Below are 279,830 nucleotides of genomic sequence, written 5' to 3'. Positions count from 1 at the left end.
TGGTCAAGTAAATTCACCTCTCTGCGGCTTAGTTTTCTCATCTGCTAAATGAACAAGTTAGACTAGGCCACCTCTGAGGTGTCTTCCAGCTGTAAATCTGTGGTCTTATTAAACTTTTATTTTCCCTTCTAGTAGAAACTTGGAGATTTCTATCTTTGGGATATTTTGCCTACAAAAAAACCACAAATCAGACTAGTTTGGAAGATCTTGAGTCAAACAGTTGAGTCATTTTTGCTTCTGCAAATGGATCTTTTTTAGTCAGAGAATTTTGGGGGGGCGGGTTTATATGTAATAAAAGGAGCTCATATTTTTTACTCCCTGCTGTGAAATCACAATGCAATCAGACTTGTAAAGTACTTCATTATATAAGCATCAAGTGGGACAAAGATAGATAAGGTTTTCTGACAGCTCTAATAGAAAAGCAAGCACAAAAAAATTAAAGTAATGATTGATGAAATGAAAGACAAGGAAAAAACAGAAATGAGAAAGAAATAAAAGTTTTGAAAGTTGACATAATTTTTATATTTCTAATGTGCTTTATATATTTTTGTGAATTTAAAAAAAAACTTAAATAAATGTTACATTTGAAATAACATCTCAATGATTGTCTACACATTTCCTCAGGCACCTACCTCCAAAATTCCTGTCAGTTTATTTAATTTCCTCTTAAACACAATCAATTATAATCAGTAGCCTGGGGATTCTGAATCACTGTGCTGCCTACATTTTTACTGATGTGAATAAACTCAAGGCTAACAAAATAGTTTGTTCATCTTACAAAAACATTTTTGCCTACTTAACCTTCTAAAAAAGGGAGACCTCTTAAGTCAGGTTGTCCAAACTATATGTCTTTACTCCTTAGTTCATTCAATGCCTAATGTTTGCAAATAAGCACTGTGAGAGACAAAGAGACACCCTAGTTTTCCATTTAGGTTATGGTATTATAAGACTTATCTATTTTATTCCTAATGTTTCAATAATTTGATGGCTCTTCAATGTCATCAATGTAGGTTCTCCCTCTAGCAATTCAGACCATAAGCTACCCATGCCTGCCAATATTGACCAACTCCTGTCCATCTCCTTTCATATACACTCCATGGGCAAAGGAAAGGGGGTGAGTGGAGATTTCTTTAGATTTCATGACATTTTGTAGATGCCAATGTAGCACATAAGCTATCCATCAATTATTCCTTGCTCTCACTACAAGATGAGTCTACCTCCTTTTCTGTTTAGACTTCTCTGGCTACTTCTTTTAGAATACTTTTCTTGTGCAATTCTTTATTGGAAATATTTTGTAGTCTACTCTCATTTACCATATTCTTTTCCATTACCCTTTGGGTGACTCAAAAATGTAATTCGTCAGAAATTCCATGACTCACACACATGTCATATCAACAGAAGGATCCTATTGTTAAGATGAGCCTTTGTTTCAGGAAAATTGGTGTCACTGAAATCACTACATAATTTCCCAAAGCCAATCCTGCAGTGTTTTGTCCTTCTTTTCAATTCTAGGTCCAGTTCAGTGTGCAACAGGAGTGTTGTACAAAATATATATAGTAATGCACCAATTCTATGGGTTATCAATCCAACTACAAATCATAGTTTTGACAATAGGAATTCTTTATTCATCTAGTTTTTTTTTCTTAGGTTATAGATCTGTGCTGAATTCAAGTGATTATGGGTCTCATTTAGGAAGTCCTACAATGTTCTTCTCTCAGCAGCCCTTACATACCCCAGTTCAAATAACTCATGTACCCCAGATATATTTTGTAATTTCTTTAAAGTCTTTCCTTGTACTTCAGGGAGATTTGGTTAAAAAATAAGACAAATTTACATCGAATAGAGAATCATGAAGTTTCAAGATTAGAAAATATTATCCCAAGATCCCCTTACTGTAACCAGAGTGAAAAAGATCCCCTTTTTTTTCAAAGATTTGGTTAGAGGCCCAGAATTTGCATTTATATTATTACATAATTTTTCATATAAATCTGTTAGTTATCATATTCTTTTTGTTTGTTTTTTAAGAATTTTGATAACTATATATCATAGTGGAAACTCAGTGTTGAATATTTTCCAGTCATTTTGTGAATGAGTGTTTATATGTGTGCATGTGTACCTAAGTGCCATAAATCACCTTTGGGACCAAGAATTACTGTGATGATGCCTATCTCATCAAGAGACTCAACACAATAAGCAAATATGCCTCATGTAGACATGTTTTGCTCATATATGTCAAGGCTTTTCAAATGTAAATAGGTGCTACTATGATTAATGAAATAGAAATTCTTTTAAAAGTACCATTGAATGCAAAATAATTTTTGTCATTATGTTTTTTCCAATCAACAGATAATAGTTCTACTATCACCATGAGGGCTTGCAGAATGACTTCCTTATAAAGAATGTTGTGCTCAAAAAGATTGAGAACCATTGTGCTACTTCTTTTGTGTCTTCTTACATAACCTAATTCGGTATTTTGTGCAGAAGTTGTTCTTTAATAAATCTTGTTCTCTGACTAGCACATCCCACATGTTGTTTATCTTCTCCAGTTGAAATAACTATGATCACATCTGGTCCAAGTTAGTATTTTACATTCCTAAAGACACATCTGACTACCAAGAAATGCACTGAAATACATTTCCCTCATGTTGGTTATGAAATGTGTTATATAGAATGCACAGTAAGTGTTCTTTAAGTGTTAGAGCACTGCCTACATGTGATGTAATTCAATTCAATTCAACTAACTTTTATTAATCATCATCTATGCCTAAGGCACTGTTCTTATTTCTGGAGATATGGAAACAAAAATGAAAAAAAGTCCTCACCCTCAAGGAACTTACATTTTCTTGAAGGGATAAAACATGTATAAAGATAAGTAAACTCAAGATAATTTTAGGGACATTGGGAAAGGCTTCTTGAAGATCAAACTTTGAAAAAACTAAAAATTTTAGAGGAATTGCACTGAGCTATGTAGGGGTAGCCTGTTGAAAGGCAGGAACATAGAAGATGGAATGCTGAGGTCAGGAAACAATAGGCAGGACAGTAAAACTGAAACATTTTCTAAATGGAAAATTAGACTTCCACTTTAGGTGAGTTAGTTTTCTATCCTGACTCCTAACTATCCCTCTTTCCATATATCCAAGGAGTTACCAAAACTTTAGCTTCTTCCTTCATATCACCTCTCATATGTGACCCCTTCTCTCTACTTGCACAGTTATCACCTTAGATTAGACCTTTATTATCTCTCACTTGGATTAATGCAAGAGCCTCCTAATGGGTCTCCTTGCCTCAAATCACTTTCCCCTCCAGTCTGTTCTACACACTGTAGCCAAGCAATTGTCCTTTCAAACAGACGTTACCACACAACTACTCTATTCAATCAATTCCAATAGTTGCCTATTGCCTTTAGGATAAAATATAAATTCCTCTGTTTAGCCTTTAAAGTTCTTTACAACCTGACTCCAAACTATCTTTCCAGACTCGTTAGATATCATTTCCCTTCCTGCTGTCTCTGTTTCTCCCTCATAGCATTCTAACTCCCATCTCTGTTTTTTACACTGTCTGTCCTCCAGGTCTGGAATGTACTACCTCCTTGTCTCTGTCTCTTAGAATCCCTATCTTCTTTTAAGATACAACCTAGGCACCATCTTCTGTCAGAGGCCTGTACAGATCTTCCCCCTCCCCTTCAACTGATAGTGCCCTCTCTTTCATACTACCTTGCATTTAACTCTTTGGTGTGTATGAACTTTACATTTGTACAGGGATTGTTTCATTCTTTGTAAGTGTGGCCCCAGCATCCAGCACAGTGCCTGGCATGCAGTAGGTGTTGAATTAAGGATTATTGATTAATTGATTTCTCATTATATCTGCCTTCTTTTCTCAAATAAAGATGGCTATTTGAAATACATTTTCATTGGGATTTTATTTGTTGTTGGCCCTATCATACCTTCTTTGGGATTTGAAGAGTACAAAAGGAACATAAATCTGTTAATTAGGTACAGTATGGACTAAAAAACAAAAGAATAGCAAAAAGGATGGATCGTGAAGAATATGTTTCTTGATACCCTTTACTTCCCTATAACATTTTGAATAAAGCCACATAAAACTGGCATCAAAAACAACTTCTCTGAGGTGTTGCTCTAAGCATTCATATCTTGCTAACTTCCCACAAGGCCTCAAAGAGCTGTATACTTAGGGACACCTGAGTGGCAGGGATTCAAATATGAAACAATATTTCCTGGTGACCCAAGGAAATAATATCATGGAGCAATGGCTTTATTCCTTTTCTTCTAAAGAGCAAAGCTGTAGCTCAGGGGAGAAGAGAAACAGAAAAATAACTGGTGAAAGAAGGAGATATTAAAAAGAGGGGGTGATGGGGATTCATATTCTTATCACCATCCAGGTAAATAACACAGGATGGCATCTCTGAGAAGAGGGGTACTTCCTCTCTCTTATTTTTCTCTACTTTCAACTAATTCCTGGAGGGGTCCCCCAGACTGAGGGCTAAAATGTCATCCTACATCACGAATGCCAGATGACCTCCCAGAGTGACCATCCATCTTATCCGTTATGCACATATTAGAAGGGGAGAAAGCAGAGGGATTTCATAAATTTCAAACCCCATCCTTTTCCCCCAGCTCTCTCCTCCCATTCACCCATATACACATGCTCCTTAGTCATGCAGCAGTTTAGTAGCAAAGCCAAGAACAGAAGCCAGACATCTTGGCTCCTATTCAGGGCTCTTTCCACTGGTCAATGTTATGTCTTCTAGAAATATTTAAGGTTAGATGTGTTCATTTTGTCTTGCAATACAAGGGAAGCTGAAAGCCTTTGAGATGATCACTCATGGCTTACTTCTACACTTTATAAATGTTCCCCAAAGGGAACCGAAATGATTAAGCCAACTTTCCCAGTAGTCCCAGTGTCAGGGTCATCAGTCTCAAACTCTACCAGCTGAAGATTTGTTTCCTTTCCCTCTAACTGTAATGATCTAAAAAATGCCTTTGGTATTCATTTCCATTAATAACTTCTAACTATTCTCAATTCATCCATGATTTTATATCCTTCCACAGGTATCAATTAATCAATCAAAAAGCATTGATTAGACACCTACTGGTCAGACATTGATTTCATGCACCATAAGTCTAAAAATTTTTCAGCAGCAACTCTCTATTACAAAACAGAATTAGAAAATCTATACTAAGATACTTTGATTCCTTCCTTGTGACCTTGGGCAAGTTACATAATTTCTCCATATCTCAAGCTTTCTACGTACACAATGAGAAAGGACGGACTAATTTATTGCTGAGGTCCTCTCCAGTTTCATCATTAGTCCCACTTTCCTAGAAGAATACTCCAGGGATCAAGTTCATGTTTCCATGAATTTAACTATTATCTGTAAGCAGAAGACTCATAGATCTATAATATATCCAGCTCAGTCCTCTCCCCTGAATTTCAATTCTAGATCATCAACCGCTTTTTTCAAATTTCAAACTAGATATCCCAGAAATATCTCGAATTCAACACATGCAAAACTGAACCCCTTATCTTTCTCCCCAAAACATCCCTTCTTCCAAAATTCCCTAGTTCTCTTCAAGTTCTCACTTCTTCCCCACCACACACATCATCCACTCTTTCCTGAATGATCACAACAGCCTCATGAGTGTTCTTGCTGCTTCAAGTCTCTCCCCACTCCAGTCCATCCTACATACTGCTGCCAAAGTGATTTTCCTTAAATGTAGATACGACCATGTGACTCCTCTAATCAATCAACTCCAGTAGTTTCTAATTTCCTTTAGTATAAAATAGAAACTCCTCAGTTTAGCTTTTAAAGCCATTCACAATCTTGTCTCAACTTATATTTCCAGCCTCAGTCAAAATTATTCCGCCTCCTATATTCTCTGATCAAACCAAACTGGCCTTGTCTCTGTTCCTCATACTACATCTTCCATTTCTATGCCTTTTCACAGAGAAACAGTGGCAGCTGGTGGTGCAGTGGCTAGAGCGCTGGGCTTGGAGCTCAGCAAGACTTGAGTTCAAATTTGGCCTCAGAAACTTACTAGCTGTGCGAACCTGAGCAATTCATTTAATTGCTGTTTGCCTCAGTTTTCTCAACTGTAAAATAAAGGTAATAAAAACACCTAGCCTTCCAGGTTTGTTGTGAAGAACAAATGAGATAATATTTGTAAAAAGTATCTGGCATACAGCAGATGCTTATTCCCTTGTCACTGGTCATCCCCATGCCTGGAATGAACCTCCACTTCTGTTTAATATATTTTTGCTCTTCCTTTAAAAAAGTAGAAAAGTATTTCCACCTTTTACATGAAGCCCTTTCCGATCCTGTCAACTCTTAGCATTCTCCCTCCCAAATTACATTTATTTAACTACTTTGTACATATCTGTGTTTAATATCTTAATAATTAATTACTCTGTTGCCTCTCACCATTAATGTGTGAGCTCCTTGTGAGTAGAATTATTCCATTCATTGTATCTATATCCCCAGCAGCTAGCACATTTCCAGATAACAATGGGTTTAATAAAAGATTGTTGACTGATTTATATTCCAGGCTTTGACTCTAAAATGCTGTGTGACCTTGTGTGGGTTATTCTACCTCTTTATGGCACAAACAATTGAAAAACAAAACAAAAGGTTTTCTGAAGATAAATTATATAATGTACAAGCTCATTGGGGAAATGGGCTCACATTTTTATCATTCATGTGATATTATGGGGAAAAGATAACTTGTTAGCTCATATCTGTTTTTAAGACTTTATTCCTTCTTTTAGGTCATTCAAAGAGAAAGGGAAAAACTGCAAATCAGAATAGATTACAATCTGTTTTTTTCAGTTCCATCTAGGGGCAGAGGGATGGATGATATAATCTCTTGCTATCCTCATCATAATCCAGAGGGAGCCAGGGACTTAAGAAATTAAATGAGGCCGTGGGAACTGACAGTGGAAAGATGTAGGGAGAGAGTAATAGAGAGTTATAAGCTAAGATCCCTGCTGAGGACCAAAGCCTCAGCTGTCACTGAGTCCTACAGTCAGAAAAGAGAGCTGGTTCCCAGGTGCACACAGCACAGGCAAGATGGAATCAGTAGCCAAAACCAATCTGTAGAAGCTGGGAGATCAGACCAAAAGAAGGGAAGAAGAGTCCAAGGTCACCAAAAAAACACACAACAAAAAAACCTAAGCCTAAGAAAGGAAGTTTGGGTCAGAAGGACAGAAGTAAATACAGAACAAATTAGAGCAGAGGGTCAAGGATGGTGGCTGAGAGAACCCACAGGCTCTAGGGTCCCAGATACATTTTTAAGGACAAGGCTGATGGGGTCAGCCATTTAGGACCTTAAAGAGACCACTGGGGCCATGTTCATCCACATGCTCTGACAATGTTTTCAAACCTTATGAACTCTGATTACTCAAGTTGCTTTGAATATAGTTTCTGTCCCTGAGGCAGAAAGATACAGACTAACTAATGCAATGAAGCTTTTCCATGTATAAGGTTGTATGTAGCTTTTCTTTTCAATCTTAAAGAGCTAAAACCTCTTTCTTTATTTAAAATATTGGATTTATTTATACAGCTGCTGATTAGGAATTCCATGTGCACGGTGGTTGGAAGAAAGATACCAATAGACATTAAACAGTGTTTGTCTTATTTAGCTCAAGGAGATTATATAAACATATTATATATTACAATATATAATATGTTAATATATAAGTATATAAATTGTGAACAAATAAAGAAAATGTGATTCTGATGGGGTTTTGTTTTTGTTTTTATTTTTAGGTTTGGTATCATCTGTAGGATTCATTAAAATTCACTATATTGTTGGCTTCTTTGAACTACACACTGTTTTGGTTTTTGTGTTTGTCAGCTTATTATCTGGATATAGGATTTCCCTCCATGAATGCGTTGTAGGTCTAGTGATTTCCTATATTAAAAAGTTGTCTAAGACCCTAGGAAGCTAACTTGTCCATTTTAATGCAGCTGGAATACGTCAGAGGTAAGACTTGAACTTAGATCTTACTGATTCAAATGCCATTTGCTATCTATTTATGGATGATAGATATGTAAAGCTTGTGTCTAATTGTCAGTTTTTCATTAAACTGACTGTTGGGGAGTTATGAGATGAGGAAATTCATTTCCTTGCAAATATTGATATTCTATATGTTTGAATCAACAAGCAAATATTAAGCACCTATCACATGCTTGCTACATGCTAAGTTCTGGGATTACACAGGCAAAAAAAGCAAAGATCAGGGAAGATAACACACATATAAGCTTACAAATAAAATATACAGAAGGTAGTTTGGTAGGGGGCACTAACAGGGTCATAGATTAAGAGCTAGAAGAGACCCTAGAGTTTGAATCTTGACCCCTCCTTCTACAAATGAGGAAACTGAAGCCTTGGGGAGTTAAGTTTTATAACTTGCCCAATGTTACACAGATAGTAAGTAGTAGAGCCAAGATTTGAATCTAGCTCCTTTGACTCTAAATACAGTCTTCTTTCCATTGAGCTAAAGATGGGAACTATGAATGAGTAAAAAGGAATCCAAAAGGGAAAGTTTGGGAACTTAGTAAAAATAAAATTTTGCACACTGCAAAATTTTGCTTAGAATAATCCCAGGATATGAGGATAACTATCTCTTCTCCAACCAAAGTTGAACATTCTACATATATAATTTGTTTATCTCAAGAACTAAAACATAATAATAATAAAGTACATTTCGTTGTGGTCCTAATAGCAGCCAGGTAGCACAATAGATAGAGCCTGGAATCAAGAACACTAATTTTCCTGAGTTCAAATTCAGCCTCAGACACTTAATGGCTGTGTGACCCTGGGCAAATCATTTAACCCTGTTTGCCTCGGTTTCCTATTTGTCAAATGAGCTGGACAAGGAAATGGCAAACTACTCTAGTATCTTTGCCAAGAAAACCCTAAACAGGGTCACAAAGAGGTGGACAGATTGAAAAATGACTGAACAACAATAACGACAAAGTTGTGGCCCTATGATATACATCCAGAAAGAAGGGGCAGATTTTGTTAATACAACTTTCTTGTTTGGTAAGGCCTCCATTAATAAATGCTTAGTCCAAAGATACATACTATATTTTTGGTGTAATTATTCAGATCTAGGATTTCATTATCCTGGGTATTTTTTGTTTTGTTTTGGTTTTTTTGCCACCATCATCACATATATGGAAGGGAACTATAAGAGGTCCCTTTTATTTTGTTTCATTGTTTCAGAGATTGCCATGGCCAAAGAATTCATCACAGATTTCACAGAATTTTAGAATTAGAGGGCAACCACATCCCAGCGAGTATAAGCCCATTACCTCCTGAGAGAACTTATTCCACTTTTGGCCAACTATATTATGAGTTTGTTTTCCTTACATCAAGCTTAAATTTGTCTCTTTGCAACTTCCATCTACTGCTTCTAGATCTATACTATGGGTCCAAAAAGAACAAATCTAATCCTTTTCACATGACATCCATTCAAATACAGCAACAAAGATGATGTGTGCCCAAAAGCACACACCTCAAAGTGTCGTCTTCTCCAATCTAAAGATCTCTAGATCTTTCAAGACATCCTTACCTAACATTGACTAAAGGCCCTTAAGCATCCTGGTTATTCTCTAGGAAATTTCCAAATTCTAAATTAAACTGTGGCACCTAGTACTGAGCACAGTACTTTAGGTGTGGTCTGATTAGGAAAGAAAACAGTGAGATTATAATCTCCATATTCCGGGAAACTACATCTCCCTTAATGCATCCCAGGATCCTATTAGCTTTTTTGCGGACAGTTTACTGGTGATGAGTCCTCCATAGTTAACTGCACTAGTCCTCAGACCAAATTCAAAGTCTTTCCAATGTGGTAGAACCTGCTGGAACTCATATTTGTCTAGAATTGCCTTCAAGAAGGCTACTGGATATGGCCCATTGGATAGGATGTTGGACTTGGAGTCAGACGGAATTGAGCTTAAATCCTGTCCCAGACACTAAGTTTGTGCTCCTAGGCAAGTCACGGAAACTCTTGCAACTTTAGTTTCCTCACCTGTAAGATGGAGTAATGATATCACCTACTTCAAATGAGAATAATAATATAAGCATAAATGAATGAATAAATGAATTGATGGATGGATCAATAAATAAATAAATCAGAGTCCTTCTCTGTTACAGAATGAAGCATGGAAGTAAGACTTTGAGGATAAAATAATAATTCCTTTTAATTATCCTTATCGTGCTTTCTAAAAAACAGTGGGCTACTGCAATAAGAAAAAAATTTTATCTGACTCCTTGTTTCACCCTCTTTCATCAGGTTTTCGTTGGTATCTACATTTTGAGGAAAATAGCCTTTGGTTGTCTTGTTTTTTTTTCTTCTTTGTATTAAAGTAGAACAAATGAATAGTGGATGGCTTGGAGGGGGAATGTGGACATTAGTCAATGAGAGAGAGGAGAAAATGTAATTTTTCTGGGCCTGATGGCATTAGGATGTTGTTTCGAGGCTAAGCAATAGCTTTTATTTCTTCATTTGTTCCTTGTTATTTACTGGTGGGCTTACAGGTAGGCAAGACACATTGACACTATCTAGTCATAAACCTAAAGGCAACACAAATTTTAACGGCTCAGCATCCAATTTAATAAACTCAGAAAGGTCACCTTTCACTAGAGTGCAATAAATTGTTTGCAATAGAATAAAAGTGAAATTATGTTAGTATTTATAAGTTGAACTATAATTAATGATGCAACACTATTAGTTTTTACTCAAAAAGCACAAAAAATAATTATGCACAATTTTACTTACTAGTTTTTAGAATGTCAAATTGAAGATTATCAGAACCGTTCCCCAAAAATAATCATTTCAGAAATAAATGTCCTTGTAAAACGGATTACATTTTATATGTGTTTTGTTGTCTTTTTAAGCATAATGGAATTCTAAATTCACCAATTTACCTTAATTAGCAAAGTACAGAATAAAATTAAAACCCTTTAAAATACTATAGGGAGGAAGGGAGGAAGAACAGAAGGAAGGAAGGATGGAAGGGTGGAAGGAAGGATGGAAGGATGAAAGGATGCGAGGAAGGAAGGAAGGAAGGAAGGGAAGGAGGAAGGGAGGGAGGGAAGGAGGAAGGAAGGAAGGAAGGAAGGAAGGAAGGAAGGAAGGAAGGAAGGAAGGAAGGAAGGAAGAAAGGAAGGAAGGAAGGAAGGAAGAAAGGAAGGAAGGAAGGAAAGAAGGAAGGAAGGAAGGAAGGAAGGAAGGAAGGAAGGAAGGAAGGAAGGAAGGAAGGAAGGAACGACGGAACGACAGAAGGAAGGAAGGAGAGAGGAAGGCAGGAAGTTCCATTAACTCTACTCTGAAACTCATCTTGATTTTCCCATTACTTAGAATTCAACTCAGTTGTTTTTTTTTATTTGCATTGTTGTAGTTATTATGTATATTGCTCTCTTGATTCTGCTTTTTCTGTTTTTCACTTATGAATGCTACTATATTTTGATTTATTTTAGACTTTCATTTTTGATTTAAATTTCTTGGGGATATCTGTCCAGTAGTGAGATTACTGAGCAAAAGTGTATGTATAGTTACTCTCTTTTCTTGTATAACTTGAAATTGAAATGGAGGATTGTTGGGTCATTTCATGTATCTACGAAGAGGGAGTGCATCAGAATACTTGGTTGCCACTGTTCTTCAATTATTGACACTTCTTTTGGTATCATTGTAAATTTACTTGGTATAAGGCAAATCTTCAGAGATGTTTAAATTCACATTTTTCTTATTATAAGTGATTTAAATAACATTTTCATGTGATCATTTATAGTTTGAAATTCTTTTAAAATGGATTGTTCATATCTTCTGACCACTTATGTACTAGAAAATAGCTAAAGGTATTATGTGTCAATTTCTGGCATATTTTGGATCATTTATCAGTGATATCTGATGGGAATATTTTCCTACTCTGCCATTTCTCTTTAAATTCTGTTTTTATTGATTTTATTTGTGCAAAAAATATAATTTTATATGCTCAAAATTATCTATTGTAAGTCTTATTATGATTTAACCTATGCTTGATTAAGAATTTTCTCCCAAGCCATATCTGTGAAAGGTACCTGATCTCATCCTAATTTTTTGAGCTTATTGTGATATGTGGACTTTACAATTTTCAAAGCACATTAACAAAAACTGCTTAATTTGACCCTCACAAAAACTTTGGGAACTAGAAGAGCATAGGTATTATTCACAACTTACAGAGGAACCTAAGACCCATAGAGTTTCAGTGATTTGTCCAAGGTCACAGAATTAGTAGTTAGAGAAGTTACAGTTCAAATCCAAGATTTCTGATTCTAAGACTACTGCTAAAAGAGACTTCTAAACTTCTATAGGGACTTGTATCCTGCTAGTTCTGTGGAAAACATTCTTTTTGTATAAAATGCTAATTATTCTCAGACACACACACACACACACACACACACACACACACACACACACACACACACACCAGAGGTAGGGGTGATTTGAAGGAAAACAAGTTAATGTCATGGTGGAAACTGAAATCAAATTCAATTTAGTAATAATAACTCATAAGCACCTTAAGTTTATAAAAAGGATTTCTTCATAACAACCCTTTGAGAAAAGTAGTATAGGCATCATTAGTATTCCCATTTTTTTAGATCATGAAGCCAAAGAATGGAAAAATGAGTGGAGTTGCTTACAGTTCCATAAAAACAATCGAAACTGGAACACAGCTCCTTCACTTCTGAGTCAGAATGAGTGCTCTTTTCATTGTGGTCCCTGTAAAATAAACCTTTCAATCATATGTCAGCTTTCCCACTCATTTTCTTCTCAAAGAGAGACACATTTTGATGGTTTCAGTACATTGGCTTTTTGACTAATTAGAGAGCCTGTGAGTCTGAAACAAGTTAAGGGGGCAAACACTGCCCTTAGTTTCAAGCCTGTTTCCTGTGTAGTCAACTGGAATCTAATGACAGTAACTAAATAAAAAATTGTCACTTAAATAGTACCTGTGTCTAGACACATATTACAGTCTGTAGTGCTTAGATTAGCAAATTCTAAGGCCTTTAGCTTTTTACGTGTAATGGTCTGTGGTTACTAGTTTAAAAATATTAAATTAGGCAATAAAAAGATAATGATGCCTACTAAAATATTATCTTAAGCATTTAAAAATCCATATTAAATTAAATCAAATAAAATATGAAAAGGATAAGTAAATAACGAAAGCACATCATGTGAGGCTGGTTCCCTAATTACATCCTGAATAATGCCTGTTTCTTCAATCTGTGCCTCATTTGAGAACACCAGCCAAAGCTCATCCTGGACTACTGACTTGCCAGTATCTTTGATAATGCAAGATTGAATCAATTAAAGTCAATAAAGCATCTAATAACTGCCTACTGTGTGTCAGGCACTGTGCTAAACTCTGCAGATACAAAAAAAAGACAAAAGAAAGTCCCTGCTCTTAAGGACCTCACATTCTAAGGAAGGAGGCAATATGCAAACAATTAGGTACATACAAAATACATACTGGATAAATTAGAGGCATAGCACAAACAAACCAGAGGGACCCTGCAATAAAAAGTTGCTTTTCTAGAGACCGAGTTGACAAGACAACCCTGTTCTAAATCAGTGATGTAGACTATGGCCTGAGACAGGACATAAACAATTTATACTATGACAGAGGAAATGGTATCATGACCCTGCCATGACTGATTGTCACTTTCTATTATTTCTCAAAATTTCATTTGTTTATAAGTTAGTCTAATACAATCTTTAAAAATAAGAGTAAGGAATATTAAAACATAGCTAGTCCTATTATTTTGGCTAGGTTTACAAATAGCACAATTCTAACCATAACATCTAGTTAAGCTGATCAAGCGGCTACTTGTCTACACGATAGAAATCTGAAAAATACCAATCTATTTTAGTCAGTGCCATGGAGAAGGGATGATTTTTCAACTAGACTTGTCAAAATTGAATATGTGACATAACTTCTTTTGGACCAGGCCTACTCAAGCCAGTCGAGTGATTCAGGCTCTGGGTTAGAATGCAATGAGACACTCGTGGGCAATAAAACACAATAAAAACAACTCTGCTTAAGGTTTAAAAAGATATAATTGAGATAACAAGTCACCCCTCTCCACCTCTACATTCACCCTAGCAAAGGCCATGCTAGGTCAGAAAGGCACCCCAACAAGGAAATAAGAATCACGCTAAACATCTAGAACCAACTTCCTATATGCTGGGCCTTTTATGCTATATATCTGGATAGATAGAGAGATAGAGAGATAGATAGATAGACAGATATGAAGTAAGCCAAACCAATGATTTTCCTGAGAAAGGCCATATTGTTATTATAGCTGTTGCTGTTGTTCAGTTGTTTCAGTCATGTCTGACTCTTAATGACTCCATTTGGGTTTTTTTTTTTGGCAAACACACTAGAGTGGTTTGCCATTTTCTTCCCTATCTCATTTTACAGATGAGGAACTGAGGCAAAGAGGGTTAAGTGGCTTGTGCAGGGTCATACATCCAACAAGTGTCTGAGGCCAGATTTGATCTCAAGAAAATGAGTCTTCAGGCTCAGAACTCTATCCACTGAGTCACCTAGCTGCGCATGAGAAAGGTCTTCTCATCCATTAAAAGGAAACCAGTGCAGCCTATGTAAAACAGTGCCACTTCTACCATGCTATTGAATGCTTAAATCATTTTCCAATAAAAAGTCAAGGCTAAATGTCCTTTTGCTGTGACTGGAAATTGAACTTTGACTTTTTTTCAATTAGCATGGCATACTAAGAGGAACACAGAGTTGGAAGTTGTGAGACCTGGGTTCTAGCCACTAACTGTAAATCCGAAGAAAAGTCATTTAATTTTTCTGTCATCTGTAAATTTATTTGTATCTGTAAATATCTGTAAATCTGTAATATATCTGTAAATAATTTCTAAGGTCCTTCCAACTATAAAATTCTTTGATTCTGTGACTCTTTCCCATATGAACTGGTATAAAAAAAGGGTACAGCTTCATGCTACGAAATCATCCTTTGGCTCAATAACAACTTCTGCAGCTTCTGCTCTGAAAGACGAGGACTGTATGAAACAAATAGGGTATTTCATTTTAAAACACTATAGTTTTGTCTCAGATGGCAGAACCACAGCCACAGGTGGATATTACAAAGTGACAAATTTCAGCTTGATGTAAGGGAAAACCTTCTAACAATTAGAACTATCTAAAAGAAGAATGGACCACTTCAGTAGACTGCAAAGTTCCTTTCACTGGAGTTCTTCCAGCACTGGCTGGATGACTACTGGTTGGGGATTTGAGTTCATGTATATGTTGTACTACCCAAAGGTATCTGAGGTCTCTCCAGTGTGCCTGTGACTCTGTGAGGGTGAGGTGGGGGCAAGGGTGAAGTTCTGACACTTAACTCCAGTTACATGGATTTCCTAATTGTTTCCTTTTATGTTTTGTGTGTGGTGCCTGCCTCTGACCAGCTAAGAGAGTCATGCCAGCACTCGTATAAAATATGCCTGTTTTTCCCTATTATCTGAGAGGGTCTTAAGTTAGATTCTGTGCCGCTCCTGGCCCTAAAAATAGAATACATCAAAAGGAGAACCTAAGCAATGGTGATGATTTAGTCTGAAAGCTGCATATATAGCACAAAGGAAGTGCACATCTCAGTGCAAATCTAGAGGCATCTTCATCCCAAATGCTCAAACAGACTATTTGTGCCCAACCTGTAACAGAGGCTTCTGAGCTCATCTTGGACTGATCAGACACTACATACATTGACCCTCTATCATCGGTCCTCTTTGAGTATGAAGGACGAATAACATCTGAGCTCTAACTCCTGAACTCATTCCACTACCCTGAAAGACCAGAGGTGGTTATTAAGAGAGAAGACCTATGTCTAATTATTCTTTATCCTAGAAATTTCTCCTTGCTTTAATTTTCTAAGATCTCTTTCTTGCTTTCCTTTCCCATAATGACAGCCTCATTTCCCAGCCACTTTAGACTTGGGCTCATGCTGACTTATTTTACCTTGATTAGTCATCCCCCTTACTGTAGAAGCTTACTAGGATATGCAATTGTTCTGAAAATCAAACTATAGCTCTAAATCGTAAGCTTCAAGAATTCTTACCAATTTATTTCTCTTTACCTAACTGCTCCTATAACCTATCTCATAGTCTCTTCAACCAAACAAATACAGCAACACGTGAGTCCTCACTTTAGTGAAGACCTCTGATCTTTACTTCTGGGATCATAGCCAGAAGTACTAAGTGAGGTTAAAAGTTAAGCTAAAAAGGTGGAAAGTTACAGCTCTAAGGACGTCCATGTTATGGTAAATGAAAGCTGTTTAAAATGGACAACCTTCTATGAAAAATGATAAAATTATCAATAAATATTCCACAAAGCTTAATGATAACATCAGGCCTATGGGATACAATAATAAGTGGTCTATGCATTCAAATTTTAGTTACATGCTTCTTATTTAAAATCCAACAAATGCCAAGCATTTAGTTATCTATACTTTTAAAACTGTTTCTTATAGGTTCATATTGAAACTCAATCCCCATTATATGTATATGCATATATTTAGAATTAGACTTAATAGTCAGCAATGGCATCATTTATCTTTTATAATCATTCAAAATTAACAGATTTTAGCCCGCCTAACAGTAAACTAAAATCTATCATGAAATAATGTACTCATTATGGATTGTTGAAATGGCAAAAATCATGATAGGAAAGCAGAGAAGAAATCTAATCTGAGCTACTTTTGTTTTCTGTATTTCTATTCTTATAATGTGACCTTGTAAAGAGGAAAATATAAAGACAAAAAAAATTGTTTTCTAGTTTTATACTCTATTTCATCCAGCAGCTGTCAAAAGAAACAAACTCTGCAAGCAGCCGCAATATCTTCGAACAAAGGATAATGCCTGTACCATTTTTAAACAAAAGAGTTACTTTCTCAGACAGCCTTAACAGAATTATAATTTTCTATCTTTACCTCCCCCTTAAGTTAATATTTTACCATGCAACTTCTTTAGTGATATCACCTTTCTAGAGCTATGACAACAGTTAAAGGTCCATCATTATCATCATTTCTATGATTTTTTAAAAATGTTTCAATAAAAATTTATATTTTCAATTAACAGCCCTATTTTCTCTCCCACCTACCCCCATATCATTGAGAAAAGAACATTTGAAAAAAAGGGGAAAAAAGAATATTTGAACATTTGGAATGAAAATGTCTCTAGATTTGTACATCTTACACTTCCATTATTCTATACGCAGCCTTCAAACTAAGTCACTACCATTGCTTAGGTTCTCCTTTTGATGTGTTCCCTTGTAACAAATATGCATAGTTCAGCAAAACAAAATCCTACATTGTCCATGTCATTCATATATATTCATATACATATATATATACACACACACACACATATATAGTATGTATGTATACATACACACATATATATAGTATGTGTGTGTATACATACACACACACACACACACACACACACACACATATATATATATATATATATATATATATATATATATATAGTCTTGTTCTGTACCCTCTGTTGCTTATTCAATTTTAAACCATAGATACTGTGTTTGTACATACCTGTTTGCATGTTGTCTCACCCATTAGACTGTGAGCTCATTGAGGGCAAAGACTGCATTTTTGCCTTTGTATGCCTAGTGCTTAACAAAGTACCTAGCACACAGCAGGTGCTTAATAAATGCTTATGGCCTGACTAATTGTCCTGATTCCATCAACTCTCCCTCAGAAGGCAAGTAGCTGATTCATTGTTGGACCTCTGGAGTCATAGTTGGTCACTGCATTGATCAGAGTTCTATAAGTCTTACAAAAATGTTTATTTTTACACCATTGTTAATGTATAAATTGTCCACCATGTTCTACTCACATCACTCCAAAAAGTCTACTGTTTATTAAAAATACTCATTAAGGGCCATTTTCAGTGTTCCTGTACTTAAGGGGGAAGATAGTCCAATAGAAAGATAACTAGCTCTAAAACCTGATGAACTAGGTTTGAATCTTAATTGTGTTGCTTACTACAGTGTGACCTTGATCTGGCTCTTTCCAGCTCTAACTCTATGAACCCAAAACAAATTGAAAGTGTGTTCCCTCTGGGCATGGCCAATGAGAGAATTTGTTTTTCATAACCAATGTTAAGATATTAAAGTGGGAAAGGGGGAGAATAAATGAGGGAGTAGAGAAGAAAGTAAGGGAAATAAAAAGGGAAGAGATGAGGAGAGAGAGACAGAGAGAGAGAGGGGAGTGAAAAAAAGAATGAAGGAGAGAGGGAGAATGGAGGAGGTGCAAAAAGACATAAAGAGACAGACAAAGACAGAGAATATGAAATGCAAGGTAATTTGTCTGAAAAGACTACTCGATGGGACCAAGAGTACAAACAGTGGAATCAGACTTGGCAAGGAATAAGTTCAAAATGTTTCCATTGCCTAGTATAACCCATGGCTTATAGTAGGCTAAGTGATGAGAATGAAAAATAAATGGAATAAAAAAGAAGTAGAAATCTAAAAAGAAGCTGCATTACCAAAATAACATTTTTATCACTAAAGTGGTGATTTGTAGCAATTTCTGAGAAGACAGCATAAGGCTCTCCAATTTAGTCAATGATAAACAGAATTTTACAGGAACATTTCCATAAACAGTATTTCAAAACACAGCCAAAATATTAGCAAACACAAGATTAAATTGTCTAGTGTTTTTAACTTTTCTTTTTGTTATTTACTTTTTCTACTCCTTCTTACTGGTCTTCCTAGAGAAGGGTGAATATTTTTTTCCCTTGACTGATACCATAATTGCTATCCTTGGGAGGAAAAAACAAGTGATTGTCACAAATCTGTCATCATGGAATATTTGTATAAAATAAGAGCTAGAAAATTGTTATACTCTTGGGTTTTGAGACTTATGACATTCCATTGTGATGACATTGTACAGTAGAAAGAAAGATGGCCTCTGAGTCAGAAAGACATTGGTTTAAGTGCTATCTCTGACCCATATTGGCAGTGTGATCCTGGCCTCAGTGCTCCCAAGGAACTCTCTAAGACTATAAATTGCAGAGGAGTTGCTGATTTGCATTGGAAGAAGAAACTTCCTAAATGGCAGTTCTTCATACCAACCAATCAGTCAGTCAACCAGCATTTATTGAGTATTTACTATGTATCAAAAACTGTGCACCAATAAAATCACAGGTCCCAACAAAAAATGTGTTATAATTTGGAAGAAATTAAATCACCTTGTAATTCTATCATACATTTGTTTTACTAAAATGACACAGACACATAGATATTCTTTATATTTCAATATACACCTTCTAGCATTGCCTTTCATCTACTGTGTATCTTGGATGTACATTTCTGGTACATGTTAACTCCCCCATGACAATGTAAATTCCATGAAGACAGAGACTGTTTTTGCTTTTTTTTTATACCTGGCATTTAGTACAAAGCTTAGAACATAGCAAAGTTTAGTGCTTGTTGGTTGATTGATTGATCAACTTCATGTCTTCTCCTATTGATCTTCTCCCACTTTGTTCCTTCTAATTGGCAACTCATTCACACTTTTTCATCCCCTATAACTTGATCATGCCTGCCCATGAATCCATAGGAGATCTACCCAATATACTGGCAGCTTCCCTAGAGGTTAAAAAAATTATATGGTACTAGATATGATTTTTAAACTTTTGTTAATATTGTCCAATAGCTCCCCAAAAAGATTTTTCTTTTTGGGGAGAGAAGGCAAGGCAATTGGCATTAACTGACTCGTCTGAGATCACACAGCCAGTAAGTATTAAGTGTCTGGGGCCATATTTGAACTCAGGTCCTCCTGGATCCAGGGCTGGTGGTGCATTCCCTGCACCATCTAGTGCCCCTTCAAGAAGAATTTTAAGAGTTTGCAACTCCACTAGCAATTAATAAGAAGAGCTCTTTCTCTGTCTCCCTGTCAGCATTTCATTTCGTTGCTTTAAATTATTTTTGTCATCTTTGTAGATGTATAATAGTGACTCAAAATTGTTCAAATGTGCGTATCTTCTATTATTAATTGGGTTGGAAATTTTGTCAAATGATTTTTAATAATTTATTATTCCTTTTTGAAAAGTATCCATAACTTTTTAAAATTTATTCAGTTTATATCCAAAGAAACTGGGATCCATATCCCAGTTTATTGAAAAGTAAAATTTTTTATTATGATTTTTCTACAATTCATTATATATACCTTACATATAGACATCTTATCTGTAATATTTGCTATAAATGTTTTCCTAATTTATCTTTTTCTTCTTCTAAACAAAGCTTTTTTAAAATAGTCAAGCAATTCTATTTTATTTCAAATAATTCCTTCCATTTTTAAACTAGAAATCACAACAATTTATATATACTATAACAACAATATTATAATAACAAAAAAATTCTGCAGAACTTTATAAACTGATGAAGAATGAAATGAGGAGAACCAGAACAATTTAAACAATAACAATAATATTGTAAAAATGAACAACTTTGAAAGTTAGATGAACTCTGATCAATGCAATGAACTGAGCAAAGCACAGAGACCTAGTAGTTATTAGCCCCTGATAGAAGGCTGCTTTTTTGTGGGAAGAAAGAATGGAACATTGTTTTGGGAGAGCAACATGGATCTGAGGAAAGGTGTTCTTACCTACTTTTGCAAGGTAGAGGAGTAACAAAGCAGGACAAAAAACCCCTAATATTTTGGTCAATTAGGAATTGAGGAAGAAAGCAGTTGTTGCCTTTCTCCTCAGCAAGATGGTGGGTGCTGCTCATCTGATTGTAAGGGAAGAGTACTACTCCCTTGAACTGAACATAAATATGAGCAGTTGAAGACATGTTTTGCTCATTGACCTGTTTAAAGAGAAATCTGCTTGAACAGAATTTGCTACTACATAGGGACCTATTTAATCAAACTCTTTCCCTCTTCACTGCTGTCTAGCAAACTAGCTTCACTTATCTTTGAGGGTTCCCTAATCTTTTCTGTTATAACAGGTTTTGTCTCTGGATAAAGATAAGTTGATTTTTATTGCCTTCTGAGTTAATATTTGTTAAGGTTAAGTGGACTACACTTTATGGAGGAACAAAGGGGAACCTTTGGATCAATAGCTCTAGACTTAACCATGAACCTATAATAAATCTATGAAAATTTCTTTCTTTGTCTCTCTCTCTCTCTCTCTCTCTCTCTCTCTCTCTCTCTCTCTCTCTCTCTCTCTTCCTCTCTCTCTCTCTCTCTCTCTCTCTCTCTCTCTCTCTCTCTCTCTCTCTCTCTCTCTCTCTCTCTCTCCTCCCCCAACCTCATAAAGAGGAACTTAAATATATTCTACTTTTTCCCCAATAATCAAAGTCAACTTACTGGGATATGATTTTCAAGTACTACTGTCTTGCCTGTTTAGAAAGTCAAAAAAGTTTTACTTTATCCAGTCTAGAAGCACATCTCCCTCATTCTCCACAATTTAGACAGATTACTGATAGTAGCTAAGCAATGGCATCTGTCAATTGCTTCATTACCTTGGTTTGGTATTCACCTAGACCAGATGACTTGAATGTATCAGAGAAGCTAAATATCCTCATCATTTCCCTTTAATTTTGGTTTTGAATTACCTGCCAGCTGCTTTGGCAAAGAAAACAAGTTAAATAAATGTTCAGCATTTTTGCCTTCTTTCTGTCATCCTTTTACAACATCCTATCTAGCCAAAACAGTGATCCTATCCCTTCTCTAATTCTCCTTTTGTCTCCAAAATAGCCAAAAACAATACTTTTATTTGTTTGGTCTTGGCATTTTCATTATTTTCAATTCATTGTAAGCATTAACAAACTTGACACTATTTACATGAGGACATGTTCTTGCTTCTAGCTTATGTGCATATGTTTTTAACGAAAGTTGTTAGTTTATAAAGGAAACATGGCATAGTGAAAAGATCCTTTAATTTTGAAGTCCCACATTCAAATTCTCTCCTTCTCATGAAAGGGTTGGAGTAGGTGGCTTCTAAGGTTTCTTCTAACTCTTTCTCTATTAGCCTGTGATTTCTATGCATCTACAATGGGCTGTTTAAACAAAACCTTCCTTTCTTCTCCATTGGAATTGTCAATAGTTCTTGAAATGTTTTGTCATTCCTACTGAACTGATTTCCCATAAAGAATTTTAGGCCACTATATTCTATATCCTTCCCTGAACACTCCAAAATTTGTTTTTTCTAAAATAGAGGTTGCATGTAACACCATGCCCAGGTTTCCTCTGCACTTGTATCATGAATTCTAAGACAGAATATTTCTCTTCTTCCAGGATTAACATATTTTCTACTGTATCTATCGGTTCTAACTTTTTTTTGTTCAGAATCCTGTCCAGAGTAGCAGTTGTCTTCATTGCTTCCTACACCTTTTGTGATATGAAATTATCACTAGAGAAAGTCAAGTCAATAAGCCTTTATTAAAATCTATGTTCCAGGGGGGCAGAGCCAAGATGGCAGCTAGAAAGCAGGGACTTGCTTAAGCTCCCCCGCAGGTCCCACCAAACACCTATGAAAATGGCTCTGAACAAATTCTAGAGCTGCAGAACCCATGAAATAGCAAAGAGAAGCAAGGCTCCAGCCCAGGACAGTCTGGATGGTTGCTGTGAAGGGTCTATTGGACGGAGCTGGGAGCGGAGCAGAGCTCAATGGGCTGCACCAGGAACAACCAGACCAGGAGCCTGGTGGAACAGGCCATAATACCCTGAATCAGTGAGCTGTGGCAGTTACCAGACTTCTCAACCCACAAACGCCAAAGACAACAGAGAAGGTTAGTGGGAAAAGCTTCTGGGACAGAGTGAAAGGAGTTGGCATTTGGCCACTGCCCAGGGGACAGCAGAGGTGGTGCAGCTCTGAGGCTCCTTCCAGAGCTACAGCTGCAGTTGCTTCCAGCACCAAGCCCACCTGGTGGGAGGAATTAAGCAGCAGATTAGAGTAAGTGTGCAAAGCCTGTTTTGCCATGCCATTGCCATGCCATGCCATGCCTGGGCCACAATCCTGGCTGGTGGCTCTTGGGGGAGCAGGGGTGCTGGTGTGGCAGAGCTTGCTGTGTATAAGTAGCTCTGAAAATAGTAGTGCAACCCCTCAAGCTTAGGACAAAGTACTCTCTACTCTACAACCAGTGGTACCCCGACAAAAAACTCAAGGGTCAAGCAGTTGGCTGGGAACATGAACAGGCAGCAAAAACAGACTCAGATTCAGACTCAGGCTTTGGAATCTTTCTTTGGTGACAAAGAAGACCAAAGCATACAGCAAGAAGAAGTCAACAAAGTCAAAGAGCCTACATCAAAAGCCTCCAAGAAAAACATGAACTGGTCTCAAGCCATGGAAGAGCTCAAAAAGGATTTGGAAAAGCAAGTAAGAGAAGCAGAGGAAAAAGTGGGAAGAGAAATGAGAGTGATGAGAGAAAACCATGAAAAATAAGTCAATGACTTGCAAAAGGAAACCCAAAAAATACTGAAGAAAATAACACCTTAAAAAATAGACTAACTCAAATGGCAAAAGAGCCCCAAAAAGCCAGTGAGGAGAAAAATGCCTTGAAAGGCAGATTTAGCCAAATGGAAAAGGAAGTCCAAAAGACCATTAGAGTGGAGCAAGTGGAAGCTAGTGACTTGATGAGAAATCAAGATATTATAAAACAGAACCAAAGGAATGAAAAAATGGAAGACCATGTGAAATATCTCATTGGAGAAACCACTGACCTGGAAAATAGATCCAGGAGAGATAATTTAAAAATTATTGGACTACTTGAAAGCCATGATCAAAAAAAGAGCCTAAATATCATCTTTCAAGAAATTATCAAGGAGAACTGCCCTGATATTCTAGAGCCAGAGGGTAAAATAGAAATTGAAAGAATCCACCGATTGCCTCCTCAAAAAGATCTCAAAAAGAAAACTCCTAGGAATATTGTTGCCGAATTTCAGAGCTCCCAGATCAAGGAGAAAATACTGCAAGGAGCCAGAAAGAAACAATTTGAGTATTGTGGAAACACAATCAGGATAATACAAGATCTAGGAGCTTCTACATTAAGGGATCGAAGGTCTTGGAATATGATGTTCCGGAGGTCAATGGAGCTAGGATTAAAACCAAGAATCACTTACCCAGCAAAACTGAGTATCATGCTCCAAGGCAAAATATGGATCTTCAATAAAATACAGGAGTTTCAGGCTTTCTCTATGGAAAGACCAGAGATGAATAGAAAATTTGACTTTCAAACACAAGAATCAAGAGAAGCATGAAAAGGTAAACAAGAAAGAGAAATCACAAGGGACTTACTAAAGTTGAACTGTTTTGTTTGCATTCCTACATGGAAAGATGATGTGTGTAATTCATGAGACCTCAGTATTATGGTAGCTTAAGGGAATATGCATATATATCTATATACATTTATATGTATATAGATATATATGTACATATATATATATATGTATATATATATATGTGTATATATATATATGTATATATATATATATATTTATATAGACAGAGGGCACAGGATGAGTTGAATGTGAAGGGATGATACCTAAAAAAATAAAATCAAATTAAGGGATGAGAGAGGAATATATTGAGAGAGGGAGAGAGGGAGAGATAGAATGGGGTAAATTATCTTATATAAAAGTGGCAAGAAAAAGCAGGGAAGAGGGGGCAGGTGAGGGGAAATGAGTGAATCTTGCTCTCATCGTATTTGACCTGAGGAGGGAATAACATACACACTCAATTGGGTATCTTACCCCACAGGAAAGAAGGAGGAAGGGGATAAAAAAGGGATGATGATAGAAGCGAGGGCAGTTGAGGGAGGAGGTAATCAAAAGCAAACACTTTCTAAAAGGGACAGGGTCAAGGGAGAAAAATGAATAAAGGGGAACAGGATAGGAGGGAGCAAAATATAGTTAGTCTTTCATAACATGAGTATTGTGGAAGGGTTTCACATAATGATACATGTGTGGCCTATGTTGAATTGCTTGCCTTCTTAGAGAGGGTGGGTGGGGAAGGAAGAGGGGAGAGAATTTGGAACTCAAAGTTTTAAAAGCAGATGTTGAAAAAAAAAGTTGGTTTTGCATGCAACTGGGAAATAAGATATACAGGCAATGGGGCATAGAAATATATCTTGCCCTACAAGAAATTAAGGGAAAAGGGGATGGGGAGCAGTGGGGTGACAGAAGGGAAAGCTGACTGGGAAATGGGGCCATCAGAATATATGCCATCTTGGAGTGGGGGGGTAGAAATGGGGAGAAAATTTGTAATTCAAAATCTTGTGGAAATCAATGCTGAAAACTAAAAATTCTAAATAAATAATTTTTAAAAAAAGACACAATAGAAAAAATGAATTTTTCACAGGGATTACATACAAGAAGTTTTTCTTTCTTTTTCTTTCAAATTGTGGGATGGCATGGGAGGGAGAGAAGATAAATTTATTAACTAAAAAATAAAATAAAATGAAATTTTAAAAATTTTAAAAAAAAAGAAAAAAAAACTATGTTCCAGGCACTGTGATAAGTGCTGCAACATTAATACAAGCAAAAATAAAGATATTAGAATGTAAGCTCCTTACCCTCAAGGAGCTTGTATTCTAATGAGGGATGATGAAACATAAAAGTAAGCTGAAAGTTGGTGGGAGAGAAGGTACCTTCAAGGGGCATAGTGGAGAATGTCTGAAGAGCCAGGAACAGGGCCAAGAGAGGAATGAAGGGTATGGCTTATTTGGGTACTTTCCTTAAAATGGAGATTCTTAGAAGAACCAATCAGAGTATAGTATGCCTGAGGGAGCAAATTTCCCAGGTAAGAAGGCCACAGGCATGTAGGAAACTTGAAGGATGAGACTGATGGATGGTAGAGAAAGTCTGAAGGGTCAAGTGAGGATCCTACAGAAGAATGAAGGAATCAGCACGAGCTGGTCTGAGCACTTTTTCTTAAAAGAGAGTTTCTGGAAGGAACTAGACTATAAGAAGAAGAGACTGCAAGAATGAACTGAACTTTCAGGGTGAGAAGGTACTCTTTATTCTCTTCAACATGGCATTGTTATGTTAATTACTCTAATATTTATCAATGCATTTCCCCAGCTATGTGAGGTAATTCAATTTCATGATTATAAAACCATAGAATTAGAAGTAGAAAGTCATTATAGTATAGTGATTAAAAGATCCCAGACACTTACTAGTTGTATGACCCTGAGCAAAATCACTTACCCTCTCTGACCTTTGGTTTTCTCACCTATAAAATGAAGGAATAATGGACTCAAAGACTTGTAAAGCCCCTTCTGAATCAATGGTCCTATGGTCTTGGATGAGTCCTTCCCCTCAGTCCCTACTTCACAATGAGAAAATTGAAACCCAGGAAAGCTAAACCCAACATCACATATAAGTGTCAGAGGTGGGATTTGACTCCAGTTCTTTGTCTCCAGAGCTGGTATGCTTTTCACCCATACCAAGCACTACATAAGAAAATATCTAGTACATTTGTTTTTAATATAAAATTTCTCAGGAATTGCTAACATATAGTTCTATTTGTATATTGAATATACAATATGCTCCTGTGTCAAAGAAGGACTTATTGTGGATCTGGGTTGTGAAGTACAACCTGTCAAGGTACTCTATCACTAAAGTCAGAGCATCTTAAGTCTAAGAAACTCTTGGAATACTTATAAGATCCTGTCCACAGAAGGAGGCTCAAAATACAAAGAATCCAGAAATAAAATATTCCAGAGAAAAATCAGTAAAAAGAGGCCCCATTGAAGCTACACAAAGCATATGAGGTTCTTTCCATATCACCTATTGTTGGTGTTATGATAATAATAGCTATCATTATTATTATTATTATTATAAGTTAAAACAGACATTCATGAAATAGAACATGCTATATTCTCTGCAAAAGGAGGGATTCACAGGTGGGAGATAATCCTGTTGTTTGCCTACTGAATAAAGAAAGTTATATAGTCATCAGTAGCTCCTCTACTGAAATGTACAAATGTTGCTCTGTACAAAACTAATACAGCTAATTAGTTTTATCTGAGAACAAATAAAAAATGTCACAGAATACCTACCAAGTCTCAAGTTTATCAATCACTACCCATATTTGCTGATTTACATGGAGGCAAACGATGTAAGCAGGGGAAATGTAGAATTCCTCTCTAAAGACTTTGAAGACTGGGTAGTCTTAGAAAGAGCTGGGGGTCTTACTGGAATTTTCATCCCTTTTTCCAATTGAAAGACATGACTCCAGAAAAGAGGAGGAAAGGAATAGCTAGTGTGAAAGAACAGGATATGCTTCTTTGGACCATATCTTACAATACCAAAATGATGGAATCTTGTCATGGGAAAAAAGTACCAAGCTCCTATGGAAGATATGGGTATGCAAACTATTCAAAAGAAATCTCTTGAAGAAAAATGGGGTAAGCTTACTATGGAAAATACCACAATGGAAAAGATGAATAAGATGAGAGCCAATGTTACTGTTGTAAGAGTCATGGTCACTTGGAGCATATGAACAATGTTGTGGATAAGAGAATCTGTCTAGGGTCAGCTAGGTGGCCCAGTGAGTAGAGTTTCAGTCCTGGAGTCAGGAGGACCTGAGTTCAAAACTGGCCACACGTACTTGACACATGTACTAGCTGTGTGACCTTGGGTAAGTCACTTAACCCCAATTGCCCTGCTTCCCCCCCTCCAAAAAAAAGAGTCTCTGTTCAGGGTCTAGTGGTTCGAAGTGCTTGGCAGCCACTTGACAAACAGTTGAGACTATGATGGTGTACTTCACATGGCTACACTTATTGAAACAGAAACGGGCCACAATTAACAGCCTCTCTAGATATGAATGAGATCTATAGGAACTGTAGTCAATCAATCAAACTGGAGGGAAATGAGAATTAGTGAGGTGTAGGATAAGTGAAGAGTTCAGGCCAAAATCTGTGAAAAGGATTAAGAGCTGGGAGAGCATTATATCAAGGAAGCACAATGGGCGTTTCATACCAAGATTTCAAGATGGGATAGGAAAGAGAAAACAAGGGCCAGATCTTGGAACAGAGACAGAAGGGGAGATACAGTGAAGGTTTACATCAGAAGCTCTAAAATACAATTAATTAATAGAGAGGAAGGAAAAACTGTAAAAGGTCAGAATATTTTTCAGATTTCTCTACTACTATCTTCACTGCTAATAAAGTGATTAAGAAGGGCTGTGGAAAATGGTGGCCTTCAGGCTTTTATGCATTTTTGCTAAATTAAATCACTACCTGACCCACTCCATAAGCTATGTGCAAAAATCAAGAAAAAAAGCAATTAAAAGGGAAATTATAATCAGAAAATGAGGTTTAGTTGTTTTCCTGATGTTGGGAGGAGAAAGATACATTTTGAAAAAAATGATTATCCAACTCCTCTACCTTTAATTAAATCTAGATCAACAAATCTGCATAAAATTGCTATTGGTTGAGAAAAAGTAAAGAAGTAGAAAATGGTACTGAAATTCTATCTACAGAGGCAGAAACTTAATGAAACCCATAAACAGCTGGTAAAAATGCACATATTGCTATGCATCTCATGAATATACATCTTACAGATGAAGAGACACCCATATGAGCCTGCCCAGCTAGAGCAACCATTTCTGTACCCTCTGTACCTTCAGATCAATAAAGGCTACCTGCTGCTGGCTTTGGCTAGCTGGGTCTGAGAGGGGTGGGGTGGTTGGGTGGGAATAAGAGAATAACAAAGTCAAATTTTCTGCATACAAACTATTCATAATCCAACTGGAAGTTACTCTATTATCTCTGAAGTCTTTCCAGTGCCAACCTTCCAGCCATTTCTGATTCCTTACCCTAAAATATTAATGCTGTCCATCTCCTAAAATAACTTGATATGCTTATCTCTTTTCTGTACATAGGCTACATAGACTATATCTCCATCTATTTTCTACATAGGATCACAGACTCCAAGCTAGAAAGACAGAAGTTATCTAGGACAAACTCTTCATTTTACAGATGAGTAAACTGCGGACCAGAGAGAGGTTAAGCAATTGGAGATCACAAGGACAATAAGCTGCTGAGGTAGGATTTGAATTCAAATCCCAGAACTCCCAAATCCAGTGCTCTTTCTACTGTATTTAGCTATCTCATTATTTTATTCCCACAGAATATAAGCTCCTTGAGAGCAGGGAATATTTCATTTTTGTCTTTGTGTAGCCAATGCCTAGTATAAAATCTTACACATCTTACCGTAATCAATGCTTATTAAATTGAATTCCCATCCCTACTGTTATATTTTCTTGATCAAATCCACATGCTTTGCAAGAAAGAGTGTAGTCAATAAAGGGAATTATCTCTTTTCTGGGGTTACAAACTTATAGATTACTTTAGGATTTGACAAATTAATTCTACCTTTTCTTTTTCCTGAGACCCTTCCAAGACATATTTTTTAAATTGTTGCCATAGTATAATGGAAAAAGAATTATATTTGAAATTCCATGTCTGCTACATATAACCTATGTAACCTTTCCTCCTTTGCAAAGGGGGGAAGAGAAGTTTAGACTGGATGATTTCTAAGGTCCCTTTCAGCTCTTAATCCTATGATCCTACCTCATCATATGTGCTTTACAGTGGGAGACCTTGGCCCTTTTAAGCTAAGGTCTTTCCAAGTTCTCACTTTGACTGAGGCAACACCCATTCAGTGATTAAGGCTGGTTGTTATTACTGTTGTTTGTCTTTCATTCTCAAAGAGCTCTCAACTCCAGTCCATGGTTACATGAGCGATATGCTCTGTCTCCCTTTTGCCATCACCTTCCCCATGCTGCCTGCCTTACATCACCATCCTGTCCCCTATTCCCACATCATTTGCTTCTGTACCTCTTTCACTTTAGGGATGTAGGGCATGTTCAGAAAGGACCAGTACCTCTGGGGTGAAGGTTTCTGAGCCCTTTTCAGGGATACTTTGCAGCCCTGATTCCTGTGAATTGTCTACCTGACCTACCTAACTCTCACCTGTGGCTCCAAGAAGCTGTAGCATGTGAAGCAGCTACACCCCAGTAAACCATTTTGGCACATGGGCTAAACCAGGTTGAGGGCAGTGTAGTGCTAAAGATCTTCCCTGCTCATTCATCCCCTTAATAGGTCTCAGGTGGAGCTAGTTGAGGGAAGTTTGATTAGGGGAGGCTTGTTTGTAGGGAGGCCCACACCCTTTCTCTAAGTAGGTAAGAAGCCCCAGGCCCATTTGCTAAGCTGGTGCTAAGCTCCAGGCCAATACCCTTTTGCTGATTAGGTATGAAGCCCTAAGGCCCTAAGAAACATGATATCTCAGCAAAGAGCCAAACTATCCTGTAACCTTCCCCTCTGCTAGGGCCTTCCCATAAACACTCACTAACAAATCCTAACTGTCTACTTGCCCGCGTCCTCTCCTCCCAAAGTTCTGAAAGCCCTTGCAGTTCTTTCTCTGTCTCTCCATCTCTTACAGTTCTCTCTCTCTCCCTCTCTCCCTCCCTCCCCCACCCAGTTCTGTCTTTGAAGCTCTCTCTACTCTGAGGTTAATGGCTACCCTCAGGGTAAGAGGTATTGTGTTTTAATTTCTTGCTGTTAGGTGGACTTACTGGTTTTGGGATGTGATTACTGCTATGTCAAATTGGGGTTATTGGTTTGGGGACTTGATCCTCTGGTATCTGAATAAATGTTTTATTTCTTCTGCCTTCTACATAGATAGTCTCTTATATTTTGTGATTCCAAACTATACAAGCATATGCATGGCCACCACTGATATTGTGAATCTTGCCTTACTGATACAGGTAGCCAAGGGGTCTCAAACCCATCAGTGAGTTGGGGGGTGTCTATTCCAAGCATGTGAAGACTTCCCCTGGTGGAATAGGTAGAAGTGAACAATTTGTTCCAATGGACATGAAGGCAGCTGAAGTATGCACTTTGGAGCACTTAAAGTTTGGTTAGACGTGGAAAATGCCAAGGTCGTCCACTGTATCTTGAGCCATCACCAGGCATCCTGATTATTCTGCTACTGGATTGTGAAGACTCTGGAAGAGAGAATGAGGCTGATGACTCTGTGCAACTCTGCCTCACTTAAATCCAATTTATGCATGAATCAAAAGACATCACCTATACCATTTGACCATTTTTACCTATCTCAAAGATCTGTAGTGATAGGCAAATGATGAAGAAGCAGTATATAGGTACAATAGTAAATGTAGTCACAACATAGCTTCCCAGGCCATAGGGTCATCTTCTCACTGGAAGCAGAAGTGGGAGTCAGTCACCCCTGGGTGTCTGAGTAGCCTTTTAAGGACCACATTGCTCATCACCTGCTATGAGGAAGTGGCTACAAAATGTGCCCAAAAAATTGTCTGCTTGCCCAACCCTGGCCTGATTACTGTGGCAGGCAGGGATCCCACCTTGCAGTCAAAACGCACCAAAAAAATGGACAAAAACTTCTGCAAAGATGATTCCACTCACCATTGGTAGATGGAATGTGCATACACTTTTACACAACACAAAACCAGTAGACCTAAAGATGAACAACTCTTGTGAGAGAATTCAGCAGATATCAAATCCAAAATAGCAGCCCTGAGTGAAACATAGCTGACAAATGAAGGTCAGCTTACTAAAATCAGAGTTGGATACATGTTCTTTTTCTGGAGTGGCCATAGTGAAGAGAAGTGTTGTGAAGTGTTGCAATCAAAACTAATCTAGTCAACAAGCTTGTATACCTACCAAACGGAGTGAATGGCAGGCTCATGACAATGTGATTGCCACTTGCAGGAAAACTCCATGTCACTATCATCTGTGCCTATGCTCCCACCATGCTGAATCCCAATGAGGTAAAAGAAAAATTCTATGAAGACCTGGAGAACCTTATCATCAGTGTGTCAAAAGAGGACAAGCTTATAATTCTGGATGACTTTAATGCTAGAGTAGGTTCAGACTACCAGGCATGGCAGGGAGTTCTTGGGAGGAATGCCACTGGAAACAGCAACAGCAATGGTCACTTATTACTACAGACTTGTGCATCTCATGACCTTACCATCACCAACACTGTCTTCCCTTTACCTAAACACAATAAAATTTCATGGATGCACCCTCACAGCAAACATTTGCATTTAATAGACTATGTGATTGTATGTAGAAGAGACAGACAGGATGTGAGAGTGAAAAAGTCAATGTGTGGCAAAGGGCTGGGCTGATCACAGACTTATCCTCTCCAAGCTAAGTATTTGCATTCAACAAAAGTGGTGGCCCCAAGGCAAAATCACTACCAGAAGACTTAACATCAATAAATTAGAGTTCTTCTCTGAGCTGAAACAGTTCCTTACTAATTTGTAGGGAAAGTTGAGACAACACATGGTTAGCAACTGTGGAGCAGAAAAGGAGAAGGCAGTTTTCAAAAGATTTGGTGTACAGAACTGCATTTGATCATCTGGGTCAGAACACTCCCAAACATCAAGACTGTTTTGATGAAAGTGATAGCAAAATTGAGGAGCTGCTAAATGAAAAATGAGAACTCCACAAGGTGAAGATAGTCTATCCATCTCTAAGAAGGCAGCATTTAACTCCATCAAAAGTAAAGTATAAGTGAAGCTTAGAGAGATCCAGGATTATTGGCTCAGTAAGAAGGTAGATGAAATTCAGTTTTATGCTGATAGTAACAATCCAAAGTGCTTTTATGATGCCCTGAAAACTATTTATGGGCCAAAGACAAATGGTGCATCTCAACTACTCAGTGCTGATGGAGCCACATTGATTAATGATAAGGACATGATCCTAGAGAGATGGGTTGAAAACTTTCATAGTGCTCTCAATAGACCAACATCAATCAATGCTAAACTCATTGATTTTTACCTCAGGTTGTCATCAATCTCTTTCTAGACACATTTCCAACTGAAAAAGAAGTTTTGAATGCCATCAGGCTCCTCTTCTGTGGCAAAGGACCTGGCATTGATTCTATTTCAGCTGCAATTTACAAAGGGTGGGGGTGGGGAGGGGGTCCACTGCTCATACAAAAGCTGACTGAAATTTTCTGGGTTATATAGCAAGAGGAGCTTATCTCCCAGGAGTTCAAGGATGCCTCCATTGTCCGTATCTATAAAGGTAAAGAAAATAGATTGTCCTGTGATAATCACAGGGAGGCCTCTCTCTTAGTCATTGCTGGAAAGATTCTTGCCAGAATCCTCCTATCCAGCCTATTAGGCTGATCCTTCACCTGGAAGATGGTCATCTACCTGAGAGCCAGTATGGCTTCATAAAGTGCCAAGGAACAGTCGATTTGGTGTTTGTTACCAACAACTCTAGGAGAAATGCCAGGAGTAGAACAGAGGTCTACACACAATATTTATAGATCTTATCAAGGTGTTTGATACTGTCAGTCCTGAGGGCCTATGGAAAACTATGTCCAAATTTGGTTGCCCGGACAAGTTCATCAGTATTGTACATCAATTACATGATGCCATGCTTGCCCAGGCTCTGGATAATGCCAAATGTTTTGGGGCTTTCTCACTCACCGATGAAGTGAAATAAGACTATGTGTTTGCTTCCATGCTTTTTAGCATGATGTTTTCAGTCATGTTGTCAAATGCCTTCAATCAGGACCAATTCCACATGAAGGTCAGCTACTACACTGGTGGTAAATTCTTCAACTTAAAAAGGCTACAAAGCCAAGACTAAAGTGAAGAAAGAGTTGCTGCATTATTCTTTTTCGCAGATGATTGTGCACTCAATACAGCCCCTGAAGCTGAGATGCAACAAAGTATGGATCAGTTCTCTGCTGCTCCTGCTAATTTTGGCATAGCAATTAAACCAAGAAAGCACAGGTGCTCCACCAGCCACCAACACACCATCCATACCTGACACCATCCATACCTGGCACCATCAGTTACAGCAAATGGAGAAGTTTTGAATACTATGGATAAGTTCACTCACCGTGGCAGTATACTTTCCAAGGATGGACACATTAATAATGAGACTAACACAGGCATTGCCAGAGCTAGCTCATTATTTGAGAAGCTCTGAAGGAAATTGTGGGAGAGAAGAGGTATTAGACTGACTACCAAAGGGAAGGTCGACCAGCGCCATTGTGATGACCTTTTTATTGTATGCCTGTGAAACCCGCACAGTATATCAGTGTCATGCCAGGAAACTGAATGGCTTCCATTTGGATTGTCTTAGGAAGATTATGAAGATCACCTGGCAGGATAAGATAACAGACACTGAGGTTCTTTCTCAAACTAAACTGCCAAGCATTCAAACTCTACTTCAGAGAGTGCAGCTCTGATGGGCTGGCCACGCTGTTCGAATGCCAAATATATGCTTACCTAAAAGACTATTTTATGGAGAACTCACACAAGGAATGTGCTCAAATGGTGGTCACAAAAAGTGATACAAGGACACTCTAAAGGTCTCCCTTAAGAACTCTGGAGTTGATTGCATGACATGGGAGACACTGGCACAGGGCCACCCAGCATGGCATACCATCATCAGAAATGTGCTGTGCTTTATGAACGAAGCAGAATTGAAGTTGCTCAGAAGAAACATGAGGTGTACAAATTTAGAGAATCCATCCCAATTGTTCATATGCACTACTTATGCCCAACCTGTGACAGAGCATTCTGAGCTCATGTTGGTCTGCTCAGCCAGTCAGCCACACTGTAACTTGACTCTAACATATTGATGTCATTTTGGTCCTCTTTGAGAAAAGGACAACAACTACTACTACAATACAACTACTATGACTACTGTGACTACTACTACCACCACTGCTACTATCTCTTTAGATGCTTGTGTCTTCCTTTATGAACTTTTTGGCCTCATACTCTGTGTTTAATTAAAGTGTAATTGCTGCCCCATTTCCTGCTGCCCACTGTAGTCTTTCCAAGCAAGTACACCCAAAGAACAAGGTATGCTTGCCCCCTTTTCATAATTTCATAAATTATCAATTCAGGAGTGAGCTTTGAATGCCTGACTAAAGAGTTTGAAAATTAAGGAACCATTGAATAGTTTTGAATGGAAGAGTGACATTACCATGGTTATAGAGAAACATGTTAAAAGTCTATTGCATTAGCACAGGAATAAACACAATGAGACATGGACTAGGGTAATATGTAGTGAGAATGGAAAAGAGGAGAAATATTCAAGAGTATTTCAGCTGTGAAACTGGCTAGTCTTGGCAACTAGTGAGGCACAGGGATGAAGAAAAGAGTGCATTAAAAAACGACTCAGATTTAGAATATGGGTGATTTGGAGAAGGATGGGACTATTAATAGAAAGAAAGAAGTAAAAAAGAAGGTAGATCTGAGGAAAGGAGATTGATTTCAGTTTACGAATTATTGAGTTTGAAGAGATGTCTTGCAAACACTTGGAAATGGCCCTTAGCAATAAGGTTGAGGATGAAAATAAGATTTGGTAAAGAGATTATAGTTGAAGCTATGGAAGTAGATGAGGTCACTAAGAGGGATAACACAGAAAAAATACCTAGAACACAGCCTTGAGCATCACCTACACTGAGGGGGTGGGTAGAAGAAGAAGAGCTCACAAAGAAGAGAATGAAAGTTTTGTGAGAGATTAAACAATTCAGTCGAGCTATTATTAGATACTTACTAGTACCAAGCAATGTGCTAAGTAGTAGGGATACAAGAAAAGGGAAAAACACTATCCCTACCCTCGAAGAGATCACATTCTAACCTTTGTAAAGGGAGAGGCAATATGTAGATAAAAATGTACATTAAAGATATATGCACAGTAGCTGGAAGGTAATCTCAGAGAAAACTGGTGGTAGGGAGAGGGCAAAAGAAGTGGTCCTGGGGCAGTTAGGTGATTCAGTGAGTAGAGCACCAGCCTTGGAGTCAGGAGGACCTGAGTTCAAATCCAGCCTCAGACACTTGACACACTTACTAGCTGTGTGACCCTGGGCAAGTCACTTATCCCCCATTGTCCTGCCTTCCCTCCTCTAAAAAAAATTGGAAAAAAAAGAAGTGGTCCTGGGAACAGCTTCCTGTAAAAGGTGGGATTTGGACTAATCTTGAAAGAAGCTAGCAAAGCTAAGAGTTAAGAATAAAGAGGAAGAGCTTTTCAGGTGTGAGGCACAGCGCAATAGTTATATTATACAGAGCTTATGAAGGGGAGTGATGTGTAAGAAGACTAGAAAGGGAGAGAGGAGCCAGGTTGTGAAGGCCAGCCAATATCAAAAATGAGGTTTTTATATTTGATCTTGGAGGCAACAGGGAACCACTGTAGTTTATTGAGTTGGAAGAGGGGCAGCAGGAAGAGGGGCCGGTGGTTAACATAGTCTTACACTTCAGGAAACTTACTTTGGAAACAGTATTTAATATGGACTGGAGCAGGAAGAAACATGAGGTAGGGAAATTCAGAAGGCTACTGCAACAATCTAGGCTAGACTTGGTGAGGGCTGAACTAGGGTAGGGGCTGTGTTAGCAAAGAAAAGGGGAAAAGAGAACATATTCCAGTAATGTTGTAAAAGTAGAACTATAACAACAACAGATTGGATATGTGGGGTGAGTGTGAGTGAGGAGTTGAGGATGAAGATGTGGTTGTAATCCTGGGTTACTGGTAGGATGAGGGAGTTCTTGATACTAGTAGGAAAATTTGGAAGATCAAAGTTCTGGAGATAAGGGAGATAAGTTCTGTTTTAGATATGTTAAGATTGAGATTCCTATGAGACATTGGGTTTGAAATTTCCAAAAGACAGTTGGTGGTATATGATTAGAGCTCAGAAGAGATATTAAAGCAAGATATACGGATCTGGGAATGATTTGGCATAGAGATGATACTGAACCCATGAGTACTGATGAGATCACCAAGAAAGAGTTTAGAAGGAACAGAAAAGAGGGTCCAGGATGAAGTATTGGAGAATACCCACATTAAGCGGATATAATGTGGATAAAAATCCAACAATGGAGACCGGGGAAGGGGACAAACAAGTAGGAGGAGAATCAGGGTGAAGAAACAGTATTATAGGAACCAAGAATGGAGAGAGTGTCCAGGAAAAAATGGTTATCAACAGTGTCAAAGGCTGAAAAGGATGGAAACTGAGAGGTCATTAGTTTTGACAATTAAGATATCACCAGTCACCTTGAAGAGGGAAGTTTCAATCGAATAATGAGATGGGAATCCAGATTGAAGTGGGTTGAGAAGAGAGTGAAAAAGTGGATAAATCTAGAGTACATGGCTTTCTCAAGTGGTTTAACAGTGAAGAGGAGGAGAGATATCAGAAAATAGCTAGCAGGTATAGTTGGATCAAGTGAGTTTTTTTGTTTTATGTTTTGGGGGTTTTGTTTGTTTTTTTAAGGATGGAGGAGATTGGGTACACTTATAGGCAGCAAGTAAGGAGCCATTAAATAGGTAGAACTAAAGATTAGAAAGAGAGTAGGGGTAAGTAGGAATAATTTGCTGGAGAAGATAGTAAGGTATGGTATAAAAGAAGCAGGGAGGGGTGGCCTTTGCAAGGAGATTAAAAAATCTTCTTTGTTAAAGACTAAAATGAAGAAGAGATTAAAAGGAAAGAAAGATGCTTCTTCAGTGATGTGAGATAAGGAGAGGGGAGGGAAAGAAAACTCTTAGAGAAACAGATCAGTTTGATATCATGGCATCCAAGACAGTGAGGACTATTTTTTTAAAGGCCATTAGACTGGGCAATTCTGAGTTGAAATTAAATAGATGAGAGTAGAAGGCAAGAAAAAAACTGCAATTTTTCCAGTTTAGACATGAAACAGAGGAATCAAAGGAATGGTCAAGAGAAATAAGAGAATACTACACATCAGAAAATACTACAGTTATAACAATCCATACTTGTGTTTATGTATGCATAGTTTTGATTATACTTTTCACTGATACTATTCTGAGCTTCATATTTATACTTTTTCATTTACACATAAAATCTCAGTTTTGTATTAGCTCTGGGAAAGTTTCACAAATGAATAAATTGATGTAAGATTATAGTAATCTTTCCCCTGAAAGTTTTCAGGAACAAATTATATTTTATTAAAAATGAATTCATTTCAATGGATACTTATAAAAGTCTATGACACTAAAAAGTAAAAAAAGCAACAAAGTAACATGATCTCATACTCGTGCTTAAATGTCAAACTCAATTACTCATTGAAAGTTCGCTTATACAATCACTTCACACTTTAAAAAAGTATGCATGCCAAGAAAAATACCAAAATACCTCATAAAAAAGAGTTGGTCATTTTGTAAGAATTTATCTCTGTTCTTGCATCCTCAACTGAATATACTGATTAAATCTCAGGTTTTACATGACATGCCATCAGTCCTGAGATATACAGCCAGATTTTTAACAATCAAAATGAAAACTCTGGGGGCGGGATATTTTAGTTACTTTTGTTTCATGTAAAAAAAAAGAAAGAAAAAGAATATCATCTGTTTTCACTTGATGCTGAAACTCAACCCTATTGTGTGGAGAAATTGCTCTTAAAGTTGATGAAAAGGAGCAAGTTAAAGGTCATATCCTATAATGCCCTATAAAATTATATGATGAAATCCATCCTAAATACATGCAGACGCCAATATCCATTCTTGTTTGTGGACAAAAAGGGAAAGATTTATTTTACGGTTGAAAAAGGTCAGAAAATTTTTCAAGCTAAATCTACCACAAAGTGTCTGTAATCCTAATAAGGAGGTTTGTTAATAAGGGTTTACGAAAAATTGTGGCCTTGGGGCTTTTAGCCATCTTCACTGAATCCCATCACCAAGAAGCTGATATAATTAATTGTGTGCAAAATCTTGAGAGCCAAAAAAAATTGTGTCAAAAAATGTAACCTGAAAATAAAGTTGTTGTTCTATTTTTTTTGTCTTCTTAATAAACAAGGTGAAGAGGGAGGCAATCTTTGAAAGATTGATGAAACAACCTATCTTCATTAAATTGAGATTTGCAAACATGACTAGGAGTTGAGACAAAATTGAAAATGGCATTGAAATTTCCCTCCTATTTTATCCAAGACCTACTGACATCACAAATAGCTGAAGAAAATGTATATACTGCTATGCATTAGATGAATGGTGATAAGGCAATGGAAAGACCGGTTTCTTTTTCTGTGGCAGAACTTGATTTATTTTTTATTTAATTTTCTTTATTTTTTTGTTACATTTTAAGTTCCAAACTGTCTCCCTCCATAGATAGATAGATAGATAGATAGACAGACAGATGGATGGATGGATAGATGGATGGATGGATGGATAGAGATAGATATCTGTGCCAAATAGGGGCATATATATATGGCATATATATTTGTATGGCATATATAGTGTATATATATATACATATATATATATGGCACATAAGTGTATGTGTGTATATGTGTATATATGTTGTGTGTATGTGACATATATAAAACCACACTATGCATACTTGTATTTATTAGTTCTTTCTCTGGATGTGGATAGCGTCTTCCTTCATAGGTCCTTTGTAGTTGATTTGAGCATTTATAATACTCAGAATAATTTCATTGTTCATAGTTCCTTCTTCAAACAATATTGTTGTTACTGTATACAGTGTTCTCTTGGTTCTGATCATTTTATTCTTCATTATTTTGTGCAAATCCTTTCAAGGACCAATTTCTTCCCCAAAGAGTTCTTCACCACACTGGAAGCTATTCCATGATCTCAACATCCTTTCCAGTACCACTTTCTATAAAAGGTTCTTCTAAATAAATGCTTGTTGATTAATCAGTCAAATTCTTCCTAATAGTGCTCTCTCCCTTCTAAAATTACTTATATTTACTCCGTATCCTCCAACTCTATATGTATGATATCCTTTCCAGTAGAACGTAAGTTTCTTAAGGACTTGTTTCAGGTTTTCTTTTGATTTGTTTTGTCTTTGCAGTCACAGTATATTCCTTGTGTATAGTAAGCCCTTAATAAATGTAATTGTTTATTTCATTTTTAGGAGGTGGGGTCTAGACCTGTGATTTCATTTATGTAGAAAACTCCAGGTGAGAAAACAAACATTGTAGATTGGCAACACTTATACAACTGAAGAGAGCTTCCTGGATCACTGAAAGGTTATGTGACTTGCCCAACAGTGGTCACAAAGTCAGTATGTGTCAGAGGCAACACTTAAACCCAGCTTTCCAGATACTGAGTCCAGCTCTCTGACATAACCTGTTTCCTTTCTAATTATAAATAATAAATGCCTGTTGAATTAAATTTCAAATTCTACTGCCACGTTTTCTCTGTCAGATCCAGAGATTTTTATTTTTTCAGGAATGGACAAAGGGAAGTGAATTTCCACTTTTTTTCCCCTCTGGAGGTGATAACCTTATAAATTGCTACAGGGCTTAACAAATTAAAGTCAATTTTTTCTTCCTCTAAGTACCTGAAGACCTATCCATTAGCAGCCTAGTGCTGCCCAAGGGTTTGGAAAGAGCTCTATATTTGGAGTCAAAGGACCTGGATTCTAATCCTCCAACATGCAGTTTGACCTCTCTATGTGACCTTGGGCAGGTCATTTCATCACTTCCATAGGCCTAGGCTTCCCCATCTGTAAAATGAAGGAGCTAGACTAGATGGTCTCAAGTCCCTTCATCTCTAAAATCTATGATCCTTTTTAAGTCTTTTCCTTTTATATCTACCCCAGCAGCTGCTAGACCCTGACCGACTATCAGATAGGAGAATCTTACTGCCACTGGAAGAAAGAAACTCTGAGCCAGAGTAGGGAGTTTCATCAAGCTCAGTGATACTGTAGGATCTGGGAGGGAGTATAAGTGTAACATTGGTAAGCCTGGAAAGTAAAGAGACAACTGATCAACCAGATAAGAAAGCCAGAGAATAAGACCTGGCAGGAGGCAAGAAAATGAAAATGCCATGAGGTAGATGTTTGATTTGCCAAATGGGTGAGGGAAAGTAGAACAAAAAGGGCTTAGAAGTTTGCTTTTGCATTTCACTAAGAAGAAAAACAAGTAATTCAAACCAAGAAAGTAATTTACTGATCAATACAATGATTCAAGACAATTCTGAAGGATTCATGATGAAAAATACTATCCACCTCAAGAGAAAGAGCTGAAGAGCTCTAAGTGCAGATCAAAGTTATATATTTTTTAATTTTATTTGTTTTGCTTTTCTTTTTTGCAACATTTTGCAATATGGAAATGTACTTTGCATGATTTCACATGTATAACTGATATGTTGTTTGCCTTCTTAGTGGGTTGGAGAGGACCTGGAGAGAGGAAGAGTTTTCAAAACTCAATTTTAAAAATAAGTGTTAAAAAGATCAATAATTTTAAGGGAAAAAATCCAAAAAAAATCAACACACAAAAAAGAAAGCTATTTAAACAAAACAAGAAAATATGGTTCCATAGATACAAGAGAAAAAATTGCACTCATATAAACAAATGCAAAATATCTACAAAGTAAACATGAGATAATTTACGGTGAGGAGATACCCCTGCCAACTGGCTGACAAAACCAGATATCAAGTGTAAGAGGTGTCCCAAATAATAACAGCATCCATGGTTCTCTAGTCACAGTGGAACTGTAATCTCTCTCCCTCACCCTCTTTCTCTGTTTCTCTCTCTCCCCACTCTCTTCCCCCAGTTGCTTTCTTTCTTCTCACTCCTCCTCTCCCCTCTCCTCCTTCTTCTTCCTCTCCCTTCTTCTTTCCCTCTTTCTTCACCTCCCTTTTCTCTCCCCCATTCCAGGATTTCAATGTGGGAAAGGGATGTGGAGGGCAAGAAGAAACACTTATTTTTGTTCTCTGGGTATTTTTAAAGACTGACATATGATTATCATATCTGAACTAGCCAATGAGCATATCCAACTGTTTGGAATTGGATCTCCTGAAATTCCATTGACTTCATGATCACATAGGCTTTATTGTGGGAAATTTCTTTGCCTAAACAATGCTAAAAAATGAAAATAAATCCCGAGAGTTTAGGTAGTAAAAGTGGAACTCTCTCTTTGGATTTGACAGCAAGCTATGACTGGAAGTGGTGTATACTTGGACAATCTACCTGACAGTGCTAGGAAGAGGATGACACCTTCTCCAAGACCCACACAATGACCAAATTAAGTACTAACAGTCAATGGATACACAATCCCACTAGAAAGTGGAAGAGTGGCTTCTACTCAATCTAAATACTACAAACTCTTCTTCCAGCCCCTGGAAATATAAAGGTTTGGTTTCTTAGTCAGTGTTCTGAACTAAAGAGGATATCCATGAATTGTTTTGACTACCATGAACTGATCTGGGATTAGTAATCAATCCTTTACTGCTCTGAAACAGAACTGAAGCCATAAATAAGAGCAATAGCTTAAAATCAGGAAGATCATTCTTGAGGTCAGGACAATGTGGGATATGGGATAAGATACATGAAGAGTGTTTAGTTTGGGGACCAGAGGGTGCTCTCACAAATCCCCTACTCATGCTGGCAGAGAAGGTTACATCACGGGTGATACCTTCTTTGAGTAGAATTCTCTACCTGGACAATAAGCATAGACTAGACCAGGGATGGGGAACCTGTGGCCCCCTAGATCCTCAAGTGTGGCCCTTAGACTGAATCCAGACCTCACATAACAAATCCCCTTAATAAAATAATTTGTTCTGTAAAACTTGGAATCAGTCTAAAGGCCATACCTAAGGACCTAGGAGGCCACAGGTTCCCCACCCCTGGACTAGACCTATTACATATTAAGCCAAATTGCTATATCCTCTATCATGAAACAGGCTCCTGGTAGGTGGGCTAGAAGAGTACTGGAAGATCAACTACAACTTTAATAATTACTCAAGGAAGAATTCAATATGCACTAATTACTAGAATATAGCCATGTTCACCTAGGCTAAATCACCATGAATAAGCGAACCCTTCAAAAGTTGATTCAACACAACAGGGGCCAATAGTTCTAAGTTATGACAAGGTCTAGAAGAAACTGCTTTATTCTACATCATTCCTTTGATCTTCTTGAAGTTGATCATCTTGGATCTAACTGATATGTGGTATTAGGAGAAGGGTCAAAAGTATAAGAGCAGCAGAAGAATCTGCACCACATTGTCCAAAATGGGGTCATTTACTGTGAACTAGAAGGAAAATATATAATCAAAGACACTCTTACCCAGCTTATGGGGATTCTCTAGAGGTAAAAATCTAAAAACATCTGAATACACATAACCAAATTATAACAAGGTAGTCTTATGGTTCTTAGCTCTTCTGATTTTCAGTATTCTCTATGGTCATAGATCATGGCATTCTTCCTGTTTCCATAACTACTGTAATATTGATTCTTCCATGAACAAACCTTTATGATTCCTAAGATAATCAACATAAACAGCCAGATACTTTTCTCTCCCCTGGTCCCCATCTCCCAATTCCCCAGATGCAAGTCATAGACTTAACACAGAATTTAAACTCCCAGCTAAAATCATACCTGTTGCCTTTGGCTTCCAATCATTTAGGAACAAACTTGACTACCACAACTATCCAGGCAGCTCTTTACACTAATTAGACACTATAGCCCAGTTTGTTTTGTTTTGTTTTGTTTTGTTTTAAACTAAACAGCAAACAAAAGTAACAGATGAAGGGTCTAAAGTCAAGTGGAAACTGTAGTGCTCTGAAAGGCGATAGAAAACTATACTTTGCAAAGAATTTACGACAAAAAGATTATTATCTATAACCACAGATTCTAAGAAGCAGATTTCCAAAGAAGTAAGAGCTCCTTCTGTGGAATAGAAGACAATATTTATTTACACTGTATTAGCCGCTAGAACAGCCATCAGCATATGAGGTTTAATTGATACAATATGTTGACTTTGGAAAATCTGCACATAGAGAAAAGGATGCTGTTGCAAGATATATTTTTAAACTGATTATAGAAAAAGACAAAGAGTGTGTTCACAATATCTTTTGAGTATCCGAGTGATGAAGAAAAGCACTAAGAAAAATTGTCATAAGTCCCTTAATATAAAATATGTCTATTGACCTTGGCAGTGACTATTTAGGAAGCTCTAATGGAGGCCTGTAGAGTCTGTCCAGTTTGACATGTGTTATCAATAACATTAGAATGGCCAAATTGGCATTTTACATCCTGGCCTTGCAGTTACACTATTAAAACAACCCACTCCAAACTGGTTTGACTTCCATGTTCTCAAGTTCACTCATTATGCATGTATCCTTCCAAAGTGAGACAGATGTCTCCAAAGTGAGTCAAATTATCTAAGTATCGAATTGTCTTTGATTCTGTAACTTAAATGAACAAATGATTATGCAGTCATTCAATACATCATTATTTCCTGGGTGGGGAGGGGGGCAAGGGGGAATATTGTCTATTGCAGAAACATACGTTAGTCCATGTTACAGCCAAGTTGGGAAACTATTCAAATGTTATGTTGATACCTTGTATGTAATGTGGTCAAAACACAAAGAAAATATAAATTCCAATATCAGAAACAGTAAATTTTAATTGGCCAGAACACAAATGGTTGTGTTGTGATATATTTTTCTATTTGTCACTATTCTGAACTTAATGTCTTTGAATATCTTACAAGCTCATTACCTAACCCATGTACCATTTATACTACATGATAATAAAAGTTGGTGGTCAGCATGACATCTAAAGCATTTTTACTAAAACTGGAGGATTTTTGTACATTAAGACAGATGTGGCTTTTTGGAACATTTTGTTGTTGCTATTTTTCCCCTACCTTTTTCCCTTTAATTAATTAATTAATTAATTTTTTAGTTTTCAACATTCACTTCCATAAGATTTAGAGGTTTAAATTTTTCCCCCCTCTTCCATCTTCCCTCCCCAAGATGGTGTGCAATCTGATATAGGCTCTATATAGACATTCATATTAAACATATTTTCACATTAGTCATGTTGTAAAGAAGAATTAGTTTCTCTACCTTTTAATCTCATGTTTGCAAAATACATACTAAAACTATAAATAATTGACAAGCATAATAATGACAATGAGAACTCCAGCAATTAAAGGCATCACTTTGTAAACATAAATGATTTGACAATTATTTGAACTTAGTCCAGTAGAAACCCTCTGAAAACTGGTATTGGTAGACAGAACTAGTAAATATCATATAGGATGTATAATACTTGAATATAAAAGTGGATCTACGATCTCATCAAGATAGGTGTTCCCTTATTAGTACAAATCACAAACCAAACATGCTATCTTACTTTGTGGGATTACTATCCATTTTCTTCCATGAATCCCCCATAAAGGATGTACTCAACACAGTGGAGATCTTCCCTAAAGTCTAAGGTATTTTGTGGGAAATAGCACCACATTTTGTGGTCCATCTATTATTCCTCATTTTACCACTTGATCACTCTCCTTTTTTCTAATTGTGCTTTACCTAAATAATACCTTTTTATAACATTTCCCCTACAATGGTAAAGATCACTATTGGTAATATTATATAAAAAGCAAGGATATATAAATCTCTGCATTATGAAAGACTTCTGAATTTCAAAATAAGAATTAACTGGGTGGTATCCTCCATAATTTACTTCTCAATCATAAAGAATGAGATATATAGTGGGCCATATCTAGTTGACATTTCCTTCCCCCCCACAAAAAAAATTTTGTTAATAAAAATCTGTATCCTGTCTGTTATTTTTGTCTCTACTAACAATCAAATTCAGTTACTTAAGTTAATCATTAATGTTATAAAATCAATCCTAAAAATGATCAAAAACACCCAGTTGAATTCTGTTAGTCATTTATTTGCATTGTTTAAAAAACAGCTATGTTGTCAAGCCCTGCAAAGAGCTTACTTCCAGTTAAAAAAGTTAAATAGGTATCCTGTGATTTGGGTTCAATTCGAGTATGGTACATACTGGCTAAATGACCCCAGGCAAATTACTTAACGTCTCAGTGTCCCAGGAAACTCTCCAAGATAGCAATTCTCAAACTTTTGTTCTCAGGACCTCTTTATATTCATAAAAGGGGTTTGAGGGGGTTTTTCAGGGCCCCCAAAAAGGTTTTTGTTGATGTGGGTTATCTCTATAAATATTTATGATAGAAATTCAAATGCCTTACTATTATTACAAAAATAGTTTTTACCTTATAAACCCTAGACCATCCTCCCAGTCCCCCAGCCAACAATTTAAATGCCACCCTTGACTCCTCACCATCTCTAACTTCTCCATATCTAATCTGTTACCAAGAGGCCTGTCAATTTCACCTTTGTAACATCTCTCAAAGATCTCCCATTTTTTCTTCTGATACTGCCACCACTTTGGTGTGGGCCTTCATATCTTTGTGCTTACTGTTGCAAAAGCCTACTGGTAGGTCTATTTGCCTCAAGTCATTCCAATTCATATTAGATTAAGGCACCAAAAATGATTTGATGGGATTATACACCCTTCCTCACTCCCCAACCCCTCCCCACCTCACTCAATAAATTCCAGTGGCTCCCTTTCACCTATAGCAGGCCTGTCCAACCTTAGGTTATCTTAGGGCTTCATTAAAATAAAATAATTATTCGAAGGCCGCACCCAGAATAAAAAATACAGTACAATAATAGAAAGTGGGGGAGCTTGGGTCATCAATAGGAGAGGTGAGGTGCAAAAGCAAACACAAAACAACAAAGCAACAACACGTAGGTGCATACTTACTAGTCTACATCATACAGACAGAACATATCCCACAGATGGATTGAAAATTCATTGTGATATGTTCCATCTGTAATACTGCTTAAAAACACCAAAGAAAATTAACATCAATGAGATTACTTATTAGTGATGGAATTAAAAAATCTAACACGCATTCCATGCAAATTATTATTTTATTTTTTCGCTTGTGAAAATTAAAACCCACAGGCAGGCTGCATAAAATTACACTGCGGGACGCATGCGGCCCGCGGGCCATATTTTGGACAGCCCTGATCTATAGGACCAAATTTGAAAATCTTCTGTTTGGCTGTAAAAGCCTTTCATAACCTAATCTCCTCTGCCTTTACAGCTTTCTTACACCTTATTCCCTGCCACATACTGTTCAATCCAGTAAAACTGGCCTTTCTGCTGTTCCATGAACAAGACACTTCATCTCTCGTGGATATGTCCGCCATGTCTGGGTTTTCCCTCCTCATTCCACCTCCTGGCTTCCTTGGTTTCTTTCAAGTCCCAACTAAAATCTCATATTCTACAGGAAGCTTTTTCCAACCCCTCTTTTTTCTAGTGCCTTCTGTCTTTTAACCATTTCCTATTTATCATATACATATATGTATATATGTGTATGTGTGTATATACATATATGTGTATATATATACAAATTTGCATATATATATCTCTTACACATATACATAAATTATATATCTCTATTAGATTAAAATTTCCTAAAGGGCAGGGATTGTCTTTTGCCTCTTTTGTATCCCTAGAACTTAGCACAATGTTTGGCACATTGTAGGTTATTAACAGTGTTTATTGGCTATCTGACTAGGCAAAGTTGGTCAATTCAGCAGGTTTTAGTTCTGTTATCTTATAACTGATATAATTACCTTTCAACTTCCTTTGCACTTTCACATCTTCAATTCACCAAAACATTCAAACACTGAAATAAAGAACAATAAGATTTTAGAACAAGGAAGAGAAAAAGGAAGAAATAATACGCATTTGCTTCCATCTCCTTCTGGGTTAAAACCTTTCTTTCCCCCTTCATGTGCTGCCTCCCTACAAAGTAAGTCAGTCATTAGTTGGGCTATTGTTCATCTCAAGACACGGTAGAAAGGAATAATTTTTTCTAGTCTCCCCTGCCAGAAACTGCCTTCCAGATTCCTTTGTTTTACCAATGTTTCTCCAATGCTATTCTCTCCATTCCTCCCCCAAGTGGCTTCTCCTAAGCTACTATGGGCCTCTCCTTAAATGTCTCCACCTGACCTCTCTCTCCACTATTCCCCTCCCTGAGTTTTCCTCAGGGCTAGGAAGAAGCAAATGAGGATCAGAGTAGGGTGGGGAACTATTTAGGGGAGCGGCCCAGCAGGGTGGAGTGGAGCAAGAAATTGTTTTCAGAACACTCCAAATCCCATGATGTGGGCCAGTGGCTCCCAAAGACTGCATCCAACACTGTAGTGTATCATGTATGTTGTAAAGACAAGTCAAATCAACAAGTATTTTGTGTTACTTACACGGCTTACGAATCATAATCAGATATGATTGACCCAAAGTAGAAACATGTATAGACTATGTCATGTCAAGTGACTTTCACTTAAATTAGCAAATGGAAAAAAGTTTGTAACCAGTGTTGGAAGGGAGAAGTTAATACTCCAATTCTGCAACCCCTCATAATCTCAATTGAGGAGACAAAATGTGCATATGATAAATGAAGTAACTAGAGAATTCCTGTGTTTGTCCTTCTTTCTCATAGAGGACCATGACATTAGGGGAATGATGACATGACTTGCAGTTGACTTTGATTTGAGTGAGGGAGGGTTGCACATGGTCACCAGCCTCACTTTCTCCTCTAGAGCCATCTGAGTCCAGTGGTCTGATATTCAACAGGACTGCTGGAGATGGCCCAGGATGCATTGGGAGACCCTGGCCCACTCAGGCAAAGGTCTTTTCAGGTTCTCACTTTGAGTGAGGTAATGCCCATTCAGTGAATAGGCCTCTTTAAGAAGTTAATCAAGGGATGGCACCTTTAACTAAAACTAAAAAAAAAAAAATCAAACTCGGAGGGGAAGACTCTCGGGGTTCCTGGCCAAAAGAGAAAGTTATTATTTAGTATGTACATTCACTCTGTGCTAGGAGGGCAGGGATTTATTGTCCAATCTATAAGCTCCAGAGTGAACTGGGTTTAAGGCTTGGTTTTTAAGAAAGAAATCTAGCCAGTAAACCCAAAGTTAAGGAGGCAGCTTTCAGTCATGGAAATGTACCTTCCTTTGGGCAGAGCCAGGAGAGGAGGGAGAGCGAGAGGCTACTCACAGGTTGTGTTTGTCCTTTGTTCTCAAAAAGGACCATCACATCGGGGAAATGATGGCATGACTTTAAGTTGACCTCGATTTGAGTGCAAGGTCACCAGCCCCACTTTCTACTCTAGTGTCCAGGAGCAGCTAGGTGGTGCTGTGGATCAAGCACCAGCCCTGAAGTGAAGAGGACCTGAGTTCAAATCTGTCAAGTGTCAAGTCACTTGACACTTACTAGCTGTGTGACCCTGGGCGAGTCACTTAACCCCAATTGCCTCACATACCGCCCCCCCAAATCTAACTAGAGAAGAATATAAGCCAGCTTAATTGTTGTGTACAAACAAGTATTAGGATGTGTAAAGCAAAATTAAGCACTAGTGGCTGCCCCTACTGCAGGCCCTGCAATATCTACCACCATGGGCCCTAATCCTGAGGCGACCCTTACTCAGGTCCTGGCCCCTCTTTCTGAGGTGGCACTCACTCAGGTCCTGGCCTCAGGCCCTGCCCCCATGGCAGTACCTCCTCCCCTGGTCTCTTTCTTTGAGGTGGTACCCACTCAACTTCTATTCTCAGGCCCCACCCCCACAGCAGTCTCTTTGGTTTCTCCTCCTCTGACCCCTAGCCCTCCTCAGGTGCCAGCTGATCTTCTCCCTTGCCAACTGGATTTCCCCCCACTTTGCAGTCTAATACAGATCAGCCAGCACTACCCAGTCCCTCCCTCACAAGAAAGGGGCCTTCCTATCTCCCTCTCCAAGCCCTTTTCCCCACAGCACCTTCAGGGCTTTTTGCCTTAAGGGAAGTACCTGTCTCACCCAGTGGAACAATAAGAGTGCATGTTCCATTCTCCATTTAGGATCTCATTCATTTTAAAGAGAAACTGGGGAGATACCTGGAAGACCCCACTAAGTTTACTGAGGGTTTTAGGGATCCCTCCCTACAATTTGAACTTTCTTGGGGTGATTTGCATATCCTTTTTCCCACCTGTTATACCACTGAAGGAAAGAGGAGAACCTGGAAACAATCCCAAAAAAAATCTCAGTATATTAAACTCCAGTCTGCAACCTAAAATCAAAAGTCAGAAACTTAGCAAGTTTATCAAAAGGACGTAAAAATATATAGGGTCGTTGAAATTAGAAGAGCAAGCAAAAACTAACCTGAACTTTCAAAATCTAAAATCATTTTCATGAAAGCTCCACATACACACAAATTAAACTTAGAGACTAAACTTTGAACCTTGAAAATGAGCGATTTTAAAAAAATTTTAAGAAAGGTGATGAAGTTTTTCAGGTACGGACTGGGACACTCTTGATGTGTCCCCTTGAGGATATCTCCAGTTTTAAAGCTCTCTTCAAATCAGTGTCTATTCAAATTTATACTGTCAGTCAATTCGCATTTATTAAGCAATTATATGTGCCAGGCACTGTGCTAAGCACTGAGTATATGAAGAAAGGCAAAAGACAGTCCTGGCCCTTGTGGAGCTCACAATCTAACAGGGGAGACTACATGCAAACAACAATGTACAAACTATTTACAGGATAAATAGAAAGTATTTAACAGAGGAAAGGCACTAGAGTTGAGAAAGATGAGGAAGCACCAGGTGGTGCAGTGGATATTGTGCTGAGCCTCATCTTCCTGAGTTCAAATCTGACCTCCAACGCTTATTAGCTGTGTGACCCTGGGCAAAGTCACTTAAGCCTGTGTGCTGCAGTTTCCTTTTCTGTAAAATGAGCTAAAGAAGGAAATCCACAAACAAGTGTAAGACATGACTGAACAACAGCAAGAAAGGCTTCCTTTCTCCTTCTTAGGAGATAGGATTTTAGCGGGACTTGATAGAAGCCAGGGAAGCCTGGAGGTAGAGATGAGAGAAAGCATCTCAGCCATGGCAGACAGGCAGTAAAAACACCTGGAGACAAGAAATGGAATGTCTTATTTCAGGAACAACAAGCAGGCCAGGGTCATTGGATCAATATGTATGTGGAGGCTGTATGAAAAAACTGGAAAGCAGAGAGAGACTAGGTAATGAAGGGATTTAAAAGCTAAACAGAGGTTTTTGTACTTGATTCTAGAGGTTATTGAGGGCTACTAGAGTTTATCGAGTAGGAGATGACATGATCGGACCTGTGCTTTAAGAAAATCAGTTTTAGGGGTGGAGGGAGGGCAGAGCCAAGATGGTGGCTGGAAAGCAGGGGCTTGCTTAAGCTCTCCCCCAAATCCCTCCAAACACCTGTAAAAAATGGCTTTGAACAAATTCTAGAGCTACAGAACCCAAGAAATAGTAGAGGGAAGCAGGTCTTCAGCCCAGGACAGCCTGGATGGTCGCTGGGAAGGGTCTATTGCATGGTGCTGGAAATGAAGCCTGGGAGCAGAACTCAGCCCAGCTTGGGCCATGCCAAGACAGACCAGACTGGGAGTGGGTGGAGCAGGGCTGAGGGCCATGAATCATTGAGCTGTGGCAGTTACCAGACTTCTCAACCTACAAATACCAAAGACCATGGAGCAGGTTAGTGGGAAAACTGCTGGATTGGGCTGGATAGCATTCTGGCCCCAGTCCTGGGGGTAGCAGAAATGGCCACTGCAAGCAGCCAGAAAGAAACAATTTGAATATTGTGGAAACACAATTTGAATAACACAAGATCTAGTAGCTTGTACCTTAAGGGATCAAAGAGCTTGGAATATGATATTCTGGAGGTCAAAGGAGCTAGGATTAAAACCAAGAATCACCTACCCAGCAAAACTGAGTATCATGCTCCAAGGCAAAATACGGATTTTCAATAAAATAGAGGACTTTCAAGCTTTCTCAATGAAAAGACCAGAGCTGAATGGAAAATATGACCTTCAAACACAAGAATCAAGAGAAACATGAAAAGATAAACAAGAAAGAGAATTCATAAGGGACTTACTAAAGTTGACCTGTTTTCTTTACATTCCTACATCGAAAGATGATATGCGTAATTCATGAGACCTTTCTCAGTATTATGGTAGTTGAAGGTAATATACATATATATAGAGAGAGGGTACAGAGTGAGTTGAATAGGAAGGGATGATATCTAAAAAAATAAAACAAAATTAAGGGGTGAGAGAGGAATATATTAAGAGAGGGAGAAAGGGAGAGATAGAATGGGGCAAATTATCTCACATAAAAGTGGCAAGAAAAAGCAGTTCTGTTGGAAGAGAAAAGGGGGCAGGGGAGGGGGAATGAGTGAATCTTACTCTCATCAGATTTGACTTGAGGAGGGAATAACATACACACTCAATTGCGTATCTTACCCCACGGGAAAGTAGGGGGAATGGGATGAAAAACGGGAATAGAAGGAAGGGCAGATAAGGGGAGGAAGTAATCAAAAGCAAACACTTTTGAAAAGGGACAGAAGGGAGAAAATTGAATAAAGGGGGACAGGATAGGATGGTAGGAAAAACAGTCTTTCACAACATTATTATTGTGAAAGTGTTTTGCATAATGATACATGTGTGGCCTATGTTGAATTGCTTGCCTTCTTAGGGAGGGTGGGTGGGAAGGGAAGAGGGGAGAGAATTTGGAACTCAAAGTTTTAAAAGCAGATGCTCAAAAAAAGTTGTTTTTGCATGCAACTGGGAAATAAGATATAGAGGTAATGGGGCATAGAAATCTATCCTGCCCTACAAGAAAGTAAGGGGAAAGGGGTTGGTGGGGGGAAGTGCGGTGACAGAAGGGAGGGCTGACTAGGGAATGGGGCAGTCAGAATATATGCCATCTTGGAGTGGGGGGGGTAAAAATGGAGAGAAAATTTGTAACTCAAAATCTTGTGGAAATCAATGTTGAAAACTAAAATATTAAATAATAAAATATGAAACCAAAAAATTTAAAAAAAAAAGAAAATCACTTTGGAAGCTGAATGAAAGATGGACTTGAATGAGGAAAGATCTGTGGGAGGCAGGCCTACTAGCAGAATATTGCAATTGTCTGCGCATGAGTTGATGAGGGCCTGTGCCCAGTATCAAAAGAGAGAAGGGCGCATGTTCAAGAGATATTGCAAAGGTGAAATCTACAGACCTTGGCCATGGATTAGATATGGGAGGTTAGAAGTAGCTAGCAGTCTAAGATGTCAAGTAGGTTGTGAGCCTGTGGGACTATAATGGCAAGCAAATTGGGACTTTTCAATGTTTTTTCTTTTGGAGTGTTTCTCAGCACTAAGGCAATCAAGTGCCTGTGATTGAGTCTTTGATTGAATCAAGTGTGTTTGATGACCTGTTTAAGTCACAAGAAAGCCTAAGTCACATGAGTTTGAGTCACATGGTTATGACACCCTCTGACCCTGAAGAATATATACTCTGAGGTTAGGATTTTGTTTTAGGGCTCACTCCTTGGAATAGTGTTTGTATGATTTGGGAAGACAAGACTCTGGGTAGCTGTTAAGGAGCTCCCCAGCTTTGAAAACCCAAATGTTGGTGCTTCTCTCTCTGGTAACTATGTACGTATTGCTATGGACAGACAGAAGCTCTATCTGCTGATTTGTATTATTTGCTCGGTTTATATAATTTCTGCTTGTAATTTGTGTTTTCTCTGAAGTTCAGGGTGCTGACCTTTTCCCCTAAACTAAGTGAAATATATATATATATGTGTGTGTGTGTGTGTGTGTGTGTGTGTACGTATATGTATGTGTACATGTATATACATATATTTTAAAGTTGCTTTCCTTAGAAATCAGGTCAAAGAAACTGTACTAGCTGCCCTCCTATGTACTGGTGTTGTTGGTCTTACACCTCCACAGCAGCTGCTAGGAGCATTGTTGTTGCAAGGACTAAGAAGAGGGTGTTGCCCTCCACAATAATAGGGAAGTTTGGAAGAGGAGGAGGGTTTAGGCATAAAAACATTAAGTTCAGTGTGGAACATGTTGAGTTTAAGATGTCCACTGGACATCCAATTCTAGATGTCCTTTAGGTAGAGAAGCAAAACTGGAGGTTAGCAGGGAGTTTAGGACTGAATAAATAAATTTGAAAATCATCAGCATAGAGGTAATAATTTAATTCATAGGAGCTTGATAAGATCAAGTGTAGAAGGACAAAGCCCTATGGGATACTTTAAGTAAGGTAGATTTTAGTGTGTGTAAGGTGGATTTTTTGTTATTCTTTCTTAGAGTTTAGTTTCCCAAGATTCGTGGCCAAAACAATCTCTATTTTCCAGGCTCATGGTTCAAAACATCTCCACCAAGCTTGTGCAGCATTATATAATGATAAATAATATAAACATTTGTGCTTAAATTGTAAATATCCACTGGGACTGCACAGTGAGATATAATGGTGAGATAATGTAAACTTGTGATGCTGTTGCTGGCAAGATTCCTTCTTTGTCTGTTGTCCTATAAAGTAAGTGGGCACAGGTCAGTGAGTGGGAAACTCTTAGGGTTGAATACAAAAGCTGGAACCATGTGTGTTTCTTGATCGGCCGCCATCGAGGCTTGAAGGAATCTGTGTTTGCCTCAATCAGCTCCCATTGAGACTTGAGGGGATTTAGGGGAGCGCACAAGCTGTTCCTGTCTCAATTGACCCCAGTGAGACATAGGAGTACTTGCCCCTCCCCCCTTCACACTGGCTCCTGCAAGAAGGATGATTAGGGAATGATGCAGGAGTTAATGCTCCCATTATCAGCAACTCCCATTGAGAAGACTAGACTAGAATAAAGTAAGCTTATTAACCCTTCCAAAGCTGTCTTCCTGTCCTTCCTGTCTAACCAGATCAAGAGTGAACCTGTGCTAGCAGCTCTTCTGTGTGTTACCTGTCTTACAGATACCCACTCTTAGTGGGCATGTTGATAAAGATCCAGCAAATGAGACTCAAAAGCAATGGTCAGATGGGCAGGAGGACAATCAGGAGAGAGTGGTAACCTGAAAATGAAGACAGAATAACAATGTTGAAGGCTACAGAGAGGTCAAGAAGAATGAGGATTGAGAAAATGCCATTGGATTTGGCAATTAAGGGATCACTGGCAACTTCAGAGAGAGCAGCTTCAGTTAATGATGAGGTGGGAAGCCAATCTTAGAGAGTTGAACAGTAAGAGACAACACAGGAAAGAGAAGAGACAACTATTGTAGGCAGCTTTCTCAAAAAGTTTAGCAACAATAACAACAACAAAAAAAACTAGTAGTAATTTTAGTATGTTTTTGATGCAAGAAAAGTTTATGGGAGTTTTAAGTTTTGTTTTTTGGTTTTATTGACAAAAACAACTGAAAACTAACATTTAATTTCCATATTAATGGCCAAATCATAGAATTTTAAAATTGGAAGGGACCTCAGAGGTCATTTTGTCTAACACCTGAGTGAAGGATTCATCATTATCCATTCAATGATACCCTCTACAAATAGTCATTTGGTGCCTGCTTACAGACCTCATTGACAAGAAATTCATTACTTAAAGAAATCCATTCCTTCTAGGGACAGATCTGTTAGATAGTTCTTCCTTACATCAAAGAAAACCATTCTCATTTAATATCTGCCTACTTGGTCCTTATAAGATTAATTTCAATTTCATACTTAAATCATGGAATACATGAACTTCAGCATAGGTAAAGAAGTAACACTATTTAAAGCTAAAATTTGCATCAATTAATTTCACTGAATAACTGTTTCAAATTATCCTGGAGAAACTGACTATTTGAGATCTAATTAAGAGCTACTCCATGTGGTTGTGATTTGCTATGTAATTTTTCTGGAAACCAAATATCTTCCAATTAGCTTTGAATATACTAAATTTTGTTTTTACCTAAGGATGACAGCTGAGCATTATGAAATCTAAGCAAAATCGTGTAAAATAGCACGCTGAAGCTAGTTTACAAAACAAATACATAGTTAAATGAAGTTATATAAGAAGTCTGCTGCTGCAATTTTGTTAGCAATACTAACAGCAACCCTTTCTATATGCCCCTTATGAATCGCCAAGATCCTTCACTCCCATTATGACTTTTTGTTTATCTTCCTGTAAATTCTTATCTGTAAATTCCACAGAGACCCAAGAGTTGTTGCTGAGTGTCCATAGAGAAAAGAAGGTTTTTATGACCTATTTTTCATCACTTGCTACAGCCACACAAAAAAAATACTTCCATCTCATTTTCATATGTCATTAGTGGTAAAAATATGCCTACAGATGTGATCAATTAGCATCATATGTCTACATCAATATAAATCTATTTTTTTTAAGAAAAGAAAATAAATAAATAATGAATGTGGCAGTCAGTGGTCCCAAAGTTATAACACCCTTTTATATGGGTTGAGATTTCAGATTCTGCATCTAATCTTCTTAGATCAAATATCTAATGTGGAATGGCACACAATGTTGTCATTCAAGTTAATCAGACCATAATATAAGTTCATTAACAAGAGAAACAAACCAAAAAAAAAATCTTTTCAAGTCTTAGGATTTCAAAGATCAATTGGAGTTGGGTTCATATGAAATGAATCAGTATACTGGTTAAGTTTGAAATCAGTGCCCTCTAGCCCTAACCTTTTTTGTCCCTCAGTGAATTCCTCTACCAGAATTAATGGGGGGGAGGAGAAGTGGCTGCTAAAATCAAGCTGAAAGCAATCAGGTTTTCACTTCCATTATTTCATAACTTGGCTTCTCCTGAGTGAAGTTTGCCAAAGGTCATTTTGTAATCAATACAGAGAGTCACAGAAGACAAAATTCAAGCCATTTGACTCATTCTACTCGTGACTCAAAAAGCATTTAAACTCAGGTTTCTAAAAGGAAAAAGGCAATTATACCTTACTGAAGTTCAAACTGGGTCTCAGTTGTTTGGGTCTCTTCACAAACTGTAGAATGAGATCAAGGAAAAGAGACATCAAATCACTGGTAGATAACATTTTTCTTAATTGCTGAAAGGCTTTGTCATTCATCTTATTTGAGCAGTGCTTCAAAGAGTAGGATCATCTGTTAGTACAATAAAGCACAATTTTGATAAATCATTTCAAATTAGACTTCTAAAACAATAGGAAAGAAAATTATAATTTTCTCGTTGTAAAATCAAGGCAGCATGACGCAGTGGAAAGAAACTCAGATTTGGAGTCAAGGGAGCTCAATTCAAATCTCATTCTTGCCACTTAACTACCTGTGTGACCTTGAGCAAGTAACTTAACCTTTCTGACTTCAGTTTCCTCACCTGTAAGAAAAAATGAAGACGATAAACTACATAACTTCAGAGATCCCCTCTGGCTCTAAATCTATGATCCTATGAAACAGTTGTTTTTTAAGATTCTAAGATACCAAAGAATCTAAAAGAAAACATTGCCTTGTTTAGCATCTGAGCTTAATCTTTAGAAACTTTATCCTGGGAGAACTGAGTTGCTAAGAAACTCATTATTTGATTGTGTCTAGATGTTAGCCAAATGGAAAGTAAAACATTCTATCAATTATGCAGATGTTTTATCATTGTAACACTAAGAATCTGCAAACTGCAGGTGGGCCACACCCGTTGCTGGTCTCCATCACGTACAAAGGATTCAGCTGTCAGGATAGTCAATTAATGATGCTTTTTGATAGGTTCTAGCCAAAGAGGAAGAGAAAACAAAAGTGGACTGAGGAATCCCTTCTCTACTGTGTGCTTAATGAATATGCAGTTCTCACTGCAAAGGGATTAATGGAGGTGATTTTTATTGAACTTGCTGCCACTAAAAACATCCATAAAACCATTCAGTCTATCTAGCATTCCTTCAAATTCCTTTTCCTAGTGCTTTTCTTTCTCCTCTGTAATCCTATTGCCACTCTCCTCTATGAAAATCATTTCCTTTTCTTCCTTTTGTGTCCTCTCTCTTTTCCCAGTTTATCATTATTTTGAAGTCTCCCTTAAAGATAAAACACATCACAATGTTGCAAAAACAATTTCTTGTTAACCAGCATCCTCCTTTTTTCAAGAATACTATGTCTGTTGACTGATTGTTAAAAGACAGGCACATGTAAATTCAGTTAGGGTCTGGGGGCTGCTGATTAAACAATTGCCTTTTGATATATAACAATCAAAAGGAAAATGGGAGAGAAGGAAAGAAGTAAGCAAAAGGTATATTTGTCAGGTTCCTAATAATAAATTGTTTTCTGTTGAGGCTTTCAAACACTTGATATATTCATAACATTGCCCCTAGAGAGGTTGTGAGCATATTTAACAGATATTCCTCCTAGTTTTGCCATGGCTCCTTTCAAGGAGAAGCTTTCCAAGCTCTTTGCTGAAAGCTGCCTATACAGCTACTAGGTCACAAGCCTCAATAAAGGACAGAATCAAAGATTATTTAAAAAAAAAAACTTTGTTTAGAGGCAGAACTCAATTCTAATGTCCTCTCAGAAAAGAAAAGAAGACCCAAGTGTAACATGTGAAAGAAGAAACAAAAAATGTAAGTCTTAAGTAATTCAGAAAACAAAAGGGCTGAGAAATGGGAAATTTTCAGAAGCTTTTCATTGTCTTTTGGCAACTACATGATAAGAAAAGTAGCATGTAACTTCTGATATTATATTGTCACCCTGCTTTCTTATTCCCTTTTTTTAGGAAGATCATTATCTATCTGGTCCTTTAATATTTCCAAAGAAGGATGGCCTCACAGGACCCCTTGGTAATGGAACAAAGGATTCTGCAATCCATAGTTAGGTAATTCTTCTCAAAACGCAATCCACTGAGGTACGACATAAGCCTGTTGTCTCTTGTCTCTTGGCATAGTCACTTTCGTTTTTTTAAATTTAATGTATTTAATATGTTTAGGTTTCAGCATTGATTTTAACAAGAATTTGAATTACGAATTTTCTCCCCATTTCTACCCTCCCGACCACTCCAAGATGGCATATATTCTGGTTGCCCCATTCCCCAGTCAGCCCTCCCTTCTGTCACCCCACTCTCCTCCCATCCCCTTTTCCCTTACATTCTTGTAGGGTAAGAAAATTTCTATGCCCCACTGCCTGAGTATGTTATTTCCTAGTTGCATGCAAAAACTTTTTTTTGAACATCTGTTTTTAAAACTTTGAGTTCCAAATTCTCTCCCCTCTTCCCTCCCCACCCATCCTCCCTAAGAAGGCAAGCAATTCAACATAGGCCACACATGTACCATTATGTAAAACCCTTCCACAAGACTCATGTTGTGAAAGACTAACTATATTTTGCTCCTTCCTAACCTATCCCCTTTTATTCAATTTTCTCCCTTCTCCCTGTCCCTTTTTGAAAGTGTTTGTTTTTGATTACCTCCTCCCCAATCTGCCCTCCCTTCTATCGTTGTCCCTTTTTTATCCCCTTCCTCCTTCTTTCCTGTGGGGTAAGATACGCAATTGAGTGTGTATGGTATTCCCTCCTCAGGTCAAATCCAATGAGAGCAAGATTTACTCATTCCCCCTCACCTGCCCCCTCTTCCCTTCCTATAGAACTGCTTTTTCTTGCCACTTTTATGCAAGATAATTTACCCCATTCTATCTCTCCCTTTCTCCCTCTCTCAATATATTCCTCTCTCATCCCTTAATTTGATTTTATTTATTTTAGATATCATCCCTTCATATTCAATTCACCCTGTGTTCTCTATATGTATATATATATATATAAAATATTATATATATATATATATACATTATATATAGAGAGAGAGAGACAGAGAGATAGATATAGATACAGATATATATATATGTATATGTATATGTATATACACATACATATACACATGTATATTCCCTTCAGCTACCCCAATACTGAGGTCTCATGAATCATACATGTCATCTTTCCATGTAGGAATGCAAACAAAACAGTTCAACTTTAGTAAGTCCCTTGTGATTTCTCTTTCTTGTTTACCTTTTCATGCTTCTCTTGATTCTTGTGTTTGAAAGTCAAATTTTCTATTCAGCTCTGGTCTTTAAACTGAGAAAGTTTGAAAGTCCTCTACTTTATTGAAAATCCATATTTTGCCTTGGAGCATGATACTCAATTTTGCTGGGTCACTGATTCTTGGTTTTAATCCTAGCTCCTTTGACCTCCAGAATATCATATTCCAAACCCTTCAATCCCTTAATGTAGAAACTGCAAGATCTTGTGTTATTCTGATTGTGTTTCCACAATACTCAAATTGTTTCTTTCTGGCCGCTTGCAATATTTTCTCCTTGATCTGGGAACTCTGGAATTTGGCGACAATGTTCCTAGGAGATTTCTTTTTGGGATCTTTTTGAGGAGATAATCAGTAGATTCTTTCAATTTCTATTTTACCCTCTGGCTCTAGAATATCAGGGCAGTTCTCCTTGATAATTTCTTGAAAGATGATATCTAGGCTCTTTTTTTGATCATGGCTTTCAGGTAGTCCAATAATTTTTAAGTTATCTCTCCTGGATCTATTTTCCAGGTCAGTGGTTTTTCCAATGAGATATCTGACATTGTCTTCCACTTTTTCATTCCTTTGGTTCTGTTTTACACTATCTTGATTTCTCACAAAGTCACTAGCTTCCACTTGCTCCAATCTAATTTTTCAGGTAGTATTTTCTTCAGTGGTCTTTTGGACCTCCTTTTCCATTTGGCTAATTCTGCCTTTCAAGGCATTCTTCTCCTTATTGGCTTTTTGGAACTCTTTTGCTATTTGAGTTAGTCTATTTTTTAAGGTGTTGTTTTCTTCAGTACTTTTTTGGGTCTCTTTTAGCCAGTCATTGACTTGTTTTTCATGGTTTTCCTGGATCCTTCTCATTTCCCTTCCCAATTTTTCCTCTACTTCTCTTACCTGCTTTTCCAAATCCTTTTTGAGCTCTTCCATGGCCTGAGACCAGTTCATGTTTTTCTTGGAGGCTTTTGATGGAGGCTCTTTGACTTTGTTGACTTCTTCTGGCTGTATGTTTTGGTCTTCTTTGTCACCAAAGAAAGATTCCAAAGTCTGAGTGTGAATCTGAGTCCCTTTTTGCTGCCTGGCCATGTTCCCAGCCAACTACTTGACCCTTGAGTTTTTCGTGGGAGTATGACTGCTTGTAGAGTAGAGAGTACTTTGTTCCAAGCTTGAGGGCGTGCACTGTCATTTTCAGAGCTCTTTCTACACAGCCAGCTCTGCCACACCAGCGGTCCTCCTCCCCCAAGAACCACCAACCCAGACTGGACTCAGATCTTAAGCAGGCTCTGCACTCCCACTCTGATCTGCCACTTAATTCCTGCCACCAGGTGGGCCTGGGGCCGGAAGCAATTGCAGCTGTAGTTCTGTAGCTGCACCACCCCTGATGCCACTGGGGAAGGTGGCTGAACCGTGAAGTCTTTTCACTCTGTCCCCCGCAGCTTTTCCCACTAACTTTCTCTGTTGTTTGTGGGTTGAGAAGTCTGGTAACTGCCACAGCTCACTGATTCAGGGCGCTGGGGCCTGTTCCACCCGGCTCCTGGTCTGGTTGGCCCACACTGCCCATGCTGGGCTCCGGTCCCCTCCACTTTTGTGTGCAATAGCCCTTATCCAGCGACCATCCAGGCTGTCCTGGGCTGGAGCCCTGCTTCCCTCTGCTATTTTGTGGGTTCTGCAGTTCTAGAATTTGTTCAGAGCCATTTTTATAATATTTTGGAGGGACCTGGTGGGGAGCTCATGCAAGTCCCTGCTTTCCAGCCGCCATCTGGGCTCCACCTCCCTTATTAGTCTTTTTCATGTACTCTCTATTAGCCAAATTAGCCTGCTAGCCATTCTCTGTATACATTACATCTCTTGCCTCCAAGTCTTTGTGTAAGTTGTTTTCATGTCCAGAATGCAATCCCCAGGTTTTTACAAAGCACAGTTACTAACATTCTGTTCTTCTTAACCTTAATTGTTTTCTTGTTGATTCATTTCAGTTATGTCTGACTCTTCATGACCCCATTCGGGGTTTTCTTGGCAAAAATACTGGAGTGTTTTGCCATTTCCTTCTCCAGTTCATTTTACAGATGAGGAACTGAGGCAAACAGGGTTGAGTGCCTTGTCCAGGGTCATACAGCAAGTAAGTATCTGAGGCCAGAATTGAACTCATGAGGATGAATCTTCCTGATTCCAAACCCAGTGCTCTATCCACTGTGACACCTAGCTACCCTACTTTGTATATTTGTATGGGAGGGATAGATTTCCATCCTCCACCCCCATCTCAATTAGCAAGATGTTCTATGCCCAGAAACCATTATCATGTCATATGTACACAAGATTGTCTATACCTTGAGGTGTAAACCTATTTAACTTGGTCAAGAAGGGAAAAATCATTATGTGTCAGCCAAATAGGCTAACAGCACCTTTGGGGGCTTTAAATTGCAGAGAAATTTCAATTACTTCCTAATCCAAAGGGGTCTAGTCTAGTGGTAAAAGATTTCAGTTTGGGAGTTGTGGGGTTCCAGTTGGAGGCAAGTGCCTCAGAGAACTGCCATGGAGGAGGAGGAGATTTTCTTTTTTTCCTCACCTTCTTACATCTATCCACTTTCTCCATTCCCATTCCCCACCCCCACCCCAATCTATTACTTTATTGGAGAGACTGGACAAAATATCAAACCCAAAGCAGAGACATATCAAGAACAAAATGAGGACAAATAAGGAGACCTAAGGACAGCCACCCATGGAAGGAAGCAGGTTTAAGGAGTAAGACAACTCATGGTGGAGAAAAGTGTTGGCTATGGACACAATAGCGATAAACCTTCAGAACCAGGGTAGGGTAGGCTGCCCAGCCATTGGGGAGCTATTCCTAAGCAGTGCTTAATTAAGACTCTATAAAGGGGGAAAATAAAAACTAAATAGGAATTATGAGTTACTCTTTTGCCAAATGTATGCTTCACTACCACCGTATTCTGTTGGAGTCCATGTTTCTCATCGGCCTATATGTATACTTGTGGGAGACAGTGCACTGAGTTTTTGTTTGGTGGAGAAGGAGAAAGAGGGATTTTCTACCAAATGTTCTTACTATACCATCTAAGCAAATATCTTATGTTAAAAACTAAGTCTAGCTGGCAAATTCATAATGAGAAATATACCCATTAAGTCTTAGGAGCAACAGTATTGGAAATCCAGGCCCTCAGAGTTACCCAACAGAACCCTGAGAAAGTTATAGTAGTCAGCCAGTGCTCTGAGGGGAGGTATATATGAAGCACCACCTAGAGGGGATGCTACAGTATAAACTTTATATTTACTTAACTATATGTCATATCCCTCCTCCTCAGTAGAATATATGCACCTTGAGGGCAAGGACTATTTAATCTTTCCCTTGGTATCCCCAGGTCCTAAAAGAATGCCACCCACATAATAGGTACATAATGAATATTCAGTGAATTGCTCAACTGCAAGCAAATTAGGCAAACTGAGGATGCAATGTAGCCAAGCCAAATATCTAGCCAGAGCTTCCCTTTATCATGTAAAATTTCAATCTGAAACTTCTCTCTTATTTACCCTCTAATTATTAGAAAAATACAACATATGAACCCTGAAGTTTAAAAAGTTTTGGGAAATTGTGCAATTTTTTTTGAACTTTAAATGTCTTTCATCAATATAAAATAGCACTCTCCCTACCCCACCCCCAAAGACTTCACAATTAGCCAACTATCAATTGAACCACAGCTGATCATGAAATGTAATTCATCGCTGATCAACAGCAAGATGCATTTAAATGTTACTGCATTTGTTGTTTTTAGGGAATTTCAGACACCAAATTATACTGTTCATAATGTAACTTTAACAATGAATATGGGTGTTACTAACATTTCAAAATGATTGATTTATGTTCATGTTAACTACACAAATGACTGAGAAACAACATTTCCTATACATATTTATTTAACCAGATTCAGAGGGAGCCCTTGTTTGTATATTACTGAGAGTAAAACCAACTGGGGCACCTCAGAGTAACAATAGAAAGAATGGGACTCTTCCTTTAAAGATAATTTTCTCTCATCAGGAAATTAAATGTTTCTCCTGGCAGCAAGTAAAGTACACAGAGGAATGTAGGCCCACACGTATACCTCTTCAAAGCTAATTACATGGGAGGTTACCCAAGGTTCAGAATAGGGAGGAGGGTCGCCCCAAGAAATTATTTCAACTTTTAATCCATCAAAGAAAAATTTTCTTTGCTCATGTAAAATGAATTTATCAAGCTATTAAATCCATTGTAGGTAACCCTTTTCTAACATTGCTACATAGGGGGAAAGAGCAGGTCTTTTTGAACAGGCTCTTTGTATTATATCACTCCTTTGGATATTAAGTTGTTATATGCCAAGAAGGTCATGATTTGACCCATAGTGTATCCAAATCCCATATAACAAGGAGCTATTATCTTTCAATCCCATTTATTGTACTAGGTGGGTGATGGATTTGAGAGGGGAAACATATTTTTTAAAAGGGCAACTAAAGTGATTTATGCAGCCCAGAAGGGACTATTGTCTTCACAGAATGCAGAAAGCACTCCCAAGTCCTTCCTTCCTTACATAGAGAAGCCAATGGGTAAACGCTTCCTTGCCTTGTACATACTAATACAACCCCCTTAATTAAAAGGTAGGTTTAGCTTGACTAGGAAGGAACCAATGTAAGGCTGGCACCACAGAGACATCTAGTGGTCAAAATGAAAAGTCATATACCAATCATAGCCAATGATGTTACTAAAATGAGTTTGTCAATAAATCAGTGAACCACACTATCAGACACAAAATAAAGACTACTCAGTCTATCTTGCCAGGAATTAACTTCAGACCAATTGCCTTTTGCTTATCATGGACACTTAGTTTAGGTTTGTCTAGCTTTTTTTTTTTTGAGACCTGTGATTTCATCAATCTTAAGTCATTTTTGATACAGAAATACTTCCCAGCAACTTGTCTGAAAATCTGTAGTCTTAGAACATTTCCTGGGGGTGTTGAGAGGCTAATCATGATTATATAGTTGATGTGTCCAAGGCAGAACTTGAACACAGGTCTTCCTGATACCAAGGTCAATCATCTGTCCACCATACCATACCACCTCTCTTCAGCAGCTAACAGTATAAATTAAATTTCAAACTTTTTAATGTCTTGGTGGTCAGAGAACCACATGGAGTTTCTAATTCCATTTTAAAATCTCAGAACGTTAAAATTGGAAAGAACCCTGAAGAAAATTTAACTTAACTCCTCTTTTTTACAACAAGAAACCTGAGGCTCTCAAAAGTTAATATTCACCTAATATTGTATGGCTAATCTATTTCAGAATCATGTCTTGACTCCAGGGGTAGGCTTTCTCCCACTACTATCAGCAAAGTCAGTTTGTTATCTTGCATCTTTTATTCATAACAAAGTGGAAATAAATTTCACTTAGCCTAGTTTTTTTATGATTTACTATTCTCTAAGGTAAATTATTCTAGCCTTTTTCTATCAGTAAATAATCCAAGTAACAATATGATATCTAATTCCTTCAGAGGGAGAATTTCCCACATTAAGCAACTCTCATGACGAGAATTCTTTATGTTGTTTCTTTAAAAAAAAACATTATTTTTTGTACATGTATTAGACACTCATTAAGTGTTAATTGGTGATAATATGGTATAAAAACTTCTTCCTTTTATTTGTGATCTTTTGGTAAATGTATAAAAGATATTTCTCTAAATATCTGAACAAATTCAATGTAACAAGTGCATTCACTATTTCATAAATTCCTAAACTAATCTCTGATACATAACTGCAAAGCACCAACATTCCCTGGGTACAGATCTTATGCAGCAAGGAACCATATGGGACTGGTCAGGCAGATTTCTTGGGCAGGAATGCCCAAATAATCTGTGAGATGCTGACCATCTTTGCCAAGAGCTCTGCAGGATAGAGACTTAATTTTCAGAAAAAGAGCAGTCCTAAAGAACATAAAGTGGTATTCATTCTGTTCTGTGTACATATCACATTTCTAGAACATAAAAGTGACTGATAAACATTGGAGAAAGACCGAAAGGCTCAGGAAAACTGGTACTGTCAAATAAATCAGGCAGAACAATGGGAATAATGACATAAACTGAAGTGCATCCAATCTGCTGTAGTCTTTCTCACGCTGCAGCTTGCACAGTATGGACCAATAGCTCTCTAGATGAGATTCAATGTGACTTGTCCTGGATTGGGAGTATTACTAGTTAAGTGCAGAGCACCAAAAATAGTCCATCTAATTCCCTGCACTCAGCAATGAATCACGCTAAACTAAGGTTGTAACAGGATAAGACCAGAAAAGAGAATATTGTGAAGAAAATTCCATCTAAGAGTATATCTTTTGAGCATGCCAGTTGCTAAAATACTAGTCTTGGGAATTCTGGTCATGTCTTTCAACTTTTTTATCTCAGATTTTTAATGAAAATAATACAACCTTTACCCTGGAGACACCATGAATGATTAGGGATTTTTTGTTATCATGCATAATGTCTCAGAGTTCAATATGGTATGTAGGAATGATCTGGGAACACCCATTGCTCCATAGTATTCAAATGGCAGTTATGAGCAAACAAATCAAGAAGTCATATCATCCTTTGTAACTAGTCAACAATGTAAATGGAGTGCAGATTGCAAGTAGGATGTAAAATTTGCAAGGGCAAAAATATTTATTTGCTTTATATTCCCAGTGACTAACACAATGCCTTGGATATAGTATATGCTTAATACATTTTTATTGAAGTGAATTGGATGCTTATATTATTGCCCTATTCCCCTCTTTCTGATTACAAAGTGAACTATGTTCCTGAGTGGCATATCTGTGTCATTTTAAAGAAGGTTTTTCTGTCCAACTACATGTTCCTTTCAGTATTTAGTATGATACCAGAATCTTTCTTTGGCCCTATTAGCTGCAAAGTAGAATTAAGTATGGACTCCTAGAATTCAGCTGAAGGAGTTGATTGCTGGAATAACAAATTCAAATTAAATGGCTTCCAGGGAAGTGTTATAATGAATCCTTTATTCATAGAGTTTAGTTGCTGAAAAGCTTCACAAAATACTGATGTGATGACACGGAATCAGGACCTACGTTTGGAAATATGATTGAAGTAAGGATTCACCATAAATCTCAAATATCATTCCTATTTCTGACATCATCTTTGTCATTACCAAACTGAAACATCACCATAGTACTTCCCGGGAATGTCATAAATGGAAATCATCTTATTTGAATTTGTTCTTCAAGCAATCAACTCCTTCAGCTAAATTCTAAGATAGTTCATACCTAATTCTACTTTGCAGCTAACAGTGTCAAAGTGAGATTCCAGTATCATATTCACAAATACACATTGAATATAAGTATAGCAAGACCCCACATGTCATGAAGGCTGTCCTGGGCACAAAGCTGGGAGATGCCATTGTGTGGCTCAAAGGGAAGGAGAAGAGATATTTCTATCCTCTTTTCCCTCTACCTTTCTCCAAGTGAGACTTTAATTCCTGCCATGAGGGCAGCAGAAAGTTGGGGCCAGAGGTCACTTTGCTCTCCTGAAAGAGGAGGGGTACTATTTCTATCTGGTCTTTTAAATATTATTAATCTAGGGGATGATGTTTTCAGATTTAGTCTAACTTCTGATAATTATTCATTTTGGGGAGAAACAGGACCCCAAGCGTTTATGTCTAAAATTTGACCCCTTTCCCACCAAACACCAGTTCCACAATGAACTCACATACCACTTAGACAAGGGGGAAAATAACATTTATCTAAACAGGAAGTGAAACAGAAATCACAGAAGATATATAGAAGAGAATATATACTGGACCATATAAAATGAAGACACTCTCCCATTGGGAGCAGGGTAACTCAGCTCAACCAAGAGACAGACTGAAGAGCTCTCCTCTCTCCCACTCTCTTTCAACTCCACACAAACCCTGATGCATTGATCTCTACAAATAAAAAGAGAGTCAAATGCCAACAGCATTTGGGACTGGGGCTATATGAGAAGTTTAATATGTATTATTATCTACAGCTCATTTAATAAAAACACACTTTCATATTTTGTACAGCCCAACACAGTAGAGAAAGTGGAAGAAACTTTATAAAGATTCAAAGAATCTAAAAGATGGGTGGGATCTCCAAAACCATTTCATCTAACCCATTCTTGAGCAAGAATCCTCTTTAAAAATACTCAACTAATGTTTATCCAACCTTGGCTTGCTTAGATATCTAGTAAGGGGAAACCCACTACTTCCTAAAGAGGCACATTCCCTTTTGTTTAACTCATACAATTAGGAAGAGTGTTTTTGGTTTTGTTTTGTTTTTACAATTTAATACAATACAGAACACATTTATTAAAAGTATCTGCAATCCTCAGGACACTATAAGGGGCAATGAGGGAGAAAAAGAGGTTAGATAAACACAACCTTTGCCCTCAAGGCGATTAGAGTCTAGAAAAGATATATAATACCACAGATGATTATAATATGCACTAGTACATGTTAAGTACATTAGAGAATTATAAAATACATTACTATAGGAGGTCTAAGGGGAAAGTCATTGCCATCTAGATGACTTAGGGAAAGTTTATTTGGAGGAAGTATCCATTGAGCTGAGGTCAAAAAATGGCTAAGAATTCAATAGGTAAAAAGGGAGTAAATATATTCTAAGCATATGAAAAATAGCCTGAAAGGAGGAACAAATGCAGAAGAGCACAAGAGTGGTACTAAAAGACTTATGCTCTGTTGAAAAATGTTTCTCCAACACAAAATCACTGAATGTATTTATGTACATAAAATATTTGAAGGTTATACTATGTTCTTATTTTAGATATAATTTAAAGTAAATTGTTTTTCAGTGCATTAGAGTTTGCACAATTGGTTTTGTCACATATCCAAAGACAATAAGAAACATCATTTAGTGGGGCAAATGGTCATCTTGCCAGGAAATGTTCATGATTAGCATAAGCAAAAAGAGTACCATGAAGATGATAGCAGCTTACACACCGACATCTCTTGCAGAGAATTAGGAGGTACAGAAAATCTATAAAGAACTCAGTAAAAGCCTCCAACTTAAATCATCACATATTCTAATAACTGATTATTTCAGGGTAAAGTTTGACATAGAGGAAGATATAAAAATACATTGGAAAATGTCTCATGATCAAGAAACAAAGAAAAAAAGACCAAAGGCTTGAAGACAACATAGAAGCCTCAATCTATGATGGGGAGGAGGAGGATCATGATACCAAAAAACCTTAGAAACTGCCTCAATTAGAAAATGTTTGACTTCCTAGTGGGCATAGAGGAATGGGCCGTTAGGGGAAACACTGGTTTAGAGTACAAACTCATTTACAAAACATTGTGTAGAAAGATAGTAGAAAATTATGATAAGTAAATTTATTAAACCACATAAATGGGGAAAGTAGGTAAAGAGAAAAATGAGTTTGCAGAAAGTGTGGCATGAGATCCAATTCAGATCATTCAAATAAAATCCAAAGATAAAATTAGGAAAATAAAAAGAAGAAATACACAAAAGATCTGCTAATATTTTAAAATGAACTATTTTCTTCATTAATGACAATGAAGCCACTCCATATGGATGCTAATATCACATTCCCAGTTGCACTACTTGATGAATGGAAATGATATTAAAGAGGACACTGATTGGAAAAGCAGTGGGAATAGGCCAAACACACAGAAAAGAGATCCGTGCAGAAAGTGCCAGGTTGTGGGTGTTAAAGAATTTTTTTCTTAAGATATTTGAAAAAGAAAAAAATAAAAGATTTGGAAAAAATACTACAAAATGTATAGTAAAAAGGCTTACCAACTACTAAAAGTCATTTGTTATTGATTAGACAATATAAAAATAAGTCAATGGAAAAGTCTAGATAAAGGGAAAAAAATAAAACCTTTAGTAAACTTCTGTCCAATAATCCTGAAAATACAAATTGTTTTGACAAGAACTGCTAGGTGAACTGGAAGGCAGTTTGACAGAAATTAAGTTTAGACCAGCATTTATACCATATTAACACAATGAGTTCAGAATGGATAAACAACTCGATAAACAAAATGTCATTCCATAAAGAAATTAGAAAAGCCTCAGCTAAGGCTAGGGGAAGAATTCTTAACCAAACAAGGCATAGAGATAATCACAAAAGATAAATAGATAATTTTGGTCACATGAAACTGAACGGTTTTTGTACAAAATCAGCGCATCAAGGATGAAAAGAAATGATTAGGAAGAAATCTTTGCATGAAATATTTCTTGAAAGAGTTTGATGGAACGATGAGTGGCATTCTCCGATGGATAAGTTAGTGGTCAAAAGACATGAACAAATGGTGTTCAAAAGTATTGTGCAAGATTGATTTTTCCATATGAAAGATTCCTCCATATCACTAATGATATGATAAACTTAAATTGAAACAATTCCGAGATTTTTACTTTACAGCCAAAAAACTGGCAATGACAAAAGATAAAAGTAGATAATGGTTGAGGACCTGGGGATAGACAGTGTATTATACATTAATTGTTGGCAATCCATAACATTTATCAAAACATTCTAAAAAAAATTTGAAATTATATTAAAAAGGTATCATTGGCCCAGAATCAAATGCCAGATATATGCCCCAAGGAGGTCAAAAACAAAAAGAAAGGTCCAAAACATACTAAAAAAATTATAGCAGTACTCTTATGGTAGAAAAGGACTAGAAGCAAAATAAATATCAATCCACTAGAAAATTGTTCAACAAATGTTTTATATGAATGTAATGGAATATTATATCACACCATAATAAATTGTGAGTTGTGAATAAATTGTGAAAAACCAGAAAAGACTTATATGACATGAAGTAGGGTAAAATAAGCAGATTCTAAAAAAAAAAAAAACAATGCGTACAATAGAGAACACAACAGAGGAAAAAAGTTAAAAGAAATTAAATGTTATATAATTAGAATGACCAACCTTATCTAAGAGGATTGGGAAAAAATATAGTTCATTTTGTACTGGAGAATTGATAGACTATGAGTATGGAATATTGTGTATACTATCAGACATGGGTGTTGGGTTAGCTGATTTTGCTGAATTTTTTACTATTTCTTTTTCAATATTATAAGATTTCTCAAAGAGTAGTGGATAGAAAGAGGAAATTCAGAAATGCAAATGGTAGAACAACAAAAGGTATCAATAAAATGTTTTTACAGAACCTATACATCTTGATGTCAATAGTTTTACTTTTGAAGTGTTTCTGAAAATGATCTATGCATATTGGGCAGGCACCCTTGAAGAAAACATGAGAAGAAAATAGGTAGGCATTCACTAATGATCTTCTGCAGTACTTCACATATTTGTAGTCACATATTTGATGGAAAAGGGCAATGAATTCAAGATATCATTGCATTTAATGTTTGTTGATTTTTAAAAAGGAACTTTTGACTTTAAGTGAAGACTTAAAAGTTATACTCTAGCAAGATGTCTCCCATGCATATGTTGACATAATTAAAAATTCCTTAATAAATTTAAAAACAAAAATACTTTGTTCAATGCCCCTCTGACTATTACCAAGTAAGAGATAAGATGGGAAATATAATATTGATTATGTCAAACCTAGAGTCATTGAAAAGCCTTCTAAACAAGATTAAAAATGACTCAAAACAGAGTTGTCTAATAATCCATGAAAATCCATGAAAAAAATTAAGTATTGTTGAGACAATACCATGAAGTTGATTATACAGTCCATTGGACTGTCAAGAAGTATATCTCAAACAGTACATATGGAAAATTAGCTGGGCCCATAATTAAATAAGAGGAAGAGAGTGGAATTGATCATATTTGAAAAACTGCACAGCACTTTCAATGATCCCAAGCCTTCCCTGAAGCTATTTTGCAGCAATATTTTCCAAGTGAATATATTGCCTTGAATAAAATACTCTCCAAAGTATCAAAATTAGCAGCATCAGATCTCAAACTACACTACAAAGTCATAATCATCAAAATAATCTGGTACTAAATAGTGTAGTTGATCAATGGAATACAACAGGCACACAATATACAAAAGTGAATGACCGCAGTAACTTAGTGTTTGATACACTGGAAGATCCAAGCTTTGGGGCAACAACAACAACTGCTGAGAAAACTGGAAAGTAGTGTGACAGAAACTTGGCATGGGCCAATATCTTATCATGTATTCCAACATTAGGTCAAAATAGGTACATGATTTAGACAGAAGGATGATATCATAAGTTAAGAAGTGACAGAAAAAGTTACGTGTCAAATCTATGGATAAGGGAAAAGTTCATGACTAAATAAAAGATAGAGGATCATAGGAAGTAAAATAGATAATTTCGATTACATTAAAATTTTGCACAAACATAACAAATATCACCAAAATTAAAAGGAAAGCAAGAAACTGAGAGAAAATTTATACGTTACATTTCTCTGACAAAGGTCTAATTTCCCAAATACATAGGAAACTGAACCAAATTTATAAATAAGAACCATTTCACAATTGATAAATCGTCAAAGTATATGAATAGGTAGTTTTCAGAAGAAGAAATCTGTCATCAACAGTCACATTTTTAAAAATGCACTAAATCACTTATAATTAGAGACATACAAATTAAAACAGCTCTGAGATGCTACTTTACATCTATCAGATTGGTTAACATGACAGAAAATAAAAACGGCAATATAACAGAAATAATTATTATATATGCTCACTCTGAGCTATCAAAACCCAAACAATGATGAAGGATTATATATAAAATTGAGAATATCTATATTCAAAACTTTACTATGTATGCTTTTTAAAGTATTTACTGTTCCTGAGCTATCCAGCTTATCTCTATCTCTTCCTAAACTTCCTTCTGGTCTTTTCTCTGTATTTTTTAGGTTCCATCAAATTCACTAGGCATGATGCACTTTGGCTACTACAGTATTAAGGATAAACTAAATCCATCATCCCTTAGATGAATAATAGTGGGTTAAAAAAAGATTTTTGTTTTTTTATACTAGAGCTACCTCACAATAAGGCAGGTATGTGGTGCAGTAGATAGAGCATCAGCCCTGGAGTCGGAAGGACCTGAGCTCAAATCTGACCTCAGACACTTACTAGCTGTGTGACCCTAAGCAAGTCACTTAATCTGTTTGCACCAGTTCCTCACCTGTAAAATGAACTGGAAAAGGAAACTGCAAACCACTCCAATATCTTTGCCAAGAAAACCCCAAATGGGGCCACAGAGTCAAATACAACTGAAACGACTTCAGAGCAATAATACTATTCCCAATATCTCCTTGCCCTGTCCCACAGAACTTTTCTTTATAATAAAGAAAAACAGCAAAGCAAAACCAAATGACACAGGCTGATAGAGTATATATCATTCTGCCCCCATGATCCACCACCTCTCTACCTAACAGAGAACCTTGCATTTCATCATAAGTACTATGTAACGAAGATTTGCCCTTGTCCTCAATGTGACTTCTGACGTATTTTAGTATTATTTAAATTTACATGATTGTAGCCAATATGAATACTTTAACCTCATTTTGCTTTCTTTATTCTGTATTACTTCATGTATGCTGTCTTTTGTTTAATTCCTCATATTCATTTTTTCACAGTAAAATACTATATTATATTCACATGCTATAATTTGTTTAGCCAATTCCAATTCTAAGTCGATGTGATTTACTAACTTTTACATTAATACTCATAGCTTTCCACAAAGTCTTCAAGTCTAATGTAACATTTCAGAGGATGATCTGCAGAATTTTCTTTATTTCCCTTTAGCTGGAGCAACTAGAGAGAGATGTAGGGCAATGGCATAAAGGGCTCAAAACTATTGAAAAAACCTAGTGTCTTCTTCCTCTCCTCCCACTTACTCTTCTCCTTCCTTTCTCTTCTTCTTCTCTCTCCTCCCTCCTTCTCTCTGCTTCTTCCTTCCTTCCTTTCTTTCCTTCTTTTTTCCTTCTTTCTATATATACTTAGTACAGCAGAAGAAAATTATTGTACATGAAACTACAGACTTCTATCATATACAATGTGTTTTTCTTTTGAATGTAGTATTTAAATATATAGTTAGAAATATAAATTTAATATACTTAACATGAAACTTTAAGAATATGTTTCAATGACCCTTTTTTCTTTTCTTTTTTAAAATTTTTTGCTACCTATATTGTTCAGATCTGAAAATGTCATTCTGTGTCTTGGATCTATCAGCTGTTAGTAAGTAGCTAACATGTTTCATTATCATTCTTTTGGAATTATGGTTAATCATTACATTGACCAGAGTTCTTAAGTCTTTCAAAGTTGTTTTTTATTTATAATGTTGTGACTGTATAAATTCTCCTGTTTGTGCTTACTTTACTCTATATCAATTCACAGAGGTCTTCCCAAGTTTTTCTGAAACTGTTTATTTGATCATTTCTTATCACACAATAATATTCTATCGCAATCACATACCATAATTTGTTCACCCATTCCTCGTGATATGTTTCCCCTTAGTCTCCAGTTCTTTTCCAATATGAATAAATATTTTTAAATGTAAGAGCCTAGAAGTAGTATTGCCAGATATACACAATCCAGTGAATTTTTGAGTGTGGTTCCTGATTGCTTTCTAGGATAGCTGGACCAATTCATAATTCTACCAATGGTACATTACTGTGCATTCCTGTAATTTTTCCAACAATAATCACTTTCCTTTTTTGTGTGTTATCTTTGACAGCATGAAGAATTGGAAACTTTTATTTGTATTTTCCTAAATAAGTGATTTGAAGAATTTCTTCAAATGGTTGTTGATAGTTTAGATTTCTAAAATTCCTGTTCATATTCTATTCATGCAATTCATAATCATATTCTCTGACCATCTGTCAATTATTGAACAGTTTTTGTTCTTATAAATTTGAATCAATTTCTTACATGTCTTATACAGACCTTTATTAGAGAAACTTACTGAAAAGATTTTTACCCAAATCTTATTTTCCTTTTAACTATACTTTTCTTGCATAAAAACTTTTTAAAAACATTTTTATAACTTTATTTTTATAAATCAAAATTATCCACTTTATTTTCTGTGATCCTCCCTATCTCTTTCTTGTCCCTTTCCCACAAGTTAGAAAGTTAGAAAGTAGTTTCTTCTTTGTTCTTCTACTTTGTTTATGCTATTACTTTTTATGTCTAAGCAATGTATCCATTTGGAGCTTGTCATGGTATATGTTTTGGAAGATTGGTCTATATCTAATTTCTCCCAGATACTTTTCCAGCAGTTTCTTTTTAATAAAATAGTGCACGAGATGGAGGATTTTGTTTATACTAAACACTATGATACTAAGCTCATTTCTGTCTGTATGTTTCTTACCTACAGACACCTCTCCATTTTTTAAACAAGTACCAAATAGTTTTGATCACCAATTTGAAGTATGGTTTAAGGTCTGATCCTGCTAGACCAGCATATAGCCCTTTCAAAGCAATTTACATATTGTTAGAATAATTTTGATTGATTAACTCAGGTTAATCAACATTTACTTAGTTCACTGTGATTTAGTGGCATCACTCTATTGATGATATGTATTACATATGTAATACATATACTTCATTGATGATGTGTAACACAATGTATTAATGATCACATCCATATATTGATGAGTATATTTCTTTCAATTGATTTATGATAGATTTACATTGTATTAGATGTCATGAAGATTTACTTTAACTTGTGTTAGAATTTGTCCTACTCCACTCCTATGAATATGCTCCTGAGAACTGCTATGTTCCAAAAAAACCAATTTCCTTCATTTTCTCTTTTCTTTCATGCCCAATGTTCATAGCATGCTTGTGAAAAGTCTAAGAGTTCTGTTGCCTAGTCACTGACTAAACAGTGGTATTTAAGGGACATCTCCCTTGGTCAAATATGGGACTTTGGCCATATATAAGAGTTCCTTCCTGTAGCTAAATATGGATGTTTCATTTCCCTCTCTAGATCAATCATATGGGTTTATCCCTTCCGGAATTGACCAAAAAATTATACCATGTCATTCTATTTGTGGTACTACCTCAATGGCTATAAAAGAAATTTTTTCTCAAATAGAAGAATCCTTGACTACAGAGGAGAGTCTTGAATTGTATGGATTAGGGACCACCAAACTCCCTAATAAATTGATCTGTGTTTGGAGCATTGCTTAGTTTCCTTTCATTGTAGATTCAATTGTTAGAGCCTAAAATATATGTTATCATTTGATGCACACAATGATATTGTGAAGTACATAATGCAGGTATGATTTTCCCATTTTACAGATAAAAAGGAACTTATTTGCTCAGAGGTGCAGTGCCTTATCTAAATCAGTGCTTCTTAAACTATGGGTCATGATTCCATATAGGGTCCCAAAAAATTTGGCAAGAGTAAAAGATTTCTGAATACACAATGACCAAAAATTAATTAAAAATCAAATGTGTAATGAATCTGAGGTGTCTCTGTCAGTGCTTGCCCATGTTGCATCTTGCAACTTCACTGCAGCCTTGGTCCCAAATATAAAACATGCACATTTGGCACTTCGCACACCCACAGGCCACTCAATACCAACAAATGCTGCTGAAATGGGAAAAGGAGTCATGAGTGGAAAAAGTTTAAACCCTAATCTAGACCATATAGCTAGTAAGTTGCAGAGCTAGCACAGGAACCCAGATCTAGGATTCTTTCAACCTCTCCACCACTGCATCATAATAGGTATTGTACATATCAGCATATAACAAATAATTTCTTTTGTGATTTATTCAACTTCAGTGAATTGTGGTTGTTCTTCATTCTCTACCTTGTTATCAAAAGTCTTGGGAAGGACACACAGCTAATAGTTTAGTCTCTGTCACCTATAAGGCCAGTGTCATTGATTAAATCCTAGTTATTTCAAGGCCACATTTCTGCATAGAGTACTGGCTCTCTACCAAGAATTCTCACAATACCATGGATTTCTCACCAGAAAGCTGGTCAAACTGTAGCATAAGTAGAAACTCTTGGTATGGGGGGCACTGGGTAAAAAGACAAACACGTTTCAATGTGAACCCATTCTCACTTGAGAGAAAACAAACTCCAAGCACTTTCCTGCTGATTCTAAATCAGGAGGTTTATATTCATATAACTAACGATTTTCATTGAAGAATCAAATAACTTCAAGTATGTAAGCTTAATGAATCATGTGATTTGTGCTGCTAGTACTCTTACTCAAAAGAATCCTTCAGAGAAGGACTTCTTAATCATTTCAGGGGGTCCATGAGCTCAGATGAGAAAGGAATAGACCTTTATTTCAGTATAACTGATATCCTTTGTAATCCTGTCAATTTTATTTTAGCTTCCTTAAACCATGTTTCTGAGGAGAGGCACATAGATTTCACCAGACTATCAAAGGGTCCATGACACAAAAATAGCTAAGAATTTGTGCTGTACCACAAGAAAGGGAGAAAAACAATTCAGACTGCTGATTCATTTATTACCACATCAAGAGAGGCAGGGCAGCTGAACTGTGGAGGTGGAAGGCAGTAGCTGCTGCCAATAGCTCTGGCAAAATCACAGGTTTCTTCCATATCAGGGCTGCCTTCTAGCAGAAGAAGTAAGGAAAAGTAGGACTAGAAGTGTGGTGAAACTTAAATGAGACTTTAGACATACAGCACTTTGCAAACCTTAAAGCAGTATATAAGTGCCAGTTATCAGCAGTAGCAGCGGCAGTAGTAGCAACTATTAATTATCTTACTAGGCTTCCAATCTAGTGATAACTTCATTGCCTCAGCCTTCTACTGTCTTCCTACAAAGCTCAAGCAATGTTTATAAAGCAGTAAGGAGTTTTCTGGAAAATGTTTAACAACTAGGCTCTGGGGGATGGAAGGAAGGAATGTATGCACACATAAATGAAAAAAAAAGGCTTTTTCTTCTCCACCTCCATACTTTTAAGTTTAATCTTCATTATTAGCACTTTAAGTCTAGGCAATCAACAAAACAATACATCAAGCCCTAAATTGTAGTAGTTGTTGATTTCTGAGATGTAAATGTTCCCACTGGCTTGAGCCCCACTAGGGCTGACTCCAGTACACTTCTGAATCAGAATAGCTAGGGGCGGCAGTGGATAGAGTACTAGGCACAGAATCAGAAACACTTGTGTTCAAATACAGCCTCTTACACATACTATCTGTGTGGCCCTAGGCAAGTCACTTAACCCTTGATGTCTGCCTCAGTTTCCTTAACTGTAAAATGGGGAGAAAACAGTACCTACCTCACAGGGTTGTTGTGAAGATCAAATGAGATAATATTGACACTTAGTACAATTCCTGGCATATAGTAAGAGCTCTACAAATGTGTTATTAATCTCATTATTATTATTACCTATTGGCTTGTGTGTTATAGCTTGGTCCACTATAGTGTGATTGTAGCACTTACTCTCTTCGAAAGAGGGGAAAAGAAAGAGTAGTGATAGTCCTTTGTGTCAGAAGAGTGTGACTAGAGGATCTAGTTTTCCTAAGTCTTTTTCCAAGTATGCTGTTGTTTGTGTTCACTTGTGTCATGCATGTCTTTGGAAAGTCTTATGTAATGAGCCATGATTTAAGATGCCTGAGGTCTTGGGTACTGAGAACACTGAAAAGGTTGGTGCTGTTCGATCAGAAGCATAAAGTCATCAATAGCTTTTTCTGAGGCAGTGTAGTACAGGAGAGAGTGCTGGTCTTGGAGTCAAAAGACTTGAAGTCGAATCCTGGTTCTACCACTTATGAATTGTGTGACATTGGGCAAGTCATTTAACTTCACTGGTTCTCAGTTTTTTTTTCCATGTATAGAATGTTGGGATTGGACTAGAGGACCTCTAAGGTCCACTCCAGCTTGAAATAATCTTTTTCTATTTTTCCCCACAATGATTTGTCAGAGATCATAGGACTTGATTTTTTTTAATAAAAACTAACTTCTGATGGTCTGGGTTAAACAAAAGCATTATTTTACTAATGTTTAGAGGAACCATACTACCAACTCTTCTCACTTCCAATACTCATTGAAAGAACTACTAGTTCTTTCTAGAACTACTAGTAAGACTCAAGCATATGAGTCTTCAATTCTGTCTTGAGTATGAGTCAATAGTTAGGTGAGCCCCAGCTTGAATGCACGCTGTCTCTCAGCCTATGGTCAGACAGCTAGTAAATATAGTCATATCAGGAGCAGTATTCAGACTCAGGTCTTTTGGGCTCCAAGTCCAACTCTTTTCCATTACATCATCATGCCTCTTAGATGAATTAGGAGCCAGTGGTACACACCTTAATGACCAATATCAGGTCTGGCCCTCAGAAAATTGGTGTAACAGCAAGCAAAGTAGGATTTTTTGCTGGATTGAGTTCTAGGCAATCAGAAGCTGTTATGCGAGTTCTAGCCAATCAGACACGTGTGCTGAGTTTTAGCCAATCAGACATGGGTAGTGAGTTCTAGCCAATCAGATGCCATCTAGAACTGTATATAGAGCCCAGAGTGTGAGAGAGCAGACATTGAGAGAGCCAATCTCAAGAGAGAGCTGCCAGAATTGAGAAGAAAAAAAGAGACAAGAAGAAGAATGAGATTTGAACATTGAGCTGAGAGGAGACCGCTGACAGCAAAGAGAAGACCTTTGATGGCAGAGACTTGCTGAAGGAGCTTCTGAGCTGTAAAAGCAAATAGAGCTGTAGGACAGAAACCTGCCCATGGGAAAAAGGCTTAGCTTAAGCCCCCTTTGAGAGCTGTTAAAGTGAACTGAGCTGTTAACACAGAGCCTCTGGCTTTTGGAGGTGAATTGAGATGATGGTGCTGGTAGTGTGTGTTGTTGCCCTGTTAAGCTTTGCTTTCCCAGAGGCAGAAGCTGTGAGCAGGAACTCCTGGCACCTGCTGTGGGGCAGGAGCAAAAAGAGCAGTCCCCTTGACCTGAGACATGGTACAGGAACAGAGAGCTGCCTATATGTGAATCCACGTGAGAGTTGGGAGCAGTCATTCCACAGAGGAAGAGCCATGGGACTTGGAAGTTAACCTCGAGTCAAGATGAACTTTACTTGGATGCCTGGTATTGATTAAGGAGATTGTTCTTAGTGTTCCAGGGGTGGATGGTGTGGTATTTTCTGCTATCCCTTAAGGATGTGGTATGCTAGGGAAGACCCTAGACCAGGACCACCTGCCATGTGAATAAGTATTTTGGGGAATGCTACTAAATCCAATAATATATGCTACGTACCATATGACATACCGAGTATTATGAGCTATGTATATATGTACATATACATATATATTAGATGACATGTTTTGCTTAATCATGTTGTTGTAAATGTCATGATTTAGTTTATTGAACAATGTTTAATGCTGAATAGAGAGTTCATTATACTATGAGATTAGGCCCTTGAAATTATTCACAGCAGCAGTCCTCAGATGTGCTGCCATGATTGGCATGACAATTGGTAAGTTAGTAGTTTATCTCTTAGAGCTCAACAGCTTTCATTTCTGGTTTTTTCCTTCTGAGATGACTTTGTCCATCCTCCTAGTTAGATGCCGCTTGTACTTTGCCTATTCTGCCTATATGAACTTACTGCTCAGAGAAAGATCTCCTGTCAGTCATGTGCACCTTAGTGTAGATTAAAGCAATTATTTTCCATTTTCCAGGAAGATGTATTGATGTCATCAGTCCTCTTTAAGAACAAAGGAAGAAAAACAACAAACAATTGTGTTTTAAGAAATGATGAAGCTTATGGTTGCAGAAAAAACTGGGGAGACAACATGAGCTGATGAAAGTGAAGTGAAAAGAAGTAGGAGTACATTGTACACAAGTAAGAGCAATACTGTCATGATGATCAACTGTAAAAAACCTAATAACTGATCAATAACAATGATACACCACAATTTGAAAAGACTCACAATGAAACAAACTATCCATCTCCACAGAGAGGACTGATGAACTCTGAACCTATATTGAAACATACTTACTTCATTTTGTTTTGGTTTTTTTCCCCACAACATAGCAAATGTGAGAATGTTTTCCATGACTTCATATGTAAAATGGGTATCATATTTCTTGCTTTCTCAATGGGTGGGGGAGGAGCTGGAGGGAAGAAGAGAATTCAGAACTGAAAATAAAACTTTAGAAATAAAAAAAGTATCAAAATCATGATCTTCCCAAAAATGAATGGTGAGATATATGGTAGCACATTAATACATATAAATCACATACAATAAGTAATACAAGTAATATCATCAGAGATGTCTAACTAAAAAAAAAGAGAGAGAAGTGAATACCAAGACTTAGGGATAGATAATGGATAGTTCCTCTGAAAGAAACTTATTACCCAGGAACAATAATATTAAGAGATGTGGAGGGAACAAATGAGCACGTTAGGTGGATCCAAAAGCCCAACTCAGCATTAACAATCATTAAGCAACTACTACTTGCTAGGCACGGTGGATGTAAGATCAAAGGATAAAAAAAAATAATTTCTATACAAAATGAGTTTAAATTCTCCTGGGAGAGATAGAGTATGCACACATCTAAGTAAATAGCACATAATCTTAGGAGAGAGATCACTAAAAATTGAGAGGATGAGGAAAGTTTTCATATAGCCTGAGGCGAGGCATGAAGGAAGTTAAAGGATTCTAAGACAGGGAAGAAAGCAGGGACAAACTTCAGGCATGAACGCAACTTCTTTCCAGACTCAAAGATGGAAGATGAAATGTGGAGTTCTAGGAACCAGTAGTAGTCCACTTTGCCTGTAGCATAAACTTTGTAAAAAATAGTAAGTCAGTCAACAAGCACTTGTTAATCATTAAAACAGCAGGGTGGAGCCAAGATGGCAGAATAAAAGCAGGGACTTGCTTGAGCTCTACCCAAACCCCTCTCCAAATACCTGTAAAAAAATGACTCTAAACAAATTCTAGAGCTATATAATCCACAAAATAACACAGTGAAACAAATCTCCAGCCCAAGACAACCTGGAAGGCTGACAGGAAAGGTCTGTCACACCAGGCTGTAAGTAGAGTGCAGTCTAGCATGGGCCATGCCAGCACAGATGGGGCTGAAGCAAGCCTCAAGGGACTGAATCACTGGCAGCTGTGGCAGTTTCTAGACTTCTCAGCCCACAAATGCCAAAGACAACTTAGAAGCAGCTTTAGGGCAGCAGAGGTGGCAGCAGTGGCAGTGGCAGACACAGCAGCAGCTGCTTCCGGAGCTCCTGACCCAGTCCACAGACAGTGGGGGCGGGGAGGCAGGATCAAGCAGATGATCTGAGTGGAAGTGCAGGGATCTCTTTGCTGGTGCTGAGGCAGGATTCTCTTGCTTTGCCCTGCTAGGATCTAGGTTGCAGTCCTGGGTGGTGGTCCTGGGGTGAAGAAGAATGCTGGTATGGCAGAGCTTGTGGCAGATGTGGAGAGGGAATCCTCTTCATAGTTCCAAGGCAGAAAAGAGTACTTGAGGTCACTCACAGACCAGAGCACAGGCCAGGAGAGGAGTAAACACTTCTCCTTGGATTATACTGCCTTAGAAGAACTGAAAATTTACATATGCCTAGAAGTATCTCTGAAAACAGCTGCACAAAACCCTTGAAGTTTGGAACAGAGCACCCTTCATTCTAGAAGCAGAGTCTTACCTTGACAAAGAGCTCAAAATCAAGTAATTGTCTCAGAAAATGAGCAAACAGCATAAAAAAAACTCTGACTATAGAATCTTACTTTGGTGACCAAGAAAATCAAAATATCATTAAAACACTGCGCTAAGTGCTATGGACACAAAGTAAGGGAAAAAACATTGACCTTGCCATTAATGAGTTCATGTTCTGATGGGGAGACAACATGCAAATGATTCAATTCAATTCAATCAGTAAACATTGATTAAGTGCTTACTGTGTGCCAGGCACTGCTATGCATATACAAGATAATGTCAATGGAAGGTAATTTCAGAAAAGACACTAACAGTGAGGGTGACCTGGAAAGACCTCTGCAGAAGGTGCGATCTATGCTGAGTCTTGAAGGAAAACAAGGAGGCCAGGAGGTGGAGGTGAGGAAGAACATTATAGGCATAGGAGAAAACCAGAGAAAAGGCTAGTATCATTCAATCATATAATGCATGGAGGGAATTCTCATTCCACATTCTGCCTTTCTATCAAGATATAATTATCATTAGTTCTCAGGAATCCCAGTTAGTCATGATGTTGATAAAATTCCATCATAATAGTATTCTATCTTTTTTTTTTACAAATACCTGAAAGTCTTTCAGTTCATCAAATACTCAGGATTGCACTCAGGTTTGCTGGATAAGTTATTCTTGGAAGCAACCCCAGTTCTTTTGCTCTTCAAAATATAATGTTTCAAGATCTATGGTCTTTTAGTGGAGAAACTACTAGGTCTTGTCTAATCCTGATTGTTTTTTTCCATAGTATTTAAATTATTTTTTTTCTTATTGCTTACAATATTTTCTCTTTAACCTGAGAATTTTGAAATTTCACTGTGACGTTCCTGTAAGTTTTCTTCCTAGGATCTCTTTTAGGTGGTGATTGGTGGATTATTTCTATTTCTACTTTACCTTCATGTTCTAGAACTACAGGGCAATTTTCCTTAATAATTTCTTGTAAGTATCCAGATTCTTTTTTTTATTGTAACTTTAAAGTAGTCTGACAATTCCTACATTGTCTCTCCTCGACATGTTCTCTAAAGCAGTTGTTTTTTCTAATGAAATGTTTCAGATTCTCTTCTATTTTTTCTAATTTTATAATATCTTGGCATCTTACAATGTTATTCAATTCCACTAGCCCAATTCTAGATTTCAAGGAATTGTTTTCTTCCTTAATATTTTCTCTTTTTCTAATTAGTTAACTTTCTTTTCATAATTTTCTTGAATTGCTTTTATTTTTCTATTATTTTTCCTTCTTCTCTCTGATTTTTGAATTCTTTTTCAAATTCTTCTAAGATTTCTTTTTGGGCTTGTGACCACTTGACATTACTCTTTAGCATAAGAGTGACCTTTTTTTTAAATTTAATTTTTTTTTATTTTTAGTTTACAATACACGGTTCTACATAATTTTGAGATCCAGATTTTCTCCCCTCCCTCCCCAAGACGGCATGGAATCTCATATAACCACCATGTATAACTTTGCATTGAATTAATTTATACACTAGTCAAGTTGTGGAGAAGAATTATGACCAATGGAGTGAATCACAGACAAGTTATTTTGTCTATTATAAATACCCAAATTAACTATAAAGAATATATGAAAAAGACACTATTTGCATCCAGAGAAAGAACTGATAAATAAAAGTATGTATAGAATAATTTTACATATAGGAGTGTGTGTGTGTGTGTGTGTGTGTGTGTGTGTGTGTGTGTATGCATATGTATTGTGTCTAATGGTTGTCATCCCGGAGGGGGAAGAAAAAAAAGAAATTTACATGATAATTTTGTTGTATGCTTGAAAGGAATAGCAAGTTGTACATAGTAGATTTGTAGTTTCATATACAATCATACTTTTACTGTACTATGCTATGGAAATACTTGTTTTATTCCATAAATTAAAAAGAAAAAGAAAAATAATATTCTATCATATTTATCTACCATAGGTCATTCATCCATTCCTCATTTTATGGAAATTGCCTCAGATTCCCCTTCATTGTTCACCTCAAAAAGAGCTATAAATATTTTGTATATGCTTAGAATTTGTCTTGCCTAGGATTAATCTGTCCATTAATCTATACTCCCCTCTTTCCCCCTTTCCTTTCTATTTCCCCATTAATTGAAATGCGTTTCTGTACTCAACTGAGTATTTGTATATTCTTCTTGCTTTTGAACACTTCATATAAAAGTGAGGTCCAACTGTCAGCCGCTCCCTATCTTCCTCCTTGTTTGTATATATGTCTACTTGTGCACTCTGTTTATGTAAGATAATTTTCCCAAATCTTCTTTCCCTTCTCCCCCTCCCCAGTACATTCCTCTCTATCCATCTTTTCAAGACATAAGAGATTACTCTCAGGCCTTTTCTAATTAGACTCCTTCTTTGAAGCCTGATGATGAGTTCAGAGGAGACACAGGTATCATTTCTCCATTTTTAAATGTTAACAGTTTTTCCTTGGTTAATCCTTTGTCATTGTTCATTTGTGTTTACCTTTTTATGTTTCTTTTCAATCTTGCATTTGAACTTCAAAGTTTCTCCGTGGCTAGTCTTTTCATGAGGAATGCTTGGATGTTCTTTTTTTCATCAAAGATCCATTTTCCCTCCTTCTTGTATTATACTCAGTTTTGCTGGCTAAGTTATTTTTTTTTTGCTATAAGCCTGTATCCTTTGCATTCTGGAATATCATTTTCAAGTTCTCTGCTCCTTTATATTGGTGGTTGTTAAATTTTGTGTGATCCTGACTGGATCCCTGGTATTTGAATTTTTTTTCTGGCTGCTTATAGTAAATTTTCTTTGACATGGAAATTCTGGATTTTGGCCATCATATTCCTGGGAGTTTTCATTGTGGAGTTTCTTTCAGAAAGCAACTGGTAGATTCACTTTTCCCTGTGTTTCTAAGAGATCTGTGCAGTTTTCTTTTAAGATTTCTTGAAATATGATATCTACGGTCTTCCTTTGGTCATAGTGTTCTGATAGTACAATAATTCTTTTAAAATTTCCTCCTCAATCTGTTTGTCAAGTCAGTTGTTTTTTTTTTCCTATGATATAACTTATACTTCTTCTTTTTTCACACTTTTGACTTTATTTTACTATTTTTTGTTGCCTCATGAAGTCACTGGGACCTCTTCTGCCAAGATGTTAACTGCCTTTCCAGTTCTTTTTTTCCCATAGCTCTCATTTCTGTTCCAATTTTTTCCTCAACTACTCTCATTCCATTTATAAAAAACATTTTAAACTCTTGCTTTGTTTCTTCCAAGAATCTAGTTGAGTTTTAGTGCAAGTTGTGTTTTTTTTTTCTCCTGAGGAATTGCTTGTAGATGTTTTAGATTTATTTTCTTCTGTGTTTGTGTCTTAAGTGTTCCTGCAACCATAATAACATCTACAAGCAATGCCTCAGTGAAAAAACAAGTCAAGGTGGCAGCTAGGTGGCGCAGTGAGTAGAGCACTGACCCTGAAGTCAGGAGGACCTGAGTTCAAATTGGGCCTCAGACACTTGACACACTTACTAGCTGTGTGACCTCGGGCAAATCACTTAACCCCAATTGCCCTGCCTTCCCCTCTCAAAAACAAACAAACAAACAAAAAAGTAAAAAACAAAAAAACAAGTCAAAGTCAGAAAGTAGACTGCTGGCAAGCTTCTATTCCCCAACCCATCCACAATGTCTGCAGACCTCTCTGCTATTCTGTCTCTCTTTGCTGATTGGGCTGAACAAATGACTCCCTGTTACTTTTTCTAGATCTCTCCATCAGGATTTGGTCTGGTACATTTTCTAGATCTGTTTGGAAGAGTTTTTTGAAGAGGACTTTGCAGTACTACTTTTTACCATTCCACCATTGAAGCTCCACCTCCCTTTGCCCTACTTGGAAAATAAAGGAGTTGGATTAGATAACCTCTAAGTTTATAATTCTATGATCCCTCTGTTTCTATACTATACTCTGCTATATTGATCAGCAAAGGAAACTTGGCTCTCCAATTCTCTCTCACCTCCGAAAAAAACTTCTATCTCTAAAACTTATTTATACATAATTTATATATTAATATGAAAATAGTGTTACATGATCATTTAATTAAAATGTTAGTTTCAAAAATAGTGATAGGTTATTGATATATAATTTTATATTTAAATAACACTTTAATTTCTTTATTAATTTCTTTCTACTACTTCCTGCTAGTTTTATGATTATGTATTTATTATATTACTATTAATAGTAATGAAAACAATATCTAGCATTTATATAGCGCTTAAAGGTTTGCAAAGTGCTTTAAAAGTTATTTAATTTGATCCTCACAATCCTATCAGGTAGGTGTTGTCATTATCCCTTTTTTACAGATGAGGAAATTGAGTCTCAATGAGGTTAAATTACTTCTCCAGGATTATACAGCTAAAAAAAAGTTTGAGACAGGATTCAAACTTCAACACTCTATACTCTCTGTCACCTAGCTGCCTATTTGGCGTCAACAACCAGAAGGCAGAGCCAAGGCAGCAGAATAATAGAAAGCCACACAGAATGGGCCCTATCAACATCCCTCCAAACAGACCTAGAAAATTCACCAGACCAAATCATAATGGGAAAGTCCAAGAAAAATTGACAATGAGTCCTTTTTCCCAGCCATCAGCACAGGATGAGAAACTGAGAGGTCTATGGACACTGGGGACAGAGTTTGGGAAAGAGTTGCCACCCAAGAATCACCCCAGTACATAGGAAGAGGCTATGCACTGGGACAAGAAGAGATCATAGACTCTTATTGGGGCACCTCCAGACACTTATCAGGGCACCATAACAGGAACAGATGCCAACTGGCAGCTTTGTCACCCAATATTCAGTTATGGGAACACAAAGTCAAGACAAACTAAGAAGGGGACATTTCCCCAGGAGTAGCATTTGGCAGTAGAGAGCAATGGAAGATTCTAGGCAATGAACTGAGGAAAAGCAAGTTTGCAAGCAAGCAACATCAGAGTGGCTCACACTTCAGGAGCAGAGGGAGTCTTAGTTCTAGCTTCTAGTCCAGTCTAAAGCCTGCAGAGGAATAATCAGTGTTATATTGTTATGGTAATTAGGGTGGAACTTTTTTATATAGGAAGACCAGCTTGGATATGCCCTCTAGAAGTGCACAGAACCCAACTCTAACATAAAATCTGAAGTCGGGAAGTAGGCTGGAAGAATGAGCAAATAAAAAAAGAATTCTACCATATCATGGTGATAAGAGTAGTCAAGACACAAACTCAGAAGAAGAATATCATTCTAAAATACCTACAAAGTCTCAAAGAAAAACATAGCTAGGGCACAAATGCAATTAGAATTCTTTGGAAAGATGAAACAAGTTTTTCTTTTAATTAAAACATTTTATATATAAAATGAGAGCACTCAAGGGGAAAAGGGGAAAAAATAGAACTATTGAAAAAATAATTGGGAAAAATTGGGAATAACAGATGAACTTCAAAACCTTGTCTGAATAAAATACTGCCTGAAAATTAAAATGGGCCTAGTAGAAGCCAATGACTATGAGGCATTAAAACAAAATCAAGAACTTGAAAAATACAAGAAAATATAGGATATATCATAGAAAAAACAAACCAACATGGAAAATAGATTGCAGGGGAATATAAAAATCATTAAACTACCTAAACACCAAGATTCCCACCTCAAAAAAAATGAGCCTATATATCTCATATCTCATTTCCAGAAATCATAAAATAAAACCTCCCAGTTCTCTTAGAACCATAAGGCAAAAGAGAAATACAAAGAATCCACCAGTCAGATCCTGAAAGAAACCTCAAAACGAAAACCCCCAGGAACAGGCTAGCCAAAATCCAAAGCTTCCAAAGTTAAAGAAAAAATAGTTCACGCAGCAAGAAAGAAAGAATTCAACTTCTGTGGACTCACACAATTTGTCGGCCACCACTATAAAGCTACAGAAAGTTTAGAATACTTATTAGTATTAGAATACTTAGAATATTATATCCAGAAAGCAAAGGATATTGACTTACAACTAACAATAACTTAACCAGCAAAAACTGAGTACAATTCTTCAGGGGGATAAATAGATCTTTAATGGAAGAGAACAGAAGTAGCAAACACATGACTAGTGGTTGCACTGCCCAACCCCCCAAACTCCTGAATGCAGCCAAACCAAGTAAAATGTAATTGGGAAATATTTATCAAAACAAATTTTTAAAATATAATAGAACATAGGTAATGTTAATATGTGATTTTCTCAGTTGATATGTGACCTGAATGGACCCTTATGTACAGTTCAGTGGTGCCCATTTCTATTTGAGTGTAACACCACTGAAATAAAGGATTTCCAAGCATTTTTGATGATAAGATCAGAGCTGTGAGATTTTGAAATTCAAGTACAGGAGTTAAGAGAAATGTAAAAAGAAAAAGTTAACATGAATGAACGATCATAAAAGACTAAACAAGGATAAGTTGCTGTATCAACAATCTGGCTAGCAGCTGCTGTGAGGGTATAAAGCCAACAACAACCAGCTCACAGAACACTGCAAGCCCAGGTCCTTCTCATCTGCTTTATTAAGGAAAGCAATGTTAAGGGGTTAACAATCTTACTTTAATTCAGCATACAAATATCATTTACTTAGTTCAGGGGGAAAAATCAGCACCCTGAATTACAGACCAAATACAATTCGTAGTTATCAACATCTGGGTGTTCAGCCAGGGAGCTCATTATAAGGGCTGGTCCAGACTCACTCGCCACTACTGATGTGGCTCAGAGCTCGGAGAAAGAAAGTTAACCTCTGTGCTTATATATCCTGTTCAAGGCCGTGACCTCGCCCAGGCTGGGCATGGAGAAGTTCCCCACCCCCAATATCACATCAGATACAAATCAATGGCTCCCAATTGTCTCAGTGCTGAGAAATACAAAAACATCCCACTTTATCTGTCCCATTCAAACAAAGGCCAGAATCATTAAAGGTCAACAGCAAAAAGTCCCACCTTAATTACTATTACAGTTGCTTATATTCTAATATGGGGAGATGACATATATTCCTCTCTGAATCCTATCGTCATCATGAGTCAGAGGGAATTTAATGCTTGGGACTGGTTCTATTATGTTGTGATGATCTTAAGGGGAAAATGGGAAGAAGGGAAGAGAAATATCCTGGGGATGGAACAAAACAAAAAGAAGTTTAGGGGAAATTATCTCACATAATCAGGGTACACAAATAGATGACTACACAAAGACAGAAGGGAGGAAGCAGCTTACACTTGAACCCCACTCTCATCTGAACTTGTCGAAGGAGGGGAAAATGTACTCATATACACACACATTTAGGTACAGAAATATATTTTCAACCAATGGTGAAATAAGAGGGAAAAGGGAAAAGAAAAAAAAACAAATTAAAGGTAATGGTAGATTAGTGGAAGTCTTAGTACTAGGAAAAAACAAACTAAGGACATAAAATAACATTTACATTCTTTTTGAGTTGAGGGGGTGTCCATGAGGAATGGCCAAACAAATTATGGTATATCATTATGATGGAATATTATTGTGCTGTAAGAAATGATAAAAAAGGATTGGTTTCAGAGAAACCTAGGAATATTTTAATGAACTGACACACAGTAAAGTGAACCAAGCCAAGATAACAATTTATACAATGACAACAATATTGTGGACATAAACAACTTTGAAAACATAAGAAACTCTGGTAAGTGTAATGACCATCTGTGGATGGCCCATAGGACTAATTATTTCCATGGATTATTAATGCCATAGGACTAATGATGAAATGTACTTCCCATCTTCTGATAGGCAAAGGATTAAGAGTAAAGAATGAGACATATATAGGAAACAGCTCAATGTGACCAATGTGGAAATTCGTTTTGTTTGACTATATATGTTTATAACAGCGGTTTGGTTTTTCTCTCATTCTCAACTGGGAATGGGGGAGGAGATGGGAGTAGGAAAAATAAAAGGAAGATATTTGCAGATTGAAAAAATAAAAAAATAATTTTAAAAGGCTTAATAATCAGAAGATTTATGGTACTAGGCTTTAGGGGATTTATGATTTCTCATTTTTTTAAGTCTTGTGAACTTATAAGCCAATTTATCTATATCTAACATAATTTCTTTTCATCTCCAAACCTACTAACCTATACTAAAGACTATTCTAAGGGCTTGAGCAGTCAAAATGTGATTAAAAGGCACTCAGGTTAATGGTTGAAATTTGGTCGTAGTATTTGTTATAGTCCTGACCTCTTACGTAAGACAATAATGAATTTAAAATACATCACAATTCACAAACTGTTTCCTTAAAAATTGATGGACTGTGAGTAGATTTCAGTGAGTAATAGATATATTCTTCAAAACCACACTGAATTATGTATGTTTTTGTCCTGTTTCCCAACCCTTTGGGAGCACTTTACAACACAAAAGAATAACTGGGTCTCTTGGTTAATGTTCTTTCACTATTAATTATCTTTCCATACCTACTCCCTGTAAGGGTGGGTCTTCTCTGTGAAAGACTAAAAGGTCAAAAATCCTTTCAACTTGGTACATCAATAGTAAGCACATAAAATTTTAAAATAGCCCCAAATCAAAAAGAACCATGTAGTCATTACTGTCTTTTTCTGAACCTAAAATATTTTCCTCTGATACTCTTTCAGTGGGCTGGCCATCGTGACACATGCCTATAGTCCTTGCTGCTGAAGAGGCTAAGATTCGCGGATCACTTGAGTTCAGGAGTTCCGTGCTTCAGTATGGCTAAAGCAGATCAGGTGTCTCAATAAGTTCAGCATGAATATGGTGAGACTCCATTAGTAGAAGGTACCAGGCTACCTAAGGAGGGACAAACCTGCTCAGATTTGAAAACTGGAGCAGATCAAAGCTTCTGTGTCAACTAATATTGAGATTGGGCCTGTGAGAGGCCCCTAAACTTCCAGTCTGGGCAGGCTCAGGATAAGAAGACACAATCTTAATAAGAGGCTTTGCACCACCACCAATGGACCTGTGATGACATTGATAAAGGCAATCTGCCCATTGATATAGGTCCCAACCAATCTTTGCCTTATATCCTGTGTACTTCTTACCTATGCTCTTACATAGATATCCCACATAAGATCTACCCAATATGTTCCAAGTTTTCATTTAGGCCTTTTCCATTCTTCGGGGAACAATGAAGCACTAGGCTACATTTTGGCTATCCTTCCTTCATGCCATATGACTAGCTCACCTTTTGTAATTACATTTCTTCAGTGATATCTTTTATACCACTCCCTTATCAAAACTCATGACTGGACATTTACTGCACTTTGTTTGCACCCACCACTTAGTTTCTATTTATGACACTACAATCCTATGATATTATGGTGTTCCAAAATTCTCAATCATAAAGCTTGGGAAAAAATATGGATTAAAAAGATAGGTCTTTGCACTAGAAAATAGCTTAGGTTCATTAGAAGCACTATGCAATTTCACAAACACAAACTTTTCTGCTCTTTTCCTCCTATTCAATTCTGGGCCCAACTTATTGTTCAAGGCCTGTCTCAAATATGTGGAATGGTGTATCACTCAGATGACTGACACCCACCCATTTGTCAGAATCTAGAAAATAGGCTTTTTCCTATGTGGACTGTCGGTCTGATCTCTTTTGAATAATCACAGATACCACTGAGAGAGCCTTGTAATAATATTCTGGATCCTGATGCCATCAGCACAATATCATTAAGAAAGAAGAGTATCCAGAGGACTTCATCATTGATATGGAATCCCTGTAATCCACTTGGACTCTGTACAAGACATCATCTATGATAGCAGCAAGAACTACTGGCAAGCCAACATCTACTGTTTTATACTTTCTTTGACATTAAAACTCATGGATTACTGAATGGAATTATCTTTGGGGTTACATTTGTCAAGGAATTTCATGATATTTGTTTAAAAAAATCTCTTGAAAGGACCACTTAAGTCCAGTGTTTTTTTTCTACTGAGGCAATTTTTTAAAAATGATGAACAAAAAACACAGAGGAGACCTGAATTCAAAGAACCTTTCAGTCAATGTGGAACTATAAAAATGTGGTCAGCTATAGACTTTTTTATGCATGCATGTCTGCCTGTCCCCTTCTCATATTTTCATCAAGGATATTCTAGATTTTCATGTAGAAACAATAGGCATAAATATTAGGAGTTGACATTTTCTTGATTAGTGATTGGGGACATTAACATCAGTCATGTTTTTTCCTATTTTGATACCTTCCCTTAATGAGTTATCACAAAGCTCTCAGTGTTTTTAAGATTTTTTGGCATACAACAAGGATTTTCTTGGTGCATATTTGGTCTAGCCTAGTAACCCTTCCTAAGTGCCATGTTTGGGACTGATATGTTAAAGCCCAAATTTAGTGGGTCCTCTGTCATTGACCATGAAAATAAAGCATTATCAAAACATTAGGTTATTACAGTTATATATTTATTTATATTTGTTGTCCTCACCCCCTCCCAGTTCCATCTATGTGTGTACTTAAGATTATATTACTTAGGGGGCGGAGTCAAGATGGCAGCTGGAAAGCAGGAACTTGCTTAAGCTCTCCCCCAAATCCCTCCAAACACCTGTAAAAAATGGCTTTGAGCAAATTCTAGAGCTACAGAACCCATGAAATAGCTGAAGGGAACAGGTCTCCAGCCCAGGAGAGCATGGATTGTCACCAGGAAAGGTCTATCACAAGGTGCTGGGAACAGAGCACAGCCCAGCATGGGCTGTACCAGGACAGACCAGACCTGGAGTCAGCCAGCCAGAAAAGGCATTAGGGCCATGAATCATTGAGCTGTGGCAGTTACCAGACTTCTCAACCCACAAACGCCAAAAAGCAGGTTAGGGGGAAACTACAGAATTGAGTTCAGAGTGGTCCAACCAACAGCCCTGGGGGTGGCAGAGGTAGTGTGGCAGTGGCAGTGGCAGCAGCAGGAAACTCCTGAGACTGCTTCCAGAGCTCCACTGCCAGCTGTTTCCTGAGTCCCTGGCTCACACACTGAGAGGAATCTAGCAGCAGATCAGAGCGGGAGTGCAAGGACCACTTTGTGGGCACAAAGGCAGGTTCTCTTGCTGTGCCTTGCTTAGATCTGCATTGCAGCCCTGGTTGGCAGTTCTTGGGGGAGGAGGAGTGCTGCGGTGACAGTGGAGTAGAAGTAGCTCTGAAAACAGCAGTGCTTGTACCCTAAAACTTGGGACAAAGTACTCTCTACTCTACAAGCAGTTATATCCCAACAAAAAGCTCAAGGGTCAAGTAGTTGGCTGGGAACATCAACAGGCAGAGATAACAAACTCAGACTCAAACTCAAACTCAAAGTCTAGATTCCTTTTTTGGTGACAAAGAAGACCAAAACATACAGCCAGAAGAAGTCAACAAAGTCAAAGAGCCTACACCAAAAGCCTCCAAGAAAAATATGAATTGTTCTCAGGCCATGGAAGAGCTCAAAAAGGATTTGGAAAAGCAAGTAAGAGAAGTAGAGGAAAAATTGGAAAGAGAAATGAGAGTGATGAAAGAAAATCATGAAAAACAAGTCAACGACTTGCTAAAGGAGATCCAAAAATTACTGAAGAAAATAATACCTTAAAAAAAAGACTAACCCAAATGTCAAAAGAGCTCCAAAAAGCCAATAAGGAGAAGAATGCCTTGAAAGGCAGAATTAGCCAAATGGAAAAGGAGGCCCAAAAGACCACTGAAGAAAATACTACCTTAAAAATTAGATTGGAGCAAGTAGAAGCTAGTGACTTTATGAGAAATCAAGATATTATAAAACAGAACCAAAGGAATGAAAAAATGGAAGACAATGTCAAATATCTCATTGGAAAAAACACTGACTAAAATAGATCCAGGAGAGATAATTTAAAAATTATTGGACTACCTGAAAGCCACGATCAAAAAAAGAGCCTAGACATCATCTTTCAAGAAATTATCAAGGAGAACTGCCCTGATATTCTAGAGCCAGAGGGTAAAATCGAAATTGACAGAATCCACCAATCGCCTCCTCAAAAAGATCCCCAAAAGAAAACTCCTAGGAATATTGTCACCAAATTCCAGAGTTTCCAGGTCAAGGTGAAAATACTGCAAGCAGCCAGAAAGAAACAATTTGAATATTGTCGAAACACAATCAGAATAACCCAAGATCTAGCAGCTTCTACATTAAAGGATCGGAGGGCTTGGAATATGATATTCTGGAGGTCAAAGGAGCTAGGATTAAAACCAAGATTCACCTACCCAGCAAAACTGACTATAATGCTCCAAAGCATATGGATTTTCAATAAAATAGAGGACTTTCAAGCTTTCTCGATGAAAAGACCAGAGCTGAAAAAAAAATGTGACTTTCAAATATAAGAATCAAGAGAAGCATGAAAAGGTAAACAAGAAAGAGAATTCATAAGGGACTTACTAAAGTTGAACTGTTTTGTTTACATTCCTACACGGAAAGATGATGTGTGTAATTAATGAGACCTTTCTCAGTATTAGGGTAGTTGAAGGGAATATACATATATATAGACAGAGGGCACAGGGTGAGTTGAATATGAAGGGATGATATCTAAAAAAATGAAATAAATTAAGGGGTGAGAGGAATATTTGAGAGAGCAAGAAAGGGAGAGATAGAATGGGGTAAATTATCTCACATAAAAGTGGCAAGAAAAAGCAGTTCTGTTGGAAGGGAAGATGGGGCAGGGGAGAGGGAATGAGTGAATCTTACTCTCATCAGATTCAACCTGAGGAGGGAAAAATATACACACTCAAATGGGTATCTTACTCCACAGGAAAGTAAGGGGGAGGGGATAAAAAAGCAGGGGAATGACAGAAGGGAGGGCAGATAGGGGGAGGAGGTAATCAAAAACAAACACTTTTGAGAAGGGACAGGGTCAAGGGAGAAAACTGAATAAAGGGAGACAGGATAGGATGGAAGGAAATATAGTTAGCCTTTCACAACATGAATATTGTGGAAGTGTTTTGCATAATGATACAGGTGTGATCCATGTTGAATTGCTTGCCTTCCTAGGGAGGGTGGGTAGGAAGGGAAAAGGGGAGAGTATTTGGAACTCAAAGTCTTAAAAGTAGATGCTCAAAAAAAGAAGTTTTTTTTTTGCATGCAGCTGGGAAACAAGATATATAGGGAATGGGGCATAGAAATCTATCATGCCCTACAAGAAAGTAAGGGGAAAGGGGATGGGGGCGGGAGTGTGGTGACAGAAGGGAGGGCTGACTGGGGAACGAGGCCATCAGAATATATGCCATCTCGGAACGGGGGGAGGGTAGAAATGGGGAGAAAATTTGCATCTCAAAATCTTGTGGAAATCAATGTTAAAAACTAAAGTATTAAATAAAAATGATAAAATTCAAAAAAAGATTTTATTACTTATTTGGGGCTCCCATTTTCTTTAGATTATTTTTTATTTCACTGCTATTTGGTGTTTTATAAGGCAAGACTGTTGGTGATTTTTCACTTTCTTTCTACAATGCTTTACAAAAGAGTTTACATTCTAAGCCAGCATTCTAAACCCTTTGCACCAAGGAAATCAAGTGTTTCTTGGCTAAAGCAGGTTTTTTTTAGCTATTTTTACTTTATCCTTTTCTTAATTTCTTTAAACTGATTAAGCTTTTATTAAACAAACAAACAATTAAATAAATAAATGAAAGAGTGACAACCAAGATCTATACCATCTTTTTCCACTTCCCATTTTTTATATTACTGTTTCATTTAAAAGGGCAAGATTGAAATTGTTTTAATTGTTCAGAGTGCCTTTTTTAGATTTCTTTCTAATTTGAGATCGATTTTGATCTTTGCTTTAACTAATTGATGTTCCAATTGCACATAGTTAAATAATTTTAACATGAATCACACATGGACCTTTTCTTTTCTATTAAAATATAGCCAATATCATTTTTGTACTGTTTTTCTTTGCTTACCATATCCGGTATCTTCAGACCCTTATCTAGAAGAAAGTATATAATCGTGAACTTTGTGAACTTTCAGCATAGTTTAAAAGCCTTTGACCTCTAATTTCTTACCGCTAAACTACGTTTTCCACAGATCTTTTGCTACCCCATAACCACCTTCACCCTGAAGTATCAAAATATAAGTTGACTTCGGATGAGTTTGTCAAGTTCTTTGTAGGATTTATCTAGCTCTTCATACTCTGCAACAGATATTGACAAATAAGCTACAATCTTTGTGAATGTCTTTTTGTTTATGCCCATCAAGAGCATAAAGTCAAGATAGGATGACTAAGTTGCATATAAAGTAAAATTTCTTAGTGTCTTGGATATCATCTTGTTGAACACTATAAAACAAGTTGGTGACTCTATTTGCCTCTCTAAGAACTTGGAGTCAATCTTTCATTTACCAGCAACTTCTTTTATCTTCTGTTTTGGACTATCATGAAATAATCAATATTAATATGGACTAGTTTATCATTTTGATTTGTTAATTATTGAATCTACATATTCTAACAGCTACATTGGTTGATTTAAAATCCACCATTGTCATGCCCTTCTTCCCCCACTCCCCAGGAAAGCTCATTACCAGGAAACTCATAATCGTGGAGTTTGCTTCAGCTTTGGTACTCACATCTCATCAGTACCCTCAGTTGCCTCTGTTCTGATTGGAAAAAAAAACTCCCAAAGCCTTCCTTTAAATAGGGCTTAGAAACTAAGCCAATTCCTCATTTTCTATCAGCTATACTGCTTGGTTTTAATTCCACCATCATCACTGTCCTGTGCAGGCACTCCCCCAATCACACAAACACACCTCATTTCTCAAAAGCTTACTTTCATATATTGTATTCCCCTATTTGTTTGTAAGCTCTTTGAGGGCAAGAACCTTTTTTTCTTCTTTGTATCCTCAGCCTGTAGCACAGTGCTTTCTTTTGTTGTATTGTATTGTATTAAGTTGTATTGCATTGTGTTATTACATCGTATTGTATTGTACAAAGATCTCATTTCAGATGATACAAAGCTAGGAAGGAAAGCTAATATATCAAATGAGAGAGTCAACATCTCAAAAGTCCTTAACAGCACTGCAGAACATCTCTAAAGAGAACATTTAAAGGGAATGAATATAAAATCTTACAGCTGGGTTCAAAAATGAAAGCTCACAATTACAAGAAAAGGAAGTGAGAACAATTTGTATAAAATGTTCCAGGGGTTTATGGACTACATGCTCAATATGAGTCAGTGTTGAGATATAGCAACCAAGAAGGCTAATGTAATCTTAAAAGAGATTGAAGTTTAGAGTCCATGACTAGGGAAATTATAATCTTGCTAGACCCCTTGACAGCCAGGACACATCTAGAATACTATACTCAGTTATGAGTACCACATTTTAAGAAAGATACTTTATATCCTGCAACTTTACTAAAGTTGTTCTTTTTTATTTCAAGTAGTTTTTTACTTGATTCTCTAAGTGAATCATCATATCATCTGCAAAGAATGATAATTACTTTCTTCTTTGCCTATTCTAATTTCTTCAATTTCTTTTTCTTCTCTTATTGCTAAATCTAACATTTATAGTACCAAATTGAATAATAGGGGTGATAATGGACATCCTTGTTTCACCCCCAATCTTATTGGGAATGCATCTAGCTTATCCCCATTACATATAATGCTTGCTGATGGTTTTAGGTAGATGCTATTCATAATTTTAAGGAAGACTGTTTATTCCTATGCTTTCTAGTGTTTTTAATAGGAATGGACATTGGATTTTGTCGAAAGCTTTTTCTGCATCTATTGAGATAATCATATGGTTTCTGCAAATTTTGTTGTTGATATGATCAATTATGCTGATAGTTCTCCTAATATTGAACCAGCCTTGCATTCCTGGAATAAATCCAACCTGATTGTAGCATATTATTCTCATTATAAGTTGACAATCCTTTCGCTAATATTTTATTTAAAATTTTTGCATCACTATTGATTAGGGAAATTGGTCTATAATTTTCTTTCTCTGTTTTGACTCCTCCTGGTTTGGGTATTGTCATTCCTATACATTACTAACAAAGCCCAACAGAAAGAGAGAGAAATTTCATTTAAAGTTACTGTAGACACTATAAAATATTTGGGAGTCTACCTGCCAAGACAAACCCAGGGCCTATATGAACACAGTTACAAAACACTTTTCACACAAATAAAGTCAGATCTAAATAAGTGGAAAAACATCAATTGCTTGTGGTTAGGCCAAGCTAATATAATAAAAAATGACAATTTTACCTAAATTAATTTACTTATTCAGTGCCATACCATTCAAACTACCAAAAATTATTTTACAGAGCTGGATAAAATAATAGCTAAATTCAACTGGAAGAACAAAAGGTCCAGAATATCAAGGGAACTTATGAAAAGAAATGCTAGGGAAGGTAGCAGCAGTCATCAAAACTACTTGGTACTGGCTAAGAAACAGAGTGGTGGATCAGTGGAACAGGTTAGGTACACAAGACACAATAGTCAACGACTATGTGTAGAAAATTTTGGTAGCAGCCACTGTGGGGTATAAGACCCAACAAGACCAGCAACAAGAGCTGCCAGCACAGGTTCTTTTGATCTGCTTTACTAAGGAAAGTAACTTTAAGGGGTTAACAATCTCACTTTAATCAAACATACATATATATAACTCACTTAGTTCTGGGGGAAAAATCAGCCCCCTGAACTTCAGAGCATACACAAACAAATTACAAACATACATTATAAACAGACCAAATACAAACCACCATCTGGGTTAGCAAAGACAGGGGACAGTTACAGCTTGCCCAGAGTCTCAATACTCCTTCCATGAGTGTGCCTCAAAAGTTAAACACCAAGCTCCCCTCAATTATATCCAGTTTGGAGCCCTGAGGGCTGGGTGTGTGAAAGTTCCCCATCTTCAGCATCACATCATATACAAGTCAATGACTCCTGATTGCCTCAGTGCAGAGAAATAGCCAAGAAATATTCCAAAACAAAGATAGCAAAAGGTTTCCCACCAATTCAAACAAAGGGGAGACTTGATAGTTTTAGCATCCCAAAAGGGAAGACCAGGGAAAAGTCTGACTACCTTAACACTATAGCAATCTACTCTTTGATAAACCCAAAGAATCCAGCTTCTGGGTTAAGAATTCACTATTTCACAAAAACTGCTGGGAAAATTGGAAAATAGTATGGCGGAAACTGGGCATAGACCAATATCTTACACTGTATACCAAAATAAAGTCAAAATAGGTTCATGATTTAGGAATAAAGGCTGATACTATAAGTAATTTGGGAGAGCAAGGAATAGTTTGCCTGTCAGATTTATGGGAATGGGAAAAATTCATGACCCAACAAGAGATGGAGAGTGTTACAAAATGCAAAATGGATAATTTTGACTATGTTAATTTCAATTACATTAAATTGAAAAGTTTTTGTACAAACAAAGCCAATGCAATAAAGATCAGGAGGGAAGTAGAAAATCGGGAAAAAATCTTTACAACCACGGTCTCTGATAAAGGCCTCATATCTGAAATATACAGGGAACTGAACCAAATTTATAGGAATATAAGTCATTCTCCAATTGAGAAATGGTCAAAGGATATAAACAGGCAGTTTTCAGAGGAAGAAATTAAAGATATCTATAGTCATATGAAAAAATGCTCTAAATCACTATTGATTAGAGAAATGTAAATCAAAACAACTCTTAGGTACCACATCTCTCCTGTCAGATTGGCTAACACGACAAAACAGGAAAATGATAAATGTTGGAGAGGATGCGGGAAAATTGGAACACTGTTACATTGTTGGTGGAGTTGTGAACTGATCCAACCATTCTGGAGAGCAATTTGGAACTATGCCCAAAGGGCTATAAAAATGTGCATACCCTTTAACCCAGCAATACCACTTCTAGGGCTACATCCCAAAGAGATCACACAAGTGGGAAAGGGAACCGTATGTACAAGAATATTTATATCAGCTCTTTTTGTGGTAGCAAAGAATTTGAAATCAAGGGGATGCTAATCAATTGGGGAATGGCTAAATGAATTGTGGTGTATGAATGTAATGGAATACAATTGTGCTAGAAAAAATGAGGAGCAGACGGACTTCATTACAACCAGGGATGACTTATATGAACTGATGCTGAGTGAGGAGAGCAGAACCAGAAGATCAATATACACGACTACAGACACACGGTATCTGTAAGGACTAACTTTGATAGACTTGACTCCCCTCATCAATGCAAGTTTCAAAGACATCCCCAAAAGACTCATGATGGAAAAAGCTATGCACATGCAGAGAAAGAATACTAGAGTCTGAATGCAGATGGAGGTAACTATTTGCTCTCTTTTTTTTCCCCTTCTTTTTTGGTTTCGTTTCTCCATTCTCATGATTCATTCCATTAGTTATAATTCTTCTTTACAACTTGACTATTATGTAAATAAGTTCAATGTGAAGGTAAATATAGAACATACATTGGATTACATGTCATCTTGGGGGAGGAGGAGGGAGGAGAGGGAGTGAGAGAAATTTTGGAACCCAAAAACCTGTGGAACTGAATGCTGTAAACTAAAAATTTTTTAAAAGGCTAGGCATAATAAAAGAAAGATATTAATAAACTTTATAATAAATTATTCAAAAATTTTATGACTAGAAGCAATTGGGGATATGTATCCCAATTAAGAGACTTCTAGGGGATATAATAGTTCTCCTTATATGTTTGAAGTCCTGCCTCATGAAAGGATTGACTTGTTCTTCTTGGTCCTAGAGGAGCAATACAAATAGGCAAATTTAGTCTTGCTAAAGATAAAAAGAGAGGCATCATGATGAAGTGTATAGACAGCTGTTGTTGAATCAAGGAAGACCTAAGATCAAGTGCTACCTCTGATACATACTGTCTATGTGACCCTTGACAAACCATTTTGTTCTAGGCAACTCTCTAAGACTATAAATTTCAAAGGTGTTAACCTGCATTGGGAGAAGCAGTTACTTTACCTGGGAATTCCCTATTTCAGGGAAATCACAGGTCCAGTTCCTATCCCTTTGTTATCTTTTATGGATGCCATGATAATTTATCAAATAAAACCTAAAGAGTAATTTTAGTTTTATAGTGTAGTTAAGGCTTTCTCCGAGCTACTAGGCCTTAATATTTCAGGATGTAAATTCATTCTTAAGAACTCCCATCAATGAAATCACAGTCCAGTCCCTATCCTGAGGAATCCTTTGTGAATTCAAACAAAAATTCACCTACCTTGTGAAAAAGAGGGCTATCAATACATATGAGAGCTGCTTAGAACCCAGGTTTCATCTTCTTTGGAAAGCCATTTAAGATTCAACTCTATGTCATGATTCCTTAGGCAAAACATCCTCTAATTTTTCAGTCACTAAATAAAGTTCCTTGCTCCCAGTTTTCAGGAACTGTTAGAGAGCATGACTACCTGAAGACAAGGTCAGGGCTTCTCTGTGGTTTTTGTTAGCTGCCAAGTTTCCCCTCAAATTACCCCTCAATAATTTTATTCTGAGTGCCATCAAAGTATAATTGAACACACTTTTCTATGTGGCTATTTATGACCATTCTATAGTCTTTCCTACTTTGTTAATCCTCTTTTATTAAATGTTCACTATGTATAATGCCCTCCACTAGGCAATGAAGATACAAAGATAAAAAGAATATAAAGTTTCTGCTCTCAAGGAACTTACAATCTAATAGGCAGGATCAGCTAAATTCATGGATAATTATAAGTTCATAGCATTTTAGAAATGATAGGGGCTTTAGAGATCATATAATCAATTAATCAATAAATAAACATTTATTAAGTGCCTATTATGTGTAAGGCAATGAAGATATAAATGATATAAATATAAAAGATAGATTTTTAAAAAATAATCCATAATCTCCAGGTGCTTATATTCTATTGAGGGATTCAATACGTATGCATATGTACGTGTGTGTGTGTGTGTGTGTGTGTGTGTGTGTGTGTGTACACACACACACACACACACACACACACACACAAAAGCCAGACTAAGAAATTTGTATTTTATCCTATAAGCAGTAGGGAAATACTGCAAGTTTCTGAGTAAGAGAGTTATGTAATCAAAACTGTAAAATATAAACATTACTCTGGTAACAGTGTGATGAGCAGGGAAAATAGTGCTAGGAGCGGGGAGGCTATTTTAAGAATACAGCAGAGGGATGATGAAAGGCACACAAGGGGTAGTGGCAGTGAGTGTTGAAAGCAAGAGACAGATGCATGAAATATCACCAAGGTAGAACTGAAAGAAGTTAGCAGCTATTTGTATATGAGGAATTATGAAGAAGGAAGAGGAAAAGATAACTCAAGTTTTGATCCTGAGTGACTGGGGGATTGGTGGTAACATTAACAGAAGTATAAATGTTAAAAAGAGGAGTAGATTTGGAGAATAAAAGGATGAATTCCATCTTGGAAATTTAGATTTTGAGATATTAGTGGGACATCAGGTGAAGATATTCAGTGAGCAGCTGGAATTGGAACAGTAGAGATGACGGTAAATTGATACATAAAGAAGATGGATAGATAGAAAGGATAGATATAGATAGATAGATAGATAGATAGATAGATAGATAGATAGATAGATAGATAGATAGATATGTACATACATACACATATGTAATACTTTATTATATTGTTTGGAAAACATCAATTACCATGCTGTTAAAATCCAATTTTATTTGACTAAAGTTTGTTTGCACCTAGAATGTCACTCTAACCTCAGTAATTCTCCAGGATTACCAGAGATCACCACAAAGAATTTGGGTTCCCCCAGGTCCTGGAAACATCCAAAACATCTATGTTTTGGTCCACTCTTCCAGGTCTTGTTTTGGATGCACCCAAGCTAATGTTTTGGGTTCCTCTTGTGTTATGGCTTCATCTGAATGTTATCGAATGTTTATATTTGCTAATATCAATCTCAATCTATATTGTTTTCAAGTTGCCCTGTCAGCAAAATTGCTTAACTGTGTACATGTGGTTCATATGTAGGTACCCATGTCTGAATTCTATATAATGTAAACCTTCCAGAGCCTGGACAAGAGGGAGCCACACCTTCTTTCCAGCTCATTCTCCTCTACCAAACAACCTAATAAATTTCTGTCTAAAACTATTTCAGATTTTGGTGTTTGTACTTACAAATGACAGGTATAAGAGGATGAATTTCATCTTGCACATAGAATTTGAGATGTTGGCGGGACACCAGGTACAGATATTCAACAGGCAGTTAGAAATGCAATAATAGGACTCATGGTAGAAAAGTAGATGGAGATAGATAGATAAAGAGATAGGGAGAGAGATATGTATATGCAAATAAGTGATTAAACTATAGGATATTATGTAGTGGCCAAGAGGAAGAGGAGAGAAAGACAGAGAAGACGGTAGAAGACACAGCCTTATTCTATTATGGATCCTCTTCCCATATATATTTTTATTGTCTTTAACCCTTTAATGTTTAAAAGCCATATTTCAACACTTTGTCTTAAATACAGAATGCTCAGTAGACACAATGATATCATCCATACCAGTGTGGAAACAGGGATCTTCAGATGCATCTATCATACTAATAACCTTTTTGAACTGGCAGCCAAGTGGCTCAGTCAATAAAATAATGGGAAAGTCTGGAAGTCAGGAAAACCTGAGTTCAAATCAAGTTTCAGAAACATACTAGCTATGTAACCATAGGCAAGCCACTTAACCTTAGTCTGCCTCACTTTATCAATTGTAAAGTGGGAATAATAATAGCCCCTACCTTCCAGAGTTTCATGAGAATAAAATAATATTTGTAAAATGCTTAGCACAATGCTTGCAAACAGCAGGTGCTTAATAAATGTTTCCTTCTTTCCTATAAAAACTATTTTCTTAATATTTTTATTATTATATTTATAAATTTATATATTATATATAGTATATATTTATATATTATATTTATTTATAATATATTATTAATGTTCTTGTATTATGTATTATATTATTATGTTATATATTACATATTTCTATATATTTATTATTAATAATTCTTAATATTTTCTTTCATTCCTTTGCATAGACCAGCAATATTAGAGTGCATGTTGTCAGAACCCCTCACCCCAAACCATGGTGAGAAAGTTCTGATAGAGAGGTAGAAATAAAAAATCTAAAACAATTATGAAGAAGTATACCTACTCCTCTGCTTACCAGATTCTGAAATCAGTAACTCTGCTACCGAGTTCATTAGTGTCCATATCTAAAAGCAGTCATAGTAGCAACACAGCATCATGGATAGAGTGCTGGGCTCAAAGTCAGAAAAATGTGGATTCAAGTCCCATGTCTGACTGATTGCCTATGTGACTTCTGGCAAGTCAATTTACCTCTCAGTGGTCCCAAATAACTTAAAGATTACAAAATGCTGATCGCTTATGTGAGTCCCATTAGTAGACGGAGTTTGCTCATCTGATGCTTGATATATTAATAAAATCACAGATCTGGTGAAAGCAAACAAACAAAAAGCTTAGGTGATTAGTGATTTTGCAACTTAAAAAAGAAAAAGAAAGGTTCAGGTACAGCTGAGATTCTTTTAAGCCCTGAACATTCTACTCCAGAGGCAAAGCTGATCAAATAGCCTTTGACAAAGAATTAAAAAGTCTCAGTGTCATTAGTGCTACAAATCAATGAATTATTCACATTCCTACAATTCCCTCTGCTTTGGATCATTCTGTCTTATCCTTCATTCTGACTTTTTTTCCTGGTTTCTTGCTGTTGCCTATTGTTAACCCTAGACAGTATACCCTCACTATTTCCTTAATCATTAAGTCCATCTTGCTCTGACTGTACCATTCAGCATAGAGAAAGGAAGAATATGGAAAGCACACATTCAAATAACGTGGTATAACTGGATATATCTAAATACATAAATATCATTATTGGACATATCACTCTGTGCAAGCCCCTCTAGATGTGGCCTAAATATGAAGCTCATCTTATTTAGTTTCAACAACACTTACTAATTGCCTACTCACTTCAGGCAATGGAAATTAGAATCCCTATCAATTATCAGGAAAACACCAGGAAAAAAACAAAACTAAATTTTTATATTGCTTTTATTTTTTCTGCCAAGTAATAACATTTCATACTGGCAAAATTCTTGACTATCTTATTAAAATGACACCTAATAGACATTTAGAAAATGAAGTAGTAATCATAAGAGTCAGCATGACATTTTCAACAACAGGTCATGCTTGATTAAACTCATTTACTTTTTGATTAGTTTACTAGACTTGCACATAAGGCAAATGCAACAGATATAGTATATTCTTGTAGGGGAGAAAAGATAGGATGATAGAGGTTAGACAATAGTATATTTTGTCTTGATATCCTCAATGCTTAGCACACAGCAGGAACTTAATAGTTGTTAAAAGATCTGTTAGTCATTGGCTTTGATGTCATCTGGGTTCCCTTATAGTTCAAAATCCTACACTCCACTATGCTTACATGGAAAGAGTTAAAGATAGAAAATAAGTTTTACATATAATTTTGGAAATATTTCAGTTTGAGGATTCAGGAAAACACTTTTTTTGAAGGTCATCTTTTTTTTGGATAAATCTCTGGATAAATGAAGGGAAATTTGTATTAATCACAGAATAAGAGCAAAACATTTTCTCTGACTTGAATTTTTACATTTAATACCACAAATGTTATTATTGAAGAGGCTACTGATTTGAGGTTTTTTCTGGTTGGTGTTAATGACTGTCATAAAAAATAATTCTATGTTTCTAAGTCAACAGTTTAGTGATGAGAGTTTTTGACTGTGATAATTTGAGCTTTCCTTCTTTCCACAAAGGAGCCTGTTTACCTCTCTTTCAAGTCCATTCAAAATGAAGATCTCTTCAGACTCCATTTTGTCATAAGATTATTTTAGCTCAGTGTTACCACAATGTTAATTTTGCTTCAGGATTCATGATATTAAGAATGATTTTGTGATGAGGAAGTTTCATTAAACATGACTAATTCTGACCTTTTCACTAGGGAATATGCCAATGGGATGTTTTTAGTCTTTAATTTTCTGCTGAAAATGGGCATCTTCTTGTAATTTCTTTTGCTACTTGGTCAGGGTATTGACATTTATTATTAATATATTTTCCTAAAGATTTTAATGTGTGTTCTATAATGGGAGAACTTGTAAGTTGGAAAGATCCATTTGGTTTTCAAATGTAAAGTAGTAACCAAAAATTATTGGTTGCCTGCAATGTTAAAAAAAAAGACCATAATAATCCCTACAGTCAATGTTTTATATGTATAAAATCTTGACTCAAGTCAGGATTGAACATCTTATTTGTGACACCTAAGCCAACACAGGCTAACTAGTTTAATCCTATACTTGAGGTAGGACAGACTATGGTAGTGGAAGATATTCTGTTCTTCCTTTGACAGCTTCTGAATGAGTCTCTCCTTTTGGTCACATATCCTTTTGGCCCCATATACTTTCACCCTAACTTGCCCAACTTCATAATTTTACTTTTCAAATATTAGCTTCTTTTCTCCTTCCCCACAAATGACTCATGAATATCATGAGTTGGTGTATTAGGCAAATTTAGCCCATTTTCCCATGTTGTTGGTCTCATTGTAGGTCTACAAAAAGAAATGAGATAACTCATCTATGCCATAAGGACTTCACTCTTGTTTCTCATTTATGAAGTACTGGTTAGGGTGTCTAAAGAACTGCTTTACGTGCAGAGTAGAGAAAGTCAGTCAATCAGTTAAAAAGTTTTTAAGTGCTTAGTATGTGCCTGGCACTACACTAAGCTCAGAAGATATAAGAAAGGCAAAAACACGGTGCCTGCACCCAAGGAACTCACATTTTAATGGAGTTAGGATTTCAATCGCTGAAACAAGTGCAAGTAAAGTAATTGTCCATCAATTTATAAGACCAAATTGTCAGCTCCAATATCCTCCTCTTAAAAAGTTGAGTGGAGTAGATGATCTCCAAGGTTCCTTCTATCTCTAACATTCTACAGTTGTAAGGAAAATGCAGACATTTACCCTTGGCTAACTAACATATGTATAACATAATAATCTTTATTTTGAAGTTTTTAATAACCATATCCCCACCACTAGACCATAAAATATGCAGAGAATTTGAAGTTTTCTGATAATTAACTTTCTTAAATTGAGATGCTCATTTCAAATTATACTTAGAAAAATGTCCCCTATTTTTCCCTCTTCCTGCTCATTCTCCAACTCTTGGGACTCTCTCCTTACATGGACTACAACAGGTAGTTGTTTTCCTCTTTGAATTTTCTAGGTGATCTTCCTCTTGAATTTATTCTTCTTCTTTCCCATGGTGAGGTGGGGGTGAGGAGAGAGAAACTACACTAAGTACTCAGAATGAGCTAGGGAGTCTTGAAAAGCTCAGCATCTCTTAGCACTAGCAAATTGAGGCTGTGGTTTGCCCACAGCCAAACAACCGCCTCGGAAGGGAATGAAGAATAGCAACAAACCAGCAATTATGCTGTTTTCTTCCAGTAATAATCGAGTCATTAACACATATTTTGATTACTTCAAGGTACATTTCTTCAAGATGCCTTAGACTTCCATATGCCATTTCATTACTACAAGCTTCTTAGGCTAGTGGTATTGCTCTCTAATGCTGAGATTAATTAAAACTCAAACAGCTGATGCTCACAACCTTGGGGTCACCTGCCTGTAAGAAGAAGGAGCATATTAACTGAGAAATAATGCGCTTAGCAGGTGTTAGGGAACCTAGCATATCAGACCCTTACGGTTAAGGTCTGTTACACTCAGGACTCTCTCTAGACACACAAGTTCTACTCTACATCCAGGGAATAAGTGGCAACATGGGCCCTCACCTTCGATCATTAAATCGCATGCAATGTAGTAATTTTACCTTTACTCTGAACTCCACATGGGTTGCTTTCCTAAATGCCTCACTTGATTCCTCTGGCCAGCTCCCTGAATGAGAATGGGGAATCTCATAAGACTGCAAAGGCCTCTTGTAGCAAATGGAGTATAGGGGCCTGCCCTACCAAATTAAACATCAGACCTCTGACCTTTACCCACAACAAAGGTAACTGTAAAGGTATCTATTCAATTCCCATGTTAGTGTGGGAATCCCAGAAATCCTCTTGTTCCATAACCATGCCAGAGCTGCTAAACACTCTGCCTGAAGGCACTGATTTCCATGAGTCTCACTCACTCAGCCTGGGATTCACTCTTCTGTATCTTTACTTTTGAATTGTCCGCATCCACAGGGCTATACTTCTTATGCAGCTCTATGCCATATCACAGCCTCCCTCCCTTCTGGGAAGGCCCCCCTGCTTTCAGTCAAAGGGCTGCACTTGAGGACCTAGAGGGCCACACGTGGCCTCCAAGCCACAGGTTCCCCACCCCTGGTTTACACTATGTTCAGTCTGTCCCTATTCCCAGGGGACCACTCCATTGAAGCTCCTCTCTGATTATAATTGTCCCTCCATCAGCATCTAAGGCTTCCTTTCCTGCTCATTGCAGCCCTGTTGGCATCCATTGGATCCCTGACTGGTACCGCAGCTACCTTTGGCATGCTGTATCCGTCTGTCGGTAACCTCTCAGCAGAACTAGCCATGGGCATGGACTATACAGGGAAGCTTGTAACCAGCCTCCAAATGCACTTGATTCACTTGCCCTCATGGTATTACTGAGAGGGGGTACGGGTGGGGGCACTGCACCATCACCGAGGAGGAATGTTATTTCTATGTCAACAATCCTCTCAAATAGAGGAAGACCTTAAGGCTCTAAACAAGCAAATGGAAAATTTATGGAACAAGGGCCAAAACATTCTGAAGCATGCTTCCCTCTTACCTTCCTTTGATCTACTCTCCTGGTTGCCTAAAAACCTTGGCAGCATCCTTCATTCTGCCCTCCCTGGTATGATGTTTCTTTTCTTTATTTGCCTTGCCATCTACCTTGGCATTCAACTTGTAACTCACTTATTCTTACATAAAATTAAAATCATGTTTCAAATGATTATTCCTCAACAGCCTAAAAAAGGTCGTTCTGATCTTTTGGCCAAAAGGAGGAGATGTGAAGGGAATAAAGATTTTTATAATAATTGATATGATATGTGTAATGAATATACCAATAATTCAGAATTTTTCAGAATTCCCTTTTCTAGATTGAGTCAGACTTACAATGCAGTTGAAACAATCAACACTCAATCACTGGCATCCTTCTGTCTATGTACCTTAAGTGAAGCAAAAAAAAGATTGGTGAACCTATGTCACAGAACTCTGATCCTGTGACCCACAAAGTAATGACCCCCAAGGACTCGAGCAATATTGCTCCCACAAGACTCTAGAATTGTTGTATTGTCTTCCATTTGTGGGCTTGTAATCCACCTTCCCCTCTCCCTTCCCACTGTGACTTAAGTACATAATCTCTTTCTTTACTTCAGCAAGGCGGAATTCTGATCAGAAGAATTCCCTACTTGCAAATCTGTCCCTCTTAAGGAAACTTATTAATTAAATGGCTACCTGATTACTGGCACTTTGTCTCTAGCTTGTTTTTTCATCATTCTCAGGTTAGAGACTGGCTAAGTAAAAATCCCGTTAACATTAAAGTTCCTTTTATGTACTAAGCACTGTGCTAAACACAAATATCTCATCTGATCCTCACAACAACCCTTAGGGGTAGATGCTGTTATTATTCCCATTTTCCAGTTGAGAAAACTGGGGCAAACAGAGGTTAAGTGACTTTCCCAAAGTGCCACAACTAGTAAGCATCTGAGGCTGGTTTTGAACTCAGGTCTTCTGACTCCAGGTCGTGTTCTAACCACTGAGCCACCTAGTTGCCTCTAGTTCTCACTTGCTAACTGATGAATAAATCACTGTTCATTTTCTAAACTGTAATATTTTTATGGAGCCACTATACCATTGTCATCACATTTTTGAAGTAGCTACACTGTTTTGCGGTTAATGAAGTGATCCCTTCATTAAAGTTCATAAAGTCTTTGGGACTAAGACAAAAGAAAGGTGCCAGAGTGGAGTACAGGAGGCAAAGTAGTATTGGGGAACACAGACAGAATAGGAAACCCTCAGCATCAAGAAATTCTTGATTCGGGATTTTGGATTTTCACTGTCAACCCACACATCTCCCCAAGGACAACTCTATTTAAATGATCCTCTTGCAAAGCAAGCATCACAAACTAGAAATTTATGTTATCATTTATATAAGCAATCTTCCTCCTGATAGCCATAAACTAATAGAGATGGCAATATTTATTTTGACAATGTTTATTTTTCTGAATCCTAAATTCCCATTTTGCTGTAACATGTAACTCCCTGACCAACAATCTCCACTCCATGTCATAAAAAAAACAAAAATACCTATCTATTACATTGAAGCTATATTTTGCTATTTACAGAAGCTCTATTTATGGTGGCAAAAATCTAGAAGGAAATTACGTACCCAACAAATGGGGAAAATTTGAAAACATTGTGGTATATGTATATATTGGAATAGTATTCCATTATTAAAAATATGAGAAATTTGGAGAAACTTGGGTAGATTTGTTTGAACTAGTAAAAAATGAAATAAATAGAACCAGAATAGTTATATGTACAATGGCTACAATAATATATAATATACATATATTACGTATAACATATAAATGTTTTCATTTTTCATAACACTAAAAGGAAGTCAGATTCTAAGTAATCATGTAGCACATATGCTCTGACCCCACTGTGTAAGGGCCAGGATGCTACATTACTCCCTCGGAGTTCTTGGGTACCCTAAGGGGGTTGAGGCATGTCTGTGTATCATCTGTTTTCGTTGTTATTAGAAGCCAGGGACAAGCATCCCCAGTTAGTTCCTTTTACCCACTTGATACTAGGTAGCTTTTACAAAGGAATATTTACTTTTAAGATAGCAAAAACAAAGTACAAACATTTCCCTCAACATCTCTGGGCCATACTCTTCTCTACATCACCTCAGTCTCTGGGATATTGGCCTGGAAACTTAGCTCAGTTTCTCTATTGCAATTGGTCCCACCAAGTCCAGGTTCCGATGCAGAATAACTTCTGGATGAGTCATTCTACTGGGCTGATGTTCTGAAGTTTGCTCAGGAAGATCACTCCTTGCTCCCCAGGGTATCAATATTGTGCTACATGAAAAATGCGTCCTACATTCTGACTCCCAGATTCTCGTGGCTTTCTTTTCCAAGCTTTCAGAATTCCCAATGTCAGTCACCTCTTCTTTCATCAGACACCACGAACAAAGAAAGGAGTCCCCAAAATCACCCAAAAGGGAATTAAATAAAGAGATAGTACCTGAAGCAAACAGACCTTCATGGAATCTCTTGGCAGCCAATCAAAGAACCTCCTCTCCGATACACAGTGAGCCAACTGGAACCAAGGAGTGAAGGTCCACACATGTTCCACTCCCCACAGGGTACTTCCTTTTGTGTAATCACAATTCTCCTAGAAGCAGTTCCCTCAATGTAGAGGAGTACCATCTCAGGTGGTCTGGGAATATGCCTGATTCCCATCACAATTATAATGATCAGTCTTGGCCCCCAAAAAGGGAAAAAAATACTTTCCTTTCCTTGGCAGAGAGGTAGAAGACAAAAGGGACAAAAAAATTATATACAATTGTCAAGTACAATGACTATAGGCAGCTAGGTGTTAGAGTGGATAGAGTGCTGGGCCTGGAATTATGAAGACTCATCTTCCTGAATTCAAATCTGGCCTCAGACACTTGTTGACTATGTGATCCTGGGCAAATCACTTAACCCTATTTCTCTCAGTTTCATCACCCATAAAGTGAGCTGTAGAAAGAAATGGCAAACTACCCCAGTATCTTTGCCAAGAAAACTCCAAATGAAGTCACAAAGAGTCAGACATGACTGAAAAAAACTGAATAATAACAACTCAGTGACCATGTCAATTACTTTTGCTTAGCTTTTAAAAAAAAACAAAAGTAAAGGAACAATTGCTAGGGGTTGTAGAAGGAACAGTGTGTTTATCTGGAAATTCCTGATAAACAAAAGGTATTGACAAATTTTATTTTCTAATCCCCATATACACAGAAGTGAAATTAACCATATATTCCTATACTACTGGTAGGAAAGGAAGGGAAGGGAGAAATAACATTTACTAAGCACCTACTATATGCCAGACATTTTGCTAAGTACTCTACAAATGTTACCTTATTTAATTCTCACAACAACCCTAGCAATTAGGTGCTATAATGATCACCATTTTATAGTTGAAGAAACTGAGGCAAAAAATGGTTAAGGCACTTGCCCAGGATCACACAGCTAGCAAGTGTCCGAGGCCATATTTGAACTCAGATCTTACTGAGTTCAGAGCCAGTGCTCTATCTGCTGCACTATGACATACCCACATTTGTGTCCTGATTCGACGGCCTCTAGGAGCTTCATTCTAAGAAGCAACCAGCCGTGCTTCGCTGTGGCTATGCTACGGCAGCCTTCTGCAGGAACTTTCTGTCATCAGCAACTAGGACTTCCTCAAAGTCAGTGTTAGTGTTCTTTCTTTTGTGAGACTGGTCTGCCAACATGCCTGAGACTAATCAACACATTTTCAGTTAGTGAGGTCCATAACCTCACAAGGCTGGCACTTGAAAAGACTTCTCGGGCTACTGTCAAAGCCTTTTATTTTCCAACTGCCCCTCCACTGGAAATCCCACAATCTCCCTTGACTTTTAGTTTAAGAGGACTGAATTCCTTTCAGTTCAAGTCATGTTCCTGGAAGCAAGGCCCAGAGTCATACAATTAACTTGAAGTTTCCATAAGCCTCTAGGAGGCATTTAGCAACCAACTCTGAAATGAGTGACATGAAGCTGCAAATCCATATTTCGGTTTACATTCACTGGTCTATGCCCCACTTATGTTCCTTTAGCAATAAATTCTCTGCCACCTTTGGACACATCTAGAATTTATACCTTGCTGCCTTGGGTTGGTTTCACACTCTTTATATAACTTTTGGCAAGTCTTAAATCTCAGTTTCCTCATTTGTAAAATGAAGTGACTAAACAAAATAAACTCTGAAGTCTCTTTCAGCCACAAATCTTAGGAAACTGTGCTATTATCCCATATTCAGTTGTAATTGTTAGGAAGCTTTTCATTGAACAGAAACTATGCATACAAATTATGTAATCTGTGCAAAAGAGAAAAATCTAATTGATTTTTATATGTCATCCTCATATCATCTTATCATCACTAGTGAAAAACTTCCTAACAATTACAGCTATCCAAAAGTAAAATGCACTGCCTTCATAGATAGTAGGCTCCCCTTCAGAAAGACCTGAATTCAAATCTTGCCTTAAACAATGAATAGCTCTGTGACCTTAGACAAGTCATTTAACCTCTCAGCCTCAGTTTTTCTCCTCTGCAAAATGGGGATAATAATAGAATCTACCTTTCAGTTTTGAAATAAGATAATCTATTCAAAGTGCTATATGAAACTTAAAAACTACACAAATGCTAGCTATTATTATTACTAAATTGAAAGCCTTTCCTAGAGTGTGCTTGAGCTTTATAATTTATGATATAGATCATCTGTGTATCACTCTCACTACACTTTATCATCCTAAAAGACATACTATCCTTCTCTAATAACTTTTCTACTTTATCATCACGTGTCACTCAGTATGCTTCAGAACATGATGAAACTTGTGACAGCTTTCAGTCATACTACCACTCCTACTACCAGTACAACCACTACTACCACTGCTGCTGTTGCTGCTACTACTACTACTAGTGATAATAATAATAATTATTATTATTATTATTATCATGACAATTACTTGCATTTTATAGTGCTTGAAGCTTTATCTGCACAAGAATCCTCAAGGTAGGGAATATGTGTTATTGTCTGCCTTTAACAGATGAAGAGACTGAAGATCAGAAAGCTCAAATAACTTGCTCACAGTTACACAGCTAATTTTAAGGGGCAGATGAAAAACTTAAGAAGTCAATTGTCACAAGTGGTAGAAATTGCATTAGTTCTGCAAAGTAATCTGCATTATTTATGCATATTCCTTCCACAGCTTTTCCACAGTATAATTATTAGCATCTAGGTAACTACCCAAGACATTCCTAGCAAAACTGGTAAACAGTTGCTTTGAAAAAAAAACATCAAATTTATACTTGGAACAAAATAGGTTCTATTTGTATAGCATTTTATGATGTTCAGAGTTCTCATATGCATTACTTCATTTCATCCAATATATCTCATATTCATCCACTTTTCTCTACTTGCAAAGTTGCAATTCTGCCCCAGGCTCTAATTTCCTCTTACCAGAATTATTACAATAGCCTCCCAATTGGTCTCCCTGGTTCAAGCCTCTTCCATCTCTGATTCATTCTATACACAGATGCCAAAGTGAGATTCTTAAAGAGCAAACATAACCAAGCCACTTCCCTGATCAATAGGGACAAACTCCAGTGGCATTTTAAGCCCTTCAAAACTTAGCTCCAGCCTACCATTCCAACCTTATGATATACTAATTACTCATCATCATGCACTCCACACTCTTCATAATACAGTCTAATCCAAACTGACTTGCTTGTACCTTAAACACAACAATCTCTAGTTTCCCTTAAAGCTCAAATCAAGTGCCACCTTATGTACTAATTCTCTTCTGATATCTTTAGCTTCTGATACCCTTGGCTTCTAAGGCCTGCCTCTACTAAAATATAAAAAGTATAGTAATTATATATATATATATATATATATATTACTTTTATGTATTATTATATATAGTAATGTATATTACATATATTATGCCTACAAATGTAACAAATTGTCTCCTCTAATAGAACGCAAATTCCTTGAAGATAAGCCACTATTTTTTCCTTTATTGTCTCCAGAACTGAGTACAATACCTGGCACACAGTAGGTCTTTAATAAAGATGTATTGACTGTTAGGTCTATATCCCAAAGTCATCCAAAAAAAGGGAAAAGGACATATTTGTACTAAAATATTTATAGCAGTTCTTTTTGTGATAGCAAAGAATTGGATATCAAAGGGATACTGATCAATTGGGGAATAGCTAAACAAGCTGTGGTTATGATTGTAATGGAGTATCATTGTGCCGTAAGAAATGACAAGCAGAATGGTTTCAGAAATACCCAGAAAGACTTACATGAACTGATGCATAGTGAAGTGAACAGAACCAGGAGACCGTTGTACACAGTAACAGCAATATTGTTTGATGAATTGTGAGTGACTTAGCTATCCTCAGCAATACAATGATCCAAGACAATCCCAAAAGACTAATGGTGAAGCATACTATCTGCCTCCAGAGAAAGAACTGATATTGGTTATACAGATTGAGGTATGTATTTTTCGCTTTCTTTCTTTTCTTTTTTCTGAATTACCTTATACAAAATGACTAACATGCAAATATTTTACATAATTGCATATGTATAATCTATATCTAATTGCTTACTGTCTTATGGAGGGGGAGGAAAAGGAGAGAGGAAGGAACAGAATTTGGAACTCAGAATTTTAAATAAAATTGGAAAAAATAAAGATGTGTTGACTAATTTACCCTCAAAATAGCCTTGTGAGGTAGGCAGGGAGGATATTATTCTTCCACTTTTAGGGATGAAGTAACTAAGGCTCAAAGGACTTAAGTGATTTGCCCAAGTCCACATAGCTAACGTCCCAACAAGGCTGGGACCACAACTCATTTCTACTGATTTCTAGTCCTTTACTCTTTCCACTACATCATTCTGTCCTGGAAGAATATTCTAATATTCTCTTGCAAGAAAAAGAACAAACAGTAGGAAATCACTTGTGCTATGCTCCTCCTCTGGAATTCCCTTCTCCCCTTCTAGTCACCTACTCAATTCTAATTTAGCTCAAGTCCCTTCTATTCCATGCAGCATTCTCAAATTTCTCACAGCATCTTGTCTGGTCCTGTCTCCTTGCACTTATCACTCTCCCCTCATAGTGATCTGTGAAGGTCATCTCACCCACCCTGGCCCCAAAATAGACTAGAAATTCTTTGAGAGCACAGTCTGTGCAGAATTAATATTTATTTTCCACACATCTAGAGTATATTATTAGTAAATTATTTTTGAACCAAAATAAACTCTATAATAGGAGAGTTTTAATCTGAGCTACATGAATTTTTTTAATATCTTGATAGCTACAGGGTGTTCCTAAAGTCTGGACACACAGGCAAAATGCATATTTTCAAGAAACAAAATGAATGAAATTTTCAACAACATTTTATCTAATTGGAATATTAACAAATAACAACTTCAATTTGATTTCCATCATTTGTGATGCAAAAATTAATGTGTTTTGCAAGATTCACATGAACTTGATGCAATAACTCCACATTGCTATCATTTTTAGCACATTCACTCTTTATGTGTTCAATCAAGTGTGTTGTATCTGTGATTTTCATTGAGTACACCTTCTCCTTTAGCATACCCCAGAAAAAGAAGTCAAGGGGGCTCAGGTCTGTTAATATTCCAAATATTTCAAAATATGCATTTTTGCCTGTGTCCAGACTTTAGGAACACCCTGTACATTTCAATGTAATTGGTTACCTTTGTAATCTTACATTTTTATTTATTTACAGTATTGTTCTGGGAAGGGGTCCATAGGTTCCACAATACTTCCAAAGGAATCCATGACATGAGAAAAAAAAATTAAGAATCACTACTCTAAAGTTAAACTTCTAGTACCTGGCTTAGTGGCTCACACCTGTAATCTCTGCTACTGTGGAGGCTGAAGGTAGTAGATTGCTTAAGCTCGGGAGTTCTGAGTCTCAGTAGGCCAAAGCCAATCAGGCATCCTCACTGAGCCTGGCAGTGATAGGTTGAACTACTCAGAATGGAGAAAGGAGCACCAGGCTCCCTAATGAGGGGTGAAGCCACCTATAAAAAAAGAGCTGGCCAAAGTTTTGGTGTCAATTTGTAGGAGGATCAGGCCTGTGAGTGTCTGCTGCACTTTTAGCCTGGGTGAGAGAAGAAGGTCCAGTCTCAAAATAATAGTAATAACAACAACAGTAACAATAATAATTATTATTTGCCCATGTATTGCAATTTATAGTTGCTAAGGTATTAGGGCACTACTGGTGCATGGCACAAATTTGATCTTTCTGCCAAGAAAGGATCCACGAGTAAGCATTCCACTCCCAGGCAATTTTCTGAGAGTTTATCGACCCTGGATTAACCAGGATTAGGTTTTCTATGGCACTGGTAGAATTTACACTAAGCAGTGGAAAATAAAGCATACTGAGAAATCATCTTAGCTACCAACTATTAGAGTTGTCTTTGCAGGCAAATACCACATCTCAACAGCCCACAATAACTGGAGAATAATTAAATGCCATCCAAGACTCCAATTGCTTTAGGAAGTTGATGTTTCTCAGACTGACATTATACTGCAATCTGGAAAAGGAAGAGAAACCAAAGATACCAGATCACCTATTATTTGTTTTTTATTCCTTCTTACTCTCAGAAATTATTTCACTTCAAACCCAGACATCAAAGACAGATAACTCCACTGAGACTCCTCCTGTGCTCCCAACTCCACTCAGAGCATGAAGACAGATGGGAGATACCTGTGAGTGTTGATAAGAAACTGAAATGGTGAGAATGATAACTAATAAAGTGAAAAGTGACACAAAATTGCCTCTATTTTCCAATTGAGCAGAATGACAATAGTCACGCATAAGTGAAAATTTGTTGTATTATATGAATGAGAGAGAAAATTGGCACCCATTCTTGAATATAGAGGGCATATCAATGGCCTGGCAAAGTCACAATAAGGTAGTTACAAAGTCTAAGTTTGTTTAAAAATTTAACTTTCATCTATTTCCATTCAATCTTCTAATTTTTTAAAGAATATGCTACATTTATTAGAGTTCAAAATGGAATGTGTATCAACTCCTTTCTATATAATTTAATTTTAAAAATACTTTATTTCATTAACAGAAAAATGTGTACGTGTATTTCATATATGTTTTCCTGCAGTCTTTAAGCCAGGCACACAGTTCAAAATTTTCTTTTCACTAATGATGAATGCTGTGGTCAACAAATATTCTTCTTTTCAGGAATTCAAAGAAGCCATTTTAAGATTCTGGGAAGAAGTTGTATTCCCTGTCTATGAAACTATTTCCCACTATTTCCTGTACCAAATTCCTTTCACTCTCCTCTTCTCACTGAGAGTGGAGGAAACAGCAGGACATGTTTATCCAAACAACCTGTGTAAAAGACTTAAAGCTACCAGGTTTTTTTTCAAACACGCTTTAATCTATTAGCACATAATCTACTTAGCATTCTTCATCCACCCTTACATCTAATTTTAGGTTTCAGAAAACAATATAATATGATGTAGAGAATGATCAATTCCCTGGTCTTTCATGGTGCCTTGCTCATAGTAGGTATTTAACAAATGTTTGCTGAATTGAATAAAATTGGTTAATGTTGAGAGCCAAACTGGAAAATCCATACAGAAGAGGAGATGTTTTTCTTGGGAATCTGAGTGACTACCAATGTAGATTAAAGTTATTAGAAAATTGCCATATTTCTTCTTCACTGTATGGTAAGAAGGAGTAACAAAATGTTATTTTACTAATTATTTCACAGTGATTCTTCATATATATATATATATATATATATATATATATATACATATACATATATATAGATGATTCAAAATAAGGCAAAAAATTTGCATTACTTTTCTAAATTTTTACATTAGTCAAGTCTATCTCTAAGAACTTTAACTCAATTGAATTAAACAAGCATTTATTAAGCACTTGTTATGTGTCAAGCAATGAATACAACAAAATATAGTCCCTGTCCTCAAGAATTTGGCATTTTATGTGAGGGAGAAAGTCATTATGGCATCTATGCAGTTAAATAAACATAACAAATACACAGCATTAAGACAAAGTAATTGGAAGAGGGACCAGTATCAAATGGGGATAATCAGAAAAGACTTCTAAGCCCCAAAAGAAGCTAGGGCATTTCAGCCATGAAGGACAGTCAGAGAAAAAGTGATGTAAGATTCGTGTACCCATACTGCCATCCAAAGGGAAAAAAATACTAAAAAGAAAGACTTTAAATAAAATGGTTGTTTCTAAGTAATTTTAAATTATATTAATGCTTTAAGTTTGTCAAATACCCTGATAAAGCTACTTATTTTATCTTTCCTTTTGACACTGAATGTCATCCTTATTTTTTTCAGAAACAGAAGTGGAAAAAAACTATTTGCTTTATGTTTTTAAGCGACAATACCATTGTGCCTGTCTTGCCCTTGAAAAAATGTCATATGAAAATGGTATTAACATTTTTTTCACAAATCAAAAAAGTTGATTTTGAAATTGTGCTTGAAGTTCATTCTAACATGAAAAATAATTTTTGATCTAAATAATTCTCTTCAAATGTACTGAATTTACAGCAATTAATTTTAGGAAGACTATATTCACTATGAAATTGGAACAAATAAAAAAGAGTTTCTTACAATTACTACAGTCCATTACTAAAATAGATGTATATGGTAGGGGACCAAAAATACTATTTTTATAATTAAGGAAAACTGGGGAAAACTAGACTAATGGAATTTTTTAGTTATAGATTTGAGATCTTCCTTTCAGGCAAGACATAATAAGACTACAAAATATCAGACTTGTAACTGAATAAGGTGGTTTAATCAGGTTATCCTATTGGGAAAGAGTAGTCATGAGATATCAGACTAGTAACTTGTCAAGCTACCAAGGAAAATGCAATGATGGTCAACACACAAGGAATCATTCCCAGAGAGTAGTATCTCAAAGGCATAATATCTGGGATCTCAAAGGGATACAGGAAATGTGCTCTCTAAGGTCTGAGGCGAGAGATGTCATTCTCAACTAGGATGTTAGAGAAGGCTTTCTAAAGTAAGTTACATTTGATCTGGGCTTTAAAATGTGGGGAGGAATTCAATAGGTGTAGGGGGAAAACAAGAGGGCATTCCACGCATAGAGAACGCTGTGATCACATAGTCAGGAAAGGGTACAGACATATTAGGAGGATGGTGACATACACTATTTGACTGGAAACACAAGCAAAGATGGGACAAGGAAATGTGCTTTGGATAACATCCTCTGAAGGAAAAAATAAAGTAGATTGTTAATAGAATGAGCTATTTTATCTAATAACCTCTTATTATACAATGATGAGAATACTGGAAGTCGCATGGGGAATATGCAAAAGGTTCATATACCTTTAGTAGAACCATACCTTTAACAGAGTAAGAATTCAAGATCAATGGCATATCATTGTCATATGGTTCTCACAGGACCCTCATACTTTATTTATATCTTAAAACTACAAAGTAAGTAATGCTGCAGTCAGGTAGGAATAGCATGCCAATGAAACCTTTTAAATATCTAATCCCAATAAGAGCTTTCCAGAGTCTAAATATATGAGGCAAAAGTGATTAGATTTAAAATCTCAGATAGGAATTTAGAAAAATAATCTGCAAAGAAGTAATGTCTATAGTTAACTTGGTTCAGACCACTCATTGTTATATCTGTAAAAGTTTAAATGTAGCACAACACCTGAGAAGAATGTCATGTCACACACAAAGGTGCTATAGCTTATTTTCATTAGCAAAAGACAAACAGTAGCATTCCAAGCACTAACTGATGATTAATACCACTTTTATCAGTGATCATATGGTTTAAGATATGCATTTGCCCATTAATACAGTAAGAATAAATGCAATTATAGCAACACTTATAATGAAAATCAATAGAACATATACATAACAAGTACCACTATAGAGTAATTGTTTTACTGTGAATTTATTTATTATGAATTTATGTCATCTGAGGAAATTGTGAATTTTAAAAAAGCCTAGAATTTTAATGCACTATTAAAGCATTAAAGTCATATCAGGGCATAAATGTCATCCTCCTATGTACCCCCACCAGGAAGGGGGAAAAAACAAATGTGCAAAACTACTTTTGTCAACATTTGGAAAATTTTACCATATGTGACAAAAAGAAATAATTGAAAGCTCATGAAAATAAATGTTATTAAAATACATCCTTTGTTGGCTTTTCAAATTAGTTTGCCTTAAAATAAACAAAATGTTCTTAAAACATATCAGATTCATTACTCATGGAATTTTAAGAAGGCAATATCCAAAAAAAGGAGGCAGTTGCCTGTAGAAGGGCTTAAGGCTATTTGGAAAGCCTTCCTCCCTCCTCCACTCAACCCCCATGTATATCTGGGGGCAGCTAGGTGGCATAATGGATATAGTGCCAAGCCTGGATTTAGGAATACCATCTGGAAATCCAGCCAAAGATACATACTAGCTTTGTAACCTTGGACAGGTCACTTAAGCTCTGTTTGCCTCAGTTTCTTCATCTGTAAAATGGGGATAATGACAGTACCCTACCTCACAGGATTGTTGTGAGAATCAAATGAGATAATAATTGTAAAATCCTTAGCACACTGACTGTCACATAGTAGCCACTATATAAATGTTAGCATATATACATATCTATATGTATATGCACATTTATATTTAAGCCAGCATTTATATTTGAGCCAGAATTTGTTCTTCCCATGAACTATCCATGATTCTTAACATACAAAAACCCATGATAAAAAAGAAGTCACGTTGACTTAAAATTATCCAGAGATATAAATAATGTAAATTAATTCCTCTTTTTAATGCCTATTTTGGTAAGGAAGGGGAAAGAGAGATGAATACATTGTATCTCTAAGAAAGAAGAAATTAGGGAGATAGAAAGAGGGGAAATTGGGGTATGGAAAGTTAAGTTGGCCCACATCATGATTTTACCTAAAGGAAATGCCCCCTCCTCTAGGTTTATAAAATAGATTATGAACTTTCTAACCCCCTTTTCTACTGTTATAGTTCTATGTGTTTTTTTTTCCTTTCCCTCACCTTTTTATTCCAATTTTGTCCCTTTGCTCATCCCTCTCTTGTGTTGTTGTTCAACCTTGCCTCCACTACTCACTCCATCGTCAAAAGGCATAGAATAAAGAAAGAAAATTCAAGTCAGTCAATATATACTACATACCAGACATTGTGCTAATCAATGAAGGATATGAAGAATGGCAAATGACAATCTCTGCTGCTGTAGAGTTCACAATCTAATGGGGGAAGGCAAAATCCAAACACCTACGTACAGACAAGCTACATACAGGATAATCTGGAGATAACCAACAGAGGGAAGCACTAGAATAAGGGAGATTAGTAAAGGTTTCCTGTTAAAGATGGTATGTTAGCTGGGACTTGAAGAAATCCAGAGAAGCCAGGAGATGAATTGGAGGAGGGAGAGCATTCCAGCATGGGGGACAGCCAGTACACATGCCCAGAGTCCAGAGATGTCATGTTAAAGGACCAGGAAGAGATTGGTGCCACTGGACCACAGAGTATTGGAGGTTGTAAAATGTAAGAAAATTGGAATGGTAGGGGAGGGGCAGGTTATAAAGGGCTTTGAATGCCAAATAAAAAAGGGAGAAAGGGATAAAGTTTCTTCTGAAAATTGTTTGTAATCTATGTCTGTTATCAATCAAGGTGTAGAGATGAACCTGGGTTCTCCAAGGCTGTTCCAACAGAACTTAAGTTCTAATAGTTTCTACCAGGATGGAAAAGATCTTAATATGGGCCTGGTTGGTGATAGAGTAATAGAGATCAGTTAAATAATGCTTATCATTAGCTTTCCACAGGGTGCTTGATTTTCAACAAGAACAACTCTCTAAAACATTTACAAGTCACAGAGGGCCTGGGATCTCTGTTGGTAGAAGAAATATTCACACCAACAAAATTATAACTCCTTGAAGCAACAAAATTTATTGATTACCAACGTAATGGATATATGGGGAAAGTTCCCACATAATTCAAGACATAGTTATTCAAAATAATCACAATAATTCTGTCTATTTCTCAATTTCACAGACAAAGAGAAATAAAAGGACATTGATCTCACCACAAGTATTGAGACAATTAACAATTATTGAATGTGCATGTGCTTTGTGGAAAATTGCAAAGAAAGTGGAAAATGGTTTTCTGGCCTCAAGGAATTCACTTTTTAATAGAGGGAATGGGTCTGACAGAATATGAATAGAATAGCTCACATTCTAATAAAGTACAGTATTGAACATGAGGGCTTTCCTTATGCTGATTCAAAATTTCTGAGACAAGTTAATGAAAGATTGGCAGGCTCTCAGAAAAAGCTTATTTTGAAGATAAGTCAAAGATAAATAGCTTGAATGATACCATTTTTATATTTTTTAAATGTTTCTGGAAAGGGTCCAATTTTTGGAGTTAGGGGATGTGGGTTCAAATTCTAAATGAAATCCTAAAGCTGAAAGAGACGTTAGTGATCTTCTTTCTGACTTCATCATTTTACAGATGAGGAGATGGGTCTACAGAGATTGGGTGATTTGCTCAAGATCACCCCTCCAGTTGTGGCACACTAAGACTATGATCCTGGCCTCCTGAGCCGCAAGCCAGTGTTCTTTTTGTTATATAATAAATACAAACTCTAGCATCACTGAAAACGGGGATAGCCAAATGCAGCGATGGAAAGATAAGCACTAGAAAACTTAAAAGATAAGCAGCATCAAGAGCTCTTGGTCAGGTGACCAGTAATAGGAAATCATACATTACAGCCTGCTCCTCATTCTTCACAACATGCAAATATATGTGTTGCCTTACTCCCCATGCAACTAACAAAATCCAGTTACAAGATGAAAAGGGCACAGGCAGCCCTGGAAACTGTTCTCTGGGGAAGTAATCGTTCATAGAACTTAAAATGTGGTCAGTCAAACAATAAGCATTTATTAAGTAGTTGCTACGTGTCAGACACTGAGCTAGGTGTTGGAGATGCAAATACAAAGGAGGAAATGATCCCTATTCCCAAGAAGTCTACTGTCTTAAGTATAATATCAGACTTGAGGGCTTTATTTACCTCTTAAAGAGGCTGATTCAAAATTTCTGGGAAAAAAGTTAATGAAAGATTGTGAGGCTCTCACAAGAGCCATATTTTGAAGACAAATCAAAGACAAATAGCTTGAATGATGCAGTTTTTGTGTTTTTAAAATCCTTTTGGTGTTTCAGAATTAGGAGATCTGGGTTCAAATATTAGCTCTAGCACTTAATAATGATGGCTGACATTTATGTAGGTGCTTCGAGGTTTATAAAGCATTTTACATGTATTATTTCATTTGATCCTCCAAACAACCCTAAAGGTTAAGTAGGAGAGATATTATTATCTCTAGTTTACAAGTGAGGAAACTGAGTTTCAGACCTGCCAAAATTTCATTAGTAACTCTTATGCCCTCCGTAATAAAAGAAATTCTCTGACTGTTGTGAGTAATGGAAGTCCTCTTATTCCAAGGCCCTTCATCAAATCTAATGCCTGCAAATATCACTACAACAGCTAATACAAGTCAAAAATGGGATTTGGACTTAAGTCAATCTTGATACTAAGTTCAACATTCCTCTAGCATTGCAGTGTGCTAACCATACTGCCTACCTATTATGTGCATATTCCAGGGCAAGTCACTTAACTTCTCTCAACCTCAGTTTCCTCATCTATAAAATAAAGAAATTAGATTACACATGAACTCAAAGGCATATAAACAAATAATCTTTATATTAATCAAATGATGCAAGATATTTAACCTTGTTACTCTGAAGCAGTCATAGGCTATTATTTTAATTCCAGATCTCCCAACTCAATCTTTTGCATCTCCTCAATTAGACCACAAGTGAATATCCTGGACTTCTTGGCACAGGAATATGGAAAAGAGGTAATTGTTATGCAAAAACAAGATTACTGTCCTAGAGATTAAGATTAGTAGTAAATGTACATTCTATGTTAATTGGCAAATAATTTTCTAGAATAATCTAAAGCCAAATTATTTACGGGCTAAAATCATTTTTACTACAGGGAGTCAATATTCATTCTTATCTTTAACATTCATTCCTATCTCCTTATGTACAGCAACTGTAAGGTCAATGCTGACCAACAAAGAAGGGAAAATAGCTATTAGACTTTTTAATATGTCACAGGCTGATTCAGTCCTGGTAAAGGCAGATCCGAATGGCCAGAGAACCTACTTCTATGTGCACAGTTCCATAAAGTTCTAAATGGCCCTAAGGCAGTCCTAAGTTATCCTCAGCCCCATAGGTACTATAGTCAACATGTGACACTAAATTGGTTTTGCAGGTTCCTATATGACTAAAGTTACTTAATAGGTTTTAAGGGCAAGCAAAATGGGACTTTTTACTGTTTTTTCTTTTGGAGTGCTTCTCAGCACTAAGGCAATCAAGTGCCTTTGTTTGAGTCTTACTTTTGTTTGTAGAAGGGCCACACTCTTTTGCTAATTAGGTCATGAGAGATGTGAAGTCCTCGAGGTGTGAAGCCCTTGGGCCCTGAAAAAGGGTATATATACTCTGAGAGTAGCCATTAAGCTAGAACTCTCAGAACTGTGGGAAGAGAGGTTTTGCTTTGGGGCTCACTCACTGGAAGAGTGTTGTTGTGGAGACTTTGGGTAGCCTTTAAGGAAGCCCTCAGCTTTGAAAACCCAGATGTTGGTGCATCTGTCTCTGGTAACTATATATGTATTTCTATGGTCAGACAGAAGCGTGTCTGTTGATTTGTATTATTTTCTCTGTAATTTCTGTTTGTGTTTTCTTTGAAGTTCAGGGTGCTGGCTTTTTCCCCTGAACTAAGTGAATGGTATATGTATATTTGATTAAAGTGAGACTGTAAAACTCTTAAAGTTGCTTTCCTTAGAAAAGCAGATCAAAGAACCTGTGCTAGCAGCCCTCCTGTGTGCTGGTGTTATTGGCCTTACACAGACACAGTAGCTACAAGTAACATTGTTGTTACATAGATCAGGGATTCTGTTATAGTCAACTATGTTTAGGACTTACTAAGAATTGTTGTTGAGTTGTTTCAGTTGTGTCCAATTCTTCATGACCCCATTTTGGGGTTTTCTTGGCAAAGACACTTGAGTGGTATGCCGTTTCCTTCTCCAGCTCATTTTACAAATGAGGAAGCTGAGATAAATGGGGTTTGAGTGACTTACCTAGGGTCACATAGTGAATAAGTGTCTGAGGCTGGATTTGAACTCAGGAAGAAGTCTTCTTGACTCTAGGACCAGCATTCTATCTACTATGCCATCTAGATGCCCAAGAGTCTCATTAAGAGACCCTTACTCTTATCGAGTAAAGAAGACTGGTTGCTCTCTTACTCAGTAAGAAAATAAGAGAATATTCTTACTACTTATTGGAACCACAGAATAAGCAACTAATTTACTTAACTTTATTTAATTCAATTCTGTTCAATAAACATCAATTTTATACCTACCATTTGCAAACTACCATCTCTGCCCTTAAAATGCTTTCTTTATACTCTCTATTATTTTTCCTAAACAAAGTCAGTCCTTGAGAGTAGGAGGACTCTGATTTGAACTTTTATGATCACAAAGAACTATGCAAACTATGCAAGCTATATCAAAAATATTATCTTTTCCACATACTTAATATCCATATAGACTATAGCATTTGAGTAAAATTCAGCAATATAGAAAATGTCATTATAAAGTATTTCCCCTTACCAGCAATTAAGTTATACTGAAATCCATAGTCAGTGCTGGCCTGGCACCAAAGAATTCTCTTACTCCTGGATATGACAGATATCTTCTGATTCCTTAGTTAAATATTATACCTACAAAATACAACAACCCAAGGTACAATAATAAGGGCATAACAAGTGTTTTCCTATTAAGAGAATGTGACTGAATATGGTGCCAGATTTGCCTGATTCTTACTTACCACATCTACATTACCAGCCCCCATCACTGCCTGCAGTTGCATGATGGGTGTGATATTCATCAACTACTGAAGGCTTCCTCCTGTCTCACAATTATGCTTCAGAACATTGCCCTAGATAAGTTTTACCAGCAGGATTAGAACTGTTTCAGGAATTCCAGCACCATGGTCATGTGAGTTTGGACAGGAGAAGGATTATAGGTGAGGACTTATATACTTTATATATGTGTGTGTGTGTGTGTGTGTGTGTGTGTGTGTGTGTGTGTGTGTGTGTTATAAATAGAAGGTAATCTCAAAAGAAAAACATTAGCAGTACGGGGTGAGAGGGGGAAGCAGGGCAAAAGCATTGGGGAATGAACTGGAAAAGCTTCATAGAGAAGGTTGAATTTGAGCTAAGCCTTGAGAGAAGTCAAGAGGCAGAAACAAAGAGGGAAAGCATACCAGCTGGGAACAATACCTCTGGTCTGTATAATGAAGACTATACAAATGCACATATTTCATGCTGTTCAATCAACCCTACCAAAAAATAAAAAGATGCCTGTAAGCTTTCTTTTTGTGGCTTAAGATCATCTTTCATACAAAGGAGCAGAATAACTAGGCTCGTTTAACCGCCTTTAAGCCTAAATCTATATTTTATGTTCAATAAGCCCTGTTCCAGTCACCTTTTTTCAAATAAAACTGATCAAAGGGCATACTGAATGGCATAATATATGAGCTCTGGTTATACATACCAAAACTATCAAATTGGAAACATTTCTGTTCAGTTTCCCAGTTAAAGCTGAGGACCATCAGTTACTAAATGCCAGCCAAGTGTTGTATACTGTGAAAGAGTACAGGTGGCTAGTTGATCCTCTGATATCCAGTTCCCATAGCATTTAGAATACTAAAAATAAGCTCACAGTCTTAAACAGGATTCTGCTTAGGGTAAATAACTAGAAAGAGAATTAATGTAGTGCGACTCTAGACTAAAAATAAAAATTAATTTGGAAAGCTACGACAACAAAAACTAAAAGAGTAGAGATCAAAACAGTGTAACAATTTCGTGATAGGCATCATATTTAGGGTGTCTTCTGGGCAAAATTGTGAAGGACACATTTGAAATAATAACAGCATTATGTATTACATACACACACATTATATAGAGAATATTTTAAGGTTTACAAGACACTGTATTTTATCTCATTTGACAATGAACACTATAATAATATAGCAACCCTTTAAGTACTCAGGGCGTTATCCCCATTTTTCAGGTGAGCAAACTGTGACTTACTCAGACCACACAGTTACTGTGTCAGAGGTAAATTTGATCCTAAGTTTCTTCTGACTTCAAACCCAACCCTCTTCCCATTATTACCACACTACCTTTCTTCTTTATTGTTTTTCTCTTGACATTGGTGTGTCAGTTGATAATAGCTTCTTATGATAATTACTTCGACAGGATTTTTATTTTAACAGGAAATTCAACTTAATTCAACTCAAACATTAATTAAGCCTACTATGTACAAGGGCATTGTTCTAGGCACTAGAAGCAGAGGTTCCCAAATTTATTTGGCCTACAGCCCCCATTTCAAAAAAAATTTGCTCAGCACCCCTCTGGAAATCTACTTTCTTTAACCTTTGAATGGCTTTTTTTTAAAAACTTTGTGTTATCTCAAACTATTACTGCCCCTGGCATTGTTCCAGAGATCCCAGGGGGCATAACTGCCCACTTTGGGAACCTATGATTAGAAAATACAAAGACAAAAATGGAAAATAGTTCCTATACCTAGATGTTTATATGAGAGGAATTGACATCTATTGAAATACTACTACTACTAATAATAATAATAATAATAATACTTAGTACTTATATTGTTCTTTTATGTTTGCAAAGTATTTTGTGTGTTATTTCATTATGTTCTTACAACATCACTGTAAAGTAGGTGTCATAATTATTCCTATTTTACAGAAGAGGAAATTGAGGGTAAGAAAGATTAAGTGACTTGCCCAGGGTCACATAGCTTGTAAGTATCAAAGACAGAATTCAAACTTAACTCTTCCTGATTCCAACTCTAATGCTCTGTCTAAATATCTTATGGGTTTGCTGAAAGATGAAATATTTTAGATATAATGGCAATTCAAGGGTAGGGAACCATTCTAGCATCACTAAAAACCATACCTCTTTGGCAGCTATCTCTCCAAATTAATTATGCTTCTACTCTGCACAAATTGCACAGAATTGTGATAAAATATATTTGTGTTAGATAAGACCAAACACATAGGAAATAACCACTGATGCTATCTTATCTTAGATAGAAAAAAAATCTATAAAGGCCCCATTGAAGGAATAACATCTTCCCTTTAACTACATATTCCTCACAAGTCATTAAATTAGTCCAAACAAAATTAATCCTTTGAGCTGTAAAATGTTCTCTTTTTTGTCTCCTTTCTACTAAATCTTTTCTCATTCAAGTGAAGAATTAATGAGCTTGCTATTTAACATTATTGGATGAGTAGTACCTAGGATCATTAAACACAGAATAGTATGTGGGTGTATGTGTATATTTTCTTCTAATGAGTTGAGAAAAACAGAGTTTAGAAAATATTATAAACCTATGACCGACTCAAACTTCATGGTGTTCAAAGTTTGGAAGAAAATGAACCTTCCTACAAAATCTAAGCTTAGATTAAATTTCATTAGTTTACACTTTACAAAACTTAACACCTTAACATCTAGGAAAAGAGTCTCTTAGATTTCAGGGAAAGTGCCTAAGATTTTTTGAACATCAGAATGCCTCTCCCAAACATTATTTTGTTTAGTTTCATTAGTTAAGTTCATCTAAAAAGCAAAGCTTCTAGCTCTCTTGGACTATACATGAGCTTAAAAAATAAAGGGAAGCAAAAGATAAATTACTAGAGTTCTTTTATATATACAGTTTAAAACTTGACTGATCACTATGAAAATGTCCATGAGCTGTCACTTCTTCCTAACTATTGAAGATACATTAATAGTTTGTAAGAATAGAAAGTTACCAGCTCACATAGGAGAGACATCCTGGTACCATAGGAAAAGCATCATATTTGGACTTGGAGGCCCTGGGTTAGAATCTCAACTCTACTACAACATCCTTGCAGTTTGACACATCTAGACTAGGTATCTCTAAGGCTCCTTCCAACTCTAAAGCTACGACCCTATGAACTTCCTGCCCTCCATAAGGGAAGTAGACAAGAAAGAAAACAAATGAAATCAGAATTCTTTTCTATCCATTCAGTAAAAACTCAATATTCACACAGTGTGAGTAGTTGATCCATTATTTCCAAGAATGCACTAAATGTGCCAAGTACACGTAAAAATATCTTAGGAAAAAATAATGAATCATGATTGAAATTCATCTAATCCGTTGTCTTTCCCTGAGATTTTCCTACCAGCACTACTCCTGTCCTTAATAGGTCCTTGAGGCAGAAGTATGCTGGGATTAGTTCCATATGTTCTTTGAAGGGTAGATTGTTAAGTTTTCAGTGTGAGCATTTACACTTCAGAATTCAGCAAACTGTAAAAATCAGGATTTAATTTATTGTTTTGTTGATTATATAGACTTAAGAAAGTGACAGAGAAATCTAAGAAAGGGATAAAGAAAATGTTAATAATACAGATTAAACTTATAAGTGGACCACCTAGGTGGCACAGTGGATAAAGCGCTGGGCCTGAAGTCAGGAAGACCATCTTCCTGAGTTCAAATCTGGGCTCAGACACTTCCTAGCTGTGTGACCCTAGGCAAGTCACTTAATTCTGTTTGCCTCAGTTCCTCATCTGTAAAATGAACTGGAGAAGGAAATGGCAAAGCACTCTAGCCAAGAAAACTCCAAATAGGGTCATGAAGAGAGGGACATTATTAAAAAAAATGAGTGAACAACAACAAAAACAAACTTTTAAATGTGCTGTGTAATTTTTGGAAAAGCCAATTGTTAAACATTTAGCATCTCAGGCTTAAGTTCTTTTCAACTTCTCTTAATCATTTTGTTTCCACATTTATATCCCTGCCTTAAGTTATTTTCAATGTCTTTTAGTCACTTTGTCTCCATTTCCTCTTATCAAGTTCAAAATGGTTTTTCTTAGATAATAATCACTGTGATGTTGCACCTATTCGATTTCAATCAGTAAGTTCCAGTGCAAATCTTCATTGGAAGTGCTGTGTCAGTTCAACTTTTAGCAGTTTTTTGGATAGAATAAGCTGTTCATAGTGATGCAAGGTTAATTTCTGGCTGAATATAAAGGGGGGAAGTATCCCTATCTCTTTTATGTTGTATTCCAGTGTGAGCAAGAAAAGGATGATAAAGTGAGAGAGACACTGACTGGACAAGATGATAGGAAATCCAAGGTTCATATCTTACTTCTGTCACTACCCCTTGCTGGACCTCTGTTTCTTAAATTATGTAATGAGAGGCTGACTAGATGGTCACTATGGTCCCTTTCAGCTCTAAAATTCTAGTACTCTATCTTTAAAAATCACTTCTACAACCATTGCCCTCTAAATTTATGACATTAAAGTCTCTCAAAGGCCAAATGAAAATTTAGTTCAAATGCAGCCAAGTTCTGAAGTCAAGTCTCTATTGTCAAAATAAAGGTCTTAAGATGTAATGCTATAATCATTACATTTCAGGCCAAAGACCCAGGACAAATCACACAAAGTTTCTTGTCTGATGTATCCACATGCAAAAAAAAATTTCCATTTGGCTGAGAATACGTGGTCTTTGTTTATAGCTATTATTTACCAGCAATTGAGATCAGCATTTGTATTACAGTATAATAATAAAAGCCAGAGTTTAGAGAGAGCTTTAAAGTTTGCAAACACTTTACAGATGTTATCTCATTTTATCCTCACAAACGCTCCCGGAAGGTAAGATGCTACTATTGTCCTCCATTTACAGAGGAGGAAACCAGGAAGACAGATGTGAAATGGCTTACCCAGCACAGATAGTGCCTGAAGCCAGATACAAACTGAGGCCTTCCTGACTGCAGGCCCAGAGCTCTAACCACTGTACCACCTAACTGCCTCTTAGGAGAGTATTTTTGGGTCTAACATAAGCCACTGATTCATCTGAACTTCCAACATTGTTCTAGAACGATAAAATGACAATATTATACACTGGACACTTTTTTTATCTCTCTGAGCCTCAGTATAAAATGGAGAAAGGGGGAATAATAGTTCAGTATCTACTTTACAGAGTTTCTATGAGCCTCAAATGAGGTGATATAGAACCTTTAAAGTGCTACATAATTATAAATCATTATGGGATTTAGAACTGAGAAGGACTTAATCTAATTTTACATCACATCCCTTACATGTAACCACATTTTACTGATAAGGAATCAGGGGCCCATAAAGATAAAAGGAACTTCTCAAACTCAAACAGGTCATAATTAGGAGAATAATGGCATATTTAACAAACATTTCACTTATTTCTATTTGCCTCAGTTTCCTCATCTATAAAGTGGGCTGAGAAAGGAAATGGCAACCTGCTCCAGTATCTTTGCCAAGGAAACTCCAAAGGGGGTCATGAAGAGTCAGGAATGACTGAAAAACAACAGAACAAGTCAAGACCTTGGATATACCTAACTTCTCTTGGCATTAATTTATCGGTAAAATAAGAGGGCTGGGGAAGAGAATAAACTAGATGGCTTCTAAAGCTGCTTTCAGTCCAACTCTATGATCCTATAAAGCATCTTCTAGGCATTGGGGAGAACAAGGTCAATCAATAAATAAACAAACATGTATTATGTCCTAGGCACTCTGCTAAGAACTGGAGATATAAAGACAAATATGAAATGGTCTCTGCCCTCAAGAAGCTTACATGCAGGCATATAACTAACTCTTTCAAATATCATTTTCTTGATTTGGGTTAGTACTTAACAATAATGAAAAATATACATTCTACTCAGAGTTTAAACAGTGGTAAACTGTTTGAAAATCTAATTGGAAACCAGTTGTTGCGACAATACAGAAGATTCGCAAAATGTTCTTAATTATGTTTTAAATACAAAACATTCCATTTCTAACAGTAGAGCAGACAGGGCTGCATTGTGTTCTACTTTACATATTTCTTTATAAATAAGGGCAATGTATCTGCATTGTATAAGCTATCTCCACAAAAGCATTTGGAAGTATGCAATTTAATTTTATCCCTTTGAGGTTTTGCTCACTTCCATTTTTTATCACTTGTGATCTGCAATGGAAAGAACACTTGGCTCAGAGTAAGATCTTGGTTCTAGGACTAGTTCTATGTGTTAGCATAGGCAACTCTAATCTTTCTGGATGGCAATGTCCTAATATACACACATGCATATGTACATATGCATATACATATATACATACACATACACATATATATACATATACATACATATTGTTGACACCAAAACAGTGCTTGTTCTGAGAAAGGGACAAATGATTTAGGTTGGATACACATTTTTATTTTTCTCACAAGCTGGTGACATGCATTGCATGGAAGTTACAGTCCAGAACTCTGGACTCCCCTAAGGGGGCCGGTCCAGAACTGGCTCAATTTTCAAATTGGAACGCCCAGTTTTTATACCTTTTCAACAGGGGCTGATATCACCCCACCTCTCCTCAGAGGACATACCTGTTCTATGAACGCACCCACCACCACCATACCAGACCACTCCCAGTCTTGGGCTACCTAGGTAGAAAAATCTGTCTCCACCCAAGCCTGAGCAGATTAAATTACTTCAGGCCCCTGGGTTAGAATTTGAACAGGATAAGACTCAATGTGACTTCATTATCAGTAATGTCCTTGTGAAGGACTTTAGAGAAGGTGCTGGCTGGGAGGGACAATCATCTTTCACAACATACATGTATATGTGTAGAAAGGTAAATAGATAGATAGATAGATAGATAGATAGATAGATAGATAGATAGATAGACAGATAGATAGATGTGTGTATATACAGACATATACATACATATACGTGTGTTTATGTATATGATGACATGGCAACATTAGGCCAGCCATTTAATGCTCCCACTATCTACAAAGTTTGATAATTGTAGTTGACACAGTATGATTTTATGATCTGAGATACCACTGTATGATTTTTTTTTAAGTGAGGAATTTCTTTTTATAAAGATTCCCATTCTTGGTAATTCAGACTTTATAAATTGACATTCAACTAAACTTTTCTCCATTTAACTCCACATCCCGTAAATCAATTTCTGCCAGGAGCAAGAAATAATTGAGTTCATTCTGTCAACTTGAATCTCAGTAACGTTTGGGATATGGATTCTCTATTGTTATATTTATCCCTGGCAGAAAATACTAGCTTCTATATCTAACAGAAATGCAATGAACTCATAAAGGCTTTCAGAAATGATATATAACAATGTGCAAATCTCCTGTCCCAGGAATGAACCCACTTTCTATACAACTGCTATGGGCCTTATATTCAAAAATTAGAAAAAATAAAGCATGAGCCACAAAACTTGTGCTACTTTCTCCCCGTCTTGTATAAGCAATCATTTATTCTTTGAAGCCCAATGGAATGACTTTTTAAAAAGTAGCAAAATCTCCATTTTGAAAAGGTTTAAAATATAACAAAGAGGTAAAGTGACTAATCAAACTGGGAAAATCTTGGATGATCCAAGCTTTTTCAAGGCTTTGTCCCCATAATGAATATGAATAGGATAGGAACTGAACCTGTGATTTCATTGGTATGGGGAATTCTCAAGTGAGGAAACTCCTTCTATCAATCTCTGAATGTCAGTACCATTTTTGCAACTTGGAGTTTTAGAGAGCTGCCTAGAGCAATGACATTAAATGACTTACCTAGGGTCGCACCACCAGCATGTGTTATTGGTGCTTGAATTCAGGTATTTCTGGCTTCCCATCTGTCTAGCCAGAATGCCTCTCCCATAAATGAAAATACTACAAAATGTAAATAGAAGCTTAAAGATTACTCTGTCTTTACAAACTTTACTTATTACCATAAAATTAACTAACGTTCACTCATTTTTCATTTTAAGAATTAGAGGAGGAAGGAAAGGGACTCAAGGAGGGAGAAAGGGAAGAAATAATCTAAATATAACATTTATTTATCATAGACTTTGTGTACTCTGATAGATGCAAGTGATAAAGTTTAAGTAAGAGAGGGCTCCTGTCTTCAAGTTGCTTTTGTAGAATAAGATACAAATGAACGTAATTATACCCCATACAGGCAAAGTAAACAGAGAAGATTTTTTAAAAATGTCCTGTAATTCCCTAAAAGCAGAGGTTCTTAAGTCTCTCTCTCTCCCTCTCTCTCCCTCTCCCTCTCTCTCTCTCTCTCTCTCTCTCTCTCTCTCTCTCTCTCTCTCTCTCTCTCTCTCTCTCTCTTCCTCCCTCCCTCTCTCCCTCTCTTTCTGTGTGTGTGTGTGTGTATGTGTGCGTGTGTGTGTGTGTGTGTGTGTGTGAGAATTATGGACCCCTTTGGCAATCTGATAAAGCTTATAGATACCTTCTCAGAACAATATTTTTAAATGTATAAAATACAATATGTATGATTACAAAGGAAAATAAAAGTGAATGAAAATAAAGATAAAATTGTCTCATCCAAGTTCATGGGCCCCTTGAAATCTAATCAAGGGATTCATGGGCCCCAAATTGAGAGTCCCTACCCTACTGGGAAGGTCATTACCAAATGGGGCAAATAAGAAGAGTTCTGTGGAAATGACAACTGAGTTGGCCTTTAACATATGAGTAGGAATTCAACACTTGAAGATGGAGAGCATTTCAAATACAAGGAGCAGTGTATGCTGAGGCATGGAGGCAGGAGAGCTTGGCATGTGTTTGGGAGCAGAAACTGTGTTTTAACCAGAGTAGATACAAGTATAGTACAGGGGAAGAAGTAACTTGGAAAAAGCTGGAAAAGTGGGACCACACCAGAAGGTCATGAATGCCTGGCAAAAAAGGTCCAAATTTTATAGAGAATATGGAACTATTGAAGTATTTCAGTAATTGAATAATATGGACTATTTCCACCCAAAATATTTTTCTGGCAGAGTGTGAAGGAAGGTTGGATTGTGCTGAGTGAAGCACAGGCTGGAAGTAGAAAGATATGTTAGGGGCTATTCCAATTGTTCAGACATGTTGTAATCAGACCCAATAACAGGGTGGTGGTCTAAGGAAGAGAGAAGAGGGGTGAGATGTGAGAAATGTTATAGAAATGAAATTGACAAGACTCGGCAACTGACTGGACATGCTAGGTGATGGAAAGGAAATTAACAATAACTCTAAGGTTTCAAACAAGAGCAAACAGGTAAATATTAGTGATCCAGATAGATCGAAGTCAGAAGGAGGAATGAATTTGAGAGAAAAAAATAATAATATAATATTTTAGAGGAACGATAAATATGCTTTGACTTATACTGTTGAATTTGAGATGACACATCTACGTGTCTTATAGACATCAGAAGATAAAGGTCCAAAACTGAGAAAGCAAGTCAGAACTAGAGATTTAGAATTGAGTATGATCTACATAGAAGTAGATGAACCCTTGATAGCAATTGAGACTTCCAAATAGAAATAAGAGGGCCAAGAAAAAAGATCACTGGGGAACACACATTAAGAGACAGAAAAGGAGCCATTGCAGAAGTAGGAGACAGGACAATATGACACATATGTAGACACGGAAAGAAACTGAATAGTTACTAGTGATCAACAATGTCAAAAGGTGCAAGCAATGGAAGGCAAGGCTTTGAAAAGTGGTAGATTCTGTAATTATGGTATCATTTAGGACCTTCGAGCAATTTCGGGGGAAGACAGAAAACTGGTTGAGAAGGTTTGAGGCGAGAGTCAATGGTTAGAAAGTAGAGGAACAGAATATGGACAACCTTCTCAAGACATTTAGCTGTGGAGAACATGAAAAAAATTGTTGGGTTGGGTTAGAAAAGAAAAGGAAAATACTTTTTAAATAGTATTAGTGAGATACGATCCTGTTTACAGACATGTAGGAAAGAGACAGTAGATGAGGAGAGATTGGAAATGTATGAAGGTATAATTGCTAGAATAAGATCATTAAGGAAGCAAGAATCAATGTGATCAAGGGCACAGATACAGGGCTTAGCTTTAGTGAAAAATAGACTAGAGAATAGGACACAATGAATAATAATCCTGTGGAATTTTGAGAAGGAGAAGAGTTGTAACTTTTCATGAGACAATGCATGTACAGCACTTTGTAAACCTTAAGAGTGCTATATAAATGCTATTATCATTATTATATTAATTAGCAGCCTCAATCCAAATGAAGTAGGAAACAAGCTATAGACCCTAAGAGGGGTAAAAGGAGAGAAGAAATGTTTTGGAATGATAATTTTGGGAAATGAGATAGGGAATCAGGAGGGTAGAGTAGAGGTAATTTGTGATGATTAAAATCACCTTGAATTTATTATTTTTTTCTAAAGAGCCTATGCAATTTTTTTTTAATGATAGAGGTTGGCCAAGAATCTGGATATTCACTGATCAGGAATGGTGAAAGGTGAAGGTGGATGTAAGATTCCAGAGTAATGGCTAGTGACATTTAACTTGAAGTCCATGGGACCATGACTATGTTTGGAGACAAGTGTAATCAGAATGGGGCAATGGATTCAGAAAAAAGTTAGCATTTACTGAGCACCCACTACATAAAATGCACTGTTCTGGATTCAGAGGACACAAAGACAAAACAAATTATAATCTCTACATTCAAAAAGTCAACATTCTATTGGATGGGCCAAGGCACCTGAAATCACTTGAGTGAAGAATGGGTTTAAGTATGAGAGGAAAAGAGGTTGTTGTTGTTGCTGCTGCCACTGCCACCATTGTTGTTCATCCTTCCTTCTTGAAGAGGACGATTGACGTTACAGAAGGTGATTTTTTAACCTGTGCATGAATTGGATTTAAGTGAGGCAGAGCTGTGCATAGTCTTCAATCTCACTCTCTCCTCAAAAGTCATTGAAGTCCCGTGGCAAGACAGAGGTCAAGATGCATGGTGATGGCCTAAGATGCACTGGGTGACCTTGGCCTTTATAAATTAAGGTCTTTCACAGGTCTAAGTTTGTCTGAGGTTATGAACATTCTTTAACTAAAGACTAGGTAAGAGTTGAGACAAAAGATGGACCATTACAAAGAGATAAATCTGGGAGAAGAAGACCCTTCTGTTCTGGCCAGAACAGAAAACAATTGCCATTTACACTTACTCTAAGCCAGAAAAGCCTAAACAATGAGGCACATGTGATCAGTGATTATGAAAACTATTGGTACTTGTTAAAAATAGAGAAGTTGAGCAATGGAAAAAAATGGAAAAATGCAAAAGCAAACAAACAATGACATAGGGTTTAATAAATCCAAATACAGCAGTTGGTGGGTGGCAAGGGAGGACACACTATTTGTGACATAACTGATGGGATAAGTGGAAAGCAGTTGGGCAGAAATTTGATAGGAGATCAACATCTCATAACTCATATCAAGTTAAACTACAAAAAGATACATGAATTAAAAAGTGGACATCATTATGAAACTAGACAATCAAGGAGGAAATTACTTTTCACATCAATGGATAGGAAAAGGGGACATGACAGAACAAGGACAGCAAGGAATACAGAAAATAAAATGGATAATTCTGCTTCTAAAAAATCGAAATATTTTTGCACAAATAAATCTAATGCAGTTAAAATTAGAAGGGGAACAGTTAAGTAAAGAAAAAATATCTTTTCAGCAAAGTTCTCCAGTTGCATATGCAAAATATATAAGGAATTGATTCTAATTTCCAAAATGAAGAACCATTCTCCAGTAGATCAAAGGATATGAACAGGAAGTTTTCAAAGGAAGAAAGCCAAGCCATCAATGTCCATATGACAAAATGCTCCAAGTCTCTCATAATTAGAGAAGTACAAGTTAAAATAACACCTTTTCTTTCATTCTGTAAATCATAAAGATCCACAGGTTCATGGACAATCTAGGAGAGAGGTGCAATGAAAGGAAGTAAAGAGTGGAGAGCAGAACTTCAAAGTTTTGAATCTTACAGGCAATATAATTTTGAAAAACCCTAGGCAGGAAGTCTAAGGTTACCATTCCAAAGTGTGACTAAAGTACAGTAGAGGAAGAGCTATGACAGTTGAGAAATAATGTGCTCAAGTTGTGCTCAAAACCCTGCACATTGGTTCCTTAGTTTCTTAATCTGTAAAATTAAAGGATTTGAACAGATCACCTCAAAGGTTCTTCAAGAACTAAATGTAGGCTTAGTTCAATACTGACTTAAAAGGGAATTGCTAATCTCTAGAGAGCTACAGAGGTCAGTCATTAGTTCTGTGCTTTTCAATGTTTTTAACAATGACTTGGATAAAGAAGTGGATGGCATGTCTGTCAAATTATTAAATTACACCATACTTGAGGTGATAGTAGTTTGTGCAACAGAGTAGGCACACAAAATAACCTTCAAAGGGTTAAAAAACGGGCCAAATCTATTAAGATGAAATTTCAATATATCAGTTCTTTAAATGAATCAGTGACCTTATATTCCTCCCTCCAATGGTGCAGATTATATCCCATTTGTGCCTGCCCATCCCATACATCCTAAATAAATCTGACACTGGGACTCCTTTCAGTGTTCTGTACACCTTCCTCTCATTCTCTTGACTTTGTATGAATAACAGTGATACACAAATCCTTCATGGTCATCGCTCACTCTTACTACATGACTGATCCATCTTTTCTTCTCATACTATATTCACAAAAATAAAATTTAAAAGAGAGAAGTGTAAAATCCTATTTGAGGGGTAAAAATATAAACTTTAACAAGCAAAAGATGAGAGAAATATGGCCAGATAGTATTGTATATTTAGGAATATCCTAATATTATTTGCAATTTATTGTTGTTGTTCACTCATTTTCCAGTCATGACTCTTCTTGGCAAAGATACTGGAATTGCTTGCCATTTCCTTGTCCAGTTCATTTTATGGATGAAACTGAGATAACTGAGATAAACAAGATTAAGTGACTTACCCAGGGTCACACAGTTTAGTAAGTGTGTGAGGAAAGATTTGAACTCAGGAAAGTAAGTCTTCCTGACTCCAGGGCTAGCCCTCTATCTACTGAACTACTTAGTTGCCCATTATTAGAAATAGTATTATATATTTAGGAATATTCCATCATTTTATTAAACTGCAAATTCAATGTGGATCAAAAGTACATGTCATTTAGAAAAAATTAATAGGAAGTTGGATTTCATCAAGACCGGAATAGTGCCCAGAATGAGGGATGTAATAGTCTCACTGTACTTGAATTAAGTATCATATTCATTTCTGCACACCATATTTTAGGAAGTTTATTGACAAACTAGACCAAATCTAGAATGATGAGGGCACTGGAGATCATGGTAGGCAAAGATAGATGTGATAGAATTGGTAATGTTTAGCCTGTATAAGAGGTTAGGAGGGATGTGACACTGCCTTAAATTATATGAAAGGTTGTCATAGAAGATGAATTAGGCTTATTATGCTTGGCTTCAAAAGGCATAATTAAGAATGGATAAGGGTCACTAAGAGGAAAATTTAGATTTGATAAGTGAGTATAAGAAAATTTCCTAACAAGTTATATTTATCCAAAAGACTCATATAGGTTGGCTTGGCAAATAGTGGATTTCTCTCACTAAGCATCTTGAAACAATGGCTATATTATACATATAAGATTTTGTTGAGGGGAATCAAGTTCATATGTAGATTTGTTTATTTAGCTTTTGTGGTCCCTTTTACATTTGAAATTCTGTGATTCAGTGAGACCAATCTGATGGGAGGGTTCCAAAGAATTTCTCTGTCAGGTTTGCTTTGACTCCTTGATTAAAGAGGTCCTCTTGCAATAGCCTTTTTCAATTCTTTAATATTTCAAAAGTATATAATTTGGTGAGTGTGGACACTCCTTAAACTAGTAGAGATCATACTCCACCATATTCATCAGTAAATGGTTTTATTTATTGCTGTGGCCATACAACTCATTATCTGTCTGATGATCTTTTGGGATGAATCTGAAAGAATTTATCTAGGATAAGAATTTATCTAGGATGGCTCTTAGATGGTAGAACATCACTGAGATCAAATTAGATGTGTTTCTATTTGAGACAAATGTTTTCAAGCAAATTAATATCATTTACATAAATACTTTTTAGTTGACATTCCTACTCTCATTCTCTTACTTTGGGAAATTGCAGAACTAGCTGAGATATACAAAAATGTTATAAATAGGACTCTCCAGGTCCTGTACAAGCTCTAAAGGTAATAAATGTATATTGAATACAGAAAAAATCTTTATTTAATTCCATTGAAAATGCATATGAAAGGGACTCAAAGAACCAATAAGCAGACTCAGGAACAAAGTACCCACAGTAGTTCCTCTCAGAAAAAATAAAAAAGAACTTTGGGTTTTCATCACATCAGGACACCAACATTCTGGTATAGCTCTCATTCTCCCAAGGAAAAAGAAAACTAGAGCCTTGAATATGTCCCCTGTGATTTAAACATCTCCTAGAAGCAAACAAACTTTGGGGATGCTAAATGAACTACCCCTTCCTAGTCAAGATAACTTACAGTAATAATAGGGAGAAGTAAAGCCCACATAGCCAGTCACCCATGACATGAAGCTGCTCTCTTGATGCAGGGTCTATGTGGGTGATCCTATTTGTATTCAAAAGGTACAATGCACAAGAAATTTCCTTCTATCTCCAGAAGGCCTGATCTCCAAACTCTCAAACTTAAACTTAAACTCTTAAGGCAAACCTCAGGGCTGGCACTGCCCAGGAATATCCCTTCTCTGCTAGAAGTCTAGATAATAGGATTGTTCTGCCTAGGAAATCCCTCTTTATATAAAAGGACAGGAATTAGGAAAGTTGTCTTTTATTCCCCTCAGGCCAAGATTGATCATGCTGTGTGTTTCTATACCAGATCAATTAACAAGCAGTTATTAAGGACCAACTAGGAGTCAGGCACTATACTAGGAATTCTACCATTGTCATGATGTATGCTATCTATTTGACTAGAAAAGTCTACCAGCGAGTCTCATCTTTTGCATGTGCTCCAAATGGAAAACACAAAGGAAAAAGAAAACCAAAGCCTTGAAGTTCAGACTTTCCTCCTATACTATCTGGCCAAACACATGAAGCTTCCCACATATCCCTTCCTTCCATAATTTGCCACTAACTGCTGCGGAAGGAGGAAGGACACTCTTCCATTGTCCCTCCTCCAAGCAAAGGTTGAACAAAAGGTGCAAATGAAAACTTTTAAAAGGCAAGTCATATCTGTAAACTCACTTCTATATAGGCCAGCAGAGAGAGGAGGCTTTTGAGATGAGTACACCCTCTCCAGTCCTAGCAACAAAATAATCTTAGGGCAGACCTAGTCAACAAAAACCAATCAGGACCTTAGTCTCTGGAAACCATTAAGTTGTGTCTTTGTCCTATTATCAAGGTGCCAAAAATTATGTCCATCCTATGTAGGAGAGGGGACGCTAGGTAGCACAGTAGATAAAGTGCTAGGCCTGGAGTAAAGAAGACCTAAGTTCAAATCCAGCCTCAGACACTTAATAACTGTGTGAAGCTGGGCAAGTCATTTAACCCTGTTTGTCTCAATTTCCTCATGTGTAAAACGAGCTGGAGAAGGAAATGAAGAACACTCCAGCATCTCTGCCAAGAAAAATCCAAATGGAGTCATAACGAGTTGGACACAACTGAAATGAGTGAACAACCACAGCAGCATATAGGGGAAATCGTATGCTTATCAACTTTATCGGGGGTACTTCCTTATTCAAACTCTCTCTCCTTTGAGGTATGAAGTACAAATACTATCACTCTCCTTTATAATTGAAAAAAAGATGACTGACTTAGAAAAATTTGATGGCACCTAGTAATTGCCATAGTAAGTATTCAAATCCATGTCTCCCCATTTCAAATTTAGTAGATTTTCCAATGCAACATACTGCTTATATTAACTTTTCATAAACACTAAGCATTATGAAAACATCACTTTTTGTTTATTTGATCAGGAAGGGACCTTAAAGACCACCTAATTCCAGCTCCCTTATTTCATAGAAGAGGAAGCTAAGACCTAAATATGTTAAATGACTTAGCTCAAGTTCATGCTAGCAGAGCCAAAACTAGGACCCAGCTCTCTTGACTCATTTCTCAGTTCTGGCCTTATGTCAGTCTTAGGAGACAACAAGAATTATGAATAACTATTAACAAATGAGTATAAGAGTCTTAGGGTATAAAAATAATATGGGAAACAATGAATGCAATTTGTGGTGCACATGTATACCACAAAGTGGCATGCAGAAAACTGAAGGTAATTTTTTCATTAAGCATGACAACAGACAGGCTGTTATTAAATATGGTTTCCACTGCTGGGTTCTTCAATCCAAGAATGAAGTAAAAACCAGGAATGGGCTTAAAGAGTAATTTTGATGATGATTAAAGAACTAGACATTTAGATTTAAGACTGCAGGTTAAGGAAACTAGGATTATATGGTATGAAGAAGAGAAAGTTCAATGGAAGCTCAACAATAGCCTTCAAGTAAATGAAATCCCATTATTCTTATCATAGCCAGCTGGTTTTTATCCCCTAATAAAGAAAACACAAGAGGAAATGAGTTTAAGTTGTAACTTTTCCATCTCCTTGATTACTTAACACATGTGTGTATATCTTTAGGCAGCTGTAGTTGGTTTTGTGTTTTCATGTTTCTGTCACTGGTGTTTATGTATATATAAACTGGTATTTATGGTTAGAGATGTGGCTTGGTGGTTTTCTCTGACTATACAAATAAATGTAAGTACAAAATACACTTGCATACATTTGTCTTAGTCCTGTCTTTCCCATTAGATCTTAAACTCCTTAAGAAAATGGACAAGCCTTGTATTCTTTGTATAACTCTTCAAAAGTGTAATATATCTGAACATATCAACTCCAGAAATGTTTTTGAGAGCTCTCTCTCTGTCTCTCTCTCTCTCTCTCTGTCTCTCTCTCTCTCTCTCTCTGTGTCTCTCTGTCTCTCTCTCTCTCTCTCACACACACACACACACACGAACATTTTTAGGCAGCTGAGCCCTCCTTTTTTCTAAGAAAGAAAGAAGGGAAAGAGAGAGAGAAAGAAAGAGAGAGACAGAGACAAAGATAATGACAGAGAAAGAGACAGAGACAGACAGAAAAACAGAGACACAAAGAGACTGAGAGAATTTAGTCTCTCTCTTTAAATGTGATTATTGTAACTGAATATTCCTTTCTACATAGTTTCTTCTCCACACTTTGTTACTAACAAAAATAGTAAGACCTATTACTACAATGTTGATTGTTGAAATAAACATTCTTTTCCTAGCCTATTTTAACAGTCTGTGAAAACAAGGCCAGTCAGTGAGACTGAAGTTGCATGTGCCATTTAGCTTTCTACCAACTTCCAATTAAAAATGAAAAACTTCTATCGGCAGAAGCAACAAGCATTTTTCATTTATCTGAAAATCGCCTTAATCAGAATAATCTTTGAGGGAAAAGATCTTATTACTGTATAGCTAGCATTCATATTGCACTTAGAATTTGTGAAATGCTTTATAAATATTCTCCTTTCTCCTCACAAACATCCTGGGAGATGGCATTCCCTATTTTACAGAGGAGGAAACTAAGTCAAACAAAGGATGTTACTTGCCCAGAGTCACACAGCAAGTGAGTATCTGAGGCTGTATTTGAACTCAGGTCTATCCTGACACCATCCAAGTCTGGTGCTCTAACTGCTGAGCCACCTAGCGACGTAGGCCTTTCCATATCTTTTTATGTCCTTTTTCTCTCTAAAAAGATCACCAATAACTCAGTTGAGTATATTCTTTTGTTCGTTTGTTTTTTACTTCTTATACTTAACCTGTATGTCCACACTATATTATCAGTGTTGAAGAACTGACAGATCTATGAGGGCAGTTGAAATGCAAATTTTTTTTCACATTACATTATCTTTTGTAGCTGTAGCTGCCATCAACAGAATTAGCAACTTCAATTCAAGTCATTAAAAATTATTCAACACTTACCACGAGACAAGAACCATGGTAGCATTGTCTGGAAAGAGGGTTGGACTTGGAGTCAGAAAAGTTCTGGATTCAAATCCTGCCTCTGACACTTGTAACCATAAGGAAGCTAATTAATCTCTCAGCACCATAGGTTCCTTATCTAGTAATTAGGATAATACTTGTAATATGTGCCCCTTCAGAAAAATCAACAAGCATTTAGAATGCCCCTACTATGTGCCAGGCAAGAAGCAATGTGCTATAATAGCTAGAGAGTGGCCTCAGAGCAGGAAGGCCTGAGTTCATTTACCACCTCTGACAAATATTGCCTCAGTGACCTTAACTGAGTCATTTATCCCCTCATTGCCTAAGTCTTTATATCATAGAGCAGGTACAGTTCTGCATTGCTACAGGCAGTTCCCTCATCAGTAGTACCCTATGCCAATGAAACCATAAATTAATTCCCAACCCATTCCATTTGCTGGTAAAAGTGTTAGGAACTGGAACCAAAAAAGACAAAAATAGCCTTTGTTCTCAAGGCACTGACAGTCCATCTATATAACCCGTACCCAGACAAGTTCATACAAAATGAATGCAAAATAAACTAGGTGGCTGTGTGTTTTTATCAATGTGGTCACTCCCTACATAACAAGCCAGATGACAAGGGGTGACTTTCATAGGAAAGTAAGGAGAAATACATTCAGAAATAAAAGTGTTACAGAAACAAAGATATAAATGCAAATAAGATAAAGAAATGGCAAGAGAGAGTCAGAGAGAGAGGGAGAGGGAAAAGACAGAGACAAAGAGAGGAAGAGAGAGAAAGGTGGGGTGGTTTCAGAACATTTGAAAACCATTATATCTGCAGTCAGTTGTTCAACCTGTAGAGCTGGTTCATTTGGTGCATTTATCATGGACAGATACTGTGACTAGACAGCAAATTTGGCCCAGAATCAAATAGGAAGAGAGTGAGCAGGACTGCCTTTCAGAAATTGTGCAATGCTTTTAATGACCCCAAGCTTTTTCCTGAAAGAATGGACTATCTTTTTCAATATCAGTATTCTTTGTGGTGTAGTCGTATTTTAATTCCTACCACTTAGCACAGTGCCTGGCACATAATAAACACTATTAAATATTTGTTGACTGCCTGCCTGTTCTACGGCTACATGTCATGGAATACTGGTCCCTAAAGAATTAAATCTGCATATCACCCAAAGGGCAATAGCAAGGTGACTTTTTTGGTGTTGATGGATGAGCTGTTTGAAGGTTGGGGAGCCACAAGTAGGCTGAAACATGTTCCCAGTAAAGAATTAAGCAAAAGAAACAGGGTAAAGGATATATCCAAAGATATGCAAACAAAAAAGAGGGTGGGCTAATCATGTAATGAGAGCAAAATAATCAATTGACATTTGGCTACACACTCCAAATAAAGTCAGAAGATGTAAGGTTCTTTACCCCAGCATGTTATTGAAGATTTATGTGAAGACATGAAGTAAAGTCACAAGGATAAAAAACCATGAATGGATTAGTTTGCACTGTTGAAAGTAGTCACATAGACTTTGAAGTACAGGTAACTTAACTTATTAATAAAAATGTTATGCAGGTAAAAGAAGCAAGGTCTTTGTTTTAGGGAGATGCTTGATTGTCATTAAAGAAACAAGTATATATTCCCAAAGATAATCCAGTCCATCTATGTGAGGTATATGTCCTGATGGATCACTATTATTGTCTGAGTTGTCTTTCCATCTACATATCATAGTGTGGACAATAGGTATCTTTCTTCAACTTGTTTTTTCTTATGTGGATAAAGCTAGACTCTTTTGAATGGTCATGGATTTCATTTAAGAGGCTCTGTAATGTTCTATGAATTGTTGCAAGCATTAAAATGTCATCTGCAAATAGGAGCATATAGAGAATCCCACAATCTATAGGAAATCCTTTTTCCATGCAAACTCTAAGTGGAATCTGCTTCATAACAGTGGGAAAATTGGTGAGAATATGTGCAACTACTTTATGACTCATTTAATATTAATAGTCAGAGGATTGTCAAATAGTTATTTCTATAGTTACATCTTCCAACGAACCTTTTCTACTTTTGACATATGAATGGGATACTGCTTGTTGAGAGGTATTAAATTGTTACCTTTCTGAATTAAATTTTGGTTTATAGTCAACAAAATGAGGACAGTTGAACCTTTTATTCCTTATATTTCTCATTTATGTGGATATAAAGATATAATTTGCTATAGAAAATCATTACTCAATATTCATCAAGAATGCCTTCAGCACTTATATAGATCACACTCATATTTTGTAAAGAGAGGAAAGAAGGAATGGGTGTCAGTAGTTTATTAGTAGTGTTTCACTTGCCTGTTTCAGTAATAACAAGGTTAATGATTCTTTTCAAGTATTTTGTAGCCTCCTCTCTTTCAGAAATCTTAAGAATAAATTCCTGAATTCCTTGAAAACTAATTGTTTTGCTTCCATCATTGACCCCTTCTGCGTGTATTTGGTCTAGTTCAGCTGTTCTTCCCATCATTTTCTTTAGTGTCATTTCTTCCTCAAGTGGTATATTAAGAACCCTCCTAATGTGGTGGCTTCTCTGTTACTAATGGAAAAAGGGTTACTTGTAGAAAGTTTTACAGATCTTTTCCATTTTTCTCTATTTGTTGTTCTTCCAGTTTTATCCATAAATGCTTTCAAGATTATTTTGTTTCCTTCTTGAACTAGATCAGATGACAGTAAAGCTCAAATACTGCTCTTCTCCCTCCCTTCTTTCCCTCTACTATAATATGTTTTTTTGCCACTTCCTTTGGTGTAATTTACCCTTTTCTACTACCTCCTTACCACTTCCCTCATAGCCCTCCCTTTATATCTCTTATTTATATTTTATATCTTTACATCGGTTAATTTATACAGGCATTCACAACCTATGTATATCCCTTTCATTTGTCATAATAGTTGTACCATTCACAAGAATGACATATATGTGTGTATATATATATATATATATATATATATACACATAAAAAACATACATAAGATGATATAATCCCACTTAAAAATGTAAACAACCTAAGCTTATTGGTTAATGAGGTTTGTGGGGTTTTTCCCCCTGGTTACCTTTTTATGTCTCTCTTGAGTTTTGTATTTGGAGATCAAATTTTCCATTGAGTTCTGGCCTTTTCATCAGGAAGGTCTGGAATTCCCTTATTTCATTGAATGTCCATCACCTTGCCTGGAAAATTATGCTTAGTTTTGCTGGGTAGTTGATCCTTGGTTGTAGTCCCAGCTCCTTTGCCCTTCGGAATATCATATTCCAATTTCTCCTGTCTTTTAATGTGGAAGCTGAGAGATCCTGCGTGATCCTGACTGTAGTTCCACGATATTTGAATTGCTTCTTTTTGGCTGCTTGCAGTATTTTCTCCTTGAGTTTATAGCTCTGAAATTTGGCTATAATATTTCTTGGTGTTTTCAGGTTGGGATCTCTTTCAGGGGGTGATCGGTGAATTCTTTCAATGACTATTTTGCCCTCTGGTTCTAGGACCTCTGGACAGTTGTCTTTGATAATTTCTTCGAAGATACTGTCAAGGCTCCTTTTTTCATCGTGGATTTCCGGTAGACCAATAACTCTCAAATTGTCTCTCCTGGATCTATTTTCCAGGTCAGTTGTTTTGCCAATCAGATATTTCACATTTTTTTCTATTTTTTCATTCTTTACGTTTTGTTTTATTACTTCTTGATGCCTCATAGATTCATTAGCTTCCACTTGCTCAAGTCTAATTTTAAATGAGTTAGTGTTTACATTTTGCTTTTGAGCCTCCATTTTCAATTGGTTGATTTCACCTCTCAGGGTGTCATTTTCTCTCTTTAGATTCTGTATCTCCGTAGCGATTTCGCCAATCTTATTCTTTAAGGACTTTTCCATTTTTTCCATGTTTTCTTTTACCTCCCTAATTTGGTTTTTAAAATCCTCCTTTAGCTCTTCCAGCAGTGCTTTTTGGGCTGGAGACCAGTTCATATTAGCTTTTGAGGTATCTGATGTATCTACCGTGTCAATGCCGTCCCCCTCCATATCGATATTTTGATCCTGCCTGTCTCCATAAAAAGAATCTATTGTCCTCGGTTTTTTTGTATTCTTCTTCATGTTTGTTGTTTTCCCTTTTCCTGGCATTACAACGAATTTCTATCTTTGGGCTCTCTGTTCCAGCTTTCTTATTCTGGGGGTTGTGAGTCTAGAATTAAAACCTTCAGTTTCCTGAGGTGTGGGGGAGGGGTCTGGCTCCCTGGCGTCTCACTCCCTGTGGGTGCTCTCCAGCACTTGCTTTTCAGCAATGGTCTCAGCTGTTTGTTGTTTGAGCTGATGTCTGGCACTTCCCCTGGGGGAGCAAGGTTACGTCTGGGCTCCTGGCGTTGACCCCTGCTTCTAATATTTGTCCTGTGAGGCCCCCCTACTCTCTCCTCTGTTTCAGTTCTCTTTTTTTTTTCCCGAGGAATTCTCTGGGTGAGGGGGGGAGGGATTAGAGCCTTTTACCTGGCCATTGAGTCTTCCGGAAGTTCAAGAAGCCGAGTTCCTGGGTTTTGCAAGCGTCAGGACTGGGTGTTTTCACGGCTGGTGGCGTTGCGCTGCCTCTCGTCGCTTCCCCAGACTGCCGTCCTGTGTTGGGAGTCCTGGGGATCTCTGCCGGTTTCAGGCGCCCAGCTTTCTCCCAGCCCGTCTCCCACGTGGATTTCTCGGCCAGCCGCTTCCGCCTTGGTCTGGAGCCGCTCCGCACCGAGCACTCTCCGAGCCTGCAGGTTCCTTCCTCCGGCCTTTCAGACTCTCCCGGCTCAGAAATTTGCCCCACGCCGACTGCTCGCGGTTTCTGACTCTCTCAAATCTGCTCAAATTCACTTTTTTATAGGAATCTGACAGACCTTGTGAGAGAGCTCCGGTAAGACGCTGCCTTCATGAGGCCATCTTGGCTCCACCCCCAAGATTATTTTGTTTAATGAAATCTCTTGCCACACTTTTTATGAATTCATTTTTACCTCCATTCCTTCTCACTGTCTTTTGAGACAAAACCATTTGTCATCTTCTATGATAATCCCTCATAAGATTATTAAATGACACTACCTATGTGCCAAAATATTTACAGCAGCACCTTTTGTAGTAGCAGAGAATTAGAAACACAGTACCTGTCCATCAATTGGGTAATGGCTATGGAATATTATTATGTTATAAAACACAATGAATATAAAGTATACAGAAAATTTCATTCCTTCTTATTTGATATTGATTTTTATTTTTGCTCTAAGAAGTCAGTCACCTGATAAATAGTCATTCAGAAATGACACTAACTTGTAGCCAGTTGTTTCATATCTGCTAAAATAGAATCAATTTCACTTTCATGATGTTATTTGTTATTAGATCCCTTCTTGAAGAAAGTATTTATGATATATAGGTATAACACTTCTATACTGTCCACATATTTTTTACCTTTCTCATTTCTTACTCCAGAACCATCTTTTCCAACACATTTTTCATTGCCCTACCTTGTATCTACCTTTGCAGTGAAATCAGAGATTTTATTAAAGTATACATTGATGACTGGGTAGCTAGGTGGCTCAGTGGCTACAACACAGGGCCTGGAGTCAGGAAGACATCATACTTACCAGCTGTGAGACCACAGGAAAGTCATTTAACCACTGTTTGCCTCAGTTTCCTAATCTGCAAAATGAATATCATAATAGCACCTACCTGCAAGGGTTGTTGTGAGTATATAATGAGATAATAATTGTAAAATGCTTGACACATGGTAAAGGTTATATAGATCTTAGTTGTAATTATTATTATTTAATTTAATGGATCTTATCAAGCCCTTCACAGAATTTCTCTCCTCATCCTTTATAACAAATGTTGGCACATAAGTTGCCATTGTTTTCATTTTAATCTTTTTGTAAATGTCAGTCATGAGTGCTTCAATATTAGATGACCAAAATTCCAGTGAAATTAGTTTTATTTTCCCTTAGTATGTATGATAAAACCAAGTCTCACAATCTTTATTTTCTTCTTCAAAGAGAAGCTCTGAGCCATTATTTCATATAGCTGCGATTTTGTGTTCTGATTTCATAGGGGTGCCTGGAGGAATGAATTAACTACTGAACTTGAAGCCAAAAAGACTTCACCTCAGACATTTACTAGCTGGGACCCTGGGCAAATCATCACCCCTCTGTGCCCATTTCCTCATCTATAAGAAGAAGAAGGTTGGATTCAGTGAGCTCTGAGGTTCTTTCCAGCTCAAAATCTATGATTCTATAAGATAAGTAGGATTCTTCCAGGGCCCAATCCACTCATTGTCCACCGGAGAAGATTTAAAGTACCAAGAGTTAAACCAATGTTTATGGAAAGTTTAAAAACTATGATTGTATCTCCTTTGTACCTTCTATTACTCTGCCACCATCACTGCAGAAAAGGCTCCAAATAAAGGGCTGCAAAAGATTATGGCCATTTTCCCTTGTTCTTTGTTTTATGAGTTGCTATGCTCAAAGAATCCATTGCCACAAACCTGGTCAGCCTATTGGTGACGAGATTCTCCATACTTAACTAGGTTGGACCTCAGGAGGCAAACATAGCTTTTTTTTCCCCCAAGAATACACTTGATACATTTCCAGTATGATAGAATGTGCCAGAGCTTATATTCTTCCAACACAGCCTTTGAGAGCCCAGAGTTCTTGATGTGGGATAACTCTAGCTTCTAACAAGAGCATTAAATGAGGTAATATATGTGAAACCTCTCAAGTTCTTTATAAATTTCAGTTATTACTATTATATGCAAGCCTCTGCAACCTCCTTATCCTTTTGGATGCCTTGGCTCCAAATGAGTCATTGTACTTCCACTTGTACTTACTAAATGCCAATGTGGGTCTATTGCTACATCATTTGAAATACGTTTCAGCTTTTCCACTCTTCTTATAACATTTCTCCCCAAAGAAACCACATGGGTAGCATGTGTTTATATGTTCTCTACCCTTGACAGCTCTAGCAGAGTTGTACATTGTTGTTGTTCAGTCGTGTCCAACTTTCTGTGACCTTATTTGGGGTTTTCTTGGTGGATACTGGAGTGGTTGCCATTTCCTTCTCCAGCTCACTTTACAGATGAGGAAACCGAGATAAACAGGGTTAAGTGACTTGCCCAGGGTCATACAGCTAGTAAGTGTCTGAGGCTGGATTTGAACTCAGGTCTTCCTGACTCCAAGCCTAGTCTTCTATCCACTTTACCCTCTAGCTGCCCCTGAATTGTACATTGCAAGTTCTATTTGGATTGGAGCTTCTTAAGGGCAGGTACCATATTTTTGCCTTTCTTTGTATCCTTAGCTCTTGATACAGTACCTAGTAAGCACTTAAATATTTTTTGACTGACTGACATTACCTCAATCTTGGCAAACATTGTATTCCAAGAATTTACTGTTGGTAACTCTGTCCTTCCAGTTAATATTAAGGGTTGTTTTTAGGAGATGCTTATGTTTGAACCACAGATTCTTAGATTTAGCAAGACCATAGAGATCGTCAAGCTCAAATGATATTTTGCAGATGTGGAAACTGAGGCCCAGAGAGGTAAACAATTATTTACTAAATGACACACAGTTAATGAGGAGCAGAGACAGGACTCTAACTCATGTCTCCTCACTCCCAGGTCTGAGCCCCATCTACTTTTCCATGCCGAGGCACAAAAAACATAAGTGACTTGCACAAGGCCATACAGGTAAGAAGAGGCAAAATTGGCAAGTTCTCTGAATGCATTTAGAATGATTTTGTATATAAAAAACTAAGCTTATATGAAACTTTTCAGGAACAAATACACTGTATAAAAAGAGGTGTACCTGTCTACACTTGGTTCCCCCTCTTCTGTTCCCCACCCCTCCCCATCATGAGAGGCAGTAAGGCTACAAAGGCACCTTTTCACCCTTAGCTCTTCCTTTCCAAAAACCAAACTACTGTAAGCATCTAATAACGAAGAGAATCTGTCCTTTAACCTGAAACATCTAGGTAAGCACAATTGATAGAATACTGAGCATGGAGTCAGGAAGACTTGAGTTAAAATCCAGCCTCAGACACTTACCAGCTGTGTGACCTTGGGAGAGGCAATTAACCTCAGTCTGCCTCAATTTCCTTAACTTTAAAATGGAAATGATAATAATAGCCCTACCTCACATCCTGAGAGTATCAATGAGGTAATATTTGTAAAGTGCTAACACAGTGCCTGGCACATAGTAGGTGCTTACTAAATGTTTGTTTTCCCTCTCTTCCCTCCCCTTTAATCTCTTCCCAGATAAGTACCATATTTATCAACAATTAATATTTATTGTATGAACTATAAGATGCACTACAACACCTTCTAACCCCTAGAAATCTCATATTTTCCAGTTATATATTATTATACATTATGGCATGAAAGGCCCGGTATTTTACAGCTTCTTAATTTGAATAGCATCATCTAAAACCATTCTACTATATATATGTATATATAAAATATATATTATGTGTGTTTCTACACACACACACACACACACACACTCCATACACTTTCCTACCTCTCTTCCCATGCCTACAAGGCTTCATCGCATTTTCAGTGTTCTCTCAGGAAAGTCACAGGTGTCTCTTTGGGAAGTAGTAAACACAATATTAAGACAACCAATAAATTTATGGAGCTCAGTTTTGTTGTGTTTTTTTTAATACTCAATCCAATTTAAAAAATAAGTCAAGACAATTGCACAGGATTGTTAACCAAGCAACTAGTTTAATGACTGAATTCTCACTTTGGTAATTAGCATGGATTTGGATTCAGAGGCTGGGTCAGAATCCCAACTGTGTCACTAAGTACCTGTGTGATACTGGGCAAGTTCTTTAACATCTCTAAATTTAAAAAATAAGACAGATTAGACTAGCTCATGTATTAGTTTCCTCCTAGACCCTATGGTCTTATGGGGGTAATGATATAGCCCAGTCATAAACTGGCTTTTTTTGGTTCTCTAATAATTTGCATTTTCAGACATTTGGCTCCGTTGAAAGAAAACCTTCTCTTATAAACCTACTACTCTAAAACTTTTCCATAGTTGGTTTCAGAGATAAGTCAGAAGTACAGGGCTTGTGTTATTGGAAGTTGGAGGTGATATAATTACAATTGGATGGAATGCTGAAAAAAAACAAGTGTAGTTGGAAGTAGAACCAAAGAGGGAATTTTCTTCCTTCTGAATTACCAAACTCCCAGGAGAAATCAAGCCATCCAATAGCTTCATTTAAGATAATTACAGCCCTGGAATGTCTGCCCAGAAGAGTTTTATTCCCACACTCACAGGGTGTGCCCTTTTGGAAGAGAATATAAGTAAGCCAATGGTAGAAATAGCTCTTCAGTTCCCTTTCACACAATTTCTATGGTAGGAAGGAAGATATGGATGATGGAAATATATCTAAAATCTGAACTTTTGACTCATGGTGATGCTAAGCAGCAAGAAGCAGATGATCAGTACAGCTTTAGAAGTTTTTTAATCTGATATGTGATTTAAAACAACCATTCTCACATTTGTCAACCAGCTAACAAATTGTTATCCAAGTATTTCTATGATGAATGTAAAAAAAAAACGTGGAGGGAAGCAATAGTATTTAAAATAGGAAAAGCTATCAAAAGAATTGTGGGAAAAAGAGAGCTGTGTTATTTTATAATTATTATCAAACACAATTATGATTATTCTGCACCTTTAAGAAAACATTTCTGTGCTCCAAAGCAAAAAAAAAATGAGAATTGTAAATGTCAGACTGGTCTTATGGTATAACACTCACAAAAAAAAGAAACAAAACCTCCTCCTGTCAGGGAAAAAATAAACAGAGTATCAAGGGATGTGGGATCATTGGAAAGAACATTGAAGTGACTGTCCAAAGACCTAGATTTTGGACCTAGTTACATGACCTTAGAAAAGTTACTTAACATATTTAAATCTCAGTTGTTGTTTTTCATTTAACAAATGGGTTGGGCAGCACACTACTCACGGAATTGTTGAGGTCACACAAATCTGTCTACTTCCCCTGAGCCTCAGTGTCATAACTTGACTAATAATGGATATTCACTGGGTAATTTGAACGTGCTTTCTCAATCTAAATCCTATACTCTCATGAAATAATGAGATAATAAATATTATAAAAAGTAAAGGAGACCAAGGTGCCACCCAAAATTATATCCTGTAAGCCAGTCTAATCATCAATAAAAATTTGAATATTCAATAATAAAAGCATTTGAAGTATTCCTCAATGAAACAAGGAGAATAATCAGATTATTCAACTCAAAAACACTTCAAAAAGAAACATATGAAAGATAAGTAAATACAACTATCAAGGAAAGAATCACTAACCATTCTTATCCCATCTCTAGAGACTTATTCAAAGAAAAAAAAACTAGGAGAAAGATACCTATGAGTTTTTTGGGTTTTTTTTTAAAGAAATAACAGTGGTAAAATTAAGAAATATATTTCTAAAAATAGACAAGGGGACAAAGAAACTGGAGAAGTGAGGGCAGAAGAATAGGCCTGAAACATTATGGATTAAACTTCACACACACACACACACACACACACACACACACACACACACACACACACACACACACCCAACAGGTTAAACATTATATTTTCTGAAACTAAACTGAAGAATCAGAGAATAAATAAAAAAGAGATAGGTTTAGTACAAGATAGAAAGGAAAGTGTGATGTACCTTAATCAAGGCAATGATAAACAATGAAGGGAAAATAACACCTATAGTCTCTTAGCAAGAAGAGGGGTTACAGGAAAATAGGGGAGGAGACAAGAGCAATAGTGTTGCCTTAAGGCAGATTAAGCAATAATGGAGTTAAACTACTGTCTTAAAAAAAACCCCAAAAAGATCTTAATTCATTAAAATGTAATATTTGAAACAAATGGAGGAAACTGTATACTTAGTTCTCATAATTTTAAATGTGAATGGATTTCAATTCAGGAAAATAAAAGAGATTGACAGGCTGGATAAAGAAACAAGATCCCAAGATCTATTGCTTACAAGAAACATACCTAATGAGCAAATGGATGCTCAGAATGAAAATAAGAGTCTGGAACAAAATCTACTATGTACAAAGTGAATCCAAAAGAACACAGCTATACTCCAAAGAGATCAAAGAAAAAGGAAAAGGATTCATATGTGCAGAAAAAAGCTTGCATCTCTTTTATTGTGGTGGAAAATAGAAACTGAGAGGAGTACTTATCCATTGGGGAATAGCTGAACAAATTATGGTATATAAATGTAATGGATAACTTTTTCCCATTGTTATGCTTTAAGAAATGATGAAGGGGACTTGATTATTCTCAATAATTCAATAATACAAGATAATTCCAAAGGACTTATGATGAAAAATGCTATCTACCTCCACAGGAACAACTGACGTAGTTTCAATTCAGATTGAAGCATACTTTTTTAAAACTGTCTTTATTGTTCTTAAGTCTGTCTGTTTGGTTTATGTTTTCTTTTTCAACATGGCTAATACAGAAATATGTTTAAATGACTACACATGCATTATCTATATTTAACTGCTTGCTGTTTCAGGGAAAGGAGAAGTGAAGGAGAGAGGAAAGGAATTTGGAATGCAATTTTTTAAATGAAAGTTAAAATCACATGTAATTTGAAAGAAATATAGAAATTTTTACTAAAAAAAGAAAAGAAATGAAGAGGACAGCTTCAGAGAAATTGGGAAAGACTTGTACAAACTATTAGAGAATGAAGTTAGCAGAACCAAGAGAAAAAACTTATACAATAATAACACTGTGAAGACAAAGAATTCTAAAAGACTTAAGACCTCTAATGACCCACCACAATCCTAAAGAAGTCCTGATGAAACATAGTACCTACCTCCTACCACAGAGGTGACTGACTCAAGAGTGCAGATTGAGACATATACATATATATATATACATATATATATATACACACATATAGATACACATATTTCAGGACATGGTCAATGTTAGAATTTTTGCTTGATTATGCATATTTATTATAAGGGCTTCATTATGAGTGAAGGAGCTAAGGTTACTTGAAAAATTTAAATTAAAAAAGCATTGAAATCATGCTATCAGAAAAAGTGAAAACAAAAATTCACAAGAAAAAATGGAGCTAAGGAAATTACAGTATGCTGAAAAGAACTATAGACAACAAACTAATATTAGTATTAAACTTATATGCTCCACATGCCATAGAATCTAAACTCATAAAGGAGAAATTAACTGAATTACAAGAAGAAATAGATATTATCATAATAAATAGTAGAAGACTTTAATATCCCCCTCTCAAATTTGTATGAATCTAATGGAGAGAAAAGCAAAATAGAAAAAAAAGCTGATTTGAAAAAAATGCTGGCAAAATTAGATCTAAAAGATTTATTTATAATGTCCTCTAAATGGTGTTGCTAAAATATATGCATATTTCTTAGATGCGGAACTTCTATAAAAAAAGTCTTTAGAGAGAGGAAAAGTATTATGTAACCCTATGATCCAGCGTGAATTATTATTATTTAGTGCCCCCTACCCAGTCAAAGCCCAGTCTCACTTTGAACCATTTTTAGTTACTATTCTGGTTCTTAGTACTGTTGGAATAGTAGTTTATATCAAGCCCCTGCTCACAAATGCCAACTAACATTTCTTTTACTAAGCCAAACCCTTTGACTGAAAATTCAAGGGAAAAGCTTTTAGTGAAGCAAAATAACAGACAATAATTTATAATTAAACCAATCATTAAACTTTCCTGGCTTCTACTCTCAAATGGCAGACATCTATCCCCCAACATATGTCATCCTGAGAAGCACAAGTCTCATGCCCAATTAATCCTTCACTGTTTCCAACAGAGGGAGTCATTCTTAGCATGTGTAGGAGGTTCTGCTCTGCTCCAGGCCCTGTTTACTCACTCTTTTGCTCCCTTGGGTCTGTCCCTCTGCTTGTGTGTGTGTGTGTGTGTCTGTCTGTCTGTCTGTGTCTGGGTCTGTGTGTATGCCATGATGTGTGTCCCCTTGTTCCTTCTATTCCTGCACCTGATGGATCTTCATGGCCACTAGTTGATTGTTTCTAGTCTATTCTCCGATTTGTGTTGCCCAGGTCTTACTTTCTTAGGAAGATTTCTATCTTCTTTTTTAAACTGAATGGACTGGATATTGATCAGTTAATGAACAAGTCTCTGGAAAAAGTAATTCCAAAAGTAAACTGAGGCATCTCTCCCCTGATCCTTCTACACACACACACACACACACACACACACACACACACACACACACACACACACAATGAAACTCTAAAAACAAATACTAAACTAACATCTCTTCAGAATCCCCTCCACCTAAAAGGGGAAAAATCTATACTGACTGGAAGGAAGAGGGAAGATTTCATGGAGAACGTGGCATTTGAGTTGAGATTTGAAAGGATGGGTGAAAGTCAACACACAGAGGAAGAAGTTATTCAAGCAAAAGCAGCTAGAGGTTACAAGTCCCAGAGGCAAGAAAGTATGGGGGAGAGGGGTGACAGCAAGTAAGCCTGTTTGGCTGGAGTGCAGAGAATATAAAAAAGGGAATAAGGGAACAGGTAGCTCTAAACTGTGGGGTTTTAATGCCAAACAAAAGAGCTGGAACTTTATTCTGAGACAATAGGAGGCCATTAAAGAGCTTTGAGTAGGGAAAACCAGCTTAGTGATGGATTAAGCCTGTTGCCCAAGAAATTATCTAGATAAATTTGAAGAGCCTCAGCACCACCCTGGCCACAGAATGGAGAAGTTTTAGACCCAGCAACAATCCAATACCTTCTACTAAGTTATATGGATATTAAAATCTGTCTTACTGAAGGAACAAAGTTCTGAAAAAGAAAACAAATGGTCCAGAGATTATGTGATTTACCCAAGAGTACCCTTCAGGAATTCTCTGCCTCATTTCCCTCACCTAGAAGGAACCTGGAAACTTCAGTATCTGGCATTCCTCCAAGATAGCCACCAACTCCCTTTATAAAGAATCAAACTTTCCAAATACAAAACAGCTTTATTTACAAATTAAGGGATGGGGACTAGACCTGTGTTTGCATTTGTACACAGAATTCTTGTATAAAGAAACCCTCTCTTACCAATGTATGTTGACTCTTCTGCAATTTATTGTCTTAGTGACTTTCCTCTCTAGTACTTAGATGTTAATTAACTTGACCAGGATAACACAGAGTCACACCCTATGTGTCAAAGGCAGGACTGGAAATTAGATCTTTCTGACTCCAAGGTCAGTTCTCTTTTTGCAACATTGCTCCTTCTCATTTACAAAGTAAAGACCAAAGAACTTGAATCTGAGTCCAACAAGAATCAAGAACCTCCTCCTGTTCTGTTGTGGGCTATTCTTCCTCTGGAAAATTTATAGTTCCCTATGATTTTATAGTATCACCCTAACTTCAGTTGCAGCTAAGACAAAGATCAGAGTCTGTTCCTCCACATTGGTTACTTTTGTTTCAATTCTCTTTTGCCTACATCTTTCCTCTGGTTCCTAGCTGGTTGAAGCAACTAAATGGCACATGGAGTCAGGAAGCCTAAGTCCAAATTCATCCTCAGACACTTACTAGCTATGTGACCCTGGGCAAGTCCCTTAACTTCTGTTTGTCTAAGTCTCTATGCTCTAGCAATTACCATGTGTCACTTCAAAATAGAGAGAATAATAGCACCTACCTTCCATGTTGTGAGGATCAAATGAAAGATTTGTTAAGCCTGACATATATTTGGTGTTATATCAATGTCTATTCCCTCTCCCCTCCCTCCCCAGCCTGTGGTAGGTCCGTTTTACTATCACTATCCTCCATTCTCCCTGCCCCCGTCCCCACATTGTCTGTGGTTCCTACTCCCATTCCTATCCTGAACAGCCATAAGGCAACAGATGTTTTCACTGCCATTGCTATGGGATTTCTGCCATGCTTTACTGCTCGCCAGTAGTCATCTTTCCTCCAGGAGAAGGGACTAGTTGCTTCCTCTCCAGGGACAACCTCTCAAGCAGCTGGCTAGTGGATTGTTACACTGACTCCTCAAGTAGTCAAATTACAGCTTTCTCAGGCCTTACCTCCCATATAAAACACTGATTCTTTTATGCTCTAGTACAGAATTTCCATCTTGCCTATACAAAGGTTCTTTTCAGGTGGCTAAGGAAATACCACTTTCTTAGAGGCTCAAATAGATATCTCTTTCCTACTCTAAGTTGACTCAAGATGAACTTTTGCCTATTTACTTCCTCCCTCCTCTGAGAAATGGTGGGAGCAGTTTTGTTTCCACAGAGTTGAAAGTATCTCCCCACCCTGCCCTCAGCTTTAGCAGAATGTAAGTCAGGTGACTGATTAGAACTAGTTGTGATCTAACAAAGACAAGACTTTTGACCCGGGTGAAAGGTTAGAGGCTTGTAAGCATGCTTAATGAGCCATTGGAGGAGGACATGACATAGGCAAGTCATGGCATTGCATCTGGCCAATGAAGAGCTGGGCAGGAGATTCGAGTTAGGAGTCAATAAAAGGACTGGAATTAGTTTGAGTCCTTGTACTCTCATGTACTCCATTCAGAGGACATATCCATTTATTCAGAATGAATAAATGTAATTAAAACCTTCCTGGCTTCCCAATGAGTATTGTTTATTCCTAGACAACATGAGTATATTTAAAACACTCCTATAGCACTTAGACTCTGAGCCTATTCCTAGAAGTCATAACATTCTTCTAGTCTCTTTCAGTTTGTCTTCCTGTCTCCCATACTTCTCAACAGCAATACCAGGCAAATTACCCTGGATTATTTTGCCAAGATGTAGCACAGGGGGCAGAAGAGTAGAACTATTGACTCCTAAAGCTTCCAGCAGAAATTCTAAGAGTAGGTGTCTGTTACTCAGGGAGGGGGACAAGCTTCACTTCCTATAAAATATAATATACAGATATGGATATGGAAATTTATTTTGGTAGCCTGGTAAAATAGTTTTTATATTTTTAAATGATTTCCATACTAGTAATGTAGATCTACATTTATCTAACTCACTCCATTTATAACAAAAATATAATCTTTGTGCTCATATATTACCTTGTCTTTTTTAATAGCACTTGCTATATCTTAGTCTATGTCTAGTCCTTCTATGTCTTTATCTATGTCTAAAAGTATGTTTATGTCTTATTAACTTCCTAACGTTCCCATGAGGGAGATAGGAGAGTGATTACTTTCCACATTTTACAGAGGAGGAAACTTTATGACTCCAGGGTCATAAAGTAAATTGGCAATTAAATAACTGTAAACTACAACAATATTGGAGCAGTGTGCAATTTAACCATAAATATAGGCTGTGGATGCATATTAAAGACCCTCACATTTATTTTTGGTAAACTTAAATGTCCAGATGTGAGTATTACATATATCTATTGATTAGGGTACCTCTTCTCACTCTCTATGCTCTAGCAATTACTATGTGCCAGGAACATATAACCTCAAACTTCACAATAACTCTATGAGGTAGGTGCTATTATTATCCACATTAAGTTAAGGAAATTGAGACAGAGGTTAAATGACTTGACCAAGGTCATACAGCTAGTAAGTATCTGTGATTGGATTTGAACTCAGGTCTTCCTGATTCCAGGCCCAGTTCTCTATCTACTGTACTACCTAGCTGCCTTAGATTACCTTGAGCCTAATACTATGGCTCGAGAAAATTAATGGAGGAAAAATACATGACTCAACAAGTTCAGATATGCCACCTTAATTCCCATTCCCTTGACTTTAGAAAAAATACCTCTTTCATACATTACTCAGTCATAAGTTTTTTCGAATAGTGAGAACAGAGAAAACAGTGGAATTCAGTGATATGATCATTTGTACATAGTACCTTTCATTTTCAGTTCACTTAACTCTCTTAATGAATGAATGAAAGCATTTACTATATGTCATCCATTGTGCTAAGAAAGACCATCCCTGCACTCAGTAGTTTACATGTTACTAAAGGGAGATGACACATATAAGAAAGTGATCTGCAGAGAAGAATAGTCCATGGAGCAAATAGCAAGGAAATAACTGGGGTGGGCAATTTGAAAGGATGTAAAGCATGCCCTGGGGTCTAAAGACAGTCAGCCATAGTAAACCACATGTGTTTGCACTTGCTAACTTATCAATCAGGAAAGCATGGCCCCAGGGTGGTTACGAACTAGTCAGTCAGTAATCTGTGAATAAGCATTTGTTAAGCACTTATTGTATGCCAGGTAAGATGCTAAAGGTTGGTCCAAGCAAAGACACAAAGCATCTCTGTCTTCAAGGATATTATATTTTAATGAGGGAGAGAACATGCAAAGATGTGGGCATATACAAGATGCATGCAAAGTAGATGGAAGATAATCTTAGAGATGAGGGGACTAGCTACTACAGCAGCTGGAAAAAAATCCTTGGCAAAATATGGCATTTTAAATCTTGAAAGACAGGAAAGCTAAGAGATGAGGAGGGAGAGCATTCCAAGAATGGAGATAACCAGTGCAATGGCAGGGGGATAAGATATGGGATGCCACACAGAGAAACAGTAAGTAGGTTGGTGTAGCTTTATCATAGAATTTATTAAGGGCAATAAAGTACAAAGTAACTGGAAAAGTTGGAAGGGGGCAAATTGTGAAGAGCTATAAATGCCAGTCAGAGGCATTTAGTTCTACCTGGTCATAAAAGGCAAAATTACATTGGCAACTGAATGAAAAGAAATTTAAATAGAGATGGACTAATTAGAAGGATATTGCAATAGGCCAGGTAAGAGGGAATGAGGGCCAGAACTAAGGTAACAGATGTGAGAAAGAGAGAAGGGGATTTAAACAAGAGATGCTATAAAGACAGAAAGGACAAAATTTGGCAATGCACTGATTATGTAGAATGAGAATGAGGAGGCAATATTATGAACCAGGGCATTTGGAAAGACAGTGGTACAATCAACAGTTATAGAGAAATTCAGAAGAGAGGTAAATTTTGGGGGGAAAACAATGAATTTGGATGAAGGCATCCTGAATATGATATAAGATATATAGATAGATGGCATTCAGTTTGAGATTTCCAAAAGGCAGTCAAGGATATAGGACTAGAGTTCAATATATTTGTATATACACATATCTAGGAATGAGATGCACAAAGATGATAATTGCTCTATGAAAGACGATGATATCATCAAGTGATACTGTGTAGAGGGAAAAGGGCCCAAGACAATGACTTGGGATAGACCCTTGGTTTGGAAACATAACATGAAGATCTAACCAAGAAGAATGAGGAATGGTCAGAGACTTGAACAAAGACAATTCAGTGACATGAACATCTAGGGGAGAGAATACATAGGAGGAAGTAATCAATAGTGGCAGAGCCTAAATCAAAGTTAAGAAGGAGGAAGAATAATAAAAGGCCAATAGATTTAACAAGTAAAAATCATTGGTAACTTTGGAGAGAGCAGTTTCAGTTGAATGATGAAGTTGGGAGCCAAATTTCAGAGGGTTTAGAAGAGATCTGGGGGAAAGAAAGTAGAGGCACCAAATATGGATAGTTTTTTCAAGGAGTTTTAGCTGAGGAAAGAAGAGATATAGGATGATATCCAACCAAGAGTGGTTGGATCAAGTGAGAGTTTTTTAAAGATGAGGGAGACATAGATATGTTTGTAGGACATAGGGAAAGAGCCAGTAAATAGGGAGAGATTAAAAAGTAAGAGAGAAAGTAGGGTGATAATGGAGTCAATTTGATTATTTTTTTAAAAAGAGCATGAGGAGATGGGATCAGTGGTAGATAGATAGGTAGATAGTGGCAGGCATGTAGAAGATTTATTTTGGCAAAAAGAAGGGCTACCACTTCATTCAAGACTGAAGTGAAGGAGATAGAAGAGAAAGATATATGAGGGACACGAGATGAGAAGGCAAGAAAATGGATCTCTTTGCAAATGGCCTCTTTGACAAGGGTGGGGAGGGGTGGGGGATGGAGGTGAAATACAAGTTGAGATCCTCAGCTGAGAGGATGGAGTAGCAAGATCTTTTGGAAGGTTTAAGGAGAGATGAGAATGTTTGGACCAGCTGCTGTGGTGAGTAAGATAGAGAAGTGATTAGGAAGGAATGAGGATTGCCTTGTTGCAATGAGGGTCCTTTCAAAATTGGTTAACATAAATTTATAGTGGAGCCAATCAACAAAGCTTCATGACCTCCTCAAGCACTAGGTGTAGATAGTGAGAGTGAAACTGGGTTGAACATTGAGATTTGGCTCATTACCATGTTACCCTATATCTTAGCCCTCTGTACCCAGAGAAAGTCTAGCTGACAATTATTGGGAAGCACACCAGAAAGGACTCAAAATAATAAAAGAAACCCATAACCCTCAGGGTTACTCCAAGGACCTTCAGAGCAATAGTAGTTAGCTGCCTTATGGTGACTCAGTCTGCCAGTTGGAATTGGGGAAGTGGCCCCAGAGACAGTGCAACAATCAGATAAAAAAATTCAGAATTCAAGAGCATGGAATCAGAATTTTTGTAGAAGATGGAAAAATCCAAGGAAGCAAAGAGGTAGGGAACATATTCATGGCATCAGGGATAGTGTAGATTCATAGAACAGATGGAACATTGTGTGTGAAAAATAGTAAGAAGGGCAATTTGGCGCCATTATAGAGTATATGAAGAGAAATAATGTGAAACAAGACTAGAAAATTAAGTCAGGGACCAAGACACCACTGACACTGCTCTTCTAGTGATAACAAGTTATTCTGTGCTAAGGGTACAAAGTACCATGGAAATTCAGAGGGAGAAAGTTTCTAATTTCAGGGATTAGGTGTGGCTTCATAAAAAAGGTAACTATTGGCTGGTGTCTGAAGGCAGTTTAGGATGTCAGCAGACCTTTCTAGAATTCTTTATCCTGCACTTACTTCAGCCTTGCAATTCACAACTTGAAAGTACACTGAGCCCCCTTGATCCTTCCATCAGGTTGGGTGGCTCCTCCCAGAATCCCCATCTAAGGAGAATGTTAAAGGAGCCATTTCTTCAGTTCTCACCAAGCTACAATCTGGACTTCTCACCATAAAACACCAGGTGCCTTGTTACCCTAGCCTCGCCTTATAATCTTCCTTTTATATACTGTCTTCCCCACTTAAATGTAGGTTTTTTGAGGGCCAGGACCATCTTTTTGCTAGTATTTATATTCCCAGGGCTTAGCACAGTACTTGGAACACAGTAAGCATTTCACAAATGCTTGCTGCTTGACTGCCTTGCATGGAGAAAGGTACTCCAATTGAAAGAAACAGTCACAGAAGGTGAGAGAGTGCAGGTCACATACTACAGTTTGGCTGAATTGCAGTGTAGTCGTAGGGAAGTAGGAGATGGCTATAACGGTAAATTAGAGCTAATTTATGGAGAACTACAAATGCGAAACTAAGGAGATAGTACTTTATTTAGCAAACAATGCACAGCCACTAGAGAATGTAGAGTGGGTAAACAAATCCAAGCTGTGTTATGAACTCTCTCTGGCAGCAGTGAGCATGCAGGATGGATTGAAAAGAGGAGATACTAATGATGGAAAGAATTTAAAGACTGTTGAGTATTTCATTTCCTTCCTCCCCTTTTCCTGAGGCCTAAGTTAGGATTACAAAGAATTAAAAATTGAAAGGAGGACATAAGAATAAAACTACTTAGAAGCTTAATAAATTAAACTCAATTACTGTCTATTCTACCTCTGTTTTTATAATCCTAGTGTCAAAGGTTCTCATACGACACAAAGTACTCAGGCACATTGTAAAGAATTTCTCATTTGTTTGACTTATTTGCCATCACCCAAATAATCTCGGTTGACACTATTCAAAGTGTTCCAAATTCTCCTTGCAAACATATAGTTCATAAGGCTCAAAGAATGAACAAGTTTATTTATAGGTCAAAGAGAATTACTAGTGCTCACATAGATCAAACAGCAATACCTAACTAAAGGTCTGTCCCCAAAGGTCTGTATAGCCTTTGTCACTTATAGTTTTATCCTGAGTAAATTCATGGCAAATGCTATCTCTAGTGTGTCCCTCTGTGCACATTACCAAGGCTTTTGTGGTCAATCTTTAGTGGCCTTCTGTCCATGTGTGCATTGTAGCTTATTGGTAAAGAGGGTAGATACCCAAATTCTTAGTGCAGTTTTATATCTTAAAAGCTTAAAACTGCACTGAGCTATTAGTTTAAAACTAACTGAGACATTTGGAACACACTTATATTTGACTTTCACTGCTGCCCCTGTTAGACGGTGGGGTCACTGCTCCCTGACACCACTTCCCATTGTAGTTCTTTCACCATCTCTTTGCCCAGAGTTTTCAAATAGTTGGAATAGTCTTCTTTTATTCTCATTCAGTAGTATTCCATTTTTGTAGGGTTTTTTAATTTTTGTTTTCTATTCCAAATTTTCTTCCTCCTTACACCCTCACCCTAACCCATGGAAAAAGGGAAGAAATATGATACCCAATATACATTTGAAGTCACGCAAAACATATTTTCACATCTGGGGAAAAAGAAGAAAAACGAAGAAAGAGAAAAAATATATATACTTCAGTCCCTCCATTCTCTCTGTGGAGACTGACAGCATTTTTTCATCATAAGTCTTTTAGAATTGTCTTGGCTCATTGCCTTGATCTCAGTAGCTGTCTTTCACAGCTGATAATTGTCATGATATTGCTTTTTCTGTTTACATTATTCTCCTGGTTCTGCTTACTTCATTTTGTATTAGTTCATATAAGTCTTCTCAGTTTTTTTCTGAAACCACCTTCTTCATTTCTGACAGCACAATAATATTACATCACAATCATATACCATAACATACCATTCCCCAATTGATGGGCATCCTCTCAGTTTCCAATTCTTTGCCACCACATAAAAATAGTCAATAGGTAATTTTCCTTTTTCTCTGACCTCTTTGTGATTCAGAACTAGTAGTGGTATTATTGGGTTAATGAGTATGCACAATTTGATAGCCTTTTGGGTATAGTTCCAAATTGTTCTACAGAGTGGTTGGACTAGTTCACAACTCTACCAACAGTGCCTTAGTGTCCTAGTTTTCCACATCCCCTCCTACATTTTCCTTTTCTATCATGTTAGCCAATCTGACAGGTGCGAAGTGGTATCTTGGAGTTGTTTTGGAATAAATTTGACTCTATTTTCTATATATTTGAGAAATGAGACCTTTAACAAAGAAAATTTGTAAAACTGTTTTCCTGCTTTCCTTCTAATTTTTGGCTGCATTGGTTTTGTTTGTGTAAAAATTTTTTAAATTTAATATAATCGAAATAATCAATTTTACCTTACATGATCTTTATCGCTCGTTTGGTCATGAACTCTTTTGTTATCTATAGATCTGACATAATTTTTTCATGTTGCCCCAATTTTCTTATATCACTCTTTATGTCTAAATCATGTACACATTTTGAAATTATCCTGGTATGAGGTGTAATATTGATCTATACATAGTTTCTGCCAGACTACTTTCCAGTTTTTCCAGCAGTTCAGTCAGTAGTATTCTAGTCAAAAGTATCCCTGAACTCCATTATTTTGGTAGACATCCTTGACCTCCTTGCATCTAAACGTTAACACTATAACACAAAGTGGAGGAGGGAAGAGAATGCTGCCCTGGATTTTTCTCTGTGCTACAATTCCACTGACATCTGGCCTCACAGAAGGACCAGGGATCAAAAATATACTTCTTTCAACTTCCTGGATATCCAACCTCAATATCCAGTCAAGTCAGGGTGACTCCCTATTTGATATTTTTTCTCCCTAAACACCAAAGGGGTTCACTCATTGCCTACTACTATGCTGGTCATTTAGCAATTTATTGTTCAATATAGGAAAAATCAAAATAAATCTATTGTTTTGATGTATTAAGATATTGTTGAGGCAGCTAGGTGGCACAGTGGATAAAACATGGGCCCAGGAGTCAGAAGGACCTGAGTTCAAATCTGGCCTCAGACACTTGATACATACTAGCTGTGTGACCTTGGGCAAATTACTTAACCCTTGTACACACACACACACACACACACACACACACACACACACACACACACACACATACAAAGACATTGTTGTTGTAGGAAAAATTTCCTACCACTTACAATTATCCAAAAGTAAAATGGGCTGCCTCTTTGGGTACTAAACCCCCTTTCTCTGGAGGTCTTCAAAAGTTGGATAAATACATGCTAGGTATATTATAGAGAAAATCCTTGTTAAGGTATAATCTGGACTATAGGCCTCTAATGCTCCATCCAACCCTGGATTCTATGACATTTTATTCTTAACAAGACCTAAACTAAGATATTTAAATAAATAGCATTACTTATTCTCCCATGAAAATTACTGGCATCTAATCTTTATAGAGTTATTCAATTAAAGCCATTTAAAAAGAAATTATGACAAGTGATAGCATGTGCATGCTTTAGTAAGTTAAAGCTACATACAATTAGGTAACAGTATAAGCAGGGGAAATAATCAGGAGGACATGTAGGAAAATCTAAGATCACTGTTTTTTTTCAAGGATTGTCAGAAGCAAGCATAAATGAGCTAGAATTTTAAAACTATGGCTTTGTTTAAAATAATAACAAGTAACTACACCCTTGACTTTTCACTGCTACTACAACTATACCAGATGGAAGCTTTAAACTCTTAGTACAGTCAAAATAGAACTTATTAAATTATTCAGCACTTCAAAATTAATCAAAAATGAAAATGATTTGCAAAATACTTAGGTATACAATTCAGTTTCTCAATGGGTTCCTTCATTTTTAGATTTTTTTATGTGCAGAAATTTTAGGTAAAGTGAAAAACAAATACTACAGCTAGCAATGCATGATTTGCCTTTCACAGTTAAAGTTTGCATAGGTGCTGTTTTTTATAAAATATCCTACGTTTATTGCATACGCCACATATTATATTTACTTCTTGCCTTGATTCTCATCTCTATAAGTAGCCCTTTTATATATAGTTAATAGGATAGTAAAATTCTCAGGGAAAACTGAAGAATTTTGAAAGCAAAGTTATCATAATCAGGCTTTTAACTTTCAAAGGCTTTCATCACTAAGGAATGGGCTAGGCAGATTATCAGTATCGTAAAGACCCTTCTAAAGGTTAATGATGTTGAAGCGATGCCAAATGTCCAGATTACAATAGAAAGCATTCTACACCTTACCTCTGAAGAGCTATCTTCTAGTGCCTTCAGATTTACCCAAGGATCTGCTGGAAATAATATAAAATTAGTGATTCCATTTCATTGAAAACTACTTTCCAAGCCAGAAAATCAGCAATAAACAAAAAACACCTAGTAAATTTCTGACCACAAGAACAGCAAATTACTAAATCACCATTAAAAGAGAATTTCAGATCTCTTCAATTTATATTGTTAACATCTGCTACATAATCAACACTTTTGTTTTCCCAATAGTTGTAAAACATGACTTTATATTAGTTATCATAAATATTGAAACTCAATCATTATATGAATAAGTTGCTTGTATTCTACTCAACAGTTCAATTCTACAGAAAAGGTTCTATTAAGAACAGAGCATATATTTAATATTTTATGAGATGATCTCTCTTTAAAACATGATACTATACATAGTTTATCTTCCTGCATTTGGACATCAATCTCACATCTTTTTTTCTTATTTAAGCATGTTGTTTGATTGCAGTAAAGATATTAAAGCTAAAATTAGTGTTGATTGAAGTGTAAGATCACTTTGGAGGAAATATAATCCCATACATACTCTCTATATTAAAAAAAACCACAGAACGTGAGGGTGACTTTTTTTTAACAACTGGTTATCTCAGAAGGGGATTGAAAATCTGAAATAGTATGTAGTGCTCTTACTCCCTCTTCTGGCAGATAAATTTAAAATGAATGCTATAAATATTGTTTCCCATGTAACTTGTTACTGATATTTTTTGTTTTTACATCGTCTTCATTCCTGTATTTATCTCTCCCACCTCTACCCTCCTTACCCAGCAAATCATTTGTAACAATGATTTTAAAAATGGAAAAAAGCAATTCATCAAAGCCAACTACAATAGCAAAGGTGTCTGATGATATACAGGTAATGTGACATAGAGGCACTTTCTTGATCTTCTCCAGGAGCAATTATAATTCAATCATAATTAAATGTTTTGAGTTTCTTCCTTTTCTTTTTGTTTCCTCCCACTCTCCCCAGCATGGTGGGGAGAGGAGTTTTTTTCCTATTTACATTTTTGTAGTCACTATATTGAAATAGAACTTTCAATAAAATTCCCAAAACATGATCAACGAGAATAGTGGCAGAAACATAGTGTGTGCTTAATAAATAAATGCTTATTAATTTGACTTGAATGTAACCAATTATTCATTAAAATTCATTGGATTCAAAATAGTTGAGATATCATAAGGCCTTTATCATAACATCATAGAGCTAGAAGAGACCTCAGACATCAGTTAGTCTAACTGCTTCATTTTACAGATTTGGAAACTGAGTAAGCTACTTGACAAAGGCCACACAGTCTGTTTCAAAAGTGGGATTTACACCCACCAGGACCTCTGACTCCATAGCCAGTGTTCTTTCCACTTGATTGACAAATAAATGGACTATGCCTTTGAAACAAATTCTAGGCAGAGGGAGTTATCCCTTTTTTTAAAATCTCCTATCTTTAGGTTTTTAGAATCTAAATATCTTTCTTTTAAAACCCTTTAATAGGAACAAAAATATTTATAGCAGCTCTTTTAGTGGCTGCAAAGAATTGGAAATTGAGAGAATGACTATCAATAACAATGGCCGAACAAGCTGTGGCACAGGATTTTGATAAAATACTATTGTGCTTTAAGAAATGACTATCAGGATGGTTTCAGAAAAATCTAGGAAGTCTTATATGAACTGATGCAAAATGAAGTGACAGAACCAGGAGAACTTTGTACATAGTAACAGCAATATTATAACAATGATCAACTGTGAAAGACTCTGACCAAGACAATGATCCAAGACATTCCAAAGAACTCATGATGAGAAATGGTCTCTACTTCCAAAGAGAGAACCAATGAACTGAGTGCAGATTGAAGCACATTTTTTAAATTTTATTTTCCTTGTTTCTGTCTGTGTTTTCTTTTGAAACATGGCTAATATGGAAATGTGATTTGCATGACTTCACATGTATAATTGTTAGCATATTGCCTTCTCAAAGAGTAGAGGAGGGGTGGGAGGAATGGAGAGAATTTGGAACTCAAATTTTTTTTAAATTAAGGTTAATTTTTAATGTAATTGTGAAATATTTAACAAAATAAAAATATATTTTAAAAAATAAAATCCTTTGATAGAACCCAAAAAGGAAAGTGGACTTTGAGTAAATGTAATAAATATGTTCGTCTCAGGGGGAAAAATGCCTCTTTCCTCTCAGCAAAGAGCTAGGTGACAATGGGACAGAATATTTTGTAGATACAATGTTGTACACCTTGTGAAACAGTTACTATATCAGATTTTTTGCTTGTTTTTTTTTTTTGCTTGTTTTTTTTTCCTTTTTTAAGGAAGTAGGAGTCAGGGCTACTGTATCTATAAAAGACTGTCATGGAAAAAGAAAATACATACATAAAATTTATCTTCATTTTATTTATTAGCTCTAGAACTATGATTTCATAAGCATCAGTTACTCCTTGTATAAAAACTCCTTCCATTGAGTTGGATCAGCAATTCATCCGCAACTTAGGATTGAGAAGTAACACAATGTATGTCAGAGGCAGATCTTTACACACATACACATACATACATACACACACACACACACACATTTTTCAAATATATGTAGATATTGTGGCAATTAAAAAATACATATTCACTTAAGTGTCTAATCTGAATCTATAGTAGCTCTTGTCATTGTGTATTTTCTCAAAAAATGAATATGAAAATCACTAAGACTATAAAGTCTTTTGGAGGAGGGTGACTCATTAGAAGTGAAGTGAAGTTTTTGATCTCAGTTAGCTTGGTTAAGAGTCCTTTCTGTGTCTTTTAACATGTAAATAAAACTATTCTATGTTTGAAAGCCTTGTGAGTAACTCTGGTTGTCTATGGGTGTGTGTGTGTGTTTGAATATTGTTTGTATATAGCTGTTTGAATGTTCTCTCCCACAATAAAGTATAAGCTCCTTGAGGGCAGGAACTGTTTTTTCCCTCTTTGTATCCCCAGCATTTTACATAATGCCTGGCATAGTAGTTGCTTAACAAATGCTTGTTGACTTAATTTGTGAATCTGTGACTATAAGGGAATGTAAGGCATAAATGTTCTTAGTTTCTTCTTGGGTGTAGCAGTAGACCATAGAAATGAGAGAAAGTATACCCAGGCCCTTCTTATCAGAAGGGAACCTGCGACACAGGGGGTTAAACTTGGATGTAAGACTTCCAGCTGGGGATCAGTCATTTGTTCAATGTTTAATGCCCCAGGAAGGATGCAGCCCTGATGCTCTCTTACCTCTTGTCCTATCTCCTTTCTTTCTCCTTCAGTTTGCACTGCTCTCTCTGTTTTGTACACACACACACACACACACACACACACACACACACACATCACCTTCTCACCAATTCAAACCCATTTATACCTACAATGACAAACTTCAGCAACCACTTAAACTATATCCTATGGCTGCTCCAGAACTATCAAAGAAAACAACGTTTATAAAGTGCTTTGCTACCTTTAAATGATATATAAATGTCAGTTACTTTGTTACTACAAATAATAGATATATCCTTATCTTCCCAGGTAGTAAATTCCTTTCGCTGTGCTGTGTCCCATTCCTTCAAGATCCTGTACTCAATGACTTATCCTTATCCAGAATGCACTCTCATAATCCATAAGGTGTGAACATCTCATAAAGCATTAATGTGTTATTTCACTCACAGAGTATTTGCATCTTGGCAGAAAAATCCTAGAGATACAAGGGTTAGTGCAGAGGAATAACTCTTTAGTGCTGGAATTTCAGTCATTTATAGATAGAGCTTACTTTAGATAACTCTAGATATGAAACTGCAGATTTTGAAAAAGGACAAATTAAAGGATGATCGTTCATCTTATAAAAGAATTCATCATAGCTTTTAGGACACTTAAAATATTGTTCCATTGGGAAAACTGAACTTTATATTCAGGATCACATAGACTGGGTAAAATGGTGTACTTGTACAAAGCTAAACCTGTCTAGTGAATATGGGAGAAGGGAAAGGTTAGGAAGGGGGAAAGGTCTTACTGGATAGATGCCAAAAGTAGAGCAAGTCCCGACATGGAAATATGACAGCAGCATCATATTTTGGCCCAACAGACACTCTGTATCCCAACAAAGACACCTAGGACTTTAGTTTTTTGATAGTCAGACTCTGTGCTACTGCTCTTCTCCTCCCCAGTGCTGTCAGTTCTGGAATATCTCCATGAACCGCTATCTGGGCAGCTCAGGAGTTTCTGTCTTTCTACCTCTGCCCTTGGATAATCAGTACTATATCTGGTCTGAAAGGATATGGCCAACTTGTGGCCTTAGGGGCCTAGGACCATCCCAGGCTGATTTGATAGCTCTTCCTTCATGGGGAGTAGAGGGGACATTCCCTTTCAAAGTTCAACTAAATTCAGTTATGAAACTTAGCAGGAAAAAGAATAAGGAAACAGGCATCTATATGAAAATGAATTTATAACAATTCTTTAAAGCTTCTCTTATAACCTCAGTAAAAAAAATTGGGAATAACAAATGTAACTTCTTAAGAAGCATCCCACTTCCCGCCCCCATTTTAAAGCAGGTACTTAATTAAGGAGGAAGAAATCTGTTTCATTTTAAATCAGTCTCTGAAATTGAGCCAGATTCTGCAACCCACCCACCCTCAACACAAACACAGGGTGGAGAGGGTTGTCATTTCTACCATTGATAAATATTGTATATAAATTGTGTGTATATGTACATATGTATATATATATATGTGGGGGGGGGGGAGAGAGAAAGGTATTTTCCCTCTATTCCATACATAAATACCACAATATAAGTATGTACTTGTATGGTCAGAGCATCTGCAGAGCTCTGCTTGGGTAACTCATCATAGAAGGTGGCATGCCTATATGATGTCAGGAGAAGAATCAGTGATTGTGTCCTGCTGAGATATATGAGATGAGCTGGCTGGCTCAACTTACTAACCATAACAATTATTTACTTATATGTATGTGACATTTTATTATTACAAAGCTTATTGATGTATATTTCCATAGTTTATCTTTCACTGAGGTAAGTAATGCAATAATTATTGTGCCCTTTTTGCAGATTAGAAAACTAAAGATTAATAAAGCTAAGTGAATTGTCCACAGTGTTTTAACAATCCGGCTAGCAGCTTCCGTGGGGGTGTAAGATCCACCCACAGCCAGTACCCAGGGTGAAGGGGTTGACCAGCTTACTTTAATCCAGCATACAGACAGCATTCAGTTAGTTCAAGGGAAAATATCCAGCACCCTGAACTTCAGAACAAAATACAAACAAATTACAAATATCAACAGACAGACCCAATACAATTCATAGTTACCAACATCTAGGTTCAGCCCGAGAGCTCGGAACAAGGGCTGGCCCAGAGTCATGCTCACCATCACTGTGCTCCAACCAAAAAGGGATCTTCAAGCTGTCTTCTCTCCTCTTATAGAGTTTTTGACATCACCAAGCATCGCCTGAATGACCAGAGCCGATTGGTTCTTGAGTTGGCCCCTCCCCTAGGACCCTGGGAGGTTCACATCCACGTAGACTAGGCTAACACCCAATAGGGCATGGCTCTGGAGTTAATACCTCCCCTTAGCCAGCCCCATGAATCATCACAAAGAGGCGGACCTAAACCCACATGGTCTAAAAGCCTCTGTTGTCCCAGGCACGTAAACTAGGCCCTCCCTGGAGTTAACACCAAGGTTCCACACCTAACAGGGGTCTGGGCCTGGGGCCCAGCACCCAGCAAGGCTCAATGAGATAAACTGAGTCACTCAAAGAAAACAACGGCCATTCTGCTTACACACAGTCACACCATGTTAATAAATGGCATGGCTGAAACTGAAACCCAGGTTTCCTGATTCTAAAGGGCTTTCCCCCTACACCAAGCTGTCTCCAGTATGTCTAAAGGACTCTAAGCCCTTAAAATGTATTTTCTAGAAATGTTCAGGGTTACTGCCTCAGATTTTTCAAAGTAGAGCCTTTTGGAAGTGAAGGCTATTGAATTATTCTCCCTCTATTCCATACATAAATATCATACAATCTAGCATGAAAGATTGGGAAATGGCCCAATTGACTATACTAGGTTTAGAATACACATAACAGAAATAGATTTTCCCTTAAATGAATGTTCTCAGCAACTACTAACTTTATAGGAGCTATATCCAGGTGAAAGAACAGTTTGTTTCTCAGAATTGTACAGTCAACAGAAATTGTTATTAGTGTGATTCTGAAAGTGAACAAAACAGAACAATTCTAGTACCACAGAACATTTCAACATCCTTTTCGGTTTAGATGTTATTTCTAAATAAAAGACTCAAATAAAATGGGCTAGTAAAAATAAGAAAACAGAAACCCCTAGGAATTAATTCATCTTTTAGGGGAAATGTCCTTTCCATAAAATTTATTTAACTCTACAAACAGCATAGGAAAATTTCATTTTTTTCTAATATCTTAAATGAATTCGTTTCCACAGAAGACAATGATATTCATTTACTGAAAAGGAACTGGTCTTTGATAGTCAAATTCAGAGATCCTTGAGAGACTACCCAAGTGACATTTAACTTTCTTGGCCCTCAGGTTTTTCATTTGTAAAATGAGGGGATTAAACTAAATGGCCTTTAAGGTCCCTCCTAAGACTCCCCAACTTATGGCTTCCACAAGTGAAGGAACTGAAGATATTTAGTCTAGAAAAGAAAAGATGGGTTGGGGAGGAAGAGGGAGGATTGTTATCTTTTAGGCATTTGAAGATCTAGCCATAGGAAAAAGGGATTAAACCTGTTCCATCTACTTCAAACATACCACTGACAAGCCCGCCAGAGTGCAGCTTGAATCCAGTTTAAAATGTAATTAGTAAATCTTAATGAAATAAAAATAGAACATAGATTTGTTAATATATGGGGTTTCTACACAAATATGCAGCCTGCAGGGATCCTTGTGCATAGCAAATGGCCCCTGCTTCTATTTAGTTTAACACAACTTCAGGAGTAGGGAAAATGTGAAGCTGGAAAGGGACAATTTTAGGATTGAAGTAAAGAAAACCTTAACAGTTGGTATTACCTACAAAGTAGAATGAGCTCTTTAAGGAAATAATGAGCTCCTCTTCATTAGAGGTCATGGAGGAAAGGCTGGGTGACCACATATCAAATATATTGCTGAGAGAATCCTTTTTTTTTCAGGTATAGGTTCACTATATAGCCTCTTAAATCCCCTCCAACTCTTCAATTATGAACTGTGACAATGTGATTACAAAGTTATTGTTGATACCTATTTTCCTATTGCAATATCTCAATGACTTCAGCAGCCATATATGGAGAATACAGAATAGTTGAAACTGTATAAAAAGATGAACTGGCTAAAAGAAGTAAAAGCAAACTATTTAAAAAGAAAATTTACCATTTACTGTTTACAAAGTCAAAGATGCTGGACATATTTATGTTAACTCCAAAGGGATTAAATGAGATTGAATATGGAAATATATTTTGCAAATCTTAAAACATTATATGAATGTCAACTGTTATTAACATTTAAACAATTTTTAAAATATTTTAGTTGTCATTTAAATTTTACTTTGAATAAATATTGGAATACCCAGGAACACGTTGTAATACCATTTGCCAAAGAGAAAACTTGGTTTGAGGTAGATTTGGCTTGGACACAAGTCAAAGAAATTTCTCTGTTGAAATGGCAAAAGAACCAGTTATACACGGCCACTTCAATCTTTATGGTGCAAACCCTGAGGGCAATATTTTGGTTACACTTCATTGTTTTTGTTTTTACCTTTATATCCCTAACGCGTAGTACAATACCTGTCACATAGTACGGATTTAATGATGCTTATTGAATAAATTATAGGTGTCAGTGAAGCAACTAGTAAGAAAGAACACATTGGTTATTCCTTAGAGCCAGATGAGAAATAAGTTTTGAAGGCTGCCTAAATACAGGAAGGCTATCTCTCGCCCAGTTGATTCAACTAGGTACATGTATGTATTCTATAATTTCCTCAGGCTTCAAGCCATTTATATAAACCATGTTGTTTAGACAGTGTTCCTTTTGCATTCACTTGGTCTTATGAAGGTTTATATCCAAACCAAGCAACCAAAATCTGTAATTGCTGCAGTTTTTAGGCATTCCAGGACAGCAAACAAGACACAATCATTCATGAAAACAAATGTGTGAAGTGTTTACCATTTATTGTAATTCTATTTCTCCAGTTAAGATTCAATACATCCAAGGTAGCATGAGTGTTTTTAAAGAGATTATTTTCCCCATCTAATTTTTATGTAGATATCAATTTGGCCCATTACTTTAGCTTGATTTTAATTAGCTATAAATTCTGGTGTTCATCTCACATATCCTGGAATTTCTCCACTCTATGCACCACATTCAATGCCACCATTGTTTATGTACCTTCCTAGTCCATAAATGTATAATATGAAAGGACTCAATTTTCTTTACATCTTTCTTAAAATTATCAGGGTACACATGTAAATGGTCTTTGAAAAGTTGGCAGGAAAGCCCAGCAGCTTGGTGCTTGCAGAAATTCCAAAGTCCTTCTCAATATGACAGTATCAAATCATTGGGATTTATCAGAGGAAAATAAAGAGAAAAAAATAGCCAGAATTTCCAAGATTTTTTTCCAAAAAGGGGACATTTCTTAAAAAGTGTCCGTATCAAAGAGAACTGATCACTTAGGAAATAAATATATAAGTTGCTGAGCCATCAGTTCTGGTATTCTTTGATCTCATTTTCTTTTACATAGTTGAATCTAGTATATACACACATACATATACATACATACATATGTACATATAAGAGGGTAACCCATAAAAACCCTGAGGATCCTTCTCCTCACTCCTACTCCCACTCCCAAAGCTAGGATGGTTACATAACCCTTTCAGGGTTCTAGGGGTACTTCGATGGGTCAGAAGTGATTCTTTAACAAATTAATTTGACTAGGGATTCTTCCACTAGGCCTCCTCCATGATCCAGAGTATTTTCCAATTCTTCTACAGTGAACAAATATCATTGGGTGTTTTTGGAAGGGAATTTGTTTCAAGCATTAGATGTGAACATAAAATTGTGATATAACATAAGGTCAAATAATAACAGCTAATATTATTTAAGGGTCATTTTCCTAAATAAAGAAATACAGGATCCTTTTGTTTACTTTTTTGCAAGCTATAGCTTGAGCCTCCACTGTTGTGCTCTCCTCCAAGATTATCAGTTGAGAATCCATTTAGCTAGCCTTATGCAGCTTTTAGAAAAAGGCACATACTAAGGAAGTACAATAAGAGCAGTTAGTATAAAACATCCCCCCCCCCAAAATCATGGTCTAGGAGAAGGTGAGCTCAAACTTTAAAAGTATATATGGCAAAGGGGTAACTCACAGATTCTGTTTGCAAGAAGCCTTTTTCTCCCATTCTTGGGAATGAAGTTTCTCTTAGGCATGGTATCGTCTCTCTGCTGGGTTCCTTGTAGAGCTATAATTTCACTCTCCCTTTAGCTCCAGATGATCAAAGAAAGAGGAAAAGGACCTCTATGCACAAAAATATTTACAGTAGCCTTTTTTTTGTAACGGCAAAGAACTAGAAGCTTAGGAGTCCCCATCAGCTGGGGAATAACTAAACAAGGTATGGCATATTAATGTAATTGAACACTCCTGTGCTATAAGATATGATAAAGGGGACAATTTCAGAGAAACCTGAAAAGACTTTTATGAATTAATGCAGAGTTAAAGGAGCAGAACCAGTAAAACAATTTATACAACAACACCAAAGTTGTAAAGGGAAACAACTTTGAAAGACTTCGAAATTTGATCAATGTGATAGCCAACCATGATTTCATAGGACCCATGGTAAAGTATGCTAGCCACCTCCCAAAAGAGAGATGATTGGGCTCAGTATAGATTAAGACATAAATCTTTTGCAGGTGGCCATCTCAGGAATTTTTTTATTGATTATGCAATTTGTTACCAAGTTTTGTTTTTCCATTTTCAGTGGCAAAGGGGCTATGGGAGGGAGAGAAAATAAGCTTTTGCTCATTGAAAAAGATTAAGCCAAAAAAGAAAAAAAACAACTATTTTAGAATTAGAAGACCTAGGTTTGAATACTAACTCTTTTCCTTACTAGTTGTGTGATCACGGGCAAGTTTTAATTTTATAATTTTTTTATTTTATATTTTACATATAATTTTGTAATAATATATTTTAGTACTGATACTGAGAACTAATATAGAACAGAATATGATACTATTTTCAACATTTGTAATCTGTTTATCTGCCATGGTTGGTTCATCTCACATAACAGATAAATTTCTTGTTGTTTTACATTTATATGGGTGTAAAATGGATAAATATTGTTGTACTATTTTTTTCATAGACACTGTTCAGTTGCTGGCAACCAGTCATATACTTGCTATTTCTATCTTTTAGAATGACATGTATTCTGTGCTGAAAACAAAGATCTCTTTCTATCTTTTCCAGATATTGTTTTGTCTTGGCTATGTCTTTGAGGTTATATTTTCCAAATTTTTCCTAGTTACAAAGACTTTTCCTGATTTCCTTGTGAGGCCTTTTGTAGTCTTCTCTCCTGACCATTTATTTTTCTGTTTGTCTGTTTTAATCTGTGCTCTTTTACTAGCTTCTACTTGGTAGGCTTACTAGTTCACTCCCCTTTCTCAAAATTATTTCAATTATAGCTAATATTTCTCAAAATTATTGCAATTATAACAAAATTATTTCAATTGCTCTATTAACAGTTGAAATTAGCTTCTTAAAGGAGCTCTCATAGCTTCCATCATTGTCTTTGCCCTCCTTAAATTAAAAGTATGCTCACTTTGGTGGTCTATCAGCCACCACCACACCATCCATACTTGGAACCATCAGTTACAGCAAATGGAGAAATTTTGAATGCTGTGATTAAGTTCACTTACCTTGGTAGAGTACTTTCCAGGGATGTACGCATTGATAATGAGGTTGATGCATGCATTGCCAGAGCTAGCTCAGTGTTTGGGAGGCTCTGAAGGAAAGTATGGGAGAGAAGAGGTATTAGATTGCTAACCAAACTGAAGGTCCACAGAGAAATTGTGCTGACCTCATTGTTGTATGCCTGTGAAACATGCACAGTACACCAGCACCATGCCAGGAAACTGAATTGCTTCCATTTGAATTGTCTTAGGAAGACTCTGAAGATCACCTGGCAGGATAAGGTACTAGACACTCAGGTCCTTTCTCGAACTAACCTGCCAAGCATTCAAACTCTCCTTCAGAGAGTGCAACTCTGATGGGCTGGCCACATTGTTCAATTGCAAAATGTCCACTTGCCAAAAAGACTATTTTATGGAGAACTGACACAGGGTAAGCATTCACATGGTGGTCAGAAGAAGCAACACAAAGACACTCTCAAGTCTTTCTCAAGAACTTTGGAATTGATTGTGTGACATGGGAGCCATTTGCACAGGACTGTTCAGCATGGGGTTTCCACATCAGAGAAGGTGCTATGCTTTATGAACAAAACAGAACTGAAACAGCTCAAAGGAAACACAGGATGTGCAAGTTTGGAGTATCCACTCCAAATGTTCACATGGACTATTTGTGCCTGATCTGTGTTTGAGCATTCTGAGCTCATATTGGCCTGATAAACCATTGTTGGACACACTGAATCTTGACTCAAGCATAGTGATGTCATTTTGGTCCTCTTTGAGAACAAAGGACAACAACCAATCAACCAGATATTACTATGGAAAAATGTTCTTGACTTGGTTATTTTTGCTTTTCTTACTCAATCTTATTTTAAGTCTAAACCTGCTGTCTCTCTGAGAAGCTGAATATATTGCATTTTTTCCTCTACTGACATATCGCTGAGAACCATCTCATATCACTGAAAAACAAATTAATTTGACTAGGTATTCTAGGCCTCCTCCATGATCCACAGTGTTGTGCCAATTCTGCTAGAGTGAACAAATATCACTGGGTGTTTTTGGAAGGGAATTTGTTTCAAGCATTAGGTGTGAACATAAAATTGTGATATAACATAAGGTCAAATAATAACAGCTAATATGATTTAAAGGTCATTTTCCTAAATGATGGTATACAGGATCCTTTGTTTGCCTTTTTTCAATTATATACTAACTAATACTATTTTGTTGATAAAGTTTGTATAAGCTAAAAGGGATATATAAATGCTGTACTGCGTTATAATTCTTTTATTTTGCTTATCCCCAGAATCTTACCAATTCAATTGAATTCAATGAGCATTTAGTAAGTACTTAATGAGAATTTCTCCTTGCTGCCTATACAGTTCTGAGGACCAACTGTACTCTTGTCAATTCTGACTTCCAATAAAGTTAATAGTTGCTCAGAACATTCATTTGAATGGAAAAAAATCTATTCTTGCCACATGTACATTGAACCTAGAGTGGTATAATTGGGTATTGCTTACTTAAATAATTTCCTTTTCATGGAAATATAGCCTTTTGCATTCATTAAAAATAATTTTATTTACAATTAATATCCCTAAAGACACAGAGACACAGCAGTGTTCATGTGACTTATACAGGGTTGGAGCTTTAAAACTTAAATAGTTTTAAACTACTTAACAGGTATTATTTAGCTAACCCTAAAAAGCTTTAATAGCTAAAAAACTTCACTAAGTCTTTTGGGATACTCTTGTATACAATTTCATCACAGAATTGTGAAATATAGTACTATTCTGTGAAAATAAAGTTGATTTCACGAGATTCATAGGAAAAGGTGAAGAATGAAACTAAAGTGGATCTCGTGGTTTTCACTGGGTTTGCTTATTAGAAAAGCAAGAACAAAAGTTATTCACTGTATAGGCAAGCTTGGCTAAATAAATTCAAAACATAATCTTCAACCTTCCACCTATTTTGGTTAAAAAGTAATAGCTATGATATTCGTTCTTGTGTACCAGGGGGCCACTGATGAGGAAGTGAATCTAGTTTACTGTATTCTGCCTCATCTCTTTTGATTTTCTTGTGTTTCAATATCTTTGTTAGTGAAGGAATTCTAAGTGTATTTCTTACAGAGAGATATTTGTATTCTCTGAAATTACTTGTATGTGAGTAGAAAACAGTGGAGATGCCCAAGTAAATGACAATTTGCTAGAGTCAGATAAATGATTTCATTAAACATTTAATTGGGAGACTGGTTTGTATGCTAGGGTGGCATACAGACCTATGCAGTTGATTCTTTGCAAAAATGTTAGATTACCTTCATGTAGACCACTAAAAAAGGTTATTCAGTCATTTAAAGTTTTAACAGATGATGCAGTTTCAATCCACCCTCCCCACAGCAGCCAAATTGACAGTTGGGAAGTATAGGTCTCATCATGTCACTACACTGCTCACAAAGCTCCCTATTGCCTATGGTACAAAACCTGTTATTTCATTGCTATAAAATATGAACTCTGCTTTTTGGTATTTAAAACCCTTCACAATTTTGAAGCAGCCTACCTTTCTGGGCTTATTATTTCCCATCACAGATTCTAGATATCCAGCCCAACTGGCCTACTACCTGTTTCTCATAAATAACAACCCATCTCCCAATTCCCTATCTTTTGCACAGGCTCTCTCCCCAGCTAAAAGGTATGCATGCCTTCACCTCTACTTCTTAGAATCTCTGTTTTCTTCAAAGTTCAAATCAAGCATCCTCTTCTACAAGAGGCTTTTCCTGATTACCCCCAGCTGCCAATATCTCCCCCAATCTCCCAAAAAAGTTAATTTGCATTCATAGGCTCACAGATTTACATAAGGGGTCCTTGGGTTCAACTATTCCAATGCCCTCATTTTACTGTTAAGAAAACTGATACCCAGAGAGATTAAATAATTAGACCAGTGTCACACAAATAGTAAGTGGCAAAGCTGAAATTTGAACTCAAAGTCAGCATTCTTCTCACTGTTCTGGGCAGGCTCTCTACTTTGTGTTTACTTTTATGTGCAATAGAAAGCAAACTTCTTGAGGTCAGGGATTTTTTTGTCTTTTTATCTTCCAGTGCCTAGCATAGTGCCTGACCTACCGTAGGAAATTAATAAATACTTGTTGATTGACTGAATTCCTTATAACTCCTTTGATATTACAGTGTCATACTCATAATGACTTTCTAGAAGGGGGGAAAGGGGGAAATCTAGCAAGTTACTAAGCAGAACCAAAGCTGGTTCAGTAAACTGGTCCATAATTTAAGTGCACTGAGTGAGATATAACTTGTATCAAGGAAAGATGAACATGTTTAGATCAAGTAAAAATTTACCTTAAATTGTACCCATAAAACAGCACTGGTCTAGATTTCAAAAGCTTACTACTTGAATTGAGCAATGGGTATCTATAGCCAAGAAAGAAAGCAATCTATCAATGCTGCCTAAAATATAAACAGCAAAGATTATTTTTTTTCATCTACCATTGAAGTGGAAAGATCAAAGGAATTTGAGCTGCAAAGGGAATATCTACAGCTTGGGATATAGTTGCAGTTTTGAAATCCCATTAGCATTTACCCATAGCAACGAGAAAATCTTCAGAAATAGTATCACCCTTCCTATCATGAGCTATCGTCAAAGTAAATATTTTCCACTGGTAATTTTTAGTTCGGGGATTCTGTCCACAAAGTCCAGTAAAAGAAGGACACAGTAATAACATCAGCATCTCGGAACTTTTGATTTGGTTGTCAGTACCACTCACAAACTGACAAGAAAAAATAGAAGCAAGTGAACTAAGCACTATTAAACATATTTAGAATTGGAGTGAATACAATAATGTTCTTGGGAACTGTGATAAGTACTCTTTGATAAATATTTCACAGAAGCTAACAAGATTAACTGGACCCAAAGGATAAAGTCTTTCCTTAAGTATGTTGAAACTTATGTTCCATAATTCAAAAGAAATTCAATATTAAACAATTGGAAATATTTCATAACATTAAGAAGAAAAGTTTTTTTTCATACAGTTGTAGTATTGGCTTAATAATGGATGATATTAATCAAAACAATGTTGACCTAAATATTGTTTATCTGGTCTCTAGGCCTAAGAATGGTTAGGGACTGGACCTGGGGTTTCACAGGTATGGGAAACTCTCAGGTGATGAAACATCCTCTACCCATGTATAGAGACACCTTCTCTGCATCTTAGAGTTTGAGAGAGTCACCTAGATCGCTGAGAAGTTTTATCTTGTCAAGGCTCATACAGCCACCATATGTCAGAGGCACGATTTGTTCCCAGGTTTTCCTGGCATTGAGTCCAGCTTTCTATTCACTACATTAAAATCTAAAATAAATTGTTAGCAATTCTTCAGGCTCTAAAAGAAAATGTGACATTATTTCCTACTGTCAGATGGTAGAAGCCTGCTAAACACCTAGAGACTACAAAGACATAGCCTGTATACCATCCTTAATTGGCTTAGGGAAAACAATACATTAAATGAAAAGGATGAGTTTCATAAAGAGGAGAAAGTCAAATGGCATACGTAACAGCAGGGTTTTAGAGGCTATGAGAGAAACATTCTATATTTCCTCCACAAAAATTTTTTGAGCATGCTGAATCACCAAATTTGTTGGGGTCCCATACTCCAAGGATCTTCTATTCTAGGTCATGAAGGTACCTGGAAGCTGAACCCTTTAAAAGAGGCACATTTGTTCTTGAAAGCAAGAAGTTTTTAATGAAGTCTGGAAGCACATAGTCCATGGGTGGGGAGCCTGCAGCCTCAAGGACAGATGTGGCCCTCTAGGTCCTCAGGTATGGCACTTTGACTGAATCCAAACTTCACAAAACAAATCCCTTTAATAAAAGGATTTGTTCTGTAAAACTTGGACTCAGTCAAAAAGCCACACCCAAAGACCTAGAAGGCCACATGTGGCCTCGAGGTCATAGGTTCTCTGCTCCTGACATAGATCATAGAGAAACTTATTAGTCCAATACTAACCATATAAACACTGTGAAAGTTGGAAACTATCATGGACTATCAGCAGAAATTCTCATTTCAAATCAAATATACAGGTCTATCAAAACTAAATCCTACATATTAAAAATAAACTACTTAATAATAATGTAAAAAAGACAAGTTATTCTTGAAAATAGGATGACAATGGGTTATTTCTCTTGGCCCAGTTGGATATACCCTGACATAAGGCTATGTCAACTTCTCAACTGAAAGAGAAGACTGTTAATTATCCTTCTGTCCTTTATAAGAAATGAGAAAGCTCCCCTGAGGAACTGTGATAGAAAAAAAGAAAAGGGAAGATTCAGGAGACTGATGTTCTAAGAGGTTGGGGAAGGAAGAGGAAGAGAAAGGGAAGAAGTGAGAAGGAAAAGGAGAGGGGAAAACACAGAGGGTCCATGGAAGTGGGATTTCCCTTTTTCTAAGAAAGGAATCAGGGGCAAGTTGGGAAGGGCATCCCTTTCCCTTCAAGAAAAGAAAGCTACCTCCTCAATCAATCTACACGACCACAGTTTTGAATCAAGAGTGTCCTGCCCTACTCACAATAAGAAATTACCCCCTCAATTTATGATCTGTTTGCAAACATTCTGGTAAAACATAAAATAATGGAATGGAAATGATGCATTTGTCTATGCCCTTTCACCATTCAAAAAAGCTGGAAGATATCAGTTGTTAACTCTGGAATTGCTAAGGATGACAGGTCTGGGAATGCCTTATTACATGGAGATTCATTATAGCATATGAAGAATGTTATGGCAAATTACATTGATCTAGGCCATTTTACACAGAATATGCACACTCTAGGAGAAAGTACTTTATTTCAACCTCTACAATGAGCTGCACAGCCCACTAGAAAGTCACAAAAATAGCATCTCTGCAAACATGCCCTTTATTCAGGGAGAAGAGATGATAGACTCTACTGGCCTCCTCCCAGTTCATGCAAAAGAATAATCATTACACCCTCACACAGCAGTTGCATAGCCTAGTTTGGCCATGTGACCCTGAGTGGAGAGTTGGAAAAGAATCCAGCTAGAGATGGTGCCATTACTATAGTGATTGTGTAAAGATGTTTCCTGGTTTGCCCCACACATTGGAAGGGCACCCCTCAAAGAAGGACTACTACTATAGTGGGTATGGGACCCTTCAGGGTCAGCTATACATTCATTCAGCTGTCTCAGAATATCTAGGATGAAGCCAAGGAAAAGCTTGTCTCTCATCTGTGGCTCAATTATATGCATTAAGCTTGGGATTTATACAAATTTATGTTAGGTGAGGGCGCATAGGTGGTACAGTAGATAGAGTGTCAGGCATGGTGGCTGAAAGATTCATCTTCCTGAGTTCAAATCTGGCCTCAGACACTATCTGTGTGACGCTGTGCAAGTCACTTAACGCTGTTTGCCTCAGTTTCCTCATCTGTAAAATGAGCTGGAGAAGGAAACGGTAAACCACTTGAATATCTTTCCCAAGAAAACCCCAAATGGGATCAAAAAGAGCCACACACAACTAAAAATGACTGAACAACATATGTTAGGCCAAACGTGTCTTTTTCCTACTTTTAATACAATAACTGACATCAATTTAGCCCATTAGAGTTTATAAAGAATTTCATATACATTTTATTTAATTTGATACAATAACCTCATGTAGGGGTAATAATCCCCATTTCCTAGATTAAGAAACTGAAGCTTAACTAAATTGAATTACTCACCCAGGGATATGATGTTAGCAAATGGCTAAGCCAGAATATGAACCCAGATTTTCCTGATTCCAAGTCCAATTCTCTATTCACTGATCCCCACTGCCTATCTCTGTAGTTACTTAGGATCCAGTGTTCCCCTTACAACTAGTTGGGCCTGCAGCTTCTGGTAAATATAACATGCCATAACCTAGTGTTGTGGGTTTTCCCTTAGACCTACTGAAACCTATTGATTCTGTGTCTCATTCCCTCAGAACCAACAACTAATATTGAATTTCAAGGTAAGAAGACTAAAAAAAAAGGCCAAAAAAATCATCATTTTATTGAGATAGTTTTTAGTGTATGACACATCCTTTCTCCTCCCCTAAGAAAGAAAAAAGATATTCAAAAAATGCAATTTGTCCTATTTGGCACTGGATAAGTATTATATTGACTTTTGTATTAGTTCAGACTTGAGGTAATTAGTGACTGATGGAAAAATACAGAATAGGATGAAAGCATTTTTTTTACTCCTACTCTGTCAATTCATTGGGTAACTACCTTTTTTTTTCATAAACAATGTGTAATCACAATGCCAGGGACTCCCTCCTCAAATGATGAATCCAGATATACTTTGGAAATTTCTTGTTTCTCTGTCCTGTTGTCCCCATTAAATTAGAACTTGGAAACCAGTATCTGAAATTTCTCTGAGGGGTGCTACCAGATCCTCTTACATTAAAGCTGCCTCACAGAGCCCTCCAAATATAGAATAGTTTTGTTTATATAGTGAAGATCACAAAAAAGGACTTGTATCTCAATTGATAGAGAGTCAAGGACTCCACCCTCTGGTGAACTACTCTCTCTAAACTCCTTCTGGGCTCTTCCCCTCATCAGTTACAATCTAATGCCCCAGTAAAGGAGAAACAAGGGTTTTCTCCTCTCTGTCAGCATTCTGCCTTTTTGCTCTTTCACAAGCACCTCCCTTCTACTGGTGCTGACCTCTAACCCAGTAGGGGTAATGAACCTTCTCAGCCTTCTCACTGTCCCCTACTTCCAGCAGGTATTACAGGTACCTACTGCCACTATGGCAGTCCTAAGCTTTGTTTTTCTGATCTTTGCTGTTTGGATCTCTTTCAATAAATGGTGTTGGTTGCCTAGAAGCTGAACTTCGGAGTGACTGAGTCCACTGCAACCTCAGCTGAGAGTACAGCTTCAATGTCACACGGGTTAGGGATACCCCCACAATCTGGAAAATTCACGTAAAATTTTTTGGTCCCCTCCTTCATACCAGAGAAGAAGTCTGAGTTATTATGGTATTAAAAGATAAAATATGGTGATATTATGCAATACTATACAAATATTTTATGCATTTTCAAGTTTCTAAACTTTTTCTGTGTCATCTGCTGTGTCATCTTCAGTTTCTGCAAAACTCCCAGAAAATTTCCATTTAATGTCTTATGCCAACCTGTGATACATTGAAATCACAATGGGGAAAGTTGAGTTATGGAAGGGATAACTGTATTATAACTCATTTTTGGTGCTGAAGCATTGAGTGCCTCTGAACTCTGCTATGTTATACCTGGGACTCACAAGTTCACCATTTATAAATAGAATCTTTTCAGTTGGCTAGGGAAACCTTCTTTCCTGAACTGCTTAAGCAGATGGATGCTTTCCATTCCAGGTGAGCTCTTGTTGAGTCCACATTAATTTACTTTCTCTTTCTCCCAGTATAAATAGGATCAATAGGAGGACAATAAACCTTATTGTCTCAGCACCTGTGTCTGAGTCTTGTGGGAGTTTGAATAAACACTCCTACTCTCTTTCCCTTTGTCTTTTCATCTCCCGTCTTCTGGGGAGGAGGGGAAGGAGGTCCAGATAATGTAAATCACTACACACTATTACTCAGAGATCTCCAAGAAGTTCAGAAGAGAGGATCAGAGCCAGTGCTCCTGGCGGTTCCTCCCAATAAACATGCCTCTCACTGAGAGTGAAAGGAAATCCTTTGCTACATATGGAAAAATAACAAAATGCTAATTAAAATAATTTTCTCAGATTCTAATTATGCTGGACAATCCAACTGTATAATAGGGGGGGGCGGGGATGGCCATGAATACCAAAGACTGATTTTGTCCTACAGTAGCTGCTGTAATTACTGGAGTTAGCATTAAGCAGAAGACAGCCAATGGGATGTAAAGATAAGGGGAATGAGTACAAACGGAAGAAAACAGGATCCAGGGTTTCCCCCAGGTGCTTTGACCAGTTCCAAGACTCATATGGCAGGTTATTTGAGCAGAAAGAGTACTAATATAGCCAAACTGGCTCCTGTATATTTTGCCTATTTTTTCTCCTTGTGTGTTACAGTAATTGTCACCTCACCCTCCAGGAGACAAATGATGGTTGTCCTCCTTGAGTTGTCTATACGATCTTATGACTGTTCCATGCTGTCCATAGTTCAGGTTCAACTTTACTAGGCACCAGCTATACCTTTGGGGGAGCTGCTTTGTAATGATTAAAGTCATGGCTCTAATAGGTTTGGTGTGAGGAAAGTATTTCATAAATTTTATAGTATCACAGTAACGAGAGCTAGAATCCATGTGGTGCTTTAAAGTTTAAAATGTAATTTCATTTGATCCTCACAACAACCCTGTGACTTAAGTGCTATTATTAGCTCTACTTTACAAGTAAGGAAACTGAGGCCAAGAGAAGTTAAATAACTTGCCCAGGGTCACACAACCAGTAAGTGGATGAGATAGAATTTGAACTCACATCTTCCTGAGTCCAGGCCCAGCACTCTATCCACTATGCTGCCTAGCTGCCTTGCAATAATACACATTACAATGATAACAAAGTGTCCCATATTAGGAGTTTCCTACCATGACGAAATTATAAATTTGGATCCCTCCAAAAATTATTATGAACACGTACAACCTAAAGTCAGTCTATCCCAGATTAGTTCAGAGCTTTTCAGTGAGGCAGATTTAGGCTTGAATTAAGGAAAAACTTTGCAACCATTAGAATATTCCATTTGGCTACCTTGGGAGGAAATAGCTTCCCCATCACTTCAGGTCTTCAGGCTGGAAGGCCACTTGTCATGCATGTTGTAAGAAGGATTCTTAGTCAGATACAGATTAGACTACTCTGAGGTTCTTCCACATCTGAAATGTTGGGACCTGACCATATAGGCTGAGACTATTCCCCTGTGTCTAGGAAGCATGACCCCTGAGCCTCAGGAATATGATAGCTTTAAAGAATTAACTTTCCTTCACATCCAAGTAACCTTGTATAGCTTAATACAAGATTGTGTAAAGGCAGGGGAACAATTTCAAGAATCATACACAGGTTATGACCTTGAGATTCAAAGCAGTTCCTGGGTATACTCCTCTGAATGAACCTTGACTAATTTAAGCCCCATTTCCTTCATCAAGCTATTACTGATTCTCCGACTGCTAATTCCTCCTGCCCCTCCCTGATTATCTTAAATTTACTTTGTAGATTTTTTATCTTATTTTATGTGTACATGTTGTTTCCACCAATAGACTATGTCTCTTGAGTAAAGGGAATGTTTTGTTTTTGTCTTTGTATCCCAAGCACCCAGCACCATGCCTGGCATAGTGACTATTCCTGTCTCCTTCATTCATTCATCATCCATATTATCTACACTGCCTGTATATGTAAACCAAGGTTCTCCCTAAACTCTCTGATCTTTTATCTTTACACCCTCTCACTTGATTATGACACTTTGGGCCCAAGAGTTCAATTACAACTTCATTGCCAATGATTTCCAGCTCTATTTAGCCAGCGCTTCTCTCTCTTAAACTTCAACCCTGAATCACTAATTGCCTATTTGGCATTTGTAACTGGATGTCCTGTAGGCATCTCAAATTAAAAAGAACTCTATCTAGCCTCTCAAATGCCCTCTCCTGAATTTCCCTATTATTGTGCAAGACACAATCATTCTCCCCATCACCCAGTTTCACAGACTAGGTATCATTTACAACTCCTCCTTCAATCTCACTCTCCCCACACATCCGCACAATATCTCTCACATATGTCCCTTCATCATCACTCACAAAGCTACCACTCTAGCTCAGGCCCCCATCACCTATTTAAATAGCTACCTATTCATCTCCCTACCTCAAATCTCTCCTCATTCTAATCTACCTTTCATACAACTACCAAAGTGATTTTCCTAAAGTGCTAGTCTGATTTTGTCATCCCTCTATTTAATAAACTCTAAAGGATCTCTATTACCTTTAGAATCAAATATAATCCCTTCTGTTTGGGACTTAAATGTTTCCATAATCTGCCTCTCTGCTACTTTTCCAGTCTTCATATATATGACTCCCTTCTATACATTCCTCAATTTGCCATATAGCCCTACTGGCTACTATACATAAGAATACATTTTCCTTTTCCATCCCTTTGCACTGGCTCTCACACTCATCCCTAGACAGCACCCCTTCTTTACTTCTCAGGATCTTGGGTTTCTTTCAAGACTCAGCTTGAGTCACCTACATGAAAGAAAAAAAACTGGAAAAAAATAAATTAAAAATTCCCAACTAAAAACCAAAATAGAAATTCTAAAACTCAAAGGAGAAATTAATAAAATTGAAAGTAAAAAACCATCAAACTAACAAAGTAGGAACTAGTTTTATGAAACAACCAATAAAAGAGATAAATCATTGGTTAATTTGATTTTTTAAAAAGAAATAAAAAAGTTACCAAAATCAAAAATGAAAAGGGTCAATGTACAACCAATGCAGATGAAAATAAAGCAATTATTAGCACCTATTTTGCCCAAATGTGTGGCAATAAAATTGATAATCCAAGGGAAATGGATGAATATTTACAAAAATGTAGATTACCCAGATTAACAGAAGAGAAAATAGAATACTTAAATAACCTTATTTTAGAAAAAGAAACTGAATAAGCCATAAATGCACTGCCTCAGAAAAACATCCCTAGGACCAAATGGATTTACAAGTGAATTCTACCAAACATTTAAAGAATAATTAATGCAAATATCCTATAATCTATTTGGAAAAATAGGTCAAGGAGTACTACCTAATTTCTTCTATGACATAAATATGATTTTGATATCTAAAACAGGAAGAACAAAAATAGAGAAAGAAAACTATAGACCATTTCCCTAATAAACATCACTGAGAAAATTTTAAATAGAATACTAGCAAGAAGAAGACAACAATATATCAAAAAGAACATACACAATGACCAAGTGGAATTTGTACCAAGAATGCAGGACTGGTTCAATATTAAGAAAACTATAGTAACAAAAACAACAAATATCATATGATTATCAGAAAAGACAAAGAAAAGGCTTTTGAAAAAAATACAATACCCATGGGAATAAATGTACCCTTTCTTGAAATGATTAGTATCTATCTAAGAGCAAGACCAAGTATTATCTATAATGAGGATAAATTAGAAGCCTTTCCAACAAGATTGGGGTGAAGCAAAGATGTCCGTTATCACCACTATTATCTAATATCATACTAGAAATGCTAACTATAGCAACAAGACAAGAAAAATAAATTGAAAGAAAAGAAAAAAGGAAACAAAACTATCACTCTTTGCAGACAATGATGGTATACTTACAGAATCCTAGAGAATCAACTAAAAAACTACTTGAAACAATAAGCAATTTCAGCAAAGTTGCAGGATATAAAATAACCCCACCCAAATTATTAGCATTTCTATATATTACCAACAAAGTCCAACAGGAAGAGATAGAAAGAGAAATTCCATTTAGAATATAAATATATATATATATATAATATAATAAATATAAGTATTTATTTATTAACCAAAGAAATAAATATAAAATATAAATCTGAAGTATAAAATACTTCAGTGTCTACCTGCCAAGAGAAACCCAGGAACTATATGAACACAGTTATAAAACACTTTTCACACAAATAAAAACAGATCTAAACAACTTGGAGAAATACTCATTTCTCACAGGTAGGCCACGCCAATATAATAATAACGACAATTCTACCTAAATTAATTTACTTAGTCAGTGTCATATCAATGAAAGTACCAGAGAATTATTTTGTAGCTCCAGAAAAAAACCATAACAAAATTGATCTGGCAGAACAAAAAGTCAAGAATATCAAGGAAATCAGTGAAAAAAACTGTGAAGGAAGGTGGCCTAGTTGCACCAGATTTCAAACTATATTATAAAGCAGTCGTCATCAAAACAATGTGATAATTGCTAGGAAATAGAGTGATCTGTTAGTGTAATAGATTAAGTACACAATATACAGTAATAAATAACCATAGTAATATAGTGTTTGATAAACCCAAAGATCCAAGCTTTTGGGGTAATAACTCACTACTTGACAAAAAATACTGGGAAAACTGGAAATCAGTTTGGCAGAAAGTAGGCATTAACCAATATCTCATATTGTATACAAAGATAAGGTCAAAATGGATAGATTATTTAGATAGAAAGAGTAACATAAGAAAATTGGGGGGCAGCATGGAAAATTTTACCTATCAGATCTATGGATGAGGGAAGAGTTTATGACCAAACAAGAGATAAAGGATCGTGGAAGGTAAAATAGATAATTTGCATTACATGAAGTTAAAAAGGTTCTGCACCAAAAAGTAAACAAAATTAGAAGGAAAGCAGGAACTAGGAGGGAAAGTTGGAGCAAGATATATAGGGTTGTAAACTGGTCTAACCACTTTAGAGGACAATTTAAAACTATGACTAAAGAGCTATAAATCTGTATACAATCTTTGACCCAGCAATATCATTACTGGGTCTATAACCCAAATAAATCAAAGAAAATATAAAAAATATTTATAGAAACTTTTTATGGTGTCAAAGAAATGGAAATTTAGGGAATGATTAAATAAATTGTGGTATATGATTGTGATGGAATATTATGATACTGTAAGAAATGATGAGCAGGATGACTTCAGAAAAACCTAGGAAGACTGGTATGAATTGATGCAAAGTGATGTGAGCAGAACCAAGAGAACATTTTACACACTTATATCAATATTGTTACAATGATCAACTATTGAAGACTTAGCTACTCTGATCAATACAATGATTCAAGACAATTCCAAAGAACTCATGATGAAAAATGCTATCTACCTCCAGAGAGAAAACTGATGAATTCTGACTGAAAATTGAAATTATTTTTTCACTTTTTTATTTTGCTTGCTTTTTTTACAATATGGCTAGTGTAGAAATATCTTTTGCATGATTTCATATGTATAACTGATATATAGCTTACCTTCTCAGTGCATAGAGGAGGGACTGGAAAGTGGGTTTGTAGGGAAGGAGAGAATTTGGAACTCAAAGTATTTTTTTAAAATGAATGTTAAAAATAAATAACGTATTTTAATGTCAATCTACATGAAGGTTTTCCTGACCCATCAGTGCATGCTAGTGCATGCCATGACAAAATTACCTTGTATTTATTTTGTATATATAATCTAGATACAACGGAGGAACACCTCTCTCTGATTAGAATGTAGGCTCCTAGAAGGCAGCAAGTATTTCAGTTTTGTCTATGAAATGCTTGTTCATCTCCCAGTGTTTGGCACAGTGCCTAGCATATAGTACATACTTAATAGCCTTTTTGATTGGAGACTACAAAGATTATAAATGTGAAATGAAAAAAACAAGAACCAAAAAAAACCCTCCTAAATTTAATATTCATTCCACATCAACTTAGCATCTATCACCTGCTTCCTGTTACCAATCAGCCACACAAGCCATTACACCTACTAGGCTATTACATCTACTTTATAATTATGTTAGCTGGCATTTATATTGTGCTTTATATGTGGATAGGTACTATTAGTATCTCCATTTTACAGGGGAGGAAATTAAGGCAGATAAGTGACTCACCCAGAATCTCATGGCTAGTAAGTGCCTTAGGAAGAAAGAAAACAAGCATTTATTAAGTGTCTGCTAAGCATCATGTGCCAGGCTCTGTGCTAAAGTACTTTACAAATATCATCTCATTTGATCCTCATAACAACCTGTAGGATAGATGCTATTATTAGCCCCATTTTGCAGTTGAAGAAACTGAGGCAGAGGTTAAGTGACTTGCCCAGGGTCACACAGCTCATAGGTTTTGAATTCAAGTCTTCCTGACTTGAGACCCAGAGCTCTACCCACTGTGCTACTCTAGCTGTCTCATAGAGATACTGCCTCCCTCGCTCCTATGTGCAAATCACCAAAGCCAAAGCTCACCTTTGGTCAGAAACAATCACAGGCTATTAGTTGTTAAGAAAAGAGATCAACAATTAACAGAGGATCTCTCTCTCATGAGAGCTATGAAAACGGGACAACTTTGAGTCAAAATATGAGAAACTGTTTTTAAAAAATTATCAACACTCCTTATGCTCAGATCTTCATTTCTGGTAGTCATCATTTTATTCAAAGATGTCCTTCTTTGTGGAGATGTTATAAAACACATCTCATATCCCCCACAAAGAGGGAGTATTTCTTTTAAAAGCAAAAACATTCCCCCAAATGGAATGCTACTCTCTGATTAAAATGAGATTTATTTACTCGATTACAAGCTCCTTATTCACACCAAAACTTGAGACACTGAAGAAGAGAAACCTTATTCAACTAAAAGAATAGAATGAGAAAATTTAAAATTATTAATAAAACAGAAGTAAAAATGGTAAGATTTAGGGAAATTAAGTCAGCTCATATCAAAGTTACTTAGTATGAAGGATGATGCTACTTTTCTTAGTGAAATATAAGAAATATAGTCTTTAATACCTTTCCTTAGGAGAAACTTCCTAACACTATATTTATATTTAAGACGCTGCTTCCCATAAAGTTTAAAAATAATTTAAAGAGTAAAAAAGGTTAAGTACCTGACTATGAAATCTAATCACATATCTCCAGTTATGTCTATAACATTATTAGCATAATATTCTCTTAGCACAGCTCTACCAGCTTTTAACCTGCTTGACACTTTTCCTGTATTTGTGCTCTGTTTAACACAAGCAGGCTCACAGCTTCCTGCGTGATGGTGATAACATATGCCTGGCTTTGTTGTTGGCAGCTGGAATGGAGGGGGAGACAATGCCCTTTGACCTGAGTAAAGTAGAATAAAGCTTATCAGATCCTCTCCAGATATCATTAAAGGAAATGGGCTGGGAGGGCTGGCCCCTAGTAGGAAACATATATAAAAAAAACTGTCACTGCTAATCTTTTTGTTATGGTACTAGAGAATCACTTCTATAAATTTTAGTCCTAGACAATGAAATCAGAAGAAGGAATTGAAGAAAATAGCAAGGAAAGACATAATATGCAGCAAATTGTAGAAGTTTAAGTGTTTTTTTTAATTCATTTGCTGCAAGTGGTTGTCACTCTAAAGTGCCAGAATAAATTAGTCTTTATTATTTAATATTATGGTTTGACTCAGAGTTGTACGAAGATTTAAAGTTCACAGAAGGTGCAAGCCTTTGAAACATTTCCACATAAATGCAAATGGGTTGTGCTTTTACTTCAATGTGTTCATTTTAATTCATTTATTAAATGTTTATTGAACACCTCTGATGTATGAGGTACCACAGGAGATGCAACGAATAAGACATGATCCCTATCCTCTAACAAGCCCTCAATCCTACAATCCAGGCAATATCTGGAATTCTTACTAGAATCTCACAACTTGGTGAATTAGATAAATTGAGATGAAAGTTGTTATATATGATAATTCTGTAAGTGGTATTATTATTGCTGTTATTTAAACTAACCAATTCTTCAAACCAACCAAGTCATTCTCTCAGAAAATTGAAATTGAGTGTCTGCTCCAAACAAAATTCCAGGAATTTAGAGCATCTTCAAAAGTCTCAAATACATTACCTCAAAATATTCCTATTTACAATGAATAATATATAGCCTTAATTTTTTCTGTGAGGTCAAACTACAATTGAGGGCTTATCAGAATTTCATATAAAAGGCCATAGAGTAGCTGACTGACAGGTGTAGCAAACTGGGGTTTTTCCCTTCATCCACAAGTGAGAACAGACTCAGCAGACATAACCACGGAGCTAACAAATTGGATCAATCTAAGACAGACCTTAAGATGAAAAAGAATAGTTAAGGATAGAGGCCTAAAATCTACCTTTCCAAATGACATATAAGAATGGTTAATGGAAGAGAAACAGCATAGTAGATAAAGTGCTGGTTTTGGAAACAGGAAGAGCTGGGTTCAAATCTTGCCTTAGCTGTATGATGCAGGACATATCATTTAACGCCTCTGACCTTGTGCAGCCCATGTGTATATCAGAGGGGTAAAACATACTACCAGAGGGCCACCTAAGGCCCACAATACTCCCAAATGCAACTAGAACCATATCTAGAAAGTAATTGGGAAATATCAGATAAAATAAAAATAACATAAAACATAGATGATGTTAATATGTGGTTTTCTATGTCAATATGCAGTCTGCAGGGATCAGTGGCCTCAGTTTCTATTTCAGTTTGACACCACTGGTGTAGACTTCTGGGTAGCATTCCAATGATCTTTGGTCCTCTTTGAGAACAAAGGACAACAACCAACTACCACCACCACATAGCACCATCAAGCCACTTTCCTACTACATCTTTTTCTATTTTTCTAGCCAGTTAGTGGCAGAACAAGGACTAGAACTCCATTCTCCCTGAATCCTACTCCAAAAATTGTTTATGCCACACAAATTCCTGGCTAGTTAATGATATGATCTTTGACAAATGATTCAATCATTTTCTCATCTGAAAAGTCGAGTTGGATTAGATAATCTTTAAGGAATCCTTCTATGACTATCTGAAGACTCTTCCAAAAAGAACATGCAGTAGGCCAAGAATAATTGTGAATTTTCTGATTCCTTTAGTAAAAGGAGTTTTATACTCTCATTATTCTGGTAACTCAGGACAATTAGAAAATAATTGTCAATGGGTCATTTTTTCTCTTCATTTGAAAAAAAAACAACACCTTGCTAACCCTTAAGGCATCTTTTTCTCTTCATCTTCCCTTGTGACTAACAAAAAAAAATTGATGCGAAAATCCAGCAATAAACCTAATATGTCACAATACTTAACGATATATTTAAGTTCTATTCACATTAAACAAATCCAACCATTTAACATTTTAAGGTTCTTAGTTTGCTGTATTTGACAGTCACTCATCAACATCTATGGGCAAATAAGGCCTCTCTCTGTCTTTGAAGCAAACAAGTGAATCTCTAAAAGTATCCATGTCAATTTACATCATTATCTTTCATAATCTTCATCATCTGCATCATCAAATGACATGTCAAGTGTCAAATTAAATGGCATCACACTTTATAGTACAAGTTGCGCAGATGTAGTTCCCATCTAAACTACATAACACAAATACAATATAAATATGGAATGATGTGCACAAAGACAAATTGACACAAAGAAAATGATGAAACAAATAAAAAGCATTGCTGTTACTTACAAATATTATAAAAATGTTTTTATGCATTGGAAAGAACAAAATAGGGGATATGTTAGACCAGATACAGGGAACAAGGTGTCAGGATATTATTTCTTACTTCCGGTTAATTAGAAAAATATTATATAACATTCTGCTGCATATCAAAACATCTGCAGAGTTGTTTCACAGGGGGCTAGATCCCATAGAAACTAAGACCTTTGTTGCTTATGGATGTATAAACTATAGACTCCAATTCAAAATTCAAATACAACTGTATTATGTACTGGAGAGCAAGAACTGTTCCAATGTATTTCTGATATCCTCCTCTCTCTTAGATTACTAATGGCTCCTAGAAGCTGAGTCAATCCCAGATGATTCTTATAGACAACAAATACGGCTACTCCTGTGGCAGAGAAGGTACAAGATGGTTGAAATTAATAAGTAGTTTTGCCTCTGAGTATACAACATACAAATATTTTGGTAGTCACTCAGTCAGTCAACAAACATTTCTTAAGCCCTTACTAAGTGTCAGATACTGTGCTAAGCACTGGGGTGAGGAAGGGGGATACAGAGAAAAGCGAAAACTAGTTCTGACTTTGAGAAGTTCATACAGGAGAAAGAACCATGAAAATGACTAAGCATGTACAAGATATATAATGTGTAGAAGGAAGGTAAGTTCAGTGGGGAAGGCACTAGCAGCAGCGGGGACTAGGAAAGACCTGCAAAAAAAGAAAGTGAGATTTGAAATGAGTCTTGGCAGAAGCAAGGGAAAGAGACAGAGGTGAAGAGAGAGAATTTTCAAGGCATAGGGGAAAACATAATTTCTGTCTGTTCATATCTAATCCCTACGCATCACCAATGTTAAATGTTCTCTCTATAGTGGCTAGTGCTAAAGAGTTTTTCAGCAGGGGCAATCAATTCTTCAGAGTACTCCCCCAGGCACACTTCTACTTTTATGGCAGAGAAAACAATTCTTTAAGCACAGGATTTCCTGTTCAGATGCTGCAAAATTACAAGAAACTTGGTTTGTTATAACTTCAGAGCCAAAGAATTACCAACTAGTAGTAATAACATTTATTTGGCAGAACATAGATCAAATTCTGGGTCTATCTAGAATTTATCCATTTGTTTCCTTCTCTATTGAGCTGTTTTTCTAAAGGCTTCTCAGTGTTCCCACCTAAGTCTCTGAAGCAAATTTTTTTTGCTTTATCTTAAAACTCCATGTGACTTAAACTTTAATAGACCAGACCTGCTAAGCAACTGTATATTACCACAAGCACGCAAAAGACAAAAATAATAAATAATAAATCAGATTCAAACTTCAAATACTTTAAGAGAACCAAATTCTTCAAGCATACTGTAATGACTGGCAGGAACGATACAATCCAACATCCTCAGAAAATTTTCTGCTCAATTCTGACATCTTTTCTGGAGAATGAACCAAAAAGGGACAAAGAAAAAGCTATGCTTAAGTAGCTCCTAAAGAGAAGCCTGAAGAGTTCTAATATGCCCTGTAACATGTGATTTCCATATCAAATATCAATCTGATAGCAGTGCAAAAAGTACTACAGCAATAAATGGGCACTGAGATCAGATACTTTTACTTTATATGGGTTATAGAGATTCTCAATCAACTAATAAATGGGCATCCCCTAAAAGAATAACACTTCTCCCTACAATATGGTGTCTAGTGATTATGAAAATCCCTTCCAAAATAATACATCTGTCCAAGTTAATGAAGTACTATGAGTATAGATGCAACCTAAGAAGAATCATAAAAATCAGAGAATCTCAGTCAGAAGGTCCCTCAAAAGCTATCTACACCAACCTATTGGGATAAGGGTTAGACCTATGATTTTATTCATGTTGGTCAGTGACTCTGATTTAGGGGTTCATGAACTCCTTGGGATTCTTAAGGATGGTCCAAAGGGTTCATGCTAAAAATTATTGAATAGGGAGTGCCACAGTAGTAAATAATTATCCAGTCATGTTAAAGTTTTATCTTTACAACAAGCATGTACATGTTAAAAGGATTATACATTTGTTTCTTCAATGATTCAAAACTTTAATGATTTGTTTGCATAGTAATTGTATCAAATTCTTACACCTTATGACTATATATAATATGTTCTTGAAGTTTCTACATAAAATCTAAACTCTTAATGGAAGGAAGGCATTTTCACTGCCATATAAGAACATTGCCAAATGTTAGTACTGGGAGGAAAATGGGTCTTTTCTCTGCAGAAAGTTTTGGGGTTGGGGGAAAAATCTTTATACTTTCCCAAAAAGCAATATAGCCTTCAATGAAATTTGCAGTTTCTGCAAGGAATAGTTTCCAAAAATTTGCAAGGGTTTGACATTCTAGGCAAAGGCATTCCCAATGAATATTCAGAAGTTTGTGTATGTCCTAATTTGCATTCTCCATACCATACAGGTAATCATTGTCAACTATGTAACTATATAATCATATGATTAAGATGGTAGGAAATTGGTGTTCTTGCAGCACAACTGGCAGGCTATTTGAAAATCCTGGTAAATAGGCATGAGCATTAGAAACCATATTAAAACCATCACATTCTACTTATGCTGTCTCACATTGAAGTTTTAAGGCTGTTTTCTGATTTCAACTAATCCTCTGCTTATATTACTATTCTTCTATGTTGGGAATTTTCAAATGAACTGGTTGGCAACACTAGTCAATATTCAGGAGTTTCTGTGAGAGCATAGCCATCGTTCCAGTAGTGGAAGAGAAAAATATCATGTCTGAAGAGATTTTTTTCTTAGAAATGTTAGAGTGTGTGATATATATATATGTGTGTGTGTGTGTGTGTGTGTGTGTGTGTGTGTGTGTATGTATATGTGTATATATGTATGTATGTATATGTGTATCTATAGACACATATATACATACAGATATATACATACATATACACATATCTACACACATACATATCTACATATATTGCATACCTACACATACGTATATATCACATACCTACATATATACATATGTGTGTATATGTATATATACATGGCTAAAAAATGAGGCAGTATATGCATATGTATTAAGTACATTTGTCATTTAATATAGTGCTTGTCATTAGCCAGTAAAAAAGTAAATACTTTATTATCAAAACAAGCTATTGACTTTCATCAATTGGCTAGATGGCCAAAATTTAAAAAAAAAAGAATATTTATCTTTCAGCAACAGAGCTTGGAAAACTCTCCTATTATCTTCTACCATATATTTATGTGAGCAAACATCTTTACTTTAGTCAGGTTTTAAATTAGAATATAAATAAATTTGATTCAGAATTCCATTTAAGACTTTATTTGTTTGGTATTGAGCAAAACATTACAAACTTTTGTTCAAATAAAAAACTCCACCATTGCAATTTATTATTATGTTAAAGATCAACCAACTTATAACTTATTTAATTAAAAATGTTATTTATGTTCCACATAGTTTATAAAGAAATGTAATGTGAAAGTCTTACAGAAAAGGGTAAGCATATAATGTCTTGCTGGATTACTTCTTTTAATTCTCACAGAATTTCCAACATAAAATATTCATAATTGTTTTATAATTAGAGTTTTATAATTTTTTATTTAGAGTTTACATTAAAGACAGAATATTTTTTATTTTGTACTAATAATCATATAATGCAAATTTTTATTTGAAGTTTGGAGAGCAAAAGTTATATTTTTTTGTAAGCATTTAATGAATAAATCTAAAAGAATATTGTGAAAATATATTAAATTACCCTAGAGATTAACAACATATTTTTTTGTTGTTTTTTAAATTTTTTTTACAGAACAAAAATCACTGGGAACCACTGGTGTAGGTAGTTCCCAGTGAAGAACTTCCTCTATTAATTCAGGAGAGCAACTTCTCTGCAATTTATAGCCTTGGGGACTGCCTAGAGCACAGAGAGTTTAAGTGACTTGCCAAAGGTCACATAAGTATGATGCCTGTAGTAGGACTTGAATTTTCTTATTTTGATGCTGGCTCTCTATCCTTATTGAACCCCTGTTTGAGTGGTCAGCTGGTCTACACTTGAAGACCTCCAGAGATGTGCAACTCACTATTTCCTGAGGCAGTCCTTTCTGCTTTTGGACAGCTCTGATTGTCATGAAACTTTTCCTTACATCAAACCAAAATTTCCATGACATTTATCCATTTCTACAGCTGCAGGAGAAAAACAATCTTAATCTGTGTTCTATTATGAACCCAACACAAAGCCTACTGATAACTAATTTACTTCTAATCACCTTCCCAACATATTTTCCCCTATGAACTAAGGACTATAGACCTTTCCTTCTGACTTGCAGCTAGAATCTTCCATTTCTATTGTCTCTCCCATTAGGGTATAAGCTCCTTAAAAACAGGGATTGTCTTTTCTATTTGCATCCCCAGCACCTAGTATAGTGTGTTCCACATAGTAACCTCTTAAATGCTTTATTCATTCATTCTTTTGTTCTGGGATTCAACCAAATTGGCTCTTTCTGTTCATCACTTATGACATTTCATCTCTCATCTCCACATCTTTGCACTGATGGATGCTAACCTCCCCCCCCCCAAGAGGGTCCCCCACCCCGATGCCTGAAATGCACTCTCCTTCTAACTCTACCTCAAAAAAGTCTCTCTTTTCCTGTAAGATACCAGTGGGGGTGGGGTGGGGGGGAGAGCCAAGATGGCAGCTGGAAAGCAGGGACTTGCTTAAGCTCTCCCCCAGGTCCCTCCAAACACCTGTAAAAAAATTGGCTCTGAACAAATTCTAGAGCTGCAGAACCCACAAAATAGCAGAGGGAAGCAAGTCTCCAGGCCAGGACAGCCTGGATGGTCACTGGGAAGGGTCTATCACACCATGATGGAAGCAGAGGGCAGCCCAGCATGGGCCACACCAGGACCAACCAGACTGGGAGTCAGGCGAAGCAGGCCTGAGGGCCATGAATCATTCAGCTGTGGCAGTTATCAGACTTCTTAACCCACAAACACCAAAGACCATGGAGCAGGTTAGTGGGAAAACTGCTGGACAGAGGAGAAAACAGTCCAGCCCCAGCCCTCGGGGTGGTAGAGGTGGAGTGGTGGTAGCAGCAGCAGCAGAAAGCTCCTGCAGCTGCTTCCAGAGCTCCAGCTTCAGCTGCTTCTGGAGTCCCTGGCTCACACAGTGGGAGGAATCAAGTGGCAGATTGGAGTGGGAGTGCAAGGAGCACTTTGCTGGCACAGAGGCAGGTTCTCTTGCTTTGCCCTGCTTGGATCTGGGTTGCGGTCGTGGTTGGTGGTTCTTGGCTGTGGCAGAGCTTGCATTGACAGTGGAGTAGAAGTAGCTCTGAAAACAGCAGCACAGCTCTCAAAGCTTGGGACAAAGTACTCTCTACAAGCAATCATGTCCTGACAAAAACTCAAGGGTCAAGTAGTTAGCTGGGAACGTGGACAGGCAGCAAAAAGGGCCACAGACTATTGAATCTCTTTTTGGTGATTAAGAATATCAAAACACAGCCAGAAGAAGTCAACAAAGTCAAAGACCCTACATCAAAAGCCTCCAAGAAAAACATGAACTGGTCTCAGGCCATGGAAGAGCTCAAAAAGGAGTTGGAAAAGCAAGTTAGACAAGTAGAGGAAAAATTGGGAAGAGAAATGAGAGTGATGAGAGAAAACCATAAAAAACAAGTCAATGACTTGCTAAAGGAGACCCAAAAAATATTGAAGAAAATAACACCTTAAAAATAGACTAACCCAAATGGCAAAAGAGCTCCAAAAAGCCAATGAGGAGAAGAATGCCTGGAAAGGCAGAATTAGCCAAATGGAAAAGGAGATCCAAAACGCCACTGAAGAAAATACCACCTTAAAAATTAGACTGGAGCAAGTGGAAGCTAGTGACTTTATGAGAAATCAAGAAATTATTAAACAGAACCAAAGGAATGAAAATATGCAAGACAACATGAAATATTTCACTGGAAAATCTACTGACCTGGAGAATAGATCCAGGAGAGATAATTTTAAAATTATTGGACTACCTGAAAGCCATGATCAAAAAGAGAGGCTAGACATCAACTGTCAAGAAATTATCAAGGAAAGCTGCCTGATATTCTAGAGCCAGAGGGTAAAATAGAAATTGAAAGAATCCACTGATTGCCTCTTGAAAAATATTCCAAAAAGAAAATTCCTAAGAATATTGTTGCCAAACTCCAGAGTTCCCAGGTCAAGGAGAAAATACTGCAAGCAGCCAGAAAGAAAAAATTTGAGTATTGCGGAAACATAATCAGGATAATACAAGATCTAGCAGCTTCTACATCAAGGGATCAAAGGGCTTGGAATGTGATATTCTGGAGGTCAAAGAAGCTAGGATTAAAACCAAGAATCACCTGCCCAGCAAAACTGACTATAATGCTCCAAGGCAAAATATGGATTTTCAATAAAATAGAGGACTTTCAACCTTTCTCAATGAAAATACCAGAGCCAAATAGAAAATTTGACTTCCAAACACAAGAATCAAGAGAAGCATGAAAAGGTAAACAAGAAAGAGAAATCATAAGAGACTTACTAAAGGTGAACTGTTTTGTTTACATTCCTACATGGAAAGATGATGTGTGTAATTCATGAGACTTTCCTCAGTATTGGGGTAGTTGAAGGGAATATACATATATATAGACAGAGGACACAGAGTGGGTTGAATATGAAGGGATGATATATAAAAAATTTAAATTAAGGGGTGACAGAGAGAAGGAGAAAGGGATAGAATGGTGTAAATTATCTCACAAAAATGTGGCAAGAAAAAGCAGTTCTGTTGGAAGGGAAGAGGGGGCAGGTGAGGGGGAATGAGTGAATCTTGCTCTCATTGGATTTGACTTGAGCAGGGAATAACATACACACTCAATTGGGTATCTTACCCCACAGGAAAGCAAGGGGAAGAAGATAAAAAGGGGGGATGATAGAAGGGCAGGCAAATAGGGGGAGGAGGTAATCAAAAGCAAACACTTTTGAAAAGGTATAGGGTCAAGGGAGAAAACTGAATAAAGGGGAACAGGATAGGATGGAAGGAAATATAGTCTTTCACAACATGATTATTGTGAAAGTGTTTTGCATAATGATACATGTGTGGCCTATGTTGAATTGCTTGCCTTCTTAGGGAGGGTAGGTGGGAATGGAAGAGGGGAGAGAATTTGGAACTCAAACTTTTAAAAGCAGATGCTCAAAAAAAAAGTTGTTTTTACATACAACTGGGAAATAAGATATATAGGGAATTAGACAGAGAAATCTATCCTGCCCTACAAGAAAGTAAGGGGAAAGGGGTTGGTGGGGGGGAGTGGGGTGACAAAAGGGAGGGCTGACTGGGGAACGGGGCAATCAGCATATACGGCATCTTGGAGTGGGGGGAGGGTAGAAATGGGGAGAAAATTTGTAACTCAAAATCTTGTGCAAATCAATGTTGAAAACTAAAATATTAAAAAATAAAATATCTAAAACAAAAACAAAAAAATACAAGTAACCGGAAGGAGTGTGAAATTTTAAAAAAAAGATACCAGTCAGGCACCACCTTCTGTATGAAGTTTTTCCTTATGCTGCTACCCTCCCAAACTAGCACATATTTAACTATTTTATAGATATTTATATTTATTAATTTATATTTATGACGTACATGTTTTATCTAATTGCTCTCTCTCCCATTTATTCTTTGTACTTATATCCCCAGAACCTAGAACAATATCTGGTAAGTAGTAGGTACTTAATAAATACTATCTATATTGGTCTGGGTCTCAGCCAGCACCACCACCCCACTCCCAATAACTTTACATAAAGTTTGAAACATTTTTATAAATAAATTTGATTAACTATTCTATATTTCTATATAAATACTTTTTTCCATATAAAATATAATATTCCTCAAATTTGATTTACCTGTTTCCCTCTTCATATTTCCTAATTTTATATTACTAATGCTTTAGGCAATGAATATCAACAATCAAATAATATGCATTTTCTTACAAAAGGTAGATCTCTTCATTTGAACTCTTCAAAAAGAGGTGCTACTTGTTTTATGTTATATTATCTTATTATACTAGTAACTATAATCCAGTCTCCTACTGGATGGAATTTGAAAATTATGTTTATAGTAGTCAAGTTATAAAAAGAAATGCTGGTTTTTCTATATGTCTGTGGCCAAAAAGGAATTAGTATAAGGAAATTTGGACAACAATACAAATAGAAACCAGGCAGCAGACCTACACGATGTAACATACTCTCCCATTCTGTTCTTTTTCTTTTGAGTTTTGTTACATGGCAATTTTTTGGTATGGTTACTTAGAAGTAAAGGTATATTTCCATGATATTACTCATCCAAATTTTTTCAACTATCCAGTTGTAGAAAGTCACATAGAGTAAATACTAACATGATAAAGGAGTTGTTATGGTACCTTTCATATTAAATAATTGTTGAACAACGACCCACTACAATTCCAAAAGACTGATGATGAAAACATGCCATTCACCTCCAAGAGGAGAACTGATGGATTCAGAGTACGTGTTGAAGCATTTTTCTCTTGCTTCTTTTGTCTTGCAATATGGCTAATGCTGACATGTTTTACATGGCTATATACATGTGTAATGAGTTTTATTTTTCTTGCCTTCACAATGGGTAGGAGAGGGAAAAAAATTGGGACAGAAAATAAAATTGAATTTTAAAAAATAAATGAAATTTTTTAAAGGGATAACATAAGCATTTGTTGAATCCATGTAGTTGAGTCAACACTAGATAGGAAGTCATACTGTAGAGGCTGGGATCCCAAAATAGGGACACACAGGTCCTGCCCAAATGAATTTGATTTATTTCAGCCAAAGGAAAACAAGGTTTATTAAAGATCTGCCATATTGACCAGACTCAAGTTATCTGAACATTTGTAATGCTAATGTAAGCAGGCCAGATTGAATCTGAGCCCCTTCATGGAAACAAGACAGATCTTATATACAGAAAAACTGTGGAAGGGATCTAGGGTTGGTCAAGCAGTCTGGGGTGATTGGAAGACGGGTCTAGGGAGGACCTCAATGAGAGTGGCCAGTAGGCTGGGGTGATTAGAGGCAGGAGGCCAGGAACCAAGAGAATGGGATTTAAGATAGGTTCAAGGGTGGGAAGTAGCCAGGGGGTTTTCCAGGGCCTATAGAGAAATAGGACCCACATTCTTTTGGGGTAAAGGGGAAAGGTCTCAGCTTGGGCCTGTACCCCATCAATAGCATCATAGGCTAGTGGGAATTTTAGAACTTCAAGGCATTTTAGAGATATCCCACAGCCTAGAGAAGTTAAGTGATTTGACCAAGGTCAAACGGATTATAAATCACAGAGCCAGGGTTGAAAATCCAGATTTTTTAACTCCAAATCCAGTGCTCTTTCTCCTACAACATGCTGTCTCCAAGCAACTTGGATTCTATAGTTCAGATTTTGTCACTACTTAGTTGTAATACGTTAGACAAGTCCCTTCACCTCCCCCATTCCTAGCTCCTTGTTTGTAATTGGATAGGACTGGATTAAATGGTCTCTAAGATCCCTTCCTGTTGCAAACATTCCATGACTAAATTTTTCACTTCATTCGGATGTGTTGGCTTTCTGCAGGCATACATTTTTCTGCAGAGTTATGTCCTCTTATCCTACAGGGAAAGATGATATAAATAAAAGGGGGTAAGTGAGACCAAAGAAAACTTCACAAGTCAAATAAAAAACATTTAGGACTAACAAATTTGTGCAACTTTGAAAATTATTCAAGTTTTCAAGCTGAAGATACTTTCCCAATTATTGTAACAAATTCTGGGGACTTAAGATTGCTACTTCTATGCACCTATTTTGATATCTGTGGTTCATCCTAGACACATCTTCAAAGACATCTAAAGGACCTATCAGTCTTTGTGAATCAGAAAGCTTTCTCAGAAATGCACAACCACCACAACCATACAGCCAAGCCTCTTTGTAGTGGGAAATTAAAGCCCTAACTAAAGATTTAAGCCAAATACCCCATCAAAGAAACACAGTAGTATTGCTGAGTAACCAGAATGATCCTGACAAAAACAAAGTATTTCTTTTAAAATAAACTTGTTTGGCATATCATTAAGGTTTTACTATTATTAGTTCCAGGCAAACAGATGTCTTCCTGGATAAAATCCAAGTCAGGCATCTTTTAATTTTTTTCTGGCAAGCTACATGCTAAATTGTTTTTTCCCCTCTAGCTAGGTAATTTGGGGGGTTATTATTACAATGAGGCTTCTTTGTAGCTATGGTGTTTGACTTGAATTTCTGATCTTATTTTTAATTGTGATATTGAAATAAGTTTATTCTAACAAATGTAAACACTGCAATTCTCACCTTTTTCTCAAAAATTTAGAAATACTGACCCACTGTCACTTATGGCACAAAATATTTACAGTCCTCTTTGACAGCACCAATATTTATGCTTTGAAAAATATATGTTCAATTTCCTCCTAAAATACAGAAAGCACAAGATTTAAAACATGACATGATTGATCCACTATACTTAAAGTAGTTAGAAGCAGTTAAATACTGCTGGGTTTTCATGTTACATTAAGACAGAACTTGCTTTTTTTCAAGTCCTACATGTTACTTAAATAAAACTTTCATTCATGTTTTCTATTGGTAGGTGTGATTTTTAATCCATACTAATTTTATATGTACTAGACTTGAACTATACATAGCTCTGGGATTAATATAAATGTCAATGATAAACAAAGTTATCTTAATTCCCAGAAGACACTGTCATTATCTTAACTTTTAAATGACTTATAACCTTAAAGTAAGTTCACCTATCAGTCTTATCTTCATTACTAAAGTAATATACCTCTTATAATTACTACTAGGTCTTTAATCCTAATTGACCATTTTGGTTGAATGATTAAATGAAATTTAGCTCATTTGTCATATTCATTTTATTTTTCAAATGAGCCAAGGCTTCAGTGGTATACTTCTTCCACTACATAACTTGGTAGGCAGTTTCATGAACTGTTGTTGCAGCAAAGAAACTCAACCACTTTTTGGCTAATTGTGTGGTAAAGAGACTCTCATCACTTAACTGAATGGTCCTCAGGTTAAAGTCAATCACTGAGCCTTTACAGCTCGGAAGGACCTGTCAGCTTATACCCTACTATTTCAACAATCTGGCTAGCAGCTGCTGTGCGGGGTGTAAAATCAACAACAACCAGCTCACAGAATGCTGCAAAAGCCTAGGTTCTTTTGATCTGCTTTACTAAGGAAAGCAATGTTAAGGGGTTAACAAGCTTACTCTAATTCGGCATACAAATACGATTCACTTAGTTCAGAGGAAAAAGCCAGCACCCTGAACTTCAGAGCAAATACAAACAAATTACAAACATCAACAGACAGGCCAAATACAATTCATAGTTACCAACATCTAAGTTCAGCCCGGGAGCTCATAACAAGGGCTGGCCCAGAGTCACGCATGCTGCCACTACTGTGGTTCAGAGCTCCCCAAAAAGAGAAAGCCAACCCCTGGTTTTATACCTTTTTCAGGGTCAAGGGTAAGTCACACATGCGACTCACCCATGTGACCTAAAATCATCACAAAGATGCAACTTAAACCCACATGGTCTAAAAGCCTCTTATGTCACAAATAAGTCACTCAAACCCATGTAAACTAGGCTTTCCCTTGAGGCAAGGAGGTCATCAAGGACTCCTAATTTGATCAAGGAAATAAAGGCCAAACTCTTCAAGGGCACTTGGTTGAACTAAGTGCTAAGAGCCCATTTTGATTGCCAACACACTTATTAGCATAGTTTTCAAAAACTTGGGGTCACCTCCATGCCATTATGAGGCACTGAAGTACAAACACAGAATTTTTCATTTAGAACTTAAATCCTAGGCAATATAGCTAAATAGTTAGCTATCATTTATATAGCACCTACTGTGTGCCAGGCACCATACTAAGCACTTTATAGTTATTATCTCTTTTATTCCTTACAACAGCCCTGGGAGGTATGTGCTATTATTATCCCCATTTTAACAGATCAGGAAACTGAGGCAAATTGAGATTAAGTGACTTACCCAGGGTCACACAACTAGTAAGTATCTGAGGCCAGATTTGAACTCAGGTCTATAGTATAACATAACTGTTCTCTGGTTTCATGTGTAGCAAGAATATCAATATGAATATGATGGTGATATACCAATGTACTGGTCATTGGCTAAAGATTATACATTTAGTGAACCAATCAGTAAATAGAAATTTGTAGATGGTTTGTCCAATTATATAACTCTTTGCACTCCTTAGATCCTATTTCCTTCCCATATGACACCATATCTCAAAACTATATAAAAGGAAGGGATTGCATAAGTCTAAGGACCATTTTTTGTGTTTATATATTTCCTAGGTCACCATGACAAACACCTTCACCACCTAGTTGCCCTTCAAACTGGTAATGAGCCTTTCCCCAGTCAGCTTAGTTTATCCTCCTAATATTGCCATCTAACTATCCTTCCCGTTCATTCATAAATTCAATAAGCATAACATCTATTCCGTCATCCAAGTCATTGAGAAATATGTTGAACACAAAGCCATGGGCAGAGCCCTGGGGAAGCTCTAAGCATTGAACTCTAAGTCAATATGGAGCCCACACAAATCTTTATGCAGGTTTAGTAGCCCCTGTTTCTATCTGAGTTTTACGTCACTGGCATATGACTCTTCTGTGATCTACTGGTATAACAACCTTGTCAAAAAGGAAAAAAGGTTTGCACAGTGGTTTTCAGACAATGTATAAAATGTACATCTAGAATGCTCCCTCCTTTTAAGCAGATCTTGACTGATATATTTTGTTTTCACATCACTTAGTTTTCCCTCTCTAGCCTTCTCCACCCCCAGAGAACTATCTCTTATAACAAACATTTCTTTAAAAAAGAAAAATTCAGCAAAAGCAATCAATACATTGAAAAAAAATCTGAAAATATATGCAATATTCCACGTTCACATACTGCCACTTCTCCAAATAAGTGAGAAGAGGTATCATTTTAATATTTTGAGATCAAGTGTATTTTTAATAATTTTTCAACATATATTTTCAATTATTTTGTGGATACTGTTCTTTCCATTTGCATTATTGTAGTCCTCCTTTTACTTAACCTACTCCCTGCAAGAATCCTTCCCTTGTCCTCCCATTCCCATTGATCTAAACACCCTTCTATTACTCCCTCTTATAGTATTCTCTCACCCTCCCCTCTAAAAATTCCTCCCTTATCCTCTCCTCCCTCTCTATCCCCTTAGCCTTTTATTTCTTTCTGAATTTAGAAGACTTTTTTTGAGCTCTGAGGTTTCTCTTCCTCCCACAGGAGCCAACTGCTCCTGCCTTCTGCCTGAGTCCCAATGCAGGTAGCTTTCCACTCTTGCTCTTCAAGGGCTCTTACCACATTAAACAATTGTGTGTTGCATTTATTGTCCTTGGTGTGAATTATCTTGTTAGTCTCACTTTTGTTGACTTTCATTTAAACATTTTCATTAAGAAGAGTCATTTTATCTATGTGAAGGTTGGGGTTAAAAATATCCAATATTTTTGGTCATTGTTTAATACACATATAAAACATATAAAAGTTTGTGTTCCCATCTCCTAGGCTAGGATACCTAGGATATGAAAACTGGCTTAGCAATGACTTGTTCAAGACAAACCTATGCTTTCTCTTAGTCATCCCTGCTTCCCTGTACAAAGCTTTCTCTTGAGATCACCCTTTTAATAATATATTTTATAATTTTGCCAGGAATATATGTTAGGCACCATACCCTATATCATTTAGAATAAGATGGAATGGAATATCAGTTGGAGTAACTTTTGCCAAATGCCTGTTTTAGGAGTACCTCTCCTAGTCTCTACAGCTTTGCAAAGACCATAAACAGCAAGTGAACAATGAGATCTTCAAGTTCTTTCAATATTCTGAGACGCAATTCTTCTCAATTTCATTTTACTTTGGACCATATTTGTCCTACATTGTCCAATCTGAAGTTAGCTTTCTTTAGCAGAGAACAGAAACAAAATGTAAACTGGCCATATCTTCCATCTCCTATTGTCCATAACTATTATTGCATTCACTCAGACTTCTAATTCCTCCACCTCTCAGGACTTTCTGGTCCAGTACCCCTGCTATGACTTCATATCATTCCCTCTCCACTCCTGACCTTATATTTAGCTAGTTCAACTTTATGTGGTCCTCTCTTCTTGAACCTCTTGCCCCCTTGTTTTATTCCCACTCAGCCCTTGCCAAAACTCTGCCATAGATTACTCCTACCATCTTCTTACTCATATGTTGCTGGACACAGCTAAAGAAAGTCACTCAACCATAATAACTAGATACATTATAAATTTGTTATCCTATTTCAAATAGGCCCTCATTGCAGCAAGCAATCTTTTTTTAATCATTCCCTAATTGTTTCCCTATCTCACCCCTCACAATAACTTTTCAAAACCTTCTCTCATCAAGTTTCCCATATCCCCACCTGCCTCTTACTGTGCTGAGAAAACTAAGGTCATTCTCTTCTTCTCAGAACCTTTTAATGTCATCCCCCATTCTTTCCTCCTTTCCCTCAATCTTTGGACTAGAACCTCTGGCATAAGGGATTGCTGAGCCCTTTTCAGGGTTGCTCATCCACCTTTAGTATCTACCTGGCACTCAACTCTCACCTGTTGCTCCAAGAGGCTGTAGAACACGCAGTGGCCACAACCCAGTAAACTGTCTTGGTAGACAGGCTAAATCTTAGGGTAACCAACAGGCCTCAAATCTGTTGGCGAGTTAGGGGCGTTTCTACCCCAAGTATGTGAAGACTTCCCCAGTGGAGCAAGCTGACACGAACAATTTGTTCCAACAGCCATGAAGGCAGCTGAAGAAGAATGGAGCACTTAGAGCTTGGTAAGACATCAAAGATGCCAAGGTCATCCACTTATTGGCCATTGCCAATCATCCTGACTAATATCTTGCCACTGGACTTTGATGACTCTGGAAGAAAGGGGGATGCTGACAACAATGTGCAACTCTGCCTCACTTAAATACAATTTCCACACATCAAGACATTACCCCATGATGTCGTTGGTTCTCTTCAAAATGAAGGACAAACAATAATAGACCCTCTGATCTTATCCCTTTCTGTCTTCTCAGCAAATTGTGACCTCAGTGATTCTACTTTTCTCCCAAATCTGCAACTTGTTTCTACTGTTTCCTTTCTTTGCTACCTTTAAACCTGTTCAAGTATGCTTCATCCTTAAAAAAAATCTTCACTAAACTCTACCATCCCCTCAAGCTATTGTCTTGTATCTTTCCTCCCCCTTTCAGCAAAACTCACAGAAAAAGATGTCTACACTCACTGCCTCCACTTCCTCTCCTCTTACTGCTCACCTCTTTGTGATATGACTGCTGACTCCACCATCCAATTGAAACCAATCTCTCCAAAGTTGCCAATGATCTTTTATTGCCAAACTAACTGGTCTTTTTTTAGTCCTTATCTTTCTCAACCTATCTGCTGAATTTGAAACTGATGACCACCCTCTCCTCTCTGGACTTTGTGACACTACTCTGTCTCCCAGTTTTCCTCCTGCTTGTCTGACCACTCCTCAGTCTCCTTTGTACATTTGTTATCCAGATTGTGCCCTTAACTGTAGGTGTTTCCCAAGGTTCTATCTTAGCCACCCTGCTCTTTGCTCTATAACCTCTCTCTTAGGTATAATTATGTTGCTGACTCCTAGAAGTATATATTGAACCCCAATCTGTTACCAGTCTTAAATTTCTCATAAACATCTGTTGGAAATTTCCAAATTATATGTCCCAGAAACATCTCAAACTCAACTTGCTCAAAATAGAATTCGTTATATTTTGCCCAAACACTCCTCTGCTAGACTTCATTTCCAACAAAGGCACTAGCTCTTCCAGTCTACCAGGTTCATATCATATCAGTTGCCAAATCTTGCTGCTTCTACCTTCACAATCTCTCTTACATATAACTCTTTTCTGTCTATTCACGTACCTACCATTTTATTTCAAGCTTCTATCACTTCTTACCTAGATTACTCCCACATAATCTTAATTGGCCTCAAGTCACTCCTCACTTCAGTCCATTGTCCAAGTCAACAAGAATTTATTAAGCACCTACTATGTGCCACACATTGTGCTAACCACAAGGCAAATAAGAAAAGGCAAAAAAAGGTAATAATCCTTGCTCATGGTCTAACAGGGGAATAGATATGCAAACAACTATGTACAAATAAGATATGCGTGGGATGAATTGAAGATCACCAATAGAGGGGAGGCTCTAAGATTTCCACACAATTGCCAAAGTGATTTTCCTTAAACACAATCTGACCACATCATTCCCTAAATTAATAAACTCCAGTGGCTCCCTATGGCCTCTGGAATCAAATATAACCTCTTCTAGTTAGCTTTTAAAGCTTTGCCATACCTTATCTTTCTCACCTTATTGTACGTTACTCTCCCTCCTGCACTGATTCAGCCAAATGTCTCTGTTCATCATACAAGACACTCTAACTCCCATTTTCCTGCCTTTGTACTGGCTGTCCTCCATGCCTAGAACACACTCCATCCTCACCTCCATCTCATAGAGTCCTTCTCTTCCTTCATTACTTTCTACATGCTGTTGCTGTTTCTTCATTTTCAAAGAGAACCAATGACATCATGGGGTAATGTCTTGATTCATGCATGGATTGGATTTAAGTGAGGAAGATTTACACAAAGTCATCAGCCTCCTCTCTCATCCAGAGTCACTGAAATCCAGTAGCAAGACAAATGTAAAGATGGCCCAGGATACAATGGATGAACTTGGTGTCTTTAATGTTGGATCAAGTTCTGGGCACTTCACAATGCTTGCTTGAACCGCCTTCATGGACTTTGGAACAAATTGTTCTCATTCACCCATTCCACTAGAGGAAGTCTTCACATGCTTGGGATCCTTTCCTGATCATCTCATCTACTAATGCCCACTCTTTCAGACTATCTTCTATTCAACTATTTTGTATTTATTTTCTTTATATTTATTCTGTATATATGTATGTCTTTTTCTGTCCCCCTTCAGAATGTATGCTTCTTTTGAATAGGGATTATTCATATATATAAATATATATATATATATATAAATATATATATATATCCTCAATGCTTAGCACACAGTATATGCTTAACAAATATTTATTGATTGAATTCATATTTCTCCTTGAATCTTCTTTTGCCACAAACAAGTTTTTTTTAAAGCCCTTTTTGTTGTCCTCAGCATTTATTCAAAGCCTAAATCTGTTCTCTGCCTTAGGGTGCTAACACTTTTCCAGAATCATGTCACTTTTTTATATTCATTCTGAATTACCTGTCTTTTCTTCCATCAACTATATTGTCATCAAATGAGATAATATTTGTAAAGTACTAACAAAATACCTAGAACATAGTAGATGATTAAAAAATTCTTGTTATGTTCTTCTTCCCTCCCTTTCCCTTGTACATGCAATGCATAAAAAGATATGCAGTTACAATTGTCTTTCTTTAAATGGATCTCACATTTTTTCCTCTTTGTAATCACTTGTATTATCAGAATTTAATTCTTGAGGCCTTTTCTATTTTTCTTGAGTTGTCTTTCCCTTTAGATGATTGGCCATAGAATCCAAGCAGTGAAAAACACTTAACATTTTAGAACATTGTTAACTTTTCAGGTAAACATTACAAACAACCAAGTTAAAGAAGCTGTTTGTAATAGTATAATACACTAGGTTTCAAGCACAAAGGATACAGTACACTCTCCAGTGGTAGTCCTAAAGGACCAGGGTCTCCCATTGCATCTTGGGCCATCTCCAGTCATCCTGATGAATATCTGGCACTGGACCTAGATAGCTCTGGAGGAGTAAGTGAGGCTGGTGACCTTGCACAGCCCTCCCTCACTCAAATCAAAGTCAACTGCAAGTCATGTCATCATTTCCCTAATGTCATGGTCCTCTTCAAAAATGAAGGACAAACAACCTGTGAGTAATCCAAGCCGCCTGGAATAGGGACCCAGCCAGTTGGGTAACTCAGCTCATCCTCCCTCTCCTAATCCTCTCCAAAGGAAGGTAATTTTGATGGCTGGAAGCTGCCCAGTTAACTTGGGGTTTATTGGTTAGATTCCTTCCTTCCTTCTTTCCTTCCTTCTTTCCTTCCTTCCTTCCTTCCTTCTTTTCTGTCTTTCTTTTTCTTCTTTCTTTCTCTCTTTTTCTCTTCCTTCCTTCCAGTCTTTCTCTCATTTTTCTTCCTCACTCTCTCTCTCTCTCTCTCTCTCTCTCTCTGTCTCTCTCTCTCTCTCTCTCTCCCTCTCCTCAAGGACCAAACCACAATAGGTCCCTGCGCAAGCTCCACTTAATGGCTATATTTTGGGCCCTCCCGGCTCAGAGTGAATGTCAGTAGTAACTGTTTCTCTTTTGACCAGAAACCCTGAGGGTCTTCCCCTCCCAGTTCCATTTTTTCTTCTTTTTTTTCTAATTAAAGGGGCCATCTCTTGACTCACTTCTTAGAAGAGGCCTATTCACTGAATGGGCATTACCTCACTCAAAGTGAGAACCTGAAAAGGCCTTAACCTAAAAGGTCCACGGTCTCCCAATATATCCTGGGCTATCTCTAATCCTCCTGTACACTCTAGTACACTCCTCCTGTACACTCTCCAGTGGTTGTCCTAAAGGGCCAGGGTCTCCCATTGCATCTTGGGCCATCTCCAGTCATCTTCATGAATATCTGGCCACTGGACACAGATGGCTCTAGAGGAGAAAGTAAGGGTGGTGACCTTGCACAGCCCTCCCCCACTCAAATCAAAGTCAACTGCAAGTCATGTCATCATTTCCCTGATGTCATGATCCTCTTTGAAAATGAAGGACAAACATAACAACAGCAACCAAGCTGACTGAACAACCTGAGCACAACAGATACGATTGTCTAGTAACACCATGGACTATATCAGTACAAGCCTACTTGCGCTGAGTAGGAAAACACTTCTACTCTCCCTCTTCCAGAGACTGATTCATTTGGTAGTTTCAGTTGACTAATCTCAAAATCACCAGGAACCTCTTGCTACTAGACCACGAATTATATATCATTCATGTAATTATTTATCCCTTTCAAGGCAAAATTCCTTTCAAATTCTCATCATCAGCCATCAAAATCATATGTACTTCCATACTGCTCCCTGTCTCTTCTATTCAAATGAGGGTTCAACTGCCCCCCACATTCTAGCACGCTGCTAACAATAAATAATAAAATAATGTGTTTCACTAAAAAATTGTCATCCTTTATGAAGCTGTGCTATACATCAAAGAAAAATTCTTTAAACAAAAATTCTATTTCACTTATTATACAAATAGCATAAACCTATCCCTCACTTAAACCAAACTTCTTTCCTTGATATGCAACCATGTGAATAATTAACTTAATTAAGGATTTCAGGAAGAATTTAATATCTACACTTGGGTTATCAAGTTCTACTTTTTCACATTTGTTAACATATTCTCTGTCACTTTTTTAGATGTTTTAAGATGATCTTGGCAGACATTTTCAAAGGGCACTTCCATACCAAATCATAGATTACTGAAGTTGGGAGGGATTTTAAAGGTCATCCCATTCAACCTTTTACCTATATAGGAACTCCTCAGCCTCTTCTTGAATAATCTGGTAGGGAATTCATCACTTCACAAAATATGCAATTCTACTGCTAATATATTCTAATTGTTAGAAAATTCTTTAAAGCAAACCAGAATTTACTACCCTATAATTTCTATGCATTAGTCCTATTGCTCTCAACTCTTCCTTAACTGATATCTCTCAGAATATTTAGAGACAACAAAAGTTTGTTGTCGGAGGTTTAAACCTCTGAGACATTTCAGACACTTCTCAAGTAATATTGGTTGCAAATCTCAACGTAAATTTTCTACTACTGTCTGTTCAACTTCACCTGTAGGTAGGGTGTCATAAAGTTCAGTCCATAAAGCCCCAGACCTGCCTCTCCACCATTATCTCTACATGTCTTCCCACCTTCACCGGTGGCTCCTTGTCTCTGTTCTCTCTGTTCCTCTGTTCTCTGGCCCAGAAGTTCTGAGTGCTTCCACGTTGGTGCTACTGAAGCCAGGGTTGATTCCTACAATTTGGAGTAGGAAACGCAGGAGCGGTGGGTGGGAGGGGAGAGTTCTAGTTCAAGCCCAGATACATGTTCTGCCCTATTCCTTATGTTCCTGTGCTCCTGCAAAGATCTTCTGAAGCACTGAACACTGCTGTGGAGCTGGCCACCAAAGCCCCAGCAAACTTTCACAGCCTGGAGCCTGGATCTTCACAGCACTGGAAAGAGGGAGGAAGGGACCAGATTGTGAGGCTGGGTTTTGTTGCAAATTCATGGGTCAAGTCTTTGGTTTTAGTGTAGCCTCTTTCGCCAGTAGCATGGTAGACAGCAAGGAAGGAGATGGTGAGTGAGATCAGGGTAAGAATATTTAATAGGACTTTTTTTAAAGACTTTTCGGTTTCTGGTTTACTAGACCACAGAGACAGCTGAAACTGCTTTTCTCTTTGGCACATAATTTCTGTTTTGGAGAGGTATGAAAGGTCATGATGGTCACATGCCCCAAAGGTCAAATATGTTCAATTTTATCAAAAGTATCAATGGGGATATCTCTTGAATTTCTTCTCTCACTTCTTTACACTCCAATCCTGGTGCTAGTTGATGTCTAGTCTGTCCAACAAACTTCCCCCAGCCCTACCCCAAAGTCTTAGATATTTTCACAGAATCACAAACACCTAAGAAGTTCAAGGGAACCTCAGAGACAAGTTAGTCACAATCTATAAACTGAACGAGAATTCTCTCAACAATATACATAAGTGGTCATCTAAGTCTTAGTTTGATAACCTCCAGTGAGGAGCAATGCACTAGAAGCTGAGGCAGTTCATTTTACCTTTTGATAGCTGTAACATTAGGAAGTTTTCCCTTATATCAAGACCAAACCTACCTGTCTGAGACTTCTAACTATTGTCTAATCTTCTTCCCCCCCGAATCAGCAAAATAAGGCCAATTCCTCTCCTATCTGACAGTCATTAAAATACTTGAACACAATTGCTATATCCCTTCTAGTCTTCCTCAGACAAAATATCCCCAGTTCTTCCAGCTTGTTTTCATATTATGTGATCTGGAGAGCCTTTACAATCCTCATCCATCACCCATCCATCCTCACAATCATTCATCTTTAGATGGTCCCCAATTCATCAGTTTGTTCTGAAATGTGATACCTATAATCGAACACAATACTCCAGATATGTTCTGTCCAGGGCAAAGCATAAGAGGCAGGACCATCACCTTCCTAGTACTAATCCCTTGATAGAATGTACTTTCCTTGAGAAAAAGGACTGTTTTATTTCTGTCTTTGTATCATCAATTGCTGATACATGGTAGCTTTGTACTTGATAAATGCTTGCTGATTGACTGACACTTTGCCTTTCAAGGCAACCTAAAATCATGTTAGCTTTTTGGGCTACCCTGTCACGCTGTTTACTACTGCAGTTTATTAAATTCATCAACTCTTTTTCAGATGAACTGCTTGCTGCCTGGCAAAGGTTCCCTCATCTTACACTTGTAAAGCTGATTTCTTTTAATCCAAGTGTAAGTCTTTAAATTTATTCTTATTAAATTCCACTTTAACCAATTCAAGCTTGTTGAGGACTTTTTGGATCTGGGCTGTTATATAATATATCAGTTAACCCTCCTGGCTCTGTGCCATCTACAAATTTGATAAGCCTGCCATATATACCTTTATTGGAATCATTGATAAAATTGTCAAACAGTACAAGGACAAGGACAGATCCTGGGCATTCTACTGGAGATGCCTTCCAAGTAGACATCAAACCATAATCTATCAATCAAGGTGTCAATCATAATCTATCAATGAAGCATCTACTCTGTGTCAGCCATTGTGGTAGGCCCTGAGGATACACATAAAATGAGTAAATATCACCATGAATAATTCACCATGAATCTTTGGGTTGGGCTATCCATTTTGAGTACAATCCTCAAATGTTTGCTAGACTAAGTAGAACAGTTTTATAGCAAAGGTAATAAAGAAATTAAGAGCCTTTTACCGAAAGGAAATACATAGAGTAGTATGATCTATTACATGTTATTCACAAACAAAGACAGGGTCAGGGACAGGAACATGAAGTTATTGGCACTTAGTAAAGAAAGCAACAGCATTATTATAACTGAATTATTAAAGTAATAAATTATTATAATGCCCTCCCTAGACAAGAAGCTTATGAGACATAATAAAAAATCAAAAAACCTTGCCAAGTAGTCAGTGACCGAAAGGAAGACTGTTTTCCTTTGGCTGTCAATATATCAAGATTTTGCCCATATCCAGCCTAAAATAGCACGTTTTGCTATGTTTTCATTTATGGTCTTTTAAAAACACTTCGACATGGTATTTTCTTTGAAGTACGGTGACAACTGAATTTAGCAAGATGAAAAATCTCATAAAATAATGCTAAGAAAGACAGCAACCACTTTCACAAACCTTTAGCTATGCTGGGACAATGAAGATATGTCTTAAAACATCTTTTTGCTATTTAATGTGGGATGAAGTTGATCCTCATATGAATCAAGGTCAAGCCACCACAAAACAGAAGCCAATGAAGTTGTATTGCATAGTTACTGGGAGAGAAAAAAAGTTAAAAATTTCTAAATTATGAAATACTTAACACGTCTTCCTAACAAGAAAGCTTATCAGTCACCATGACACCAAAGCAAGTCAATTCTTGCTCATATCCTTTAAAGCATATTTATAAACCAAATAATGGAAGGGGAAAATGTTATACTTTTGACCTTCTACATTGGCCAATTGTCCTCCACGACCTATTTTGATAATAATAAAAAAGAGAGAGAGCTACTAATTGAAAAGCAAAGATACAGATGCAGGAAACATACTCATTAGGGTTATTCCTGTATGTGACGATTTTCTGTTTCTATTCCCCAGCTGCAGATTACAAAAGAGATGAACTAATTTGAGCAACTTTAAAACTTAGTTGATATTAACCTATATGGATGCAGGTCTAAGAACTTGAAAAGATAGTGATTATTATAATGCACAAAATATTTTTACTTTTAGCTTTACATTTTAAAATAAGTTACTTTATAATCTACTCAAAGAAACACAAAAATAGACTTGGAAAAAATTGTTTTTAATTCTTTGCTGTTATATTTACTATGTTGTACTGACACCTAGTGGCTTGAAAAAATTAGGTGGGAATGTTACACATGATGCTATACAGACAAATTTTTATCATTCCCTACATGAACAAATGAAACATTATGTATAAATATGTGCATATACACACATGAAAATGAGTACATACATATAAATAGAAGTACTTAAAGGATAAATTGACCTCAAAGTCAATTTACTGAGAAACAGCTTTGAGAGGAGGTTAATATTTTTGAGCATCTAAAACATATTAGACACTATACAGAACATAATTTGAAAACAATCATTCAAAGAAGCTTCTCCACACAAATCATGAATAATCTCATATTTTTATTTGGTAGCAACCCTGAGTTCTTGGAGGTTGTTACAATGAAACACAAGCTGAGAAGACTTCTCCTATTCAAGAACCAGACTAGCTGAGTATTAGGAGGGTCACCATCATCAGGCTCCCCCTTTGGGGCACCCTTCTACTTTTACAATTAGGATAGCATAGTGATAGAAAAAGAGATGGAATTTGCTAAGAATCAGCTAGCTCTTAGCCTAGCTATAAACATTAATTTAAAGGATGATATTAAACATGGGATCTTTGCCCAACAATCAGTAACACATACTAGGGAAATAGAACTGAATTCATTCTCATATTCCCAGTATGAATGGAAGTTAAGCTCCTTTAAGGCAGGGGCCATTTTATTAATTAGTGTATCTCTAGCATCCAGCATAGTGCCTTGCACCATTTTTATTTGTTTTCATTTACTGGACCTAAGAGTTCTTTATTATAAGAAACTCACAATTAGGAAACTCACTCTACCAATGCAGAGCCAAACCTAGTCTGCAATTTATAGTTTAAAAGAGGTACCTGGAGCACTAACAATTAAAAGGGCTTGCTCAGGGTCACACAGCCTGAATGTGTCAGAAACAGGACTGAACCTAGCTAGGACTTTCTCAGTCTGAAATTTCTCTCCACTACACCATGCTGCCTCTCACATAGAAATTGCTTCTTGAATGAGTAAATGAAAGAGTAAAGTCAAGTCAACAAGTATTTCTTAAGATCTTACTATCTGCCAGCCACTGCAAAGCCCTAGGAGTACAAACACAAGCGGAACAAAAGGCAGTCCCTGCCTTCAAGGAACTTTTATTCTCATCAGGAAAGACAACGCATAAAAGGAGTCTGAAAAAAAAGGAGGAAGGTCAAAGAGATGAAGGCACCTGGCATGGAGACCAGGCAAAGAAAGTCTGAAGAGTCAACAGTACTGTTGGAGAAGAAGACATAGCTGACCCAGCCTCCTCTCTAAAAGTAAAGTTCCAGGAGGAACCAGCCAACCAGAAGGAGAAGCTCCTGGGGGAGGGCCCCTTCACGTGACTCTCAGAAAGAACAATGAAATCAGTGAAAGAAGACAATATGCTTCATTTTAGGGGTGGACAAGATATGACATGCCACGAGTATTTCACAGTAGGGGTAGAAAAAATACAACATACCAAGAGTATTTAACACCTCTGCAGTAGGAAAGTTACTTTGGCAGTGGCACAAAGGATAAATTAGGGAAGAGAGAGACTTGAGGCATGGGGAATAGGTAGGAGGCTTTGACAGTAGCTTTGGTGTGAAAAAAGAGACTGAAGCAGGATAGTAACAGTGGAAGTGGGAAGGATGGAAGGGAGGCCAGAGAGATATGCCCACAGAATTTGGCAATATTAAATGTGGAAGTCTGGATTTATGGGACAGAAAAGGGTCATGAAGGAGTACAAGATTTCAAGCCTGAAGGGAGGGGATGACCATCAACAAAATCAAGGAGTTAGGAGGAACAACGGATTTGGGAAGGAAGACTGTAAGTTCTGTTTTTTTGATATATTGAGTGTGAGGTATTGACAGTACACCCCCACGAAGATGTCAGATAGTTGAAAAGCCGGACTAGAGTTGGGTATATTAGAACTAAGGAGAGAGGGTTAGAAGATGCCCACATTTAATCCAATAAACTACAGTCAGTAACTGCTTTTTCTCTGGCACATTCCTGAGAGAGAAGACCCACAGACCACCCCTCCCAAGGCTGAGCCATGAATTATGGGTTTAATTCAAGCACGATTTGTACCAGGAACTCATGAATCTACTTCATTTGCTTTTAAAAGTACCATTCCATTAGGAGCAGAGTATAGTATCAGCTAGGGTCAGAGTCTTAAGATGTGATCAATCACCACAAACATGGTGGATGTCATTCTGAGACAATGACATATCTATGACAAAATCTATTCCAATCTAGAATGACTATCACAAATAACTAACTATTATAGAAGTCCCTACAACTTTCTATAGTTTGCCCTGTTGCTCAAGGATCTTTTTAACCCCTTGAAATAGAAATGGTGATATTGAGTCCAGGATAACCACAAACAACCTGAAGATGAAGGCTTTCATCCAACTCAAGCCATGTGTCCTGCTGGCAGGGCATCATGATGTACCTGTATGAGTTCTTATTAACAGGGCCATTGCACTACTATGTGCAATGATAAAGTAACCAAAGCTGTTCCTGACCCCCTGACATGGGTGCACAAATTCTAGGGGCAAAAAAAATCATTCTGAACTATTCTACTCCAAAGCTCTTTGACCACTGGGATATCCCCTAGCACATTCTTATCTCTAGAAATCTGTAAGGGGAGAAAAGGAGGAAAATAGCTCCTAACATATCTGGTGACCAGGTCCGAGCTTTAAAAATATATAGTAATTTTCTAGTTGCATGCAAAAACTTTTAAAAAAAAAAGATACCCAAGAGAAAAAAATATATATATATAGTAATGTGTCATGTTCAATCATGAATGATGTAACCTTTCTAGATAAAAATCTGCAGTTAATGATGTTTTATTGTGTTACCAACCCATGTTCTATAACCATATAATTTTTCTTTGTGAGGACAAGCTACCAGAAATAGTAGGACAACAGCAATAGTATACAAACTCTGTTTCAGAACCCTTGATCTTTCCTTACTAAGATTAGGACAGGCACCTATTTGAAATTCCTGGAAAACTTTACAAATATAGCAAAAATATAATAGCAAAGACAGTTAAAGATTTAAAAAGTCAATTGAAATTGGGATATAACAAACAGCCATGCTAATCTACTAATGGTAGAATTGTAAAAGGCTTTAGAAGCAACATGGAATTGTCCAATAAAACTATTAAAATGTTAATACTTGAAGATCTTACTATTGTTCTCATAACCTAAGAGAGTCACTCACAGGAAGAAAATCTTTCTATAGAAAAAATATTCCAAGGAGCATTTTTGGTAATAGCTTTAAAGAAAGTCAGCCCAGGAGTTGGAAAATGATTAAATAAACTGTGATGTATTAAAATAATGTAATTTATTATTATATTGCAACAAATTATGATTATAAAGAAACATGGGAAGAAATATGAAACAGTGCAAGGTGGAAAGAATAAGATCAAAAGAATAATAGGCTGAGTATGACTACATAAATAAAAACAATGAATAGCTACAAAACTCATCTTAAATAGAGTAGACAATGTAGGTATTATATTATTCAATTTAATACAACCCATCAATTTGCAAGCTTTTGCTACGCATCTATATAGTGAACGTTGTGCTGGGCATTGGACATATTAAGACAAAAATGAAACCATCCCTGCTCTCAAGGAATTCACGTTCTATTTGGGGAGACAACATCTATACATGTACATACATGCAAACTAAATACAAGGTAATTTGCTGGGGAGGCACTAGCTTCCAGGGAGATCAGGAAAAGCCTTGTTGTAGAAGGTTGTGTTTAAACAGCTTTGAAAGGAGCCATGGATTCTAAGATATGCAGAGATGAAGAAGGAGTTCATTTCAAGATGGACTTGGAGCCAAGAAGATCTGGATTCAAATTTGGCCTTTGGCACTAGCTATGAAGCCCTGGGCAAGATACTTAATGTCTCAGAGTATCCATTTCCTTACCAAAAAAGGAGGAGATTGGACTAGATGTCCCCTAAGGTCCCTTGCAGTTCTAAATCTATTATTCTAAACATAATAAGGATCCAATAAAATTTACTGAGCACAAGAGTGATATGATCAGATCTATGCTTTAGGAATGTCAATTTAGCAACTATGTACACAACATACTGGAACAGGGAGACCAAGGCAAGAAAACCAATACATAGAGCTTTTGCTTCTTTCAGGAACTTGTAATAAAAAGGTTCAGGTAGAGAGATGGACCCTCCTTTATAACCACTTTTTTAAATTTTTTTGAGAGGGGAAGGCAGGGCAATTGGGGTTAAGTGATTTGCCCAAGATCACACAGCTAATAAATGTGTCAAATGTCTGAGGTCACATTTGAACTCAGGTCCTCCTGAGTTCAGTGTATAACCACTTTATTATTGGTTTTTCTGGGTTGTTTGGGAGAGAGATGCTCTAATTTTTGTTTTTGTTTACATTTTCTTTTTAATTTTTGTTAATGCATTTTTTCTTATATGTACTAATGGAAGTTGTAATAAAAATTTTCAGCAAACGAAATTTTAAAATCATCATTTTAACATCATCACTCATGTCAGTATGTCATAACAAAGGATCAACAAAAAAATTCCCTCCTGTTCTCCTCTCTGAATGGCCCTTTCTTTATTAGTTATGTAATTATCTCAAGGAGCTAGAAGTATGCAAGGACAAACTACCTGTAAAAAGGGTCATGGTGAGGAATCATTATAATGTCTTTATAACCCTGCATTTATTTCCAGGTTGGGCTAGTTTCCAGGTGCTACAAGATCTATCTGTAGCTTCTCTATACCTAACACAAGTCCCAGAAAACCAAAGGATTTTAGAGGATTGCACACATGTCTTAAGTACAATCCATACAGAGGACCTGAGTTAGTACTCGGTAAATCTGCTATACATGTCCCTGGATCTGTTAGGAAGATATCAAGCTTTCATTCAACATTATCAATCACGGCCATGTAATTCAGGGTATGCCAGCCTACTTTAGCAGAGGGCTCCACAGCTGCCCAATTCTTATCACGGTGGCCATAACAGTACTAGACTTGTAGGAGTACTCAAGACTTTTCACAAACTCAGCCCAGAAATCCTGGTAGGAATATACATTAGATCTCTTTCTCTGTAAATGGCTGACTCAATATGAACTATCACCAAAAACAACTATCCCAGATCCAAGGAAAAAGTTAATGACAATGTATCAAATGACAGTTTACTCTACCTCAGGAGGAAACAAAAGATAGTGCTGGGCCCTAGGGACTTCAATAGGTGCCACTACATTGACATGGACTAGGCACTTCTATTGGACCCATTCTACTTTGACTCTGGTGTCCTGCCTGATTTCAACTCCACATAAAATGCTCCTCCCAGGATCATTTCTAAACTCACCACCATGCATTCTCCTCTCCCCTCCAATAAGAGGACTGAAGAGTGCAGGGACCAAATTCCTCCCAATCTCCTCTTTTATAGAGGGCAGAAGTTGAACACTCAGCTCATTCCACTTTGCTTCTATTGCTCTGGCTGGTTTTAACTCCAGGGAACAAAATGGCCCCACACATAGCACTCCTGGTGTCTCTCCCCATTTCCTGCCTTATTCTATATATTGTCTCTCCCTTTAGGATGTATGCTCCTTGAGGGAAAAGACTTTCTTTTCATTAATTGTATCCCCAGTGCTTAACTGTTTTTCGAATTGGATTAGATTGGTTTAACCACCAGGTATTGTACCATTCAAACCCCTAAAAATCCTTTGAAAATGCCCCATCCATTGCTGGTAGTACTCTGAAGTTCTGTCTCTTCTCTCATTAATCCCTCTATTATTAGACACAGGTTGGGCTTCACAATCACAATTTCATTCATGAGTCTATTAAACTAAGATTCACTTTTGTTAGTGGCTGCCAACCTCTGATAATTTAATAAGCTCCTGACCTCTGCTCTTTAATTCCTTCAACCAAGCACTGATACACAGAGATAAGCAGATTCCCACAAGGGAATTCTGCTTTCCTGGAGACATGCTAGATGAGATTCATCTCCCTTGGATCCCTGCCCAAAAGATCCCCCCCACACACACACAAAAAAAATCACAGATTTTCAGCACAGGGGAAGGAGGGTTGGTCACCAGATAACAAAAGGGTGGAGTTCCTCAACTGAATGGATCTAAACATGAGCTCCCTAGCACTATCTCACCCAAAAGCATAGCTCTGCAACTAACACTCCAGCAAAGCTGGAAAATGGCCAATACAAATAGCCAGCACAGGAAAACTTTCTGTACTAGACTTAAAAGGCTGCAACAGAGCATCTTCTGGATGGGAAGTAGTGGGGGGTAAGGGAGAGGGGGTTGTTCTCTGAAGGCATAGCTTAAGGTATGGGGTATGGCTGACTGTTCACAAACATGGTAGCAGCTACCTGGAGCATATGAGTCTCTTCTACAGGAAAGTGGAACCTTTCACCTTTCACCACCTGGTTTCCAACTCAAAGAAACTTAAGAAAAATAAGCCAAAGGCACTAGATCAGTATAGCCCCTCTAAGGCCAGGACAACTTGCCTATACCAAAAAGCAGTAAACAAGTACCCAATTGCAAAGGTATACTTCACAAGGTGATTGTTTCAGCAGAACTCACACCTCAGTTGCCAGTTATTATCATGGACCCTACAATACTGATTGGTTACTATTACAACCCTCCATTTACTTGATCACAACTCAACTAAATGAATATACTAATAATAGCTGCTCCCTTATTTGGTCTGACTATGACCTGAATTGAATCTGCTCCTGCCCATCTCTTGGTCCCCTACACACAGCTACCGAACCAACTTTCTGCCCAAGTCTTGAAATTGCCAGCCACCACTGCTCTATCTGAACTATAGTAATTCCCTACCCTTTCATCCATACCCCTGAAAAGCAGTGCTCAAAGAGTATTCTGGAAGTCCTCAAGGCCCTTTCTGGGGGTGTATGAAGTCAAAGCTATTTCCATAATAATATCAAAATGTTTTAATTGCCCCACCCCAATGACCGCACCCCCAGCACAAGTCACAGCTAGACCCTGACCCCATTGCTGACCAGTAGTGAAGCCCCATGCTGGGGCTGGGCAACAATAAGACCTCACCTCTGGGGCCTACCAGCAGAGACCCCATTTCCATAGCAGCCCAGCAGCAGGACCCAATCCCTGTAGCAAACCAGCAACAAGATCCCTCCTCCAGAGCCAGTCACCAGAAAAAAATCTGTTTCCATAGCAACCTAGCAGCAAGGCCCCAGCCCTAGAGCAGGCCAGAAGCTAAACCCCATATCTAGGAAAGGCCAACAGGGAGGCCCAAGCCCCTCAACCCCCAATACAAGCCAGAATGGAAGCCTACCCTCCAGAGAAAACAAGCAGCTAAGCCCTGAAGCCCAGTGCAAGCCAGCAGTAAGACCCAGAACCCTAGCACAAAAAGATTGGGACAGGGCAGAAACAGAACCAAACTCTCACATAAAAATACCACGTCACCAAAAAAAGGCAGAAAAAATGAGGAAAACAAAAAAAAAGAGCTTGACCATAGAAAGTTACTATGGTGATAGGGAGGATCAAAGCATAAACTTAGACGAGGACAATAGTGTAAAATGGCTACAGGTGAAACCTCAAAAAAATGTAATTTGGTCTCAGGCCCAAAAAGAATTCCTGGAAGAGCTTAAAAATAATTTTAAAAAGCAAACTAGAGAAGTAGAAGACAAAATTTGGAAAAGAAATGAGAGTAATGAAAAAGAATCATGAAAAAATAGTCAACAGCATGGAAAAGATAAACAAAAATTTACTGAGGAAAGTAACTTCCTTAAAAAAAATAGAATTGGCCAAATGGAAAAGGAAGCACAAAAACTCACTGAAGAAAATAATTTCTTAAAAGTTAGAATTGGGCAAGTGGAAGCTAATGACTCTATGAGACATCAAGATATGACAAAACATAAAAGACCAGAGCTGAATAAATAAAAAAGTTGACCTCCAAATACAAGACTTAAGGGAAACATAAAAAGGTAAAAAAAAATTAGAGAAAAGAAAAAATTCAATAACATTAAACTGTTTATATTTCTATACAGCAAAATAACATTTGTAATTCTTTAAATTTTATTACTATAAAAGAAATTAGAAAAAGTATATATAGACAGAATACATGGATATAAAGTGACTTTGATGGGATGATATCCCCCCCAAAAAAAACAAAATAAAGGGGTAAGAAAGAAATTTGAACTGAAAGAAGGAGGGGGAAATTGAATGGCATAAATTATTCTACATAAAAGAGGCATGAAAGAGCTATAATAATGAAGTGAAAGATGGGGGTAGGGGGTGGTAGGCAAAGCTTAAACCTTATTCTCATCAAAATTGGCTCAAAGAGGGAATAATGTACACACTCAATTGGATATGGAAATCATAAACAAACAAAAAAACTTGAGAAAAATAAAGTGAAAAAAGTTGCTTCAATCTGCATTGAGACACCATTAATTCTTTCTCTGGGGATGGATAGCATTTTTCACTATAAGTCCTTCAGAATTGTTATGGATCATTGTACTGCTGATAATAGCTACATCATTCACAGCTGACCATCTTACAATACTGCTGTTACATTATACCCTGTGCATTTCACTTTGCATTAACTCATGTAAGCCTTTCTAGATTTTTCTGAGAGCAACCTGCTCATAATTTCTTTTGTTGTTGTTAGAGAAATGAGGCCTTTATCAGAGAAGCTTGACTCAAAAAAAAATTTTCACAGTTACTATTGCTAACTGTATTTCTCTCCATCCTATTCTCTCTACCCATTTCTTCTACTCTCTCTTTCACTCTGTCCCTCCCCAAAAGTATTTGCTTCTGATTACCCCCTTGCCCAATTTGCCTTCCCTTCTACCACCGCTCCAGTTCCTTCCCCCCTACTTTCCTGTAGAGTAAGATAGATTTCCATACCCAATTGAGTGTGTGTGTTATTCCCTCCTTAAGCCAATTCCAATGCTCATTTTCCCAGCCTATTTCTTGACTTTTTAACTCTTTCTTCAGGCAGGGCTCTGCTTCCAGTATGGAAGGTATACTGTCCCAAGCCTCAAGGGTTTCACGTAGCTATTTTCGGAGATACTTCTAGGGAACTGTAACTTTTCAGTTCTTCCAAGGTGGCATGATCAGAGGAGAGATGTTTACTCCTCTCCTAGCCTGTGTTCTGGTCTGTGAATGACCGCAAGCCCTCTTTTCTGCCCTGGAACCCAAACTAGAAGAGGAGGGTTCCCTCTCTACTGCTGCCACAAGCTCTGCTATGCCAGTGCTCCTCCTTGCCCCAGGACTGCCACCCAGGCCTACGATCCAGATACAAGCATGAGCAAAGCAACAGAGTCCTGGCTCAATGCCAACAAAGAGAGCCCTATGATCTCCTTCTGATCAGTTGCTCGATCCCCTTACAATCTGTGGGCTGAGAGCTCCAGAAACAGCCACTGCCACTGCTGTTGCAACTGCCTCCACCGCCACCTCCACTGCCACAGATTCAGTCATTCCAAAGGCCTGCTCCTAGTTTGCTGGGGTCAGGACTGGACTGTGCTCCTCTCTCACCCAGGTCTGACAGCCCTTTCCCACTGACTTTCTAAGTTGACTTTGGCATTTGTGGGTTGAGAAGTATGGAAGCCACCACAACTACCAGTGATTCAGTCCCTTGAGGCCTGCTTCAGGTTTGCTGGGGCCCAATATGTACTGAAGTGGCCTGCGCTGGACTGTACTCCTCTCTCAGCCTGGCACAACAGACTTCCTGTCAACCCTTGAAGTTGTCTTGAGCTGGAGATTTGTTTCACTCTGTCTTTTGTGGGTCCTACTGCTCTAGAATTTGTTGAGTCATTTTAACAGGTATTTGGAGGGGTTTAGGGGACAGCTCTGGCGAGACCCTACTTTAACTCTGTCCCCAAAAATTACATTCAATAATAGACAATGAAGAGATCAAAAACTAACTGGAAACTAAATAATCTAATCCTAAAAACAAGTGGGTCAAAGAACAAATCATAAAAACAATTGATGAGAGCAGCCCAAGACGGCCAACTTCGAGGATCAGGTGTTGGATGAGGAGAAGGTATGGGTAGATGCCAACTTCATCACTCATGCTCCCACAGGAGAATTTAATGAAGTGTTTAATGAGGTCTGGTTACTACTTAACAATGACAAGCTTCTCAGGGAAGGGGCAGCTCATGCATTCACCCAGTATAATATGGATCAGTTCACTCCAGTGAAGATAGAAGGATATGACGACCAGCTCTTAATTACAGAACATGGTGACCTGGATAGTGGCCGATTTTTAGATGCAAGAAATAAAGTTCCCTTTAAGTTTGATCACTTATAGAAAGAAGCAAGTGACCCCCAACCTGAGGATATAGATGGAGCTCTGAAGTCATGGAGGAAATTGTGTGACAGTGTATTAAGGGTCTTTGTGAAAGATCATTATTCCAATGACTTCTGTATTGTTTATACTAAAATTATAGATGGGCAGAAGACTATTACTGTCTGTATTGAGAGCCACCACTTTCAGCCTAAAAACTTCTGGAATGGTCATTGGAGATCAGAGTGGAAGTTTACTATCACACCACCTACAACTCAGGTGGTTGGAGTGCTAAAGATTGAGGTCCATTATTATGAAGATGGCAATGTTCAGTTGGTTAGTCACAAAGATGTACAGGTTTCAAAAATTGTTACTGATGATGTACAAACTGCCAAGAAATTTATTAAAATCAGATAACATGCCAAAAATGAGTATCAGACCATGATTAGTAAGACGTATCAGACAATATCAGACACCACATTCAAGGCGTTGCACCAGCAGCTTCCAGTCACCTGCACCAAAAGAGACTGGAACAAGATACTCAGCTCCAAGATTGGCAAAGAAATGCAAAATGCTTAAGGCTGGATGTGAAATTCTCTATTTGTAACATGCAAAAAAAGAAAGGAAAGAAAAAAAGATTCAAAGTATGGTCTTATAAGCAGGTGGTTTATAAACAAGTGTGGTATTTTGCTAGGGCTTTCAAAGTTAACAGGTTTTCTAGCCTCTTGGAATACTATTGAACCAATAGCATTGTCCTGATGTCTTTTTTGTGTGGTCCTTGCCATGTAACTTCCTATTGTGACTATATCTACTTGTAGGATTTTTTTTAATTCAGTTATTTTTTAACATTGAAAAAAGACAGAGAAAGAGATATGTCCTAGAATTTATGTGCTGGTTAGAAAATTTCCTAGACATGAAAGCCCTCTCACAAACAGATAGGTAATGTTTTCAATACTCTCCTACCCTTATCCTTAATAGCACTTCTGGTACCAGTGGTTTTTACTGATCAACCAATAGCTAAAGATGCTAATGCTGCAAGATATATCTACAGACATCCTTTCTCTTCTGACTGCTGATTGCCACTTAATGGCATCCTGTTAGTTGCAGATTTTTAATTATTTGGAATGGGATTTTTAAGATCCCTTTGGTGGAAAATGGTTTTCTGGAAATTCCATAATGACCAGCTTCTCTGGGGAGATTTTGAGGGTTTTTTGTTGTTGTTTATTTTAAAATCCAAAGACTTGAACCACATTCCATCCAAGTGAACTTGTTTGCGTTCTTCCTTTTCCAAAAATTCCCTTATGCCAGTAACATGGTTGTTATAGGCATCTGCATTTTTAGAATACAGTTACCTATTTATATATTTTTTATATTCAAGAACTGCTGACACAGTCTGGATGTAGAAGAATAAATATTAAAGCTTGAAAAATGCCAATGCCTAAGGAATAATGGGTATATTGTGCTTTAATGCTTTATGGCAGGTTACTAGAGTTTGTACTGTAAGTGTATGAATCAGACAAGTGCATAAATCACAAACAAAAACAAAAAAGATTTGCACCAAAGTGAAAAGAATAACTTCTAAGCAGTGTCTTTCTATTGTTACCTGTTTCTTAATATACTTAAAGGGAACACTGGCAATTCACTCTAAATGGTTTGTAAAACTCATTTAACATTCTTCTTCAGTTCTGTCTGCCAAGAACTCAAGTTAGACTATGATACAGCAGCCCTTCCAGGAGGATGAGTGAAGGTATGTGTTCCATAGCTCTCAAAATACAGAGGTACAATGGATAGGTAATATCAGAACCATGTATGGTAAATTCATTCTACATTGTTTATACTTAGGCGACCAGGCTTTAATGTGAGGTCATTTTGGTATTTTTTTTAAACCAAGTGCTATCCTCCTATCTGCAAATACATGTTGAAGGGGAGGATGTTTGTGCTTAAAGTGGCATTGTTTTTGTTCAGTAACATGGTTAAGCAAGAATATTTCCAAAGTGTCCTGTTACTTATGTAAACTTCTTTTCCCAAATAAAATATATTTGTATTATTTGCCATTCATGATATCCATCCATATTACAAAATCCCCTTTACATACTAGTAGAAATACAATGGTTTTTGTTCTTTAAAATTTTGATAATTTCATTAAAGAAAATGATAATGACACAACATACCAAAATTTATGAGATGCAGCCAAAGTGGTACTTAGTGAAAACTTTATATCTCTAATTGCTTACATCAATAAAATAGAGAAAAAGCAGATCACTGAATTGAGCATGCAACTAAAAAAAACTAGAAAAAGAACAAATTAAAAATCCCTAACTCAACACCAAACTGGAAATCCTGAAAATCAAAGGAGAGATTGATAAAACTGAAAGAAAACCAATGAACTAATAAAACTAAAAGCTGGTTTTATTTTAAAAAAACACAATAAAAGAGATAAACCTTTGGTTAATTTGATTTAAAAAAGGAAAGACAAAAACCAAATTACTAGTATCAAAACGAAAGAGATGAATTCACCACCAATGAAAAGGAAATTAAGACAATTGTCAGGAGCCATTAAACCCAATTACATGCCAACAGATTTGACAATCTAAATGAAATGGATGAATATCTGCAAAAAAAATATGTTACCCAGATTAATAGAAGAAATAAAAAACTTAAATAACCCCCCCCAAAAATTGATCAAACCATCAATGAACTTCCTAAGAAAAATTCCCCAGGACCAGATGGATTCAAAAGTGAATTATACCAAACATTTGAAGAACGATTAATCCCATTACTATATAAACTATTTGGGAAAATAGGTAAAGAAGTTCTACCAAATTCCTTTTATGACACAAATATGATGCTGATACCCAACTAGGAAGAGCCAAAAAATAGAAAGAAAATTATACACCAATTTCCCTAATGAATATTGACGTAAAAATTTAAATAAAATACCAGCAATCACAGCAATATATCACAAGGGTTATACACTATGACCAGGTGAGATTTATTGTATGGCTGGTTCAATACTAGGAAAACTATCAGCATGATTGACCATATCAATAACAAAACCAACAGAAATCATACGATTATCTAAATAGATGCAGGCCTTTGACAAAATAGCATCCATTCCTATTAAAAACACTAGAGAGCATAAGAATAAATGGAGCTTTCCTTAAAATGATAAGTAATAGTTTTCTAAAACCATCAGAGAGCATTGTCTGTAATGGAGATAAGCTAGGAGCCTTACCAATACAATCAGGGGAGAAGCAAGGATGCTCATTTTCACCTCTATTATTTAATATTGTACAAAACTGTTAGCTATTGCAATAAGAAAAGAAAAAGAAATTAAAGGAACTAGAATAGCAATGAGGAAACAAAGCTATCACTCTTTGCAGATGATATGATGTTATACTTAGAAAATCCTACAGCATCAACTAAAAAACTACTTGAAATTATTAACAACTTTGGCAAAGTTGCAGGATACAAATTAAACCCACATAAATCATCAGCATTTCTATATGTTATCAACAAAATCCAGCAGCAAGATATAGAAAGGGAAATTTCGTTTTAAATAACTGTAGACAATATAAAATATTTGGAAGTCTACTGCCAAGACAAACCCAGGAACTATATAAACATAACTATAAAACACTTTTCATGCAAATAAAGTCAAATCTAAACAATAGGAAAAAATATCAATTGCTCATGGGTAGGATAAGCCAATATAATAAAAATGACAATTCTGCCAAAATTAATCTATTTATTCAGTGTCATACCAAACTATCAAAAATTATTTTATAGAGCTAGAAAAAATAATAACAAAATTAATCTGGAAGAACAAAAGCTCAAGGATAGCAAGGTAATCAATGAAAAAATGTAAAAGAAAGTGGTCTAGCCATAACAGATCTCAAACTGTATTATGAAGCAGTAATTATCAAAACAATATGGTACTGGATAAAAAATAGAGTTCTGGATCAGTGGAATAGATTAGGTACAAATTACATTATAGCAAATGACCATAGTAATCTCCTATATGATAAACTCAAGGAACCAAGCCCTTGGAACAAAAACTCATTATTTGACAAAAACTGCTGGCAAAACTGTTAAACAGTATGGCAGAAACTAGATATAGATCAATTATCTCACATGGCCTACTAAGGTGAGATCAAAATGGGTAAATAATTTACACACAAAGGGTAACATTTTAAGCAAATTAAGAGAGCATGGAATAGTTTATCTGTCCCATTTATGGATAAGGGAAGAATTTAGGACCCAAGAAGATATAGAGAGCATTACAAAATGCAAAATATCTGGCAGGGGGGGTCCTCATAATTTTTAAAAATGTAAGGGGATTTGAGGACCAAAAAGTTTGAACTGCTATTCTTGAACAATATTTGCTGGCTTGTCCTGCCTTTCTGCTGTGGAATACAATTCTTTGGAGACTAGTCAAATCTGAACAATTGAATTTATCTAAGGGAAAAGAGGGAACCAGGGGCAGGGGATATCTTCCCTACTGGTTTCTCTACTTTATCAGTATTGCATTTTAACTCTTCTGTTAACCACCATATTTAGTTTAATCACAAGAACTAATTATAATCCTAGATGTTTACATATCAAGAGTTCTTCTTGGTAATTCTAATATAGACCCAAGAGGTTTAGGGTGGTTGGTGTCCATGGCATTTTACCCCTGGACACCAGTAGCCATCCTCAAAACTGCAGAATGCCTTTCTCTGCATCATTTAGGAGGGAAACTGAAGACTCAGAGTAGGCCTGTAGCACAAATGAAAACTTATTATTGATTCTAACACAAAAGTGAATTTCTTTCGCAGAGCTATATGTTGGTTAGGACTTTGGCAATCCCAGTATTTCTACTGATTCTGATATCCAAAGTTTCCTCCTACGTTACAAAGTTAAATTCAAAGTTCACAACAGGCCACCCAATTACTTGGGAAAAATTTAGAGGAGGTAAGTGTGGATCATTAATCTCAACCACTGAAGTTCTAATCATGTCCTACACTTAGGTCAACTTCTCCCCACCCTCATCTCTATAAAAGTATGTGTCCACTTAGTGGAACTACTCAGGACCACTGATGTTTACGGGAGATTGAGTAATGTTTAAATTCAATTCAATAAACATTTATTAAGCTCTCACCAGCCTCACTTTCTCCTTGGGAGCCATCTGGGTCTCATGGCCAGATAAAGATCAGGAGGACTAGAGATGGCCAGAGGGGCTGGTTAGGGAAGGCGTGGACACAAATGGCTTTAATCATTTAGAGAGGGAATCGCTGACCACATTGTCGGAGATCTCCTCCCCTCCTCCCCAGCAGAGGGCGAGCAGAGAAAGAGCCACGAAGCAGCTGCACGTTCAGAGTCCCAGGCAGAGGACTGCAAGGATAAGGGCTTTCAGAATAGTCCGTGACCCGCCAGCAGGTGGCTCCAACCTGACAGTCCCCAAGCGGAGCCAGCAAGAGAAGAGGAAGACGGCGGGAGAGAAGTGGTGGGACGCCATCTACGGCTCCCGCTCTGCGCAGCCGCAGTCCAGCTCCGGCCTAGCGCTGATGGAACTAGCCACAGACCCCTAGTCAACCAGCTCAGCGCGCACGCGCGCTTGTGGTTGTCTTGGGAACCGCTTCGCCTCTGCTGCAGAATCCGGGCCTGGGGCCAGCGAGAGGACTGCTGTTTTCGGAGGAGAAGCTGCTGCAGCGGCTTCAACGATGCCTCGTGGCCTGGGCGGCAGCGGCGGTGGCGCCAGCGGCGGTAGCGGGATCGGCGGCGGGGGAGCCCGGGGGTACGAGAGGCGGCGGTGTGTGAGCGACTGTCTGAAGAGGCACCAAGACCAGGCCCTGAGCAGCCATATGTACCTGCTGCGGGAGACTGGCCCCACCGGCTTCCTGCTGAGCGAGGAGGATCCCAACGGCTGCAACTATCGAGTAACCGCCGCCCCTGGGCAGAAGCAAACCCAGACCCCCAAATCTCCTCCCCCCCAAAAAAGTTCCTTCCCTTAGTGTGGGCTCCAGGCACAGACCCTGCGGCCCTTCGGGCATGCTAAGAGGGAAAGGATGCTGTAGAGCTCAGCCCCTGAAACTTGGGGTGACCTGTGTGGCCTTTATGTCTGTATAAATGGGGATAATTAGACACCTTGATATCCTGGTGATTGACCCGCTTGGAAATTCATAGCTACCGTGCATATAGCATTTTAAGGTTTGCAGAGCGCTTTTACAGATAGTTCATTTTACCCTCACAACAACTGAGGCAGACAGAGGAGTAGTGGTTTGCCCAGGGTCACAGCGTCTGAGACTAGATTTAAACTCAAGTCTTCCTGGGCCCAGGAATCCACCGTATCACTTAGTTGCCAAATGAGTATCTTCAAATTCAGGTCTTAACTCCATGTCTGGCGTTGGCATGTGAGGAAACTGAGGCACGGAGAACTTAAGCTCAAGGTCACAGTCCTAGTACAAGAATGAGGCAGGATTTGAAAGCAAGTCTTTCTGACTCCCAAGGCCTGAATTCTATCCATTCTAATGCCATACCACTTCAACCTACCTTGGTTACTAACAGTTCATGTTTTAAGGACAATCTCTGCAGTTCCTCCACCTTCTACCTACTTTGGAAATTACAATTTCCCCATAAAAAGTCTTTCTAAAAATTGGATTTTATTCAAAAATGAATTTTATTAGAACCATTATCGATGTGTGAAAAAATCTAGCAGTTTTTCAATGTATTACGTACAAGTCTTTATTTTCTTTGAAATATTCTTAATAATGGTGACAGGCCTTGGACTCAGAAAAATCTCCATTCAGGTCCTGCTTCTGAAATCTAACTGTGAGCAGAGGAAAGTGACCTAACCTCTTACAACTCTCAAATATTACATATGGAGAGCTTGTCAATCTTCATTGCAGGAGAAAATTTCCACAGAATCCACTCCTATTCATGAAATCACAGAACTGTACAAAACATGTATTCTTAGTTGAGTTTTGAAAGTGTCCACTTCAAAACTGGAAAATTATAAAAGCTTGCATCTTAACAAATATAAATCCAGCTCATTAAATGACTAACACATTTCTCACAGGTACGTTTTGTTGCTAAAAAGCAAAAACCAATTCTTTGAGGAAATTGTATAAACAACAGTGTATCCACTCTTTGCACTCTTAATAAGAGAATGACAGGGAATTCCCAGGTGAGGAACCTGCCTCTAACAATGCAGATTTTCCCCCTCCTCTGCAGCTTGTGGTAAGAGAGTTGCTTAGAGCACTGAGAAGTTAAGTGACTTGCCCAGGGTCACACAGCCATTATGTGTCAGAGTGGACTTCAACCCAAATCTTCCTGGCTTCTTAACTTACTTATCTCACTTAGAGGTGTCAGACATAGAACCTGCAGGCACATGATGCCCACAACACTCCCAAGGGTGATGAAACCAGATTAAAATGTAGTTCCTATCTGGTTTTAATGTGTTGATGTATTTTTTAAAGATATATAAATGTGTGGTTTTCTAAGACAATAAGCAGTCCGTAGAGAGTCTTTTGTATGTTTTAATGGCCTATGTTTCTATAAGGCCTCGCCTATTAAGTTAGATATAAGTAGAACTTTTTGACTATATTGTTAAATACTGTGGTAGAAAGAATATTGGGTTTGGAATTGGAATGTCCAGGGTCATTCCCTGTTCTGCTACATAATACCTATGCTTCCTTGACTAAACTACTTCTCTGGGCCTCAGTTGTCTCCAGTAAAGTGAGGATGTTGTACTATGAGCTTTTAAAGAAAACTTAAAAAAAAGATATTTCTACCTGCCTAAAATGTAAAGGCAACCAACCTGAAAAAGGGAATATGCTACATTAGGGAATTGTCAGCCTTTTCTGAAGAACTACTTTGATTTCCCCAGTGTTACCACTTTGATGGGTACACTATCACACTGAAGATTGCTGATGCAGTTTCTGCATCAGAACCTAACAGCAGTAGCTGGATTTTAATTGGACCACATAAAGTTGACCAGTAAATTGTGATTGACCTATTGGGAATGCTTGCAGTAGATGCCTTGACCAAGTTTCTTCTAACCGCAAAACATGACCCATTTTTTTCTCTAACAATACTGATGATTAATTAGAATTATGATTTTAAAATTAAGTATTTTTCTTTAAAAGGTTTTCCTTGGAGATCCTCACACATGTAGCTGTTCCACATTTCTGAAAGGAAATGATCTTTGTAAGCATATCTGTTGGTAAGTGATTTAGTGTGCCCGGTCTACCACAAACAAATTTCTCAAGGCCATATGTCTGTAATTTGCCTCTTCAGTGTTTTGAATATTACTAAATTAAAGGTCATTGGTATTATGGAAACAGATAAAATGACTTTAATTATTTTTTTCTCTTATTTAATCCTACCATGTTGAGTAATTCTTAGAAAGTGAAGTGGAATCTACTACAAATTTTGGAACATGATGTGGTTATAATAGATATGCTTTTAGTGTATGTGGTAAAATGTTACTATTCATATCCACAAATATTTGACTTTCCTGATTTTTATGAAATGATGATAGAGAAATTGAAATGTGAACTAGAAATTTAAAGCCTCACTGACCTATATCACTAAGTTATTAAGACCGAATTCAAAGAATCATAGAATGAAGAGATTCTCTAGTTCAATCACCTTTCATTTTATAGTTGAGCAAACAAAGGATTATTATTTCTTAATCATTTTGCCCTACAATCTCAAAGACCTGTGTTTTTCCAAGTATAAACAAAGGAATAAAAAAATATCCTCCCCTCTTCTGGTATTCTTCTCTATGAGCCAAGAATAAAAAGATTATCCCTCTCCTTTATCTCTCCACCACAGACACACGCACACACACACATACACTGAAGAGCTGGTCTATCAATGTGAAGGAATATAAACAAAATTATCTGGAAGTATATATCCATAGAATTAGATCTTTTTTTTAAAGTCAGAGTCTTTTTTTGCAAGGAATTGTATATACATACATATGTATATTATATGTGTATATATATATATATGTATATATGTATGCACATATATATACATACACATATACATATATATTTAGACATATATGTACATATGTGTGAATATGTTTATGTACATAAGGAAGTCTATATATTCGTATATGTATGTTTATATATTATATTTTAATCTTCTTAGCCAGTTTTTAACTAAACTCAATTTACCTCACTCTGCTACCAATCAAAAAATATGTATATATATAACCTGTGACCCAGTGCCCCAAGTTCTGTACTTTTATGGGCCAAGTTTGAGCTTGAGGGCTGACATGCCTCCAGAAGGCTGGGGGTGGGGTAACTTTTGACATGTCTTCTGAAATCTGGGATTGAGGAACTCCTTTCACTTAGCCCCATGATTCTCTCCTTCATTGCTGCCATCTCAGCCTGAGGATCTATGCCTCTCCATCCTTGGAACAAAGAACTTGGAGTCTAAGAACTCTTTTTTTGGACCTCTTGAAAGAGAGCATGTACACCCTAAATGAGCCATTAGTAGTTCAGTTCAGGGACAAGCTACCACTCCTATCCCCACTCTGTTACCCACGTTTTATATTCTCTCTCTCTGCTTCCTGGTCTGTGCCCAGCTTTTTGAGAATCTCTCTAAAGGACCGACTCTAAAATTGACTCTCTTTTTGACAGGCCTAACACAAAGTGGTGACTTCACTGTCTAAGACAATCAGTTAGTTCACAGTCCTGAGACTTGACGTGTCATCTTCAATGAAATAATAATGGTCATACCCTGGTAAAGGTCTCCTAATACTTTCATAAGTTGTCAATAGGCACATCTAAACGATGATTCATCACTAAGCAGGCACACTAAGTTGATCCAGGAGCTGCCACATACATACGTATACACACACAGACACATAAACATACACACACACATATGTATATGTGTAGGGCAGCCAGATGGTACAGCAGATAGAGTGCCAGGCCTGGGAGACTCATCATCCTGAGTTCGAATCTGGTCTCAGATACTTACTAGCTATGTGACCCTTGGCAAATCACTTAAGCCTGTTTGCCTCAGTTTCCTCATCTGCAAAAAATGAGCTGGAAAAGGAAATGGCAAAATACTCCCACATCTTTGCCAATAAAATGCCACATGAGATCACAAAGAGTCAAACACGACTGAAAATGACTGAACAATCACAAATAAAAATGTATATATACTCATGTGGATTTATAGGTATATGTATATATATACTCATAAAGTTATACTGTTATATAGTATTGTATATTGTAAAATAAACTTAAGTGACTTCAAAATATTAAATGTAATGAAGTAAATATTTTTAGAATTCCTTTTCTTCAAAAATCACATAATTGAGAAAAGTATTGTTTGGCTGTATACATGTGTTTTTATGCTTTAGTTCCCTTGAGTGTTATAGATAGTATTGTTGGGTTTTTTTTCATTCTTCTAACGGTCAATACCCGCTTTTATACTGATCCTATCACAATGTAGTTGCTGTTTTACAATTTATTCAATCTCTACCTCCAGTTATTTCTATTTTATGACCTCCTGCAAAGCTAGGGAAACCAGAGATTGCATATTGAGTTTTAAGATTTCACCTCATTGCCCCACTTTGAAATCTTTTGCATGGAACACATAATTATAATCTTAAATAAATGGATTCTTAGACCTAAATTAGTAATTTATCTATTAATGTTTTTAAATAAAAAGTCATCTTTCACAATCACTGGTAAGATTGGACAGATTTTCTGCATAATATTAATGTGAAATTTTGTAGGAAGAAAACTATTTTTATACCAGAAGAATTTTTTCACCTAATCTAAGGAAAACCTGATGATCGTTTGGATATTTAACTTTTCTTTATATTTCAGTAATTGTAACTATAACCCACAAGAGTTCTGTAGAATCCTCCAGGCAAATCTATTAACTATTTACTTGTGCAAATGACCTCTTTCTCCATATTGCTTAGCTTGAAAGAACTAAATTGTTAATACCATTATGTAATACTTAGAGCTACTATGGAGGTATAAGTCCAGTAACACCAGCACACAGAAGGGCTGCTAGCACAGATTCTTTGATCTGCTTTTCTAAGGAAAGCAACTTTAATTAAATTTAATTAATCTTGCTTTAATTGATTTAATTAATCTCACTTTAATTAAATATACATATATCATTCACTTAGTTCAGGGGAAAAAGTCAGCACCCTGAACTTCATAGAAAACACAAAGAGAAATTATAAGCAGAAATTATACAAACAGAGCAAATAACACAAATCAGCAGATAAGGCTTCTGTCTGTCCATAGCAATACATACATAGTCACTAGAAAGAGAAGCAACAGCATTTGGGTTTTCAAAGGCAGGGGGCTCCTTAACGGCTACCCAGAGTCTCGTCTAGCCAAATCACATGAACATTATTCCAATGAGTGAGCCCCCAAAGCCAAATACTAACCTCAGAGTATATATACACTTCTTTAAGGTCAGAGGGCATCACAACCATGTGACTCAAACTCATGTGACTTAAGCAGGTCATCAAAGACTCTTGATTCAATCAAAGGCGAGACTCAATCAAAGGCACCTGGTTGCCTTAGTGCTGAGAAGTACTCCAAAAGAAAAAACAGTGAAAAGTCCCACTTTGCTTGCTATTACACTCAAGCAGTTAATTAATTGGTTTTAAAGGTATGCTTTTTCCCACTCTTAAATAATATAAACCTATTAATACTTTTCCTATCCTAATGTTAGAATGAGATTATGTAACTAATGACTTTTAAGCTTTAAAATATTTAGTGTGTACTTAACTTTTTTCTTTCCATTTTGTCTAATTGTGGATTAGGATATTATTGAAAAAATTCAAGCTTCCTAGAAATCATGAATGTAAGTATCCCTAGTGTTATCTGAGATTTATAGATTTAAAAACTTTGAATTTAGGAACTGAACTTTTAATAAATTTATTTATGAAAATTTAAAATATAAATCTGTTCTAAATGACAGAAACTTTACAACTTTCAGTTTTAATTTAGCTGATTTTTGTTTAATTCCTTTACATTCCCTGAAAATCATAACACACATTCTTTCGTGGTCTTTAAGTAAAAAGCGCTTCATGTGCTATTTTAAAATTCAAAGCACTTTTTAAACATAGTATCTTTTACTTGGTCAGTGACTGTCAGAGAAGTGGAACTTTATCAGTATTTGCTAAGCAGTTTCACAGTTTGGATCTAAAACTTTTTGTTGGAAGATAGATGTAGAATAAAATTTTGTTTTATATCTGTTTAAAATCCAGAAATTGGCAGCTGGTAGAAAATGTCATTTAAAAATGTTTATTGATTGAAATTATTGGCCTCATGCAAAAGATGACATTTTTAAAAGTGAAATACTTTGTCACTTTGCTCACTGTCATGAAGTTTACATCAGTACCTGAAGCAAAAATGACTCCTCCCTTTCTTAATAAACTGTTAAATAAAAAGGTGGCCCTTTAGAAGGGAGTTCTTTTGCAAAGCAGTAGTTGCTTATCTAATAGCGCATTATAATCTATTCTGTCTCTGTGTCCACTTGCAGATCACTCCATTGCTCCCTTATGATAGACATTCTCCCCACAGTCTGATCTCAGCCTTCTCTTTTTTATACTCTAAAAACCTACTTCATAAGTTTGTTACAGGAAGGGAGCTTTTTAGATGTAAAAACAGCCTTTAAATGTAAGTTCATGTTATCACCATTGTCACTGAAAAACTCAATGCATTCTGACTTCAACCATCATTGCCATGCACATAATGGCCTAGTCAGTTTGTTCAGCTCCTGACCTCCAGATTCCCATTGCCAGCTATCTACTCAACATCCTATTTGGTTGTCTCTCTTAACACCTCGAGAAGACAGATTATGTGAAGGAAATTTTGTAAAATAAAGCTTAACATCTCCAAAATAGATCATATTCTTTCATTCCAAAACCACCTTCTCAGCCTAATTTCCCTATTTCAGGCAACAGTGCCACACTTCTCTGTCATCTAAGGATTTAACCTGGAAGTTAATTTTTATTTTTTGCCACCTGCCCTGTATTTGATCATATGTCAGTTCTTTCATTGTACTTCCAGAATATCTGTCCTATTCTTCCCCTCTGTATTATCTCTACTGTTATTACCCCTTTACTGCAATATCACCATTAGCCAGCTTGGAATTTGCCAAGTCCTCAGTCTTTCCTTCTTCCAATTCTTTGTGTGCATTACTACCAGATTAATCTCCCTAAATGCATATCTTTGATTATATCAACTACTGTGCTCTAAAACCTCCAGTGGCATTCAAAGGTCTCCACATTCTAGCCCTAAACACCCTTATCTAACCTCAAGCCAAGTTGAATATATGCCCTGAATGTTTCCTTTGTTTTCTATTTCCATGCCTTTTCTCATGCAGTGGCTAAAAAGTAGTTTCCTCATCTCTACCAGATAAAGCCTACCAATCTTTCCATGACCAACCTAGATGTCCCTTCATCCACAATGCCGTCCCTGAATCTCCATGAAAGTGATTTCTCCATCCTATAAAACCTCTTTTCTGCACTTAATGCATCCTGCTTTGTATTCTGATTTTTCATGTACGTATCACCCTTACTAGATAATAATCATGAGGTTAGGGACTATTTCTTATTCAACTTATTCATCATTTAGTGTCTTCTACTTGTTTAATGAGTAATTATTGAATAAAGTAAATCATGTAAGCTGTGTCATATTTTTATATTAATATGTATTTTCAGGTGAATTCAAAGTAATTAGAGTAATAATTTTTTAAATCAAAGGTTTCTCAGTTAAGACAAAATTTATAAAGAGCAGCGGACATTTTCTAATCAAAAAAGGAAAAAAAATCCTAAGTTGTAACCGGTTCACGTTAAAATGAGTTATCATAGTATATCTCCTCTCCATTTCTCAGCTTAAACTCAAAAAAATCTTTTGAAATCAGTGCCTCTACTTCTCTTTTTACTCTCTTCTGAATCCTTTGCAATCTAGCTTCCAATCTCATCTTTCAACTGAATTGTCATCTCCGGTGTTACCAAGGATCTCTTAATTGTCAAATCTAATGGCCTTTTCTCAATCCTCATCTTTCTTCTCTGTAATAGTTGACATTGTTAATCACCTCATTCTAGGCAATTTCTCCTCTCTGGGTTTTTATGGTTCTCATAGTTCTTCTACCATGAGAAGGTCTAGCAGTTCATTCTCGCTTTTGCTGGGTCTTGACCCTTGTCATGGTCACTAACTGTGAGTGTTTGGGCCCTCTACTTTTTTGTCTCTATTACTCTAATACTTGATGTTTTCATTCAGCTCCCATAGATTCAGTTATCATCTCTATTTATATCAATCCAGCATAGTCTCCTTCCTGAGCCCTAGTCTCACATCACCAACTGCCTGTTAGACATTTCAAACCACATGTCCTATATGGATCTCATACTCATCATATTAAAATTCAAATAATTATCTTTTCCTCCAAATCTTTCCCTTTTTTGAATTTCCCTATTACTTTTCAGGGCCCAACCATCCTTTCAGCCAGATTCTCAACCTCAGTGTCAACTTCAACTACTCTTACTCTCTCCCATTAACTCGATATATCCAGTTTAGTTGTAAAATCTTGTGATTTCTTAATCTACATTATCTCTCACAAATATCCTCTTCTGTCCCTTCAAACAGCCACCTACCTAGTTTAGGCCCATGTCACTTTTCACCCAGACCATTGTGATGGCCCAATAATTGGTCTTCCTGACAGATTTCTCCCACTCCATTCTATCCTCAATTCAGATGCCCAAGTAATTTATCTAAAGCACAGATCTGACCATGTCATACCCTTGATCAATAAATTCTGGTGGCTTCCTTTTCCTCCAGGTTCAAATATGAAATCCTTTGTTTGGCATTTAAAGCTCTTCACAACCTGGTCTATTTCTGTTTTTCCAGTTCTTTTCTAGGAACACATTACTCCCATAGACATATTCCACAGTTCAACCATACTACCTGACATGTTTCCCTGCGTTTACACTAACTGTTCCCCATTCCTAAAAAGCTCTTCCTCTTCATGCCTAACGCTTAGCTTTCCTGGCTTCCTTAAAGACTCAATTTAAATTCCACTTTCTGCTGGTCTTTCTGTTCCTCCCATCTCCCTTCTACCATAATATCTTCCTTAAGAATGCATTCTCTGAGATTGCCTTCCATCTCCTCTGTGTATCTTGCATGTACTTAGTTAATTACATGTTTTCTCCTCCATTACAATGTGAGCTTCTTGAGATCAGGGATTGTTTTTACCTTTCTTTTTATCCCCAATGCATAGCACAGTACCTAGCACATAGTAAGTGCTTACTGTATGCTTGTTCATTGATGAATCAATTGTTTTCTTTAGCTTTTTTATGAACGTAATCTTACTTGTCTCATACTAGAAAAACAAGATTGTAACTGCAAAGAAATAAAATATAAATGTTTGTTGATGATGAAAAAGTGTAATTTCTGCTAAAGTGATCATTCCTCTATTAGGTGATGTATTTTCTCTCAATTATCATCAGATTTTATACATATCACTTTATTAGGCATTGTGAAAAAATATGAAAGAAATAGAGGGCTTAGTTTATTTACATGGTGCTTATAATCTAAGTGAAAGAAAAATACATAAATTGGTGCAATAATATCTTGTAAACTATGTCCCTGAGCCCTAAGGAGAAATGTGTTTAGATCTGGGAGAGCTAAGTAGGGAGATCTTACTAAGAGGAGGAGAATTTAAGTCAAGGCCTGTGCTCAAATCCCAACTCTGCCACTTAACTGCCTGTGTGATGTTGGGCAAGTAACTTTGTTTTTTCTGGGATTCTGTTTCCACATCATAAAAAGAGAGGATTGGACCACATAGTTTCAGAAGTCTCTTCTAACTCTAAATGTATGATCCTATGCTCTATAACTTTAAAATTGGCATATATTCATTTCTTACAGACAGTGTGTTCAAATTTTTCCCTCCATTGTGCATAGCTTCCCAAAGTGGGAAATACTGCCTCTGGGGGCACTGGACCGATCCAGGGAGGCGGTAAAAACCTCAGGTGATGCAAATTAAAAAAAAAAAGATTAAAGGGTTAAAGAAAGTAGGTTTGGGGGTGGGGTGCTGAGTAATTTTTTTAAGGGACTGGTATGCCAAATTAGTTTGGGAACCTCTGTATGTGTTATCTTCCTATCTATTCATCAAGTAATTCCTTTGTTAATTTATATGCTTCTGCATTTCTGCTATTCCTAAGTCTTTTTTCTCAAGATTCTTTAATTTTCTCTTTCCTTTTAATGAGGCCTCAGCAGCATTTTTAATTGCCAATAATTTACCTACTCCTTCCCCATCATCTTTGTTAGATGAAACCCAAAGATTTTCTCAATGGCTCATTCAGAGACAAAGCAGATTGGGTCTTTGTGACAAAATGCTTGTATTCCCACCCTTCTACCTATCCCCCAAATGAGTATGATTTAAAGGCTGATCTTATTATGCATCCAGAACTTTTCTGTACTAAAGTAAATGTGAAGTCTAAGAATTTTATAAACATTTAAGGGAAAATAATTTAGACTTCTCCAGAAAGACAGTGATTGTCCTTTATCTGATAAGGTATTGCAAATCCCTATCAGTCAATAAACAAGCATTTATTAAATACCTGCTGTGTGCCAGCCACTCTGCTACAAGCTAGGTATGCAAAGACAAAAACAGAAGTCTCAGATGTCAAGAATACTATGCAATTGAATAAAATTCTAATGATTTAATGACAAATGTAGCCAAAGTAGTAAAAAAAATTAATAAGGCACTCCAGAAGGAAGAGAAGAATTAAGATAGAGCAGATTTTAAGATGAGCTGATCAAAAGTGCAGATACTAGGAACACATCCTTCTAAACTAGAAAAAATCTGTATCAGAAAGTAAAAAAGAAACTGAGGTTGCCTTTCTTGACAAGACCAACTCTCTAGATATACCTTTGATCTCATCCTTTCCTCTCTGTCATCTCTAGTCAGTTGTCCCCATTATCACTCCCAGTCTATAATCTTCAATCTCTGCTATTTATGGATTTCTTCCCCATTGTCTAAAAATATGCTTATCTCCCCCATCCTTTAAAAAAACCCACTTGTTTCATTCCTACTAGCTATTACACTTTATCTTTCCTTTCCTTTTTAGCTAAATTTAGAGAGAGAAAAAAAAATCTGTATTCAATGCCTTTATCCTTTTTCACTCTTTCTTTTGGGTGGGGGGGAAGGGTTTAGTAATTTGTTTTGATTTTTACATTGAAGTGCCTCCCTATTATCTTCACCCATATAGTATGCTCTTCTACAATCTCATCAACAACAACCTCAAGCAAAACCTTTCTCACTCTCTTCCATACCTTTTGCAACCTGAATTCCAACCTCATCTTTCTTCCAAGACTGCACTCTCTAAAATTGCTAGTGATTTCTTAATTAACAAATGGCCTCTTCTGAGTTCCTTACTTTTCTTGACCCTTCTGCAGCATTTAATACTATCACCTTTTTTCTAGATACTCTCTCCTCTCTGGGTTTTCATGACTCTGTTATCTCTTAGTTCTCATTCTACCTGTCTGACAGCTCTTTCTCCATTTCTTTTGCTGAATCTTTATCAGTCATCGCTACTTGCCTGAGACTACTTCAGTAGCCTCTTAATTGTACTTCCTGAGTTGTTTCTACAATCCAATCCAGATTCCAAAGTGATTTTCCTAAAAAGCATAGATCTGACGATGTCATCCCCTTAGTCAGTAAATTCTGCCATCCTTCCCTGGTCATCCCCCCACAGCATCCAAAGCTTCTCTAAGGAAACTTTCCACATATGCTGCATGTATCTTATGTAAAACTATTTATATACTTGTCTCCCTGACTAGAATGTAGGCTACCTGAGTATAGGAAATATTTTTAGCACATAATAAGCACATGTCTATTGAGCATACAGGAAGTTTCTAACAAATGTTTATTGGTTGATTACTTGAGTTACTTGCCTAATGTAACACAACTAATTATTGTTGGCCAAGCCAGATCAGAATTTAGGTCTTCTGTCTCCTAAGCCAGTATTTTTTCTAGCATATCGTATATAGAACATGCTTGGTTTTCCATTTTTTTGTCACTCAGCCTGTAGACTCCATTTTGTAATTTCTTCACCAGATTCTTTACACAGATGACTCCTTTTCCATTTTCTAATATCTTTTCAATGGAACACTTCCTTTCTACCAGTTTTTCTTCATTGGTTAATGGAATTTGAAGCTTCTTCCTTCTCCCCAATTGTTGTCCTCTTTTATCTTCTATAAAGGTAATAACAGTTCTACATTTGACATACCTAAAAATGCCCTTCTTCCAAAGGCATGCATCGTATGTATGCGTTATCTCTTAATTTCATTTGACTTATTCCATAGTGCTTTTTATTAAAGGTCTATATTAGCAGGGCCATCTTCCCTTTGAGTCATACATAACATGTCGCACAGAAAGAGATGAGTAACAGAAATTTATTAACAGTTTTATACAAGTTTCTATAATTCTATGCCATTCCATATGTTGTTTGGGATTTTTGGTTTTATTTAACTTCATTTTGCAATTCTTTTTCACATTTATTTCCCCTTCCAAACATATGCTAAAGAAAAGCACTAGCAGTCCTCTGCTGTTACTTCTTTGATACTTCTTTTATTTCTTTTCCTCCCATTCTTATTGCCCTCTATCTGTTCTATCAATTCTTGCTCCAGTTCCTCTATTATACCCATTATTTGCATATTTTATATATTTTCTCTTCTGCTATTACTAGGGCAATATCCAGTGAGGCAGTTTGCAGATGACAAATAGAGCCTCCAAAGTTTAGTGACACTCTATTTTATAACTAACACCAAACTCTGACCCTTTCTACATACTCTTTTCTTAGTGGTGATAAAGAAGAGTTAACCTCCTTTCTATCCATAAGTAACCAGAGTTTCTGTTTTCACAGAAAATAAACATTCTGAAAATCAGTGAGAATTAGCTGTGTATCATTTACCCAATGTAATTTCTCTAATGTTTGAAAGTTTCAGTTTTTATATAAAATATTGTAGTAATTCTACAATTTAATGTGGTTATCAATGAATCATAATTTTGAGTGGGTTTTCCTCAGATGCTTTTCAGTTGGGCCTTGTGGAACGAGAAATCAATGAATTACTACAGGGATTACATCGAGTCCAGACTCCAGCTCCAACTGAGAGACCACATATTGAAAAAGATGGATACCTCAAACAAAAAGAAATTTGCCCAGATGATGTCTGCTCCATATGTCAAGAAGAGCTTCTAGAAAAAAAGCTACCAGTAACCTACTGCAGGTTATTTTTCTCTTGAGATTAGAAAGTTAAGGAAAAATTCTTTCTAAATTGTCTTGTCTTTACCATTTAGAGAGATGGCATATGGTGACTCATTAATACAGGAACAATATGAAACTTTAAATGTGATGTCAGTACCAATTCAACTGATTCAGTTATTTAGGAATCAGAGGACCTGGGTTCAAATCCCAGCTCTAGTACTTAAAATCTGTGAAACTTTGGACAAAATAGTACATGTCTGCCTCAGTTTCCTGCTTGCTAAATTAGAGAGTGGGACTAGAAGACCTCTTGGATCCCTTCTCAGTTCTCTTAATCTATGAACCTATTAATTGTGAGGCTTCCCAAAATGAAAAAAAAACTGAACTTTTTCTATAAAGATAGCCTATTGTAAGAATTGTTTTCATGATGTTTTTATGGTAAACTTTAATGGATGAAAAATTAAGTTAGACTTACAAAATCAATCCTAGCCTTTAATTTACTAAAATTTCAAAATAATTTGTATATGTATATACATATACATACATATGTAAATATATACATATATACATATATATATGTATATATACATGTGTGTATATACTTTGAAGGTGAAGAAATAAAGTAATACTATTGTATTTATGGTGGTACTTGAAATATAAAGCTATTCTCTCACTTTGGTATGGTAAAATACCTTATAGTTTTCAACTGTGTTGATATTAATAAGTACTTCAAAAATTCACTTGCACTTAAATATTTGAAGAGTAAATAGATTTTGAAGTACTTATCAATATTTAACTTTAATAAATTTTATAATTTTATATATTTGTGACAATATATAATTTATATATAAATATTAATAATTTGATAAGTTTAATAAAACAATATTTTAAATATTGTTCATGATAGTCCACCTTCTTAAATAATATTGCATTCTTTTCTTTCATTCTTAATATTGCATCCATTCTCTAGTGGAAATTTCCATTAATAATTTTCTCCCAAAATTTCTAGGGAGCTTGGTTTTCCATACCTGTTTTATCAATCTTTTATCTGATCTAAAAAAAAATCCCATTTCCAAAGTGTTTCCTGAACTATTAGTAAAGAACTTCATATAATCATAGAATTGCTGACGCAGATAATACTTTAAAGTAATCTAATCCAGCCTTTGTGAAATATAAATCCTATTCACTGCATCCTGAATATGAGTTTCAGATTTCTGCTTGTCAGTGATGAACAATTCATTATCCTCCACAGCAATCTGTTCCATTTTTGGACAGCCTTAATTATTTCAAGATATTCTTTACAATACTTTATATTGAGCCAAAATTTGCTGCCTAATTTCCATTAATTGGTCTGGCATTTGCCTTCCATCGCCAAACAGAGCCAATTTAATACTTTGTTGCATGATAACCTTTTAGATATTTAAAATCTATATCCCTTAAAGTCTCCTCTTCCTCTTACTAAACATTCCTAGTTACTTCATTCAATTTTTGTATGATTTGCTTTTGAGTCTTCTTACTAGTCTAATCACATTCTCCCTTCACCCCCGCCAATGTGTTCTAACTTGTCTTAAGCCTTTCTAAAATGTGACCCCTAACACTAGACAAGATATCTCCCCAAACTGTATTTATGAGTTGTTTTTTTTTAAACCCAGGAACAGAATTTTGATTACCCCAATTAATTTTCATCTTGTTTAGGGATAAGATATTAAGATATTTGTGGGTCCTGATTTAGTGATGCATTGTGTTATCCCTCCCCTAATTTGTGTCACTTGAGAAGCATATTATCTATGTCTCACTGAAATCACTAATAAAATGTTCAAGAGAATACAGTTAAGGACAGGACCTTGAGGTAGCAGTCCTCTAGAAAGCTCCTTATATTGATCCATCAATCAACACTCTAGTCAAACAGTTCTAAACACATTTCTCTATAAGAGTAATTTGAGAGATTGACCAAGTGATACCTGTATGAAATCCAGTTACATTATGTTCATGGATTTTCCCCATTATCCTATTAAGTAATCATGTCAAAAAAAAAGTAAGTGTGCTTATCTGCCATACAAAATTCTCTATTCATGTAGCCTCATAGACTGCCTCTTCCTTAAGTGCTTATACTCTGTCCCTTTAAACATCCATTCTAGAATTTTTCCAGGAAACAATGACAAGCTCACTAGACAACAGTCAACAGTTATTTAAAGTGTCTATCTTCCATAGCTTTTTTAAATCTATTGTTTGTATGCCTTAAATCCTGCAACATCTCGCCTCTTCTCTACAAATCCTTGAAGACAACATATTTTTTAAAATCTGAGATTTTTAAGATATAACAATATATAACATTGTGGTAAGTGGGTAAGATTTTTCAACTGTAGTAAGTAATTCTACCAATCCTGCCCCAACCTCTCTGCTGACCTCCAATCTCATATTACCAGCTGACTTTTAGACATCTCTAACTAGCTATCCGGTAGACTTACTAAAACAGAGCTCTTTGTCTTTCTCCCTAAACCCCATTCCCACCTTTGCTGTTACTATAAGGAAACCACGCCATCCTCCCACTCCCTCAGGTTCAAAAATTAATAGTCATCCTCAGTTCTTCACTATCTCTTAAACTACCACCCCCACATCTTTGGCCAAAATCTAGAATTGATTTCACCTTTGCAACGTCTCTCAAATATGCCCCCTTCTCTCCTCTGACACTTGCCACCTTGCTAATAATGCATGCCCTCATCACCTCTATTGCAATATCCTGCTGATGAATCTACCTGCCTCAGGTTTCTCCCTACTCCATCCTCTATCCAACCCTCAAAGTGATTTTCCTGAAGTGAAGATCTGACTATGTCACTTGCCTGCTGAATGAACTCCAGTACTTCCCTATAACCTCCAGGATCAAATATAAAATAACTCTGTTTTTCATACAAAGCCCTTCATAACCTAGGCCCCTCCTACCTTTCTAGTCTTCTTACACCTTACTCCCTGTCGTCTACTCTTCCTTTCAGTGAAACTCCCACCCTGGCTGTTTCACAAATAACACACTCCATCTCTCAACTCCTGGCACTTTCTCTGGTTGTCTTCTATGCTTGGAACACTCTCCCTCCACAACTTCACCTTCTGACTTCCCTGACTTCCTTTTAAGTCCCAACTAAAATCTCATCTTCTACAGAAAGCCTTTCCCAAGCCCTCTTAATTCTAATGCCTTCCCTTTTATTTCTTTTTTATCTTGTATATAGCTTCTTTGCTTATATTTGTTTGCATGTTGTCTCTCCCATTACATTGTGAGCTCCTTGAGGGCAGGGATTGTCTTGTTTATTGATTGATTTATTGATTGGTAATTTTTTTTTCATTTTACAAATAAAGAAATACTAATGAAATAAAATTGTACGGTAAGTAAACAGAAAGGATAAATTGAAATTTTCTGGTCTAATTCTTCAGCTTAGCACTTCTAGAAATGTATAATTTGGTAGAAACAGAATTAATTCAGAACTGTGTCTTATGAGGGGGAAAAGTTGTAGTAACTTTTCTGATGATAACAGTTAACTTGATGTGACAATTCTTGATGATACACAATTAACAGAGAAACAAATTGGATGGTATATTGAATAGTTACAGTGTTACTGGTAAAAAATAACTCTTGCAAAATCTCTATTCATTTCTACCAGGTATGGTTGTGGTAATAGTGTTCATATAAAATGTATGAAAATCTGGGCTGATCATCAGGATAAGTCATCAAAAAATTCTGTTGTCAAGTGCCCTCTGTGCAGGGAAGAGTTTGCACCCTTAAAACTTATTTTAGATGAATTCAGAAACTCCAACAGACTTGTGACAGCAGCAGAGAAAGAAAGGCTTGACAAACACCTTGGAATTCCATGTAACAACTGCAGACAGTTTCCAATTGAGGGAACATGTTACAAGTAAGTATCAATTAAAAATCATTTTAAAAATTAGAAAAATAGCCTTTATTTTTCGCAGTACTAAAACTTCTTAACCCATTAAGTCCTAGTTTAATGACTCATCTTGGCATACAAATGATTCTTCAAACTCTTTCAAGAGGAGCCCAAGCTCTGATCCAACCTGGAAAGGCTTTTAAAAGTATGGACCCTGAAACAGAGTGTGTATCTGTTGCCTGAGGACCAGCTTAGCTAACTTACAGAGGTCATCGCCGAAAGGTTGACCCCTAGAGTATTGAATTTTTCAGACACAGAAATTAAAGAAACATTGAGGGGTTACAGGCTACATTGGTGGAGACTCTTAAATTACCAGTCTTTCAAAGTGAATTAGTCACTTCCTAGCAGCATTGAATGTTCCAGTCTAAGGGTTTCTTTCCTAGCGTTTTCACCTAAGTGAAAACTATACATTCAGAGTTAATCATCAGGGGAGCATCTACTAACACTCAGTAGTTAAGGGCTTTCAAATTCTTATCCTCACAATTTCTGGTTCCTCGTTTTGATACCATATAATCTTGGGGCTTTAAAATAGCTTTCCAGAACAAGAGTTCTAGGCATAGCATCTTTCTTTGGTGACTCTAGTATTGTGGGAGTCAACTAAAGAGTGCTTCAAACTTAACCCTTCCTGTCTTTTTGCACTTCTTTCTTCCCATTTGTGGAGGTTTATGGAGACCTTGAGATGTTGTGCCCCAGGATTTCTTCATCTGGGGTCCATGCATTTTTAAAAACATATTTTGACAACTATATTATACTATAATTTCCATTGTAATCTTACTTATTTTTATTTTAGATATTTAAACTATTATTTTCAGAAAGTGTCCATAGGATTTCACCAGACCTCCAGAAGGGTCCATGACACAAAAAAGGTTAAGAAACCCAGAGCTAGGGGGCATGACCACACAGAAGAGAACCTGTACTTTGCTAGAACCCAATACCCTTAATTTTATATTAGTCAACAAACTTTTATTAAATACTCTGTGCTAAACACCAGGGATGCAAAGAAAGGTTAAAACAGTCTCTGTTCTCAAAGAGCTTATAGTCTAATGGGGGAAACAACATGCAAACAACTATACACAAGCAAGATATATAAAGATAAATTGGAAATTATCTCAAAGGGAAGGCATTAGAATTGAGGATAAGGAAAGCCTTCTTGCATAAAAGGAGAATAGCTGTGACTTGAAGGAAGTGAACAGGTAGCAATGAGGAAAGTCAAATTCCAAGCATGGGGGACAGTTGCTGAAAACAATCTGAGGCAAAGACGTAACAAATCAAGTCTCCTGGTAATACCATCCTTTTTAAATCAACTGTTAAAATCTGTTGGCATTTCCTTTTTTGTCAGCTTTCCCATATATTTTAAGAAGAAATTATTTCCTTGTCTCTTCTACTAAAGCATTTGCTTCTGAGTTATTTTTGGCATATATTTTGAATAAATTTGGTTTTTATTATTTTTCTATTTGTCTTTTAAAAAAAGAATTTTCCAGCTGTATTTCACTCTACTCTCTTTTATGTGAGAGTACTACTCCATGTTCCAACCAAAACAACCTAATATCTATTGCTCTATGTAGTTCTTTCTGTTCCATGCATTTGCCCAGGTTGTTGACCAGGCCACATTCTCACCTGGTGAAATCTTTCATTTACTCCAGGAACCACTTCATGCTTCACCTTTTCCATGATTTTTTTCCTTATTCCCTCACAAATAAGTGATCTCTATCTGACTCATATTTGTTTTTATTTAGACCTCTCCACTTTGTTTAGACACTTTTCCTTTTCCCTTATCATATTCTGCTTCGTATCATACTTATTTGTATATGAGACAGTACTGAGGTAGCCAAGCAGTGCAGTGGACAGAGTTCTGGACCTGGAGTCAAGAAGACTTGAGTTCAAATTCAGCTTAAGATACTTACTAGCTGTATGACCTGAGCAAGTCACTTAAGCTTCTGTGCCTCAGTTTCCTCGTGTAAAATGGAAATAATAATAGTACCTACCTCTCAGAATTGTTATAAGGATAAAATGAGATAATATTTATACAGCACTTTGAAAACCTTAAGGCACTATATAAAACTAGTTATTATTATTTGTGCATGAACAAATAATAATCTCTCATTAGACTGTAAGCTGCTGGAGGGTAGGGGCTGAAATTTTCATCTTTGTTTCCTTCTGCCTAGGACAATATCTAGCATACAGTAGTTGATTAATAAATATTTGTTTAATTGTTAAAATGTACTAAAATACTAACTGATGCTCAGATTAGTGAACAGAAGACCAGTGTAAACTCATCAGTCATAAACACATTTAACTTGTGCTCATTAGGAAAATGAACCAATAAAGATTTTTGTTAATTTTGAAACAAAAGTATTCTGGTAATTCTTAATTAACTAGAATTTTTAGTTTACTAGAACATCTTGTATCCCACTTTATCAATGTTTTATTGTCATGTTTTTGTTCTTTAGGAGATTTTGTGGTGTCCTTAATGTTCAAGTTGGAAGAAAAAAATAACCAAGTGATCATAATGCTTTTTTTCTTCCTCCAGCAAAGATAGAGACTTCATAAAAGTTATCAAGGATATATTGTGATTATCATAATATTTAATGTTTTAATAAAGGAACAGTATGAGAAATTTTACAAATTTTTTGGTGACTTCAGAAACTAAAACTATACTCAAAACATTCATTTTTGTAGTTTACATAGTCTAGTGGCTCTTAAGTATACTATAACTTTTCTTATCCAAATAAGGCAGAATTTAATTCTTGAAGCTGTTAGAAGTCTCTGCTAATTTTATTTTTATGTATTTGAAGTAAATTACTCTTCCTACTTGGTTTTCAGTTTCATATGGTAAGTAATAAATTTAAAAATATCCTATATTATGTATTTGTATGTACATTTGTGTGTGTGTATGCATGTGTCTTACATACACATAAGAACCATGTGCTTGTTAATCCTCAGGAAGAAATATCTATCTTTAGAGTATATTTGTGTTTTTTCCACGCACCCTAGTTCTTAGGTCGGTGATCTTCATACAGTTGCTATTAAATGATTGTTGATTAAATGAATAACTGCTAGGCAATACTTTGTGTCCTGGGTGGAGGTTGGGGGCACAGAGTTAGAGTATGGGAACTACCAATGACAAAGGGTAGGCATAGGAGGAAGGATGCTATAGTAAAAAGACTACTAGACATGGAGTCAGAAGGCTTGGGTTCAAGTTGTGACTGCCACTTTTCAGCTATGTCACTTTCACCCCCAGATTTGTCTCCTCATTTGAAGCATGAGAGGATTTGATAAGATTATCTCTAAGAGCCTTTCCAGTTCTATGACCTATCACATAGAACTGCATAATTTGCTTTTGAGTTCTGATATTCTGTGACTTTCCCAAGGGCTGAGTTATTGTCTTTATACAGATAATTCACAAATCTATAAATCCAACTGTCTCCTAATCTTCATTCTCATGCCATCACTTGTCTTAGAGACATTTCCAACTAGATGTGCCGTAGGTTCCTCAAACTCAACTTGTCAAAAATAGAATTCATTCCTTCCCCTAAAGTTGCCCTTCTTTGTGACTTCCAATTTCTGTTGAGGTTACCACCATCGTACAATTCACCCAGTTTTGCAGTGTCAGAATTATCCTAGACTTTTCTCCCCAGGCCCCAGTCAATTTTCAAATCATTGATTTTGTCTCCACAACATCTCTCAAAACCCTTCCTTTTCTCCACCACACGGCCATCACTCTAGTTCAGGCCTTCATTACTTGTCATTGGGACTATTACAATAGCCCCCCTGATTAGTTTCCCTCTCTTCTTATTCTCCTCCACTCCTAGATACTCCTAGAACACAGGTCTGATCATTTCGGTTCTCTGCTCAAGAAGCTTAGTAACTCCCTGTTGCTTTAAAATGAAATACAAATACTTCTCTTTTGCATTTAAAGCCCTTAACAATCTGACCCCAGACTTCCCAGCTAAACTGGCCACCTTGTACTTCAGATATTACATAATTTAAAAGTACAGGAAGAGAGATTACTAGGGTAAAAATAGTCATGGCAGACTTCATGGAGAGGATATGCTTAAACCAGGCCTTTAAGAAAGGGTAGGATGTGGACATGTGAAGAGTGAGGAAAGAGCTTTGTAGGAAAGCTGTCAGACATGCTACTTAATCATAATCCCATCTCCATATCTCTGCATGGGCTATCTCCAAGCCTGAAATGTATTCATTAACTCTTCACTTCTACCTGTGAGAATACCTGCTTGTCTTCAAAGCTCAGCACATTATTCCCCCCCTCTCTGTGACTTTTATTTACTTTGTAAAAATTTACAACGACTTAGATATGTGTATGTTGTGTCCCTTGATAAAGTATAAACTCTTTGAGTACAGGAACTGTTGCATTTTGTATTTGTATACCCAGCACCTAGTATAGCCTGTGTCACACAGTAGGTATTTAATAAATACTTGTCGATTGGTTGGTTGAGAAGCAATAAAGAGGTGCAGGTGAATTTAATTAAGCCTATGCAAACCAGAGAAGTATAGTGAAAGGAAGCAGGATATAATGAAGACATGTAAACCATTGCCTTAGATAGAGGAGGGATAGCTCAAAGGTGACATAAACAAAATTTAGCATTCTATACACAGAGATGCCTTTTTTCTCCCATGGTGAACTGAAAAATCAAAATACAAAATGGCCGCCAGTCCTGCAGTGACAATGATTTAACATTGGAAATGGGAGCAGAAGGTACTAAGAATTACATGATTCTTAGACCATCAGCTTTTAATTGTTAATATTCTCAGTATATAAACTTCATCCAGTTGTCAGTGAGTTGGCATATTACTAGAAGCAGGCTGCATCCATATTGACATTCTTGCTATAAATGAATGCTACACTAAAACTTTGAAGATATAGAAAGAATCAGGAAGATACACTGAATGGATCCTCTATGGAGGGTTTATAGAAAGACTTGGAAGAGAATTACAGAGATCAAGAAGGGAGCATTGGGTCTTTGACCTGTGCTAGTGGAAGAAGACCCAAAATTTATGTGATCGTGGGTTACATCTCTTTAAGTATAGATAGATTGTCTGTAGATCTCTATAGTCTATACATCATTCTATATATAGCCTATAGATAGATAGCTATCTTTATAGACTAGAATTCATAACCATTAGCAAAGAGCCATGATAGAGAAGTATATGGGTGAGGTAGAAAGCTAAAATAAGATCTGGCTGTGACAAACCCAACATTTAATGTTCTATAAATGTAGTCATCCAACTATATTGACCCTCAAATTTTCACATGTAAAACATGAACAATTAAACTCATACTGGTGATTTCACAGTGTTGTTTTATGCAAAGAGTTGTGAAAATCTTAAAGTGCCACATATATAATTGTTACTATCAGAATATAGCTGATTAGAAGATAAAAGAATGATCAGTTATAAAACATATTATACTCTAATGATAAAGGATAATAATAATGTTCATGAGAGGTAGCCTGATGTAGTAGAAAGAAACAAATAGATTTGGAATCAGGAGACCTTGGTTTGTGTCCTGTTTCTAACACTTACTAGATTTAAAATCCTTGTAGATCTGACTTCAAACAGTTGTGAGGTTAAAGTGAGATAAAATTCTATACAGATTTTGCAAACCTTAAAGTGCTTTATAAATGTCAATAATTTTTCTGTTCTGTTAGATTTTCTGAACTATAGGAAGTCTTCATCTTAAGCCTGTTGATCATCAATTAGTGAGGAGTCTAAATAATTATTAGCCTCATTGGACACTCATTGAAACATGCTCCAGGAAAGTTAAAGGTAGAAGGGCTTTGGTTTGTTGTTGCTTTACATTAGTCTGGAATATAAACTATTCATTTCCAATACATTGCAGTACGCTATTAAGCAGTGAGATTGTTTTAGAGCTCCTCTTAAGTGAGGTGGTCGAAGAAGAACATTATCTGTGTGAGGTGAATTTTGAGAATATTAGAATACATATATTTATATGTAATACCTTAAGTGGTCAAAATTCAAATGTACATAAATTGCAGATCAAAGACTACATTCCTTTATTGATGCCCTTCTTTAATGTGAATAATAAGAGCTAAGAACAAATAGTAAGCAAGAAAAAGTAATAATAGTCATAGCAAATATCATTTATCCATTTATTGGTGAGTATATTCAATAAGAAATACTGCCTTTTGGGGACAATGTGGACTAGTTCATAAAGAAAGAGCTGTCCTCAGAGATAGAAAGACCTGAATTCGAATTCCATTACTAACACAAATTGGCTTGTGACCCTGGACAAGTCAGCCTTTCAGTGTTTTAGAAAATTCTCTAAGACCTTAAGTTACAGAAAGGATGCTGATAACCATTGATAAAGGGACTTTTCTCCTATAGGAATTCCCTATGCAAATGAAATGACAGATCACACCCCTATCCTGTATTGTCTTTAAGGGAAATCTATTTAGATAGATTCATAAGTTTATTAGTGGGCATAATCCCTCCACCAGCAAAAATCACAATCATTTCCATTTTGCCCATGTCTTCTTGTAAGTCTTCCATAAAAGATTCACCCAAAATGGAGACTTTCTTCTGGTTCTTTTATTATTCAGGAAGTAATAGAGCAATACTCAGGCTATGTATCTGTTATCCTTTGCTCTCATTACAAGACTGACCCACCTTCTTTTCTACTCATACATATCACTGATGATTTCTTCTTTCACATAACTCATCTTAGGCAATATGCTACAGCCTAACTACACCCATCATACATCTTACCAGTTCTCTTTGTGACACCTCTGATTTTTATTTTTCAGGAATCATTGTGTTCCTTGAGTCAGAGCCATATACCACCAACCAAAGAATAGTAGTTTTAAAATATGAGCTTTTAAGCAGTAAGCAGCTTGAATTCTTTGAAATACCTATTTGATTTCCTAAATGCTGTCCTTTATGATCTCCTATTTAATTCTGGACCCAATTCACTTATCTATTTGTAGTGACTTTCCTTTTTTATGACATATGATTTATTCAGTGCTTACCATGTCAGATGCCTTCCATATCACTTTTTAAAGAAAATAGTCATTATAGAGTATTATAGAGAGGTAGAATTCTAGGTAATAATCCAAAAGCCTTTGACCTCTTGATTCTGAGCCCAGAATTTTTAATAACAATAGTAAATTAGCATTCGTATAACATTTTCAGGTTTACAAAGCACTTTTCAAATTTTATTCTCACAACAACCCCAGGAGGTAGAGGAGGAAACTGAGGCAAACAGCAGTTAAATGACTTGCCCAGACAAGTAGTAAGTGTCTGGGGCAAGATTTGAACTCAGGCCTTCCTGATTCCAGGTCTACTTCTATTAGCTGCACTTCCTAGCTGCTACTTTCTAACGTGGTCTTCACTACACTCACCTGTTCCCATCTTTGCACTGAAAATATTAAATGTTACCGTATACTTTGACTTAATCTGGAGAAATTTATTCAACTCTTCATAGAGTTTTCTCTATTTCCTCATCCTCAATAAGTACTGGAACATGAATTGTAATTGTCTTTATATTTGTCTGTTTGTGTTTATCATTAAGAGTGCTAAGTCGAATGACAAATTTTCCCATGACAGTGTTACTTATTACCTTTGGACACATGATGAAACCAATTCTGCCCACTCCTTTATTTGCCTTTCCTAGAAATATCTTTGAGACATCTTTCTGTTAAGCTACTAACTGCAATCTGTGCTTACATTCTGATTTCATTACACATAAAAGTGTGGCTGTAGAGAGCTGGCCTCAAAACAAGGAAGATTTCTGTTCAAGTCCCACCACTGACACATACTAGGTATGTGACCCAAAACATATCATTTAATATTTCAGTATTCTAGGCAACTCTCTAACACTCTTAAGTTGCAAAAAAGTGCTGACCTCCATTGGTAGAAGTTTCCTCACCCAGGAATCCTTATACCAATGAAATCACAGATCTAGTTCTTCCCATGGCTAAGAATGTGAACATGGATATGATTCAGTTCTCCTATAGTACCTCACATCGTTAATCTTGGGGGAAAAAATTAAACCAACTCAGAGCACCAAAAGTTAGTGTCATTATGTAATTAAAAACCATGTGATTCTTAGTACCTTTTGCCCCTCCTTTCCACCAGTGCCCTGTGAAAAACAGGATGAATCTACACAAGAATGAGAGACTATGTTATATTTCTGTGTGCTTCCTGGTGCACCATTGTCAAAAATTCCATCACCTTGAGGCCAGTCTTTTAATAACTACTCTCTAAATTTATTTAGCTAGGCTAGTCCTTGCACAGCAGTAGAAAGAGTCTATTTGGGGGCCCATTCTAGTTGGGTAGAATATGCTGGAGCTTGTACCCTGCTGTCATGAACCCAGATCACCTTTGTGCCATGATGAGCCATTGTAAGACAACTTTGATGGCAGCTGAAAATTTTATTTCCACCAAAAAAGGTAAATTCTCATCTGTACTTTTCATACTAATGAGTGAATATATTTCTTTACTATTCAGAATGTTGTTTCAATAGCTTTGAATAAAATCAGTAGTCAATTGTGTTTTTTTAAACATCCTGTAAAATTTACCTTAGTGCAATAAGTTTGAATTTTATCATTTCAGAGAGACTCATAGTATAATTGCATGCTAAACTATGTTCCTTTATTTAATCAACAAATGTTACTTACTCATCACTGTGCCAAGTAAAACAGGATATTTGCCCTCAGGAAACATATAATCTAACTGTTCCTGACAGGAATAACCTGAATAAAGCAATGAGCAAACAAGTTAAATGGAAAAGAATGCTAAATGCCAAGATGTTAATCTACTACTATAGGAATATAGATGAGGGCAAAAATAGACTTCATGACAGAGAGAGGTATGGCTTGAACCAGGCCTTGAAGAATGGCTAGGATTTGGAAAAGTGAAGAAAGAGCTTGCTAGGAAAGCTATCAGACACTTAATCATAATGTTCCAAAACATTTGGATCCAGCATTTTCTTTCTTTGGTGTTTTTAGGTGCACTGAATGTACTGAATATCACCTATGCCATGAATGTTTTGCTAATTGTTGCCATCCTCTACATATTTTTACCTTTCGACAGGTATAGTATTTATCTCAAACAATTATTATGCTCTCCAGTATAGGTTCTATAGGCAATCCAAAAATATATTTGAATTGCGATGATAAACTGCAATGCATTTTTATTAAAGCCTACTATAATCAAAAGAGGTGGAAAATGGCAGAGAAGTGAAAAAAAGGAAAAAGGTTTGGTGTAAAATGTAAGGGCTCACTGAGGAATGGCAAGTAGTAATAGAAAAGGCAGAATAGAGATGTGATTATAAATGAAAATTGAATAAATGACACTGGTCAAGAACAAATGATGGAGATACATGGTAAAAAAAGGACAATATTGAGGAAAATTGACTTACTGGTAATAGACAACTCATTGAGACTCAATACTTTTTGTTTTGGGTGTATTCATCATCTTATTGATAACTACCAGATAGTCATTTTCTAATGGATAAGTCACTTCTAAATGTATAGATGATAACAGGTAAATGTTTTATAATGGCTTTACTTCAGCCTAAATTCAGAAATGGTTAACATCACACATAATTTCTAACAACATTAGTTAATTCATCCTGCTAATATTTTCAGCCAACAAACAATATAATGAAGAATTTCTTACTATTAGTAGTAACGTTGAACCTTAACAATAGAATCACTTTTGGATAGCTACAGTTGTTAGGAAGTATTCCGTTACATAAAGCTGTCTCTGCAACTTTCACTCATTTCAGCTTATTTTGCCTTCTGGATCCAAACAAAAGTCTAATTGACCTGCCATATGATACCCTTTAAGTAGCTGGCATGTCCTTTTTAAAAGTCTTCTCTTTTCCAGGCTGAAAATACCCACTTCTTTTCTAATGATCCTTCTGTGGCATGGTCTTTCACCATCCTTATATCCCACATCTGGATATTCTCCAACTTGTCAATATCATTCTTAAAATATGTCCAAAACTGAACACTATACTTCAAATGTGGCCCAAGCAGGGTAAAGTACAGCAGGACTATCAACGTTCTTAGTCATGAGCAATGCATCTTTCTTAATGCATGCATTGACTTTCCTGGCTACCCTATTATACTAGTTACTCATTTTGAGTTTTAGGCTCAGTAAAACCTCCAGACCTTTTTTTCATATTAGCTGTTTTCTAACCATGCACCCCTTATCTTGTCAAGATAATAATAGGCATTTATTAAGTGCTTACTATGTGACCAGCATGATGTGTTTATGAAGGTGATTTTTTCAACCTAAATGATTCTTTATATTTGACTCTATTTCATCTTATTAGGTCCATTCTAGACAACTCTATACTATTGCCCCTCCCACATTCTATGAGTGTATGAAATATATCTTTATCTAAGTCACTGATACAAATGTTAACACAGAGCCAAAGAAAGATCTCTGGGGTACTCCACTTGATTTCATTCTAAGGTTTAATTAATAATAATCCTTTGTGTTCAACCATTCAAACAGTATTGAGTACACATAATATTATTGTTGGGACCAGAAGTGTCACATACACATCCCACAACATTTTCTAAGGTAACTTGAACTAGATTAAAACATAGTTCTTATCTGACTTTAATGTGTTCACATATTGATAATAATGAAAAAAAGAAATAAATAATAGTGTGGTTTTTCTAAGTCAATATGCAACAGCCTGCAGTGATACTTAAGTATGATTGGTTTGGTGGCCCCTGTTTCTATTTGAATTTGACACCACTGATCTATACCATATTTTTTGTCCTTCTTACAAGGATAGAAGAAAAGATTTTGTCAAATTTTTCCTAAAATATAAAATATGTAATATTCCTCTAATATACCCATTTTGTCAAAAAAAAGTTGTTAGTTCAGCATGACTTATTCTTTGTGAAATCACTCTAGTTCTTGGTGATCAGTACTTCGCCATCTATATGTTCACCAAATAGCCATTTAATAATATATTCTAGAATTTGGCTAGAAATCAAAGTCAAGCTCAATGGCAGCCTCTACTTTTTATTTTCAAATCACGACATTTCTTCTTTTCCAATATTCCTCTCTTCAAGATCTCGTAAAGATTACTGACTATCTTTAGTAATCACATCTACCAATTCTTTAAGTCAGAAAGCATTCATTTAAGCCTCTTCATCTCAACTCTTCAAGGACAGATAGGTGCTCTCTTACTTTTCATTTCACCTCCCTTTTCTTGGGTTTCAGCTCCCTCTTAGCTGTTTTTAATCTGTTCTTTCCAATTTGAAAATTCCATTTTTCAGAGAAAATAGAAGCAAAAGAAAATAGAAGCACTTCTTCGTTTTCTCTTGCCATCCATTTTCATAACTGCAATTCTAAGCAATAGTCTTATTCCTTCTTTGGTCTTTCTCTTCTCTCCAGCATAGCATTGAATAACACTTTTTGGTATCTTTAACATTCTTCAACAGTGTTAGTTTATTCTAACTTCACCATTCCAGACCTTGTTCTTATAAGATCATCTCATGCTTTTTTATTCATCTTCAGTTCCCTACCTTTGCTTTTATCTTCTACTAAATGGCATTTAAAATCTGAAGTAGTTGATGAATTCCATGTGTGTCCACATCAGTGTTTCTAAATGATGCCCCCATTTCCTCATTAGAATCATTTTTCAATATGTCTTCAGATTTCTTTAAGAGCTTCTGATGCTTGCTGACTGCCAAACTCTGTAGAATTTTAGGAGCATGGGAACCTATTTATTCTTTCTTTAAACCCTTTAAAATCTGCTGTTTTTTTCTGAAACCTAATATATATGTCTGACTACTCTACCTTTCCTTTCTATTTCTAATCCAACTTCCCAAATGGAATGGTTACTTCCACTTATGTTTCCTATTATTTTTATCTCAGCAACCAGTTCCTCATTGTTGGTGAGAATCAACCCACATTAATTGTTCCTCACATTCCTTCTGCCACTCTTCAAAAATGAAGTTACCATTAAGGCAAGCCAATTAGCTTCTCTGCTTTTGGCAGAGAGAACATTCCAGGTAATGTCTAAATAATTGAAGTCCCCCATCTCTACTATGTCATGCCTCCATGCCAGGCTAAGAAAGGAAGAATTCTATTTGATTAGAAATTTATAAACTGTGCTTCCCTGCTACTTAGAAAATATTAGCAAATACCAAACAGTGATGAACAATAATACCTGCTTTCTATTTTTAAAGAAAATAAAACATGGATATAACAAAATAGTTTTTTTATGAAAATTACCTCATTGTTTTTAACAGTTTACCTTAAAGTATGCTATGGTACTACAACTCTGTGTTGTAGTGTGAAACATTGTTAATTGTAATATAAAATAATATGTAGGTTAGAAAAGAAAAAAACTTTAATCTAAATATTTTTTCATTTATTTTCATGTCACTAATTTTTAACCATAAAATTTATATAGAAAATGCCCTTTGGATTACAAAATAATCACCTCTTTTTAACTAACACAGAAGAGAAATCAAAGGTGGAAATCACTAGAAAAAAATCCAGGGTTATGTCCTTCAGGGAGAATTATAAAAAATATAGAACTTACAAATCAGACTGAAGAAGATATGACCCACCTTGAGAAAAGGTAAGAATGACATTTTAAGTAAATTTAATCCAGAAAGTTCTCTATCATTTATGAGTTCTCTCAGATAATTTCTTCCCAATATGAATAATTTCAATAATGTTTTCAAGATTGGCCTTTCCAGAAGGCAAGAACAGTATTTTCCTTTGAGTATCCCTATTTTTGGATTTCCCTGCACAGACATATAGGTTAATGATATTTAAAGAATAATGAATTCAATGAAAAGTTCATCTGTTAAGTTCCTCCTTCTTGTTGTTGAGGAACAAAGGAAACTTTACTCCATAAACTTATGTTTTGTGAAATAGAAGGCCTGCTACACTTGCCCTTTATTCTTATTCCCCTTTATATTTATACTTCAATGATCTATAATTTCATCAGTGTTGGCTGTTCTTCCAAGTGATATAGATTGCATCCCTTTTATTACTTAGTGTGCTCCTTTGATCTTGACTGTGACTGAAAAATTAATCACCCTATTGATGATAAGCCAGGATTTATAATGAATAAAATATTAACAACCACCCCAGAAATTTCTTAGGGGACTATAAATCTAAACAAAATTCTGAAAAAGGTAAGTTGCATATATACATAGTGTTTAATAAATGTTTAATGGAAGTATAATGGAATTATTCTCTGAATCAAACCTCTGAGTGTTTTTCCATCTTCCCAAGTATTGTTCAGGATAAGAAATAGAGTAGATTTTTTTGAACTCTATATTTCATATAACTTTATTGTCTTCAATCAAAGAAAAGCCCTGGGGTGATAATTAGTATTGTCTTTAGTTATGAGGGACAACATTATAGCAGTAGTATAATTATTTTATGACATGTGGCCATAAATCAATATTTATACTTCCATGTTTCTTCTTATTTCAGTATCATTTGCACACCAAAGCATGTAGTAACATCACTTCCTCTCATATTAATTACAAAGAACAGTAAGCTGCTTGCTCCAGGAAACCAGTGTCGACTTTGTTTGAAGGCATTTTGTCTTGGTCAGCATACAAGACTATTATCATGTAATCACAAGGTAAATTCAAAACTTAATAGTAGTCCATCCATGTCATTTTGGTCCGCATTGTTCCTTCATTTCAACATTTAACTGTATTTCATGGCTTCACACATAAGTAAATACACAAGTGATTTAATAATCTATTATGTCACTTATTAATGTTGTGCTAGAAAGTATACAGAGTGACTAAGTAGACTAGGGATGGGAAGTTCAATCCCTTTATTAAACTTTGCAGAAATATGGTGTTGAGATGAAGCAGAATTGTAATATCATAGAGTCTTAGAACTGAGAGGACCTTAGAACTTAGAAGAATGTCCCACCCACTAAGGGCAGAATTATGATTAATCTTTTTCCCCAATAAAATGAAATTAGAGTTCAAGGTTTTGGTCCTTCTTATTGTCACACTGCATCCATTTAAAGAGAGATGTTAATACTTATATTTTTATCTTATCAAATGCTTTAGAATTTTTGAATGAAAAATATTCTCTGCCTTGGGGTGATGGTGCATGCCTACAAACATTGCTCCTGGGGAGACTGAGGCTATTGGGTTACAAATTTGAGAATTCTGAGCTGCATTAAGGCCAATTGCATATTTGTACTAAATCTTGCACCAGTGTGGCAAGTCCACAAGAGCAGAAGGCCACTGGGCTACCTAAGGAGGGACAGGTCAGGCCCGAGTTGGAAAAGGAGCAGGCCAAGGCTTCCATGACTATCAGCAGTATGGTCAGGTCTGTGAATGGCCACTGTACTTCCAGCCTGAGTGAGATAGAGAGATTCAGTCTTTCCCCCCAAAAAGTATATAAGTGTGTGTATGTGTGTGTGTGTATTTTTATGTGTATATATATACAAGTTTATATACACATAGATAAACATATGTGTGTATATTTATATATGTACATTTATAGCTATATACAAACATATATATATATTCTACATATTATATAAATGTATGGTAATTATTGTTCCGTGTGAACTAAAACCAGAGTCTGAAACTTTTAACAATAATTAATTTTTAAATTATTGAATGTTTTATTAATTTCTCCACTAGAAAATAAATACATGGATAGATTTAAATGGAATTAACCATTCAAGAAAATTTAATCTTGAGTCTTTAATGTGATCTGCAAAAGCAGTGTTTATCAGATGACTCAAAATTTAATCAATAAAAAATGATAGCTCAGATGGTATTTAAGGGGGCCTGGCTTATCAAAAATTTGAAACATACCTCCTTGACAAATGAATAATACCTTTAGTCTCTGCTTAATTGTTATATTATTCATGTTTTGATGAAGCTTTATATATTGTATTACTGATGATTATAATCAAGATGATTGCAATTCTAATATATATTTTTTTAAAGTTTCATAGGGAATGTATTGACGATTGGTTACTAAACATATGTAATTCATGCCCTATTGATGGCCAAATTGTCTATAACCCTTTAATCTGGAAAAATTCACTGATTAATGGACACATACAAAAGCAAGTACCACATACAGCTGCCACTCATCTGTCAAAACAGGTGTATCCAGAACTTTTTATACCTGGAACTGGATTGCTTTTTAAAGAAGGAAAATTTGACCAGTTATCTGAAAAATCTAAAGATAATTTCAAAAGACTCAATAATCATCAAGATTCAACAGATTTGAATGAGAATTTAACAGTAGATAGTCTGCACCCTTTGCAATCAAGTGATCCAGATTCAAGTAAATTAATCTTTGATTATAAAATAAATGACCATTTCCCTAGCTATCTTCAGGATTCATCCCTTAGCGCTGCAGGGAAAATGTCATCCCAAGTTTTTCTTCCTTCTGTTACCAAGACTGGAATTTATGCTAAACCTGGAAGCCCATTTGTCAACAGAAAGTTGTATCACCCTGAACAAAAGCCAAAGGGGAACAGAGAGTCTCAGTGCATGGACGATCTTACGCTGAAGAAGATTCTTGCCACTAAAATAAGAATTGACAATGAAAGTTCAGATATTACATTTCCAGGGGTTTTTCATCATATGGCAAACTGGGGTACAACTAACCCTAGCTCATCCAAAAGGGAGAATAATATTATAGGAAAAATCAGACGAAACCATGGTCTCCTGTCAAAAAGGCCTATATCAAATACTTTAAATACTGAAGCTCAAGAGTTGTCTTTAATAATGGAAGGAGTTCCTCTCTCCAAAAGCTAATTTAAATATTTTCTAGGATTAAAATATATTTGCAAAAATAGCACATTTTTACTGATTAACTATAAATGCTATTCTTGGTCCATTTATACATATATATATATATATATATGTGTGTGTGTGTGTGTGTGTGTATTGTTCCTTTATGTAATACACATATCTAGTTATCTGTGAATAGCATATCACACTGTTTATTCTACCACAGACAATTTAAACAACCTAGTTCCTACTAAGGACACATATTTGGATATTATGATAAGAAAACTTTAAGAAAAATGATTTTTAGATCATAATGAAGTATGAATAATTACCAGATCTCATGATCATTTCAATAATTACATGGGTTAGTTCTACTTAAATAAAAAAAATAAGCTTTCTTGGAATGAGTTACTTATTTCAGATATTTTAAATTGTTATATGGTATGCAAGTAATTTTTCCTGGCAATGTAATTTGTTGCTTGCATCTTTACTAATAATGAGTACAGAATATAATGTGTATAGTAGTATACAGCTTACAGGGGAATTAAGAAATGGGGTTTTATTATGAATTTTTTCCTTGAAGTATTATGTTTGTAAACTAAATGAGAATAAAATCTAGTCATCATGCCTTACTTTTTCAATTTTTACAGTCTTTATAACATCTGTAATTGTTTGCATTTTATTTTTGTAGCAATTTGACAGATTTACACCATGGTATTCATTAAGATGACCAATATCAAAGATTATGTGTTAAATTTTTTTCTGTCTCAGGAACAAAGAGTTAAAATGTTTTGTTTAAGGGATACCACTGTCAGATTCTGGTTCTGTTTCTCACTTTTATATAATTTGTTAGGTTTTCACATCTTTTAATTTTCTAAGGTATTAAACAATTTCTCTTCTGCAATAGAAAAAAAGAACATGTGATTTTGGAGATTCTCATTCTGTAGATATAGTTTGGACTAGTTGGAATGTGATGTCCCTTCTAATTTTTGAGATTCAGAAAATCAAGTTTAGTTGTTAAGGTGTTAATGGTATAAATATGTGATCAAGTATAGACTTCTCCAATTATCATTTAAAGTCCTTCATAATCTGGCTCCAACCACAGACACTCATAGTCTAACCAAACTGGTGTTTGATCATTCCTCACATATAACATTCTATCTTTGTGCCTTTGCATGGACTATCCTTTACTCCTAAAATGTACTCACTCCTCACCTCTACATCTTAGAATCCCTAGTTTTCTTCAAAACTTAATTTAAGTGCCACCTCTCATTTAACATCTTTCCTGATCCCTCTAACTGCTATAATTCCTTGGAGTCCCCAGTTACCTCCTGTTTATTGTGTATATATATGTGTTATAAACACATACACACACATAGATATATATGTATATACACATATATAAATATACACAACATAAATATACATATATACATACCTATGTAAATATATATAACATAAATATATGCACAAATATTATAAATATAAAATATAAGCTACTTGCATTTTTTGTTTTTGCTTTCTCATTGCCCAATGCAATACTTGATATGTAGTAAGCACTTTACAAATGTTTGTGAGTTGATTGGTTAAACATAACCTCCAATTAATCAAAACATTGATCTTCTCAGACCAGGGGTTCTTAGTCAGCTAAGTAAGCTGACTCCATTTCTCAATAATGTCTTTAAATACATAGAAATTACAAAAGAAACCAATTATATAGAAATATAGTTACACAGATATTAAAAGAAATAATTTTAGACCCCAAGTTAAAAACCCATCTTAGGCTACTGTATGGGGAAGCAAAGTGGGACTTTTTACTCTTTTTTCTTTTGGAGTGCATCTCAACACTAAGGCAATCAAGTGCCTTTGATTGAGTCTTGCCTTTGTAGGAAGGCCCGCACCCTTTTGCTAATTAGGTCATGAGAGATGTGAAGCCCTCAAGAGGTGTGAAGCACTCTGACCCTAAAGAAGTGTATAAATACTTTGAGGTTACCATTTTGTTTGGGGCTCACTCGCTGGAAGAGTGTTCATGTGATTTGGCCAGACAAGACTCTAGGTAGCTGTTAAGGAGCCCCCTGGCTTTGAAAACCCAGGTGTTGGTGCTTCTCTCTCTGGTAATTGTGTATGCATTGCTATGGTCAGACAGACAGAAGCCTGTCTGTTGATTTGGGTTACTTTGCTCTATAATTCCTGCTTGTAATTTCTGTTTGTATTTGCTCTGAAGTTCAGGGTGCTGAATTTTCTCCCTGAACTAAGTGAATGATATATGTATGTTTAATTAAAATGAAATTATAAACCCCTTAAAGTTGCTTTCCTTAGAAAAGCAGATCAAAGAACATGTGCTAGCAGCCCTCCTGTGTGCTGGTGATATTGGCCTTACACAGCCACAGTAGTGGTAAGCAGCATTGTTGTTACAGCTACTAGTAGCACTAACTTCTGGACTCTAGTCAATTCAACCAACTTATTTAAGTTCTACTATGCATCAGGCACTCTGCTAGGCACTAGGGATTTACACTCTTTGTGTGTTGGGGAGCCAATAGGTACAGACAAAAGTAAATACAAATGTATACAAAATGATTGTGGGCAGAGGGTGGGGGAGAATAGGATAGGTATACTAGAGGGATGAGAATGACATGGATGGGTATCAGATCAGGGAGTGATAGTCAGGAAGCAGCTTCAACCTAGGCAGCCTCCAGCCATATGGCAATTCTTTAAGATTGTAAATTGTAGAGATGGTGCCAATCTGCACTGATAAAGGAAGTTGACTGATTTTTAAAAACCATATGAAAGATAACTACAAATCACTAATAACAAGAAAAATATAAATCAAAACATCCCTGAGGTTTCACTTCACATTGAGCAATTTGGAAAAGATGTCAAAAAATGGAAATAGTCAATATTGGATAAACTATGGGAAGACAGGCACACTAAACAAACCATTGGTGGAACTACAAATTAGTCCAAGCCTTCTGAAAAGCCATTTGAAATTAAATTGTGCTTTTAGAAAAGATAATAAAATGCCCATACCCTTTGATCCAAAATCCAACTACATTTAAGCGAAATGCTAAAGATAGGAAGGCTAAAAGGTCCATGATATCTCAAAATCTTCATTGTTGATACTTAATGATTTGGAAATGGCTAAAGAAATTGTGGTATATCAATACTGGAATATTACTATTCTCCATGAACAAATATTAAACATTCAGAAAAGCATGGAAAGACATATGGATTAAAAAAAGTAAGGCAAGCAGAACCAGGAAAATAAGTATACATAATGAAAGCATAATAAAAACAAAACTAAACCTATATAATTATAATGCCAACAGTTGGTCTCAGAAAAGCGTTCAGAAAATACACATCTTTATTTCCAGCCAAGATGGTTGTCTGAATGGATGAAGGCTGCCCAATTCCTACATAACTATTCCAACAAAACCTCAAACTTTGCACCAGACTGAATAATGATCTAGAAATCCATAGGAAAACCTATGGTGACTTCTTTCACCCCATAACTGTACAGAAAGTCAGCCAGTAGCCCTAGATCATAAAGAAAAGGAGCTCACTAGTACCGACACAAATTAGCCTCCCAGCACAACCAGAAACTTCCAAGGATGCATATAACATGCAAAGCTCTTTGTCCAGAGGCAGCAATAATGGAAGAAATGAAAAAACTATATCACATCAGAGTTAAATCATACATGCACATCAGAGAATTCACACTGGTGAGAAATCTTAGAAATGTAATGATGTAAAAAAAACCTACAGTTACTACTCACATCTTTTTCAAAACCAGAGGGTTCACTGTGGTGAGAAATTTTTAAAATATCCTATGTGTGGGAAAACCCTCTCTAAGTTTCCAACTTCATGATGATCATCATAGAAACCAAACTAAATGAATGTTTTGTATAGGTTATTCATGTGAGAAAGATTTAGAGCAAAATGTATACCTTTTTTGACATCAGAAAATTCGTACCAAGAAAAAACTTTACACATAGTTTAATTTGCCTATATGATTGGCACAGATTGTGTTTCCTGTAAGCAACATAATAATGAACTGCATTTTTATTTCATTCTGTAACTCATTTTAGATTTAATAAAAGATTTTAACATTGATTATTTTTACTAATATATTTTATTTTTCTGTCATTTATTACTAATTTTATATAGGATTGATATTTATCTTAATCTTTATATATTTCAAACTAGGTAATGTTTTCCAGATTAAATGTCACTTTATTCAAATACTAGAATTGCAATTTCTGTCCTGTAATAGAAATTTTTTAGAACCATTGCTTTTTTAAAAACTAGAGTTTTCCATATAATTTAAACTTCGATGATTCTTTAAAGTAAAAATCAGCATTTTTTTTGTTTCTTGAAGCATTCTAGAAATTTTATATTAATGAGAAAATTCTAGTCCTTACTATATATTTTTAAAGATTTTAAAATCTATAAAATGCCAGATCAGAACCAGAGAGCAAAGAGGGAATCCATTGATCCTCCTAAAAGAAACTACAACATGAAAAATGCTAAGAATGTTATAGCCAAAACCCAGGGCTCACACATCAAATCAAAAATACAGCAAGCATCCAAAAAGAAAGTTCAAGTCCTAGGAAACTACATTCAGTATTACATAAGACTTGGTATCTTCTACTGTTTAAAAAAAAAAAGGAAACCTTAAAAAATAGTAATCCAAAAGGCAAAAAGCCATGAAGTTTATAACCAAGAATAATTTACCGTGCACATCTAAGTATAATCCTACCGGGGGAAATAGAATGTAAAACTTTTTTTTCATTTCTATTTTTTTTTGATGCAATGATCATTTTTATTTATTTATTTGTTTGCTTATTTATTTATTTTTAGTTTTCAACATTCACTTTTATGAGATTCTAAGTTCCAAATTTTCTCCCTCCTTCTCCTCCCCCTCCCCCCTCCCCAAGCTGGCATGCAATCTCATATAGCCTGAATGTAGAACTTTTAATAGAAAGTAGAACTTTCAAGCATTCCTGATGAAAAGACCAGACCTAAATAGGAGCTTTGAACTGCAACCACAAGAGTCCAGAAAAGCCTAGAAAGTTAAATTTATTGGAACAATTGCAAGGAACTATAGGGTGATGTAGTGCTAGCATTCTAATGGGGGAGAAGGAATAAATAACCTTTCAGAATCTTAAAAATCTTCAAATGGTATAGAGGAAATTGAATAACAAAAACATTTCCTGGAAGTTGGATTGTTTCTGTTCTGAGTGTTTTAAGAGAAAGAAGAAAAGGGTAAAAAGAAGAAGACACTAGTACAAAAAAGTAAGGAGGTCAAGTTTTTTTTCTCATAATTGGGATAGATGAGAATATACAGATGTGGAGGAAAGGATGGGAAAAGTGAGCATCAGATGGACTTCCTGTGAAATGGACAAAGGAAGGTTGAACACCCCATTTTGCTGTGGAAATACAACAAATTGAACAAGAAAAAAAGCAAGGATGGGGTCTAGTAGGAGGTAAAAGGAATGGTAATACCAGGCAGGGAATAGGAACAAACTAAACAAATTTCCTGATTCAGAAGAGAGATGAAGAGGAGGAGATAAATAGTAAATGGAATATTACTGTGCTGTAAAAAATCATTATGAACGTGAAGAAAACAAAGGAGCACAGAAAGATGTACATGAATTGATGTAGAATGAAGTAAACAAAGCCAAGAAAACAATATAAATAATTGTAACAGTATAGACAGTACAGCCATTAAAAAGGTGAATGCTGCAAAGTTATGAAGAACAAGAGTTGTATGTTAAAATTGCATCTATTCTGGTCCCCCGAACCACCACTATCCCCACCCTTCTAGATAATACAGTAAGTTTATAAGCAGCCAGTATAAAGTCATAATAGCAAGAAATAAGACTGCAATGGGAAGCCAAGAAATCACTAACAGACTCTCCCATAGATCAAAGGAGCATAATTTGCAAACTTTATCATATATTTACTAAAAATCACATCCTAAGACTATATGATAAATCGGGGGAAGAGACGTAGGCCTTTCTGTCAGGAACCTTTGGTCCTATGGGCTGTTAACCTCATAGGCCTTTCTGTCAGGAACTTTTGGTCCTATGGGCTGTAAACCTCAGATAAGCTCCAAAGATCCACAGTAAGACTAGCAGAACACCAAATGTTGCTAGTGACTTTGAGATGATGTGGATATGTTAATGAACTAACCCCAGAATGGCACAAATAAGACTTAGTCTGTCCCCCACCAAAACCTTGTAAAAATGAGACCCCAAACTCCTGGCCTGACCTGACACTCCTCCATCTCCGAAAGGTCCATGTTGTTTGAGTGTTCCTAACTCTAATCTGTGGTTATGTGAGTAACTCTCTGTGCCTCTCCCCATCCTCATACTTCCCCAGACTTCCTGCCTTCCCCCTGTACCCCTTCCACATCTTCATGCCATCTGCTTCTGTACCCCACCTTTCACCATTTTCTCTATATTTGCCATTTTCCCTGTGCCCTCATTGCCTTATTAAAGTGTGATTGAAACATTACTTCCTGATGCCATCATGGTCTTTCCCAGCAAGCACCCAAAGAAGCAGGTATGCCTGTTCCATTTAAAAATTCCATAAATTAACAATTCACATGGCTTGAAAAAAAAAAGATACTTCTATCCCAGCCCTTTGCAGAGGTGGTAGGTCCATAACTGTACACTGCAAACATTTTCAGATTTTCTAAATGTATTGATCGCTATTTTCCCCCTTTTTTGTCTTAAAAAATTCTAATTGTTATAGGAGATAGGTTCTCTGGAAGGGGCCAAAGGAGGGATAGAGGGAAAAATAGTTATGTTTAAAAATACATAATTAAAAACTTATTTAAAACCAAAAAAAAATAGAAAAGGGGAGGAAAGAAAGCAAAGAACTGGAATCTAAAGGAGTGCCATTGATTTTCTCTTGGCAATTGGGCAAAAGCTAATCCAATCGTGGTATATAAATGTACTGGTATATTCTTGCTCCATAAGATAATGAGATGATTTCATAGAATCCTGAGTAATATAAACTGATGCAGAGTGAAGTGAGCAGAACCACAAGAACATTTTATACAAGAGAAACATTGTGAAGAAAAAAAAAACGTTGAAAGGCTTAAGAACTTTGATCACTGTAATGATCAACCATGTCGCCGGAGTACCTATGATGAAGCATATTATTCACCTCCTGACAGAGGTGAGGGACCAAGGTGCAGAGATGTGCACATTTGGACATGACCAACACATAGATTTGTTTTGCTTGATTATCTGTAATTTGATACAAGGTTTTGTTTGTTTTTTTCCCTCCTCTTTCAGTTTTTAGTTTTTGTGGTGTGGTGGCGAGGAATGTAAAGAAAGGGTTAACAAAAGCAATTTTTTTATTTTATTTTTTTTAATTTTTTTTTTATTTTTAGTTTACAACACTAAGTTCTACACAATTTTGAGTTCCATATTTTCTTCCCCCCTGCCCCCCACTCTCCCCAAGATGGCATGGAATCCAATATGTCTTCTACATATAACTTCACATTGAACTTATTTACACACTACTCAAATTCTGAAGAAGAATTATGACCAATGGAATGAATCATGAGAAAGAAGAAACAGAACCAAAAAAAAAACCCAAAAAAAAGAAAGAAAAAAAGGCGGGGTGAAGGGCGGGCATAAAGTGTGCCTCAATCTGCATTCATACTTCATAGTTTTTTCTCTGGATGTAGATAGCATTCTCCATCGTGAGTCCTTTGCAGTTGTCTTTGCACCTTGTGTTGCTGAGAAGAGCAAAGTCTATCAGGGTTAGTCCTCATAGAATCCATATATCTGTAGTTGTGTATAATGTTCTCCTGGTTCTGCTCTGCTCACTCTGCATTATATCATGTAGGTTTTTCCAGGTTATTATGAAGTCTGTATCATCCCCATTTCTTATAGCACAATAGTATTCCATTACCTTCACATGCCACAACTTGTTCAGCCATTCCCCAATTGATGGGCATCCCCTTGATTTCCAGTTCTTAGCTACTACAAAAAGAGCCGCTATAAATATTTTTGTACATATGGGTCCTTTTCCCACTTGTGTGATCTCTTTGAGATACAACCCTAGAAGTGGTATTGCTGGGTCAAAAGGTATGCACGTTTTTATAGCCCTTTGGGCATAGTTCCAAATTGCTCTCCAGAATGGCTGGATCAGTTCACAACTCCATGAGCAATGTAACAATGTTCCAATTTTCCAACATCTTCTGTAGCATTTATCATTTTCCTGTTTTGTCATTTTAGCCAATCTGACAGGAGAGATGTGGTATCTAAGAGTTGTTTTGATTTGCATTTATCTAATCAGTAGTGATTTTGAGCTTTTTTTCATATGCCTATAGATATCTTTAATTTCTTCCTCTGAAAACTGCCTGTTCATATCCTTTGACCATTTTTTGATTGGGGAGTTACTTGTATTGCTATAAATTTGGCTCAGTTCCCTGTATATTTTAGAGATGAAGTTGTTATCAGAGACACTGGTTGTAAAGATTTTCTCTCAATTTTCTGCTTCCCTCCTAATCTTTGTTGCATTGGCTTTTTTTATACAAAAACATTTCAATTTAACATAATCAAAATTATCCATTTTGCATTTTGTAATGCTCTCTATCTTTTATTGTGTCATGAATTCTTTTCTTTTCCATAAATCTGATAGGTAAACTATTCCTTGCTCTCCCCAATTGCTTATAGTATCAGCCTTTATCCCTAAATCATGAATCCATTTTTACTTTATTTTAGTATATGGTGTAAGATATTGGTCTATGCCCAGTTTCTGCCCTACCATTTTCCAATTTTCCCAACAGTTTTTGTGAAATAGTGAATTCTTAGCCCAGAAGATGGATTCTTTGGGTTTATCAAAGAGTAGATTGCTAT

At 36.7% G+C, this 279,830-nt stretch overlaps 1 protein-coding gene and 1 pseudogene across 1 annotated transcript; both read left to right on the top strand.

Moving 5' to 3' along the window:
* Positions 1-102,812: 102,812 nt before the first annotated feature.
* Positions 102,813-232,628, top strand: LOC118836944 (annotated as a pseudogene).
* A 5,083-nt stretch (positions 232,629-237,711) lies between these two features.
* On the top strand, positions 237,712-270,975 carry ZSWIM2 (zinc finger SWIM-type containing 2). Its single transcript, XM_036747818.1, has 9 exons — positions 237,712-237,927; positions 240,136-240,212; positions 243,807-243,847; positions 251,079-251,280; positions 254,906-255,157; positions 264,178-264,262; positions 267,667-267,788; positions 268,658-268,811; positions 270,154-270,975. Exons 1-9 carry the CDS (start codon positions 237,712-237,714, stop codon positions 270,973-270,975), a joined length of 1,971 nt encoding a protein of 656 aa, XP_036603713.1.
* Positions 270,976-279,830: the final 8,855 nt, after the last annotated feature.

The sequence above is a fragment of the Trichosurus vulpecula genome, chromosome 2 (assembly GCF_011100635.1).
Source record: "Trichosurus vulpecula isolate mTriVul1 chromosome 2, mTriVul1.pri, whole genome shotgun sequence".
Classification (NCBI taxonomy): Eukaryota; Metazoa; Chordata; class Mammalia; order Diprotodontia; family Phalangeridae; genus Trichosurus; species Trichosurus vulpecula.
Note: the sequence above shows the minus strand (reverse complement) of the source record. Positions and strands in the feature narration are given on the sequence as shown.

What these genes read in the sequence shown, in the direction of transcription:
- ZSWIM2 (XM_036747818.1), top strand. Translation starts at nt 237,712, where the DNA reads ATGCCTCGTGGCCTGGGCGGCAGCGGCGGTGGCGCCAGCGGCGGTAGC. An exon ending in CCAACGGCTGCAACTATCGA is followed by an intron (nt 237,928 to 240,135) that starts GTAACCGCCGCC and finishes TTTCTTTAAAAG; the next exon opens with GTTTTCCTTGGAGATCCTCA. An exon ending in ATTGAGGGAACATGTTACAA is followed by an intron (nt 255,158 to 264,177) that starts GTAAGTATCAAT and finishes TGGTGTTTTTAG; the next exon opens with GTGCACTGAATGTACTGAAT.